At 53.9% G+C, this 235,471-nt stretch overlaps 10 protein-coding genes and 1 long non-coding RNA gene across 38 annotated transcripts; 6 read left to right on the forward strand and 5 right to left on the reverse strand.

Moving 5' to 3' along the window:
* Nucleotides 1-11,570: 11,570 nt before the first annotated feature.
* On the reverse strand, nt 11,571-21,846 carry MRPL14 (mitochondrial ribosomal protein L14). 2 transcript variants are annotated; one of them, XM_063151961.1, is made up of 3 exons: nt 21,807-21,846; nt 14,570-14,656; nt 11,571-12,227 (listed from the first exon to the last, which is right to left on the reverse strand). In XM_063151961.1, the coding sequence occupies exons 2-3, from the start codon at nt 14,641-14,643 to the stop codon at nt 11,861-11,863; spliced, it is 441 nt and encodes a 146-aa protein (XP_063008031.1). In that variant the 5' UTR covers nt 14,644-14,656; nt 21,807-21,846; the 3' UTR covers nt 11,571-11,860. The 2 variants fall into 2 exon arrangements, with proteins under 2 accessions (XP_063008031.1, XP_063008030.1); XM_063151960.1 differs by having other exon boundaries at nt 21,781-21,822.
* A 78-nt stretch (nt 21,847-21,924) lies between these two features.
* Nucleotides 21,925-70,787, forward strand: TMEM63B (transmembrane protein 63B). 3 transcript variants are annotated; one of them, XM_063151963.1, is made up of 24 exons: nt 21,964-22,070; nt 52,060-52,267; nt 52,869-52,948; nt 54,472-54,510; nt 57,998-58,088; nt 58,858-58,895; nt 59,645-59,787; nt 60,058-60,109; nt 60,391-60,499; nt 61,023-61,093; nt 61,888-61,968; nt 62,093-62,216; nt 62,311-62,444; nt 62,587-62,724; nt 63,000-63,153; nt 63,405-63,511; nt 64,271-64,357; nt 65,760-65,825; nt 65,965-66,127; nt 66,300-66,405; nt 66,540-66,707; nt 66,846-66,961; nt 67,185-67,265; nt 68,283-70,787. In XM_063151963.1, exons 2-24 carry the CDS (start codon nt 52,082-52,084, stop codon nt 68,445-68,447), a joined length of 2,499 nt encoding a protein of 832 aa, XP_063008033.1. In that variant the 5' UTR covers nt 21,964-22,070; nt 52,060-52,081; the 3' UTR covers nt 68,448-70,787. The 3 variants fall into 3 exon arrangements, with proteins under 3 accessions (XP_063008035.1, XP_063008033.1, XP_063008034.1); XM_063151964.1 differs by lacking the exon at nt 21,964-22,070 and adding an exon at nt 36,786-36,864; XM_063151965.1 differs by lacking the exon at nt 54,472-54,510 and having other exon boundaries at nt 21,925-22,070.
* A 3,484-nt stretch (nt 70,788-74,271) lies between these two features.
* CAPN11 (calpain 11) lies at nt 74,272-86,314 on the forward strand. The gene is made up of 22 exons (XM_063151966.1): nt 74,272-74,421; nt 76,359-76,641; nt 77,217-77,286; nt 78,632-78,750; nt 78,889-79,022; nt 79,163-79,331; nt 79,830-79,913; nt 79,998-80,083; nt 80,279-80,353; nt 80,757-80,917; nt 80,997-81,166; nt 81,372-81,383; nt 81,662-81,873; nt 82,002-82,041; nt 82,283-82,348; nt 82,700-82,757; nt 82,854-82,918; nt 83,757-83,825; nt 83,956-84,034; nt 84,496-84,612; nt 84,690-84,748; nt 84,992-86,314. Exons 2-22 carry the CDS (start codon nt 76,396-76,398, stop codon nt 85,016-85,018), a joined length of 2,118 nt encoding a protein of 705 aa, XP_063008036.1. The 5' UTR covers nt 74,272-74,421; nt 76,359-76,395; the 3' UTR covers nt 85,019-86,314.
* On the reverse strand, nt 82,191-92,305 carry LOC134415928 (uncharacterized). The gene is made up of 2 exons (XR_010027133.1): nt 92,229-92,305; nt 82,191-82,966 (listed from the first exon to the last, which is right to left on the reverse strand). It is a non-coding gene; the product is annotated as an uncharacterized LOC134415928 (long non-coding RNA).
* A 309-nt stretch (nt 92,306-92,614) lies between these two features.
* LOC134415929 (spectrin beta chain, non-erythrocytic 2-like) lies at nt 92,615-112,047 on the forward strand. Of its 8 annotated transcripts, none has more exons than XM_063151971.1 (33): nt 92,615-93,101; nt 96,151-96,258; nt 97,645-97,800; nt 98,480-98,611; nt 98,736-98,927; nt 99,009-99,092; nt 99,208-99,326; nt 99,486-99,600; nt 99,868-99,951; nt 100,260-100,375; nt 100,539-100,683; nt 100,888-100,993; nt 101,111-101,193; nt 101,357-101,470; nt 101,546-101,677; nt 101,936-102,192; nt 102,310-102,433; nt 102,598-102,792; nt 103,088-103,243; nt 103,797-104,017; nt 104,328-104,505; nt 104,822-104,971; nt 105,200-105,598; nt 105,913-106,032; nt 107,161-108,657; nt 109,067-109,147; nt 109,369-109,455; nt 109,582-109,673; nt 109,875-109,960; nt 110,529-110,595; nt 110,719-110,882; nt 111,164-111,298; nt 111,498-112,047. In XM_063151971.1, exons 1-33 carry the CDS (start codon nt 92,673-92,675, stop codon nt 111,725-111,727), a joined length of 6,354 nt encoding a protein of 2,117 aa, XP_063008041.1. In that variant the 5' UTR covers nt 92,615-92,672; the 3' UTR covers nt 111,728-112,047. The 8 variants fall into 8 exon arrangements, with proteins under 8 accessions (XP_063008041.1, XP_063008038.1, XP_063008042.1 ...); XM_063151968.1 differs by having other exon boundaries at nt 92,616-93,101; nt 99,865-99,951; nt 100,888-100,994; nt 101,115-101,193; XM_063151972.1 differs by having other exon boundaries at nt 92,616-93,101; nt 99,865-99,951; nt 100,888-100,994; nt 101,115-101,193; nt 101,360-101,470.
* A 1,552-nt stretch (nt 112,048-113,599) lies between these two features.
* On the forward strand, nt 113,600-147,290 carry SLC29A1 (solute carrier family 29 member 1 (Augustine blood group)). Of its 11 annotated transcripts, none has more exons than XM_063151979.1 (15): nt 113,600-113,766; nt 119,617-119,781; nt 122,127-122,332; nt 139,733-139,815; nt 140,269-140,350; nt 140,571-140,731; nt 140,958-141,097; nt 141,305-141,439; nt 141,592-141,689; nt 142,017-142,107; nt 142,225-142,313; nt 142,455-142,563; nt 143,842-143,927; nt 145,557-145,756; nt 146,298-147,290. In XM_063151979.1, the coding sequence occupies exons 4-15, from the start codon at nt 139,787-139,789 to the stop codon at nt 146,407-146,409; spliced, it is 1,332 nt and encodes a 443-aa protein (XP_063008049.1). In that variant the 5' UTR covers nt 113,600-113,766; nt 119,617-119,781; nt 122,127-122,332; nt 139,733-139,786; the 3' UTR covers nt 146,410-147,290. The 11 variants fall into 11 exon arrangements, with proteins under 11 accessions (XP_063008049.1, XP_063008051.1, XP_063008046.1 ...); XM_063151981.1 differs by having other exon boundaries at nt 122,127-122,235; XM_063151976.1 differs by lacking the exon at nt 122,127-122,332.
* Nucleotides 147,291-149,432: 2,142 nt separating this feature from the next.
* Nucleotides 149,433-156,360, forward strand: HSP90AB1 (heat shock protein 90 alpha family class B member 1). The gene is given in 13 exon segments (XM_063151988.1): nt 149,433-149,587; nt 149,695-149,841; nt 150,003-150,209; nt 150,507-150,666; nt 150,831-150,964; nt 151,439-151,750; nt 152,175-152,286; nt 152,289-152,339; nt 152,533-152,723; nt 152,994-153,141; nt 153,408-153,676; nt 154,104-154,437; nt 155,784-156,360. Coding segments are annotated over 12 exon segments (2,175 nt in total). The 5' UTR covers nt 149,433-149,587; the 3' UTR covers nt 155,894-156,360.
* Nucleotides 156,361-158,236: 1,876 nt separating this feature from the next.
* SLC35B2 (solute carrier family 35 member B2) lies at nt 158,237-165,528 on the reverse strand. Of its 2 annotated transcripts, XM_063151989.1 has the most exons (4): nt 165,462-165,528; nt 162,581-162,773; nt 162,209-162,369; nt 158,237-160,362 (listed from the first exon to the last, which is right to left on the reverse strand). In XM_063151989.1, the coding sequence occupies exons 2-4, from the start codon at nt 162,735-162,737 to the stop codon at nt 159,424-159,426; spliced, it is 1,257 nt and encodes a 418-aa protein (XP_063008059.1). In that variant the 5' UTR covers nt 162,738-162,773; nt 165,462-165,528; the 3' UTR covers nt 158,237-159,423. The 2 variants fall into 2 exon arrangements, with proteins under 2 accessions (XP_063008059.1, XP_063008060.1); XM_063151990.1 differs by lacking the exons at nt 162,209-162,369; nt 165,462-165,528 and having other exon boundaries at nt 162,581-162,661.
* An 892-nt stretch (nt 165,529-166,420) lies between these two features.
* NFKBIE (NFKB inhibitor epsilon) lies at nt 166,421-180,913 on the reverse strand. Its single transcript, XM_063151991.1, has 6 exons — nt 180,531-180,913; nt 170,212-170,314; nt 169,104-169,335; nt 168,843-168,931; nt 168,331-168,579; nt 166,421-168,011 (listed from the first exon to the last, which is right to left on the reverse strand). Exons 1-6 carry the CDS (start codon nt 180,911-180,913, stop codon nt 167,946-167,948), a joined length of 1,122 nt encoding a protein of 373 aa, XP_063008061.1. The 3' UTR covers nt 166,421-167,945.
* A 9,562-nt stretch (nt 180,914-190,475) lies between these two features.
* Nucleotides 190,476-218,564, forward strand: TMEM151B (transmembrane protein 151B). Of its 7 annotated transcripts, none has more exons than XR_010027139.1 (4): nt 190,476-190,601; nt 197,562-199,541; nt 210,184-210,367; nt 218,246-218,564. XR_010027139.1 is itself a non-coding variant. In XM_063151994.1 (2 exons), the coding sequence occupies exons 1-2, from the start codon at nt 190,509-190,511 to the stop codon at nt 198,996-198,998; spliced, it is 1,530 nt and encodes a 509-aa protein (XP_063008064.1). In that variant the 5' UTR covers nt 190,476-190,508; the 3' UTR covers nt 198,999-210,004. The 7 variants fall into 7 exon arrangements, 1 of the variants encoding a protein (XP_063008064.1); XR_010027137.1 differs by lacking the exons at nt 210,184-210,367; nt 218,246-218,564 and adding exons at nt 199,624-199,718; nt 204,854-210,004; XR_010027135.1 differs by lacking the exons at nt 210,184-210,367; nt 218,246-218,564 and adding an exon at nt 204,854-210,004 and having other exon boundaries at nt 197,562-200,012.
* On the reverse strand, nt 210,374-221,855 carry TCTE1 (t-complex-associated-testis-expressed 1). The gene is made up of 5 exons (XM_063151995.1): nt 221,767-221,855; nt 217,099-217,359; nt 214,587-215,155; nt 213,120-213,569; nt 210,374-211,202 (listed from the first exon to the last, which is right to left on the reverse strand). Exons 2-5 carry the CDS (start codon nt 217,280-217,282, stop codon nt 211,026-211,028), a joined length of 1,380 nt encoding a protein of 459 aa, XP_063008065.1. The 5' UTR covers nt 217,283-217,359; nt 221,767-221,855; the 3' UTR covers nt 210,374-211,025.
* Between the last annotated feature and the right edge of the window lie 13,616 nt (nt 221,856-235,471).

A 235,471-nucleotide genomic window follows, 5' to 3' on the forward strand; every position in this document is an offset into this window, starting at 1 on the left:
TGGCCGCCTGCCGCCTTGCAGGGACGGGGAGCGGGACGGGAACGGGAACGGGGATGGGGAAGCTGCGTGGGAAGGGGCACACAGGGTCTCTTAGCGGAGCAAAGCTGACAGGAGCAGGGAGGAACCGCAGACCGAGCACATGCCTGGCTCCTGCCACCCGCCATGCAGGGATGAAATGCTGCGTACTTTAATAAAGCGGCACACACGTGTCCCAGCAGTTTCCATAAGTGCCCACGGATTCAGCCCAGCACGTCCAGGAGGAAAAGAATTTCAATTTACTGCTAGATGATGCCACAGGCTCATATGAGTGTACAGGACCTCTTGCACTAGGCAGCGTGTGACAACGGGGGCTGCCATAATAATGCCCCAACAGATGGGAGGCTCCTAAGAACATCCACATGGGTTTCAAGCCCCTCAGAAAGTCTTCCCTAATGCACAGCAAGGCTTTTCCCCTGCTCCTCCCTGGCTTCACTCACCTCCTGCCGGAAGGATGAATTTTTACTTTCCAAAGCACAAGGGCTGCAGTAAAACATTGCTATTGGCACACCACTGATCCCACAGGGCGCCCTCTTGTTGCATCCACATGTGAAGTGTGAGGGTCACAGTGACCACGTGTGGCATGTGTCCTGCCCAGGTCGGGATAGGGGACAGCCTCGTGCCAGAGTGCCACCCCTGGCAATTCCAATTGCTCAGCACTGAGCCTGCAGCAGGGCTGAGGCAGCAGCAGCAGCTGTGCCGCTGCAGGACCCCAGCCCAAGGAAACTCCTGCAGCAGCTGTGGGTGGAGCTAGCACTCGCCCTTCTTAGGGAAGTGGGAGGAATGGCTCCATGTGGTGCTCCAGGGGAGTTACTGAAACTGAGCAGCCTCCTCTTTGCTCATCCCTGGAAAAGCTGCCAGTACACTGGGGGCAGGGGGAGGTGAAGATGCGTTTCTTGAGAGCTAAGCCTCCTTGGAGCGGGAGGCCCTTGCTCCAGATGATCTCCTAGGTAACCCAAATGAAGCCCTGCGACCTTGATAGGAAAGCTTGTCTCCATTTAGGAGGGAATCCTTTGTGTACTCTTACTAACCTGCCTCCGTTTTAGAAACCCCAGTGGAGGTCCCACCCGTTCTCCTCTCAAGGCCTTGAAGGGAGTCCTCCAAACCCCACCAAGCATGGCAAATGGCTTGATTCTCCTGCAGGAACATCAGCTGCACCCATGGAGCTGGTGATGCCTGCTCACGGCATTCATCCCTGGGCATCCACAGCTCCGCAGCCTCTGCAGGAGAACAGCCATGTCTCATTCCCAGGCCTTCCTGGGGCAGAGCTCCCCTTGCTGAGCGCTCATTGGCAGCAGGGCAGTGGAGCCATCGGCTGCTTTCTCTGCCCTGACTTTCTGTGGCTGCAGCCTGGAGAGATTCTGACCCGATACTCTGCCCCTGCACGTCTCTGTGGCTGGAACCCAGCGGGAATAAGCGGAGACATTCAGCTGATGCATCGCAGGGGAACCGTTTTAATTAAAAGTGATGCTTTGGTCAGCGGGGTACGGACTTCTTTGGGAATACAGGGAGGAGAAGTGAGCAGGGTGAGCAATGGAGAGGGGGGTGGAGGAGATGTGCCTTGTCAGGGTTAGCTCTGAACTCAGCAGCCTGGCCAGGGAAGTGGGAAGTGGCAGGGTGAGCTCAATCCTCAGAGGCCTTACCGTGGGGCTGGTGCTCTTGGCAATGCTTAACAGTGTCCTGGAAGCCTGGTGCAAACTGGGGTATGCCCTCCCCCCAAACTCAAAGCATTTGCTGCTCCCCAAATACCAATCCCTCTCCCAGCAGAGAATGGGGATGCCTGTGCACTGCTTATGGATGTTTAGGGGCACAGGGAACCTCATGTTAACTCTCTAGCTCTGCCAGAAAAGAAATCTAAAACTCAGCAGGGCCCTGCACCAGGTGGATTAGGGCAGCAAAGTGGGGAGGCACCGCAGCCACAGGCACCTCCTGGGTGGGAATCACCACAAGGCCCCATGTCCTGCTGCAATCTCAGCTGCTGTGCTCACAGCTCTGCTGGCAGAGGGGATCCATCACTGCTGGAGCGTTAAGACAGAAATTACTTGTGAGGGTGAGTATGGTTTGAGGAAGAATTAGGCAAGGGGACTCTTTCTCATGCAGAAGTGAGGAATCCCCAGGAACTGGGAGGCTTGAAAGAGGGCCAAGCCCTGGTGTCCATCCTAAAAAGCCTCTCTTAGGCTGGTTTTCTAGCTAGAGCCTAGTCCACCCTGGGCATCTTCCTGCCTTCAAATAGGATGCTCTGGGAAACACTCCCAGACACCAAACCACACAAATCTAAATTACCAGGAATGTTTTCCCATTCAAACACCCACTAGGTCTGTTTTCTACTCCTGGGATAGTCATGGTAAACCACATCCAAGCCCTGCAGGCTGCACCTGCCCAGAGCCATATCCCTGGAGGAGTCAGAGGTGGAGCAGCCTCCAGCCTGGCAGAGAGGCAGGTGCCATGATGGTGAGAAGTACCACACTCCTATCCAGCAAGGATGTGTCCCACCACCGTCCCACCTTGGCTAGCAGTAGCCGGGCCATGTGGCCAGCACTGAACCCACCACATAAACCACAATTACATCTCAGGTAATGTGGGGAGCATTTCCAGCCTGCACTGCTGGTTGCTGTGAAGAGCCATATTTACCAATCAGCAATAGCAAGACAGAGGGAGCATGGCAGGAGGATGGGTGGCATAGGATGGAGGTGGGGAAGTTGTGCCACCAGACCATGGCAATGCCTGGTGAGACGGCGAGGAAAGGGTGGAGAGTGACTACGTGATGCTTCTCAGGGAGAACTGATCTTATTAATAAAAGCTGCTCCTTCCCAAGGCCTTGATAATCTCTCCTGCTGCAGATTATTTACAGCTGTGGAATTTAATACTCCAATGAACAAAGCTCTCTGAAGCACAGAGGGAGCAAGCAGACTGTTAACCCTTCTGCATGGCACCAGGGGCTTTTGGCTCAGGTTTGATGTCTCAGTGTAGCTGAGCCACAGGCTGCCACAGCCCCAGCAGATCTCAGCACCTATGAGGCCAACACCAAAACCAGGCTGAGACTCGGTAGAAAGTCAACCCAAAGGCCATTCAAACTCCTGGATTTGGATTCTGTTAATTAAAAAGGCAGGCCAGTGAACAGTGCTCGGAGGCAGAACTTGGGCAGGGCTGGGGGGCTGTGTTGCCAGTGAGGTGCTGCTACATTGCACCACCAGGTAAGCACTTGACCTTACAGGTACTGGGTCAATAAACTCAGCCTCCAGGGTGAGGGGATCCCTAGGTAAGCTATCCACCCCTGATGTTCAGTGCCAGGTGTGTGAGACCTGGGAGCCTTGCTGCGTGTCTGCCACATTGCTGGGGACACAACTGCAGCACAGCCCTCCTGCTGCCTTCCCTGGGACCACAGAGCCCATGGCTAAAGTAGATGCATTAGGATATGCTCTGCAATGTAACCCCTTCCTCAGAGTGTCTTGAAATCTGGTGCATCTCAAGAGGAGGGCATAGGAACCATCAGACTTGGCTTATTGCCTGAATGGCCCCTTGAACACAGGTGATTTGGAAGGGGAGACAATAGGGTGGGCTTGAGGCACAGCCTGGCGAAATCAGAGGTGAGAGGGATGCACAGGAAGGACTGGGTAATCTTATGGGCTTGTCTCACCAGTGCTTGGACATGGTTTGAGTGTGTGCATTGCTGAATGGGATGGGCACAAGACAGCAGCTAGGGTAAGGGGTGGGCTGACAGATGGAGAAAGAAAGGCAAACACCAGCCTCATATGCTAAAATCCACTGACCACCCCATAACAAAGTGGCAGAATTTGGAGCCATGACTGCAGCCTGGGTTTGGTCTGCACCTCTCTTAGCATGCCTGTTCTTCAGACATTCCCCAAGGACCACACAAATTGTTGGTCTAGTTCTGCATAGCATCCTTTAAAGGGTCACAGTAGCATCCCTGCCATAAACTAGGAAACTATAATCTCTAGACATGATAAACAGCCCCTATCCAACCCCCCTAGTCCATGCAGGAAAAAGCAGAATTCATGTGGGATCTTTTGTCCCCACAGTCAGTAAAAGCCTGGCTGCTAAAGTGCAGGAAACACAGAGCTTGTGCACCAGCTCTGGAGTCCCTTGGGGTGGTAGTCCCTTTATATCTCAGCAGCACTCAGCCTTTGCACAGCACCAGAGCAGCACAGAACACCTGCCCTAAAACCTCCCAGCATTTGCCTCCCAGGTTATGCAGCCCCATTGCTCTGAACTTGAACCCCTCTCCCTGCCCTGTGATGCCCTCTGCCAAGGATTTCTCAGGGCTCTTCCCCATCCTTCAACCACCCACAAAGGAGTAGCTGGAGGTTGTAGAAAGTATTTTAGCTCAGCCTCAGGTGGCCCAAAATTTGCTCAGGACAGCCCATCAATGCTGCATTACCCGATTCTTAAAAGTCTTAATGTTTGTTCAGCTTCCCCCAGAAGCACAAGGTACTGCCTGCAGCCATCACTCTGCATTGGCAGTGTTTTGCCCTCGAGTTTCCCTGCAAGCAAGGCAGGCTGGCAAAGTGAAGACACCAGCAGTGAAGGGAGCGCAGGGAGTAGGGGAAGGGTGGATCCTGCCCCCCAGAGCCTGATGGGTGTTTGGAGATGCTCCCCTGCAGGCAGGAGGGCAGCCTGGCTTCCCTCTCCCCCGGGTTCCACTGCCTGAGCTGTCAGGCCTTCTTGAGGAACCTGCCTCTGCAAGGCTGCATTTGATGCCCTGGAGGTCCCCATGTCCTCAGCCCACCCCAGTGCAGGTGAGGCCTCTTGGGAACATATTCCTCCTCCACAAGGCAGAGCTGAGGCAAAGTGTGGGACTAGTGAAGCCAGTCAAACCAGCTATTTCCAGATGTTAGCATTACAAAACACGGACAGGAGGCTTCCTGGAGCTGTCTAGAGCCTCTGGAAGAATGTCCAAGATCCAAGAGTCAGGTCCTGGAAACAAGGGCAAAGATAACATCTACCACCCTACCACTTCCTCTCCTCACTTTCTACTTCTCCGAGCAGAGTTTTCTGCTGCCAGTGAAGTGGAGCCTTTCCTACCCTTCTCCAGACGCCCACAGGGAATCTTGAGCATTGTTCTGAAGAGGAAAGTAAATATGATTAGGAGTAAAGCTCAGGTGGCTGGGCAGCACACAACCATTGTCTTTGCTCCAGTCAAGCACAAATACAAAACCCCAAAATCTTGTCCTGCATAAGTAACGGGTCCTGCTGCACTGGAGATGGGCACCACCTTCCCAAGCCTCCCGTGCATCCCAGGCAGATGCTTGGGGTGAAGTGTGAAAGCTCGGGACAAAACAGCACCTGAAGGCCCTCAGCAAGGCTCCCTTAGGGATGGCCTGAAGCACAGGAGTAAAAAATACATTCTGGTCTGTTCAGCTTTGCCATCCCTGGCGAACCTAGGGTGGTCTGGTGTTGTCAGTGCCTCCAGGGAACTGCGAGTGCACCATCAGAGTGGACTGGGCATCACTCAGCCCACTGTAGCTCTCTGTGCCCCATCCCAACATGTGGTGGCTGTTTAAGTGAGCTGCACCAGGCTTGGCAGGACCAGGACATCAGGGAGCACCTGAGCTTCTCCTATCCCCTGAACACAGTGGGTGAAACATGCCCCCCAGCAGTATATGCCACCCCTAATGTTTGACTGCTGCTTTCCCAATCCACATTACTCATTTTGGAGCCAAGAAGGGAGCACCATGACTTCCAATCACTGCATCATAATCCATCCCCCAGAAATGTGAGGAAGATTTACCTCATCCATGGTCACATCCAATCTTACAAGCTAGAGCAACAAATCTTTTAATCCCAAGAGATGTATCTAATATGGGAAGCCACATTGTGGTGCCATAGTCACAACTGAGGGCCATCAGAGGAAGACATTTTTGTCCATGTCCTGGCCTTGGCCCTGGGGAATGGTCACCAGTGCCCCTCATACTCCATAGCCATAGCTATGAAGAGCAGCTCATTTGAGCTAGAGGGTGGGCTGGATATGGGTTGCAGCCTTGTAACAAAAGACCTTGGATGTCCTTCACAGGCTCTGCCTTAGGCCCTGATGTACCTTGGGGGCTTGCATGTTTATTTTTACAGAGCTGCATTTGGTTCATGGAGTTTACAGCCAGCCTTCAGACACTTGCAAAGCAAGCTCATATTTCCAAGGCGCAAGGGACAGCCTGTCTTTGGTGTCTATGCCACAATAACCAGGCATATCACTCCCCGGTCTTCTGGGTAGGGTGTGTGTACTTTTCACACTGAGCACACTCACTGTAGCCAACATGGAGGTGAGCATCCAGGTTCATTTCGAGCTCTGTTGAGCAGTGAAGCCCTGGGACAATGAACTTCATGAGGCATCTTGTGCTTTGGGTGAAAGGAAAAATGAAAAAAAGGTAATTTTATTTCCTCCAACAGCCTGTTTGATTGAACACTGCCTCTACTGCACTCTCACAGAAGGTGAATGGATGTGCCTGATGCGTTTTCTCCACATCCTTCTTTTTATCCTTCTGTCATGAGCCCTCATTAATCTTTCTTCTTTCTAGGGTAGACACTCCTGAGCTTTCCAATTCTATTTTCTTGTTAGAGGGTGTATCTGTGACAGGCCTAGGAAAATTTCCATCCTCTATCCTTGATAAGTTCTGAGATAAGCTGACTAGCCTGGCATGCTCACTTCAGGCTCCACCACTGCAACAGCACTCAGACTAGATTCAGTGTCATTCAGCACCCGATTTCTTATGCTGTAGAACAGGAGAAACTGCTCAGAAAATGAGGTGGCAATGCTGTAGTTGGTGCTAGTGCACTCAGGGGAGAGCCCTTTGGACAGTGACCACACAAGCTGTAACTTTGGGACTCTGTCCTGGCAGCGGTGCCAACCCCACCCCCCTTCCCTCACTCCCAACTCTCTGCCCCCTTTACCCCCTCTGCATTCCCCAGTGCAAGTGTCCAGCCCATTGAGTTTCCCTGATGGACGCTCTTCCCCTGCCCTCATCTATCTTGAACAGCAGCTGCAGGACATAAACAAGTGTCCAGCTGTTTCCCTGTCCTCTTTGCTCTTCCTGGGTCATGTCAATCCTAGACAGCCCAGCCTCATTCAGATGAGATGCAGACACTTAATCTCCTCAGAAGGGCTCAGCAGGGTCCTGCTGCTGCTTCTGTGTGCGGCTGGGTGGAAAATGCTGCTCAGACTGCAGTCTTGAGGCTCAGCATGCCTTCCCCTCAGGGAAGGGGATCTGGCATCTATATGGAAGACCCTAGCAAGGAGTGACAGTGCATTCTGAGGACTTGTTTTGCATCAGGAGAGCGGCCCAGCTCAGGGCTTCGCAGGAGAGCCAGGCTGTGCCTCCCTGCTGCCCACCCCTGACTCCTGTTCTGCGGCCCCCTGCAATCCATGAGCAGCATCCTGCTGCTGTCCCTGCTCTTCCCAGCCGGCTGCCAGCCTCACGGCAGTCAGAATGCTGCTTTGCACACCGATCTTCCCAGTGATCTTCCTAGACCCTGACGCCCCTGGTTACCCAGCAACCTTCCGTGGAGACAGGGCTCAAGGGCAATGAGAATTCCCTGGCTCTCCCCGGCTCTTTTCCCGAGGGAGGAGAGCAGGCTGGGTTCCCCCCGAACCTTCCCGCGGCCGGCCGGAGCTGCGCCGCCCTGCTGAGGCAGGGGGGATTCTGTGCTGACCCAGGGGCATTCCGTGCCGCCAGTGAGGCTGAGGGCCCGCGGGGCACGGGGCAGGCTGCCGGGCACACACGGCCACATTGCCACCTAGCCTCCCGCCCGGGGATGTGCAGCCCTGCCAGCCCAGCCTGGGCCCGTCCCCGGCTGCATCGCCCCCAGCCCGGCTGGGGTTTCAGCTCTCTCCCCCTCCTCCCAGCCCCAAAGTCACCAGCTGCTCCCCCCAGCTCTGGGGTCCATCCGCGCTGCTGGCACAGGGCCACAGCCGGAGCTGCCTGTCTCCCAGCCTCAGTCTCCAAGCAGATGGAAGACATCAGCTCCCTGCCGCATCCCTCCACGATAATCTGTCTCGCCCGCTTCCTTCCAGGGACACCTCTTCTCACGGCCAGCAAATCCCCAGTGCTTGCCTGTCTTTTTCCAGGTCCCAGCCTCATCATGTATCTTTCGTGGGTAAGCATCTTCCCAAAGGCCATCTCTCCCTAACCATGCAGGATGCCCTAAAAAGGACACCTCTTCCCCAACTCCCATGGAAGAATGTCTGGGCACAAAGTCCCCACCTTCACCAGCAAATAGGCACCCTCTTGGGAGTTTCAGCTGATGCAAATCCTATTGGGAATGTACAGTAACCCAAAGATCCAGTTGGAACTGAAGGGGGGGCACATTTGTAACGAGGCAAGAAGACTCCAGGACTCTGCCTTTGGCTTCCCTTTGCAGCACGTGGCAGCTCCCCCAGAAGCTGCACAGGAGATGAGAGAATTCTTCCTAAGCATGTGTCACCCTGAAATTTTTTTTCTATTGTTATATAGAAGCACGTTAATGCCAGAATAATAAACAGGGACCAGGGGAGAAAGTGACCTTCTGGCAGCAGCTGAGATAGGAAGTGTTTTGGTTTTACTTCTCTCCTCTGAGGGACTCATTCCACCTGCCTGTAGCCGTCCTGTAAGAAAAGAATCTGCAGGAAGAATTGCTACACAGGGAGGAAATCACATCTGCTTTCCTAGTAGGATGGATGCAAAAGGAAAAGCCTCCCATTTGGAGAGAGTTCAGCTTCAGTGTACCCCAAAGAAGGATGCCCCAAGCCAGAGCCCAGGAAACCCAGTAGCTGCTCCCAAGACAGCACTGGCTCACTGCTCAGAAGACTCTGGATCAGAGCAGAGCACAGCCTGGGAGTTGAGAGCAAACAGGTATTATCCCCTGTGCAGAAACAAAAGAGGGGACCTGGAAATGAGCATCCTTGAGCAGGGTCTGCTCAAAGGAAAAGATGGAGAGCCTGGAGAACCCACATCATCCTGGGCAAGGCTCCATCCATCTGCCCCTGCCTGCACAGGCTCTACTGCCAGAGCTCACCATCCTGCAGCCATGGCAGGGCCCAGAGCACTGGGATGGGTGGCAGCTGGCTATGAGCTCATCCACAAGCTGGACCCTTTCCCCTCAGAGAGATACTGCTACAGGCAGCACCCGGAATTTGCCAAGCACAGAGCTGTCAACATAGGCCAGGGATTTCTGCTGAGACCATATTCCTCATCAGGAGAGACAGGTAAAAACTGCAGGGGACGCACTATGAGATATGCTTAGCTTAGCTGTCTGCATGTCTGCTTATTAAGCTCTGAGATTAAGGATTTAGTTCCACACGTCTCAGTTTACTTAGAACTAAAGCATCACTTCACATTTTAATCTCAAGTATGCTGCATTGTCTTGCCCGCTTCCTCTCGTGCCCTCTCCCCATGACCTCTTCCTCAGCAAAATGCTGGAAAGTTATTAGCAAATATTATGTGAAATGTTTAATATCCAAACAGCAGGGTCTGGCATCCCATGAGAGATTCATAGCCCCTATGGTCAGGACAAGAAAAACAAGGATTGTTTGCAGGCGCCCAGGTCCTGCTGGTTGATGCTTTGAGGCTGGAGTTGTTGTTAAGCAAAAATCTCACAGTAAAGTATCCCTTTAGACAAGTTATAAACCAGGCTAGGCAGGAATGAGGTATTCAGCTGAGGTGAAATCCACTTTGGCTCTACCCACAGACTGTGCACAAAAACAAAATACCCCCTACAAGTGCTACTTCAAATGCTATTCTCCAGCACTGTGTTAGTGGAAGGCATTTTCCTCTTCTGTTCTCAAAAGCACTTACATTAAGGAAGGCTGAGCTCCTTTTGCCTGCAGGAAGGCCGGGACAGACCTGTCAATTTGCTTATGATTTATTAAAAAATTATAGAAGTATTTGTTTAGTGTTTATCAGGGTTGGAGGAGTTTCAAAAGTTGCAGAAGGCTTTCTAAAGCAAGACCTTAGAGCAATTGAGTGGCATAAACACTTACCCTAAAATTGCATAAAAGCATATATCCTTTTTCTACTCCAAATATGATCCAGAAAAAAATCTAACCATGAAAAATAAGGGCAATGGACAATGTCTGAGACATCAGGCTGTGCCATGTCCTTGTGACCCTGAAGCAAAACCCACCCAAGGGAGGGAGGCCAGTCACACTTTTCACTGACTGCCACACAGAGTTTGCTCACTGTCCCACTTAGAGAAACAGCATAAACATCTCTGAGCACACAGAGTTCCTCCAGGAAGTTGACTGCACTCAGATTGACTGGAAACACTGACTTCAACCAGGCGAGCATCTGCTCTGCTCCTGTGCCATTGGGCACACACCTACGGAGAAGGCAAGCCCAGGGCTTAAAGGCAATGCCCATGGGGCACAGAGGACTTGGACCAGCAAACCAAACATTCCCCAGCCCCCAGACAACAGCAAACAAGGAACATGCTGCCAGCAGCATGATTCTGCTTTCCCACAGAACTGAGTTCACAGGGAAATTTTACTTAATGGGACAGTGCCATTACTTAAAGGTTAATATTGAAATTAAACGTATAGTGTAATCTTTTCTGTGATACCTGGAGTAATGCAGTTGGAGGGGGTCCAGGGCTCACTTTTTCCAGGGACAATGTGGATTTCACAGTGAGGACCATGGGGCAGATACATCTGCAAGGAGTAACTGGAGTGTGCGATAGCTCAGCACTGCATTCTTTAGACCTTCACACTGAGGCAATGCAGAGCCAAAGCAAGGAGCTTTCCCAGCGTAAGAGGAAGAGGAGGCAGAAGGGCAAGGAGCAGCCAGCCACCACTGCCACCCGACCTCTGAGGAACAGGCCTAACTGCTGCTGACTGCGCCCCCTGCACCCTCTTCCCCAGCACTGCTATGTATACGAGTGCTCTGCACTGATGTCCCTTCACCAGTCACCAGCACCAAGCTTCTCTGCTCAGCTCCATAGAACAGCAGCTCTTTGGCTCCTGGATCCCAACCAGTCCTGAAAGCAACAGAGCAGCATTTGCCCATTGCTGTGCCTAAGCTTAGGAAACTGGACAACAGCCAACCTCACCAATAGCCCACCTCAGATGATGTCTGACAGTGGTCCCAAAAAGCAGTCCAAAAGGAAGCTTCTTTCTGTGGTCCTTTCAATCTGAACCCAGCCCTTGCGTTTATCTGAGAACACAGTTTTCAGGGGTCGGTCAGGTGGAGAACACAGGCTGCATCTCAGCTCACCCTCTGGCTCCCTCTTCAGCTCCCTTTCCTACCTACTTGTGCTTCCCAGTCTCTGGTATGCCCTGTTCAAGCACACACCACTGAAGGGTGTTGCAGGCCACCATGCCCTCCTCATTCTAATTGTTCCTAAACATTTCTCTTAGGCAAAGAGAGAAACCAGTCCTTTTATTTAATGTGCCCAAAGCACCCATAATTCATTATGTATCTCTCCTACTCTACTACTCGTGAATCCGTTTTGTAGACCTCCAGTATCACTGGGCCAGGGACTGAGTCTTATTCCTGGGAAATTGGGAAAGGCAGAAATAGGGAAAAGAGAACATAATCAATACGGCACAAGAATTTTCACGGTCTCATTTTAATGATAACAGACCAAATTAACACCACAGGAGGAATAAGGGTGAAGGACTGTTTCCCAAACATACTGCAGGTGTTCTGTGAAATAAATCAACCTTCTTTTGGAGAAAAAGAAAATATTTCAATATTTAAATTAGTTGCTTGAAATTCTTAAAAGGGAGGAGATATTCTTGATGAACATCAGCTTTTTCATGTTTCACTGGCTTCTGGAAAAGGACCAAGGAACAGCTACTGCATGAAAAGATATAGAAGGGTTGCTGAAAACCTCTCAGCATTCATACAAAGTTGCGGGCAATGGCCAATACTTTGGAGAACTCGCCTTCTCTTCTTCTCAGAGTATAGGGTATTGGTGTTCTTATTCTAGTGCCTATTGGGTTCCCGTTATCTTCTATGAGTACCACATTGTTGGAATCAAATCTAGGCGTCATGGTGGGGCCTGGCATCTTGTGCCCTACAATTAAAGCCTTCTTCTTTTCTCCTTTGATAGCCAGAAGGATCTTATCTCCAACTTTGCCAACTCCAGTCTTGTTATACACGTGGATACATTTTGGTGGCCGGTGGTAGGGCGTGTTCCCCAAGGCGCTGTTGTCCACCACTCGCACGCGGGTGAGTTTCTGTATTGCTCGGCACGCTCCGGTGATGCTACCAAAGACAGGAGAGAATGACAGACACATCTCCTCAATAATCCGTGGGGAGCAAAGGCAAACCCAGAACAGAATCTTGTCATTACACAAACCACTCAAAAGGCACCAACAACGAATAGATACCATATGGGTGACACACTGACTGCATTCAATGTGCTCTTTGAAAGCCAGATGCTACTTGGGGCTTTGCACACTCTTTACTAAATGTCAAATACAAAATGACCTTTCTACTCCAAAACACAACTAAAGATGGCACGAAGAGTGGCTTGCATACCATGGGCTTTTTAGCAACTGCAGATGATGATGCAGCATTAATCTACAAGCTACAAAAATGTGCTCACTTCTGTTTCAAAAAGCCTGCAGGAAGCTAAGACTCAAGTCAGGCTCCTTCAATCTTGCACACAGTACCCAGCACTAAGAACTTTTATGATCCACCTTCCTTTCACCAAAGTCTGTGAGTCTCACAGTTTATTTTGTTCTCAGTAAGACATCTGAGGTCCTGCTGTGGCTGTCCTAAGCTGTTCCAAACTAGAATCTAAGAGATCACCACCATACCCAAGTAGAAGGAATCCAGAAAGACACAGTCTCTTCTGTATGCTTGCTTTGTGGAAGTAAGAAACAACAAACTGCACAATACTAGTTATTAGGTCCTACTCTGAATATTCTTGGGAACAGCAGGAACATACTACCTTATAGAAACCATTATTCTTTTATTCAGTGAGCTCAAACTCAAGGGATTTGTTGCTTGTCTTCAAATGACACCCAAACACAGACCATTGGAAAAAAAGGAAGATCCTCTCTGCTGCTGAACAACTGCTTTGCAATGAGGTACTAGAAACCTGCTGCCAGCTGAACTACTCAGCGACAGCATATGGAAGCAACCTAACCATTCATCTCGTTTTTCAGAAGTGTGCAAAGTAAATAGGAACCATCATCCCTTCTTGAAGAGGAAAGGCCTGTATTTGCAAATCTACCTAAAAGATGAGCACACACACCAAATGTGGTGTGGATGGACATCAGCTGAAGCAAGAATTTTTACACCCAGTGAAGAAGGACAGTGGAGTCAATCTGCACAAGTCCAACTGCTCCAGAGGTCAAGCTCTGCCTTTCAAGATCTGTTTCCCACAGCAGAGGCCTAGTTTAGCTTTCCTCTCTCTCTCAGAAGTCACTAATCTCTGCAACCAGCCATGCCATCCCGTCCAGTTCCATCACATCCTCTGGCAGGGACTGTGGTACACCACACTCTCTCTCCTCTGCCCACCATCTGTGGCTGTACAACAGGGAAAGCAGAAGGCAGGAGGCTGGAAAAAGAGAAGTGCTGTCACAGGAAGGAGCAGGGAAAACTTTGGTGGGACCAAGTGTACAACACAGCAGTAGCAAAGACATATAGATGTGACTGTCCAGGAACCACTAGACAAGAATAACTGCACTGGGAGAACTTTTTCTTTCCCTTTTTTCTTGATTTCTGCCACAGTTTTGGAGGAATACCCCACAAAGAAAAGGTCTCCCCATTAAGTTTTCTAAAGTCCTGTTCACCTTTATGGACTAGACTTCACCTCCCTGTCATTGTCACTTATACATGCTTTAAATGTATGCTGGCCAATGCTCTCATGCAGCCCACTTAAAGAGAAAGCCAGAAACACCTGGATACCTCCTTGAGATAGCTCCCAGGTTGTGTATCACACAACCTAGCCCATATCTTAATCCCCCCTCTAGACCACAATCCTGAGAATGACTATTCTCATCCTGTAAACTGAAGCCCTGACCTTTCAGAGTTAGAGATTCCCCAAATTGGCAGAGTGTACTGTGGGATTAAACTGTAAGATTTGTGCAAAGCATTGTAAAATATGAAGTACATAAATTTAAAACTTTAAATGCCTAGAGCCCGGAGCAAGAAACAAAAGAAAAATAACAAAATATACACTGTTAAAGTATGAGAAAGTAATTTTTCAGATTATTTTTATTCTAAATAAATAATAAACTGTTGAATAATTTTGAGCATTGTAATTGGCTCTGCATCAGCAGGGGCTTGTTGTTGGTTTTTTTTGCACTTGCATGAGAAACACAGACACTTTCAACTTCTACTTGCAGGCCCATGAATGGCTGTCAAAGGCCTAAAAGCCTCCTTACACACATATGAAAATGCAGAATGCTAGGAACCTGCAAATGGAGTGCCCGAGCTCACTTTTCAACCTATGAAAGGACAAGTGTAAGATTTAAAAAAAAAATTTATTACCCTTTTGAATTACAAATGCTGTGTCTTATTCTTGATCAACTTAACAGCATCTCTTTCAACCATTAAACATTCTGAAGAAAACAAAAGCAAAATCTGAAAGTTACCTGAACTGTCGTTGGATCACAGCACTGCTTAGATGGGTTAAGGATAAACCAACTCGTCTATTCAAGAGAGCCATTTGGTAGCCAACCCTGCAGAAGAAACAAAAGAATTATTAACTGTGGAAAATGGACAGAATTTGGTTTGCTTTCTTTCCTTTACATGAATCACACACTAGGGCCTCAGCAGCTATTTAGATGCTGCAATCCACAGGACACACAGAGTGGTAGCAGCAGCTGCCGCACACCACAAGCAGATCTACAACCCCTGCCTGAATTCCGGAGACAATGTAATTCATACACATATACTACAAAGCTGGATTCAGTATCACTGCATTGCAGTTTCCTAGACACGGAGGTAAGGGCCCTTCTGCGTGCACTGTGAATCAGGTAACAAGAAGCAGGTTTGAGAATTTCAGATGTGAACTGGTTTAGAGGCTGCAATGCCCAGAAAAAGCCACCATGGTTACTTGTAAAAGCCACCAAGGCTACCTACAAAACCAAGCAAAAGGCCAAACAACCTACAGACTGGCATCACAGCTTCAGCAAGCAACTTGCCAGGCAAGAAACAAGTCAGAGCTCCATTGGTGAGGGCACACTCTCTCTTGGCATACAAAGGTGCTAAGCAGCCTGTTACAAGACACAGTCATGCTGCTGCCAGTCTTGCCCTGTTCGGGCTGCCCAGAGAAGAGTTCCCTGTACCATTGCAGGGCTCACTCCAGCTGCTGTACACTGCACACCACCCTGAGTGCAGCAGAGCTGGGTTACAAGGGTAACCTCACTGAGAGCCACACCCTCCTCTGGGCCTACGTCTGTGGCGGATCCCTAACCCCATTCCGTCAGACTGACTGGGACCAGCTTGCTACGCAGACACAAAGGCTTATCTGAACCCAGATCACTTTCCCAAACATCATTAGGGAGCCATGACCCAGGTGGTTATGCCGGCAGATCCAAGGGAAGGAAGGAAACAACACAGACCTAGAGCCAGGCCTCTTTCAGGCCAGCTCAGGTACAGCTAAGACTTTCCACCTGACTGCAACTACCAGCACGTGACACAGCTTGCTGTGACCTTGGCAGTGTAACCAACACGTGCTCTGCTTCTCTCCTTTCAAAAGCAAACACTAAAAATCCATTGACCTCAGCTCTCTCTGACAGTTCTGATGAGTTTGGGGCCAAACTATAGTAATACACTGTAAAGCCATTTTTTACACCTTCATTTTTAAAATAAAGCTGAGTTAACTTCTCTAGGGGAAAAAATACCCACAGAACCTTCAAATAGACAATGCCACAGCTCTTAATACAACCAAGTAAAGTCCAGCCTAAATCTTAACTCCCTCTTTTATTACTTTTTTCTCCAATGTGTTTGCTTACCTGGGGATGTGTGTAAGTTTTAGGGTGTGTAGCTGTTCTACAAAGCAAGTGTTACCTGAGAGCACGACGAAAAGCACAGGACATGTGCACCACAGCAGTTTTGAGTGGTGCTACCTGAGCAAAGCACAGGTGCCAAACCAACTCTGTCAAACAGGCAGGTTTGGAAAAGAACAGCAACAGCCAAAGCTTACATTTATTTACTTAAAAAAAAAAAAAAAAAGCCACTTTTCTGTGGGGTAGATGATCATCAAATGAGTTGAGGGCTTTCCCACAGTCTCCTCCCTGAAATGTGACTCCAAAAAGGCTGTGTTTATGCCACATGTCCTTACCTGTGTGATCCTAATACCTAATGACAGCAAGGCCCTGCTGCATTTACAGTGCTCCTGGCAATCAAGGTCCAATACCTGGCCTTGCTGCTGCTCAGATTTCTAAGCAAGTTCAACTATGCTGACTTGCTTTAAGCCCACTATCTGCCTGTATCCTCTTCTGCATGTGAGTGTGCTGTCTCCCCATGTGAAAGAATCATAATGAGCCTTTGGATGCCTCTACAAAACCCAAAAAAGCAGCAGCAAGTTGGCCTCTCTGTTGTCTCTCATGGACATTTTTTGGGGAATTCAGAGAGCACTGTCACCCCATCTCTATTTCCTAGCAGGCATGGTAGCCTTGGTGGCTAGTGAAGGCGTGTCTGCTCATCCTCATCACTACCTAAGACCAATAGGAGAGGTCTGTGAGCTCATGACAAGGCAAGCACAGCTGCAGGCTCTGCCTGCTGTCAAAGGGACAGCAGCACCAGGACCAGCATAGCCAGATGTGCTTAAAGTAAATCTACAATGTACTGAAGTGTTGCATAAACTCTGAAGTCACTCATCACTCCTGGGACAAGTCACTGTTTGTTTCTACCCCGTGGCAGCAGTGAAGGTTTGAAGTTACAAAACTACCAGCGGAAGCATCAACAGCATTAAGTGTCCAAGGACTGTTTATTTCTTCAGATGACTCAGTATCCCCTTCTCAGCTAAGAATCATTCCTCAGTACATTAAGATGTGTCACAAGCTAAGAAATTTCTTATGATTGATTATTTGGTATGAAGCATCCTGTTAGCAACTGAGTAAACAGGGGGGATGCTTCCAATTAGCAGGAGGGTTCAGGGTGGAGGGAAAAGAAGAATGCATCCATGGCATGAAGAACGGCATTCAAGGGTGCAAGTGTGTTCACACACTTGAAGAGTGAATCACAACTTCAGCTATTGTAACATGCCAGCTTCCTTTCTAGAAAGGAACAGCCAGTAGTCTGGGTCTGACTCCAGGTACTCCTCAACCAGATCCAGTCCCAATTTGATCCCTCTGTGGCTGTGAACTTCATCTCTCCTGCCCTCAGTTTCCCCTATGGAGCTGCTAATTACTAAACAATTAAGCTTTGAAAGGCACAGAACCTGTTCACTCTGGCACACTTGGTGCTGCCCCATGAACACTCCCAAGCTGGTGCCACAATTGAAGAGCTGCTATAAATCGATGACAGCCATCAGCCCCAGTGCCCCCAGCACTTTTCTCCTTCCCAGGACACATTGCCTCACACCAGGAGGCCTTAAAAAGGCTCAGAGGAAGCTGCACTTAGGCACAGGGAATGTATATGATCAAAGTTTGCTTCTGAAGGTGGCTCTTCGCAGATCACCAGGTTTCAGTGCTCCCAGGTGTATGGGAAGAGTAACCCCATACCCTTCAAGCACAGCAAAATTTGTAGGAATTCCCAGAAGTCTGCCATTGGTACTACCCAAGTGATACAGGCAGGAGCGCAGTGCAAAATAGCCTGGACAGACAGAACACCACCACTTACTTAGTACTTAGTCACTAATACACCCCTGACCAAGGATTTATCTTCAGAAGGGGTTTTGGAGGTCATCTAGTCCAATCTCCTGCTCAAGCAGGATTAATTTCCAAGTTTTCCAAGCTAGGCAGGAGCAGTATTTAAACAGACACTATCCTAAAATGAGAAGCCTCGAAGGCAACTATTGGCATAACACTGACCACTCACAGCTGCTCCAAAGCGGCAATAAAGAATCATGCAGAGGAATCTCTCACTGTTTCTGTCCTGCTGCCCCTAATTTCTAGTAGTGGCTCTATCTCATGAAAATCAGTCATAGAGACACTTTGCCCCTCTCCACATATCTGTTAAAAGTTATCACAGACCTCAGACAAGAACTCAAAGTAACATTCAGAAAAAGGTGAGGAATTTGTTAATCAAATATTCACTAAAATGACCCTATTTCTACTTCACTGAATTACTTTTGAGCATGCAGTAACCTGCTGCTGCAAATACTCTTCTCAAGGACCCTTCAGCCCTACCCCAATCAATGCAAAAGACACACAGAATTCCAGCACTGCTCAACAAAGAAACTCTTCACCAGTTATGGAAGTTATTTATCCACTGCACCATTTTCATGTGCTCTAGCTATCACCTTCAGTGGTTTTCCTTGATATTAAAGAACTAACTTGTATTTGCTGAAACCTTGATTGCTGAAATCTTTTGAATTGAGAAATTTTGGAAAGTTTCATCCCAGCTAATAAAATCAGAAAACACAAAAGATACATGTACAGCATGAGTAGACCACCTCAGGGAACTGAAACAGAGCGCAAGGACATGCGCCAGACAAGGAAGAGAGGATTACATACTCACTTTAAATGAACATCAGGGCACACAGCACCAAGAAAGGAAGCCCTGTGTCCCCCCAACACACACTTCCATCACCTCCCTTAACCTGGCTTTAACACTTATGTAAATCAGTTTTCAGCTAGCTCAGCCTGAAGGCACTGAACCCTGCTGCAAGGCAATGTGGAGCAACACAAGACTGGGACTTCTCCCACTGGCAACCCAGCCTTATGTGGTGACAGTATCTCCAAAGAAACACCAGGAGACCTGGACAAGAAAAGAATCTCTTGTCATTTCAGCAAAAACGTTGGTGTGCTTCACAAGAATGGTCTGCATGAATCTGCTCTGCTAATACAGCCATGGGAGCACTGAAAAGGTCTGCATCTGAACACTCCAGAAGCCAGTGCAACAGTGCTGACTAAGGTCTTATCAGTGGTGTACACCCTAAAAAACAGTCCAGGCACCATTCTTACCCTGCCTGCATCCTAGAGTAAACGTAATTCTAAAGAGTGCTGTTACCTGGCAATCCAGGAGTACTTTCCTTTCCTCCTCCCTATATTCCCAAGATCTCTAATTGTATAATCATTCAGCTTTTCCTTCTTTCTGTTGGCAACTCATCCACACAGACAGGCTCCATGGAAAACCAATGGATATTGCAAAGCAAATCCTAAGGCCAACTACCCAGAGACTGCTGTCAAAACCAAAGAAACCAGATAAAAATATTCTCACTTTTATAGCAGTGACCTGATCTGCACAGTCAAACAGTGGGGACCAACATCACCTTTATTCTTTTAAAAGATCAAAACAGACATGCTCCAGGCAGCATAAAGATTTGAACTGCATCTGTCATCCAGCATTAAAGCACAGGAAATAAACTCAAGGCAGCACATGCAACACAAATGCCTAAACCCCTACTCTGCCACTGCAGGTCTATTTATAGACTGTCTGCCACAGTGAGCTGCAGGAGCCAACTGTGAACTGGGGGACTCAATCTATTCACAGCTCTCCTCCTAAAGGAAACAATGTGATTAAGGGCTGTGTGTGTTAAAAATACACAAGATATTCATTACCAAGTCATAATTGGTTTTATATTAATGACAAAAAGACCAGGATTCACACAGAGGAATTAAGTCTTTTTAAAATCAGTTTATGAATAGGATTAGCTATTAAACAGGATATTTACTGATCCAAGCTACCAACAGAAACTCATTACAGGTATATCTGTTACAATTTTGAAGCAAAACACACTAAGCTCATTTTTCTAGACCATGATCAGGAATGGCAGATAACAAAACAGCTGCATAAAATAAAACTTACTTTTGGCATTTTAAGTATCCAGAAGTCACAACTCCAAAGTACTTATGGTACTTATTGTCCTAATATCAGAACACCTAAAATCATCCCATATATTCATATTCACAGCACTGTACTAAAATAGGGAGGGTTATTCTCAGTGCACCAGCAGAAAATTAAGCTACAGAGAGGACAACTATCTGTGCGAAGTCAACAGAAATGAGCAGTAGGGCAGGTACTGGACTAGCCCCAGAAATTCCCTGTGGGGTTTGAGGTGAAGCCAAGACAGGTCTTTCCCCTGCCTCCGCCTTTTGGGAATCACATGTGAATTCAGAGAACTGCCCACACCATTGCAATTTTACACTGCTATCACCTCTCAAATGTCTCTTTACCGGTTTTAGAAGTACTGAGGTCCCAAGAGCAGGACAATGTGGAAAGCCACATGGCCAGATTTGGTTCCCAGCCCTGACCCAGGTGGCCAGCCCTCAACCAGTAAGGGAAATCACAACCCAGACAGCAGTAACCATGCTGGGGGGAGCTGTGGCAAGGACAACACACATAACAAGGAAGAGAAGATGTGTAGCCGTGTCTCGACCGTGAAAAAACATCGGGAACAACTGACCTAGACTAGTTGTTCGCAGAACAAAAAACGATAGTGGCTCTAGGTCTTCCTGATAAAGCTGTACCAGAAAAGGATGCCTAATGCTGTTGGAATTCAGGCTGAAGAGAAGCATGACCTGGAGACAAAGGCACGCTTGCATCACAAGGTAGTAGAGAGCTACCTGTAGCTTTGGTGGCATAAGCCTCATCTCTCGCTCAGAAACTTCCCTTAACTCAGTCTCTCTCTGTCCAAAGAAGACCCTCTCAGGCAAGCCTGGAGGGCTCTGGAACCAGAGAAGCCTACAGAGCTCAGATGAGCATCTGTGTCCTGCTGTTAAAAAGGCTGGCTTGCCTACCTGTTTTTACTACAAAGATTAAGTTAGTCATACTTTTAAGATATATGTCATACAGTCTTTTCCCCCAATTGCCTCCCCTTACTCACTGGACCTCCGAAAGAGCTTTCTGGAGAATAACCAGGAAAGCACAGACGAGTGCCCACACTTCCCGAGTCCCCATGACACACGCGAGTAAATGGCACGCTGGTCAGGACACAGGAATTTTGGTCTAACTTTGCTGCATGACTACTCACACCCACAAAAGCCTAACCCCAGCATCGCAGCCCCACGCGAATTCTGAGCAAAGAAACTCTCTGAACATGCAGGAACTTCGGAAGAGTGTTTTCCCTCTCTCCCAGGCTACTCCAGTGGGAGCACAGTGTGCAAGCGACACAAAGGCTCCAGTTCCCAGCTGATTTAGCTGGATGTCGCCACCCTGTGTCGCGCTGCGTGACACTCGGACTCGCGCCGCGCATCTTCGGGGACAGCGTGTCTGCGTCCCTGCAGAGCAGCAGCTCATGCTCAGGGCTCACACCTCCCCAGCCCTGGGCACAGAGCACCGGGGGCACCTGCAAGCGGCTCCTTCCAGGGCATGGGCGGCAGGGCCGGGAGCCAGTGGCCGGGAGGGCCCGACTGCCCCCGGGGCCCACAGTTGAGCACGGCAGCGGCACAGCCCCAGCGCCGAGAGGGACCGAGCCGCTCTGAGCCGCTCGGCCACAGGGCCGTGTGAGGGGCCGGCGCCGTCCCCAGGAAAAAGCCAGCGTGCCACGAGCAGGCCGGTCCAGCGGCGGGGCAAGGCCGGCTACCGACCCTGCTGGGCACTGCGGTACCGAGCTAGGCTACCCTGCGCAGCACTCCCAGCGTCCGTCCCGTCCCGTCCCGTCCCGTCCCGTCCCGTCCCGTCCCGTCCCGTCCCGTCCCGTCCCCATTCCCATTCCCATTCCGCCGCTCGCGCCCCAGGCCCCGCCGCGCACCCCCGCGTGGAGCGCGCGCGCCCTACCGCCCAGCGCTGCCCCCGTGCGCACGCGCGACGCCGCGGCCCCGCCCCCCCCGCCGCTGTGCGGAGCCGGCGGCTGCGCGCCCCGCCCACTGCCGGGGCCCCGCCCCCTCGCCGAGCGCTGCCGAACCCAGCCGAACCGAGCCGAACTCGGCCGAGCCCAGCGGTCGTCGCTCGCTGCCGAGGGCGGCGGAGAGCAGCGCGGTACCGCAGCGCCCGGCCCGGCCCGGCACGGCCCGGGGAGAGCCCGTCCGCGCTTGACACGGGGTAAGGGGCCGCCGGTAAGCGGGTGGGAGCTGGGGCACTGCGGGGCGCGGCGGCCGCGGCTCCTCTAGGCCCGGAGGGTTTTTGCCGGGGGGATGGGGGGGTCCGCGGTGGCGCCGTGCTGAGGGCGGGCCGGGCCGGACCGGGCCGGGCGCGCGGCCGTTGCGCCGAGCCCGCGGTGGAGGCGGCCGGGCCGGGCCGGGCCGGGCCGGGGGCGCCACTGCCATCTTGGGGCGGAGCGGGGCGGGGGGCGCGGTGCCCGTGCCGCGGCGTGGGCCGCCCGCCGCCCCAAGGCCGCCCGGGCTTTCCCGCTGTCCCCCGGCCGCCTGTCCTTTGCCGTCCCTCGCCTCGGCTGCTGTTGGGTAACCGGGTTTGTGCATCTCGGGGGTCGCCGGACCCCCGCCCGCGGCGCGCCCGGCTCTTCTGCGGTCGGCCCTTTGTGCGTCGCTCCTGCAGGCACGGCCGTGAAGCAGAGCAGCAGGGCGGCAGGAGGGATGTTCCGAGGGTGGTGGGAGTAGCGCGGAGTTTTCTGATCCTGCCCTGCTTATCCTCCCCTGGAATACTAGACAAAGGCTGTCGGATAGAGCTCATGTCCGTGGCCAGATAGCCAAGCAGTCCCTTTTTGCTCTTGTCTCGGTCGCCAACCGCTCCACATCAGTAAGCCATGTTTTTTTCCTCCTGCTGTAGAGTGCACCCTTTATGTTGCTACCTACTGGAGGGGGCATCACGCCAAAAATCTGCAATGTGGCTGCAGTTACACCGGTGTTCTCAGCAGGTTTGGTAGCTCTCAGCTAGATGGAGAGCAGGTGTTTTGGCAGTTTGAGGTTCTGGGCACCTCCCTCCCTTGCTCACCTCGATAGTAGAAGTTAGAAACAAAAAGCTTATCAGTGTGTGCTCAGGGTGACTAATTTAGTTGTGTATATCCTAGAGGAGTCCCTTCTCTCCTGGATTTGTCTGTTACTGTGAAAGTGCCTTGCTCCATAGTGTCATTCTCTGGAGGAAGCACACACGGAAGGCCATGGGCTGTGGGGCTGGAGTATCCGATTAGCGGCGGTCACAAAGCTGCCGAAGGGTTGCGTGGCTCAGGCGCCTTTTGGGTGGTGCCGCCGATGCCCCACCTGAGTGTGGGACAGAGCCTTTGCCAAGTGCATGGTGGGGACCAGTGCCCTCCCCTCCAAACAACCACACTGTACAGCCCCTAATAGCTTTTATTACTCTTAATGCTTCTGAGAGAGGCAGAGCTGACTACTCAGCTCTAACTGACTCCAGGAGGACTCCATTCAACCAGAAATAGCAAAGCATTACTTCTAATGACTGCAATTAGCTGGTATCTACCGAGGAAGGCCTTTTTCATCTTGAGCCTTTTAGTAGTAGGAGTACGCTATCTTTATGGGGAGAGAAGTCCATTCTGCAGTCTTCACCTGGATACCAAAAGAGCAAAATAAACATGAAAGAACGTGCCTTCGAGGGGATTGGGAAGAGGCTCTGGTTTGACTCATAAGTATGTTTTGTTGCAATAAGTTTGCTCTATTTTTGTCTGTTCCTGTCTTTGGTAACCTTGGAAGGAACTGAAGCTACTGTATTTTCTGGGGGTGTCAGTTTTCATGTCAAGAAGGCATCGCCATGAGGCTTTCCAGTGCTCCATTTTCTTACCCTTTGACCAGAGCATAGTGTAACTGTCCTAAATTGTTCTGAAGCCATAAGTTGAGACAAGAAACGAAAAATCCTGAGTGTACTTTGCTTCTAGTTTCTGTGGGGGTTTAATTTTATTTTTTCTTTCTGGGCTTAAAGTATCCTTGGTTATATTTTTCAGCTTTCTGCAGTAATAAAGTGGGCTAGGAACTTGCTTGGAGGGGTTTTTATATTGTTTACATGGAAAATAAATCTTCACAAAATCTCTTCATTCTGGGAACTAGAACTTCCAGAAAATCCCAGGTAGCCTGAGATTTCAACGAAACCTTGAGAGCTGGCAGTGCCCAGCCCTGTTTTCTGTCTGTTGCTGATGACTTTGTGTGATCCCCCGGTCACCGGGGACCCGCAGCGTCCTGCCGGCAGCTCCTCTGCCACCCGCCCATCCACACCGAGGGGCAAGCCCAGCCTGCCTCCTCTCCTCTTTCCTGTCCTGGAGCTCTGAGTGCCCCAGCTCCATCGTGGTGGCCAGGGTGAGGCTGTGCTGAAAACCCAAGGGCTGCAGGCAGCACCTGCCGCTCCCACCCAAGACAGCTGGGACCCGTGTCATCTGACGTGAAGCTGCGCAGCCGTGCGGTGCCTGGGGAGGGAGGAGGCCCTGGGTGTAGGGTACTCCGTGTGTGCTCTTAATTCCAGACAGCGCTGGCTATGGATCCTGTGGCTGATTTGCATATCAAAGCATCTGAGAGCTCTGCCGTGGGTAGGGATGGGCAAGGATGATAAGGCTTGCTGGAGGCTGGGGCTGGATCTTTTCTGTGCCTTTTTGTGGTGCACAGATGAGACAAGATGATGGGAATGTTTGGAAAATGGAGTTTGTATCCGTGTCCTTGAATGACAGATCCATAAAGGCTTTTTTAATCTAGCAGCTGCTTTCCAGAGGGTGGAAGCCAGGCAATTCTTGGTGACAGTTCCTTAGGCTGCTCCTTCCCTGCCTCCTGCTGCCGCTGAGAGCTTGCTGGGTAGCCCACAGTGTGGAGCCCTGCAGGTGCACACACACATCCCCCCTCCCCATCATCCAGCAGCTCCTGCAGCAAATGGCCAGTGTGCCAGCCTGCTGCTTGTTCTCCACACTGCCTCTCACACAAGGAGGCAGAGGCCCTGCTTGGAGCCTCAAAGCAAAGGGGCAGATTCCTGGCTCTGCAGGGTCTTTCGGGATAGTTGGTGGGGGGCGAAACAGGGAATGGCAGAGCCTTGAATGGGCCATGGCCTCTGAGATACTGAATGAGTCAGAGGAGGGTTTGGCTATGTCTGGTCTCAGTAAAGCTGTCTGTTCTTCCTCCTGGCTCTGGAAATGAACCTGGGGACCTTCAAGCTTGTTTGCAGGCTGAGCTGGAAATTGAAATGCAGGTTTCCAGGAAGGGAGAGAAGTGGAGGTCCCTGTGTCCCTCTGCCACTTTGATCTCAGCAAGTGTGGACAGGCCACCTCCCCCATGGCGTGCTCCAGCCCCAAAGGACCACGCCATGGGGGAGGTGGCCTGTCCTGTGTTCATTGTGAGAGTGCCTGCTGCCCAGAACTGCAGTCCTTGTCCTCTTTCCTGTGCCCTGTACAGCTCAGGCTCTTACTGGCATGGACCTCTCACCTTCCTGTCCATAGGGCAAGTTGATTTGTGCAGGACCTGCCTTGAGCACAGCCTTCTCAGAACACACCTTTCTGCCTGCATCCTCATCTGTCAGGAGCATTCTGGCATGTCCAGGGTAGTGAGCTGGGAGGCTGGCCTGATGCATTGCCTAGAAAGTTGGTTAAAAGGAGAAGAATAAAAATAAAGGAATGAGAAAGAAATGCATTCTGCAGCAGAGAAGGTGAGATTCATGAAGTCACTGCCAAGCTTGTAGAGCAAAGCCTTGCGGTATAAAATGGCTTTTCTCTGAGCCTGCAGGCCTGTGGTTGGCACTGCCTTCTCACTTCATGTCCTTCCAGCATGGAGCTGGGTGTCTGCCCTCTGCTCCAAATACAGATTAGCTGCAGGAAGCCTGAGGCTGGCTTGCTTTGAGAGATGCAGAATACTTTCCTCTGCTTCTCTGCACAGTGCTCACTGCCCTTTACAGGACTATGTTTGCATGCTCCCTATGTATTCCTTGCACATGATTGCTAAGCAGTCCTGGAAAGGCTCCCCTTCTCCCCATGGCTCTTGCATGTTGAAATTGACTGCCTGCCATTCTCCCTCTTCTGTTTTCACTTCCCTTCCTTCACTCCTTCTTAAAGCCAGGTTCGGGAATGGAAACACTTTCCCTGTATCCCAATGCTCTTGTCAGGCCAAGCTCTTGGAGTGGCTACACAGTTTATATGGGCAAAATAGCATCCTGCTGGCATAGCCCCCTACATCTGAGCAAGGTCTCCAGTTCTTGATGTGCTTTGGTCTAACTGTTGGTGCCAGCAGCCTCTGCCCACATGGTTATTGTGCTGGGAAGAGAGAGAGCTCTTCTTTTATGCATGCTGTTTTTCCCCAGAGAAACTGGCTGTTGGTAGTACAGGTCTGGCTTAAAGCAAGGTTTTGAAGATTTCTGTTGGCTGTTTGTGCTGTTGCATTAAAGAAAGGGCTGGATCTCTTAAAGAACTGTGTATTAGAAAGGCAACACATTGCATCAGCACAGGAAAAAGCAGTCACAGGCAGGATTCATGCTGCCTGTTTTCAGTGTGTTCTGCTATTGCTTTTCTGAGCCACCACAGCCATGCTACCTCTGAGCAGCAAGCTGAAAAATCTTGCTGCCTTTCTGTGTGTGGAAGAAGGACTGCTGCAGACCTTTCCTGTGTGTCTCTTTGCCCTCACTCCCTGGAAGGACTGTATGCCCCCAGAGCTACCCACATCCCTTCCCTGGGTGTGCTCATCACCTCTGCACCCCTGTAATTTTTTCTGCAGAGAAGTTGCTTGCTTTGACACCCCCTTCACAAGCAATACTCTCATGTTTCTGTGCAGGTCTCTGTTCCCGGCCTGTTGCAGAGGATCACTCTGCAGACAGCTAGCTGCCACCAGTGATATGACCTCTGGCTCTGATGCCATGTGCTGTTGCCTGTGGGGAGGTGTTGTGCTTTCTCCTGTTGACCTGCATGGAAGAACTGTTCTGCTGGCCTCCCTTAAATCATCCACCTGTCTCCTGATGTGTTGCTGACATGGGTCAGGAGCAGTGTGCTATTCTTACAAGTGCAATTTTGCTCAAGAGCACATTTGGTGGGAGAACTGTGTGCTGGCCTGGCCCTGCTTTTGCCAGATAAACAATGGCCTTTAGGAGACTTTGTTTCAGAACCCTTCAAAGTCAGAGACAATCTTGGCATGATCTTGTACTTAGAGGAAACTCAGATGGCAGCAGGCCTTGTCTTCTGCTTGAAGTAATTATCACATCTGATGATTTCTGCTGGAGGGCAGAGAGCACCTGGCAATGACAGGGGCTGGGGAGGGTCTCTGAAGATGGCCTCAGGATACTTGTGCTGTTGAGACAAAAATTTAGGGCCTTTGGATCCCAAGAAAAATCTTAAAAGGGATTCATCCTTCATCTCCCTGTGCTTATGGCCTACAGTCCCTTTATGTGAAGCTGTTGAGTTTTGGAGGCTCTCAGGTGATGCTGGCAAAGCTGACATCAGGCATATACAAGTTGGTTTTCCTGGGCTCTAACTCCACGCTTGAGGCACAGACCTGGAAGTGAATTATTGTTGTGTGTCCGCTGAGCTGTGGTTGCTGCCCAAGGACTCGCTATTACTCACAACGCAGAAAAGGCAGCTTGAGTTGGCATTAGTCACAAAGTTATAAATCTGGGAGGAAGGAACTGGGTTTGTGGTGGATGTGAAACTTGGTGTGAACTCCCAGCTATGGTAGAAGGAGCTGATGCAGCTCTTGGATAGAAGGACTTAGCTCCTGCAGGCGTGGAAAAGAGGAACAAATAAAGTGTGACAGTAAGAGCTCTGTCTTCACCTTGCAAAGAAGATTAGGGGTGATGAGTTAATTTTAAAAACAAATCCAAGGACTAATCAGAATAGGAGACAAGACTGTTTTGGTGAATTAGATGTGGTCATATGGACAAAGCCTTATGAAATTTCCCTGACAGTACTTCCAGACTAAGGCAACTTTTGCATGGTGAGCAGCCACCAGAGAAAACATCTGGTGAAGGGACCATCCAAGGTTTGATCCCTTGAAATACAGGGGAAAGGAATGGGACTACATCCAGCCTGTCTTAATAAGGTAGAATAAACAGTTAGTGTTTATTCTGGTAGGGAGGTGGGAGAATATGCCAGTTCAAAATCACCAGCATCCATTTGACTGGAACGTAGTGCATCAAGTTGGTCAACGCCCCTGCCTCAGAGGATGCCCTCCCTGGTAGGCGAGCGGGGGCGATGGATGGGTGTAATAGGTCTTGGCTTAAGTCAGCCTGTGTCAGTGACCCAAGTGTAAGCCTTGTAACACATGAGAAAGGAGTAGGAGACGGGAAGCATGCCCCATGTGGATCCTCAACTACTGGTAAAGCTGTATTCAAAAGAGTTTCTATCTGATAAAGGGACCCTAGCTAGGCAGGCAGGGGAAGCTATTGGTATTGCCAGAATTTGAGGATTGAGGATTAGTGCTCTTCTGGGGAGCAGGAAAACACAAGGAAAGCCTTGTGCCAGGCTGTGTAAGGAATGACAGCTCTAAGGTGCAGGAAGCAATTAGTGCTCTCCAAAGCCTTGTGCCAGGCTGCATTAGGAGTGAGCCTCTGAGGTGCAGGAAGCAATTAGTGCTCTCCTGAACAGGGATGAGGTGTTGCTGAAGGGACAGGCTCAGACACAGAGACAACTCTTGGAGAAGGATGTGCGCAAACAAGAGACTATCCAGCAAAACAATAGAAATTAAGGTCTTTAGAAATATGATGTGGGAGGAAGGATGAGAAGAACTGTGAGAAGGGCTGTGTAACCTGAGTAAGAAAAGGTGGAGGAGGGAGCTTCGTGGTCTTTAAGAATGTACAGCAATGTACATTTTTAGAAAACTGTAGTTGTGATGAAAATGGGGCAGGAAGTCACTTTATCTGTAATTAGGGAGTTCAGACTTGATGGTTCCCTGTAATATAATTTGGGATAGTGAAGCAGGAATGGAGGCTGTATTGAAGGGCTTGTTGGGGAGTTGGGGTGTGTATGTTAGTTTTGGAAGAAATTAGCTAAAAGTCTGTAGATCTGGATGACTTGTAACTGGCTGTACCTCAAGTAAAGAATCTTGAGAGGTGACTGTTAAGGCCCCTTCAAGACTGCCAGTTGTAAGAAACATTTTACACCTGGAAAGGCAGCAATGAGTAGTCCTAAGAATGAGACTCTATTGCCATAGATGATGCTGGGGAGATTGATATTGCAATACACTGTCTAAATCCAGTGTTAGTGCTCGGAAAAGGCTGCTGAAAAATTGAAGAGAATGCAGAAAAGTTACAGTATTAGTCTGAGGTCTGAAGAGATAGATTTGTGGTGAGGAACATAAGGAGATGAATCTGTTTATCTAATCAAGGTGAGGCTTGGTTATCCTGCTTAAGCATAACATATCTTATGACTATGTATCATTAGCTTGGTAGAGTAGAAATGCTAGGCTGTGAAGAGTGGCAAAAAAACCTGTGGTGACATGCTGATCCATGCAGCCAACTCTGCCTTCTCCTCTTGTACATGTGGAGGTCTTTGCCTGTTACTTTTTCAGTGCACCTCTGTTCTGTGGGTTTCTTCTTCTCCTTGCCTGTTGCTCCCTAGTGTCTAAGGCCTTTTGTTGTGACTCCTCTACCTTATGAGGAGATAGCTCCAGTGAAACCAAGAACTCTCCTGGCCCCAGCTTATGTGGAGTGATGCCCTGACAAACTTACACCCATTCTCTGTGCATGTGCTTCTGGGATTATTCCCTACCTCTCCTTGTCCCATCCTCTTGTCTGCTTCTGACTGATTTACAGCATCCCTTCTCCTGTGGTGACCAGCTGCTTTGCCAGACAGGTGCTTGGGAACAGCCAGCACCTAACAGCTCTCCAAACTCAGCACCCTAACTGGTGAAAATGATTAATGAAAGCAAAGATGACCCTTGCCTCTGGTTCCTGGCAGTGCTTTGTCACTTTGAGCTACTAGTTTATTTGGGGTCATTATGCCTGTTTTCAGTCCATAGGTGATGTTTCTTCCTTAGTCCAGTGAACAAACCTCAAAAGGGAGACTGAGTGAAATACTGCAGCAGATGGCTCACTAAAATCTTGCTACATCCACAATTTCCCTTTCACCCACTAACACTGTAATGCTGTTAAAAATAAAAATGATCCAGTGAGCTTGACAGGATGTATCCCTCGTAAATCCCTGCTGCATAGTGCTCCTGGAATCTCATGCTCTCTATCTTCATGTTTTATTACTGCCTGGGGTAGGAGGGGAATTTCAAAGCTAGTAGATAGCTCCTGACTATGGTTTCAAGTCAGGGAAGGCAAATGCTTTGATGTGCTTTAAGCAACAAGGGGGGAAAACCCCCAGCATTTCACTTTTTTATTTTGTTTTCTTCAAAGCTTTGTTCCATTTGATGAGAGCAGAGCTCTGGTTTGTAGGGAATAATGCCAGTAAGCCTTTGTGTTTTCATCTGGGGAGTTGAGTGCTACTGGGTGGAACAGCTGAAGTTGCTCCAGGAGAGTCTTGAGTAGGAGCCATAGCTGAGCTTTCCCCTGGTGGATATGGAGTGAGGGATGCACCTTTGCAAATCAAAGCTTTAAAACCATGGGATGGTGGCAGTATTTGAACGTGGTCTGGGCCATGTCTCTGAGGTGCATTAGGGGTCTCCTCCAAAACACCTGCAGCTTCTGGCCTGCTTGATGAGTGGGACTGCCTGTTTTGACAATTGCTCTGCCAATACATTATTTTAGCATAAAATGTTCCTGCTTCTAAAGTCTGGGTTTATTGCACCACCTTAAAACACCAAGAAGCAGTTTTGCCAGTATAACTGCACCTCCATCAGCAGACTTATGCCTGTGGAGACATGTTGATTGCTTGGGTCTTTGCCTCTGTGTCTGACACAGCTGTGCTTGCAGATGTCTCTGGGGGTGGCTAGATGTGAAAGATCAAATAGAATCTTTAGATGGAGCTTGCAAATCTGGGCAAGAAAAGAGATGGGGTAATTTAAGTAGAGGAGGTGGGCAGTTTTGTTGAGCCTCTTTTCAGAATACATGGGAGTGAGTGGAAATGTGTGTCTGGTAAACAGAGAACAAAGCAGGCTCATTCTGTCATTCTTACCATGCTCCATCCAGCTCCTCCTTGGAGCAGGAATTGGATAGAGCAGCATTGGCTGTACCAAAAGGAGAGAAATGATGCTTTGAATTTTAGCTTTTATATTTTTCAGATTCTGTGCTGCTTTAGTGTATAGTTCTGAGCTTTATATTAAAGTGTTAGTAAGCTGTCTTTACAGAGTAGCTAGAGAAAACAATTCCTTTTCTAGCTTAGGACCAAGGACAACCTATACAAGTTTCAGGCCCAAGTGCATAAACAACAATGAACTGAAGAGAGAAAATAAGAAGGATGGGTCTTCATAATCTGAAGCTGTAATTAGACAATTAACTCCAATATACAAATGGACCAAACTTATAAAAGTGTGACACCTCAGGACCAGTTGTCCATTTTGTGACCATTTTGGGCTCATCTTGGGTGTAGCCCTGGCCAGGCTCTTGTACTGCCCAAGGTGTATCCATTGAGGCCTTTTAATAAATACCTACTTTATCCTTTAACTCTGTCTGGCCTCTGTTCTGGGTCAGCCTTCTCAAGGCATCAGGAGAGGCTTTGCTATTTGAACAACAGCATGTATGTCCTGTCTTGTGTTGTTTGCACTGCATTTCTTGGAGCAAGAAAAGAAATTTTTAAACCCGTTTGGTGAAAGTAAGCTCCAGCCCTTCCAAGCAGTGGTACAGGTAGGGCTGCATGTTGTAGCTGAGTAGGTGTGTGGGCTGGAACTCCCAGCCTAGTCCTGAAAAACTACTGCAGGGTGGTGAGCCTGTCTGGCCTGGGGCAGAGATGCCCACCTGCTCTTCCCTCTGTTTCCTTCTCTTCCCTCTGGTTGTCTTCATCCTGTCAGTCATCCTTATCATCCTCTAATTGCCTTGCAGCCCATTCTAGCATATCAGAGCATCCTTTGACTTGCAAGGAACATTTCTGATTGCAAAACTTGCCCTTTCTACCAACTCCTCCTTTCTGAGCTGGCTCTAGAGACTCCAAGAGCTCTGGGCCAACACCCTCTCCTCATATCCCAGCACCAGCACTTTGCTGCCTTGTTATTCCTGCTCTGCCTTCCCGTTTAGACAGGTGTACATTTTCATACCTTTTTTGCCTGCAGGAGTCTCATGGCAGGTGGATTTCAGGATAAGAGGGTTTGAGACTCAAACGTGGCTGGAGAGCAGTGGTTTGGTGTTGGGACTTCTGTTTCTTGAGCTGTTTTGTTGGGTTTTTTTATCTGCCTGTACTTCTTAAAGTATGTGTGTTAGAGATGGCAGGACATGAACAGCTGTCCCATTGCTTGGTAAGTGAGTGGGCAAAAGAAGGCCCAGGAGGAAGACCTGCTGGTACATGTTGCTGCCTGCAGTGCTGGGGGAGGAACCTCTCATTGCTTCCCATACTGAGGTACCAAAGCAAATACCAGAGGGAATAGTCAAGATGTGATTTCCACTCTCCTGATCTGGTGGCTGTGAGTGCCAGGTGAAAAGAAAAATGGACAGGCATATGTGCTGTCTCTGTTGACATCCCCCACAGGGCTGGGGACTGGCCTTTCCCTAACATAAAATTGAACCCTACCTCTCCAGGCAGGAGAGAACTAAAGGAGAAAATGTAACTGTGAAGACAGGTGGCAGATAGCAGGAGGAGACACTTAATAGCTGCTTGAGGTGCAGAATGAAGAGCCCATGGATGGGGAGTGGCAGCTGGGGGCACTGGACATAGCAGCCTTGCTCCAGCCAAAGGTGGAGGCTGCCTGCAGACAGGAGAGGCTGTGCAGGGGCTGCCATGGGGTCCTGTGATTCAGGCTAGAGATGGATGGGGAGTGTTTTATTTCCTCTTTCTCAGTTTTTGTGTTAAACTTGCAGCTTGGTGCCACTGCATGCTCCCTGGAGGGCAGAGAGATACCTGGTCCTGGAGAGCCTAAGCACTGACCTGGGATGGAAAATTAAACCAGCAGTGCAAAACCTCACAAGGTGCACTGCTGCCCACCTGGGCATCTCACTGTCTGCTTGGAGCTGACCAAGCTGGCAGAGGCAGTGTGAAGCTGTTCTCTTGCAGTTACTCTGTCAAGCAGCTGGGAAACCATCCAATAACCTCTTTGGTTTTAATCCTGTGGCTAATTCCAAGACAGGTGTTGCTCATCCAGGATAAGGGTAAATTCACAAGCCAGAATGGAATAGGGGACAGCAGGGCAGTGACAGCTCCCTGCTGCTTTCCTGGACCTTAGCAATGGGAGCAGAGGTCCATCGCTGCAAGATGTACCCTTCACTTCTAATAACTCAACAGGGATGTCAGCTGACTGTGGGGGAGAGTGCAGGCAGCAACAAGTACTAGTGTGCTGCTGGCATGTATCACCTGGAAAGGGGATTGTCTCTCCAGGGGCTGGAAATAGGCTGTGTTATCTCCCTGGGAGGAGCTGTGTGTGATTCTGCTGAGCAGAGGCATGGGGCATATCAGCAGAACACCTGTAGTCATGCAGCTGTTCAGGGTGGGATGCAGAGCACAGGCAGGTTCTCCTGTGCTGTGCATCCATGCTGCCTCACTGCTTCTCTCCAAAGCAGTGTTGGCTCCTCACCCTGTGTCTCGGAGTGGAGGGGATGCCAGAGGCAGGCTGGATGCATGGTTGGTAGCAGCAGGGAGTGAGTCACTGCTGGGGCGGGTGAGTCGCTGCTGGGAGGAGCAGGTGGGCAGGGGTGAGGATGGCCAGGAGCTGCTGCATGGATGTGTGGGCAGCTGGCATAGAGTGGGCACCCGGCAGTGGGTACAGGGGTGAATCAGGAGGATGAAGGGAGCAAAGGATCATCCTAGGCATGGGCAAGGTTACTGGTGCCTTCACTTCTGGTGGTGCATGGAGTGCAGAAGCCTGCATCCCTGTTGATCTGTGCTGAAGGGATGGTACACAAGGGTAAGCTGAGTTGGATGGCTTGTAGCCAAAACTTGTTACACAGTTGTCCAGCAGTTCCTGGACCGTATGTGTCACAATGTCCCGTGCTCCAGTCATGCCTCTGGACTCCAGGCCTTGGCTGAACATGCACTAGAAGTCAGCTGAGGCTTTCTGGTAAAGCCCCTGACACCAGCCCTCCCTTGCCTGTTAGGAAAGGTTAAAAACTCAGAAATTGATCCAGCCCCTTAATGTAAATTTGCATTCCAGTCAGCCCATTTGGGACTGGTAAGTGCAGTGGCATAGAAGACAAATGTGGGGAAGGGAGCCAGGAGGAGGTCCATTATGAGTTTGGTAGGGTGGAAGAGATGTTGGCTATTTGAGGGCAGGAAAGCAATAACTTTCTCCAAGATGGAGAGGAAAATGTGAGGTTCTGAAGATTAGCCTGGCATCAGGAGATGGCTGGATGCAGCCAGGAGGGAAAAATGGAAAATGCGGTGGTGGCTCTAGAAAGAGTCAGGGTCTGGCACTGATTGTTTTGCCTGGAGGGGCTTCAAGAATCTGATCTGCCACCATATGGGTGTGCAGTTCAATAACATTATTTGGGATCTGTTTCCAGCCATCTAGGATGGGACATAGCTTGGCACTGGAGAAAGTCTGCCAAATTCTAGGAGCCCTAGAAGGCACTCGTTTCTTTCTGAGCCTTCTCTTACTCAGGAGCATATTCTTGGACAGTATTCCAGGTTTGAGATGGTGCCTTGGGGAGCTGGGGCTGTAATCCCTTCCCTTCCCCTACCCTGCTTTGAGACCCATGGCGAACCTTGTCATGCTCATCTCTGTCCACAGCTGGAGGCTGGTGTCACTGGTGCCTCAGCAGGCAGATGTCCTTGTAGATCTTCCCAGGGGCACTGAGCAAGTGGAATAGCAGAGTGACTATCCAGAGCAGGCTGGGCAAGGATGAGCAGTGGGGGTTGCTTCCCCACCACTGGCTGGAGGGGTTGTGGTTCCTCTGGAGATGGCCACTGCCTTAAGAGGTCCTGTCAAAGCACTGTAGCAACCAGCAGTGCTTCATTGAGCTTCAAGAAGGCCCCAGGAACTGTCAGAAGGTTTTCAGAGCCTTCATTTTAAATTGGTGCTTCAACACCTGCTGGCACTTAGTGCTTGGAGTGCCTGGAGCAGGCTGCAAGAGGATGCTGGCACACTCCTTTGTGCTGAATCTGATCTCACACTTTCACAGGAAAGTGTTCCCAGAGCTTAGGAGTCTGATGTGAAAGAATAAGTGTGCCCTTGAGTCTCCTTGCATTGGTGAGGGAAGTGCAGGTGATCAGCTGATTCTGCAGCCCCCATCCCTAAGTAACCCTCCCACGATCCCCTCATCTTCCCATGACAGAAGAAAGTTCCCTTGCTCATGCTTCCTTGACTCATCTCATCCTCCACTTCCAACAGGAGTGTGTTTGGTGTTAGTAAACATCATGTTATAAAGAGGCAACTGATGCTATATTGGGAGGAGTTTTCTGTGGTGAGCATAGGCTTGGTGAGACCTGGGCCTGGAAGCTGTGGGTACAGCTCAGCCATGCAGGGACATTAGTGACCCCTCAGCAAGGGGCAGCTGTGGATGTGGCTGAGGGGATGCTTCCTGAGCTCCAGCTTTACCTGGCCCAGAGATGCTATCCAGAGCCTCCCACCCCTACCAGCCCTGCTCAGCTTCTCACTCCAAGGATGTTGAGCTGCTGGAGAATGTCCAGAGAAGGGCAGTGGAACTGGTGAAGAATCCAGATCACAAATCTAATGAAGAATGGCTGAGGGAGCTGGGAATGTTTAACCTGCAGAAAAGGAGGCTAATGGGGAACACATGTACCTGCCTAAAATGAGGTTGTAGGCAGATGGGGGACAGTGTCTTCTCCCTCCTAACAAGTGGACATGGATAGGACTTAGGACATATCTTTAAGTTGCGCCAGAGGAAGTTTAAGTTAGATTTTAGGAAGAATTTCTTCACTGAAAGAGTGGTCAGGCATTGGAACTGAGATATGGTGGAAGAGATATGGTGGAATTTCCATCCCTGGAAGAATTCAAAATCCATATGGATGTGCCACCTGGGTACATGGTTTAATGGTGGATGCAGCAGTGCTGGGTTAACAGTTGGACTGGATGATCTTAGAGGTCTTTCCTAACATGAATGATTCTGTGAATCTGTGATATGTAGATTGATATTAGGTAGGTAGGTTTGAAAGCAGGTAGGATTCAGGAGAAGGAATGAGATGCAAGTGGCTATGTTGGGCTAAACTTAGCCGTGAGGGTCTGCCTCTGTTCCGTGTAAGGACTAAAGTAACTGCTGGCTGGCAGCAGTGGAGTAAAACTGGGAACTTGGTAGCTGTCAGCTTCCTTCTATTGAGAGATGGTCCCTGGCTCAGCAGAAGGTGTACAGGCAGCGTCTGTGTGACTCTCAGATGAGCAGGTAACTGCCCTGGGGTGCTTTGCAGTGTCCGCTGGGTTGCCGAGTAGAAGGCACCAAGCAAGGGATGTCTCTTTGTTTGCCGAGGAGTCACACATACACATCCCTGTGCCACTTGGAGAGCAGGTGTTGACCCTAAAACAGCCCTGCTGGGGCTGTGGATTCCTGATGAGCTGCAGTAAATGAGGCACACGCCCCGTGTGAGTGCATGAGGTGGAGCCCAGCAGAGATGCATGTGGCAAAGTTGACTGCAGAGCTCCCAGTGTTGGCTCTGACAGGACATGTCCCTGCCACCCAGGCCTGGCAGTCTGTCCCCAGCAGCCAGGGCTGGCACCACAGCCTCAGCAGAGACCCGATTTCCGTATGTGGGGATTCTTGAAGGCTTTGACTGGGATGCCGGTCAAGTGGTATAAGCGGAGGGCAGGGTGCCAGGTGTGAAATTCCAGCCTCCTCACTTACAGAGCTGTGGCAGGATTCCTGTGGCACATCTTGGGCATGAACAGGTGGGCAGGGCAGCAGCAGTAGCAGGGCTAGCCACCCAGGACAGGAGGCTGCAGGAGTTGCTGCTCTCCTGCAGCCTTGCGCTTTCCCGGCCTGGAGGAGTAAGCGTGGCTGTCAGGTTTGCTCTGGGGGCAGCTGGGCACTGTCCTGGCCTGGGATGTATGTTTCCAGTGCTAGCAGTGTAGGGAGGAGAGGTGATGTACCCTCCTCAGGAGGCTGTGGTTCAAGGAGGAGCTGTAAGTTGGCATGCCTGGATGGACTTAGTTAGGGGACAGCTGACTTTGCAGCTTCCCCCGTACTAAATATGAGGGGGGCTGGGGGAAAGGAGCAGCAGGCTCCCCTGGGAGCTCTAGGGAGGGTATGGTGGTGGATTGCTAAGTGCAAACTGAATCTGAAAGCTCTCCAGTTTGGGAGGAGGAGGAGGCTTTGCTTGGTCTGCTGCTCAGGTAAGCTGTGTTGTCTGGCCTTACTCTGCATTGTCCAGGTTGTGTTTTAAGCCCTGTAAACCTGATGCTGCCTAGGGCTTTCCTGGGCTTCCTCCTCAGAGCTGATTGGGGTGTGTTGGAAGAGGCATCCCAGAACAGCCCGATTGGCATGCAAAATGCAGCAGTGTGGCTACACTTTATCCATTGATAAAAGCAAAATGTGCTGTGAGAAGCTTCTGCCTCATGTATAGTATGTAGCACGTGTCCTTCCCTGCCATAATCTAAAAAACAAATGTTAAGAAGCCTCCATTATGCATTAATGGAGTTTGTCTCTGCCCTTGGTAGGTTGCCTGCCCCAATAAGAGTGCAGGAAATTCTAGATCCTACAGCTGCTTGGGATTACTCTGAGGGAGCTTGAGTGCTTCAGTGCAGGAGACCTTTTCAAAATGCCCTGTTAGATCAGTGGAGGTAACAAAGGTTGTGTTGTGTGTTTGCATTTGCCAAGAGCTGATTGGCAAGCTGATTGATGTTGATGATCCACAGCAAGTCTGGTAACAAGGTTCAGGTGTTTCCCACTATGTAAAAATGGCACAACTAGCATGTCTTAATGTTTGTTGGTATAAATGGGAAAACTGAAGTTCTCCTTGTAGCGATTGACACTTATCCAAATACTGTGTTTATTTAATTTTTTTTAATTAAAAGATAAAAATAAGCCTTACTTTGCCCTCCCTCTGTGGACAGTTGGGGCACCATGGGAGGCAGCTGTGCCGGAAGGAAACGGGAAGTGAGAGGACAAGCTAGGATGACAGAGTACTGGGATATGTGTTTATTTGGCCACGATGTGACTGAAAGAGAACCCTTTGGCCTGTCAGGCTAAGAATGGAAAGGAGTTGTGTTGCAGAGCAAGGAGGCTGCAGTACCACTATCCTCTGGCTCTAGCCCTATCTATGCTTGGGTTGCTTGGGCACAATACATGTAGAAAGATGCTGACCACACAGAGAGACATCAGCTGTGGAAACAGTCACACTGGAAAGGTGTGCTTGTGTGTGCTTGGAAAAATGACAGGTGTACAGACTTTAGCTTGAGGAAAGTGCAGGCAGGTAAGAGATGTCTTCTGTCAGCAAGAGATCTTCAATCTCCTTGCTGAGAAGAGAGTATTTTTGAAGAAACAGTGAGAAGCAGAAGTAATGAAATTTAGAAGCAGAATCCTGAGAAATGGCATGCTTTTCAAGCTTGCCAAAACCATTTCCCCAGGAAGAGAAGAAAGCCTTCTGGTCTAGGATCATTTATTTAGCTGGTTGCTATGAAGTGTATTGCAAGAACATATTTGTCATCATTAAAGAAAAATTCTACTTGAACTTTTTGGTCTTTGCTGCCTCTACCCTGAGGCACCCAACTGGGGCTAGGTTGGTAACTGCTGCACATAGCCAGAGTCCAGAGAATGGTCTTGGAAAATATCTGGTGCTTGAAGCAGAGCACAGTACTCAAGTCTGTCCCTTTTTTGGGTAAACACTTTAATTCAGCCATGTACTTCTGATGACTTCAGTAAAAGTGTTTCAAGATAAGTATGTGCTTGGGAGCCTTCCTTATTTCTTTTGCATGAAGATCGTTGAAGAGAAATATCTTAACGACCATTATCCTGTACCGTTGCCAAAGATTTGCATTAGGAGAAATACTAAGCAGTAATCTCATATGGGTTATTAATTAGTAATTTATCTCAGAATGCCATAGTCTACTAATCAGGGGATTTTTCCTCCTGCTCTTGTGATGTGTTTGGGAAGGCCAAGCAAAGTTCATGTCTTTAAAGAAAATGCCTCAGCCACTGCTTTGAATGGTTTCTTTTCATGCAATCCGTGTGGTCTGTTGTCCCCATTCAGAAATGAGGTATGGAGCAGCATGTTCGCCCCTGTGAACCAGCAAAGAACAGGGGGTTTGTGTCTAAGTACCCTGAACCTTTGGAGGCCACTGGCTCCTTTTTATTTGGGTGACAGCCCCTCCTGCCCCCCTCTGTGAAGCTGCACTTCACAGCAGTCCAGCCAGCCAGATGCCTTTTCCATAGAAGGTGAACAATTGGGAATGTGAGTTCTTCATGGGTAGAAGCCCACAGCATGTTTTAGTGCATCCTGGCAGTGTTGTGCTGTGTGCTGGTAACTGTGCCCAGCAGAGGCTTAGGGTTGTGTGGGGTGACCATCAAACTTCAGGATATCACATAGGATGAAGACACAAAGTCAGAGATGGGTGTCACCTCAGGTTTGGGGCACATCCTGTTTTCTTTTGACATTAGAAGTCATCTGTGGAAGCAGAGAGATTGAAGGGCTTTAGGAGGGAAAGGTGGTCTCAGGAAATACAGCCAGAATAAGGATTGAGGCAGAAGGGCTTAGCAGGGCAGCAGATGTGATGGGATCACCACCACAGCTCTTCTGAGCATGTGTCTTTCAGAGCTAACTGCTCAGTTATCCCATTAGGCTGTTCACCACTGCTTTTCCCTCTTTTTAGGGCAGTGCTTTCCATGGAAAGCAGCCTCCATATGTGCAAGCTGCCTTACAGCAGCTCCAGGCTATGATGCTTAGCTGCTCCTGGGTGTTCAACAAACTCAAGCCCATGGAATGCACCCATGTCTATTTTCCTTTCAGTGCCACTGCCTGGAGCAGCAGAGCCCAGGAAAGTCTGGCATGCCTGAGGAGGTTGTTAGGTGTCTGGTCTTAGTCCTTCTGTGTAATTCTGGTCTGTCTGGGCTGGAGGGCCATTCCTGCCTTCACCTCCAGCAGAGAGCTGAAGGCAGGAATGCCATAGTCCAGTGGTTGGTGTGTTCCACATTGCTTCTTGAGGTGACCTCCAAGCCATTTCCTTCATATGAAGTTAGGATTTTGGTGGTCTTAGTAGAGGTGAGCACCCTGGCTTGAGCTGAGGCTGTGGGCAAGAGGAATCTAGGTTACTAAACTGCAGTTTTAATGGAGTCTCATAGGCTTGATATTTGCTTGTGTGGAGCTGTGCTCCATGGATAAACAGTGACTCAGAGCAGCTTCATCCAGTTAAAGCACTATTTCTTTGTTTGCCCTAACATTGAGATAGAGCCTGCACGACATGAGGCTCACACTGCTGTGTCTCACCAAAAATGCAGTGCCCTCCTCCGAGCCCAAACAGCCGCCTTATCTCGCACGCCCTTATCAGAGGGTCTGGGAGCCAGGCTGCTCACCTTGAAGTACCACTTCAGTGCTCCTTGGTCTCTGCTGGATCTCAGTGCCCAGCTGCCGCTCTGTTCCCTGTGTTCCCAAGCCAGGCCCAGCTCCTCTTGCCAAGCCCAGTGGGGTGGAGCGAAACCATTGAAAAGGAGAGCCTGATCAGCATCTCTCAAGTGCTAGTGGCTGGCTGAGGGCCAGCCTGGTGCATGTCAGTGACTCCTGCCTGCAGACCCCAGGCCCAGCAGTCAAAAGCAGGCAGAGCTGCCCTGAAAACTCAAGAAGAGGTAGGTGTTCAACAACCCTCATTTTTCCCAGCAGGTAGAGGTTGTTGGGCACTTGTCTCCAGATTAGATCTCTTTGGCAGCATCAGAGCAAATATCATGTAGAGGAGGAATTGGGACATCTCTGGGTCCTGATGTGCTGAGTGAGGTCCAACAGATCTCTTAGGCTTTGGAGCAAGGACAGACTCAATGCTCTGTTTAATGTCCATCTACCTCTGCTGTGGCCTTTGTTATTTATTCAGGGCCCAGCAGGAGGTCAAAATTGGTCTCTTATAACATCTGTCTCTCTTACTGGAGTCCAGTAGCTGCTGGGACAGAGTGCAAAAGGGGAACCGTGTGCTGTAGGGCCTCCATGTTTTTCCAGTGGCACAGTTGTCTTGGTTTGGACATGTTTGTAGCCAAGGTTGCCCTGCTGCACTTGGTTGTACTAGGTGCCATGCCAACCCTGTGTGTAGTGCCCTGGTGCCATGGGTTGGGTTGGCCGTGCTGCTGTTGCTGGAAGCCTGACTGTTGAGATTTTCCCAGTAGATGCAGAAAGCAAATTCCTAGATGGTCTCCTATAACTGTCCTGGCTTGCTGGCCACATCCAGACCTCTTGCTGTGAGAGCCCTTTGCTGATATCTGCTGTTGTTGAGGAATAATTGAAGACTTTTCTCCTGCTGTGGCTGCCAAATCTCTTTACAACTCAGCATGAAGTCATAAAGGGAGCTCAGTTTTGCTTGCTGCAGGGCTGTGATTACCTTGACCTTTGGCGTTCAGCTGTGCTGTGGGTCCTTTGTAGACCAACTCTGCAAGGCAAGCACTATCTTAGGAATGCTTCAAGGAAGGTGGGAAAAAGTGAGAACATCCTCAGCCTGCAAATTGTAAACACTTGAAGCTGCAATCTGCTGAAGGACCTTGGAAAAGAATCAGCTTTTATCTGTTACAGGAAGGGTGCCGGTGCCAGGATTTGAAGTAGATGTTCTTGTTTTAGGAGCAGCACTACGGCTGCTCCTGCTGAAGCTCATGCAGTACCCTGGCAGCTTGTCCCTCAGTACCCATGAGGGAAGAGGGTTCCCTGTAGGCTTCCTGGTTTGCATTCTGGGTGTCTGCTGCTGGATGAGGGAGCCAGGCTGGTGGGCCCTTCCTTGCCAGTGCCAAGCTTCTTCACCAGTATGTGAAGGAAGGTTTTTCTATGTGTCACCATCTCCAGGGATGCTGCTCTGAGCACATGGACCCATTTTGCCACTGTTCTTGAGTTGTTGCATGGTTTCAATTTTCACATGTCCCTGTGGAGCAATTGCTCTAGAAGGGTGTAGATAGTTGACACTGCCTGAATGCCAGGCACCCTCCAAAGCCACTCTCTTGCTCCCTTCCACAGCTGGACAGGGGAGAAAGAATATAATGAAGAGTTCCTGAGTTGAGGACTGGAGGAGAGCACTCATCAAATACCATCACAGGCAAAACAGGCTCAAATGAGAAATATTACTTGATTTTCCTGCTAACAAAATCAGAGCAGGATAGCGAGAAGTAAAATAACACGTTAAAAACACGTTCTGCCCAGATCTACCTCCTGTCCCAGTAATGCGGGAAGACAGGAAATGGGAATTTAGGATCGGTTCATCAGCTGTTGTTTCTCCTGCTGCTTAGGGAAAGGAGTCATTCCCCTGGTCCACTCTGAGGTCCCTCCCACAGGAGACAGCTCTCCATGAACTTCTCCAGCGTGGGTCCATCTCATGAGCAGCAGCTCTCTGTGAGCTGCTACTGCTTTGTGAACTGAACTGCTGCTGTGAGTCCATCCCACAGGCAGTAGCACCCCTCAGACTGCTGCACCGTGGGTCACTCTTCCACAGGGTGCAGTTCTTCAAGGACAGGCTGTTCCAGCATGGTTCCTCTCTCCACATACGTCTTGCAGGTTCTCAGCCTCCTCTCAGGCATTCACCGGCTCCCGTGTGCATCACCTCCATGGACTGGAAGGTGATTTCTGCATCCCCATGCTCCTCCATGGACTGTAGGGGCACGGTTGCTTCGCCATGGTCTTTACCACAGGCTACAGAGGAATCCTCACCCTGGAGCCTGGAGCATCTGCCCTCCCTCATTCTCCACTGGCCTTGGTGTCTGCATAGTCATTCCTCTAACCTCACTCTTCTCTGACTGCTATTACAACTGCACAATAACTTTTCCTTTCTTTCTTTTTACATATGTTATTGCAGAGGAGTTACCACGATTTCTAATTGGCCCAGCCTTGATTAGCTTTGGAGCTGCCAGGGATTGGCTCTGTTGGAAATGGAGGGAGCTTCTGGCAGCTTCTCACAGAAGCCACTCCTGTAGCATCCCTTCCAGCACCCCCATTCCTACCAGAGCTTGGCCATGCAAACCCAATAGGAAGGGGCATGCAGCTTTTCTGAAGTACCATCCGGGAGAGGTAGTGCCTCAGTCCTGTGCATGCCTAGTTTGGTGGTGTCAGCTTAGGACAGGAGGACCGGGCAAGAGAGAAGCTCACCCCCAATAACTGCTGGCTGCTCAAGCAGCTTTCATGCTGCAGAATAAGGGATATAGGGATGCTCTCAGGGTTGATCCACTAGGGTGTTCTGCCAGCCTCTGGTGAGCAATCAGCTGTGAAACCCTGAGAGGTGGCTTGGACTCCTCAGAGAGATGCTCATTGCCACCATTTGGTGACTTGCATCACCAAGGAGTTTCCTTGGTGGGAAGTGTTGATCATACTTCATAGGCAAGGGATTGTAATTGCACCAGTGAACAGAATTCTTGTGTCTTTGAATACTGTGCTGCAAGGAGGTAAAGACTTCTGTCATGCAGAAGAGAGGAGGAGGAGGAAACAGTCAATGTGACCTTGAGAGACTAGATAAAAACCCAGTGTTATGAGAGACACACACATTTTTTGCTCAAGAGGAAAAGCTGGATGTAGATGAGAATACCCAGTCTGTGACTGGCAGGAAACAGATATGAGGCCTGAGGAAAGATGAATATGTGGTACTCCCCTCTACATAAGGGGATTAACATCAGAGCTTTATGATGAGGTGAGGCTACTAATAAACAAAAGAAAAAGGAATGAGAGCTGCAAGAGTGCAGAGCTCCTGCTAAAACACGCCCCTGTGCAAAAGGGACAAGATGGCATTTACTCACTTGAGAAATGGGAGAGACGTGGAAAAATTCAGAGTAAATATGAAATCACCAGGGAGATTGGTTTGTGTTTATGCCAAGCCAGTTATCTTGCACCTGAACAGCTCTCCTTAACAGTGCTTGAAAACCAAAGTGGTATTTGTGCAGTAAAGATCCTGTATGAATAGTTACTCTCACCTAAAGAATGAAGTGTGGGAGAGCTAGCCTGGGGCAGGCCCACAGGTTGTAAGGAAAGTGCAGGCCACATGCAGGTAGTGTAAATGATGATAATAGTCATGCAGGGGATAATCAAGATGGCAACCCATGAAGAACAACCATTGTGCCAATGGAATCCATAAACTAGAAGCTGAAAACTACTGGTATTGTGAGGTCATGACTTCTCCATCCTTGTCTTTGCTAAAAGTCTGCTGGGAATTGGTGAAGTTGCTGCTGCTGGGGTGCTTAGTGATAGGTGAGGAAGCCCTGTTATCTGGGACTTACTCCCAGCCATATGATTTGGTTGCCATATGGCCACTCTCTGCAGAATATACCATGGGCAGTCCAGCACCTCATCAGTCATGCTGCTCTGATGGTTCATTGTGTTTATTGGATCACTACCAGTGTATGCCTGCAGGAAACAAGGAAAGCCAAACAGGAAGTGGTATTCCCTTATAAAGCACAATCTGGCAGACAAACCTAATATCTTTCTGAGATTTATAGCCTAGGAACTTGAAGGGAAAGTGACAGGTAGATATGTTTGTAACTTAAGTGTTTGATTTGGTAACTAATGAAACACTCAAAATTTACTGTAAATCAGGGTGGCTGTGATTCTGCAGTGCAAACAGAGAGCTGATTGATGTGGATAAGTGTTTGATAGATTGGGCTTTCTCTTGATGGCAGAGCATGAGTCCCTTACCGTGAACTGGGACGCATGGATTGGTTCCTGTGAGACATCACTGAGGGTGTCCATGTGGCATTGAGACTCCATAGTTTTGTCAGTAAGCAAACAAGATGGGACTGGAGGCCTCTCCTTCATGGTGCAGGAATGCCAGGTACCACAGCCATGTTGTTCCTTGTAGCCAGGTGGAGGCAGTCGAGCTGGCTTGGCAGCAGAACTGCATCATGCTGTTGTGTGGTGTCACTGTTGCACCAAACCTCTTTGGAGGGAAAGGGGCCATCATCAGCCCTTCCTTGGTGGCCAGGCAGGAACAGACACCCCTTGCCCAGGAGCACCAAAGGAAGTCCAAAGGGATGTGAAAATTGAGGCAGGAAGACAGCAGTGTGGGATGTGCAGCATGGGGGCAAATTGCAGAGCCAGAGACCTGATTGCCCTTAGGAGAGGACAGATTAGGCAGCTCTGATGTGAAGAGCATGCACCACAGCATACCAGGTTTCAGGCTGTGGTGCAGCCCTTCTTGGCATGGTACATTATGTTCAGGGCACCATATGACTCGAAAGCACTGCCATCAGATTGGAGGGAGTTCCTGTACAAAAGAAACATAAAAAGGGCCTATCTGTTTGGAGCTAAATCCTTATCACTTGGCAAGAGAGTTTCCAGTGGGTGAAGACAGCAGGAAGTGTTTTGCTGATGTTCAAAGGCAAGGCTTTTGTGATTATCCTGGGTGATTTTGAAGGGGACTGAGTTGTGAAGTGGACAGGTTCCTGACCTTCATGAAACTCAAATCTAGGTTTTACATGGATCCAAATGCTCCCCACTGTTATAGTCTGCTACCATCCATGCCAGGCACTGTCCCAGCTCAGGGTTACTTTTGTGGTCTGCAGTGCTTACAGTTGTGCTGGGAGCAGGAGCAGGGGTTCCTGAGCATTGGGATGTACACGGTCAGCAGTGTGCAAGCCACCACAAAATGGTGCTCTGAGCAGTGTGGGGTTAGGGCTGGCTGTGACAGGGACAGTACCTGCCAACACCAGGACTGGGAGCTGATGTGCACTAAAGAAAGGTGCAATGCCCTTTAGTGGTAGATATTTGAGGCCTAGTGCAAAGCCACTTGGGAGGACTTTGGACCCAGGGCAAAGGTGCACTTAGTTTTTGCTTTGGAGAAGCCAAGCCTGCCAGACCAAAGCTTTGTAGGCCTGGTGTCTAGTTGGCTAGTTCATACAGGTGAAGTGTGCAGGGAGCTTTGTATTGACTGGAGGAGATGGAAAAAAGACAAAGAGTTGTAGGGTTTTGGCAGGCCCTCCTGCTTTCTGCTGATACAGGACCGATCCTTGTTGTAGGCTTGTCAGTGCTTTGCCCAGGCTTGTTGGAAATGCACCAGTAGCACATTTGCTTCTTGATGCTTTTTCCCTTGGCCTGCAGATCACGTTTCTCCTCCCTGCACCCAGCACATCAGCACTTCTCCAGCCCTCAGCTGCCTGAATGCTCTGTGCCAGGTCTGAGGCATAGTGCAGGACAGCTTTCCCACTGCTGTTTCTGCACCAAGAGTGGTATTTTCCCCGTTTAACTGTTGTACTCTGGGAAAGGCTTTGAGCTAACTTGTAGACCCCTTGCTCCCCATCTTTCCTGAGGCTATTCCCTACTTGCTTAACAGAGTCAGACTGTTCTTCCTGTGGTCTGCTTGTGGCTGCAAGCAGTTTGCTCAGAGCTCTGCTGGACTTTCCCACTTAGGTGCAGGTAACCTTGGTGGCTCTTTGAGGGGACAGGAAGGCTCGCTCAGCCTTGGGTGCCAGCTGCTGCATGGGGGTCCCCAGTGCAGGCAGAGACTTGGGGTGGCACATCCTCTGGGCTCAGGTCCCTGGGGTCACAGTGTGGGTTACTGTGGTTCTTGGGAGACCAGGGGAACCCCAGAGGAGCAGATCTGAAAGATACAGGCCATGTCTGAGAATCAAGGCACACCTCACCTCCCTGAATGCCATTCCCAAGAGATTTAAGAAGGTTTGGGTTTCTTTTTTTTTAGTCTGGAAATTTGGTATTCCAGCCCCGGACCTGCTGGTTTCCGGTTGCCTGTCTCTGCACCTCCAGCCTGCTGTGAGACTGTCACATTTCCCTAAATAAATGTGTCTCTACTAGAGCACAATCCCAATGTTCTAATTACAGATGGAGTTATTAACATTTACTGGTGAGAAAACAAATGAATGTAGCTTGTGTGCTTACGTCGTTCGGTCGGTGAGCTCAAGCATCCGCTTTATTGATTTATATTTTTCTGCAGGCGTTTCTCAGGTCACCTCCTTGTGTCTGGCTGACATCAGTGGTGTGGCTGGAAGGACACAGACACTTGTCTGTGTCAGTGCATCTGTCTGCCTGTTAGCTGCTGTCCAGTTCCTGCGTCACTCCTGCCTGAGTCCCAGCACAGTGTTTCCTCTATTTTCTTTCCCCCTGGTGCCAGGGGTTTGGCAGAGAACCTGAATGCTGAGTATGTGGGGCAGAGACTTCAGGGTGAGCTGGTGAGAATGGGAAATGCTCTGTTTGGGAAGACCTGCAGTGCTGTTTATGTTGTCTGCCCTGGCCTTACAGTGCTGCAGCAAGAGTTCAGTGTGGGACAGGCAGTCTCCTCAGCAGGCCCTTCCCAGTCCCCTGCCTGCAAGTGGGATAACTCCACAAGCATCCTGATGCACACTTTGCAGCCACAGTCACAGCCACAGAAGGACCAAGGCATGTAATCTTGGCCTTCCCAGCCTTATCCTGCATTCTTTCTTCTTTCTCTTTGCAGTGGATAGATGGGAGCATAGAGGCTAGCCTGGTTGCTGTTTGGGCCCTCATTTGGGTGCTGACCTGCAGGCCAGGGACAAAGACGAGGAGGAGCAGTCCTACCCTGCCCTGCTGAGGCCACCAGCTCTCAAGAACAGCAGTTCTCAGGGCTGTGTTTGCACAGGGCTGAACAGGCAGGAGCTGAGGCTGCAGCACCAGGGGGGATGTGCTTTAGGGACTTCTGGCAGGAAGCTGTATGCCTCTGCTCCTGACATGTGTTGGTGAAAGCAGGGGACACTGTGGCCATGCTGGTCCTGCTGGGGATGTAGGGGCTATGCAGTGGAGCAGGGAACAGGTTTCTCTGTGGATGGGAGGAGCTGCCTCTCTTCCTCCTTCCTGCTGTTAATAGAGAAGGAGATGGAGTCCAGTATTGCTGAATAAGAGTGGAAAATGCCTTTTGGCAAATCTGTCTTTGCTGTTTTGAGGAAGTCAGCATTAATTATGCAGAGTGCAGGAGGGGAAGCCTCTGGGGCCTGCATGGAACCTGGTTTGATGTCCTGCTCTTACTGTGCCTTTGGCCCCACTCTATTCTGTGGTGACAGGCCATGCTTGTGGTCAGGAAAGTGCTTGCATACCTTGAGCTGGTTCCCACCACTCCAGCCTCACAGAGGCTTCCCACCAACTCCCTGCACCTTGTCTCTTGGTGCTCAGGAGCTCATGCTGATGTTAGCATCTCAGCCCAGGCTGAGCCAAGATTGCCCTGACCGACAGCCTTTAAGGGGAAGGAGGGACCAGCAAAGGCACCTTTAACCATGTTCTGGTGCAGCACAGTTTGTGTGGTCAAAGATGCTTCTTTACCTGTGGTGGCAGCATAAGTTACAAGGAAACATGCAGGGTCCTTCCCTAGAGGGAGACACTGGGATCAAAACAGAAAGCTTTGCAGAACTACCTCTGCCTTCATTGTGTATTTGAGTTGGGGAGAGCAGCCGTTGCTAGAAAACTCCCCTTATCCCTCCCACACTGCTGGAAGGGATTTCCTTTCATAATTGGGAGCAGTGCTTCTGTACTATAAGACTGTGCATGCTGCAGGCACCACCTTTCCTCCCTGGTGTGCTTTGAGTGAAACACCCAACATCAGCTGCCTGCAGGGCTGGCCCTGCACCTTGCAGCTCAGGACACATTGGAGCATCCCTGCCTGGCTGAGGGTGAGGGCGGAGAGTCCCCTGGAGTGTGCATCTGAGACCAAGGTGCAACCAAATGCAAGGAAAGAAGTATTGCCAGGCCCATGGATTGCACTGTGCCTGGGAGCAGCTGAAAGACTCCTGGGAAAGGCCTTTGGTGAAGCATACTAGCTAGGCACTATTGATAAAGACTGCAAAATTGGTTGCCAGAGCATTTTTCTTAGTTGCCTAAATGGTGTTGTAACCCCAGAAGAACCCTGGAAGTTCTTACCTAAATTGATACAATGGCAGGTCACTTCTAATCTGCTGCCAGATCTTCTTGCAGCTGGGAGAACTAGAAGGGCACAAGTGCTCTAACATTCCTGTGAGCTTTTCCCAGCTTCCCACACACCTGAAGCACCTCTGTCTCCATGGGGAGTTCCCTGTGCTTACCAGCTGGGTGGGAGGTTGCATAACTAAAGATGATGTGAACTGCTTCTGTGCCTCTTGACTCAGCTCATGAAAAGGCAGTGTAAGCCTTGGGCACATGCCACATCTTTTCCACTGCTGGGTGTTCTGGCTGGGTTACTGAAGAGGCTGGGAAGGTTTATATCCAGTCCATCCTCTGGGCTTCACGGGAAAAGTATATCTCTGGGACCTGTCTCTCTGAAATGTGTTTTAAATTACCTATAGGCTTGCAGAATTTGTCTTCAGTATGTAATGGTTTGTATAAATAATGTTTATATAGGATTGTGGGCAATCTGAGCATATGAGCCTCATTTTTTTAAGAAAGACAACTGGAAATGGGGCTATAAAACATACAAGAATGAGGTAGATAGTTAGGTGTCTGCAGAAGAAAATCAGAGTTCCCTGATATGTTGCAAGTCTTTCAATACTGTGGTGAAACAACAGCATCTGGCAAACTTGTGTAACTTGCTTGAATGTTCAGAAAACCTCTGAAATTTCTCACAGAAAACTGTTAACAAAACTGTCTACTGGAGGAGATGTAGAGTTCTGGCTCAAAAATCAGCTGAGGTTCCACAAACAAAGTCAAGGGGTGAACTAGCAATTTCAATGTGACAAGAGCAGAGGGATGAGGTCCTTTGCTATTAATGACCCAGAAAAGGTAATGTGCAGCAAGGTTCCTAGAATCTGCCAATACCCTGGAGTCATTCAAGAGGAAGTGATTCCAAAGTGACACCATTTGTAGTGAAGTGCTGTGAGAAACATGCAGCCAGGTCTATTGGAAGGAGTGATTTGCTCTGGGACATGGCTGGCTTCTAATTTGCCTTGTCTACTCTGGGCAGTGGGATTGCAGGCTGATGAGAGAGATGCTTTTCTTCAATGGCAAAGATGCCATCAGAGAAGTAAATCGTGCTCAGCCATGTGAGGAGCAGTGTAAGGAGAGATGCTGAGAGCATCAGAGTGCTGTTCTGGCAGTCAAGGTAATTTCCCTACCCAGGATGGAGTATGTGATGGAGAAAGGTTCTGGTCACCTTTCCACAGGGTCAGAAGAGAGAATGTGTTAGGAATGTGTGGGTGAGTGGTTAGAGCTAGAAGACACCTTGTGTCCTCTAGGAAGGAGAGAGCACTTAGGAGTGAGCTTAGTAGGTCTAGAAAAAGCAAATGCTTTTCTTCTTTGTCTTTTTTCACAATAGAAGAACTCAAGGCTGTGGTGTTACAGTAGGATTGTCATCTTTACTCAAAATCTGAAACTCATTGCTAAAAGTTTACAAGGTTCCCAGAAAGAGGGTTGAGAGACATTTCTGTTTTTCAATCAGTTCATCTAGATTGCACTTACCATTCATGCTCCAAAGTGTGTGATATTCCTTTGAGTCTCATCCCAACATTTTTTCCCATCATTCGCCTAGAGCTTCCAACTATCTAGTTAATTCAGCCAGGAGGAGTTATCCTGTCTTCCTGATTTATTCCCAACTGTGATCTCATGTCTTGGCTTGTTTTTCTCCTGCTTTTCTGCTCCCTTGTTCTGCTCTAAGCAGCCCTGCTCCACCTCTGTACCTGTGAATTACGTCTTAACAGGCTGCTTTGTGGCTTTTCCAATTTGGCTGACCCCCTCTCAATGCCTGTACCCAGCTGGGCTTTTGCTCCTCAGGCTGCCCTTTGTCGTGGTGCTTCAGCTGGTTTGCAGCTGTGCACCCCTTGGAGCTGAGCTGGGAGGGTCACTTTGTAGCAGAGCTCTCTAGGTCACCGCAGCAAATCACTTTGTGGTCCTTATCCAGCTAGCGTTGTGCTGCCATGCTGATAAATCTCTGCAGCCAGGCAGGAGATGGCCAGGATTATACCTGTGAGCTGGAGGTAAGAGCCCTGCATCCCCTCTGCTAATGTCACCAAACAATGCAGAGCTTGAAGGACAGTGGTGCTGGCAGCTTTCTCATCCTTTGGGCATGCCATGGCTCTTTTGCCTAGCCCTGAGGGATGGCATTTCTGGGGAGAAAAAAACCCCAGGCATTGCCCAGAAGTGATACTGTGCTGTCCATCCTTTCTGTATGATTCATGGCTGTAGTGAAGGATTTGGGGTGGTTTGTGGATGCTGGATTAAGAGGAATGGTTTAAGGATCAAAAGCCTGTATAGATCTTCCTGTTATCACTGTTCCTTTTGCAACTGATGGGATTTTCTCAGCCCTTTTCTGTAAAGTGGTTGTGTTTCTGCTGTCAGCGTGTCCCTCTCAGAGTTATTCAGTTCTCATTTATCCATTGCTACTGTAATCAATCTCTGTGTTTCTTATGGAGCTGCTGTGCACAGAAGGAGGACCCCCCCATGTCCAAGCAGTGATGCTGACCTGCATGGCACTGTGGGTCTTGTAACAGTTTGGGGAAGGCACTGATGTAAATAAAATATTTGACCAGCTAAATAGTAGAGTCTAAGCCAGGAGGCTTATTCTACCCTGTGTGCTTGCATCTAAATGGCCTCCAAGTCAGAGGAAGGAGAAGAAACAAGTAGGGGGTGTGACCAGCCCCTGATGGGTGCCCTGGGAGCTGGAGGCTGAGGCCCGCAGTGAAGAGAGGGTGATGATTCAGCCTAATAAAGCTAATGGCTTTATGCAGCCAGGCAAAGGAAATTGTGGGAGCATGATGCAGCAACTGTCCTATAGCAGTTTGTTTCTATCATCCAGACGTGACTTCATGCCCCATCCACTCCACCCTTTCACTTTTTGCTGTACCTAAATGCTTTCTCTGCTGAGGAGGGAGAGCTGAGACACCATGTTCTCAGGAAGAAAAGCAGTCTGTGAGACAACTGCACCTAAACGGTGTGAGAGTGGACAAACAAGGGAGTTCTGGGACTCCATGGTGGGACAATAGCTGCTGAAGCATATGGGTTTTTCTGGCACCACCGAACTCGGGCTTCTCAAATGATCTTGTCCCTGGACCCTGATCCCAGGAAAATCCTGTAGCACAGAGGAGCCCAAGCTGGCAGGCAAGGTTGGCCCCCAGCTCCAACAGGGCTACGTTGCCATCGAACTGGCATGTGTCTAACTAGCTCTTTCTCTCCTTTCCCCAGGGAAGACAATGAAGCTGTAGAGATGCTTCCCTACGTCATCGCCACCCTGGGCTCAGTAGGGGCCCCCTGCAAAACTCCCACATGCAACAACAACAACAGCACTACCAAGGACTACTGCTACAGCGCACGCATCCGCAGCACTGTGCTGCAGGGGCTGCCCTTTGGTGGGGTGCCCACTGTCCTAGCCCTTGACTTTATGTGCTTTCTCGTAAGTCTGCCTACTGTTGCTTTGACACATTCTCCCCTAATTAACCATGAAACGAGGACAGTGATCAGATAATTAGGCTTCAGCGCCCCAAATGCTATCCCTGACTTTGCTGCTGGCTGGCATTCTGGCCCTGATCGTGTCTCTCAGACACTGTGGGCTCAGCCACTATTGACTTAACTCCAGTAACACCACACTGAGCCCCATGGAAGGGTGTTGCAGGATGGGGGTGATGTTGGCTGAGTCCTGCATCCAAAACTCCCACTTATATTGCTAAGTCCCTGCAGCTTTATCCACATAATGCCTTGCATTTTTCTGCTTAGAAGCTGTGGGACCACAAATCACATAGCCATAATTGTGACTTACAGGAACCTCAGGGCCTTTTGATCCTGTGGGGCTACCTTAGCTATTGTGTGTTGCATCCTGGACCTCTGTCTCCCACACCTATCCAGATAAGCTGATTTAACAGTCCTGGGGAACTTGTGCTCCTAACTGAGGACTCTGTCCCTTCCTACCCTCCTTGTTCCTGTGGCTCTGCATGCAGAGCACAAGGACAGAGTTGGACAATGCCTTTTCTCACAGCTTCTCTTTTGGTCTCTTTCAGCTACTGTTGTTTGTCTTTTCAATTTTGCGTAAAGTTGCTTGGGACTATGGACGCCTGGCCCTGGTGACTGATGCTGACAGGTAAGCAAGGGAGAGTGGCAAGGGAATAAGATATGAGTAGTAGCCCTCCTTGCTGTGAGGCAGAAGAGATAAATCCCATTTTGTGTGCCTGAGCTGCTGGAGAGGAGAGGCAAATGTTCCAGTTGCATCCCCCAAGCTCCAGGAATAGGAAGAAATCTCCACTTACTGGCTTTTTTGTTACAGCATCGTTCTCCCAACACACGGAGTGGTCCCCACTGGCTCCATATCACTTATGGTCCCTTCAGTGACAGAGAGATGCAGGGACCCTTACAGAGGAACAGCAGATGGAGGGAGGAGAGGAACAAGGGATCACAGGAAGGGTGAGGGCTGCCACAGTAAAGGCTTTGTTAACCCTCTGAGGTGTCTTTGTGACTCTGCTGGATGCAATTCTTGTTAAGAGCACTTGACAGTAGTATGCTGCTTTTCCAGGTGTGGTACTGCTGTGCTGATGCCAGCTTAGCTCTCATCCCAAATGCTGATTAATTGGTCTGGGTGTGGATCCTTCCTGCCCAATGCATTTGTGAGCTACAGTGTCCATCAGCAAAAGCCGGGGCCCATTGGGGATAGCAGCTCTACAGCAGAGGGAGCATTCCCTGCACAGCAGTGGAAAGAGTTGGTTTTTTTCCAGCATCAAACCAGGAATTCTGCTAGTTTAAATAGGTGAACCTGGATAAGATTAGGTAAGCAGCTGGGTCTCTGTGGCTCCTCTGCCCATCATTTCCTGGTCTGGCTGGGGAAATCAACTGTACAGAGGTAGTGGAAGGGAAACAAGGAGAAGGAATAATCATAGGAGACTTCAATAGGGAGAGGGCAGCAGGGTTAAGCAGTATGGATCCAGATGCTGGCAGGGAGCCATGGGAACTGCATAGCTCTGTCCTCTGGTGGGGAGGGAGGGCTGGATTTTCTGAGGCAATGCTTGAGCACCTTGGGTGCAAGGGAGTGCCAGCAGTGGCGGTAGGCAGAAATGCAGAGGGGTGCCAGCTGTTTGGAGAGGAAGCGCTGGTGAGCACAAGGAGAGGGACAGAGTTGCTGTCGATCAGTGAGACTACAGTTGCAGGAAGGAGCCCATGCTGCTTGGCTCATCCATGGGATAGGATGAGATTTTCAGGAGGGGAATGCATGTGTGTTTATTGCCTGGGTGGGGAGGAGATCTATGGAAGGGGAACTCAGATGGCAGCCAGGCAGTCCCTACAGTCTGTCCTACTCCCCGTCACCCAGGAGCTCCCTGCAATCTCCATCGTCTGAAGCCAGGTCACCTTCCCAGTGAAGCCAGCTTCCCATCAGCTGGCAGCAAAGCATTCTGCCCCTGGACCAGGGGTTATTCCAGTTAAGTACAGTTATGCTGTAACTTGAGGTGTTGCTGGGCTCTGGAAGGAAGGTCTTCTCCAGCCTGACCATTGGAAGGTTTCTTTCCTTCAGGATGATGGGGAGCCATGTTGGATGCATAGTTCCCTGCAAAAGAGGAGAACTCAGCACCTACTCCCATGGTTGTAACCTGTCCCTTTCTGTTTCTGTGCCCCCAGGCGCCGACGCTGGGAGACGGAAAGAGAGGAGCGGGAATAGTATGTTGTTTTTTCAGGGTCTCATCTCTTCTCTCTTCCTTGCTCACAACCTCTCTCTCCTTTTTTCTTGCAGCTATCTTGCTTCTGAACTAATCTAAGTGGCTGGGAGTTTGAGCATGAATTTGTGTCTCTCGGTGGATTTGTGCTCTTCTTTCCCTCCCCTTTGTGTCATCCACTACCACAGCTGAATGCACCCTGGTTTTCCCCTAGCAGCCCTTAAATGCTCCTTGAGAGCAGCAGTGCCAAGGAGCTCTCAGTCCTTGGGCAGAGGGTGCTGTATCACATGCCCTGCTCTATCTGCTTGTGTCCAGATATCCTGCCTTATGATGGAAGTAAGCAAACTTGCTTGTCTGAGCCCATAGTACACTCAGGTCACCCAGGTGCAGGGGAGGCTACTTTGCCTGGTCCTTCTTGTGCCAGGTTGCCACAAGAGCTGTTCCCTCACCATCTGCAAAGGTAGGCAGATGCACAAAGAGGATCTGGCAAGTGTACTGCCTTTCCTTTTTATCTGCGAGGCTGCTGGCACCAAGGCAACCTTTGGCCCTTGTCCCTTGCCACCTAAACCCACACCCAGCAAGGAAGCACCCTTGATTTTCTCTCTTCCTTGCTGGAAGAAACCTTTTGCCTCAGTGCTGCTGGAAGCATCCTTTGTCACCTTGGCCTGGTGATGCCCATTAAGCCCTGCCATGGACTGTCCTCCCTGTTCTTATCTCTTTCTTTCTGCTTTTGTGCCCAAGAAAAGACCATTGCCTGTGCCTTGCTGACTGGTTGGGTGGTATGTGCTGCAGAGAGGATGATCAGCTGGCAGTGCACAGCCTGCCATGGTCACTCCAGCCACACTGATTTGTGTCTGAGGCCAGGGCAGCAAGCTGCAGCCTCCTTTTCCCACTTGCAAAGCAGGGGCCTGCTACTGCCTTAAAGGGGTACAAGAATCTGCCTGATTTTTGCAGCTGATCCTTGTCCTTGGGAGAAGAGCAGTTGAAGTTGTTAAAACAGAACTAGTGGTCACTGTGGTACATGGCACAGAGGGGACCTCTTGCTCGTGCTTGACTGCTCCACTAGTGGTTGGCCCTGCTTCAGGTGTGTCTGGAAACTTTTCACTGCTAACATCTTGTGGGGGGAGTAAGGCAGAGGTAGTAGAGCCATCATGCTCTGAGGACTTTTTAGGGAGCCACTTCATTTATCCTCACATTTATGCTTGTCTCTCTCCAGGGGGCCACTTCTTCCTCTTCCTGTTTTTCATTTGAGCTTGGTGGAGCCATCTGCTCCATACACACCACACACACCACCCCTAAAGCTACTGCATGAGCTGGGACAGTGTTAGCAGCCAGAAGCCTCCAAAAACCTACAGAACTCAGTAAGGAAGTCTCATTCTCTCTGTGCTCTTTCAAGGCCAATGGCACATTGCCATCCCAGCTGTTCTGTGCTGGGGAGTGCAGTGACAGGTGATGGGTTAGGAACACTTATGTGTCACCTGGTGCTCCCAGCCCCTGAGTGTACAACACTGCTCTTTGTGGGAGAGGGCATCCTCCTCTGATGAGTTCCCTTTCCCTTAGAACCAGCAAGTGCCCTTGTCCTGTGACTTGTCAGAGCTTGCAGTAGCCATTAACAGTCTCAAGTGGCAACTCAGTCTGCCCTGGGAGATCATAGCAACCCAGTTGCACCTCTGTGTATGAGGGAAGTGATCACAGAGCCCTGTGGGGCTTGCTCCCATGCAACCACCTCCAGCTTCACACCCCAGCAAGCCCTTTCCACAGCATGCCTGGCCTGCTCTCTTGGAGCCTGTGATTCCATCAGCCTGAGGCTAGCTGTGCCTCAGATCCTGTATTACTCCTTTTCTGGCAGGGCCTGCACCAAACCTGCATCATGCAGGATCCCACCTTAGTCTTAATTTGGGGAAATCTTGCTTTCACCCACTTGCACTGTCAGTGCTTTGCTTTAAAATGTCTCCATCCTGGTGCACCTGCTGTTGGAGCTCCCTATTCAGCTTTCCATCTTTGGCAAGGTTTTGCATCCTCTGTCTTCTAAACACTTCAGGTCATCTTGTTTATTGTCACTGCATCCCTCTGCACAGAGCTGAGGTATCCTGGTTGTCTAAATGCTTATGGTGTCAGCATGCTGGGCTTTTCCCAGGACAGAAATTTCTCTTCAGCAGAAATTCACCCTTGCTCCCTGTGCCCAGCTGCAAGGCCTCTGTGATTATAAAGAGCTGAAGGCTTGGGAGCTGGGTCAAAGCTGTCTCTGTCCCTCCAGCAGAGCAGACTGTGGGGCTGTGCTGTGGTAAGGCTGCACACCACTGTCTAATCTGCAGTAGTCCCCTGACCTTCAGCTAATCTCCTTTCCCCTGTCTCTGTTACTTCCAGCTAGGAACTGGAGACTCAGCAGGTGCTACTCTGCTCTAAGAGAGGCCACGTGTCTCATCCACTTTCCTTCCAAATGCTCATGAGGATCTCTACTTGTTCTCCTTCCCATAGTGTCATCCACCTCCTCTCTAGCACTTGTCTCTCAGCAGCTGTTTCTCTGTGTTCTTGCCCATCTTACCCTCCTTGAGCCTGTACTGACTGAAGGGAGGCCATATTTTCATTTGGTTTTTTCCCATTTGTTTCTAGCCTTCAGATCAGTCGTGTCTCTTCTTGCACCTCCGAGATCCCAGCCTGCAGTTGTCACCTTGCAAGTGCTATTTAATTTAGATCTCTGGGCCTTCTCTTGCCTCCTTTTCTAGCTGCCCTCTGCCTCTGTTTATAGTGGGAGCTGTTGGATGCTTCTGCTGAGGGTTCTTCATCTAGGTCCCTGCCTCTAGCTGGAGTAAAGCAGTTTTGTGATATTCACCCCTTTTGCTTTTCTGTACTTTAGCATGGAGACATTCAGTTCTAGCTGTCTGTCCTGCTCAAGGGATTTCCAGGCTGGAGGCTCAGCTGAGGCTGGGAAGCAGGTTGCACTGAGCCTGCCTTCAGGCAGCTGAATTTTTCCTCCTGCACTGAAGCACTAAGGGTGAGGAGGAGTGGTGTAGCAGGATGCAGCCCACCAGACTCCTTCCTTCCACTTCCTGAAGATGAGTGAGGTCCTCCAGGACAGGGGCTGCTCCCAGTGCGTCTCCAGCTATGCCAGAGCCAGAAGGGCTGTGGCAGCCTCCAGTTCTCACTTCCTTTCTGCTCTCTAAACCCTGTGCTAAAAAGACCTCACCTCTTCCTCTGTGGCAGCCTCTGCCAGCCTCTCCTTGCAGGGACTGCCACATAGCATTGGGTGCCTTTCAGAAGGTGCCTAACAAGTAGCATCCATGGGCTAAGCCCATGGGCTTTGCCTGGCTCAGCATGCCATCTGAGGAGGGTTCTCTCTTTACTGCTACCTCTGATCTTACCTCTCTCCATCTCGCCGGGTGCAAACTGACCTGAATTAACCTCTCGTCTCCTGGGTGCTCGTGGTTCCTGGCCAGGCTGCCTCTTCACATCTCCTAACTTTCTCCCTCACCTCCCACTTGTCATTTTAGCGTAGCCTCCGCCCTGCATTCTGACAACCATGACCGCTACGAGCGCCTCACCTCCGTCTCCAGCTCTGTGGACTTCGACCAGAGGGACAACGTGAGTAGCCACAAGAGTCAAACGCTTTGCCTTTGGGGGGCCAGGCACCCACAGTTTGGCTCAACCAAGGGCTCTTCAGGAGAAACACTTTGCCTGTTCCTGGGCCTTAAGTCCCACATCTTGTTGTGTGAGTGTGGTATAGAGCTCAAGAAACTATGCAGCTCTTAAACACGTGCTTCAATAAATAGGCTCTAGATCACTGTGGCTTAACAGACATCTGTCCAGCCTATAATCTCAGCATTACAAGCAATACTTACTTGCCAGCTCTTCCTCACGCTGGCATCTTTCTCTACTGGGTTTTTCCTTGCTCAAGGGGAGGATAATGGGTGTGATGGAGGGGGGATGAAGCTCCCCCAGGTGTCCTTTGAGGAGCACTGCCTTGGCCCAGCCTACCTTCCCAGTCCTTACAGAGTTTCTCTTGTCCAGCATGATAGCTGAAGTACCTGTATGCTAAATTTTCTGGGTGTTCCATGGTAGCCAGGAGCCCATGGGTTGCCTTGAAGGTAGGGCTACCAGTTGGTAGGGGAAAGCCACACAGCAGAGTCCAACCTGTGTTGTGCTTCATGAAGTAGCACTGTCACCTCCTTCACCTTGGCCCTTCTGTGGCTCTGCACATCTGGGTGCTTGTAGTCTGCCCCCAATACCCCCTCCCAAGCCAAGTAAGTGGAGGTGCAAGGACACCAGCCTGGTCCCTGGGACCTTTGAAGGAGGGAGCTGGGATAAAGGAACACAGAGTGTAGTGAAACTGTCCTGTTTTCTTTTTGCACAGGGTTTCTGCTCCTGGCTGACAGCCATCTTCAGGATAAAGTGAGTGCCCCAGGACCTATGTGGGGGACCCACATGGGGAAGGAGGGGCAGTGCAGAGTTGTTGGGACACCCAGTGCAGTACCAGCTTCATGAAATCACTGCCCTTGCTGCAGCCCCCTCTCTGAAGAGCACAAGTGAAATTTGTCCTCTGGAGAGGACAAGCAAAGACAGGACTATGTGAGGAGTCCTAAAGCCAAAATAAGGTCACAGAGTGAGTCTGTGACAGAGGAGAGAACCCAGGCCCATGGCTGCCCTACCTCAGTCCCATCTCAGAAACTGTCCCCGCTCTGCAAAGAAACTCATCACCCTGACACTCTTGCTAGAGGCTCTGCTGTCTCAGGGATGGCTATGAGGAGAATGCAGGAAGACTCCCTCAGCTTGATGAAACACAGGAGTAGTCTCCCAAGCACTTCTGTTCAGAATGCTGTGGGACAGCATCAGCATTTGTATCTTAGCAGGGAAGGCAAGGCTCACCTGGAGGGGTATAAGGTGTCCAGTTGCCTCTCCTGAGGGACAGAAAGCAGGGCCATGGAGTGCAGGGCTGGGTAATCATTGCACAGGCAGGTTTCTGCCCAGGCTGCTTCAAGGCTGTGCTGGGCTCCCAAATCCAGAGTCTGGCTACAGCTCTGTAGGGCAGAACAAGGGGTGCTGTGTGTGTTCAGATCAGGAGGGCAGCTGGAGCCCTGTAATTTTCCCCAGCACTTGAGGAAATGTAGAAAATTGTCTGACAGCTGTTCTCTCCTTGGCAGGGATGATGAGATCCGGGACAAATGCGGGGTGGATGCAGTGCACTACCTGTCCTTCCAGAGGCACATCATTGGGCTGCTGGTGGTCGTGGGTGTGCTTTCCGTGGGCATCGTCTTACCAGTCAACTTCTCAGGGGACCTGCTAGGTGAGAACGAGGAGCTTTTGGCCAGGCTGGGGCATCTGCTCTCAACACCATGCTCCAGACCATTGGGTAGCAGTGGAGGGCAGGACAGGACTAACACAGACAAACCCTAACTGCTGTCTCACTTTGACTGTAGTGCATCCACAGGATCATCCTGTGTAACTTGGGTTTTTAGGAATTCTGCAGGTGATACTCTTGCTGTAGCTCACTCTAGTGATGCTCTGTCCCACTCAGTATAACTGAACACATTTGTGTCTGCCTCTTTCTCTCTAGAAAACAATGCCTACAGTTTTGGGAGGACAACTATCGCTAACCTGAAGTCTGGGTATGTTTGGGCAGGGCTGGGATGGGTAATTGAGGCCCTCAAGGGGCATAAATGTTCATTTGCTGCAGAGCCTAATCTCATTTAAGGTTGTATTTCTGCCCTTGCTGTGAGGCTACTGTCCCTGCTCCAATTCCCAGGCTGAGCTCCTGGAATTTGGTTGTAGGGCATCTGTGTGCTATGCTGAATACACTCAAGCCCCCAGTACTTTCAGGGCCTGATCAGCCAGACACAGACTTGTAGTGACAACCTTGCAGTGACCTTTGTGGTCTCCCTTGTGACAGGAATAACCTGCTGTGGCTGCACACCACCTTTGCTTTCCTGTACCTGCTGCTGACTGTGTACAGCATGCGCCGGCACACTTCCAAGATGCGCTACAAAGAGGATGACTTGGTGAGCAGGATCTGGCCACTCTCCCAGACACGTTTTCCCATGCCCTGTGGTCAAGTCAGGTAGCCTTGGAGACAATGCTGAGCATCTCAATTTCCACAGCAATTTTAGTGTTGTCATGTTTTGGCTGATTTTATTCTGCCTGGCCAAAGGCAGATCACCTCCAGAGCAGCAGCTATGACTGCCTATGGGGAAACTGGAGAGGCCTGCACTGGGTAAACATGTGGAAGGACCCCATTCTTCCTTAGGGGTTGTTCCAGCTTCTACCTTCTTCATTTCTGAAGGGTAGCTGTATTTGTGTTCAGGCATCTGCTGTGTAAGTCCCTAGCCTGTCAATCTGCAGTGCATCTGAGTGCAGAATTACTACAACCAGCAGAAGCACAGGAGAAGAGGAGCCCTGGTAGCTAGAATTGATGGAGCCACCCTTTTTCATCACTGACACAGGTCTTGGGAGGGGGTCTTGCTGCAATGTGGTCTTTTACACCATCCACACCTACCTGTCCTCTCCTTCCTCTCTTCTTTCCAGGTTAAGCGAACTCTGTTCATCAATGGGATCTCAAAATATGCTGAGCCAGAGAAGATCAAGAAGCATTTTGAGTAAGTCTCACTGTGTCTCTAAAGACTGTTCTGTAATTGGGATGTTTTTATTAGGGTAGTACTAGTGTTATCTGGAATGGCAAAAATACATTGAGAGCAGAGAGCTAAGCAAAATCAGTGAATACCTTTATTTTGGGTCGCTCACTGTTATTTTTCTGCTTCTTATTGGAATTTGAAGTATCCTTTGTTTTGTGCCTTGGGAAAGGCTCAGCCATCTCTTGCAGAGCCATAGGGGGTCATTGTGGTAAGCAATGGACAGGGCATGTCTTGAGTTGTAGTTAAGTTCACAGATGAGATAGAGGCAGGAGGTGCTGAAGCGGTGACTGTAGGATGTTGTGCTGCTGCCCTGATCACAGTCCTTGTAGAAAGTATGTCTGTTTAACAATAAAATTTAATTCCTCTTCTGTCAGAACCTCACAGTCAGGACCATGTTTAGAAGCACCATGGTGGAAAAGAAATGCTTTGTACCCTTTGGGAACCCTTCTGCCACTTTCTGACCACAAGCCTGTGAAGGCAGAGGGGGGAGGGTGGGGTCAGAGAGACTCCTAGCTGCTATAGGGCAGAAGTCCAGAAAGGCTCCTTGTTCCAAAGCCTTAGGGATGTAGCATTTGCCCTGTGTTTTAAGTCAGCTGTAAGGGACAGTGTGCAGGCTCCCCTGCAAACTCGTGGTATGCATCACTATGCTCAGCCCAGGACACTCTTCTCAGGGCCAGAGAGAAGTCTTGACCACTTGGAGTTTGCTTGAGGGGTACCTGTGGTGCCAGCTGTGATGAACTGATGTTTCTCACCCACAGGGAGGCCTATGCCAATTGCACTGTCCTGGAGGCCCGTCCCTGCTATGATGTTGCCCGGCTGATGTTCCTTGATGCAGAGAGGTAATCTCTATTTTTGGAGAAAAGGCAGAGTGGGCTGATGTTCCTGATACCCCCTCAAGTCTGGTGCCACAGAGCTTTTATGAGTCACCCTCTTTCTTTTTTCTCTTCCGCTCTCGTGTTTCAGGAAGAAAGCTGAGCGTGGACGAATCTACTTCACCAACCTGCAGAGCAAGGACAACACCCCATCCATGATCAACCCCAAGCCCTGTGGCCACCTGTGCTGCTGTGCCATCAGGGGCTGTGAGGAGGTAGGGTAGTGCTAGAGGTGTTGGGCAGAAGTTGGGTGTCCCGTGGCTTGGGTCCCCACATCATCTCTCCTCTGACCTCTGTCCTCCTGCTCAGGTGGAGGCTATCGAGTATTATACCAAGCTGGAGGAGAAGCTCAAAGATGACTACAAGCGGGAGAAGGAGAAGGTTAATGAAAAGCCTCTGGGGATGGCCTTTGTCACCTTCCACAATGAGACCATCACAGCCATGTGAGTGCAGATGGTCCCGCCCTCCCCGAGAAGGTGACTTGTCCCAGCCTTTGCTTTAAATCAGAACAGCAGCACTAAGGCATCCCCTCAGCTTGTGCCTGCCAGCCTTTTGTGTCAGCCTGTCCCTCTTTCTCTTGTCTAGAATCCTCAAAGATTTCAATGCTTGTAAGTGCCAGGGCTGCGCGTGCCGTGGGGAGCCCAAAGCCTCCTCCTGCAGTGAGTCCCTCCATGTCTCCAGCTGGACTGTCAGTTACGCTCCTGACCCACAGAACATCTACTGGTGAGCAGCTCTGTAGGGTTCAGTGGCCCTGCCAGTGGGAAAGGGGAGCACCCTCCCTTTGTCCCTCTCCGTCTGCTCCTCCAGGAGCTGAGTGAGTTGTTCTTGCTGAAGCCCAGCCTGGCTGAGCTAGAGGTCTGATCTCACTGGGAGGGAGAACGCCTTGGGCTGGCACCCCAAGTGCTGTTCACCAGGCTGGGCTGTGGTGCGCATGCAAAGCCTCACACCTGGTATTCTGCCCTGTGCAGCCATTCTGATGTCCTCTTTCTCCCTCTCAGGGAACACCTCTCCATCCGGGGCTTTATATGGTGGATCCGCTGCTTTGTGATTAATGTGGTCCTCTTCATCCTTCTCTTCTTTCTCACCACTCCTGCTATCATCATCACCACTATGGACAAGTTCAATGTAACCAAGCCCGTGGAGTACCTCAATGTAAGGACTTTGGAGACAGGTGCAGGGTGGGTAACCAGGAACCACCCCAAGGCACAACATCCCCTGCAAAGCTGGGGATAGGGAGAAAAATGGTCCTGTCAACCTGACATGAGGGAAGTGCTGAGCCTGGACAGGGTGCAGTGGCAGTCACAGTGCTGGGGCCTTGGCATCAGCAGAGGCAACTGTACCTTTGCCTGGCACAAGAGCTGGTTCACCATGTAACATGTGATTTCTTCTCTGCCTTGTTGCAGAACCCAATCATCACCCAGTTTTTCCCCACCCTGCTGCTGTGGTGCTTCTCTGCTCTTCTGCCCACCATTGTATACTACTCTGCCTTCTTCGAAGCACACTGGACCAGGTAAGGACAGCCAGCACCTGTTCTTACCTTCTTAGTGTGCTGATTGGCTGCTAGACGCTTCTGACTACATAAGCTATAGGATGGATCTTTTGCTTGAACTTCTGTCTTCCACTCCAGCATGGTGTTATGTTGCACCTTTTGGCACCTGGGGACTGCTGTGGACAGTTGTCCTGCCAGTCTTTAGCTGCTGTTGTGCAGCATGGTTGTCTGAGCAGAGCTTGACAGGTCTACAAGAAGAAGAAAGCTGGGAGGAGTTGGGGCTGGTCACTATGAGAAATGCAAGTAGCAAGGGAAGTCTTGGCTCAGGTGAGCCAGGCAGGGGTGGTGTGCCTGTATGTGTAAGATGTAGCAATTCCAAGGGAAAATCATTTTAGCTGCTCTGGTTTCTGGTCACAGAGAAGGCACTTGAAGTGAAGAGCACTAGAAGCTTGCTGCTTGTGAGACACGTTCCCTGCAGGACACTCAATGTAACTTTTGTTTTCTGGTCTATGTTGCAGGGACTGGTGGGGGAGGGTGTCATCAGCTCTCAGGATTACAGGTCAGGGAAGATGATTGCAGAACCTGTGAGACAAGGGGAAAGGAATGGAGACCTGATAACGGATATCAAATATGCTGGAGGAAAAGGGGATGTGTGCTAGGAAGGGACAGGATGGGATTTAGATTAGACATTGGGAACTGCTTACTGATGGAAAGCCATTGGAAGCACAGTTTCTAATGGTGTCTGGTGGGGTGAAAGTTTAACAGCTTCTCTGTCCTCAGGTCTGGAGAGAATAGGACAACCATGCACAAGTGTTACACCTTCCTCATCTTCATGGTCTTGCTGCTACCATCTCTGGGCCTGAGCAGGTAGGAGTTGTGGGAAGGCAAGTACAAAGTTATGGAGCACAGGGAGGGTTGAGGTGCACGCCTGATTGTCCTTTTCTTTTTACAACATCCTTTCCTCACTGCACTCGTGCTCTGGCCACCATCCCATTGGGCGACTGGTATTTAATGTGAGTTGAGGGAGAGCAGGCCAGACCATACATGACTGGATCTCTAGGACTTTACTGACTCAATCTGCAGATTGACATGTGCCATGATGTTACAAATAATGCAGCAAAATTTGGCATGGTGGATGAGTAGGTGTGAAAAGTCTGCTTGACATCTGCTGGTGAAGGAGGCATTCTCCACCTCTGTCCTCAGCGCGCAGTCCAAATTTTGCACAAAACTAGTGAATTCCTCCTTTAAGCCAGAACTTGAATAGGTTATGCTGCTTGGCTGGGTGGGATAGTTTGGTACAGAAGTGCTCATCTCTTTGGGTGTATGCTTCAAATCTTCCTGCACTTTAAATATTGTTCTGTAGGAAATACTGATGCATCACCTGCCAGCCATTGTGGTGGGCTCTAGCGCTGAACAGGGGCCAAGTAGGAGAACAGTGTGAGAAAGAAAAAAACGGGGGAGTGGGTGGGGGGCAGGGAACTCTAACTGTGCTTGCTCATTCTTTACACATTGTGGGGTCAGGGATCTTTAAGATCCCACCTAAATTCCATATTTGAGATACACCCTCTCAGTGGTGATGTCAGACAAATCCTGAGAATAAGACAAACCATCTGATAGTGGCAGAAGAATAGTCCTTCATCCCACTGGGTGACTATAGTGACTACATGTTTGCAACACAGATTAATAAATTCTTCTTGCATGTAAACTTGCATCTTGGGCAGGTGAATGGTCTCAGAGTGTTTGCATTTTGACCACAAAAGAGACCACGCTTCCTTCTGAGGAGTCAGTCCCTCTGCTGTTGCCTGTTGAGCTCTGCACTCCACCAGTGTCAAAAGATTGGATAGTTTTATATTGAAAAACAAAATTGAGAAAAATGGGATTTGTTTCTTCTAAGGGATTTCTTTAAATCTCTTGTTGGAGGGTACCTTGTATGTAACCAATTTCTTCTGTAGAGTCAGTCATCTGTTCCTTATGTGGATGTTGCACCCACACAGAGGAGAGAGGAGAAATATTTATAGGATTAGAGTAAAGGGATAAAAACATACATGAATAGGAAGCTTTAAATCCCTTTTTGATGTTGTGTTGTTTTGTTTAGTTTTATTTTTTTCTAATGTCCAGTTTACATAATTGCTGGTGACACACTCCACAGGGAACAACACAGTCTATGGTCAGAGCTTTGAATCTTCTAGAGCAGCTTCTACATATGTGCATTTCTGTCTGTTGCTGCTTCTGATGGTTCATCTTTTCTTCTTGCCCTCTTCCTCCACAGCTTGGATGTATTTTTCCGCTGGTTGTTCGACAAAAAATTCCTTGCTGAAGCTGCCGTACGATTTGAGTAAGTGGCGTTGAGCAGAAAGGCTTTGTTTACAATGGGAGGAGGTTCTTGTTGGCATCCAGAGGTTAGGGGGACTCCCAGCTGCTGCCCTGCAAGGAGGGAGCACCCCTTGCAGCCTGCTCTTGCTGCATCTCCCCAGGTGTGTGTTCCTGCCAGACAATGGGGCTTTCTTTGTCAACTATGTTATCGCCTCCGCCTTCATCGGGAACGCCATGGACCTGCTGCGCATCCCCGGTTTGCTCATGTACATGATCCGACTCTGCCTGGCCCGCTCGGCGGCCGAGCGGAGGAACGTCAAACGCGTATGTAGCGGGGCTGAGGGATGGGGTGTGCCTGCACCCAGGGAGGGGAGTGCTGCAGTGGGGCCCTGATGGATGGGGCTTGCCCAGTGCTGTGCATAGAGCTGGGTGTGTTGCAAATACCCACTCAGCTCTCAGGGTCCTCCTGCTGATGGGTCTCCGTTCCCTCCCGCAGCACCAGGCCTACGAGTTCCAGTTTGGGGCTGCTTACGCCTGGATGATGTGTGTCTTCACTGTAGTCATGACATACAGCATCACCTGCCCCATCATCGTCCCTTTTGGTAAGCCATACCCCTCTGCCCCCGGTGCCAGAGATGGAGGGTAAGCAAGAAGGCTGATGTGGGAGAGATATTTCCTCTCAGTCTAGCAAAGAGGCTGATGCCCCACTTGTCTGGCTTTCTTCTCCTTCTCCCAGGGCTCATGTACATGCTGCTGAAGCACCTGGTGGACCGGTACAACCTGTATTATGCTTACCTGCCTGCCAAGCTGGACAAGAAGATCCATTCAGGGGCTGTAAATCAGGTAGTGGCAGCCCCTATCCTCTGCCTCTTCTGGCTTCTCTTCTTCTCCACAGTGCGTGCAGGTGAGCACTGGGCTGGGATGCCAACCCTTAGCCTCCTACTGAGCCACTTCCCTGGCCAGGCTCTGATCCTGGCAGCCTCCAGCCGCAGAGCATGGTCACAATCCTTTTGACACTGACATTGGTTTTCCTTTGCCCCAGGGTTCCTGGCCCCCACTTCCATGTTCACCTTTGTGGTCCTCGTGATCACCATTGTGATCTGCCTGTGTCATGTCTGCTTTGGGCACTTCAAATACCTCAGCGCTCACAACTACAAGGTGAGGCAGAATGGCTGGGTGCAGGACCCTCCTCCTTGGTAGCACAACTCAACCACGTAGCAGCAGGGGCTCTGAGGGGTCCCAGCCTGCTCTTTGGCAGAGCCTGTCAACCCTGACTTCACAGAGGGGACAGTCCTTAGGCTGTCTCTGCTGCCTGTATATTGCTGAGGTGGGACAGCAAGTATGTTGCCCTGGCATTCTCAATTTCTCCTTTTCTCTCCAGATTGACCACACAGAAGTGGATGCCATAGACAATAGGCAGAATGGGAGACCTGCCACTAATCTGCCGGCTCCCAAATCAGCTGTGAGTCACTATCCCCACCTCTGTGCCCTGGCACACTCCTTGCCTCTGTTTGGAAAGGGGGAGGTAACTCCCTGTCTGAGTACCTCACTCCTCACTTTTCATTTTTCTGAGTCAGCACCTGGATCCTCCCAGTGAGGGTGGGAGGCAACTGCTGGGCACTGTGCCCCTCACCTGCTCTCGGTGACGTGTAACCCCCACACACACACCTCTTTCCCGCTGCTCCTCAGATGCTGTGCATTTACTTTCCGTCTCTCTTTCGGCTGGGACGGTGAATCCAGCCGGGTCAGTCTCCCTTCTCATTCTGCATCTTTGCACGCTTGCACGCCAGCAGAAGCTGTCACCCACCAGGTTTGTCCTAGTGCCAACACAAAGGCATCTCTGTGGACATTGCCTTGAAGGCCATGGAAGTGCTTTGGGGACTCTTCTCTCCCCTGTCCAATATTCTGAGACCCCCAGAGTCGGTTTTTGGAACTTCACCTTGGCTCAACTGTCTCACTCCGACTGCTTCCTTTCACAAGGTTTTTGTAGTGGGGATCTATGCAGGGCTGCAGAAATGAGGTAAAGCAGAGCCTCCTGCTTCCTCAGGAGAGCAGGGCTGGGGTGTGCACATGTAATCCAGGCTCCCTCCTAGGCTCCAGACAGCTAAGAGCAGCAACATTTTGCCAAAAGGAGAATCCTTATAAGAGGCAGGCAGAGCTTTAAGACACATCTGCTAGCAAAAAAGGAAGTGCAGTCTTCCAGTTCACAACGGCTCCAAAGAGCCTGAGAAGCCACATTCTTTCCTAGCCCAGATGGCCTGTCCCAGGCTGCTGGGGATTGAAACACATCCAGTGTTTCAGGGCCAAGCCTCACTCCTGGTATATTCCATAGAGTCTAGACTCTTCCTTGCCCTCCCAGCAAATCCCCACGCTCAGCCTCATGCATGGTGCTTAGTGTGGTGTGCTCTGCTTCCTGGAGAAGTTCCCTGGACTCAGGTGTGTTTCTGCTCTCTCCCTGCCCCTTGCCTGCCCCTGACAGAAGTACATCGCCCAAGTGCTGCAGGACTCCTCGCCGGAGGGCGAAGTTACAGAGTCGGAGGAGCAGGGATCGCAGGATGAGGAGCTCATCAACGCAGACGGCATGAATGACACAGATTTCCAGTCGTGTGAGGACAGCCTGATAGAGAATGAGATCCACCAGTAGGGACCTCAAAGGGCGGGAGGGGAAGGAGGCCCAGGAGCAGGGCAGGCTGTGCGCACGGAGACCTGGGAAGAAGCACCTGAGGGTGCTGGCTGCTGCCCTCACCCTCCCGCCCCCAGGGCTGCTGCCTTCAGTGAGGGCAGGGGCCCTGCTGCAAGCTCTCCATCTCCCTGCCCCTCCTCCCCTGCGCCAGCCCGGCTGCTCGGCAGGCATGCTCTTTACTAGCTACCTTCTTCAATGCATCCCTGGATCCCAGACTCCCAGAGGCTGGGGAGGAGGGGGCCATAACCCCGGCGGTGCTGCCCTGGACCTGCAGGGAGGAGGAAAGCTGGGTGCTTTGTGGGAAGGGGCATAAGGGGAACATTTGGGGTCTTCTGAGCAGGCAACTGTATCCCCTGTCTTTCTGGTGAGAAACACTAATAATTTATTAGATTTCCAGGAAGGTGATGAATGAAAAATTTCAGTCAGTTTATTGGAAACCCCGCCCAGGGTGGGGTTGGCTTTTGTTGCACCTTCTCCCTGTGCCTGCCTGTGTCCTTTCTCAACTGCTTCCAGCATCCAGTTGGTGTGGCATCCCAGGAGCTGGTCCAGGCCCAGGGGTGGGGGACAGGCTTCCCCCTCACCACAGGGATGGTGACGCTGACCCTGACTTCATGGTCAAGGGTGGCATCACACCAGGGAAGGGGCACTGGGTTGACATGAGCTAGATAGGCCCTTGCAGGATGAGGGGTGCTGAGGGCATTTCTCGTGAGCAGGAGGAGGCGCAGGCAGCCTCTCCCCCAGGTCCTGCTCCCTCCTCTCCCAGGAGCACAGGCGGGGGTTTGCAGCATCATTCAAAGTGGCATTTTTCTTTGCACATTTTACTCCCCTTTCAAACAAATCAACCTGACCCCCATGTGGTACTGCAGCCCCCCTTTTGCTGCCCTATGTCTGAACAGCAGGTTCAGGCTTGGGGGTGGGGAGGCTGTGTGGGGGTCTCCTGGGTGCTAGGGAGAGGGGAGAAAGGGTCTCAGGCTACAGGCCCTCAACAACCTGCCTAGATCAGCACTGCCTCATTGCAATGAGGCCCCGTGGGCTTCCTTCCCTGAGCTGCTGCAGGGTCTTCCCCCAGCTGAGGTGGTGAGAGAGGGAGGGAGCCCTGGGAGAGCAGCCCCTAGGAGCTGTCTCCAGCCACGACCACCATCTTCAGGAGCATGAAAGCCTCATGAGTCTGTGCTGACTTTCTTCACCTGCCCTGACTGGTGTAGGCTCCCCTGCCACCACCCAGCCTGAGAGGGGGGTTGTTCCTCTCCTACCTCTTGCTCTTGCCCCCTCCCTGTTGATAGCTGTGTCCCAGAGGCAGGCAGGGAACAGGATGGGTGGGAGAGGTGACTGGAGCCCCTGGCACATGGAAGGACTGACCCTGTTTAAAGACATTTTGTGAGGTTGTTTCTGGTCAGTATCAGTTGCCCTCAATTGCTTCCCCCTCCCCTTGTGTAAAATGTAAAGGAAAATAATAAATCCCTCTGCTATTTAGCTATATTTATTTCCCTCAAACCCTGCCACCATCCTGTTTGGTGCTCATTGCGGACACTATCACCCTCCCTTTGCCTGTCATCGTGGGTGCTGTACCAGCTCCCTGGGGCTGTACCCTGAGAGGCCAGGTGAAAGGGGACGGTCATTTACCTTGTCAATCACCCATGCTGGCCCAGGACTCCAAGCACTTTAATCGACCAGAACAAGTGAACTGTCAGCCCTGCCCACCTCAGCTGCCAGGAACAGTGGTCACATCTTACGGCTTTTCTCCCCTGTGCCTTCCCTAGAGGAAGGGAACCAGACCCACAGAGAGCAGGTGGGGGGCTGCTCCAGGGAGGACATAGCTGCATTTCCTACAAGACTTCTATAGGAATCCCAGACCTGGAGAAAAGGTGGATGGAACAGAAGAGGTGTGGGTCTTCAGTGCATGGGGAGGGCAGGTCACACCAGCTTCCAGGGCTCAGCTGGGGCTGGAGCACACATGGGTGTGAAGAGGCATGGTGAGAGTCGCCCGTCCCTTCCAGGTAGCGGCCAGGAATGAAATGAGCATGTGAGCTGAGAGTTCCCGGTCCACTCGCAGGCTGGGGCACGGGGGATGTTGATCCTGCTTCCCTTCTTCTCACACCCACCTACTGCCCTTGCTCCTGGTCCAGAGGTGGGCTGGGGTGCCGTGGTCTCTGTAGGTACGGCTGTGCTCCAGGGCTGCCTCTGTGGCTGGCAGGGCCCTACCCACAGAGAGCTGTGTGTTCTGAGTGGCACTGTCTGTGTAGAGATGTGTATAATACCCTGTATATATTTGTGTACAAAAGAAAAAAAGGAAAAAAAGGAGCTATTGTTTGCAGTCTTTTCTTTGTGGAGTGGGCTGGGGGCTGGGACCTGGGAGGAGAGGACCCCAGCTGCTGCAGGGCTGCAGGAGCATGCGTGGTGCAGAAGGCGGGGTGGGGAGTAGTGTGAACACAAGCCCTGCCCTCCTGCCAGCCCCTCAGCCGTGGCTCACAGGCTCTCGCAGCACGAATGGCTTTCCCTCTGACTTGCAGAAGCATCAGGGACTTTGCTGCTAAAAGCAGGTAGACGGGGAGCTGTGTGTACTAAGGCTGCAATGGAGGAAGATGGTTTGGAAATGATGTGGTAGTGGAATTTCACTGGTAGCCTCATGCCACGTGTCAGCCCACCCCCATTGTTCCAATAGCAAGTTACACAGCCTCTCCTGCACTATCCATTCCGAACCTGGACACCTGGTTTGGGTGGACAGCTACAGCCTTTGGGAGCCTGTGGGGCATGCTAAACCCCTGGAGCACAGAGCAGCACTTTCCCAAAACATGATGCTGCTCACATGTCAGCCGTGCCCCGAGTGCTGGGACAGACAGCAAGCAGCCAGCCCCCAGGATGCTCCCTGCTGCTCCCTGTGCAGGCTGGATCTGGCATGCTTCCCAGGAGCCTGCTGCATGCCATGCTCCTTATGCTGCGCACAGTGGCCGTTGCTTGGAGGGTGGCACAATGGAGAGGCGAGGCCTGGCGGGGGCTGCCCGGAGACGGACGAGTGACCCCAGCTCCATGCCCGCCTCACTGTGATCAGGCTTCGTGTGCCACCAGTGCAGCACCAGCAGGGGACAAAAGACTCTCCTGCCCACAGCCAAAGGACAGAGGCAATGCCAGAGAACAAAAAACTGAAGACGGAAAGAAGAACTGTGCTTGCTGCCAAGTCCCTGCAGTGATCACTGTAAAAAGGAAAGCTTGAGGGAAGGAAACAAAGAAATTGCAGAGAGATTTTGCAGATGTTTTAGGGAAACTGCTTCCAAGCATAAGAGGAAGGACATGGAACAGCCTTTCTGACAGGATTATTGAGGAGCTGTCTCCTGTCCCAGGAGAAGGATCTGTGAAAGCAGCTTTGGAGGCCACTGAAGGGTAATAAGGCAGGAGCTGAACAGGACAACAGCGCCACAAGGATGGGCACAAACCCAAAGCAGGAACAAGCCCTGGCCCGACAGGCCTCTTGCTCTTTGAAAGCACAGTGCTGCCTGCAGTTCCTGCAGAGCTAAATAATGCCCCCCTTATGCAGGGACCCCCTTATGCTTCCATCCTGTGGCAAACCTGCCTGGGAAAAAGATGGAGCAGTCCTTGCAACAGCCCAGAGCAGGGCACCCCAAGGCTGCCTCTGCACTAGGATGAACAAGCGGAACAAGCTGCCTGTAACAGAGTCCCCTGTATAGGGACAGGGCAGCTCCAGTGGCTGCTGGCCAGGACTGGACTGGTCCTTTGTGCCTGCAGCAGCAGGACCGTGTACAGCTGGTTTAAACGTCTGGGTTGCCCTTCCCTCAGGCAAGGGACATGGCTCCTGGCCCCATGTGCAACCTGCTCCCTGCTTAGGAAGGATTTACCCCCGGGGCAAGGTGGGGTGAGGTAGAAAGCAGGTGCCTTGTGAGGCCTGGGCTCCCACAGCTCAATGCCAGTGCTGCAGTGGGTCTGTATGGGCACAGCCTGCCCAGCTGCAAACAGGTAAGGAGAGGGATCTCCAGAGCTGGTGACACCCTTTAGGTTCACCCTGTTCAGCCCTGGCACCCAAAGAATGGCACTACAGAGCCTCTGTCCTGGGATGGCGTGAGCTGAGCTGCTCATGCCAGGCCAGGCCGTGTCAGATATGCTGGGCTAAGGCACACCAGGCCAAGCTGTGCCAATCCATGCTGGGCCATGCCATGCCAGCCAAAGCCATGTTGAGCTACACAGGGCTGCACCGTAGGGTGCCAAGCCCTGTGTGGCCATGCCCGCTGGTAACAGCACCGCCCAGCATAGCTGCACCATGAGTCACGGAGGGCACGCAGGGGCAGCTGGGGGTAGGGGTGCCAGCCGGGGCACGCAGGGAGCCCGGGGCAGCGGTGATGCCCGTGACCACCCGGACCACTGACTGAGGTGCTGCGGGCACGGTCCCCGCAGGCAACAGGGAAGGGAGAAGGGACACAACAGTCTGGGATATCCGGCGGCACCACCGTACTCAGCCGTGGCACTGGAAGGTCAGTAAATGCTGGGGACAAAGGTGCAGTTCAGAGCTTCACCCAGCCACGCTGGGCTGCCGGCAGTGTGGAGCAGTCACCGTCAAATCCATTCCTAGAGGAAAGTTGCTTCCTCTTTTCCTTCCAGCCTCAGTTTCCGTGCGGACCCAACCCTTTCCTCAGAACAATGGTGGAAGGAGCACGCCCATCCCGGCGGAACCCCTCCATCCCTGGGAGCTGGGAGAGGGTGACAGCAGACAGAACCTCACCACCAGCCTGGATCTATAATCCCCTCCAGTGTCTGTAAACTGTCACTGCTCCTTTAATTCCCCCTCCCACTGCCCTCCCGGCTTTGCTCGTACATCCTGCCCGCCGAAACTCCACCTTCCGCGGGGCTGTACTGAGCTGGGCTGGGCTGGGCTGGGCCGGGCCGAGCCGAAGCGGGCAGGGCGGTGGCGGCAGCAGCTTCCGTAAGTCCATCCCCCCATCCTCCCCCTTGTCCGACCCCCAGCTTGGGGTTAAGCACCGGGGGGGAGCCCGTCGCCGGGTCCGTCCGTCTCCCCCTCCCTGGCTGCTTCCTCTGTTTTCTGAGCTTATCTAGGCATGCCTACCCCTCCCATCCCTTTCTGTCTGCGGGGATTTTTGCATTACCTAACGCATCCGCAGAGACCCAGAGGCTTCCCATTCGGGGCGGCGAGTAAACTGAATACCGCAGCCTCCCGGGATGCGCTACCGACCCCAAAGCCAAGCCCGCATCCGTCAATGGGATGCGGTAACATAAAGGGGAGCCTGTGGGAAACGAGGATCTTTGTCATCTGGAGGGCTGGAAAGGGCCCGAGAGCTGCTTGAGCACTGTGGGATGCCATGGGCGGCTGTGGTGCCTTGCCCCGAGCTGAGAATGCGGCAGGATTCGGTGTGTCAGGGCTGGTTTTGAGGAAGGGAACTCCCCACTTCCGTTGATTTGCAAGAGCAGCTGGCAAACCAGAGGTCTGCAAAGATTTTTGGCTGGATTTCAACAATGATGCTGCCCAAGGGTTTTGCAGTAAGAGCTAAAGTGCACAAGGTGTCAGGGACCCTGCAGGAACCAGTGTGTCTTTTCACTCCCGCCTGGGAGGGATCGGAGGTGCCTCAAGTGCTGGAAAGCATCATATTGGAGTTGGATGTCACCTGTGCTGGAAAACTGCCCTCGGGGCTTGGCTTGTCTCATCAACCCCTTCCTCCTCGGTGGAGGACCTGCAGTGTCCGTCAGCATAGGCCTGGGGAGTGTCTGTAGCTGCCCCCATTGCTTTAGAGACCCACGTGGTTCCTCTCCCATTCTGGGGTCTGAAATGCTTTCCTTTGCTCTGCGCTTGCGTGACCTCCGTCTGCACTGAGCACAGCCTGCCCGAGTATTTTGAGCCTCAGAGCTAAGAATAACTCATACGGTGCCCGTGTCTGCAGAGAGCTCCCCATGTCTGCAGCCATGGCCTGTGCTGGTATGTGGGGTGGGAAAGGGTGCAGGGAACCTGGCAGGGGCTGTGGGTAGGGGAAGTTCCCTGGCCACTGGCAGGTTGTGGTGTGAGTGCCGGGGAGGTGGTGAGGTGGGATCTGGGGGCAGTATGGGCAGCTGTACCTGGGATCCCTCCTCCCTCAGGGCCCCTCAGTTCTGGCAAGTGTCTGGGGCTGGAGAAGCCATCCTGCCAGCTCTGCAGGCACCGAGTGCCTTGCCGCTGGGAGAGACTGCCAGGGTGCGGCTGTGGGGCAGGAGTCGTGGGAGGACCTCCATAGATTTGGGACTGTCGTAGAGGAGACAAGGGCTGGCGCTTCCCTGGAGAAGGGTAGTGGGTTTAGAGCATCCCAGAGCAGGCAGAGTCATGGGAAAGGGTAATTTTTTTTCTTCTGAAAAGCTTCTGGCTAGGACAGCCACATGGGTTAGCAGCCAAGTTTATGCCCTGTGTATGTGCCAGGAGCTTACACCCTATTCACTGTTGCCTGCCTTCCCTTTAGCTGTCACAGCCCTTCAGGACAAGGAAAGCCGCCTCTTTGGAGCCGGGCTGTGTCCTGCTCCCCTGGGATAGGGTACTGGGGAGGGAGTGGGCAGCACTGGGATTCCAGTTTGCTGCTCTGAGTGGGTTGCTGGCTTCTGGCTTATTTACCCAAGGACTAGACCACTTTCTCACATGGAGAAACCTCTGAAGTATTCGGCACCAGCCCAGCCAAGCAGGAGCTGAGATTGCTGGGGAGGGGGGCAGGATGAGCCGCAGATGCCAGTGGGCTGGGGACAGTGGCACCATGGCCCTGCTGCAGGTGACGCTGCTTGCGTGGAGGCTTGGAGCAGCCGGAGCCAGAGGCTCCTTGCAGCCTGGGCGGTGCTGTGGGTGTGCGTGCTGGCTGCTGCCATGGTGCCTGGACAGGGCTGAGGGCAGCTGGACGCCGGGAGGGGAGCTGGGACTTGCCCACCGCAGCGGGCGCGGTGGGGCAGGGCTGCGGGACCAGACATGCCTGGCAGCTGTGCCAAGCTGGTTCGGAGCTCCTGGCCGTGAGCTGCTGGTCAGAGCCCCGGGAGGATGGCCAGGCCAGGGAGAGGTGCGGGATGGGGCTCTGCGGTGTCTGTCCTGCCCCGCTCTCCTGGTGCCGGGGTACCCCGCTGAACTCCGCAGTCCCTTCCCGGTATCTCCCTGCAGGCTGCTCCTCTGGCGGTCGACGAGCCTTGAGTCATCCTCCCTATCCACCCTGTGTGTGTATGCCGTCCCGCCTCTTCCTTCCCTGTCCTTCTCTGGCCCCATAGCTAGAACTATCTGCTGGGCTCCTCCCTACCCGGCTCTATTGACTCAGTGCTCAGGCAGCCGGGCCGGCTTTCGGAGAAGAGGGAAAAGGAGAGGGAGAGGCCCCTGGGGGTGGGAGAAGCCGCAGGCAGCCGCTGACGCCCTCCCGGCCGAGGCGGGTGAGGAGGAGGCGGGACGAGGGAAGAACCCGGAAAGCTGCGCCGGGAGGAGAGGCTGACGAGGTTGGAAAGCGTCTGGAATTCCTCCGGGCTCAGCCTTTTGGCATGGCGGGGACAGGACAGGACCCATGACCTAGGTGCTGGGGATTGCCTTCTCTCAGCCCGCGCTCAGTGCTGCTTTGCCCCCTTGGTGTCCTCTAAAGACAGCAGGGCTGCAACAGCCAGGCTGGAGGACAGGGCTCAGAACGGGGCTGCTGCTGGGGATGGGGCCTGGGACGTTCTCCTGGTGTGTGTGTGCCCACCCTGGGGTGCTCCGGTGTCACTGGGCTCACTGGACCAGGCATTGCTGCTGGGGAGGGTCCCTGCTGTGGGAGTGGTGGGGAACTGGGGATTCAGCCTCCAAGCCTGGCTCTGTGTGATGGCTGAAATCCCCAGGGGAGAGCGAGGTGGCAGCCGTGCCTCAGGGCGGCCGTGCCCGTTCTGTTGCAGGGAGTGGAGCGGGAGGCAGCGGTGCTGGTGCCGAGCTATGATGCCCTTTGGCGGGATGGCTGCTCGTGTGGAGAGAGACCGCCTGAGAGCCGAGGGGCTTGGCCAGCACCACAACGCCATCAAGTACCTCAACCAGGACTATGAGGCCCTCAAGCAGCAGTGCATCGAGAGTGGCACCCTCTTCAGGGATCCCCAGTTCCCAGCTGGCCCAACTGCCCTTGGATTCAAGGAGCTGGGGCCACACTCCAGCAAGACACGGGGAGTGGAGTGGAAGCGTCCGTCGGTAAGTGCTGGGCTTGCTTCTTCTGCAGGGCTGGCGTCCCTGTCCTGCATGTCTGCACTGATGTGGTGTGCTGAGCTGCAGACTGGCCTTGCTGGCACCCCTCAGTGCTTGGGTCCCTGGAGTGCTGCAGAGCCACTTTCCCAAGGGCCCAGGGCCGTTCCCTATGAGTGTCTGCTCAGAAAAGCATTGTGTCTAGCAGGCACTGCTTCCTCTGGGCAGCAGACTGTGGGCTTCAAAAGAAGGTGGGTTGTGTTCTTGCTCATAGGTGCCATGGCATGGATGTGTCACCCTCAGTAGCTGGGGCTTTTGAGAGTGCATATCCCCTGGTGCCATGAGGGCGAGGGGAATGTCATCCAGCCTTGTCCTCCCATGGATACAGCAAATCTTGCCTTGCCTTACCGTGATGGCCTTGGGCTTGCAGTCAAGCACCCTTCCCTAGCTGAGGGCAGGTGGGGTACATCTCACAGGGACCATATACCATTTCTCTCGAGTCAGAGCCGCAGTGGGTGCCAGCCCTGCTAAAGCCCAGGCCCTGCCAAGATCCAGCCCCAGCATCTGGTTCTGTCCTTCTGCAGGAATTAGTGGATGACCCTCAGTTCATCGTTGGCGGTGCCACCCGGACAGACATCTGCCAGGGGGCTCTGGGTGAGTGTTGAAGCTTTGTCCCTGGACCTTGGTCCAGGCAGCAGTGACTGGGGAGGGTTGGGTGGCCCTTTCCAGTCAGTGAGGTGGAAACTGCAAGTCAGGGGGCATCCTGTGTCTCCTGGTAGCTCTAGGTTAAAGCTCCACAAAAATGAGTTGATGTGTGCACAGCTTGACCATGCTGAGATCAGTGGAGATTCTGGGTGCATCCATGCCTCACACATGCTGACAACAATGCCAGGAGCTGCTCCAAAGAGCTCCCTGCTTTGGTAAATGGTGAGGGATGGCAGCTGCATGACAATAACAAACTGAGCTGCTGGTGGTGGTGGTGGTGAGAAAATGCTTGTGAACGAATGTGGTGTGGCAGAAGGGTATGGAGAGGTGTACAAGTGATAATTTGTCTTTTCTCTGGGGGTGTCTCCCAAGGCAAAGGCACTGAGGCAAGGAAAGAAGTGTGAATGGGCTGGGTAGGCTAGCAGAGTTGAACCACAGCTGGGATTTTGTGGTCACCAGAAACAGATCCTAGTACCACAGACAGTGTTGTCCTGACTGGGGGCAAGTAGGGCACTTGATTGGGAGTACTGTATACCTTAGCACACTTAGCATGCTGTTTTCAGGGCTGACTACATTTAATATACCCAGTAATTAGGACAAACTTGAGGTGGCAACTGGAGTGCATAACAGCCCAAAGCACTGTGGTAGTGTTCACTTGGTCATTAAAAACTCGGAAATGGCATTTTGTAAACCACAGCCCAGTTACAGGTTATCCAGGCTTGAGGCTAAGGTGTGAAAGGCTTCAAAGGTAAAAAAGAAAAGAGGATTAAGTCAAAGAATTTAAAGCACAGTGGCCTGGAGCAGCACTTGTGGTTAAAATCACTCGGAAGGAAAAGTGCGGCATTGCTTGCAATTTGAGAAGCTGGGGCAGCAGCATGAAACCGCTCACTTGCTAAAATGGCTTTTTACATGCAAAGTGTAATTGTGCTGCAGAACTGCTGTCTGAGACATGCAGGGCAGTCAAATGAATGAGTTACAGGAGGGTCCAGATAAATGGCTGCAGGAGGGGGCTGTTGGTGCTGACTGTGTGTGGTGGTCTGGACACAGGCTCCAGGTGAAGGAGGAATGTTCCTTGTTGCCTTGAGCTAATCCTTCTCTCTGTGGGCAGGCTGAGCAAGCCTGAATCCCTGAGTTCTGCTTGCTGGACCTTGTCTGGTTTCTCGGTGGACTTTTTGAGCTGGGTAGCCACAAACATTTGCAAAGAGAGCACACCATGGGCTCCTAAACATGCATCACCTACCCTCCCAGCTAGGGAGGTGATGGGTACTCATACCAGCTTCCTCTCCTTCCCCAGGTGACTGCTGGCTGCTGGCTGCCATTGGCTCCCTCACGCTCAACGAGGAGCTCCTGCACCGCGTGGTGCCCCATGGACAGAGCTTCCAGGAGGACTATGCTGGCATCTTTCACTTCCAGGTGGGCTGGGAGCTTTTGGCCCTCCGCAGCTGGTGGGCTGTGGCAGAAGCGAGGGTGGTGGGTTGAGGCCATCCCTCTGGGGGAGGGATGATGCCATGTGGTGCTCTGAGCTCACCCCACTCCCTCATCACCCCCCAGATCTGGCAGTTCGGCGAGTGGGTGGACGTGGTGGTGGATGACCTGCTGCCCACCAAGGATGGGGAGCTTCTGTTTGTGCACTCGGCGGAGTGCACCGAGTTCTGGAGTGCTCTGCTGGAGAAGGCCTATGCCAAGTGGGTATCCCCATGGTGGGCACATGGGCGGGCATGTGAGGGCTGGAGGGAGGGGAGTCTCCTGTGCCGCTGGCCCTGCCTGTGCTGGGTGTCAGGGCAGTGCAGTGCGCTACCTGCTCATCTCCTCACGCGCCCCTCAGGCTGAACGGCTGCTACGAGTCGCTCTCGGGGGGCAGCACCACCGAGGGCTTCGAGGACTTCACGGGCGGCGTGGCGGAGATGTACGACCTGAAGCGGCCGCCGCGCAACATGGCGCACATCATCCGCAAGGCGCTGGAGAGGGGCTCCCTGCTGGGCTGCTCCATCGACGTGAGTGACGGGATGGGCCGGGCTCTGCCGCAGCGCTGGCCACAGCGAGGCTCACAGCCAAGGCTGGGTCAGCACTCCCCTCACTGGGGCAAGGTTACTCCTTTGCCCTCCTGCCACAGCTCCCTTTCCAGAGCCAGCGTGGCAGTCCTGCGGCACAACACGTGGCTCCTTTGGATGGAGCGGGATTGTTCATCTCCAGTGCAGGACAAGGCACTGCCTTTAACTCTGGCCATGCTTTGCATCAGCAAATTACCTGGAGCGGGGTTTTTAAATTCTGAAGTTTGGGTGGTTCCTTGATGGATCTTTGGTGTGCTAAGGAAACTGGCTTTAAATTGTCCCCAAACAGCAGTCTTTGAGCACAGGGAGCTGCTACCTGCTAGTTCTCTTGGCTGGAGCAGTGCAAAGCAAGGAGAATTCTCCACACAGTGGAGGGAAGGGATAGGGATAAGACTATATGAATTCAGTCCTATTGACTTGAGCATTACACATTCTCCTCAGATCACAAGTGCCTTTGATATGGAAGCAGTGACCTTCAAGAAGCTGGTGAAGGGCCACGCCTATTCTGTGACGGCCTTCAGAGATGTGAGTCACCTAGGTTAGGCTTTAATAGCAATATCAGCCTGGCTAGTGACATGGGCTCCAACTCCTGTGTCTGGTGTCTGGCAGGTGAACTACCGGGGCCAGCAGGAGCAACTCATCCGCATCAGGAACCCCTGGGGTCAGGTGGAGTGGACTGGAGCCTGGAGTGATGGGTGAGCAGGACAGAAGGGATGGCAGTCTCGCTCTGTCAGGCCAGTGAGCACTGCACACGCAGCAGTCAAGCATGGGGCATTGAGGGGAAGCTCACAGTGTGCAGAGCCCTTTGCATCAGAAAGAGAAGAGTTATAGGCCAGCTCTGAATTCCTCTCAGGAGTCCTTATCTAATTGTCTCTCTCCTGCTATTCCAGATCCTCTGAGTGGAACAACATTGACCCTGACGAGAGAGAAGAGCTGCAGCTGAAGATGGAGGATGGAGAGTTCTGGTGAGTGCTGGAGCAAAGTGCTGCTCTATTTCAGCAGCCTGTCTGGGAAGGAGCAGAGGAGCTGGGGAGAGATCCTGCAGTCATGCTTCACCTGAAGCGCATGACCTACCTTTATGAGCTGGCTTCCCAGCACTGGAGAGCTTGCCAACATTTTCTCATCTGATCTAGTTAATAATTTTCCTCCCTTGAAGGAAATTCAGGCCAACTAAATGCAAAACAAACATGTAGGAAGAGTAAACATTCCAAAACCAGCACAAGGCTTTAAATAAACTATAGCTCTTTAGGGTAAAAGATTTTACTGTCATTTAATTCTTCTAAAATGTTAGCTGGGTCCAGAGCTACTTGTGCTTTCCTCCCTGCCCACAGCAGTGCCCTGGCCTGAGCCCCTCCTTGCCTCCCACAGGATGTCGTTCCGGGACTTCATGAGGGAGTTCTCCAGGCTGGAGATCTGCAACCTGACCCCCGATGCCCTGACCAAGGACGAGCTCAGCAGGTGGCACACACAGGTGTTCGAGGGCACGTGGCGCCGGGGGAGCACTGCCGGGGGCTGCAGGAATCACCCAGGTACCTCTGGCCTCCACACCTGTGCTCCTGGCAGCATGATGGAACCAGGCGTCTCATCCATGCATCCCCTTCCTCCCAGCCACATTCTGGATCAACCCCCAGTTTAAGATCAAGCTGCTGGAAGAAGATGATGACCCTGGGGACGACGAGGTGGCCTGCAGCTTCCTGGTGGCTCTGATGCAGAAGCACCGGCGGCGGGAGCGGCGCGTGGGAGGTGACATGCACACCATCGGCTTTGCTGTCTACGAGGTAACCCCTGCCCGCCCCCAGGCTCCTTCCCTGGGACAGGCTCAGCCCTGCCAGTCCCACCTCAACCCCAGCCCTCAAGAAAATCTTTCCCACCAGCTTTGGCCAGCTGTGGGCTAATGCCCCCCAGCCTGTGCTCCCTGCAGCTGTAAGGGATGTGGCAGGTACTGGGATTCTGATTTTTTCCCCTCTTCCCTCCTATCTGCAGGTTCCTGAGGAGGTATGTGCTGAGCTGTCAGAGCCTACCCCATCTTGGAGGGAAGCACAAGACTGGGCAAAAATGGATTGCTGCATCCAGTGGCATGGGAGCTCCACAGCACTGGCTGTGGCTCGTGTGCCAGTGGGAGCTGGGCACCTTCATGTGGGAGGGAGGGAGGAAGGGATGGCCCCTAGTGGATGAGCACGGCAGGGCTGTCCTACCTGATGTGGCCCGTGCTGGTCCCACTACTCCCTGTGGGTGCTTCCCGTTGTGGTCCACAAGCACATTCCTTCCCCCAGGCCCAGGGCATGCAGAATGTGCACTTGAAGAAGGACTTCTTCCTGCGAAACCAGTCCCGGGCACGGTCTGAGACCTTCATCAACCTGCGGGAGGTGAGCAACCAGATCCGGCTGCCCCCCGGCGAGTACATCGTGGTGCCCTCCACCTTCGAGCCGCACAAGGAGGCCGACTTCGTCCTGCGGGTCTTCACCGAGAAGCAATCGGACACAGCGTGAGTCCCGGCCCCCTGGCAGGGACACCCCGTGTCTGTCAGCACTGGGGTGTCCCCCCCTGCACCTTGCCAGCTCCCCTGCTGGCTGGGAGACCGCTCATCACGTTGTTTTCCCCTCTCTGCCCCAGGGAGCTGGATGAGGAGATCACAGCAGATCTGGCAGATGAGGTAGGAGCCGCCACTTTGGATCGGCTGGTGCTGAGGCTCCGGCACTTGGGAGGGGGACGCTGGAGTGTCAGTGTGGCTGGAGAGGGGCTGGCAAGGTTGGGGTGATGGAGGTGTAGGAATTAACAAAGATGAGAAAAACAAAGAAGAGCTTCCTTTCCAGTTGGCATTTATTGAGCCTGGAAGGCAGGGCAGAGCCTGGGTTTGACCACTAACCTCTTCTTTCTGGTTTGCATCACCCCAGGAGGAAATAACTGAGGATGACATAGAGGACAGCTTCAAGAACATGTTCCAGCAGCTGGCAGGGGAGGTGGGTACGGCTGCACCGAGCTCTGGAAAGCCCTCTGGGGAGGGGAGGGGACAGGACTGAACCCCTGGCCGTGGGAGTTCCAGCCCACCCCACCTCACTCAGTCCCATCCTGCAGACAAGTCCATCTTTGCTGTGGCTCAGCCCAGCTGCCCGCAGGGATGGTGTGATGACAGGGGCAGATTTGGGGAAGAGCACCCAGCTGTGACCAAAACTCTTCTGAGTGTACAAGAAATGTAATGGCATCTTCATGTTTTGTGACTAAGGCAGAGATGTTTAGGCAGGAGGGGGACAATGGCCACAAGTGGGGTGGAGAGCAGGCAAGGGGTGATGCTAACTCTGCTTCTGTTCCAGGACATGGAAATCAACGTCTTTGAGCTTCGGACTATTCTGAACAGAGTCATCGCAAGACGTAAGCACTACTCTTCCTAACCCTGCTCCCTGCAGCCCAGGTTGCTCAGCAGGCTGGGTTTTGGTGCATGTGCTCAACCTCCTCCTTCCTCCTCAGACAAAGACCTGAAAACGGATGGGTTCAGCCTGGACTCCTGCCGCAACATGGTCAACCTGATGGATGTATCCTCCTGGTGCTGTGGGCCAGGGCTGGTTTTTGTGGTGCTCAGCCTGCAAGAAACAAGACTTGTCTCTTGGAGCTGGGGCTTGGCTCTCCAGCAGTGCTGAAGCTGTTTAACTGGGGGAAGAAAGGAAGGGTCCTTATGGCTTCAGAGCCACGTGCCCTACACTCTTCGACTTCAGCAGCAGGTTTTTGGCAAGGGCCATCACTTCCCCTGCTTGCTTGGGCCCTGGTTCTGCCACCAAAAGCCCAGCACGGTCCCACCCCATGCCTTCTGCTTTCACCTCCAGGAGGAAGTTCGTGTATTTCACTTCCCATGGGCTCCTTAGCCTGATGTGCTGTTGTGCCACCCAGCCTTTGAGGCACTCCTCAAAGGAAACAAGGACTGTTGGGTTTCTTTCCTCCAAACCATCCTGTCCAGCTGCTGTGGATGAGTCAAGTGACAGGAGCCATGGCCAGTGTCCTGCTTGTACAAGGACATGCAGCTGGGGAGTCTGGCAAGGAGCACCTCTGAGCCCTTCTCCAGCCTGGCCCTACAACATTTCTTTTGCTGCAGGCCAGCCCAGCTTTGGTCCAAGGACAGCACAGCAATGTGCTTCCTACAGCAGCAGCACAGCTGCTCCCAGGGAGTGGCAGGGCTGCTGGTTCAAGTCTTACCCTTTCCTTGCTGGGTTGCAGGCTCTCATTTTGTTGATGCTGCAGGGGAAGGTTGGGGGAAAAATTGGACAGGCCAAGTGTGTCCAGGCTTTTGTCACCTCCTGTGGCTGGGATCTGGTAGCTTTGCCTTTGTGCCCTCCCCTTTCTTGGCTGCTTTGACCTCCTTGACCTTCTGCCTCCCAGAAAGACGGCAGTGCCCGCCTTGGGCTGGTGGAGTTCCAGATCCTGTGGAACAAGATCCGGAGCTGGCTGGTGAGGAGGAGAGGGGGCATGGTGCACTGCACAGGGGTAGCACCCCTCCTGAGGCAGCAAGGAGGGGGGACAGCCAGCCTGGAGGCCACAGGAGAGCCCTCCCTTCATGTCCCCTGTGGTGTTTTTGCAGACGATCTATCGCCAGTACGACCTGGACAAGTCAGGAACCATGAGCTCCTATGAGATGCGCATGGCTCTGGAGTCAGCAGGTAGGTCTGGAGAAGGATGGGACTAGGCTGGAGGCTGGGCAGGGGGCTCCTGCTGTCAGAGTCCTGTCCTAAATAGCAGGAGAAGAGCGTGACCAGCTTATATTGCATGCTTGAAGCCAACCTGTTGTAGTGAGATGCGGCCCCTGTATGCACCAGGCTTTCTGCATCACAGCTGTGCCAAGTGTTGGAGCCTGAGTTGGAGATGCACACAGGATGGTCCCAGCCTCTGGCCTGCTCTGGCCTGCAGAATCCCATGCTGGCAAAGCAGAGGCTGGGGTCGATTAGTGAGCTAACTAGTCATATATGGCTGCAGGGAGAGCATCCCCTCTTCCTGCTGAGGCTGGACACAGTGCCCTTCCTTGGGCACTGGATGGGTGGACCCTTTGTGTGGATGCATGGACTTTCACACCTACACCCTGCTCTGCTGCCTCCCTGGGGGCTGACTGCTCTCTGCCTTGCAGGTTTCAAGCTGAACAACAAGCTGCATCAGGTGGTGGTGGCACGCTATGCAGACAGTGACATGGGCGTGGACTTTGACAACTTTGTCTGCTGCCTCCTGAAGCTGGAGACCATGTTCAGTGAGTGATGGCCCTGGGGCAGGCAGGCAGGGCAGGGACAGAGAGATGTGTTGCTCACTTTGCTTGTGTTCCTGCAGGGTTCTTCCGGAGCATGGACCCTGATGGCACTGGCACTGCTGTCATGAACCTTTCTGAGGTGAGAGTTCAGCCCAGTGAAAGTTGGGGTGGGAAACAAGGGGACACAGCATTAGGGTGAATGGGGCACCTGGGGTGGGTGATAGAAAGCCCTCCAGCCCCCTGGGTAGGGAAGAACCCATAAAAGATCAAGGTGAGTAAACAGGACTGCTGCAGGCTCTGTGTTTCATGGAGGGCTGTTAAAATTGACTTATGAGGACACCAAAAATGCACCCTGCTCATTCCTTCTCCCTCTCCTTCCCAGTGGCTGCTGCTGACCATGTGTGGCTAGGAGTTACAATGGATCTGCTGCAGCTGGGACACCCCGATGGGCCAGGCCCACTCCAAGTGCCTCCCCTTGGATCTATGGATACAGGATACTCTTCCCCCCTTGCTCCATCCCACTGGTGGCTGAGCCACCAGCCCTGCCTCCCAGCAAGCCTCACACCATCTTCTCCAGTGGACCAGGGGTCAAGGCAGGCAGGGGATTCCCTTCTCCTCTTCTGGGCTGGGTTCTTTCCACATGCCCTTGCTCCCTCTCACCCCAGAGGAGGAGGAGGGCAAGCAGCACGGGGTACCTGTGAGTCCCTGCATGGTGGCAGGCTGTGGCCAGCTGCAGAGCAGGAGGGGCAGCTGCTGGGGCACCAGGGGGAGGACACTGGTATCGCCTGCTCCAGTGCTGAGCCACCCCTCCAGCACACCTTGCCTGTCTGCACCCACACCTGGCAGCAGCAGCAGCACATACTGCCGTGCTCAGGCAGCACGTTCCCAAGGGAGCCACAGGGGCCTTCTGGGAGGAGGGATGGCCACACTGGCTGTCATCAAGCCCTTGCACCATTCTTAGCACTCCTAAGCACGACCAAAGCGTGGAGCCTGCTGGCTCCTTTCTGCGTGGCCTTCAGCACATCCCTTCCACCTCCATGTCCTAAGGGCTGGCCTAAGCCCAGCACTGGGTCAAGCTCTACAGCTCAAGCACTGAATGTTTCGGGGCTCCTCCATCATGTGAGCACATGCAACCCTGTATTGCAGCACTGAAGCTCCTCTTGTCCACGCAGGCACAGCCGTGCCATCACTGTCACAGCAGCCTGGCCTCCCCTCCCATCCCTGGGAGCTCCTGGGACATCTGCTGCCCTTGGTCATGGCCCACAGCAGGGCTAGGGGGTACAGCACCCAAGAGGCAATGCCATCCTCCAGAGAGCAGGGGGTGGTGGTTTATGGGAGTCTTCAGCACAAAGTTGGGTTTTTACTCCCAATCCCTCATCCTCCCATGCTGTAACATTCTCCTCTTATCTTGGGCTCCATCTTTGCTCTCCATCAGAGCAGATGAACTCCAGTGCCAACATATTTGCACTTCTCTGTGCTACTCCATTTGCCTCACCTTCTCCTGGGGTGGTGGGGTGGCTCCAGCCTGGCAGTGGGCCAGGGCCCGTCCCCTGCCCTGTAGAGACAGGCAGGCAGTTTGCTCCCCAGACCCCTGTTGTCACTGGAGGATGCAGCGACCTGCAGCAATAACCACTGCTGCCTGCCCGGCAGCTCTGCTTCCTCACCCTGCTCACTGTGCTCTCCAGGAATAAACAGATCTGCTAGACCTGTGCTCTGGGAGGTGTCCTGGGGTCTGTTACACCTGTGCTCTGGGAGGTCTCTTGGGGTCTGCGTCCTCCCTCTGCTCGCCGTGGGCCAGTGCAGAGCCAAGCCCAGGTCACTTGGCTGCTTGCCCAGCCTGGAGCAACACCATCAGGACAGGACTTGCTGTGGGGCTGGAGACATCCACATTCCCTAGGATTTTATGAAATTTGCCTCTTCCTTTGCACAGGTGTCTCAACACTTCCACATGGAGCAGCACCATGTAAGAAAGGGGGAAGGGAGCACTGCTCTTCAGGAAAGGTGTCTTGTGGAGGCTAGGGAGGGGAAAGAGGATAGGATGGAATTAACTATGGAGCTGGTGGAAGTGGAGAACAGCCTGGAACTCTGGACCCTGGAAAGGGACCAAAAAAGTTTTATTTCTTCCCTGGGTACAGCCTGTGGGAAGTGAATGTTTTCCCCTGCTCCCTTTGAGGTCATGCCAGTTATAGAAGCCCTCCACAAAAATGAGAGTGGAGTGCTGGATGCTGGGGCTTTTCACAGCGTGGCTCAGAGCAGGACTGCTGTCAGTGCATCCTGCTCCTTGCTCACACTCCAGAAGGACACTGCAGCCTGGATGGCCAGGGGTGCTCAGCATTTGTAAGAGGAGTGACCTTCATCCATCCCAGCATCTCAATATCCCTTATATGGGTGTCCCTGGCACCAGCCCAGCTCTCTGGGGCCAGCATTCCCACAGTGGGGCAGCACCCAGTTCTGGGCCAAGCCAGCCTGGCTCAGAGCACAGACAGGGGCTGAGGTGTGCTGGCAGCAGGAAGCAGCCCCCAGTGCCTCACAAGGCTGCTCTCTCCTGCAGAGGCTTGCCAGACTGGATGGAGGTGGGCTACTTGTGCTTGTCTCTTGACTACCTGTGAGCTGAGCTCCCTCCCTGTGGGCTGGGAGCTCCTTAGGGCCTGCCAGCGCAGGCTTTCTGCTCCTCCATGCAATCCCAAATCCCCTGCAAAGCAAGGCTCAGGTGCGACAGAACAGGGGTGCAGGCAGGCAGAGCTGTCCCAGCTGCAGGGCCTCATCAGGCACACAGAGGCCCAGTTATAGGGCATGGTGACACCCTGGCTTTGGGATGACAGGTGCCCCTGGCGTAGCCTCACCAGAAGCCCCCTCCCTCCCTCCCTCCCTCCCTCTGGGTGCCAGCTGGCAGATCCCTTCCCTCCCCAGCCCTGGCAGCTGGCAGGACAGTATCAGCAGGGGGTTGGCAGGTGGGACTTCCCCAGCTAATGCCACTAAAAGTAGCCTGGCTCATGCCCCTCATTGCAAAGGGGACAAGGAAGATGCCCAGCAGAGGCCTTAAACCCTGAGGTGAGCTGAGTAGCAAGGGGGCCAGGTGTGACCAGACCTGCTCCTGGCTTTGGGTTTCTCTTGGCACAGGCACTAGCCAGCACTTCTGCCTTTCCCACACCTGTCCCACAGGTGTGTGCGGGGTGGGCCAGCAGCGACCATGGATGCACAGCACCCCTGCTCCTGCTCCCCAGCATCCCAGAATTTCCTGCACCTCATACGGCCCTGCCTCCCCCAGCCCAGAGCTGCCTGCCCTTCCTGGGGGTTCCCCTCTCCCCCCAGCTGCTCATGTCCATCCCCAGGCACAGGAGGGGGCCAGAACTGCAGCCCATCCCCACCTGGCCCCAGCAGCTGCCCCAGCAGCTGGGCTGGGCTCTGGCATCTCCCTCTTGGCCAGGCTTCACTCTGCCCCGGGCCCACGACTGCAGGAATGTCATTCCTGTGGGCACAAGGGGCCTTTGTGTGAGCAGGGACGGGGTGTGGGGGCCCAGCCCAGCATCTCAAGCTGGGGCTGGGGACAGGCACAGCTGAGGGCTCGTGGGTGGGCAGCAGCTGACTCCAGCATGGCCCCACAGCTCCCAGCCAGGCACAGTGCTGTCCCCACTGCTGCAAGGGAAGAAAGCCCTCTCCTCATCCTCCCTGTCCCTCCGGCACCAGCAGCATCCTGCAGTCGCCGCTGGCTCAGCACCAGTACAGAGCCTTAGTACCTGTGCCACTAGATGCTAAGGTCTCAGCCACCCCCAAGGGGAGCAGGAGGGCTGGGACTTGGGGCCAGGAGCGCCTGCCAGCAGCTGCTGGATTTGGCCTTTTTCAACAGCTGCCGTCTCAGCGCCAGCAGCAGGGAATGTGCCTGGGCTGGGGCTTTCCAAGGCCTGGCCACAGTGCATTAAACAACCTATTTATAGCACTTGTGTCCCTCCTCAGCCAGAATGGCCTGTGCTCCTCCTGCACAGGGCTGGGTGCTTGGGTGCCACCACTGTCCCCACCACCAGCACGCTCCAGGATCCCTGCCAGAAGGGTCAGGTTTCCTAAAACAAAATATTCTTGGCCTTCCTGACTCTCATCTTCCTCCTCTGCCACTTCTGAGAGCTCCCAGTACTGCCCAGAGCAAGACTCGCACCAAATCTCATACATCTATTGGAGATGCCCTTCTTCCCATGATCCCTGCTGAATCCTTTGGAGATTTTATCAAAAAACAGAACAGAGGTCCTGTTCTGGGAGCAGGCTGAGTGCTGGCAGGTCACTCCTGGGGTGGCCTGTGCCAGACTGGCTGTTGTGTGATGGGACACAGGTCTGCTCAGAAGACACTCTCTCCACAGAAGGGAGTTGTACTAGGAGGTAGCACAGCCATCTCCTGCCCAGATGCTGACCCAGCACACACCCATGTCCCTCCAGCCGTGCCTCCTCTGAGGTGGTGTCCCAATGGCTCCATCCTCTCCCAGAGGAGATGGAGTTGGAGCTGGCTGGCTCCAACCCTTGGATCTGCCCAGAGGATGTGTGGGCTGTGAGCTCACCCAGGCTCAGCAGCAAGAAGGAAGGGGCTGGGCTTTGGGCAAGCTGAATTCTCAGGGGTTTGGGATGGCAGGGAGAAGAAGACAAGAGGACAGCTCTGTGCAGTCCTGCCACCACCCTAAGGATAGACCCCTGTGTGGGCTGCTTCCAGCCCTGCTATCTCACCAGCATTGCTCCACTCCCAGGCTTACCAGAAGCCCACATCCTCCTCGTGCTGCCCAGGGGAATCTCCTGCTCCTTCTTCCCTGATGTCAGCTGTTAACTGCTCATCTGTGAGAAATAAGTACTATGGAGGGGTATACAGTCCCTGTTGAGGCTCGGGAAGTGGATCTCAGCCCTTCCCATCAGTTAATAGGGTATACAATAGAGAAAACGGGTGCGTGAAAGAAAGCAGTCTTGACACGTACCCAGCCAAACATAAGCCAACCATTTAGTGAGGAATTTTGAGTACCTTGATGAAGAGGGATGAAATATAGACCAGTAAAAAGTGTTGGGAGACAGAGCAGTGATTGCAGGACCAGAAAGACCTCCATGGATCAGAGAAGTTGCAGCAAGGCTCTAGGTGCTTTGGCCTAGAAATCACACAGACAGGACTCTGCTGCCCTAAATCTTTGGTTTCAAAGTAGATACTGTTGCGATTTTGTTTTCTTTCAAGGTTGCATTCTCTTCCCAGCTGTGGGCTCTACTCGACAGAAGATGAAGTTTACATCCCTTCATCTCTCTGGGGTGTACTTTTGCCCAGTTGGACCCACACCTTCCAGATGGGGGAAGCGACTCGGAAAGATCTCTGAATTTTTGGCAAGGGACAAAAATCTGCCTTTCTATGAGTCCCAAGAGCTTGGCAATTAAGCCCTGCCCCACCTTCTTCTCAGTGCTGGGATGTTGCAAGCATCTGGCTCTCAAAGCAGGGTGAGAGCCTTCTGCGCTCCCTCCCTGGCAAGGAACAGGTTTCTGCAGAGGCCACACACTACAGCCCCTTTGTTCCCAAAGAATTTTCCATCCACTCCCTTGTGTATCTATCTCAGCAACATTACACTCAGATACAACCTAACACTCAGAGGCAATGCTCCCAGCAATGTGTTGCAGCATCTCTGCACCTGGTAAACACCTCCCTTTCCCCGTGGGACTGGAGGACAGGATTCCTCCAGTAGGGATGGCAGGAAGATCAGTTCCCTCAGCCCAGGCAGGGCTTTTCCTAGGAAAAGGCCCCCTGGGGAATAAGATGTCCACTCTCCTCTGTTACTGTCATCACTAACACTGACCTGGGGTGCTGCATTTTCATCCCAGTGGTCCCCAGCCTGCTCAGAGTGCTGCAAGTGCCCTCTGCACAAGGAAAGGATATTCCCAGTGGAGCTGGACAGGGGAAATCAAGGCACTAAGCAAGGCTGATCCAGCATTGGCTGGTCGCTGCAGCACAGCGAACCCAGCAGTCTCAAGAGCAGGCCAAGCAATGCACCCTGATGTAGGGGAGATGCTCCTCCTGAGGGAACACAAACTCTGACAGAGCTGCAGCAAAGCTTTGGCTCCTGCTTCCTTTGTGGGAGCTCTTCCTGCTCCCGGCACGGCGGCCAGCACGGAGCCCTGAGCCTGTGCCATGGCCTCTGAGCACAGCAGCCCACCCCGAGCCCGGGAGCCTCAGGCCAGTCCCACGGGGCTGACGTCAGCCCCGCTCCTTGAAGCTCTGGGGCCATCGGGGAGCTGTTTCTGCTTTCAGCACATGGTGTCCCAGCCTGCTTTCCTCATCCATGGCTGGCTCCCTGGGAAGAACCCATGGGGCTGGGAAAGGTCACCCTGGCTGAGCTAACCACCCTTGGATGGGACTTACTGAGCAAGGGACAGCTTACAGCAGGCAGGGAAATGGAACAGTGGTTTTTGGTCCCTCGTGTCTGTTCATTCTCTTAAATTCTTCTTGAGCTAGAGCCTAAAGTAGGGCCCTGGCAGGGTTTTGGAAGGAAACAAGGGGAGGAAATGAAAACAGACATCCACTAGGAACAAAACAAAGGTCTGGCAGAGGAGGGATGTGGAAGGGCACAGACATGACCATGGACCTTCCTGCCTGCACTCTCACTCTGGCTAACTTGTGCTCCCCTGGCTGCTTGCCCCAAGCTAGCTCAGCTTGGGAACACTGGAACACACCTGGAAAGTGCAGGACATATGTTACTATCCTGCTCTTGAACCACTCATGGAGCCAAATTAAAGCTCTTTCTCAGGGCAGTACCCAACTGCTCCTCAGTACATTACGCCTTGGGCCATCCCTTGCCTACTCTCCTTGCTGGCTCACCTGGCCTGCGTTCCCGGCCCTTATAGGAGCAGGTGACAATTGCTGGCACTGGCAGGGAATGACAGGCAGGCATATTTTGGACTCAGCTGTCTGCTCAAGGGCTATGGCAAAGCCTTGCAATGAAACAGAACCCCACTCTGCCAGCCCACATTTCTGTGGTGGGCAGATGTTGATCGTCTCTTGCCCCCCTTATCTCCCCTACACTGCCACCCCGACAAATGGGGCCTCGGCTGTGAAGCAGTATCACTTTCAGGGAGTGTGTGTCGGGCCTGGGAGGAGGGGGCATTTAAGTGAACAGCTGGGGGTTTTTTGTTGTCCCTTGCACTGGAGCTGTTCCTGGCATTTGGGCTGGTGGCAGGTTCACGCTGGGGAAGCCGAGCAGTCCAGGCTGCTCCGGGAGAACGAGCTGAGTGGTGTCCCGGAGCAGCAAGGCTCCCAAAGAGGGTAAGAGCGACCCGGGCAAGAGGTGGGAAGGAGCCCCATCCAGCGCTTCTCCCCCGGGCCTGCCCCAGGCAGCCCCCGCTCTCAGGGGCGTGCGGACCCCCAACTTCCCGCTCAGCTCAGACGTCCCACAACGTGAGGAGCTGCCGGACGCCCCCGCTCCCGCAGGCCGGCCGGGGCTGTGCCGCTGTGCCCGCAGGCTCGGGGGCAGCATGCCCGCCCCTCCGCTGGCCGCCCCGCTGCTGCGCGCCCTGCTCGCCCGCCTGCTGCCGCTGGCCCGCCGGCGCCTGCTGCCGCCGCTCCGCCGCCTGGGGCGCCGCCTGCGCTCCCCGGAGAGCCGCCAGGCCCTGCTCACCTGCCTGCTCTGCCTCCTCAACCTGCGCAAGAAGGCGGACGACTGAAGCCGGCCGGCCGCGGGCAGGGCCGGGACGGGACGGACCCGGCAGGGCGCGGCAGCTCCTCCCGCCCGGCCGGCCCGCCGCGGGAGGAGGGACCGGGCAAGGGAGGGGACGCGCCCCGGCGGGGGCGGAGGGCCCGCCCAGGCAGCCGAGGCCGGACGGCTGCCCGCGCCTCGCCGCTCCGGCCATGGTCGCAGGGCCGCCCCCCGCCCCGCTGCCCCCCGCCGCGGGGCCGCCCCGCCGCTGAGCGCCCCCGCCCGCCCCGGGCACGGAGCCGGCGCTGCCCGGGCCATCTCCATCACCCGCCCTCCCGGGCGGCGGCGGCCCAACACGGCCGCTTCCCCCCACGGTGCCCGGGCCGGGACCCCCAGTGCCCGCAGCAAGCAGCGGGGAGGGCGAGGATGTCGGGCAGCACGGCGAGGAAGGTGCAGCCCTTCACCATCAGCACCCGGCTCTCGCTGCCCAAGTGCGCCGCGGACTTCCCCGGAGACGCCTGCCCCGGCATCGCCCTCGCCTCGGCGCTGGACAGCCACCGCGGCCTCCGCCGCAGCATCAACGAGCGCATCTCCCTCTACCTGGCCCACGCCCGGGCCGGCCCCGCCGCCGCCGCGGGGCAGCCCCGCAGCCCCAGCCCCGGGCAGGACGGGGGCCCCGACGAGGAGCGGCTGAACCGCAGCTCCCTAGCCCGCTCCATTAAGAAGATCACGCTGTCCAACTGGTACGGGGACGCTGGCACGGCAGAGGCAGGGGGACACGGGGACCCTGCCCGCGCCGGCGGCGAGAGGAACCACAACAACAACAACAGCAGGACAGGGAAAGCTCAGTTCAAGGTAAGCGACCCCGGTACCCTGTGCCCTGCTCTCGCCCTGTCTTCCCTGCAATTCCCCATTCCTCGCTGCCAAGGGATGGATAGGTCCCGGGGAGACTGCGCCCATCCCTGTTGCCTTTTGCCCGTGCCGTCCAGGTAGCAGTGTTTGCAGGGCTCCTGGGGTAGTTGTTTTTCCTGCCATGTGCCCTCCCCACGCACTTCTCTGTCCCATCAGGCTGGAGGGCAGGAAGTCTTCGCGGGTGAGCGAGATGAGCTTTCCCCGGGGCTGAGATGAGCCGGGAAAGCCCTGCCCCAGAGCCTGGCTATGGAGGGCTCAGCTTTGGAGATGCCTGTGGTGATGCAGCTGAGTGCGGGGAGCTGGGAACTCACTCTCTCGTTCACCAGAGGGGAAACGGAGGCTGGGAGAAGGGAAGTGACTCATGAAGGGCCACACAGCCAGGCAAAGCTGGGACAAGGCTAGGATCAGGACCCAGGGCTCTCGGCACCCCGCCCTCCAAGTCTGGGCGCTGGCAGGCACAGAGGTGCGAATTCAACAGTGCCAGAGCCCAGGAGAACCCCTGTGGGTGGGATGGGGAGGAAGGCATCTCGGAGACGTCGCAGTTTCTGGCAAGGGCAGGCAGGAACTCCTTGGGATTTAACCCTGACCTGCAGCAGCTGGTTTCCCGGCAGGATAGTGCTGGGGAGAGCCGCGCAGCCCACTGCCAAAGCCCTCATCTTCATTGCCAATAAAGGCCAGGCACAGCCTCGCAAGAGGTGCCGCTTCCTCCGGCACGCAGTCAGCTCCTCGCCGGGCGGCGGAGCCTGCGCAGCCCGGAGGGCATCGGCGTGAGGGCTCCCCTCTGTCAAATAAGGCAGGGACACGTGCTGGCCGCGGTGGTGCGGGACTCCCGGGAGCCTGCCAGGATCGGCCCCTCCTCCCTGTCCATGAGCGTGTGGAGCGGAGAGAGGTGGGCAGGCTGCAAGATGGAGCTTTGGGAGAAAGAGGGAGCTGGGGGGCTGGGGAAAACATGTGGGATGGCAGCTGGAGGAGAGGAGGGACACTATCTCCCACACAGAGCACGGCAATGCTTTCCCAAGCGTACCCCGCAGCCCGTGCATTTGCCCTTCCCTGCTGCCCCGTAGGAACGAGGGGCTCCTCCGGGATGAGCACAGTGGAGGGTCTGGCCCCGGCTCCTCTTGTTCGTGGGAAGTCACTGGTGCCCGTTCTGTGGGAATGCGGCAAGCATATGTGCCGTGTTAATTTTGCTTTTCGAGGGGGAAGAAGTGTTTGCAGAGGCGGCAGCTGAGGCTGCTGTGCTCATTTCACGTGTGGCTTTGCTCGTGTCACCGAGCCTGGTGTCCTGCTAGGGAATGTTTAGCACAGCACCACATGGATGGCAGGAGGCAGGCTCAGCTCCTTGTCCCGGACTTTGTTTGCTGAGGAAGTTTGTTGTTTTGCCGGATCGAGGACCCAGCTCCAGCCAGAGGGACCGAGAAGGGGGGGCAGTCCCGGTGGAGCAGCTCTGCGGGAAGCATGAAGTCATCGTTGTGCTGGCAGCCCTGTTTTCCTGCGGCTGACGGATCGTGAGACAGGGACTTTAAATAAAGCTCCCGTGTCACCTGCAGGCTTGTCTCCCACGCTGAGCCCTGTGGGCCAGCCTGAGACATTACTGCATAGAGCTTTCTAGGGTCTTATGCCTCACAGGCACTTCACATTTAGCTCCCTATCATTCCCCAAATATGCATCCAAACCTCTCAGGCCCATAGTCAGGCAAGGAGGTGCCTTCTCCTTCTGATACCATCCTGCTGAGTTCTCACTGTGCCAGCTGGGCTGTGATTCAGCCTTGTACCCTGACTGTTCTTCCTGCTTGGGATGGGATGCTGTGGCATGTGGCAGTGGTCTGTCCTCTGCCATGGGCCAAGCTTTGCAGGTCCTTGGAAAGGTCCAGTGGTGCTGTTCTCCTGCTGGGCTGTTTGTAGGGCTCTGAGACTTTTTGGTGGCAGCAGCTCTATGCTGGGGGCTGGCACTCATGTCAGGACTCTTCTGCAGTGCTGAAGAGATGGTGGGAAGCCATGTTCTGTTCAGGAAGGGAGTTCTGATTTTCCTAGGTTCATTTCCCTTGGTCAGTGTCCTCAGTTTGGAGTGGCCTGAGCAGCAGTAGGCTGGCTCTGCCTGATCCAGCACCCTGTTTGCAGCGATCTCAGAGGAGGGGTTGTCAGGGCAGCACACATTGTCCACCACCCTGTTTCTGTTGCCCTGTGCCTGCTTGGATGGCTGTTACAGAGACAGCAAGGTGGCCCCAGGAAAGGAGTGGAAGGAGATCCCTAAGTTAGCCTGTTATATCCAACAGCCCAAGAAAAGATCCATCTGTAGAGGATGAGGCTTAATGCCCTTGGGCACGATCCAAACAATCCCACGCACCTCTCCTCCTGGGGCTGTGCTGCATCAAGGATAAGGTAATGTGGAGTTCATCCTGGACATCCTCTCTGTGCCTGGCTGCAGTTCCTGGACTTCCTTCCTCCTGCCTCTCCTGCTTCCACCCTCAGCCCTGTCCTTTGGAAGCCCTTCCCTGCAAGCCAGCTGCCCCCTTAACTCATCTCCCAGCTAGGCTGAGATCAGGGAGCAGTAGCTGAGAGGATTCAAGCTCATGATTTTGGAGCTAATATCATCATGTGCCCTCATGCCTCTGCCCTGCTGTTCTGGAAGAGGGCAGGGGAGTCTCACTCTGAACATCCTTAGATGACCAGGGACCAGTGGTGATCACTAAATGGGTTTCTGCTGGCTTTGGAGTCAATTCAAGGAGAGAAAAAGGTGTTTGGGGTACTGGGAGCTAAAATGTAGAAGGCAGTGAGCAAAGCAGGCTTAGGAACTCTTGCCACTTGCTGAACACGTGGTGGGAGCTGTGGATGCTGTTCGGAGAAGCGTGGTAAGAAGAAGATGTGTAAGGAGGGATGGGCAAAAGTGCAGCCCAGCAGTGTCTGGCCCAGGGCAGGGGGGTGGGTGAGTGATCCTCTGCCCCCTAGGCTGCCAGTACAGTACCAGGCTCACAGCTGTGCCTTCCTGCCTCCAGGTGTTCCTCAGGAAGGATGTGGATGTGGAGGACAAGCAGCAGGAGCCCGGGAGTGTTCAGGCCAGTGTTTTCTGCTCTCCAGTGGACAGATGTTCTCCCTTGTATGCGGTATGTGCCCCTGCCCTCAACATTAGGGGGGCATGACATGCAGCTTGGAGCTGAGCATGAGGCTGGTCACTGGTGGTGTGCCCAGGTGTGGATGGAGCCTTGCCTCTTGCAGTGAGGGCAGGAACAAGCTGGACACGGTGGGGCCAGGAATCAGCCCCCCAGGCAGCACCCAGGGGTTTTACTGCTTCCAAGGAAGCCAGATTATGGGCTCCTCAACCATGGCTGAGTCAAGAGACTAAAGGTCATGAAGTCATAGGAGGGCCTGAGAATCTGTGTTGCTATTAAAAAAATTAAAAAAAAAAAAAATAAAGACAGGATTTCTGTAGTTCTTGTGGTTAAGCAGAACAGGCATTGGAAAGTGAGTCCCGTGCTGTCAGCAGGGCAGCACATGCCAGAGTGCTTAGAGAGCCTGAAACAGTTGCCCAAACCCCACTGCTCCACAGGCTCCTGGAAGATTGCTCCCTGGTGGGCTCGGGGGCAGCTAAAACCCTGTGGGGCTGCTCACAGCCAGCCCTCTCAACGAGGAAGGGCTGTTCCAGGCTAGCCCCAGGAGCAATTTTTGCCTGCTGAGAGGAGGCAGCAAGCCTTGCACCTTTGGGTTCCTCCTGAAAATTCTGTTTCCTGTTTGCCATGAGTTAGTACGCAGTCAGATCCCCATCCCTGGGCAGAAGGGTGGGAAGTAAGTGCCCGGGTGATAGTGCTGTCCCCTGGGCAGTGTGCAGCTGGGCCCAGGGCTGAGTTTGGAAAAGGGCCAGCACTTTCATTGGCTGACCTTTGCTGTCACCCCTGGCAGAGCTGGAACCCTGACAGAAGGTTTTGTCAGCTTTGGCTGCCCACAAGGCCAAATCCCAAGGGAGATGCTGCACTTTCAGCCCCCTCCAACCATTCACCAGGGATGGGGGTCTTGGGTGCCACCAAGGAGGCTAGGGCTTGCCAGGAACCTGCCTCATGGCCCTCCATCCCATCCCCTGGCAGCATCCCCCTGCATGACACCAAAGAGACACAAATGCTCCTCGCAGGGATGCACTACCTGAGGCTGGAGAGGTAGCAAGCACTGCATCCATCTCCAGTGTGGGTGCCAGGACCAGTCCGGGTGCTGAGTGCCATCCCAACAGCCTGGAATGACCCAGGGAGTGACCCACTTGAGGGACAGGCCAGCAACCCCCTGCTGGGGTTGCAAAAGCCACCAGTGTGGCCTTGGTAGAGGGAAGTGGTACCTCAGTGTGCTGGAGGAGAACCCCAAATATGTCAGGGAAGGAGTGGAGTTAAGAATAAGGCATGCTGACCTACTTCATTTGGGTTTCTGAAATGCTCCTGGGAGGTGACAGGGAGGGGTCCCTGGGGCAGCACTCCTGACACTCCCCACCCCACCTCTGCTCCCCACAGCTGGCAGCACCCCCGGTGTCATCACCCCAGAAAGAGAGCCCCAAGGGCAAGGAGTCTGCTGCAGCGCCAAGATGCAGCGGGCGCAGCGGCGTGGGAGCAGCCCCTCTCCTTGACCTGAGTCCTCTGATAGCCCAGTTCAACCGGGAGATGCTGCAGGTGAGGCAGCTGGGCCCTCTCCCAGGGTCTGTGTGGGAAGTGCAACGGAGGGCCACCGGCAGCCTTTCATGTGAGCTCTGGGGTGGGGTGGGGTGCGCAGCAGGGAGGGTTGAACTCCCAGCCCGAGCACAGCCATGGTTGTGGCATGAGATCATGTTTGGCTGCCTCTGCCTGGCTGTCAGCCCCAGGGAGAGGGGGTCAGCCCACACCAGGGCCCTGCTTCCTCTCCATGTGCGCATGCTCCTCCCGTGCCCCATTCTCCTCCTCCTCCTCCTCCTCTCAGACCCTGTCCCTCCCCAGCAGCATGGGAACTGAGATGGTGGGAGGGCTGCTTTCATGCCATGGTGGGAAGAATGCATGGATGTTTGCACTGGGGAGCAGGGTGCAGTGAGGAGAGATGCTTTGTGCAGGGATGTTCTGTGCAGACTGGCCTGCTTGGGCAAGCCCAGCTTCTCCTGCTGGGCTGACAGACGCTGGAAAGAAGTGAAGTGCTACACACCTTCACACCCCCATTGCCACAGACGCTGTCCTGAGTGCTGTGCTGGCCTGTTGATTCCCAGAGCTGAAAGGGTGCACTCCAGTCCCTGTCACAGCTGGGAAGGTTTGGGTTTGGGTCCCAATGCCGTGTCCTTGAGGCTCTGGTGGAGGCCCCAGCCACGTGGCTCTTGGTGTGCTGCAGGCAGAGAGCTGGGTGCGAGGCAAGCTGCGGGACCTGAAGGACGGCTGTGACCTCCAGGACTGGGAGGAGGTGGCCCAGACCTTGCAGCGGGACATGAAGGATTTTGAGAACACCCTGATAAAGCTCAATCAGGTGGGGCCAGGCAGGGCATGGCGTGGCATGGCCCCCGTTACTCACAGCACCTGTGTCCCTGCCTTCTCTGCAGCAGAGGGTCCCTGGGAGCCCCTGGTGCTGAGTGGGTCCCTTGGCCCCACAGATGGGCGAGCAGCTGATGTGGAGGGCAGGCCCCAGTGCAGAGGCGGTGCGGAGGCAGCTGCTGGCCCTGCAGGAGCAGTGGCAGCTCCTGAAGCAGACGGCTGCCAGCCAGAGCAAAGCCCTGGGCGGACTGCGGAGTCTGCAGGACTTTAACAGGAAAGCTGAGCGGCTGGAGGCATGGATCAAGCACAAGGTTTGAGGGATGGGAAGCATGGTCTGGGGAAGGGGATAGCCTGGCTGTCCCCCCACTTCCTCACACCCTTGCCTGGCCCAGGAGGAGAAGCCCTCTCTGGCAGCCCTCCTGCAGGAAAGCCCGGATAAGATCCAGCTCACTCGCCGCATCCTTGACTTGAAGCAGGTGAGAGGTGCTGGGGGACTACCAACCTGTCAGGGACCCCAAACACCTTGAGGCTGGGGCATGGCACAGGTCCCTGAGGAGGGATGCTGATGTCTTTCCTCTCTGCTCGGACCAGGAGGAGCAGCAGTTCCAGAGTCTGCACAAGGAGCTGAACAGCCTGGCCCAGAAGCTGGAGAAACAAGGCAAAAATGAGAGCAGAAACATCTCAGCCCGGCGCAAGCACCTTAACAAAGCGTGAGTGGTGTGAGGACACATGGGCTGAGCAGGGCTGAGCCAGGCACCAGGAGCTGACCAGATGGGAAGCAGGACACCCCCAAACTTCCTGGCCTAGCTCTGCACAGCTCCCCAGACAGGCACAGGCTGCCATTCATCTTTCCCCTTCCACCTGCTCAGGTGGCTGCGGCTGCAGGGCACCCTGAAGGAGCACCACGAGGCTCTGCAGCTGGCCCTGGAGGTGGCCTCCTTCCTCCAGCAAGCAGATATCCTGCTCGGGGTCATCCATGCAAAGGTATCTGCACTGGAGCCAGGGTCACCCTGGTGTGTGGGGCTGTTGCATGGCCTGAATGAAACTTGGTGGGCAGCACCTTGCTCTTGTCTCCTGCATGGAAGCTCCTGTGGTCCCAGTACTCTCAGCCTGGGCTTTGGGGAGAGAACCAGGGGATGGAGAGAGGGAGCCAGGCTGGCAAGTGCAGTTTTGCACTGTTTCTTTCTGCTGGAGCTGGGAGCAGGGCCCTGTCCTCCTCCCACTGCTGACCGTGGCCTCTTCTTACAGCAGAGCAGCATCTGCAGTACAGGGAAGCCAGGGGAGGGCGAGCCTTGCCAGGATCGGGATGTCAGGGACATTGCCAGCCAGGTGATGGTGAGTGAAGACTCTGCCTCGTCCCCTGAGCCCTGGGGAGCATCCTGACAGGGGGAATGTCAGCCTTCCCAGGCCAGCTCTGCCACCAGCAGCACTGTGGGCTGTGGGAGCCCCCCGCTGTGTGGGTGGCTGAGGCTGTGTGATGGATGGGGCAGTGTCCCCGGGGCAGACGAGGACTGGGATACGCACTCACTGCCTCTTCTGCCCCCAGAGGGCTGGCTGTCATCCCATGCCCCGCCCGTGGCCATGGTGGTTTGTCACTCCTGAGCCCCGTCTCCATCACTTCCCTGCTGCTCTCTCTTCTCCAGATGCTGGATGTGACAGTGTCCCAACTCCTAAACTTGCAGCCCAGCCTGGCAGCCCGAGTCACCTCAAAGCACCGAGATGTAAAGGAGAGCTGGGCACAGCTCCAGCAGGCACTGAGGTAGGGCTTAGCTGGGTCCCAGCCCTGACCTCCCAGCTCTGGAGCCAGAGGCTTGGGAAAGACCTGAGTTAGCCCCTAGCAGGCTGTCTCTGGGGCACCAGCTCCACTCAAGGTCTCTCTTTATCCTTTGCTCCCCCGGGCTTCCCTTGCCTTCCTTTCCCAGGACAGGGAAGGCTCCAGCACGGGCAGGCAGTTCCCCGGGGGGCAGAGCTGCAGCTCCAAATGTTGAGCCTCGAGGAGATGACAGCAGTCACGGGGCTGTGGGTAAGGAAGCAGCAGCCAAATGGACAAGAGGACTTGGCAGCATGGTAAGCACTGGCTTCCTCCAGGCATCTTCAGCTCCTCTGCTTCGAAAAGACAAGGGAGCCTAGGAGAAAGGAGTTTGGGTGTTGGGCAGAATCCAATCCTGGATCTGGTCCCAGCAGTTATGGGAGGTGATAAGTGCCAGCCCAGGGCAAAGCAGATGTATGCTTTGTGCTGGCCAAGGAAGAATGGGAACCTTTGTGCTGCAGGTACCAAAAGATGTGCTGGAGAAGATGGCAGAGAACAAGAAAGGAGAGGAGAGAAATCCTGGCTCCCCAGCAGTGGGACAGTCCCCTCATGCAGGGGACAACAAAAGGTACCATCTTGTGGAGGTGGCTGTGGGAGCAGGACAGAGTCAAAGGGAACAGGGATGGGGTTCCCCTGTGCAAGGGGGAGCCTTGCAGTCCTGACTGTCCCTCTCCTCTCTCTGCTGGAGGAGGAGAGAGGCAGAGGCTGAGTTGGGGATGCGGCAGCTGGAGACCCGAGTGCAGGACGTCTGCCAGGTGGTGAACATGGTAATGTCCCCCCAAGAGTCCCCTTTGCTCCCTGCCCATCCATGAGGAGACCATGTTGGGGAAGGACTCACTTCCCTAACCTCCTCCTGCTGCTTGTGGGCTTGCAAGCTTGTGCCCACACGCCTGGTCTGGGCACTAACCCAGCATGTCTCCTGCTCCTCAGCAGGATCTATCCCCGTACAAGGAGAGTGTGGCTATGGGAGTCCCCCCATGTCCAGCGGCGAGCCTGGAGGCAGCACGGATGCAGCAAGAGCCCAGTGCCAGGGCTGTGCTCCTGGTGAGCCTGCCTGGATGTGAGGGGGGGGGAGGACACCAGGTGGGGCCCATCCTGACTGCCCTCCCTGCCTCCCAGGAGGGCCCAGCACGAGGGAGGCCTCATGGGAGCCCTCAGGTGGAGGCCATGCTGCGGGAACTGGAGGAGTTGTGGGAGGACCTGCAGAGGAGGCACCAGGAGAATGGCGTGGTGCTGCAAGAAATCGATAAGGTACGTGGAGTCAGGGCTGGGAGGGCACAGGGTGTGCTTCAAGTGGAGCAGCTTGTTGGGCATCACCAAGTGAGGCTGGCACCTCTGGGGCCTGGAGATGCAATACTGGCACCGACATCTCCGGCTGGCCTTGCAGAGGGCACACTTTTCCCACTGTGCTGCCTGTGCCCCAGGTACCCCCAGTGGGATGCCAGCATGGCTCCTGCCTCCTCTGGGTGGCTCAGAGCCAGGCTGAGGGGTTCCCTGCTCTCCCTGAAGGCCCTGAGGCTGGTGGGGGAGCTGGACCAGGCTGAGAGGTGGCTGCAAGACGTGGCTGGGTCGCTCTTGGAGCCAGCTGCCATGAGAAGCCCGGCGGAGCTGCGCCAGGACCTGGAAGAAATGAGCCGGCTGGAGAAGCAGCTCCTGCTCTGTGGCCTCAAGCTGCAGGCACTGCGGGAAGAAGCAGCAAGCGAGGCGCCCACTGAGCACGAGGGGGCAAGGAAGATGCAGAGGAAAGTGGAGATGGTGGAGGAGAAGTGAGTCCTGGAGGAAGGTGCCTCTTCTCTGGTGCCCAGGTTGAGTGGGGAGGAGGATGCTGTCCCTGAGGAGGTGCAGAAGCTGCTGGCACCTCTGATGAACACCCATCCCCACAGGTTGGCACACGTGCAGGCAGCACTGCGGCACCGGGCAGCAGATCTGCGGGACTCCCTGGTGCTGTCTGAGTTCCTGCAGGACCTGCAAGAGGAGGAGGCACGGAGCCAGCAGGGATCTGCAGCGGTGAGCAGCGTGGCCAGGCATCCCTTGGGATCACACAGCACCTGGGAATGGGCCAAGGGTTGATCTGCGGTTGGCATGGGGCCCCTGTTGGGTGCTCCCCTCCAGCCCAGCTGCCCGGGGTGTCACTCCCCATCTCTCACATCTGGTGTTTCTGCTGGCTTCAGCCAGGGAGTGGGCGCTGTGGCTCGCAGGGGTGTTTTCCCCTGCTCTCAGCCCAGGCTGAGAAGTCTCCAAGCAGTGAGGACATGAGCCGGCCCTTGGGAGAGCTGCAGGAGGCTGTGGAGATGCTGAATGACGTGGCGAAGGAGCGGGAGCGGGTCATGGAGGTGGCAGCAGAGACGGAGAGCCTGGAGCGTCTGGTAGGGAACGGAGGCTGGGACCTGGGGATGCATGCAGGAGGTTCATCTGCAGCCAGACATGCCAGCTGATTGGACAGGGCACCCACTTCAGCTGTCCTCAGTGGGGCACAGGGACATTGGGATTCATGGGGACTGCTCTGTGCAAGGCTGGCATCCTTGTCTCTCTCATGGCTGGCACCTGCACTTTGCAGCTGCATGGCAGGGTGTCCCAGGCTGGGGTGGGCTGGGGCTGTGTGGCAGGTGGGGCTTCCATCCCAGGGCTGATCTCCCTCTGTGTCCCCTCCTGCCCATCCAGGTGGCAAAGATATCCCCACAGCTGGAGGCCCTTCAGTGCAGAGCCAAGGCGCTCTCTGAAGACATTGCCCTAGCAGAGAAGAGCTTCACCACGGTGAAGAGTGAGAAGGACCTGCAAGGGCTGCAGGGCTTGCTAAGCTGCCAGCAGGAGATGGAGGTGAGTCAGGGGAGCACTGCCAGGGAGGTGTTCCGGCTGGCTGGGGCTGTCCCAGTGAGGCACTGGCCCCCCTCCGGGGGCCCAGGTGTTGTAAGCCTTGGCACACTGTGACAGGGCGGGATGGAATTTTCCAGTGGAGCTGAGACCTGCCTGCTCTGCTCCCCTCTGATAGCATGGGCCAGGCAAGGGGACAGAGCTTGCATCAGCTCCCACGTGCCAACACCCAGCTGCCAGCACCTACTCATCTTCCCTCTGGTGGGGAAGCGACTCATGCACACAGGGCAGGGAAGCCAGGCAGCTCTGTGCTCTTGCTCTGCTCCCCACTGAGGATGGCTCTGCCCATGTACTCTCTGTGCTCTTGCTGTGCTCCCCCCACTGAGGCTGGCTCTGCCCATGTACTCTCTGTGCTCTTGCTGTGCTCCCCACTGAGGATGGCTCTGCCCATGTAGCAGCATCCTCTCCTCTGTCCCTGCATCCCAGAATGCAGGGGAGTGCAGCCTGGGTTCAGAGGGGTTGGATGCATCTCGAACCTTTCCTGCCTTGTCATCTTTAGCATGCAGTGTCCCAGACCCTGCAAGGGCAGCTGGAGGAGCTGGAGAGGGCGGCTGCCCGCTTGCAGGAGCTGTGTCCCGCTCGGCAGTGCCCCGTCAGCCAGGAGCTGCAGGAGACGCTGTGGGCCTGGGCAGGGCTGCAAGAGCTGCTGCGGGAGACCCGGCTCCGCGTGCGGCAGGCCAGCCAGCTCCGGCACTTCTTCAAGGATTACTTAGCCATGATGTAAGTGGCAGTGAGCTGTTGGGGTTGCTTCTGTGGGGGTTGAGGGGGAGTTGGCGAGAGCATGGCATTGGCAGCTATGTGGGCAGTGCTGGAGCTGCAGCCAGGCGTGACCGTGGGGAGCCTGGAATGCAGGGTTGCACCACAGCTGTCTGTTGTGAGGCCTGCAGCATCTCATCCTGCCACAACAGCCTGGCCACAATCCCAGGGAGCTGCTTCCAGCTATCACTAAGCATGGGAATGGCTTTCCTGGGGCCTGCAGGGCTGGAGAAGTGTTGGGTCATTCCTCAGCCTGTCTTTCACATGCTCACAGCTCCTGGACTGAGGACACCCGGGCTCAGATCTTCTCTGAAAGCCCAAGCAGCTCCAGTATCCCGCAGACCCCATGTGAGGAGCTGGAGATGAGAATTGAAGAGAAACTCAAGGAGTTTGAGGCACTAGCAGCAGCAGGGCAGCAGCTGGTGTCTGAGGAGCACTACCTGAGTGCAACAGTAAGGACAGGGGAAATGGGGTTGGGGGAAAATTCTCAGCACTTCCTGAAACCCTCTGGGGACAGACCATGAAAGAAAGAGCAAGGTGTGGGTGCAGAGCCCCAGTAAGTGGGATGGGGACAGCTATGCATCCCTGGGGCTGCTCAGGGCAGGAAGAAGTTTCATCCAGTGGATCCTGAGATCTGAGTTGATGTGGCTGTGGCTGTATCCCACTCACAAAAACCTCCTAGCTGCTCTGCTGTGAGATCTCCTGGTAGGGCCAGCGTCCCCGGGCCAGGAGTCCTTGCAGGCTGCCCAGCATCTCTCCTCCCATCAGATAAAGGAGCGCTTGGAAGAGCTGCAGAGCATGCTGGGCTGGGTGCTGGTGCGCTGGCGAGCACAGAGGCATCAGCAGCAGGATCTGGGGAGCAGACAGGAGGACAGGAGGGAGCCGGAGAACCTCTCAAGCACATCCCCCACTGGTCAAGTGAGTACCCAGCCATGCTGAGACTGCCAGGGAGAATGACCAGCCTTGAGGCTGAGGGTAGCAGAGGCACTGGATGGGGAGGGTGGTGCAGAAGGTGGGGAGGGATGCATGCCAGTACCTCTGGGAGTCGCTGGGGTTCAGGCAGGGCAAAGGGAAGGCTATCCTGAGAAATTGCCTGGTACTCCAGCAGCCCTTCCTTTATGCTCCTTCTCTTGCCTTGCTCTGCAGGAGCAGCATGCCTCACATATCCCACTCCACCTGGAAAGCATCCACAGCCCAGGGAAGTTCATGCCCTCCTCCCTCCTCGAGCCTGTGCAAAGATCAGAGCCAAAGCTTCCGGAGAAAAAAGCCATCTCCCCACCAACATCACCCCTCTCAGATGCCCCATCAGGAGTGGGGCAGAGCTGGGGGGAGCCCAGCAGCAAAACGGCCCTTAATGTGGAATCCCCCAAGGAGGCTGGCACCTGGGATCCTGCTGAGACCTCCACGCTGCTGCTGCCACCACGGGGCTCCTGTGGTCTCGGGGGCACGGTCAACCTCATCCTCAGCATTGGCAAGAAGGGGGAGAAGAAGAAGGCCCAGCTGCTGGCCAGCAGCGAGCGGCCAGGCGAGGAGGCACTGCCAGCGGTACGGGGGGACGGTGGGAGGCTTGGCAGAACCATGGGCGAGCAGCCACACAGCCAGGGCAGCTCTCTGGAGCTGTGCTCCATGAAGACTGGGAGGGTGGCGGGGTGATCCCCAAGCTGAGACCCCTCTGACCATTTCTAAGTGAGCTGCTGGCACTGTGTTGGTCTCAGGAGAGGGGCCTTTGGCCATGCTGATGCTGCGTGATGCCTTAGGGCTGAGGCCGGCTTGCGCCACCCACTTTGCCTGTGCTCTCCTGCTGCAGCTCCTTGCCCACTCTGTCCTCTCTGTGTGTCTCTTTCTCTCCCCTTGCTCAGCTCCCCGCCACTAAACACTCAGGCTGTAAAACCTTTTGGAAGCGTTGCCAGGGGCTTTTAGGAAACACTTGGGGTAGCTTAAAGCGAAAAAGAAAGCCACCACGCCAGCTGGTGGAAGAGGTAACGTCTCAGGGGAGGCTGCATGCTGGGCAGAGTGGCTGCATGGTGTGAACCTGCCTGCCACCAACCCTCCTGGCCAGGCCACGGTGCCCTGGTGGCAGCGGTCTGCTGGGAGAGGGAAAACCCTTCTGATGCTGTGGGGTCCAGAGTGTGGGTGCTGGGACATGTGAGGAGGGGACTGAGGCAGGGCTTGCTGCAGTTTGGCCCTCCATTCAAGTAGTTTTGGTGGCCGTGGGAGGTATGGCTAGCTTGTGTCCAGTGGGAGAGCCTCCCTGCTCCATTGCTGGGGGGCAGGAGCAGTTCTTATGTAAGCCAGCTGAAGGGGACAAGGGTGGCTGGGGCTGTCTGAGGTGCTCATTTTGCTGGGGATCTCACTCCAGGTTGCTTGGCTTGTAACTCTGAGGTGGGAGTTGGAAATGTGTAGGGGCTCACATCTCTTGTTGCTCCAGAGCCTGTGCAAGAAGGTCTGTGTGTGACCAGAAGCCCTAAGGGCAGCCTGGCCCAGTAGCCCAGGGGAGAGGGCAGGAGGACAGGGAGGCTGGAGGGCACCGAGGCAGGATGAGGGGCTGCTGGGCTGCCAGGAGAGTTTTGGAAATGGGCGCCATCCAGCCTAATGGATCAAGGGGGACACTGCTCCAGCTCCTGCAGACTCTTGCAGCTGTGGAAGCCCGGGAGAGGGTCTGCAAGGAAAGGAAGGGGAGGGGTTTGCACTCAGTCCCTGCCCTTGCATTCATTGCTTTACTGCCTGGAGCATGCAGGGCTGCCAGGCATGGACTGCAGTGACTGCTTTCTCAGTAGCCACCCAAAAGTGATGGCTTGGAGGTCAGCAGTGCCAGGGAAAAGCTGTGTGGTAGTCAGCCCCAGCTGTACCACACCTGGGGGACTCCATCACGGGCAGATTCCCTTGTCTGCCTCTACCCTGCCTGCACCCGTGTGGGCGCAGCCCTCAGGGGACTGAGGTGACACTCTGTCATTCCCAGCACTGCATGTGCTGCTGGTGAGCATTTTTGTCTGCCTGCCCTTGCAGCCCCCTGCTTTCCCAGACGCAGCATGGAAAGGAGGGAGCTGGCACAGGATGGTGGAAGCTCCAGCGATGGGGATCACGCCTCTCTCCTTCTGTTTCCTCAGGTGCAGGCGGAGGCCAGGAAAACCTGCACGGCAAAGCGGCCGCCCGCCGTTGTGCGGCGCCCTGCAGGGCCCGGCGGTGGCATGGCGGCCGTGTCCCACACGCTGCCCAAGGCCGGCGCTGGCTGCCTCTTCAACAGCCTGCAGCGGCGGGAGCAGGCCCGGGCAGAGCAGGCCCGGCTCCTCACCCTGCGGGGCATCATGGGCGACAGCTCCCTGCGGCCCACGCCCGAGGAATGCCACGGCCCCAGCAACACCTGGCCTCAGAAGTGTGGCTGGAGGAAGGGGGGACCGGGGGCAGCTGCCGCCGGACCTCAGCTTGGGGAGCTGCTCCTCTACGTCAGGAACCCGCTGGTGCAGGACATCGATGCCGAGTGCGGGGCGGCCCCTCAGAAACTCTGCCTACCTCACCCCAAAATCACATGCCCCCGTGTTTCCCTGGGCTCCGTGCTCAGCCTGGAGCTGCCACGGGATGCAGTGGTCCTGGGCTGCCGCCGAGGGGCTGAGGCACGGCAGCAGGAGGCAGAGGGGCAGGAGCAGAGGCAGGATCAAGAGGTGAGGCCGTGGAAGCCCACAGGCACACATGGAGTTGGATGGCAGGAAGATGGGCACAGTCCCCAGGGGCCCAGCAAGAGGCTGGGGATGTCCCCCAAGGGCGAGCAAGAAAGGTGGTTCGAGGAGGTGAGCTTGAAGCCCAGCTGCAGCCAGCAGAGAGCACACCGTGCTGGGAAGGAGCACTGGAGCCCACAGCACCCCAGCAGCACCAGTAAAGACCTTCTGGACTTGAGGCTGAGCCGGCCGTCCCGTGTCGGCATGGGGGATGAGCTGGGCACCCACTTTGGCCAGGATGACAGCCCCACTGCCTCTGGCAGGGCCAGGCACCACAGAGCCGCTTGGCTGGAGCTTGGATCATCCCCTGCCAGCACCCCAGTCAGGGCTGGAGCCATCCCCAGCCCTGCCTGCACACAGCAGCCAGCCAGCAGCAGCCAGCCCAGAGGGTCCCCGGCTTCCCCTGCCGCCCCCACCCAGCTCTCTGTCTTTGAGTGGGCACTGGGCTCTCCACAGCCCCAGAGCCCTGCACTGGGCACTAAGGAAGTGTGCCACCCTGCCCACAGGCAGTTTGAGGAAGAGGAGGAGGAGCTGCAGGCCATCTGGGATGGGGCACAAGAGTGCCAGAGCTCACCAGGAGGAGGCAGCTGTGCCAGCCACAGGATGGGCAGCAGGGCGGGCAGCTTGGCCAGCCCCAGCGCCACTGCTGGTGGGCCCCTCATCCTCTCATCAGCCAACAACGTGCTAGTGGCCAAATTCACCCTTCCCACTGCTGCCCAGCTGCTCCACAGCCCCTCGGGAGAGCAGAGCCCCGGGGTGGTGCACAGTGGCAGTGGCAGTCCCAGTGGGCTCAGGGTTTCCCCCCACGAGGAGGAGCTGGTGCCTGCAGCCCCCTTGGATGCCTCCAGTGCCTGGGATCAGCGGAGGCATCGGCAAGAGGAAAACAGCAAGGTGAGATCTGCAGGCCAGGGATTCTCCTTCAGGGTCAGGTAGGGGCTGGGGAACAGCCAAGGCAGCAGCTGGGTTATCCACTCCTGCAAACATAACCTGTATCTGGGGACTCCCTGACTCCAGTGGCCCCTTTTCTTCAGCTGCTGGGGAAGGGCTAGGTGTGGTATTTGGAGTCCCTGCATCACACACACCCCCACCAACCCATAGCCTCAGCAAGGTGGCACTTCACCCCCAAAGCTGACACACAGCCCAGCCCCTGCCCAGGTGAGGAAGTTGTTCCTCATTGTAATTCCACTCCCACTTTGGCGTCGCTCACCAGGGATGGGTCATATAGACCTCATGTGCATGGAGGCTGAGCTGGCACCACCAGCCCCAGAGAAGTTTCTGCTCACCCTCTGTGCCCTTGCAGGTCCTGCCTGGTAAAATGGAGTTTCAGATGATGGAGGGGACGCTGGAAAGGAAGCATGTATTGCAGACAGGAGGGAGAAAGGTACAGACATGGCCGTGGGGCTCTTTGGGACAGGGGTGCTGGGACGTGGCAGAGGGTGGAGAGAAGCCAGGGATGTTCCTGGAAGTGCCACAGGAATGCTGCTTGCCATTCTGGAAGGGCACAGCCTCAGAGGCCCTGGACCACATTCTGAGTGCCATGAGACCTTCTGTCTTCTTCCAAAGCTGTTGGCATCACAGCTGTGCCCTGCTTGTGTCCCACAGGCCAGCTGCCGGGCCTGGGGCCTCTTCCACGCCGTGCTGATGAGGCAGACACTGTGCTTCTACCAGGACCGCAGGGACAGCCTCAAGGTGCCCTGGGGATATTGGGGTGACAAGGGAGGGGGCTGGTGGCAGGGTGGTGGCTCTGGGCCCCGTGGCCAGGGAAGGCAGAGCCATCCAATCCTGCTGTTGTCCTTGCTTTCCCTTGTGCTGCAGAGCTCCGTGGTGGCCCTTCCCCTGAACCTCTCCGGGGCAGTCTGCACCCCAGATGCCGAGTACACCAAGAAGACCAACTGCTTCAGGCTTCAGTGAGTGCCCCATGCAGGGCAGTAACCACAGCCTTCCCAAGAGTGTCCCTGCTGGGGCAGACACATACCAACATCCCCAGGCAGGACTAGCTCAGTGCTTAGATGAGGATTTCCTTCCTTCTTTCTCACCTGTTTCTCTTTAGTGGTCTGGTGGGGGCTGTTGTATCTGCACCCTACGTTGTTCTTCCCTTCTCCCTGCAGGCTGCAGGATGGCTCTGAATACCTCCTGAGGGCCCCCACCCAGCCCCTCATGAACGAATGGGTCTCAAAGCTGCAGCAAAACTCAGGTGAGCAGCCCTGGCAGGCAGAGCAGGGGCCCGGCTCTCTGTGGTTACCATGTTTGTTCAGCCCTCGCTGAGCCTTTTGATACATGGGGGGTCAGAAGAGAAGCAGCGCAACATTTTACTCTGATTTATGCATCCTCCTAGCCTGCCTTGGGAACAGCAGTTCTCTGCCAGGCAGGATTTGGAGGCTTTGTTTTCACACCACATACACAGCTATAAATCAGGAATAGCACAACTGACGTCAGCGGTGCTTCAGCAGCAAAAAGCCAGTGTCAGGAAAATTATAATTGTGCCTTGGTCTTCCTCCATATCCGCTGGGCTTGGAAATGCCTTGCGTGCCCTTGAAGCAAGGAGACCTGCAATACTGAGGTCTTCCTGTTGCTGTCCCCATACCTGAGGAGTTCAAGCCCTGCTATGAAATCCTAGGTTGGTTGTCAAGACCAAGAGCAGGTGCTACAGCAGGAGGTTGGGGGAGCCAGCCATGCAGCATGGGAAGTCAGGTCAGGGACTGGCTCTGTGTGGCAGTCCTGTGCACTGCCAGCATCCAGAGGATGTTTGCTGTGCCCCCCAGGTTTCCCCAAAGTGGATTATTTCCAGGCAGCAGCACAGTGTGTCGAGAGCACTGGGGGTACTGGCAGGTGAGTAGCCAGGAGCTGGCCAGCTGGCTCTTGGTGTAACTCTATCCCACATCTCCCAGAGCGTGCTGCTCCAACAGGACATTGGTGGGCCAGTCTGGTTTGCTAAATCTCTGCTGCTTTCAGTTTCAGCAAGGCCTCCAGCACTGGGACCTCCCACCTCCAGGGACATCACCAGGTCACCACTCCCAAGAGCCAGGAGATTGTGGTGTTACCCTGTGCAAGCCCACTACTGCAGAGGCCTCTGGGCAGCCAGGATGGCCCACTCGATGGGACTGTGACAGCAGCAGGTGACTTTCCTGTCTGGCTGGGTTGCCACTGTCCCCCAGCTTCTCTCCCCAGCCCAGAGAGGTACATAGGAGACAGCTGAGGGAGGCTGAAGGCTGTTGGTCAGTCCTGAACGTGGTGGTATCAGGGCTAGTAGTCTCAGGGCTTGGGACGTGGGGAAAGGAACATTTACTTCACTTCCTGGGATACTGAGATAGTCATACATTTCCCTCTTCTCTCTGGGGCTGACACAGAGCTGTCCTGTGATGGCCTTGCCTTGTGACATGTCTCCATTCTGCTTCAGAGAATGCTCAGGGGGCTGGGCACAAGGAGCAGCAGTGGCCATCCAGAGCGTCCCCCGGGCTGTGGGACAACATCTGCCCAGAGGATGACTATGGGCTGGTGGCCAACAAGAGGAGGTCCTACTCCTTCACCTCAGGTACAGTCCTGATTTCTGTGTCACAGCCAGGAGGTGGCACCACTGCCTCTGTCCCCGCAGACAGCCAAGGACAGATGCGATGCTTCTCCAGCACGCACCTGCTCCTGCATACCTGTGCCCTTGGGTGCAGCCCCCATTTGGGGAGGGCTCTAGGGGGCTGCCAGGGCCTGCTCCTGGCGCTGAGTGCTCCTTCTTGCAGCCACGTACCAGAAGCTGAGCCCGCGGGCGGTGCCCCAGGAGGCGGCGGGGGCCGGGAGCAGCTACTCGGTCACGCTGTACATCGGGGAGCAGGCTGTGCCCCGGGCACGCTGCCACTCCTTCGTGGCACCAACAGGGAGCCCCCGCGACGCACGGGGGGAGAAGACCACCAGCCCCCCTCGCACCAAGAACAAATCTGTCTTCAAGAAGTTCTTTGGGAAGAAAGAGTGAGTCCCAGACAAAGGGAGAAAATGCCCTAACCTGCCTCTTATCCTCCTCTTGGGCCGCTCTGACATGGTCTCTACTCTCAGCAGCAGTTCATGGCTCACTGCCTCCCCAGGGGCAAGGGGCTGTGCCAAGGGGCTCTGCTTCAGCCAGCCCTGAGGCTGCCCTGTGCCCCAGCCACTGCAGCCCCCAGCCTCAGCCTGGTGCTGAGCACCCCTCCTGCCCAGTGCTCTCCCTGGGTGCCCCTGGCTGCCCAGGCATCCTAATGACTCACAGCACAAGCAGAGGGGGGTGGATGATGGTTTGTATTAAAAGATAAATAGACACTTAGTGTGGAGCTTTTTTGTCCAGCAGCATCCATCAGCACAGGAGGAAAGGAGCTCTCTGCAAGGTGGTCCTTGCTAAGGAGTCAGGGGAGCTTCAGAGGAGGAGGGCCCTGCAGTGAGGTTCAGTCCTGCTTGGGAGGGGAAGCCTCAGCTGTTTGGTGCCTTTCACAAGGATGCTTTGTCCCATGCTTCCTCTGTGCCTGCACTCAGCCCAGCTAATCCCACAGGCTATCTGGGCCCCTTTTCCCTGCCCTGGGAGCTTAGCAGGAAAGTCACTACCTACAGAGTAAATACTCCTGCCTGCACAGCCCTGCCCAGCCTTGCTCTCTCACAGGATGGCTGCCAGCCTAGGTCACAGCAGGTGAACACTGCCTGACACAGACTGGGGCAGGGGTGTGTGGATAGACCCCCATTCCTACAGCCCAGATATTTTTGCAGTAACTTCACCAGACCATGCCCATTTCAACTGCCCCAAATTGCCACCTGTACTGGAAAGGGGAAAAAGCAGCTGGTCCGACCTGCCCTGAGCCTGTACATGCCCTAAGGGAGAAGGGGAAGTTTCCAGGGATGTAGGTAGCAGGGCCTCTCCCTGTCAGGCCGTGAGACTCAGCTGTGCACACCACTCGCCTCCTCAAACACATTGTGGGGCTTAAAATAGAAGTGCTGGCTGCAGCCCAGCTCTGCAGCAAGGGCTGGGAGAGCAGAAATACTCCTGCCACCCCATCTCCCTCCTGCAGTGCTCCTGGGGCTGGAGACAGGCAGTGAGGTGGAGGTGGGCACACCAGGGTTACCAGCCTGGACTTCCTCCAGGTTCCCAGCAAGGGGTGGGGAATGCCCTGGTGTGGGCAGGGGGGTGCTTTCTGAGCTTCCCCTGTGTCTTACCACCCCCCTCCTTGGCTCCATCACTCTTGGCTCTGACACCTGTTTTCCTCCGGCACCAAAGCTCAGCTGCCTGCACTTCCTTAATGGGAAAAGACAAGCAGGATGGTAAGGCTGGGAGGGGAGATGCCCTGGGCAGGGGCCAGGCTTGTCCAGACCAGCGAGGAGGTCAAGGCACAGCATTCCGGCTCCGGCTGCGCATACCAGGAGAGCAGCTGGTGGGCTGCTGCCAGTTCATTCCTGAGCAGCTGCGGGGCCCGGCACAGGGGCAGGGGGTGCAGGGTGCTTCACTGAGGGCCCCCCTGCTGGCCCCAGGGCTCGATGCTGACCCGTGGGACCTCAGCGAGGGTCCCACCATGGCCCAACTCCAGCACAGGAGCACGGGGTGACGTGTGTCACTCAAGAGATAACACCATCCCAGGGATGATGCTGGCACCTGCAGCACCATTTTCAGTCCCCCCCTCATACAGGCTTCATTGTCCCCCTGAGGCTGCTGCCAACCCAGAGCCTCCCCTCTCTCCTCCCCTGTGCTGGAACTTGGCCCCACAGCAACCCGCTGACGAATCCTGCCTGGAGTTCCTATGGCAGAAGCCAATTCCTCCCCCCCCACTAATCTGCCCGTGCATGCAGCCTCCACCTGCTGAGCCAGCGGAAGCCGTGCTCAGCCAGCCCCAGCCAGCGCCAGGGCTCTAAAACCCACTCTGGCTGCAGAGCCCGTAGGGTGGCAAAGCCTTTGCACCCTGGTCCTGCTGCCGTGGGAAATCCCAGTCCTGCTTGACACCAGGCAGCGAGGAGTCTGCAGGCAGCATCACCTGGCACCAGGAGAGCTGAGCTATCAAGGTAAGGGCAGGGTGCAGGCAGGGAGGTGACCAGAGTAAGCACTGTCCCTGCCGTGCCTTGTTCTGCCAGGCACCAAGGAGAGGGTCTGGTTCCAGCCTCCCGCGCTGAGCCAAGGTCTTGTCCCCCCTTTCGGCAGCTCGGCGGTCCTGCTCAAGGTCACCCTGCAGCCGGGAGCCTGTGCTGAGCTCTGGGGTCGTCACACAGAGGGACCCCAGCCCGGGTCCGAAGCTTTCTAGTCCCAGAGCTGCAGGGAGGGCTCGGAGCCTGACCCCGGCGCAGGCGGGACTGAGAGCGGGGAGCAGCAGTGGAGGGGCTGCCTGCCGGCACCCTGCCCTCCTTGCCTAGGCAAAAGGACAGCACGGCTATGCCCCCTCCCAGGGCAGCAGGGCCAGCGGTCTGTTCCAGGAAGAGGGGAGACACTGGCGGAAAGCCAGAGCACCGGACATTCCTGTGCCGGAGCTGCGGTAGCGGGGCCACCCCAGCAGCCTCCCGCTCTCAGGTGCGGCCGGTGCAGCTGGGAGGTCAAAGCGGGGTGCGAGGGGAGGGGCACGGGCCGCAGTCCGGCGGCCGCGGGGCCGAGGGCAGTCCCGGTGCCCTTGGCGGGCGGGGAGCGCTAGGACCCGGCCTGCCGCGGCCGCCAGCGCTGGCACCGGGCGCCGCGGGACCGGACCGTGCCCTGCAGGCGGCGGCGCCGCGGGAAGGAGCCGGCAGCCCCCGGGGAAACGTGTAAGCGACGCGGCGGTGCCCCGGCTGCCTCGGGTGCGGGTGGGTGCTGGGGCGGAGCGGGGCCCCGGCAGCGGCGGCGGCGCTCGGGGCAGCCCCGGCGGCCGTGCGGAGCGGCTGTCCGACTGTCCGGCCGTCCGACCGGGGCTCCGACCCCGGCGCGCTCGGCCCCGCTCCTGCCGGGACTGGGTGCTGCTGCTTTCCCTTCCCCTCCCTCTACAGGACCGCCGCGGGACCGGGGAGCCTGTCCCGGGAACGCAGTACCGCGGGGCAAGAAACGCTTCCCCTTTCGCCATCCCCTGAAACAGCCACCTGGGGACGGTGTTTGGTTACCCTGCCCACGGGGATGTCACCCGACCACTGGCACGGCCACCGCTTACTGGCCCCGTCACCCTTCTGTGTCAGTCCCAGCTTTCTCCGAGTGCTGGCTCCCTCCCTGCCCCGCCAGTCACACGTTCCTGTATGGCCTCGGGGGTGCCTGCACCACGGGGAACACCTCCAGGGAAACCTCCCCGTTCTTGGGGTTCCTGGGGCTCTGCCACCGCTCACCTCCCTGCCAGAACAACTTCTACAACCCCATTGGCCTCTGGCAGGCCCTTTGTCCCAGTAGCTGGGCACTGTCCCATGACCCTTTCTATTTGTCGGCTGACCGCTGGGAGCTTGCCCTGCCCGCTTGCACCATTCCCCATGCAGGTTCTTTCTCCCCAGGCACCATTCCCGGGCTGCCCTCGGTGTGATTTGGCCCAGGGCAGAGGTCCTGGCTGCATTCTGAGTCCAAGGCATGGCCCAAGGCTTGTTTGGAGGAGCCTGACCTCGCGTGCAGGCAGAAGTGAGGTGAAGGAACAGACAGAGCAGGGTTTGTAGCATGGCTCTTGACTCGCATCAGTCCAAATCAGTGGTGCCTCTCAAGGTCAGGGCACTGCACTGCTGCCCCTGTAAAGGTCTTAGTGCAAGAGGTTAGAAAACAGGGTCCCCATTGCTGCTTTTTGTCCTTATCCCTTCAGTGCTCTGATGCTGCCCTGGGAAGGGAGGGAGCAGGTGCTGTAGGGGCTGAAATGGATCAGAAAATGTAGGGAGTGAGGGAAGCTGGCACAGCTGGCTGGCAGGAGATAGTGAAATTTATTAATGGTCCTCAGGCTTGTGCAGGGGAAGTGATGGAGGATGCGATGGAGGAGCACCAGCTGTGCTGCCCTGTTTTCTTCACAGACATATAAATAATCCTGCCATTCCCTGCCAGGAAATGCCCAGAGCATCCCTGAGGGCAAGCTGGGACCAGCAGGATGGGAGAGACCCGGCAGCAGTGGCAGAGAAGCCTGTCCTCCATCCGAGCAGGCAGCCCTGCCCTGAGCTATTACCAGCAACAAGACCCTGTAGGGCTCTCCAGAAAGCTAGGGGTTTGTGCAGCTCTTTTCCTTCTTGAGAAGCCTGCTTTTTTGCAGGGAACCCAGCACCTCTGTGACTGCAGATGCAAAGCAGGGCCAGCAGCAGCACTGCTGGGAACTGCATAGCAGCTCAGCTCTGCTGTGAAGCTTCCCAACTTTACCATCCAAGACACAGCACTAGCAAAAGTCAGAAGAGACTTTCCCACCTGCTTGCATCCTCTGGAGATGGCAGATCCTGTGTGGAGAGTGGAGAAAGACAGGGGGTTGGTGATGTCTGCAGCTCCTCCCCAGAAGAGGGATCTTTGTGGGAAGCCAGCCACCCCTATTGTCCGGGCTGACTTTTGTCATCTGGCTTGCCAGAAAAGAGATTTACTGGGTCTGGGGCAGTGTTAGAAGAGCAGGCTGTTTCCCTGGAGACTGAGTCCCTATCAGCTGAGGATGGATGTACAGGATAAAGCTCCGAGTCCTTGGGAGGGTACTGCCAGGAGCCCCTCTTGTCCCTGAGGCACTGGGTCCCTGGCACAAGGATTCTCCTGGATGTCTCACAGCCCAGGAGCAAGGAGAGAAGCAGGCAAGCTGCCTTTTGAGAAGTAACCTGTGCTGAGGAGGTGCACTTCAAGCCTTTTCCCATCCCATCCCTGTGGAACTTGGAGTTCTCAGCAGGGGACCAGCAAGAACTCCTTCCTCTGTGGCCAGCAGCTGAGCAGCAAGCACAGCCCTGCAGGACAGCTGCCGTGCTCAGGGTGACTGTCACAGTCTTATGTCCTCATGTGATCCATCCTGGCCCTGAAATCTGCTTCCCAACACTATCCCTGCCCTTCTGCACAGTGTGTTACCTGTAGGCAACCTCTGCTTCTTTAAACCACCTTCAAACAAAAAGCTCCTGCTTCTGCCCTCGGACTTCCCTGCTTATTCCCAGATTCCCCAGCTCCCACTCATCCCCAGTCCTTCCATGGGTTAGCACAGCACACACAACAAGCCCACACTTCGGGGTGCCCTGTCCCACTTTGTGCACTTGGATCCCAGTGCCGTTTATTCCCCCATCTCCCTGCTGCCTCTCACTGCCTCCTCATCCTCATGGAGGATGAGGATGCTCACCCTAGTGCTCAGGGCCGTGCCTGCCCTCTCCGAGGGGTGGCTTGGGATGCCTCTCCACCGTGGAATGCCAGACCCTCTCCCACCAGCCGCCGGCTCGCCAGTGCTGCCCTCCCTCCACGCTGCTTCCCCACGCTGGCTCCCGCATTCCGCGGAGCCGCTTAAGCCCGCGCCCGGCTAATTCCTTCCCCGTGCGCTCCCCGTGCGCTCCCGTGCGCTGCCCGTGCGGTGCTCCCGGAGCCCCCGAGCGCTGCCCGTGCGGTGCTCCCGGAGCGCCCTCCCGGTCACGCCGCCAGGCGGCAGCGCCGGCCCGCGCCCGCCGATGAGTTTGGGGGATTCAGCGCCGAGCCGGGGCGGCCCCGGAGCCGCTGGGGATGGGGCGGCTCTGCAGAGGGAGTGGGAAGGGGCCCGACGCCAGTGCCTCCCCCAGGGACAGGCGAACGCTGCCGCGCTCCCCGGCAGCACGGCCGCGGGGCACTGCAGGCTCCCAGCCCCTCGTGTGAGGGGTGCGGGACGCCCCGAGGTTCCCTCCTCCCTGGTCCGTGCTAGAGCATCCTCTGCCCACCGGTGGACTCTCGGCTTTGCAGAGGGGCTGAGGAAGGGGGGGAGGGCAGTCCCAGCGGTACCCTGGCAGCTGGGCTGCTGGTCATGGGTTTGGCCTGCCCTTCTTTTGATGTCCCATGTTTGTGCTCCACTGGGTGGCCTGGGGGCCTCGTTTCGGCCTGGGAACCCGCGGAAGCATGACTGGCAAGGAGCAGAAATGATGAACGGCTGGTACTGTTGGAAGCTGTGGGAAAGGGCCCTCCTGGAGACCTCCCTGGGGGATGTTTAGGAGCATTCAGCCGCAGCTCCGCTGCTGATTCGCCCAAAGGGGAAAGCATGACTGGATGGACTTAGTCTCCAGACAGGATTTAGTCAGCCCTGCCAGACATTTGCACAGAGCGGAATTCCGGCATGCCAGCCAGCAAATGTTGGGCCAGGCACGGACCAGGGCTGGCATGGCTGGGAGAGCTCCTGGACCTGGGTTTGGAGCCCTCATCTCTGCAGGTGGCTGCGTGCCATGGTCCCTGTGGTGCCACGGAATGACCACAGAGACTGCCCAGGGAGCAGGCTGGCTGGGAGAACAGGCAGGCACCTGGGCCCTGCCCTGCCAGGCAGGGTGGGCAGACTCTGGCTGCAGCAGTATCCCCCAAGAGCTGGAGCATGGCTCTGTCTGCTGCCACCAAGGTGCCTCGGGGAGGCTGATGGGGAGCCATGGCTTCAGGATATCCTCCAGAGCTGGCATTCACCCATCCTACAGAAAGCCACCTCATGCCTTTTAGATGGCTCTCAGAAACCCTGGGAGTCACTGGGCACCTGGCTCCACTGGGCTGTGGATGGACTTTGTCAAAGGGGGACGGGGACCACACACAGGTGCCACCCCTCTTCTTCTCACCAGGTTCCCTGGTTCCCAGCAGCGCACAGCTCCCCTGCAGTGTTTTACAAGTGTGGCTGAGTGCCAGCCACTTCTTTCTTAATGGCTGTGCTCCATCGTGGGAGACTGGTGCTGCCAGTTAAGGAGGAGGATATGCCCCTGGCGCTGCTTCAATGGGCCAGATGACCTTGGCTATAGAGTTGCTCCCTCTGCCAGCACCAGCTCCATCCTCAGCCAAGGAGACCTGGAGTGACACTGTGACAGGGTGCTTATAGTGGTCTGTGCCCTGAATGCCACAGGGTGTTCCTGCCTGCCGCTGAGCCAGGGGTTAACCCTGCCTCCCCTGGTACAAGTGGGAGCCTGAACTGTGTGTCTTGAGTTTATCCAAGTCTCAGCTTGGGCCCTGGCAGGTGGAGACTGCCTGCAGTGAGGTAACACTTCACCCTTGGCCCTTGGCGGCACAGCTGTCACTCAGTAACTAGCACCCAGCAGCTCAGCTGCTAATTGGTACCATTAGTCAGTATTTACTCCCTTAATGCTTGTAGGAGAAAGCAAATGGGCAGCTGGAGCTCAGGAGAGGGCAGCAGCAGTGCAGGGAGGGAGGCAGAGGGATGGGGATGGGGATGGAGGAGGGAAGGATTGCTCGTGGAAGGATTGTGCCCAGGAGATGGTGAGGATGGGAGACCCTCAGAAGTGATTTGGGCAGAGGGGCTTGTGTCCCCCTGCCTGACAGCAGGGAGATGTCCTGTGTCCCAAAGATGCTGCTGTTCCACTGGGCAGGCTGCCCCCGCCTCCAGCATCCTGAGAGGGGGCTGGAGCTTGACTGGACCCCACTGTGCATGCCAGGTCCCAGGAGCCCTGTAGGCACCATGGGCCCCTTGCTGAGCTGTGTCCAATCAGTGGACAATGGGATTTGTTTCTGCTTGCCCAGCTGGAAAACACCCATGGCCCTGCCACTGGGCTGGAGGCGTGTGGAGGCCTTTCCTTGTCATGTCTCCAGACCATTTGCTCACCAGGGCTGTGAACGCTTCAGATGTCACCACATTGCAGCTCAGTGCTACCAGCGAAGGGTAGCATGGGGAGGTGGCAGGGACAGCAAGGGCCTCTGTCTCCCCTGCCTTTCCTGGCAGGGTTTCACCCAGGGCTGCTCTGCTGCTGCTGCTGGCAGCAAGGTCCTGCTGCCCTCAGGCCACTAGTGAAGAAGTCACAGGCAGCTGCCTGACTTTATCCCTGCAGGTCAAGCCGTGCAAGGAAGCAGAGGGAGAACAGGATGATGGAGGTCTGCGTGGCTCCCTGCAAGCGGTGATGTGCCAGCTGGATCTCTGTGCCACAAGCAGAGTTCAGGAGGGTACCGCAGCCCGCTCCTTCCCCAGCTCATCCCAGCAAGGCTCAGGCCAACAGGTGAGCATGACCTCATCCCAAAATACAGGGCAGGGCACCAAGAGCCCAGAGATCACCGTCAGGAGTCCTGCAAGCAATGACTGGAGATCTCCCACCCCAAAAAGAGTGCCAGCAGCTCTTCAGCCAGGATCCTGCTCCAGGGCCAGCCAGGACCAGCAAGAGAATAGCAAAACTAAAATGATCAGTCCCCGAGCCATTCGCTGACCGCAGCGACAGGCTGAGATGCTTTGTTGGCTATCAAAGCATCCATGATCACTGCAGTCTTGTTATAACTGGATTCCCAGGAGCCTGTAGTAGGTTTTTTTTCCCCTCATTAGCTAATAGATTAATAACCTGCTGACACTTGACAGAGGTTCAGCATCTTCTATGTTTCCCTTCATGTGACTAATTAAAATGCCCCTTTTCCCCCTTTCCCCATGCAGCTGCCTTGTCACACATGCAGGCAGTTGGATACAGCTGCTAATCTGTTTGCCATTCCGCTCCTGCCTGCCTGCTCTGCCTTTCAGACATACTGGCTCTCTGTTTCTCTGCTCTGGAGCACCGAGGGCCAATGCAGAGGCTCTATGAGCTGACCTGCCCATGCCATCCTCTGGAATGGGGCAGGCAGCATCCAGTGGAGGAAAATGCAGTCGGTGTGGATCATGCTTACAAAGGGAAGGGTGCTTTTGCAATAGAAAGGAGAGCTGGATGGCATGCAGCTCCCTGGCCTCAGCTCTGCTGCTGGCTGATGGTCTTGCCATGCCTCAGTTTACCCGGTCCCTAGCACAGGCACATTACAGGGAAAGGGAAATCTCACTGCAGAGGAGGGCTGGTGGGTTAATTAATGTATAGTTGCAAAGTGCTTGCAAATCTCCAAGGAAAACGGTGGACGTGGGTGCCAAGTGTAAAGGATTCTGGAAACATTAAGTGCCTGCAAATACTGCCTAGCTCCTCAGGCCCTAAAACTCTAATATTGCCCAAGAGGCACTAAAAATATTCCTTTAGCTCTTATGATGCAATAACCTCTGCCTGGAATAAATCTCCCTTTTTGCTCTTGCTTTCCAAACCAGCTGTTTGTTTGTTTTCCCCTTTTTGGATTTTACAGCTTTAGTTAAAGCAGGGAATTGCTACAAGGGAGAAGGGGGGGAAAAAAGCTGCTTTTGTGAAAGGTTTGGCGTGAAAGCAAGCGTCACTGAAGGGAGAGCTCTTTGCCTGTTTGTTCTGCCTGTCACAAACTAGCTGTGAGCAGAGCGTACAAACTGGGCTCCAGGTGACGGCATCGCAATGCCTGCAGTGGATGTTTGAGTTTTCAGAAAGAAAACTCAAAGGGCTGGGCAGCTTCAGCCCCTCCAGCATGTCCATGGGACTCCCAGCCGTATTTATGTAAGGGAGAGGCTTTGCTGGCTGCCTTCCTCCCTTGCTTTCTCCCTTTGCTCTGGGGAGTGCAGCCATCTGCCAACAGCAGCAGCGTGCTCTGGCACTGAGCTGCTGCTTTGGGGATGGAGAGGGTGGGAACAGTGCAAGCCCCTGGGCCCCACTCGAGGCTGCCTTTTCTCCTTGCCCGAATTACACAGGGGAGAAACACCCAGCTCTGTGGGTCATCCAGTGGTGGGCCCAGTACCAGGGCTGGGCAAAGCACAGCTGTTTCCAGTTGGGAGAAGAGGCTATTTTCGTAGCTGTTTGCTGTTTCTAGGAGGTTTGTTATTGTACACACAGAGGTGAAGATGATAACATGAGAGCCACTAGGGAGCAGAGAGTTCTTCAAATGCAACACCTTTGCCAAGATGAAGCAAGGCCACTTGACCCTGTAGCAAGAGCTCGTGTTTTTGGGGCAATAAATGAGTTGTTATTGGCTGTGCAATTTGTTACCTTCCCATGTACCGTAGAGGAGGTGTCACCCCTCTGAAAAAGCATGCTGCTATTGACATTACACAACCCAAGGACTTGCATTGCTCTTGGGAGCAGCTGAGCTCCCTGAGGGGCTAAAGTGCCTCTATGGAGAAGAGAGCTGTGAGCGAAATGTCTCCTGTCCTGCAGCAGCCAGGGCTGGATTTTAAAGGACACTCACTCTCTCCCAGACTTAGCCTGCTTCACCCCACGGTGTCTTGCTCACTCCAGGTCTTCTGCCTGCACAAGAGAAGACACTGTTAGACCCTGTCCTGCAGGCTGGTGATGAGTGGGGGCACAGGTCTCTGCAGGGCAGCAGCCAGCAGCCGGTGCTGTGCATAGAAGCTGGAAGCCGCCCCTGTCCGTACCTCCCTGGGGTCTGTCTGTCTGTCTGTCTGTCTGCTGGCCTCCTGTCTGCCTGCGGTCACCAGCGGCTGGGACACAGCTCAGCGCTAATGGATTTCATCCCCCATCTCCAGTGAGAGCGTCTCTGTGGAGAGAGGTTAGATTCCGGTGATTGGGGAGTGGCTGTGCAGACAGGACCAGAGCTGCAAATTAGAGAACATTTAATCCTGTGCTTTGGTGCTGGTAAGTGCTACAGCCCTGCTGCTGAAAGCCTGGGGTGAGGCAGCGGCTGCACCCGCCCTGTCCTGAAGGAGAAACTTCCTGGAATATCCACTCAAAGGTAAATTTTGTGGTGTTTCTCCTCCCGATGGGGTCCGAGGTTATAATGGTTGAGGCTGAGAGCCTTGTCCTGGGTTCTGGAGCCACAAGTGTCAGTTTGGCTGGGCAGCGCCCGTCTGGACCCTGGGCTCAAGTTCCTGGGGGAATTTGTTCTCACAGCTTTTAGTCTGTGCTAAAGTTGGAGCTTATTTAGAAAAAAAAATTGTAGAGATGCTCAAATGTTAGCTCATGCTGCTGAGCAGCAAGTGTGGATATCACAAGGAGAAACACGGAGCCCAAGCTGCTGTGGCATTCATGTTCCAGGGACTACTAAGGGGGCTTGTGGGGCTCTGTGGGTGACAAAATGGCACATCTCAAAGCTAGAGAGGAGGTGACCTAAGACATCCCAAGCGGATGACCTTGTGTTGATGTTTTGTTTGGATTTTGCAGAGAAGAGGGGAGATGGGAGAGGAGAGAAAAGATGAGGCAAGATGGGGAGAAGAGAAGTCTTGTCTCTGTTGCAGCTTACCCAGAAGACTTTCCAGATCAGAATGGCTTACAGAAAGGGGGCTGAGAAAAGGCAGGCCCAAGGCTTGGATCTGTCATTGCCTGGGAGATGCAGCCTGGGAGCTTTAATTGGAGATGAGAGCTTTTAAATTTAATTTGATCTGATATGGATCTTAAATTTAAGGAAAGAGCCTCCTGTTGTACTATCTGGCAGCATTGTCTGCGCTCTCCTCATGTTGTTAGGGTACCCTGCTACCTGCTCCCAGAAGCCCATAACCATGACAAATATCCATGGCCAGTGCAGAGGGAGAGAGCCAGCTGCAGAGGCTGCCTCTGAGCAGATCAGCGGAGAGGTCTTTTCCTCAGGGTGAGACTCACAGTGTCACTGCTGCAGATCAGAAAGCACCGGTAGCTGTCTCAGGCCCGTTACCACTTCCTTTTTCTTGGGCTTTGAGGACTTTTTGCTTATGTGGTAATGTTTTGTAGGTCTGTCTTAAAATACAAGCTTGGTGCTTGAATCTTGCAGGAAGATGTGTGTTAGGGATCATCTTGCTGAGAGAGCGTGAGAACAAGAATCTGCCAGAGCTTTTGGGGGTGTTTTAACTTCTGGTTTTAATTTCTAACCCAAAATGATCACCATCTGCAGAGAATTTTCTGAGGGTGTTTATTAATGGAACAAATGTTTTAATAGTCAAAGCTGCTTCAGGGACTTTCTGGTGCCACTGCCTGTGCCTGCAGAGCACAGAGAATGGAGAGAGCCAGGAGGGCCCGGTTTTCCTTTAAACACCCAGCTACATAAAAAAAATATTTCTGTCACTGTTTAACCGCACAGATATGAGGTTAAATTCAGGTGCATTCCCCTCTGCTGAGGGACAAAGTACCTGGGGAATCCTCCACGTTTGCCCTTCAGCTGAGCAACATATTGTGATCTCAGCAGAGTAGATATCAGTTCTGGAGAGATAGGAACCTGGAGGCAGCAGCCATAAGAAACTAACCTTAGAGTTTGTGCCTGCCCTTTGGATACTGAATACACACAGTACTTATATCCTGCAAATACAGGGGATTGCTAAGGTGCACAGGGCTCTGCCCATTGCCTGCGATGCTGGGTAGCGCCACCAAGAATACACAGTGCAAAAAGCTGTCTTCAGTCCTTTCTGTGACTTACAGAATCATAAATGGTTTGGGTTGAAAGGGGCCTTAAGGACCATTAAGTTCCAATCCCCCTGCCATGGGCAGGGATGACACCCACTAACTCAAGAAAATTATTTTATATAAATATATATATATTTATACACACACACATACACATGTGTGCAAAGGATCTCTCTGAGGCTGATGTTACAGCCCTTGGTGCTGAAAATAAGGTGCCTTTGCATATATATGTGTGTGTGTGTGTATAAACATGCATGTGTATATTTGTGTATACCAATATATGTATATATTATGTATACACAAATATGTATAGCTATATATATGTGATATATATGTATATATATCGCACCCTTATGTGGTGACTGCCAGCAGAGTGTTTTTGTCTGAATTAGAACGCAGCATAGGGCACAAGTGAGGAACTGGGGGCCAGTTCACACTCCATTTAGAGCCGTAATTTAATGCGTAATTCAGAGCTGTAATATCGACTAACGCACGGGCATTGAGACAAGCGCGGCGCTGGGTGCGGCTCGGGAGTTAGAGGGCGCTTGCTTTGCGCTCCCTCCCCGAGGAGCAGCGGGGCGGCCCGGAGGGTTTCCCGCCAGTGCAGGGGGTGGGGATGGGAGGCGCGGAAATGGGGGGAGCCAGGGCGGGCGGGCCGCGCTCGGGGGCGGCGGCGGAGCGCCGGGCGGCGCGGGGAGCGCGGCGCAGGTGGGTTCGCGCCGAGGGGCGCACGGCTGCCGCGGGGGAGAGCGGCTCCTCTCAGCCCTCTTCTCCCGGGGGCCCGGGGAACGGGGAGCGGGCGGGAAGCGGGAAAACCCGCCGCCTCTCCCACGCGGGAACCGCGTGGCGCTGAAGGCGGAGTTTAGAGCGAGGTTCGGAGGCGGCGGGTTTCCATCCGCGCCGGGGACAGAAGCCGGAGGCAGGCAGCGGTGCGCGCTCCGGTTCCAGGTACTGGGTCAAAGTCGCCGAGCTTTTGGCCACCCAGCCTGGCTCCCTGCCAGGCTCCTGGCGGCGTTTCAGAGCTGCCGGTGCGTGGGGAACCTTCAGAGGCAGCCGGGGGATTCCCCGAGCGCAGGACTCGGCGGCGCAGCGTGCGGAGAGGCGGCGTGCGAGTCGCGGCTTGGAGCACCGGGCGAGGGGTGTGCGATGCGTAGATGCTGCTTTTCGGGGAGGGTCCTTCCTGGCTACCTTGCACGGCAACTACAAATCCCCTCTCGCAGTCACTGCCGCGGGGAGAGCATGTCATTTTGGGGATGCGGAGCGGCCGGCACGTGGCTCTGGGGATGCGGAGCGCAGTGATGCTCTGATACCTGGGATGCAGGACTGCACCGAGGGGATTGTGCCGCGGTCCTGCGGCTGCAGAGGTGCACATCCCTGCCGGGGGATGCGTGTGCACGGCAGTATCTGCCAGCTTGCCTCAGCCGCGGGTGTGGGGGGACCCGCTGGCAGGTGCCTGGGCACGGTGCCATGTGCTGCTGTGCGAGAAGTGGGGCAGAGCCCCCTTGGCTGGCAGAAAAACTGCTGGGTCGGGGTTGCCCCACGTCCTGCTCAAGAAAATCCTGCCTGTGGGATGATTTCAGTGTTTCTTTCCATTCCTGAGTAAACCGTCAGCGTTAATGGAGAGCGGTTCCAGGCAGAAGTGCCAAGAGCTCCTGTGGAGCCCTTTTGTGCTGTCCTCCTCCTCACCTCTGTAGTTAAATCTGAGGCTCACACCCCTGCTAGATGCTAATAGTGCCAGACCAACACAGTCCCTGCCTGTACTCAGCAGCGCTCCCATCTGCCTCTCGGGAATGGGCTGTGGAATTGCAGACTGTGTGGGAAGGCAGCAGCAGCTAAGCCCTTGAGCTGTGGGATCGCAGACAAGTAAAGCCTGTGTCCTTGATCCCAGGGCTAGGGGCTGCAGGAGGAATTTGTGCAGCTGTTGGCCACAGCTGGATGCACTTCCCGACTGCTCTGAAACAGAAAACAACCCAATGGCCCCCTCAGTTGCCTGTTGTGAGCAGACATAGTTGAGGGACTTGTGTGAGTGCCGACATGGGAAATCCCACTCCCCTTCTGCACTGCATCCCGGCTTGGTGACATTGTTCCCACTCACCAGCACCTGCAAGCTGCTGGACAGCCTCAGGCTCCCTCGAGCCTGCCTTCTCTACAAAGCTGTCTCAGGATGTGACTGTGCAGGGATGCTTTTCCCTTGGGTTCACTGGTTGTCTTTGTGCAGCTCATGGGCCACTGATGGTGTCAGTCCAGTGCTGACACCACACATATGCCCCCCAAAGCACTCCTGCTCCTGCCATTGTTCTTTGCTCCTGGAAAAGACAGGTAGGCTTGCTCTTGGCTCACCAAAAAGCTTTTCAAAGAGCAAAGGCTCTTTCTTTCTTCTCAGCACCAAGGGCTGTAACAGCAGCCCCAAAAGATGCTTGGCAGGATGACTTGTCCCTCCACAACTAGAGGAAGAGGCTGTACCAGATACCTGGAGTGAGGAGGCTGAAGAAATTCACTTCAGCTTAAATCAGCAGATGTGGCACCAGCAGACAGGACAGTATGGTACCTGCGTCCTGCAGTTGGTCCTCTTCTCCTCACCAAGCTGCATAATTAACTACTGGCATCAATTCTCCAGCATGGCATCGCTGCTCTCATTATCTTGGGCTGGGAGGTGTTAATGAGCCTCTTCCTCTTTAAAGATGAGCCATGGGCTTTGTTGTTGCCCTGGCCTGACCTGTCTTGCTCTTTGTTGTGGTGTGGGGGTAAGCCAGGGTGCGGAGGACAAGGCACGCGTTCACCCACTCCCGTGCTGCACCTTCTTCACTGCCCAGCTTCCACCTTCATTCCCAGTTCTCCTGGCAGAGGCACGGCCTAGGGACCAGCCCATTGGGAAAGAGGGAGACCAGGATCACCTGTGTGTCCTGTCCAAGTGGGGAGGCACCAGCCACTGGCTATAGGAAGCCAGCAAACAGCTTCTGGTGGTTTCCATGGGACACGTGTAGATCTTGGTTGTTTTTGTTCAGTACAACATCCAGGCCCTTGGCAAATGTTACGGAAGCTGCCAACGCCCGCTCTCATCCAGGGAATTCTGTTTGCTTGTGGTCCTTGCCAGCTCCATACTGACCCCACAGTGTAAAGCTTGCTTACATTCCTGAGCCTTCCCAACTCTGAGCTCTGGCCTGAGACCTCTCCCAGCCCAGCCCAGCACTGCTTGGAGCTGCAGGACTGCCAGCTCTCAGAGTCTCATCTCCATGCTGACTTGTGCTCAGCTGCCAACAAACTGAGGCCCAAAGCACTATGCAAAATGAGCTACAGGCGTGAGCTGGGCAGGAGTCAGGGTTTTACTCACCACACAGCTATCTTTGATTAAGCAGCACTATAAAGACTAATTGCTTCTTAGGTTAAGAGTGTGCAAGACGTGAGATGGGGAAAGAAGTGTGCAGAGTAGGGTCAGAGCTTGGATGGGTTTGGTTACAGCAGGATGTGTGGTCTGGAGGGACTCAGTTCCCCAGCTGAGGCCGCAACACATCTTCCATTCCATCTTCCACTCCAGATTCTGTGGACCTAGCTGGGGGGTGGGGGGAGGCTGTACATGGGCTCTGGGGTCCCTGTGTGACAGAGGAGCTGTGATGCTGCATGAGGAATGCATCTGAGGATTGTTGTTCCCGTAATACAAGGGAAGCTGTTGCGTAGGAAGAACGCTAGTATGTTCTTTGTAATTTTGTTGCTGATGGCAATGGTCTGAGAAATGTCCCTGTTGTGACCTTTGGGTCCTGCTCTGGCTTGGAGCAGGCTTTTTCCTGGTTTTGCCATTCCCCAAGAAAGGGCAAGCTTAAAGCTCTGTGTGTGTGGCTGTCATGCACTAACTATGACACAGATTGGGGAACCTGGCATTCTGGGTGCAGTGCTCAAGGCTCTCTTTCAGCCTCTTGGTTAAGCTGTGGGAGAGCACAGTCAGGCTGCATCTCCAGCAGACGGACTTTCCCTGGGGCCAAAAGGGAGCAGAGGCCCACTGGCTGCCCGTGGCTCACGCAGGAGCTGTCAGCAGGAAGTCAGGCACATTTCCGCAGAGCCCGCTTGCTTCTTCCCATCACACGACTGCCAGCGAGACTTGCTTTAGTTCATTTCCTTTAGGACTAGTCTGATAGGAAGGCACCTCGCTGTGAAATTTCCAGCTGGAAATTCCTGGAGTGAGCAGACCAGGAAGGTGCAGAGGGAGGAGGTGAAGAGCAGGGCTCGGAGGGACGTGACTGGGTGGGCAGCAGCAGTGGGACTGGAGGGTTGTGCCAGCCTGCTCTAGCCTGGTACTGAGGTTCAGTCACGGCAGCAGGATTGTGTCATCAGCTGTGCTGTGCCAAGGGCAAGCCATCCATCCACCTGAATGTCTATCTGTGGCCCCAGACTGGCACTGAAGTGGCTCCAGCCTCCTGCAAAGCTGCTGGAAAGAAGGGTTCCTGCCTGGGTTGCCCTGCTTGGCGTCTCCTCTGCTGCCCAAGCTGTGGCTCCAAGCATGGTCCTCATCCCTGCCTGGTTCATTTTGCCCAGCACCTCCAGCCATGGACACAGTTACACCTGTGGCTAAGGGCTGTTCACCTGGTTCGAGCCCGTGAGCGCTTTGGAGTTTCACTGGAGTTTTTGTGCGTGGTCATAGTAAACCCTTCATGAGAGAAACTCCCCTGTTTTAAGCTTGGGGATAACTCCTGGAGAACAGCCAGGGAGGAAGGAGGGTCTGGTGGCAGATCTGGCTTCTCAGTCCTGCCCGAGGCTCAGGGTTGAAGGAGATGCCAGCCTTATCTGTCTTGCCTGCTCTGCCTGTGACAGGCAGTGTAATTTCCTGGCCTCAGGACCAAGTTGGAGGCAATTGAATTTTTTATCCTCCCTTAGTGCTGTACCCTCATTTCCCTGATGATATTCGCTCTGGACTGGACTTCAGCCCCCACAGGAAGACCACTGCTGCAAGAAGCATGCAGTGCATGGTGCTTTCATCCCATCAGGGTTTGTAGGTGTTGGGCTGTGGCTGAGGTTGGGTGGGTCTTGATGGCATCCTGGCAAGAGCACAGGAGTGTTATCCATTAACCACAGGAGGATGCAGACCAACAGCAACACAGCCAAGCTATTATGGAGTGATCCACCCTACCCTGCAGCTTCTTCTTCCCATCTTTACACCCTCTCCTCGTGGCAGCACACACAAGGCTGGCATGTTTGTGTGGTGAACCACGTCAGGACACTGATCTGCTAGCATGTTTCTGAATAGGGCTGGAGGCAGCAGCTGCGGGGTGCCCACGTGGTGTCGGTCAGAATCTGAATCCATGCCTTGCAGGGGGATGAGGAAGGTGCAGAAGAGCACTGCACTCCCCCTGCCTGGGCTCTGCAGCTGGGCTTGCTCCAAAAGTGGAGCCTTTGACCAGAAACTAAACCCAGCATCAGTAAATAGCCTGGCAATTGATCCTCAACACACAAGTCTGCTGAGCCTCCCTTCCTTCCCTGTGGCTGTGAAGGGGATGCAGGGTGTCAGAGGGACTGCTCCAGCAAGGCTCAGGCCCTGGCCTCCCTATCACCTGGCATCACTGTGGAGGTACCTCAGCATCCACCCAGGCATGCCCTGACACCTTGCCAGATGGCCAGCTCACCTCAGTGGAGGCTGCTGGAACCTTGGGTCTCCCAGCTGGGTGTCTAGAGCTGCCTTCATCTCCTCTGCTCCCTACATTAATCTGGGGAGGCTCAGAGGCTTCTGGAGCCTGCCAGCCTATGCCAGTGGCTGCAAAGTGGCATTTCCACAAGAGCAGAGCACTCAGTGGCTCTCATGCAGAGTTTTTTGTGCTTCCCTGAGACATCCTGAGGATGCTCAGGGTGCCAGACAGGCTGCGATACAATGGCTGTGGCACACTGGGTGGTGGCTGTTTGCACTGACGACATAGCAGCACAGGCTGGGATTTGGAGGGGATGTGACTTGCTCTTTCCCAGCTTGTGGCTGGGCTTATTGTTGGTTATGTGTGAGATTCTGTTCTATGGCATTTGGGCAGACACGGCAGTCCCCACCTCCTGTTTGCTCTCCCCGCCTGATCCTACTTGCATAAAGATTTTCCTGTTTGCCGCTGTTTAGCCAAGGCCAGTGCCAAGGGTGGGAGGTTTGGGCTCTGACTTATTTGCTCCGAAGGAGGTGTCTGCCTCAAGTCTTGCTTTGGCTCCTCATGTGAGACCTCAGTCCTGCCAGGCTGTTTGGGGAAGCTGAGTTACTCAGGGAAGAGGGTGCTGGAGATGGTGCTCCTGCCCTGGCTGTTTGCTCCAACTCCTTTGCTCCCACCACATCGCTGCCTCCTTGCCTTTCCGCTCCTCGCTCCACAGATCGTGTGTTGAACTCACAGCTCTGCTGTGTCTGCCACAGAACAGGGATATGAAAACCCAGCTCTCAGCAGGCAGCATCTTCCCTGCTGGGAAATGTGCAGGTGTGTGTGGCTCCTCTAGTCCCTTCAGCTCCTGGGACTTGTGGGGACGGCCTTACCCCACTCTTTGGAAATGGCTGTAGCTTTGGAAGTGAGTGGATTTGGCACAAGCAGACCCACATGGGGCATCCATCCCTTCTCCTTTTGTTTCTGGGGATTGTGGGGTGCCCCTTGGCTGGCACAAAGTAGGTTTTTGAGGTGAGGGCGTGTTAGACACTCCCTGTCTCTTGGAGTAGAGCCAGTGTGAAATAGCTGCATTTAGCATCTGAAGCCACTTTGGGATTTGTAAGATGCTGTGGCTGTCTGGGCAGGGTCTTGGCAGGACAGGTGGCTGACAGACAGACTGCACAGGACCCTGACAAGTCCCAAAACCTGCTTCTGTGCTCATCATCCTCTTTCTCAGTAGGACTGAGACTTTTAATGCCAAAAGCAGCGGTCAGCCAGGGCCCCTCTTCTGAGCTGGCCTGCAAGCAAAAGGCCCCTTTGGTCTGTGGGGACCCAAAATAGCCCATGTATTTCTGTCCTGGCCACTGGGACATGCAGAGGACAGTGCCAGCCTCGACTCACCACAGGCCAGTGGTGGTTGGCTCCTGCACGTCTGACCTATCCTCTGCCAAGGGGCCTGCTGCTCAGTGGGGAGGAATTTCCTCTCTGAATTTTGGAAGCTGGGGAGACGGTGACACCAAGGGAAGATTGTGTTGTTCTGGCTCTGGTTTCGTTTCTCTGTCCTCCACTAAATTGGAAACAGCTGTGCAGCCCAGACCAGCCTCCAAAAAACTGAGGGGGAGCAAAATGATCTCTGCTCCTGGGCCAGTACCCCAAACAGGACTCACAGCCTTCTGCTGGCCTCTCCAGGTACAACAGCAAGGTTCACTTTGCCCAGCCCTGGGGATGCTCTCCCACCTTCTTGGGGGGCAGCAGCTCAGCAGCTCCCACTGGGTTTGGGCAGCTCTTGCCTGCTGAGGGTCCTGCCAGTGCTGCACCTTTGAATCTGGCTCCATCGAGGAAGGAGCCCGAGCTGGAAGGACAGCTCTGTCCTGGGAGGTGGAGGTGCCCTGGGGTGCAGGAGGTGGCCAGGTGGCAGTGGGCAGGGGGTTGCTGCAGGCAGGTGCTCTCACTGCTGGTTGGCTGCTGGCTTTTCCTGCTCTTCTGGAAGCATCCCTGTTTTGGGGACAAGAGGGTGAGGGCTCAGATTCTCCTTGGGGAAAGCAGTTCCTGTAAAGTACAGGATGGCATTTGGGGTGGGAGAGTGGTTGAGCTGAGCCCTCCAAGCCCTTTCTGCCTTGCCCCTCACAGCAGGACTGTTTTGAGGACCTCTCAAACAGAATGTAAGCTGTCCCCGTCCTTCTCCTCCAGACCCTCACTGCAGGTTTCTCCATGCTCAGCTCCCTTATGTTGTTCCTGACCCGACTCCTTCCTGGGTCTGCCATCTCTGAGCTCAGTCCTGTTGGCAGCAACATGAAGCAATGAAGGGGGAATCATCTCCACTCTACATCCCAGCACCCTAGGGCTGCCAGTGGCAGGTCTCCTCCTGCAGTCCTGCTCTTCCCCTCTGGTTCTGCTCCCCAAGCAGTGACCTTGGGGTAGCCATGTGTTGTTGGTAGACATGGCCCTACCGAGCCCAGGAGATGGCAGGCTATGGAAAAATTCATCTCACCCCTCTTTCATTCCTCAGCTGTGGGATTCTATCCACTGGGTTTCCTCCCACACATTCAGTGAGTGCTTATCTTCAGACTTGTCTGCCTAAGAGCTGTTTTGCTCTCGGCCTGTTTTGCTGTGGGCTCCTCTTTCTGTGTCTCACCTTTGTTCCCCTCAGCTGCAGACAGGAGGGGGAAGTGGGACATGGTCCTGTAGGCTCAACCCACCCCTCTGACCTGCTTTAGCTGCTGCCCAAGGTGTGGCCAACCAAGACGCTATGGTGCAAACAGAGACAGGGATTCCTCTTGAGCAAGCATGAAAGCAGGGAGAGGGAAAGCTGCTAATGCAGAAGAGGTGCATCTGACAGCCACATCCCAAGGGGTCTTACCTAAGTGCTGTCCCAACCCACCAGGGAGCATCCCTCCTCCCACCTGCCTGTGGGCAGGCAAGAGCCATAACTGTGCCTGGTGTTGTGCATGCTTGGGATTGTCCTCTGTGCATGGCTGTCCTGGCGTGTGGTGGCCTGTGCCACTACTGCATCAGGACCCAGGCTCCTCCATGCAAGGAGGACCCGCTCCAGCTCAGGGCTGCCTCTGGCTGCTCCTTGTGCCCCCAGATGAATTTTACATTAATGATATCTGGTTGTTCTCCCCAGGTGCCCTGTAAGGTTTTCTCCATTTGGCAGCGGAAATGTGCTTTCCTGCCATTGTGCTTCTTCCTGCTGCAGCCCCCAGATCGATTAGAGGGAAGTACCCCTTCCTCCAGCACTTCCCTTTCCCTATGGCCCCCAAGCAGCACCTCCATTGGCGAGCCTGGCATCCCTGGGGACTCGGACCATCCCTGCAGACATTTGCTGTGAGGGTCTGTTGGCTGCAGAGGATTGCTGGATGAGGCTGAAGGGCTGGGGCAAGGCATCCCCAGGCTCCCCCCAAACCCCTGGTGGTCCCTCAAGAAGCCATGGTTAGGTGTTGAGAGCTTGGTGAGCTGTGCATGCCCGTAGTGAGTCACTCTGTGCCCCTTCCCACTCCTTGCAGCTCCTGGAGGTGCTGAAAGCTGCCTGGAAGCGCCATCCAGGTGCTGGAGATGGTTTCTGCCTGGGCTTGGAAGCCTCTGCAGCTGCCCTGAGTGAAGCCCTGAGCAAATCCCTCCCTCTGCCCTTGGGAGAAAGGGTCTTTTTTTTCTAAATTTCCACAAATAGAGGCTGAACCTAGGCCTGGAAAAATGTGTCTCCTTCCACAGCCTCCCAAGAAGCAGGTTGGGCTTGTGGCTTGGAGGGCACAGTCCTTTCCCTGGGGAAAGCAGCCTGAGCAGGTGCCATCAGAGAAGCCAATTTCTTGGAAGAATCCTGTCTCTGCAAACAGTTTCCTGAGATCACCTTATCTCTCCTCTGCTGACGCCTGCTCATAAATGACGTTCCCCCTGCTCCTGCCCTTCCCCAGGCGTTTGTATCTCCTCCTGCATCCCCAAACTGCCGGCCCTGGAGCAGGCAACACCTCAAATATTTGTGGGGCTTTTCCTACCTCTGCCAAGGCTGCATTGTCCCTCCATCGTCCTGTGGCTTGAAGTGACAAGGAGCAAGGGGCTGGGACCACCCTGCCCTTCTGGTAAGCTTGTTGTGGTGACATTGCCACGTCCCTCTGCAGCGTTTGTCCATCTCTGCTCCTTTGGGGGGATTTCTCTGGCCAGGGACCAGATTGCACCAGGGCTTGGGCACTCACTGTGTGCTGAGGAGAGAGGTGTGTGGGTTCATCCTGGGGCTGCCATCGATGGGGTTTGACCAGTATTAGTCACGGCTGGGAACCCTCTCAGCTGCCCTGCTGAAGAGGTGGATATTCAGGACTTCCTGGGACTCAGTAATGGTCTGACAGGGATAGTCAGACAGCTGGGATAGTGCCAGCTGTGCCAGCTGGGGTAGTTTTAAGACTGGCTCTTCCCTGTCACTGTCCTCTGCCCTCTACCGGCTGGAAAGCCCTTCAGGGAGAGTGCTGGAGTTGCTGAGGAATTTACTGCCCAGCCGGATCACTTTACCTGCCTGGGGCAAGGGCCCCCAGGGAGCCTCTCAGGGCTCCTTGAACTCTCCAGATAAGGAACTTCAGCCTGGTTGGTCTGCAAGTTCAAAACACACCAGGGCTGAATGCTCCCCCTGCGCCACCCGGCATCTGAGATAACAGCTAGTGCTGGGAGCAGGGTCAGAATCCACAGCTGCTGCTTGATGAGGAGTTTGTGGTGGCTGCTGGTGCAGCAAGCCCAAAGGCAGAGGGGGTTAGAGGTGCCTCTTCTTTTGTCCATGGAGGAGCGAAGGGAGCGAGATAAAATGGGTCAGAAACATTGCCCAGGGACCCTCATTGTGTGGGGTGTGGGTGCTGCACAGAGCACCTGGCAAGAGGTTTCTTTCTGCTGTCCAAGCCCTGGCAAAGCAGAGGACTTTGTCTGCCGACAGCAAATGAGGGGAGAAAGCAGAAATACCTGCTCCCTCCTGCTCCCCTGCTAAGCTGTCTCCTCAGGACGCAGGCACGGAGTAGGGCTGGAAGAGCAGATGGCATCACAAGGCTGTTTACTGAGAGGCAGACAGGACAAGAAGAAGAGGAAGTGCTATCAACTTGCTGATGGGAACAGCCAAAAAGCACTCCAGGACTAGGAAACTTGCTGCAGGATATTGGATGGATGAGGGATCAGTGGAAGAGAGGCCATAGCAGAAAAGACAGATGAAGCTTTTATCTCACTGTTAGCTCTGCAAGAGCCTGAACAGTTTCTTCCACCTTTCTTTGGGGAGCTCCTCAGAGCAGGGGAAAGGTTAGAAAGCAAAGGTAAACAGCAACAAGTGTCTTGGGTCAGGCAATGTTCCCCAGAAGGAAAGGGAGGGTGATGTGGCTGGTTGTGACTGTGGTCCCTGGTCATTCATTTGCAACTGCTCCAGCCCCAGGGACTGGGAGGAGGGAAAGATATGACGTTATTTTCTAAGAAGGGCTGAAGGAAGTTCAGGGAAAGCCAACTGCTGAATCTGCTGCATGTCCTGGGTGTCTGTGCAGGGACAGGTCCTGTGGCAGGTGGGGAGGCACCCAGGACTGGAGCAGCACTTCTTAGGGAGTCTCGGCTCAGAGTGCCCACACTGCTTCCTCCAAAAAAATTCCGGCTTTCAGCCTAGTTCTTAAGGGAACTTGCTGGTCAAGAGGGAAAGTCTTCACTCAGCTCCAAAATTAGCACAAAAACAGGAAAGAGAGTGTAGGAGTCAGCAGTCAGTTTTTCCAGAAAAAAGAGATCTTTGCATTGGTCAGATGTTTTTTCAACATATTTTTGAGTGACCTGGAAAAGAGAATGAGCAATGAGATGACAGGGCTTTGCTGAGGTGATTGGATTACTCAGGTTCATGGGGACAAGTGCCAGCTAGGAGGAGCACTGACAACCATTACACCAGGCAACTGAAATTCAGTTTAGATTAATATCAAGTGATAGACAAGGGGGGGAGGGAAGAAGCCCCAAATCCACAAACAAGATTATACACTGAGCCAGCCATGAGCCGGCCACAGCAAGGCCTAGGGCGATTTCAGATAACTCAGTGTGTATGAAAACACACTGAATCATCTTTCCCAGTTATAAAGCAGAAACAAAGCAGGAAAGCTTTGTGCCACTCTTCAAATTGGTGTCTCACCCCCACACAGTCCCAATATGCCCCCAGCACCAGCATCTCTGTAAGGATTGAGAGGAGCCAGGGAAGATTTGGAGAAAAGCAACAAGGAGGACTAAAGGCATGGAGCCATGCCTGAATGACTAAGTGAGCTAGAATTTCTGTTTGAAAAATGTGCTGTTGGGTGGATACAATCCAGGTCTGTAAAGCAGCCACTCCAGTGTTCATCCACCCTTTGATGTTGAAGGCAAGGGAGCCCTGGTGAGGCCCTGCATGTGGGGAGAGCTGCTGCCCTCTCTCAGGAGCTCCTGAGCTGAAGGGGGAAGCAGAATTTCACAGAAGTGAAACCCACCATGGCTACAAAACACATTAACATAATCTCCCTTCCAGCTCCGAGGCTGGGGAAACAGTTGGACAGTTAGTCCACACTCATGCCACATTTACTGTTTCCTAGCATCTGCTTTTGCACTCTGATGGAGACAGCCTTTGAGCTGGACCAGCCTCTGCTTTGACTCAAGGCACCTGCCTACCCTGGTTTTGGGAGAGCTTGTTTTCATCTCAGCCCCACAGCGGTGCTGCGCAGCTGCACACACTCATCTCCCTTGTGAAATACAAGTGTGTGTCCCGAAGGTGGAGTTGCCTGCAGCCCAGCACAAGGAAGGAGGATCCCCAAGCAGCGTGGTCAGAGTTCAGGCACGCATATGAAATCTCATGAAACGGCCGTCGTAAGCGTTTCCTATCTTCAGCTGAGTCATGGCCACCAAGGTTTCATGTGACCTGCATACCTGTGCTGGGCTTGTTCTGTGCCTGCAGATAAACCTGGAGGGGCCCCTGGATCAGCCTTCCTGCCAGGAGAACTCTGGTGTAACCCAGTGGGCGTGCGGACATAGGGGATGGGGTGAAAGACTGGTGAGGGAACTGGTCCTGTCCCATCTTGGCCGTGCTTGGAGGAAGTACTGACATTATCCCTGCAAAATAATCCCCTGACAAGTGGTGCCAGTAGGACACGAGGTGCTTCCTGGTGAATCTGCTGGAAACCCCTTGGCTATGGACTGCCAGGACACTTCTACACTTGGTGTGGTGTAAATGGCTTTTCTTTAAAAATCTGGTGTTTCTGGGTACAATTCCATGGTGCCATAGCATGCCTACATGGCATGAGGGAATTGCTCAAGTGGGAAACTAAGCATGCACAGTGCTCACCCTTGGTGAAGGCAGCAGGAGAAGGTGATGTGGGGAAAGGGAGAGGTAGGGAAGTGTCCAACGCCAGGTGACAAATGGCTGCCTGCAGGTGTGGCTGTCCTGCAGTGCGGGTTTTTCTGCAGAGGTTAGGCAGTTTTGGTGACAGCTGGCCCTGCTGTCAGCTCCCTGGGCTTGGCTGCCAATGGGGCTGCACATGGCCGCTGAGGGCGTCACTCAGCGTCTGTCACAGTCTTTGTGTGTCATAAATGGGCAATTAAAATTGTGCCATCTCCTGTTTGTACCTGCTGAAATGTCCTAGCTTATGGTTTGTTAAGCCCACTCTTTGTGATCTTGCTTCTTCTGCTTAGACATCACTTCCATGGGATAAGACAGACTGCTCTATGCCCAGGAAGAAAAGGGATGTCCTTACGCCAAGGCCCCACATTTCTCCTCCTTTTCTGTGTCCCTCAGGATGTGCAGCCACCAAGCTGGTGGCTTGGCTAAACACCAGCAGACTCCTGCAGGGGGCAGTTGGAGCTGTGCTGTGCCAGCTGGAAGAGTGGCATCTGTTCCACATCCCATGGGCAGCTCTCCCCAAGTGGGAGCAGGGTTGTCACCTGTTGCTGGTGTTGGTTCTGTAACATTTCTGTTTGTTGTAGGGTTCTTTGTGACAGCCAGCAGCTGGAAGTGTTTTCTGCTGTAATGACTGCTGCCCTTGGCAGGCACTGTCTCTTTGTGGAAAAAATTAGAGGAGGCATTTAGGAAAGTGAGACAGAAAACAAACAAAGCAGGGCAGGAGACTGCAGGGCTGCCAAGGAGGCTGGGCTCCTGACACAGGGATGTGGGCACCCTCCGGACGGAAGCAGGAGGTGGTGGGAAAGCAGCATGGTGGAGCGCCCTGCCCCAGCACCCCGAGAGTCCTACTCCCTACTGCCTCCTCCCCAGCACCCCTGGCTCCTGTCATCTCCTCCTCAGCACCCTTGTGTTCCTCCCCTCCCTGGATGGTTGGGCAGCAGGACCTGGGCGGTGTGCCAGCTCTGGTACCCGATACCTCTTCTCCTCCTCCGCGGGTGCCACTGAACCCGCGGGGCTCCAGCCCCCGTGACTTGAGCCAGGCCTGCCGCTCGCCCCCAAGGGCAGGGGGTGTGGAAGCAGGGGACACACTGCCTTCAAATACTCAGAACACAGGGCTCACCCTGGCTCTGTCCTCTCTCCCAGGTATGTCTGTGGCGTCAGTCCCTGCCTCTATTTCTAGGGACAGCAGTGTGACCTGGTGGGGGCTGGAAGGGGGATCAGCGGCTTGGCTGGCAAGGGAAGCATGTTGGGGCCTGCTGGGGACCCATGGGGGAAGCTGAGTTTCTCTTGCCTATTTTGGGTTGAGATCTGTTTGCTCGGAGACAAGCAATGGCCCCGGTGAGGTTTCTGTGTGCGAGGGGATTGCAGTCGTGTTTGCAGATCCCTCTGCTAATCCCGAGTGAGGATGTCTCCTCCCCGCAGAGGCACTGGCAGGCTGTCAGGAGGGGATTTTGGGATGTTTTCTCTGGAAGGCCGGTTGGCTCACAAGGGCAAGGCAGGAGCTGTCATGCCCCCGAGCTGTCTGTGTGGGAAGGCGGGGGAGCGGTGCTGCAGATGGCTCCGACATCAACAGGGTGGCACCTGCCGGGCTGGCAGAGCTCTCGATCCTTTGCGGACATACTGTTGTCCTGCTCTGTCTTTCCCAAGCGGCCCAAGGAGCTTCTAAAATCCCTCTCCACATCCCACCGGCTATGTTTTGGCTCCATGGTAGCTCAGGTTCCCCAGCCGGCAGGGTCCTACCGGAGGAGGAGGCGAGCTCTGCCCAGAAGCCCACGGGCACCTGCGCCAGGGACGTGCTGCGCTGCCTCCAGTGCAAGCCGGGGCTGGCAGGGACTACAGATCCCAGCATGCTGCTGCCTGCCTCTTCCTCCTCGTCCTCCTCCCCCTCCTCCGCCCTACCTGGCAGGGCGCGGGCAGGCATGCTGCAGGCGGCGTTGGAGCAGGCATCGGTGGGGCATGTCCCGGGCGGGCCGGGGACACGGCGCCGGCAGCCCCGCTGCAGGTGAAGCGCTGGGACAAGTGCCGGAGCAGCCGATGCTGCGCCGCCCCGACTGGAAAAGGACAAGGCAGGCCCGCGGTTCCTCCTGGCGGCTAATCCCACTCTGCGCCGGGAAAAGGGGGTCACCGGGGAGGGAAAGTCCTTTCTCTGGGCTCTGGGAGCCGCGTCTCTGGGGCTCTCGGAGCGCTGCAGCGCCTGGGCAGGTGGTGACGGGGAAAAAGGAGCGGTGGGTGCCCGGGAAGCGACAGCAGTGCCGGGGACGCCCTTGGCTTTTCAAGGTGACCCAGGAAACGGCTGTGAGAGCCCCAGGGAGGTGGAATTGAAAATGGGAGATTTGCTGGTTCTGGCCGGAGAGGCTGCTGAATTAAATGTGTGTTTTGTGGCACCGAGCCCCGGGCGTTGGAGGGAGCTGGGGCGGGCAGGGTGGGCAGACACAGCGCACTGCGCACACGCTTCACTCACAGCCCCAGGATTGGGGACAGAGAGCTGCAGGCTCACAAATCCCTTAAGAACCTGCTGCAAGCAGCTGGGCAGCCAGCATGAGCAGCCTGGTATCTCAGGAAAGCAGTTTCCTTTCGGAGGGAAGGCTTACTGTGCCTGGCCAGCAGAATAAGGCTGTGTGCCACAGCCTCTTGGCTTAAGGACTCTGAGCTGCAGGTTTACAAAGCTCCTGTGCTGTCCTCTCATCATTTTCTGCATTGGTGTTTGGCTCGCAGTACTGTGGAACACTTACTGGCAGCATGGGTTGGGGTTAAAACCAGTGCTGCCCCTGCCTGGCATGTGTCGCTCACTTTCCCGTAAAATCTTCTGTTTGTTTTCCAGACGGAGAGCAGCCATAAGACTTGCTGGGACCTGTGCTAACTCTTGCCACACAAGATGACAGCAAGAGACGGGCCCCAAGATAGGTAATGATGGGTTCTGATGTAGTTGTGGGGACACATCCAGGATACCAGGGGGTGATCGGCCAGAGGGACCCAGCATCTGGGAGACTCCCTCTGCTGCATGCTGACTGGCCTACCAAGCTGTCCCTTCTTTCTCAGCTTTTTCACAGCAAATGGGCTGTAAACTGTAAACAGTCCCCTGTAAACACACCTGGGGAGCCTAACTCTTTCCCAGACCTTGTTATGGATGCTGTGTATCTGGGTGCCACATTTTGAGGAGCAGCCAGCCTCTCCCTGCATTCGTAGCCTCCTGGGGAGGCCCTCCCACAGCCCCTCTGCAGTGCCACACGTGCAGTATCTCTGGCAGCACAGGCTAGCAAGGGCTGTGGGGCAGGGCACGAAATATTGTCTGATGCCTCCCACCAGTCAGAAGCAATACCCAGCTTCTGCTCCATACCCACTGTGTTCCCTTCACAGGTACAAGGCTGTTTGGCTGATCTTCTTCATTCTCGGCCTGGGAACACTGCTGCCATGGAATTTCTTCATGACCGCCAGGGAGGTGAGGGCTTCCCTCCTGCTGTTGTCCATGACAGTAATTGTCCCCTGTCATGTCTAGGGACCATGGTGTAGATGTGGCAGCATGGCACAGCATGTGTGACCTGGGTGTGATGAGTGGCACTGAGGCAGCAGGAGGGACGGGCATGGGTCTGAACAGAGAATAAGGGTGGCCTTGGAAGGCCTCACAGAATCTCAGCCCCACCAGGCTCCTTCCTTTGCAGTATTTCATCAATCGCCTTGGGGACCCAGAGGAGACGAGCCATGTTGGGAACCAGACTGTCACACCCTCCTACCTGCAGTCTGTGTTTGACAACTTCATGACTCTCTGCGCCATGGTGCCCCTCCTTCTCTTCACCTGCCTCAACTCCTTCATCCACCAGCGGTGAGCCTTGCTCCGTCCTTGCCCCTGCCACCCCCCATAGGGCCACCCTGCCCTGGCCTGTTCTCCTGTCCCAGCACTGAGCCAAGCTACAGCCAGCTCAGTCAAGTCAAAGGCAAAACACCAGTCTCCTGTTTCAGGGTTTGGCTGGGATTCCCGCAGTTACAGCTTGGTCAAGCCCCAGGTTTTTAGGGGGTTGGGTTTTCCTCACTGAGACCTTCTTTTGTAGGATTCCCCAGCAGATCCGCATCTCAGGCAGCCTGGTGGCCATTGGGCTGGTGTTTCTGGTCACTGCGATCATGGTGAAAGTCCCCATGGAGCCTCTTCCCTTCTTCGTCTTTACCATGATCAGCATTGTTTTCATCAACTGTGAGTGAAGCACTGGGGGAAGGAGAGGGACACAGCCCCATGGCTAGGGCTGATCCCTCTGGGAGAAAAACATGAACTTCACAGTGGGAGAGCCAAGGGGGAGGGGGACTTGCTTTGCCTCACAGGGCAGGGGCCTTGGCTCCCTGCAGATGTGCAGTCCGTCCTTGCCTTTGGTTTCTCATATCTGCTCATCCTTCCCCTTTGCAGCCTTCGGCGCCATTCTCCAGAGCAGCCTGTTTGGGCTGGCAGGGCTCCTGCCTGTCAGCTACACGGCCCCCATCATGAGTGGGCAGGGTTTGGCAGGCACCTTCGCTGCTTTGGCAATGATCTTCAGTATTGCCAGTGAGTAATCCCCGCCTTGCAGGTGACAGGGCCTTCCCAGACCACTGCTGTCACAGCATCTGCTGAGGTCATGCTGTGTGGAAGATGGCAGCAGGGCTTTTCTCCTCTCAGCTGTCATCATCTTCCTTTCCTCTCCCTTCCTGTGCTCTCAGTTGGTGCCCAGCAACCCGAGAGCTTCATCGGTTACTTCACCACGGCCTGTGTGACAATCGTGCTGGCAATCGTCTCCTACGTAATTCTGCCTCACATGGTGAGACTGCTGTCCTGGTAGGGAAGGGCTTGGGGACGTTGGACCTTTGCACATCCCAGCACAAGAACCGTGGCCCAATAGCAGCCTCCACTTCTTGTGTCAGGGCAGCTTCTCCTGTTCTCCCTGAGCACTCTGGGATACTTCCCACCACAGATACCCCAGTATACTTGGGGTATCTGAGTCCCTGGGTAAGCAGGAAAGCATCAATATCAGACATAATTGGAAGGAATACTCTGCCCATATTGCCCATATCTGCTGTTGTCACACAGCCCCTGGCAGCCTTCTTTCTGCACGCATCAATGAGTCCTCCCTGCTGTCTCTCTGCAGGACTTCTTCCGATACTACTACATGAAGGACAAGACAGAATACCGTGTGTACAATGCAGAGCTGGAGACCAAGAGAGACCTGATTAAGAAAGGTGAGGTGCTGAGAGAAGGAAAAGAAATAAGAACTTAAAGAAAGAATGAGATAGAAGGACTGAATTAGATCTCGGCTTTCTGGGGCCTGCTATGCCCTACTCGTGTCTCTCCTGCAGATGAGAATGGGATGGAGCAGAATAACTCAAAGATCATCCCTATCCACAATCCTGATGAGCAGCCCTCTGTCGTTGCTATTTTTAAGAAGGTCTGTGAGTTTCCAGCGAGTTTGTCCCGCCCTTCCTTTTGGGATGGGTACAGGTGTAGGAGAGCATGGGGAGAGGAGACCAGCCCTGCACTGGTCTCTTGCCCTGTGTTTGGTACCAGCATTTTTCTTTCATCTGCCTAGCTGTGGGTCTTGGCTCTGTCTGTCTGCTTCGTCTTCACTGTCACCATCGGCGTCTTTCCTGCCGTCACAGCTAACGTGTCCACTGTCCTCGGAGAGGGAAACAAATGGGGTAAGTGTGCCGGGGGCGGGGGTGAGGTAGGGAAAAACTGAGAACAAGGTACATGGGAGAAAAGAAGGTGGGGCTTGAAGGTATGTGTGATGGGGTAACCCTGTCTGGATGCCAGGTGCGCACCAAAGCCACTCCAACTGGATGGGAGATAAAATATGACAAAAGGCTTGTGGGTTGAGATAAGGACAGTGAGAGATCACTCATCAATTACTGTCACAGGCAAAACAGACTCAAACTGGGGAAAATTATTTTAACTTATTTATCAGTCAAATCACAGTAGTGCAATGAGAAATAAAAACTAAATCTTGAAACACCTTCCACTCACCCCTCCCTTCTTCCTTAAGTTTAAGTTTATTTACGATTTCTTTATCTCCTCCTTCTGCAGTAGTGCAGGAGGACAGGGAATGAGGGTTGCAGTCAGTTCTTCACACATTTCCTCTGCCATTGCTTCCTTCTGAGGGGGAGAACACCTCTCACTCTTCCCCTCCTCTAGCATGAGGACCCTCTCATGAGAGGCAGTCTTCCTTGAAGTCCAATGTGAGTGCTTCCCATGGGATGCAGTTTTTCATGAACTGCTTCAGCCTGGGTCCCTTCCATGGGACAGAGTCCTTCAGGAACAGACTGTTCCAGCATGGGTCCCCTGCAGGGTCAGAAGTCCTGCTGGCAAACCTGCTTCAGAGTAGGGTGGTGTTCACAGGCAGCAGGTGGATATTGACTCACTGTGGACCTCCTTGGGCTGCAGGAGGGCAGTCTGCCTCACCATGGTCTTCACCACAGGCTCTAGGGGAATTTTTGCTCTGACATCTGGAGCGCCTTCCCCCCGTCCTTTTCCACTGGTCTTGGTGTCTGCGGAGCTGTTTCTGTCACATATTCTCACTTCTCTCTCCGGGTACAATTGCACGCGTTGAGATTTTTTTTTCCCCTTTTCAATATGTCATCCCATTGGCCCTACCACTGTCACTGATGGCCTTTGCCAGTGGTGGGTCCGTCTTGGAGCTCTGTCAGACCTAGGGGTGCTTCTAGCAGCTTCTCTGAGAAGCCACCCCTGTAGCGCACCCTGTTACCAAAACCTTGCCACACAAACCCAATACAGAATGCTGGAAGGGAAGAGGGAACCACTGTGCATGATGGTTTGGATGTGGACACCAACCGGGCTGGGAGACCATTCCAGGCCTTAGTGGGAAACTGGTAGGACCTAGATCTGAAAGACAGTCTCTGTGCAGTGGCTGTGAGGGATTGGGGCACATTTGGATTCTCACTGACCATCCCCTTCTTCAGGTCTCTACTTCATTCCTGTCTCCTGCTTCCTGCTCTTTAACGTCTTTGACTGGACGGGACGGAGTCTCACTGCCCTCTTCACATGGGTGAGTATGGTGCAGGGAGCAAATGCCAGGCAGTGTCTATCCCTAGGTCCTTCAGCCACAGCTCTCACTGGAGCTGCCATCCATGCCTTGGAGCAGGAAGGAGGTGCAGAGATAACTCCTGCTTTAAGCTCTAAGCGCAGATTTATGGGTCAGAGCTGAGAACCACAGTGTTGTTCTGTCCTCCCACCTCTTTCAACATGGCTTGGATGAAGGTGCCTCCTCCATTTCAGCCTCTCTGTAAACAAACCTTCATTCCAGCTATGCAAACGACGAGACAGGATGGCGACAGGGAAAGAGGGTGAAAGACGGGGCAGCCCAAAATAAAACCTCTGGCCTTGGCACAGGACACAGCTGCTTCAAAGACCCTTGTCCTGGAGCAGGGCAGGGCCATGCCATGTGGGTCACAGAACTGTCCCCTGCCACATCCCCTTGCTCTCATCTCCTCAGGATGGGCAAGGAAAGGGGCTTTCCTGTCTGGGTCTCTTCCTGCCCTTTCACCCACCCCTGTTTCCCCCTGTATTGTTCAGGATGTTTGTTTGGAGAAGCTCCTCAGGACCACATGCCCCATGGGGTCTGCCTGGGCCTGCCTTCCCCGTGGCCTGGAGCTGCTTCTCCGCTGGCCATCACTGCTTGTTGCTTTCAGTCTTGGCCATGAGCCGCCTTGCCTGGTGTCCAGGCCACAGCCTCCATGGTGGGATGACCCAGCAGGAGATGTTTCCAAAACAAGGCTGTGTGGAAAGTCTGACTGCATGTGGTTTGGGCCACATTTCCCTGGTTGGGGCCCCGCTCACTCTTTTTCTCCTCAAGCAGGAGAGGCAGCTGCTGTCTCCAGTTTGCCCCGTGGGCACAGCAGCTGGCCTAACCTCAGTTTCCTCCTGTGTTCATGGAGTTTCCTGTGGCCACGCCAGCCCAGCTGCTCCCAAGGCAGCTGTGGTGCTTCTCCTCACCTCAGACCAGTGAATCCTGGCACCTCACTGAGGGGACAAGGTCTGTCCCCTAGGGACAGTCTAGGGGTTGTCTAGTCTAGGGGCTGCCTAGTCCCAGTCCCAGCTGCAGGGACAACACAGGGGGATGGCACCTCCTTCTTTGTCCCAGCCTTAGTTGCTCGGGAACTCTGGTAGGACTTAAGGAGACTGTAACTCAGTCCATGCCTTTCCCAGCACATTCCAAAACAGCCCCAGCATAATCCCTTTCTCAGATTGCTGGATCTTGCCCTGCTTGCAGGGGATGGCGTAGGACGCTGAAGAGCTGGCTAAAGCAGTTTGCAGGCGCTGAGGCACCAGAGGGGCTTTACCTCAGCCACGCTGGCTCACTGCATGAGCGTGCACAAAGCTCTCTGGCCTGCCTGACTATTGCCAGCAGGGGCTTAACAGTTGCCCACAAGCCTGGCTCGGTATTTTGGCTCTAGTGCTGCTTCAAGTCACCTGCAACAGGGCTTTCAGACCTAGAGCCTTCTTATGACTGCAGGTGGTGATGCTGAGATTTGTTGTGGCCAGGAAAGTCTCTCAGCAGCTTTGCCATCTCTGGCTCCTCCACAGCCCTGGTGCAGTAGGGACAGCCCTGCCAGCATGCCCTGGGATGGGGAATGTGCAGTTCTCAGCCGCTCAGCAATCTGTGTTTTTCTCCCAGCCCGGGATGGACAGCTGCCTCCTGCCAGTGATGGTGGTCCTCCGTGTCATCTTTGTCCCTCTTTTCATGCTGTGCAACGTGCAGCCCCGTTACTACCTGCCTGTTGTGTTCTCTCATGACGCCTGGTACATCATCTTCATGATCTTCTTCTCCATCTCCAATGGCTACCTGGCCAGCCTTTGCATGTGCTTCGGGCCAAAGTGAGTGCGAGCTGGGGACAAGGGAAGGGTTGGTTATGCCTCCAGATGCCAGCCCTGGAATGACTTGTGGAGTTTAGCTCTGCCCGGCTCTGGCATCTGGAGAAGAGGTCACAGGCACAGAAGGGAATTGTCACTACACACAGTGTCCCATCTCCCAGGCTTGTGCTTCCATATCCTAGGGATGAGGAAGCTGTCTGGGCTCTCTGTTTCCCCACCTGTCACACAGGGGAAGGGGCTGGGTGCAGCGGGGATCTGGAGGGGAGCAAAGCATGGCACAGCACCCCCAGCAGGGTGAGCAGCCTTGCCCAGCACAGGCAGCACAAGGAACCCCACAGGGGTCTGAGAGGGATGTCCCTGGTGCCAGGACCTTCAGGGTGGCCTGCCTGATGCACTTTTATCAGCCAACAGTGTGGAGACTTGGAGTTTCTGTGGCTCTGGGAGCCAAGGGGGATTTCTTCTTGCTGTTCCTCTGCTGCAGACTGAACAGCAGGGCACTGGACACGCATCCTGAGGATGCATCTGACACTTGTTTCTCCCCTAGGAAAGTGCTTGTGCACGAAGCAGAGACAGCTGGAGCTGTCATGGCGTTTTTCCTGTCTCTGGGTTTGGCCCTAGGAGCTGCTCTCTCCTTTCTGGTCCGAATGCTCATCTAGCAGAGGCACACAGAGGGTGCAGGGACACCACGAGATGGCTCCGCATCCTCCACTGAGGGCCTGGACACCTCAGCACTGTGGGGAAACAACAGCTCACACCCGTCCCTGCCAAATCACACTGCCACAGCACACCCAGGGACGGTTCCACTCCCGCAGGCTTGGCCTGGTTCCTGCCACGCTCGGCTGTGTGATGCCTTCAGGCCTACGTGCCTTCTCCTTCCCCATGCTGTGTGTGTTGTAAGACCCCGGGATCTCCAGCTGCCTCCCACGCTGTGTAACTTCCCTGGCTCAAGGCCGAAAGCCATTTTCGCCATTTTCAGCCTCTTTCTCTCCGAGAGAGTGAAAGGCTGGTGATTAGTGTTACTCCTTCTCTTGCCCTTGTCTCCAAAGCACCTAAGAGATTCTCTCCTCTCCTCCTACGGGGCCTGGTAATACCCCACACCCTCCTCCTGCTGGTAGACTTGTGAATGGGGAGGAGAGCCCCAGCCAGCCTCCCATCCCTGCTCTCTGCTATACGCACATCCCCCCAACCAGTGTGTCCCTAAAGTGTAGACATCTGTGTCCCAGCCACAGAAAGAGCCAACACCGTGGCTAGGCTGAGGGAGGAGGAGGTACCCACACCCCCCTTCTTCCTCTCTCCCTGCCTCTCTTCCCTTTTTTTGGTGATTCTGACATTGTGTTTTTTTCAGCCTCCTGGTTGTGTGACAGGAGGTTTTACTGTGGGTTACAAGAGGAAAAGCAGCAACTCCCTTCCCAACGAAGCTGCCTTCCCTACCCATGTGTGCTACAAGGGAAGGCTCACCTTTCCCTTGGCTTTCCTGTCCCTTATTGTGTAAATGTGTTATACAGTTGCCATTTTCTATAAAAAGGACAAAATGCTCCTTTGTGTGTGTGTGTTTGTCTCTGTCGCCACAGGGGAGAGGGGCTGTGGAGGGTCAGAGGTTGAAGTGAGAGGGCCCTGGCACTTCCTTACCATGCTGTAGTGCCCTGCCAGCAGCATCAGAAATGGTGGGAATGCTGTGTGCATGCCCTGCACAGCCATGCCCAGCTGAGGGACACAGCCAGTGTGGGAAGGGGATCGTGGAACCATAACATCAGAATGGTAAGGTTGCAAGGAGCCTCGAAGATCATCCAGTTCCAAACCCCCTGCCATGGGCTGGGACAACTTCCACTCCACCAGGTTACATGCAGCCCCATCCAGCCCGGGGTGGGGCATCCACAGCTTCTCTGGGCAGCCTATTCCAGTGCCTCACCACCCTCAGAGTAATAAATTTCTTGCCCAACATCTAAACCTTCCCTCTGGTTTGAATGGTTTGAAACCATTCCCCCTTGTCCTGTAACTACATACTCTTTGTCCCTGTCCATCTTTATTGTGGGTGCCCATCAGGTACTGGAAGGCCACAATTAGGTCACACCAAAGCTTTCCCCAGGATGAACAATCCAAATTCTCTCAGATATCCCTTGCAGGAGAAGTGCTCCATCCCTCTGATCATGTTGCTGTTCCTCCTATGGACTATCTCCAACAGGTCCCTGTCCTTCCTGTGCAGGGGACCCCAGAGCTGGATGCAGCACTGCAGGTGCGCTTTCACCAGGGCTGAGGGGCAGAAAACTGCTTTGGAAGCAGCCTAGGACACTGTTTCTGAGCTGTGAGTGCACGTGGAGAACTCATGACCAGCCTCTCATCCACCAGCACCCCAGGGATGCTGCCCTCGAGGTACACCAAGGGACCACTGACACCTCGACAAAGAGCAGACGCACCTTTATGTTTTGAGGTGCAGTGACCTGCAGCACTGCATCTGCGAGCTTTCCTGGGGCCTGGGAACAGCCAGAGTGCCACCTCCTGCTCCTGGGGTGAACTACACCAGCCTGCCAGCGGGAATCCTCTTCCCCCTGTCCCACTTCATTCACTGCCATTACCTCTTTGCACCACCAGGCACCAAAACCCATGTGGGAGCTCTCCTCATCCCACTTCCAGCTTCCTTTTCTGGTCAGGGCCTTTATACTCACGGCTTCAACACAGAATCACAGAATGGTGAGGCTGGAAGGCACCACAGTGGATCATCTGGTCCACCATGTCTGCTTAAGCAGGGTCATCCTAGAGCATAGGCACAGGATTGTGTCCAGACAGTTCTTGAGCACCTCCAGATTGGTCTCTCCACAATCTCTGCGGGCAATCTATTCCAGTGCTGGGTCACCCACACAATAAAGTTCTTCCTCATTTTCAGGCAGAATTTCCTGTGCATCAGTTTGTGCTTTCTGCCTCTTTGTCCTATTGCTAGGCAGCACTGAACAGAGCCTGGCTCTGTCCTCCACACCCTCCCTTGAGATACCTATAGGCATCCATGAGCTCCCCTCTCAGTCATCTCGAGGCGGAATAGGCCCAGCTCCCTCATCCTTTCCCCTTAAGAGAGAAGTTCCTGTTCCTTAATCATCTTTTTTACCCTCCGCTGGGCCGCCTTGTCCTGAGGAGCTCAGAGGCGGACAGACTGCTGCAGATACTGGAATGGTAAGGCTTAGATTGATTTGTATTATTATTTCCCTTGACACTGTAAGGGCAACGTCTCCAAACACTGTTTCGCAGCGGTGACACGGCCCTGACACCTTCTGTCCCCGCCCCTCCTTCCGCTGGTGCTTAAGTTCCACGCAGCCTCAGGCCGGCAGAACTACGCGGCTCCCGGCCTCGGGGGGAGCTGCAGGCTGAAGCTGGGGCAGTGCGGTTCCCGGTTCCCTGCCCCAGCCATGGAGCCGAGGAGGCGCCGCCGTCCCCTCTGTGGAATACTCTGGAAATGGTTTTCTGACCGCGGCTGTATACCTCCGCGGCGGGACGCGGAAAAGAGTTCCTTGCCGGGGCTCCCCGCCGCCCCTCGCCGTGGCTCTAGGAGGTCCCGCTCCTACGGCCCTCCGAGCGACGCGGCGAAGGACGGCGGGGAGCCGCGGCTGGCGACCGCAGAGCGGCAGTGTGAAGCCGAGCATCCATTGCACGCCCGACCCCGCCATGGCCGCCGCTAAACGGCAACGCCGGTGCCTCCCATACACCGTCGATCTGTGATTCGCTGACCAAGACCCCTTTAAGGCGGAAGGATACAATGTTCCGTGAGGCTCCCCCTTCGTTCCGTGCCTATAAAAAGCTGCCGGGGGGGGGATGTAGCTCTTTCGCCGGTCCCCCACGCCCGAGACGGTAGGGACGGGACGGAGAATGGGACTGGGCCTGATGCCCCCACCGCCCCCTATCTGGCTCTCATGTCCTGAAAACGCACTGAAAACAGGCATGTGTTTGTCTTGTAGATGCCCGAGAAAGTGCAGCACGAGGAGGAGGATGCGGAGACCTTCGCCTTCCAGGCGGAGATCGCCCAGCTCATGTCGCTCATTATCAACACCTTCTATTCCAACAAGGAGATCTTCCTGCGGGAGCTCATCTCCAACGCCTCCGACGTGAGCCCGGGCGGGAGCGGGCTCCTTCCTGTGCCGGGGGATCGGGGTCGGGCTGGTGTCCTTGCAGGGGTGCCCGGGGAGAGGCCGATTCCTGGCTCTCCGAGAGGGCTTGTGCAGGGAGGGTTGGAGGAGGCCGTGTCGAGCATTCCTCTCTCCTCTAGGCCCTGGATAAGATCCGCTACGAGAGCCTGACCGACCCCTCCAAGCTGGACAGTGGGAAAGACCTGAAAATTGACATCATTCCCAACCCCGGGGACCGCACGCTGACCCTGGTGGACACTGGCATTGGGATGACAAAAGCAGACCTCATCAACAACCTGGGCACCATTGCCAAATCTGGGACCAAAGCCTTCATGGAAGCCCTGCAGGTGGGTTGCCTTGGGCTGCATGGGTTCCCTGGGTCACTGGCTGGCACTGAATGTACAGATAATAAATAAACAATAAAAAGGCTCTCCTGCCTTGTTTGCCATGGGAAATGTTGGCCTACTCAAGTGTGCTTCCCCCACCTTTCCAACACCAGGGAGGAGCTGAGGGTAGAGCTGGTTGCCTGTTGGCACTTGCATGTTTTTCTCTGTGTGCTTGACCCAATTCTTTGCTGCTGTGAATCAGTCACAGACATTTTCTACCTCCACCCTGCTCTTAGCAGCTGCTCTCTGCTTTCACAGGCTGGCGCAGACATCTCCATGATCGGGCAGTTTGGTGTGGGTTTCTATTCTGCCTATCTGGTGGCTGAGAAGGTGGTTGTCATTACCAAGCACAATGATGATGAGCAGTATGCCTGGGAGTCGTCAGCTGGGGGCTCGTTCACTGTCCGAACTGACCACGGTGCGTATTGTACAGAAAGCCAAGCACGTTTTCCTGCCAGCAGCTCCCCTTTGGCTGGTGCTCCCCAGGGCCATGCTGCACTGTCAGTCACCCTGGTTAATGCTGGCTGTCACATAATGCTGAGGCTGGAGGAGCTGGCTGATGTTTCTCTCCCCACGCTGCAGGTGAGCCCATTGGACGTGGCACCAAAGTGATCCTGCACTTGAAGGAGGATCAGACTGAGTACTTGGAGGAGCGTCGTGTGAAAGAGGTGGTGAAGAAGCACTCCCAGTTCATTGGCTACCCCATCACGCTCTATGTACGTGAGGAAGGGGCTGTGGGGGCCAGATGGAAAGCTGGAGGCAGGGGTGGGTGGTGTTTGAAACAGGAGCACACAAAAGGCCCAGTGTACGATCCCTTTTGGTCCCTTCTGTAGTTCCTGGCTGCTGGGCACTGGGCAGTGGTGCTCTCAGCTTCTGTGGCCAAAGGTGGGTTGAGGCTGGGGGCTTACTGGAGGTGAAGGAGGTGGGTATCCAGCCACAATAAAGGCCTTTGATCTCTGCAGCTGAAGATCATCTTAAATCAGCCATGGAAAAAAGAGAGTTCCTGCCACTTTTCTCAGACACAGCTTTTGGTTGTGCGACAAGGGGCTTTTGAGGACTGGTTCCAAGAGCTTTCATTCCAGATAATACACTTGTTTGGCTTTGGAGGATACCGTTTTGCTCATCTGGAGCTAAAGGGTTCTTGGTAATTTCAGGCTAAACCTGACTATTGCTTGTTTCTTTCTCCACAGCTGGAGAAAGAACGTGAGAAAGAGATCAGTGATGATGAAGCAGAGGAGGAAAAAGATGAGAAGGAGGAAGAGTCAGTGTCCAAAGATGAAGAGAAACCCAAAATCGAGGATGTAGGCTCTGATGAGGAGGAGGAGGGAGACAAAGGCAAGAAGAAAAAGACCAAGAAAATCAAGGAGAAATACATTGACCAGGAGGAGCTGAACAAGACCAAACCAATTTGGACCCGCAACCCTGATGACATCACCCAGGAGGAGTATGGCGAGTTCTACAAGAGCCTCACCAATGACTGGGAGGACCACTTGGCCGTCAAGGTGGGTGCTGGGCTACCCTGCTTTCCAGGGAGGCCCCTTTCCAGCCCTTATCCAGAGTCACCACATGGTTGTGCCTCTGTGGGACTGGGCACTCTCAGGCCACTTGGTGATGGAGCAGCCTGCACCTTGACTCCCATGTAGGTGGAAGGATTGGCAGTGCCAGTCCATCAGACAGGAGGATGTGGGGTCTCAGAGAAGCACTGACATCTCTGTCCAAGCCTGGTGTATGCCAGAGAACCTTGGCACACAGGGGATAGTGGGCCTCAGCAGGAGGAAATACAGGCTGCTTGGATGCTAGAGATGTTGCTGTGCCCCTTTGCCTGCCCCAGTGATGAAGAGTGGCAGTTCAGCCTCCCTGCTGTGGGAGCTGGAGAAAGGAGAAATTGAGCACCCCAGCAGCTGTCTTTTTTTCCTGGTTCCACAGCACTTCTCTGTGGAAGGGCAGCTGGAGTTCAGGGCCCTGCTTTTCATCCCACGCCGTGCCCCTTTTGACCTCTTTGAGAACAAGAAGAAGAAGAACAACATTAAGCTGTATGTGAGCGGGTCTTCATCATGGACAGCTGTGACGAGCTCATCCCTGAATACCTAAGTAAGAGCCCCTGCCTCAGCCTCCCAGTGCAGAGCTGGTATCCCCACAGCCTGTGGTTCCACTTCCAGTACAGAGGGGCTGGATGAGGCGCTGGCTGGCGTGGGTGCATAGCAGTCTGTGTTTTAGCTCTTCTCTTGCTGTGTTGAAGCTCAGAATCCTTAACCTGACAGCTGTTTTCATTCCCCCTATGCAGACTTCATCCGGGGTGTTGTGGACTCAGAGGACCTTCCTCTGAACATTTCTCGTGAGATGCTTCAGCAGAGCAAGATCCTCAAAGTGATCCGCAAAAACATCGTGAAGAAATGCTTGGAGCTCTTTTCTGAGCTGGCAGAAGACAAAGAGAACTACAAGAAATTTTACGAAGCTTTTTCTAAGAATCTGAAGGTGAGTTGGGCACCCTACCCCTGGAGGAGGGAAGGGCCCATGACCCATCTGCCTGAGGAGCAGTCTTGTTGCTATGCTGTGTCTCCTCTGCATGGATATTAGAATAAAGGGAGTGGGTCTTGTGAATGTCTTTGTGGGCACCTGTCCCCTCTGGCTGCCCTAGGCCAAACACTCAAATGATCAGGAGCTGGGCCTATGGCTGTGCCTCAGGGGCAGCCAAGTGCATCCAAGTCCTGTCCTGGAGACTTCATACATCTCTTCTGTTCCCAGCTGGGCATCCATGAGGACTCCACCAACCGAAAGCGCCTTTCGGAGCTGCTGCGGTACCACACATCCCAGTCAGGCGAGGAGGTGACTTCGCTTTCGGAGTACGTGTCCCGTATGAAGGAGAACCAGAAGAGTATCTACTACATCACAGGTGAGCCAGAGCTCCTCTGAGCCTAGCAAGGCAGAGGCAGGTAATCTGTATACAAACCCTAATTTAAAACACTTCCTGCTGCCTTCAGCAGGTCATCTCTGCTGAATTACAGCTCATTCCTGGGGGCTGGGGAAAAGCCACCATGCCAAGAACCCTGGCTGCTGCCAGTTTTATTTTAGGGGTCCCAAGTGACTGGTGGTGTTTGTCCTGCTGTAACCAGCTCTTACCTCTTGGTGATGTTTCATTTCTACCCTCCACAAACACAGGGGAGAGTAAGGAGCAGGTGGCTAACTCAGCCTTTGTGGAGCGCGTGCGGAAGCGTGGCTTTGAGGTGGTGTACATGACAGAGCCCATCGATGAGTACTGCGTGCAGCAGCTCAAGGAGTTTGATGGCAAGACCCTGGTATCAGTCACCAAAGAGGGGCTGGAGCTGCCTGAGGACGAGGAAGAGAAAAAAAAGATGGAGGAGAGCAAGGCCAAGTTTGAGAACCTGTGCAAACTTATGAAGGAAATCCTGGACAAGAAGGTGGAGAAGGTGAGAGGGGCAGGGAGCTTAGCCCTGCGCTGGAGGGAGGAGGGCTGGGCCCTCCGTGCTGCAGGTGAGGGCCCCCACTCAATGCATGCCTCTCATCTCCTGCAGAGGAGCCGCTAGAGGAGACTGGAGGTCCCAGCATGCACCATCTTGCTCTAAGCAGCCAGGCTGCAGGCGAGGGGCACTGACCCAAATGCGTGCATTGATGGGAGAGGGTAAGTGTGGGAAACATGCAATGGGTGCTCTGAGTGCTGGCTGAGCTGTCCGAATTAGTCTGCAGCAGTCCTGGAGCTGCTTGGAGCATCTCTGCTTGCTTTGGGGTGTCCCCAGGTGAACCGGGGGCAAAGACTTGGGCTGTAGTTTGCTGTGGCTGGGCCCAGTCCAGGGCTTAGGGGGGCCTTGCTCAGCTGACCCTTGGCTATGTTGGCAGGTCACAGTCTCAAACCGGTTGGTCTCGTCCCCCTGCTGCATTGTCACCAGCACCTACGGCTGGACAGCCAACATGGAGCGCATCATGAAGGCTCAGGCACTGCGGGACAACTCGACCATGGGCTATATGATGGCCAAGAAGCACCTGGAGATCAACCCTGACCATCCAATCGTAGAAACCCTTCGCCAGAAGGCTGATGCTGACAAGAATGACAAAGCTGTTAAAGATCTGGTGGTGCTGCTCTTTGAGACTGCTCTGCTGTCCTCTGGTTTCTCCCTGGAAGATCCCCAGACCCACTCCAACCGCATCTACAGGATGATCAAACTCGGGCTTGGTGGGTATCCATGCCACTTCTCAAGCCCTGCAGCAGGCCTGAAAGCAGGTTAACTGGTCAGGCTGGTGTCTTGGGGCAGGGGGAGGCCACTAAGGGAGCCATGCTGCTATGGTGTGCTGAAGTGGCTCTGTACATGAGGTGGCCAGGAGAAGGTGTAAACCTGGAACAAGGTACTTCAGGAGGGCTCGGGACTCTAGGTGGACTGCCCTGTCCTCCACAACACCAGGAGCCACCACCAGGATGTTCAGATGACAAGCTGAGGCTTTTTATTCCTTCAGAATAAATGTGAAAAGTCTGTCATGGGTTATGTGACCCATTTGGAGAAACAGCTTGTGCTTGCACACAGCCTTTTCCTCCAAATTCAGCTAAAAATGTAAGTCAGAAGGTGCTGTGGCTTGGCACAACTAACTTGGTAACCCTGTGCTGCCTAGTCTCAGTAGGAATAGGGTGTTTTCTTAATCAAGCTGCAGGTAAGGGGAGTGTATGGTAGTAAAATTTTCTGTTCAGAGTATACTGAAACAGCAACCTTCAGGGTTTGAAACTGATGAGCTCTAGAATCTTGCAACTGCTTTAGTTGTGACTTGACTGGATTTACTTCATTTTTCTCTAGAGAAATGCTCATGGCTTAAACCACATTCTCCTGGCTTAAACTCCAGGCTTTGTGGTGCTAGGTGACAAATCTTTTGTAGTTAATCTTAATTGGCTAAGGAGTGCACTCTAATGGCATAGGTAGTATCCATATAGTAGTGTAGATGTTACTGGGAAGATGCTTCTGATTCAGGATTAGTGCTGGAGTTGACAATTACTAGTAAGAATGTTGACTTGCAATTATTAGTTTTTAGCCTGGAGGAAAGGAGACTGAGAGGTGACCTCATTGCAGTGTACAGCTTCCTCACCAGGGGAAGCAGAGGGCCTGCATTGGTACCTTCTCTGTGGTGTCTGGTAACAGGACCTGAGGGAATGTCATGAAGTTTTGTCAGGGGAGGTTTAGGTTGGATATTAGTTAAAGGTTTCTTACCCAGAGAGTGGGTTGGCTAAGGAAAAGACTCCCCAGGGAAGTGGTCACAGCACCAAGCCTGCCAGCATTCAAGAAGTGTTTGGACAACACTTTGAAGCACACGGTGTGGTTGTTGGGCCTGTCCTGTGTAGAGCCAGGAGCAGGACTTCAGTGATCCTTGTGGGTCCCTTCCAAATCAGAATATTCTATGATTCTGTGAATTATTGGATGCTAATAATATCATTCCTCAGGCTGGGGGTAGGAGCCAGGTTTGCTCTGGGAGAGGCTGTGCATCTGGGATTAGGTGTCATTTGGAGGCCTTACCTCTTCCTTTCCTCCCCTCTCCCAGGCATAGATGAAGATGAGGTGGCTGCAGAGGAGCCCAGTGCAGCTGCCCCCGAGGAAATCCCCCCTCTGGAGGGAGATGAAGATACATCCCGCATGGAAGAGGTAGACTAAAGGAGGAAGGATCTTCCTTCACCTGCCAGACCCCTGCTCTATCATGTTTGCTTAGAAGATGGTCTGCTCCCACCAGCTGCTACTGACTTCTTGGTGGTGTCTGTTCTTTTGGCTCTGTTTGGTTGGGGTTGTTTTTGGCAGGGTGCAGGAGGGCATGATTCCATTTGTTAGTAGTGATTCAGGTAGCCTGAGTGAGGCCTGTCTGTTCTGTGTCTTTCTGCTTGTGTAGGAACAGCTGATGGGGAGCGGAGGTGTGAGGAGGCATCAGGCTTCCCTCTCTCCCATCATGGAGTGTCCCATGTTACCAGTAGGCATCAAACCGTCCTTATTCCACTGGGGTGGGAGAGCCCTTCCTCCAAACTGCTGCCTCCCTGAATCCCCAGGATAGCATAATGTATTTTGGTTGGGTTTTGTTTGAGTATTTTTCTGGATTTTTGTTCTACTGGAATTAAAGAATTGATGATTTACATGGTGGGGTCCCTTGTGTTTCATGCCTGCTCTGCTGAGGAACATGTCTCAGCCTGTTCCTGAGGGCACTGAACTCTGCTGTGTAGGTCTGTGCCCTGCTTTAGGAGATCTTTATCTCTTCCATGCCCTGGCAGGATGAAGTGGGTGGAAGGACCACATGACCTGCTGTGCAGGTGGGGTCATCTCCAATGAGCAGTAGTTCTCCACCTGGAGAGCTGCATGCCCCCCAGCCTGGGAGCAAATTTCCAGTCTGTGTGGGACAGCTGGCTGAGCTGCTGCTGGCTGGTTTGACCTGAGCACTCTGGGGCAGGACAGTGGCAGGAGCCATCTGCCTGTTCCATTGCAGCGTGGAGCAGGGTGTGGAGTGACAGCTCAGGACTGCTGTCAAGCTGCCTCTCTTCAGCTGTTGGGCCAAAGACTCAAATCCTTTCCTCCCACCTCCAGCCTGCCCTTTCTAGCCTTCTGCAGCCATTGGGTGTTGGGAAGTATCTGCCTTCTTTCCATCTATGTCCTAGAAGAGAAGCCTGGGACATCACCTCTGACTGAGCTGCCCTTTGCACTGAGTCCCAGTCTGTGAGGTTTGTCACCCCTGGCCACAATGGCCCTTGGGGTTTGTCAGAGAAAAGTGACATTTAACTTCTTGTGCTGCATTAAGTTCTCTTGCTGCCCACATGCCAGCTGCCACAGGCACAAAATGGAATGGGCTTTAGCAAGTATCCATCTTCAACAGGGAGGCAGAGCCTGCTGGAATCCCTTGTGCACACCCAGACACTGTGCTGCCCATGTGGCAGCTGTGTGGGTGCAGCCTGCTAGGGCAGTTGTGGAGCTGAGCTAGCAAATTGCTTAAATTCAGGATTTCTGTCTCAATAGCAAGTATTGCCAAATAGTGAATCAGTCAAAATTAACTTCTTAAGTTAATGTCCTGGGTTTCCTTTTTCCACTAATGTTTTGTTTAAATCTACATTTAAATTATAAAGGTTATCCCATTGTATCCCATTCCTAACCTGGCAATGTGGGTTTTTGTTGTTTTGTTTTTAATCAAAGGAAATCACATTCCATTTTCAGTCTGTCAGCAGATGGTGAGTGCAGACATTTGGGTGAATTTGTAAGGCAGGATGAAAAGCTGTGAGGTTGTACAGGCACCTCTAAAAGCTCAGAGCTAGAAAAGGAGCACTGGTAAAACTGCTGGAGAGCCAAGTGCTCTGAAGCCTGGGCTGTGCTCGGCACCAGCTCTGGTATCCCTCCAGGCTCAACTACATCACCACTGTTCCTAATCTCCTCCCCTGTTTCCCCTGTAACCCTCACCTGAGTGTCCCCTTTCCCTAGCTGTGTTAGGCCGCAGCCCTGTCTCTGACCCCATATTCGCCCTTGCCCCACACAGTTTTTCACCAGGCCTCCCACACGTGCCAGGAGGATGGACCTTCCACACCTCCAGCCTCTCCTGGCTCTGGCTGCAGCAGTACAGCCCACAAAGTGCTGCAGCACCGCTGGCCCTGGTTGCCATGTGCTCAGCAGGCCTCTGTATCACCTCTGGGTAGCTACACCCACTGGGAATTCTTTAAGTTGCACCATGCAGAGAGAACCTAGGAGCCACACTAGGCTCAGGTTAATGGCTCCTTCACCTGCCCCCCAGCACAAGCAGCATTCCAAGCCTGGCTGTGCTCCCCAGTTGAGTGTGCAATGATCTCCTGTCAGGCCTTGCAGCTTGGAGTGCAGCCAGCCTTGGCAAAGACAGAGAGAGGCGCCTGTATTTGGAAAGACAACTCCGCTGTCCCAGAGAGACTAGGGACACAGGAAGAGTTGGAAATCTCTTCCCTCCTTCCAAGTACATGGAAAAAAACCCCAACCAACCAAAAAAAAAAAAACCAACCCACATTTACACCCATGGCACTATATGCAGCATATTTTTAATTTAATAAAATAAAAAGAGAAAAAAGTTGCCTTGCAAAAGTACCAAAACCTGCTGGTTTGTCAGTCAGGTTGTGTTGATGAGAAAAGGATTGACAGATAAAACCCAGGCTTGTGGGGAGGAACAGCTTTCACTGCTCCATCCCCGGCTGTCTGTGGAGCAGGAACAAGGCACCGCGAGCAGGCTCTGCCCCGTGTCCCAGCCCTCCAGGCACAGACTCTGGCCAGCCCCTGGGAAAACTAGGGCCAGTGCCTCCAGGTGGCAGGAAAAAGGGCTTGTTTGTGCTTGTCTGAATGGCAACTGCAAAGCCCAGAAACCACGGCACTGAGGGAGCCCGAGGTGGTGCCGGGGCTTCTGGGCAGTGCAGCCTTTGGCCTGTAACAGCAGCAGATGTAACCAAAAAGCAACCTCAAAGGACTCAGCAAGCCTTGGGAACTGTCCAGCTCAGGTGCTGCATAAAAATCAGCCTGGGCTGAGGGGGAAAGAAAAGTGTCCTGGAGCAGGGGTAAAGAATTGATAAAACCAAACTGGGAGGTACTGGCTTTCACTGCAGTGCCCTCCCAGAGCAGATCCCAGGCTTAGGGTAGGACAGGCTGGGAGTCCTTCCCTCGCCTGTGCCTGTACTACCCAGAGCCCCTCCTGGAATGGAGAAGAGCACTCCCCACCCTTGGATGGGCTCAGCTTGGGACTTGCCTCTCTCAGAGGTGTTTCAAAAAGAAACCTAGTGTTTTGCTTGCCCTTTCCTCCTGCCAAGCTCTGTAGTACTAACAGAAATGGAGGAGCTTTAGCCAGAGGCAAGACAGTGCCAGGGAAGAGTTCCCTTGTTCATCAGTGACTTTGGGGAGAAGCCACAAGACAGAGGTGGGGCAGAAATACCAGCAGCCCCATGCTGGTGTGTCCCCAGGCCTGTGCCCTGGCTGAAGTCTTTAACCTATTAAGGCAAATGGAAAGGTTTGGAGCTGCGTCAGCCCAGAGCGTTTCCTGGGCTTGTTCCAGCCCCTTTCCCAGGAAAAGCAGGTGGAAAACTGAGTCACTGGTCCTGCCTATCCATACCCCACTCTTCTTCTCAGCGGGTTCTGAGAAAATCCAGCAAATGCCCTTCAAGTGGAGGCAGGACAGCAGGCATGGCTTACATGCCATGGCCTCAGCTTCCTTAGACCTTCTGAACAGGGGTCTCGCCCGGCGGGAGCTTCTTGCTGCGCTTCTTCATGCGGCTGCGGGCGTAGACACGCAGGAAGAGGGCCATGAAGACAACGGCTATGCCCAGCCCACCCACCACAGTGACAGTGTGCCCGTAGATGAGGCAGGAGAGGAGGATGGCAAAGGCCTGCCGCAGTGTCATGATGATGGTGAAGACAGCTGCCCCGAACTGGTTGATGGTGTAGAAGATGAAGAGCTGGCCGCAGGCGGAGCACACGGAGAGCAGCACGGCGTGGGCGGTGAACTCCGAGTGGCGGGCCATGAAGCGCAGCGACTCCAGCAAGGCACCCTGCTCCAAGAGCGAGCCCACGGTGAAAAGGCAAGAGAAGACGTTGACACCGAACATCATCTGCACGGGAGACATCTTGTAGGTGAAGAGAGCGTCCTGCCAGTTGGAGGTGAAGCTGTCGAAGATGATGTAGCCAGCCAGGAGCACTATGCCAGAGAAAGTGGTGACAGTGGACACCGTCCTGTTAGGAGCGCTGGAGAGCAGGAACATGCTGACCCCCACGGAGATGAGGGCAGCAGTCAGGTACTCCCAGTACTCATAGCTCTTGCGTGACACCAGTTTGCCCATCATCATCACTGGGATCACTTTGGAGGCCTTGGCCAGCACTTGGGTGGGGAAGCTGATGTATTTGAGTGCCTCATACTGACACCAGCTGCTGAGGATGTTGGAGAGGGAGGCAAAGGAGTATTTGTACATAGGAGCCCCATGGCGTGGCTGCTTGGTCAGGGCGCAGTACAGACCAGCCACTGTGAAGGCCAGGATGCGGTTCATGAACACGAGGAACTGGGAGTCCTTGAACTTCTCTCCAGGGTCTGTTTCAGTGGCACCGTACGTTCTCGTCATCACACGCTCCTGGAGGACACCCCATGTGAGGTAGGAAATCTGCAAAGCAGCAGGAGCACAGGCAGAGTCAGGACCCACAACAGCAGTTGCCAGCAACAACAGGAAGAACAGACCCCAGGAGATCCTTGCTTTCCCCATGTCGGAATTCAGGACATCCCTCTGGCTGTCCTGGATTGCCTGAACCCCTGCCAAAGGGCTCAGAGACCTTGGCACAGAGCCCAAGATGCCTGTGACTTTGATTATAACCCATGGAAAAAATTATCAACCTTATATGAGGATCTGCAAGCCACGAAAGTCTAAGTAGAATTAGTTTGTCACAGGATGAAAAATAGATTTTTTGGGGTTTTTAGAATGGGGGTTCAGGAGGCAAGATGGAGGAATCTGGGCATGTCCAGTCTTTCTCCTTCTACTTGGACTCCATCTTCTGCTGTGATGCTTTTGGATTGGTTTAAGGTAGAAACTCACTGTCTAGCATAGGTGATAGGTATTGGGAAGTTATGGTAAATAATGTACATGTAGCTTTTAGTATAAAAGATAACACTGCCCCGAGGGCAGTCAGTGCCTCTGTCTGACCTGCTGAACGGACCTCGGCGGGTCAGAGAAAGAATTTTATAGATAAACAATAAACAACCTTGAGAATGAGAACAGAAGAATTCTGACTCCTTCTTTGACTGCCAGGCTGGGAAACAAGACTTTCTAACGCATCTCAGGGTCACTCTGAGCAGCAGAAGTCCCGAGATCCGCAGCGTTGCTCACCCTCTGCATGGCAATGCTTCCCGGAGACACTGGGAGACAGGACCACCCCCCACTCCACCCATCTGAGCCAACCTGCTGATCCATGTGGTTACAACCAGGAACATCCTGTTCCAAAGCACACTGCTGCTCAGTGGGCAGGGGAGAAAAGCCCACAATGCAAACATCCTGGTGAGAGTGAGCAGTTAGCTCTGAGCTGCTTTAAGCCTGTGGAACCAGACTGACCGAATCAGGGAACACCACTGATAAACAACTGCGGTTTTGGTGCCAGCTCCCTGCGGCAGGTCCTGGCACTTTTCCCAGTGGGCTCTGCATTGGTTTTCACTTCCAGCTCCCTAGGCCTGGTTTTTACATCCAAATCAATTCTAATTTCAAAACCAGCAGACAAAATTGTCCACGAGGGATGATCACTGTCGTGGTTGTCATCTCCACTACTTTTGGTGCAACACCAAGCCTCTCACAGAAGCAACAGACTTCCTCTCACCACACATCTCCCAAGAAAGTAAGACACAGAGAGACGGAAGAATTTGGTGGCCCACAGCATGTCTGAATAGACTGGGGGAGTAACCCAGAGAGTGAATTGTTTCCTGGCTGCAGGACACCTCGGTTTTTCTATCTCACTGCCCACACTGCTATTTCTTGTCCTCATAGATCAAAAAAGTTGCCCTTCCTGATGATGCTCAGGCTGTGACTGAGACTTGGGGAATCTAAGATTTTAAATTCCTGATTATCTGTAGCTGAATTAAGTATTTTCTCTCCAGTACTCAAATTCAATCCATCAAGGCAGAATGCATCAGCCCCAGACAGTGACCCATGGGAGAGCCTGGGATAAAAGAGGGCACAAACTATGTGCTGATCTGACATCAGAGCCAGAACAAAAGCAGCCTTAACAACCTGCTGAATCACAGAATTTTCAGAGGCTCTAGAGGACTGTGATCAGACAGGATGCTCCAACCCAAATGACAAAAGCTAAACGGACCTCCACAGCTCTTGGAGGTGGAATGTCCTCTCCCATCCTCCAACCCTGCCTTGATCAAGGACAGCATTGCATGCTCAGTCTCCAAGGAACTGACAGTCACTGGCCACTTCCTCCTTGCAGAATGGGACAACCACACATGCACAGGACCCCTACCTGTAGACCAGCAGCACAGAAGAGCAGCTTGAAGACCTGTCGGGCTGTGGAGGACTCTGTGGGCTCTGCTCGGGGTGGCAGGGAGCCATCGTCCTGATGTACAGACTTCACCTCAGAGCCAAACACACAGGATTTGATGACAGGGAAGCAAATGCCTCTGCCTGAACAGGATAAAAGAAGATGGAGACATAATTAACCAAAGTCTGGGCACCACATGCTGTACCAGCCTGACGTGAAGCCTTCCTCCTCACTAGCCTCCAGATCTGCTAGCACGGGGGCCTCAGAGAAATTTGTTTCAGGATAGCATCTGGACAGCACTGGGACACAGCTCTGTGAGAGGTGAGGCTGAGGAAGGGAAGCTCCTGCTCCTACCTGTCTCCAAGTAGTTCCTTCTCTTGAAGTACTGGATGAGGAGGAAGCCCGGTACCACAATGCTGGCATAGCCAGCAGCATTAACAAAGAAGCGGAAGAGCCAGAAGTCCCCCCATGAGTCCTGCAGGGCAGGGGCGATCTCTTCACCTGCAGCCATCGCAGGGAGGGAGGCCACAGGAGGGGAATGCAAAATCTGTGGAGAGAGAAAGAGGCAGGTGGTGGGCTGCTGGTACATGGGCAGCTCCACTCCACATGCTGAAACACCAGCCCGATCCTCATCACCTGTAATACAGCCACCCAGACCCACTGCAGTGACAACAGTGATGCTGGCAGCACACAGAGCAGGAAGAGCCCTCTGGAGATGAAAAGCACAGGCCAGACATCTGTGTTTGCTTCTGGTAAGGGTCGTTGCTCTGGAACATGTGGACTTAGAAACCTGGATTCCCAGGATTAGAGAGAACACTGCTGTAACCATCTGGTTTTGACTACACTCTTACTCCAAATGTAAGGAGCACCTCACACCTCACCTTTACAAGTTAAACTTTAGCACAGCTTTTGGGTGGAAAAGGAAAAGGTCACTGAACAGAAGAATTTACTCCTACCTAAAAGCTCATGTTTCAAGCCTGTGGCAATGAGCAACCTTTCTCTGGAAGCAAACGGTTCAGAGCTTTCCCCTCCAGGTGAATGGATGAGAGGCAGGGTTTGGGGCTGCCAGCCTCCCCCACCTCCCCATGCAGCCCTGGAAGTGTGCCAAGGCATTCCTCACAGCTCAGAGGAAATTACCAGGGCTCACCCACTTGACAAAACACAGCCAGAAAGCACGACTGGAAAGGAACTTTCCTACCAGCTGTCTGGTTGGGATTTTACCAGGACTATGCAATGAGGTATAGCTGATATTCTTCAGCTGTAGCTGTAGGAAGTCATCTAGCCAGCTTTAAAACAGCTTCACTAGTCCTTGAAGGAGTTCTTCCCTTCACTGTCCTCTCTCTCACAGAGGCAAACCTGCAATATTCAGGGCACCAGGTACTCAACAGAATGAGCAAGCAGGCAACAACTTCCTACACCCAAGGCCACCTGCATCCCCCCTCACAAAGCAGGCTGCAGATTCCTGCAGCAGGGTAGAACATTTCCCTGGTCCGTGCTACATCCCTGCCCCAGTTCCCTCAATTGAAAAAGCCTCCCAGTTCCCTGGGGACCAGGTGAGAGTGCTGTGGGCTGGCGACATAAACACACACCTGAAAAGCTCCTGTGACTGAAAGAGACACAGATGTTAATTCCGCCTCCATCTGAAACAAGCGAGTCAGAGGAATTAGGCCCTATTTAGGGGTGTACCTGGCCCCAGTGTTGTATAACTGTGACCTCTAGTAGCCCCCACACGAAACTTACAAACAGAAATTTACAAACTTAGGGACTTTACTTAGAAAATTACAAACTTTAAGGACTTTAAAGGCAAGAAAGTCCCCTGCCATTTCATGAGCAAGCGCTCCCATCAACCTCTTAGGAAAGACCTCAGGGACTTTTCTCATCCTCAGCTACTGTGGCCAGGCCCTTGGAGTTCAATAACCTGACCAAAGCTGGGGCTGTGTTTCACCCAGAAAACTCCCTTCTGTGACATAAAAGACAGAAATTCCCAGACCAGGGAGAGGTGCACGTGGCTAGGGGTGGATTTCTTTGCCTGCTTCCTACTCCTCTGTCTCCCCCCTCCCTGGAAAAGACAGTCTGACCCCTCCACTCAATCACTCCTGCTGCAGGGGCACCATCGCAGGCTGTACAGATGCTGTGGGATGCAAAACCAGGCCTCAGTGCTCCTGGGTTTGTCCGCATTAAGTAACTGTGGCTGGCGGTGGGGTGCAGAAACACCGTTCACTTTTGCAGAAGTCGGATATAAATGACAGGGTCTGTTACCACATTTGCAACTTGAGAGGGACTGTGCAAGCTCCATTCAGCACGACTGCGCCTGCTGCTACCCCGCCAGCTCCTGCAGCGCTGCCATGGGCGGAGAATCAGCTCCGCTTTCCCACAGCGACCGTGAAGAGGAGGCTATGGAGGGACAATGGCTCTCTATGCCTGCGCTAGCAATTCCCAGGCCCTGAGAGCTGACTCAGTGCAGCAGCCCCTGCCCTCTCTGCCCAGGCTGGGAAGGAACAGGGACGCCAGTGTTACAGGTAGAAAGCGGGGGGGCCGAGCAGGGAGCATGCTGAGGCATGAAAGGAGCCTTATTCTGCGGAGCAGCCCAGGAGCCGAGACAACGGAGCGGGCCGCTGCTCCCCTGGGCACTGCAAGGGCAGCTCTCAAAGGCACCGCTTCAGAGCCGGGCTGGCACCCAGCCCGCTGCCTGGCATGGACAGTCTGGGTCCCGGCTCTGAAAAAGATCCCTGCCTACAGCCCTGATACTCTTCAGCGCGCCTCCAGCGCCTGGCAGGGCTGAGGTCAAATGCAAGCTTGGAGCTGACAAGTCCATACTAACATCTCGGCATCTCCCTGTCCCTGCACGCAGCCGGGTCGCAGGGCTGCCTGCCCCTGTCCCCCCACGGCGGACGGCCGCCTCTGCCCGGGGGCCACAGCAGAGGCACGGGCTCCCCGCCGCTCCCCGCCGCTCCCCGCCGCCCGCGGGGCACCCCCGCCCCGGGCACGGCGCGGGGCTCCCGGGAGGGGCGAGCCCTACGCCTGCCGCTCCGGGGCTCCTCTGCCCGAGGCTGCGGTGGCCCCGCGGGAGAAGCAGCGAGCGGCCGGTTGCGGGACAAGCGTGGCCCCGGCGCCGCCTCCCTGCCCGGCGGCCACGTTCGCAGCGAGCAGGCCGGCAGCGCGGCGCAGCCTTCGCCGGGAGCTGCCGCCCGCGGGCTGGCCCGCCCTCTGCGCCCGCCCCGGCCTCGTTACCCACCTGCGGCCCGGCCCCGGCCCGGTGTCGGCCGGCTCCCCTCGGCTCCGCTCCCGGGGGCGGCGGCGGAACCCCGCCCGGCGGGCGCGCTGCGCGCCCCACAGCGCCCCTGCCGCTCCGGAGGCAGCGCGGCCGGCGGGGCGCGGCGGGGCGGGGCGGGCCGCGGTCACGGGAGCGCAGGATCAAAGGGCTGGAAGAGAGCTGAGATCATCGAGCCCAAGCGATGAGCGAACACCACCATCTCAGCTGGACCGTAGCACTGAGTGCCACAGCCAATCTTTCCTTAAACCCTCCAGCGAAGGTGACTCCACCACCTTCCTTGGCCTGTCTATTCCAATGTCGCATCGCCCTTTCTGTAGAGAAATTCCTCCTACCTAAATCTCCCCTGGCACAGCTTGAGGCTATGTCCTCTTGTCCTGGCACTGGTTGCCTGGAAAAAAGGCCGATCCCCACCTGGCTACACCCGCCTTTCAAGGAGGTGTAGAGAGTGACAAGGTTCCCTGTGCCTCCTTATCTCCAGGCTAAACACTCCCAACTCCCTGAGCAGCTCATCATAGGGCTTTTGCTCCAAACCCTTCCTTCACGAGCTCTGCTGCCTTTCTCTAGACATGCTCCAGCACCCTGGTGAAGTGAGGGGCCCAGAAGTGGACACAGGACATGATGGGAGGTCTCACAACTGCAGAGGGATGATGACTTCCCTACTCCTGATGGCCACATTATTCTTGATCCAAGCTAAAAGCCTTCAAAGCTGACCCCCAGGCTGATTCCTGCCCCCTGTCTCAGGTTCGCCCTGCATTGGGCACAGCCACAGCTTGTCCCTGGCACAGGTGCTGCCCAGGGACTGCAGTCAGTCTGGCACCTACTGTAGCCCTGCTTCTGAATCCCCTATCCCAGCCCCAGGCATGGATGCAGGGCTGGCTGGAGCCAGCACGTGGCCACCCAGTGATGTTTGACAAGACACCTTTTTAAAACAAATAGTTTTATTTTAAAATAACGAAACAAACAAAAAAGTGCAGATGACTTGTTTCTGCCTTTTCCCTTTGCTCCCAGCTACAGCCCTGGGCACACCACCCCACACTGCCCCGCAGCACCAGTCATCTCTTCTCTGGGCAGCCTGGAAGTGCCTTGTGTCCCTTGTGAAAGATGTCCTTGAAACAGCCCCATGGGTTTGCAGCAGGGTTGAGGCCCTGCCAGAAGGCGAGAGGCAAAGACTCAAAAGAAACAGAGCAATCCAACTGTGGACTCCTGAGGAAACCAGGCAAGGTCCCGAGGCCTGCGGGGTCCTTATGTTGCTTTCCTGACAGGGTTCCCTTACAAGAAGGGAGGAAGAAGACAAGAGCTAACTCTAGAGCATCCTGGTCGATTGCACCATCCAGTATTTGTCCCAAACAATAGCAGCTGCTCCCAGCAACAAGCGGGGAATTTTCCTGGCTGAGATGGGGTAAGTCATCTGTGCCTCCATTCTCACAGCACCTTTGGCTGATTTCCTAATGCATTGCATGTGCTCCTCTGGCTGGAGAAGTAAGTGGCAGGGATGGGTGGTGAGCTGAACAACAAAAGGGATGGGAAGATAATGCTGCCACCTCTTCCACTTTTGGCCTGGGAGGATCTAAAAGCCAGGGAAGACCCATACCCTAAGTTTTTAACCCCCTTCCAAGGAGGAGAGGGGGCAGGATCTTCCTGTCCTCTGTGAGAGAGGAAATGACAGCACAGTAAAGCAGAAAGGCATAAGGCACAATGGCAGAAGCAGAGATCCACAACCTGGTCTTCAGCATCTCCTGTGCTCTTTCTCCAGGCCTGCAGGCAGATGTTTGGCAAGACAGCATGGGAACAGAGCACTTTGCTGGGATCCCCAGCCTCCCCTGAGCACTAGAAAGGCTCTGCAAGAGGGGAAGGCCCTGTGCTCCCACTTGCCCTCTGTGGTGTGAAGGGCTGAGGGAGCAGGCAGACTGGGGAAAGCCCTGTAGCCTCGTGTCCCCAAGCCCCCGCGGTGATGCACAGCCTCCTGACGCTGTGGGGTGTGCGGTGGGTTACATCACATGAGACCTCTGGTGCCCACAACAACAACAAACGTTTATTAGAGTGAGTGTTGACTCTCCTCACCTCACACTGCACTCTGATGGGGTGCCAGACAATGCTCTGTCCGGCCCACAGTGTGAGAATGAGTCCTCTCCTGCTCCTTCCCTGTGTATGCTGGAGATCCCCACAAGTCAGCCCCATGGCAGAGAGGAGAAATTCAGTCCTGCTGCAGTGCACAAATTCTAAAAGAAAAGCCTCCCCTGTGTAGTGCTCATAATGCCGCCTTCTTCCATCTGGGACGGCAGCCTGAGGCAAACAAAACTTTTCCAAAGAGGGGAGGGGCAGTGGGATAAGTCTCCCAAAGTGTCTCTGCTCCCACTGAAATGCAGGCAGGCAAGATCCTAGTGGGCAGCAGGGCAGCAGCACAGAGGAAGGAGGCAGCCCAACGGGCCAAAGGAGTCCATCTGCTCATTCAGAGCACACAACAGGCTTCCCTGAGATCTTCAGGTCATCGAAGGGCAGCAAGGCAAGGAGCTGCAAAGACCAAGGGTATGGACATGTAAGCATCCAGGGCTGTGTCTCCACCAAGCTGGGGTAGGGGCCCAAATCTTCCCCCCACCCAGTCCTCCAGCCTCCCGCATCCCCAGGGAAGTGCCAAGAAGCCCTATCTAGGCTTTTCCTAGGGCTCGAGGCAAAAGGCAGTTATCCCACACATCACAGAGCCAATGCTTACAACATACAGGGAAGGACAGGAACAGCTGGAAACTCCTCCTAGGAGAGTCCCTCTAATCATCCAACTCCTGCACCCCCTGACACACTTGCAGAGCCACAGGCTTCCCCCACAGAGACTCACATCATCGTTGCCATCAGCCAGGTCCTGAGCTGTCTCGTTCTCCATGTTCCTCAGCAGGGTGTCAGCCCCGGAGTGCGAGAGGATGGCGGCGATGGCAGCGTCCCTGCGGCCCACGGCCAGGTGCAGCGGAGTGCACCCGTTGTACATCTGCGCATCCACGAAGGCCCCGTGGCGCAGCAGGAACTGCACAGCCCTACGGTTGTGGCACTCCACAGCCAGGTGCAACGGGGTCTTCCCACTCGTGCCCTCCTGCAACCCACAGATCACAAGGGTGTGGGTGGGGGGTCCCCTCAGATGGGCCCTGCAGCACCCACCCACACCCCCTTGAGTGGGTGCAGAGGGCAGTCCCCACTCTGATTGCTGTCACAGCACCCAACAATCTCTCAAGGACCTTTACTCTCTGCTCCCTCAAAATTCAGTGCTCCCAAGCCTCATACGGGCTGAAGGGAGTGCCCAAAGGAAAGACCCACCGTCCCAGCCTTTACAAAACATCACACCATGCTCAGTCTTACCCGAACATCAATGTTGGCACCACTCTCCAGCAGCAGAGACATCATAGGGATGTTCCCTTTCAATGTACTGATGTGCAGACAGGCCAAGCCTGTGATGGGGAGGCAGAAGAGAGAGCCACAGTCAGCCCACACCACCCTGGGGCATACCAATCCCAGCTGCATTCCCATTCTGCTGTGCTCCTGGATCCCTGCATACACATCTCATGGTCTCTGCCCTAATCTGGCCATCAGCTCTGCCACTGTGCTGCCCCCAGGTGTCACCTTGCCAGTTCTGGAGCTGCAGGTCCTGGTGGTGCCCACGGGGCTGAGCAGTGCCATCCGGTGTGGCTGTGCCCTCCAGCAGCTGCTGGGCACACTGCAGGTGCTGCTGCTCGCAGGCCAAGTGCAGCGGGGTGTTGCCATTGCGGTCCTGCAGCCCGGGGTTCACTCCCTTGTGGATCAGTGCCTGGATCACGCTGGGCTGCTCCAGGTACACAGCCAGGTGGAGAGGGGTCTGCAGAGAAATTAGAGAGGGGAGAGATGTCACAAGGGGTCCCTGGCTGGGTAATAAGTGATATAGACTTTATCATTTATAGAAGGTTGATTTTTTTTTTAATTTATTAAGAAACCCATGCTTTTATAGACAGTTATGATAGAGCTGGACCTAACTGGTCCTCTAATTAAAATACTATCACTATTGGTTAATTAAGAAACTGCCCTTTGGTAAACAAATCTCTGTAACACATTCAACGTGTTCACAATACTAGGTGTAGTAAGTTAAGATAAGAATTGTTTCTCATTCTTTTCTCTGATCTTCTCACGTCCTTTCCCAGAACAATGCCTGGGAAAGTAGTGTTTCTCTGTGTGGCCAGAGAGCTGTTGCCACAGGGGAGGATGCCCTAGGTACAGGAGGTATGCTGAGCCCCAGCAGTCTCCAGGAGCTAGCCTGGCAGCCAGAGCTGACTGCCATAGAGGACACCCCCATCCCTGTGGTGACATTACATGTGGCTGGCACTGGTGGGGTCACACGGCTTGCTGTTCCCCTGCACCTCAGCTCACGGATCACCCATGGAGACATCTCATTCTCCCAAGTTATCCACCCTGCCACATTCAAGCCATGCCTCTTCCATGGCTGTCTGCAATGTCCTGGGGCCTTGCAAAGAAACTCTTCCCCCCACAGTGCTGGGAGCTGTCACACTTCTCTCTCAGGGTATCTCCACCTCCCTTATTCCCCCCCCTGCAAAGAGGCTGCACACACAGGACCTTCACCATGCTCTGGGGGAAGCAGGTGTGGGCTCCTGGGGAAGGGACAGATGGATTGAGCAGCTATGCAGGGAACAGCCTGTGGCATTTCTCTTCCTCCCATCTTCTGCCTATCACAACAGCATACCTGGAAAAGATCATTTTGGATCTCCAGCACCTCCCTGGGTAGTTGAGCGATGCAGCAGAGTGCTACAGCTGGGACACAGTGGATAATGGCCAGATGAACCAACCTATAGAGGGTTAATGGTGACAGGAGAGAAAAAAAAGAAAAATAAGTCCCAAGTGCCATGCTCAGGAGCAGAGATCCTTCCCTGCTGCATGAAGGAATAATCTCCCTGCTTCCTCCAGTCTCCTTCCCTCCAGCTTGGAGGTACTCCATCTTGCCCTCTCTCTGGGGAAGCTCAGCAAAGGGCCAAGGCAGGAACATGTTCTGAGGCTCCACGTGGCAGTCCTTCACTCTGATCCCCACGGGGAACAGTCCTTCCTGTCCCTGCTAAGCAGCACAGGGTCCCCCCTCAGACCTCACAGCATGTGTAGAGTTTCAGTCTGGCACTGCCCAAAGCCAGGCCTCAAGCCTTTGGTGTAGGTCCAAAGAGCCTGGGATGTCTTTCCCAGAGTCCAGGAGCTGGGTTTGGTGCCTGTGGAGAGAGGTCTGGGCTCTGGCAGCTACCCGGGGAATTCCAGTTCCCTGCTGCCAGCTGCACACTGTACTTCTGCTTTCCCTCCACAAAGGCAAACGGCCAAAGCTGGGCAGGAGCCCAGGGCTGGTCCAAGATCACCTGCATAGCACAGTCCATATGGCAGGCGATCTGCCGGTCCCACACTGATTTCCTCTTCTCTCCCCCACATCCTTCCCTTTCAGCACTGCCATGGCAGGGCTGGCACGCAGCCCGCCAGCACAGGGGACACCAGGGATGCAGCTCTCAGAGCTTGGTGGCAAGCAGGGAGCTCTGGTCCTCAGGACTGTGGTCCCCACAGCTATGGGGTGGCCAGAGACCCGAGTCCCCCAGCCCAAGGACAGGTCTGGTTTCCAGACGGCCCCTGCACAGTCAGAAGAGAAGTGAGAGCAGAACAGAGGCAGCGCTGAGAGGGAATTTCCAGCCTCCCCTGCCAACCTCCTGTCTCCCAGCTCCCCCACACTGAAGGGCCCATCCTCCCACCACAGGGCAGCCCCCACAGGTCAAACCTGGCCACCGTGGTCAGCAGGCAGCATCTCCCACTCTGCACCACTCTGCACAGCAGGGCAGGCATGAGCTCAGCCTCCTGACCCTCACCACTGCACCAGAGGCCCTGGGTGGCCTCCGTCTCTGGAAAGAACCAGCTCCAAACTGAAGGCTGGGCTCTGCCACCCATGCTGCTTTGATGGAGACTGACAGGGCCAAGAGATGGAGGGTGAGAGCTGTGCCAGTCCTGGCAAGACACCCCACTCTCCAGACAGCTTTGGGATGCCACCTGCAATGTGGGGCATAAAGAGCATCCCTCCACAGACAGGAGAACAGCACCTGGCCCTAAAGAACTGCAGACAAGAAGTGAGGCTGGGGCTGTCTTTTTGCCAGTTGCACTGGGACATGAATGTGCTGAGAAGCTCAAAGACCAGTCCCCAAGAATGTGTTTTATTGACCTCTTCCCAAGTCCTGCTTGAAGATCAAGCCAGCATCTGGAACCCCAGGCATCTTCAGCTGAAACCTGATTTTGAAGGCAAAGTGCACTTTACAGTTTCTAAAGGGCAGTTCCTCTCCACCTGCTGCCAGGGACAGGTTGTGCCCAACAGGAAAGGCTTCATCCCCGGGGAAGCCCCAGGTTGTGTTGCAGCAGGGAATTCCCCGCTGGAAGGGGAGGCCACCCACACTTGCTTGCCTCTGCACAGCCATGGGGCGCCCCTCACTGCCAGCACTCCCAGGGCCATGGGCAGGGTCTGGCCACCCTCCATGGACCATGAGGCAGAGCACAGCCAAGGGGCCCAGCCCAGGAACAAGGCAACCAGCCGCAAGGACAGCGCTCCCCTCATCAGGCTTTTACTGACCTAGCTTAGGTGTGACCTGAGCAGGGAGCTTCCCTGCTGGCTTTGGCATCAGTCCCTGTGGTAGCACCTCAGCTGAGGCGCCCTTTGCACACTTGCAGGGACAGCCCCTGTTTCTCCAAACCTGCTCCCAGGGCACCACGTCCGGGAAGAGGCTGCAGGATCTGCCTTCTTCAGGTACAGCAGAGTTAAGGCTGCTCAAGTAAGGGACTTTCCAGGGCTATTCAGCTTGAACTTTAAACCGCTGGTGCTTTCGCTTTCCAGAGCCTCGCTGGGCTCCCAGGGGAGAGAGCAGCGCTCGTGCTTGTGTCCCACGGCCGACAGCCCCGGTGCCCCAGGAATCCCCCGGGCCCCTGTGTCACTGCCCACGCCACACTGCACTGTCATGTGGGGACGAGCGGGGCGGTCACCCGGGGGAGATGGAAACCCCCGAGCAGCCTCTGCCCCTGCAGCACCTCGCTTGCCCTGGCTTGGCTGCCTTTGCAGCTCAGCAAGGCTCAGCGCTGGGCTGACATTGCGCTAGTTTGGGCATCCCTGCTGCAGAGGCACCGGGGTGACCATTCCCCTGGGCAGAGCTCCGGCTTTCACCTCTCAGTGGGATGTGCCTGCTTTGAAGGATTGCTTTCCCCCTCCCCCTTCCTTCTCCACCCGGATGCAGCCTCCTCCTGGGCTTTCATTTCTGCATTCGTTCCCGCCTTTCCTCATTATCAGCCCTCAACTTCCTGAAATGGCTGCAAGAACCTGAGCTTCTTGGGGGAATCATCACAAGGCCAGTGGGCTGGGAGGAGCTCACCAGGAGCACATGTGCACTGAGGCATTCTGTGCCACCGGCAGTGCTGCCAGCCAGGAACTGGGACTGTCTCCTCACTCAGGAAACCTCTTACACCCAGGAGACCCGAGGGGCAGGAATAGTGCCAATCTCCACTTTCTTCCACCTCTCTCTGTGTCACAGCAGCCGCGTGGTCCGGCTGCTGATGGGCTGCTGTGTGCTGGCACACGGTGTGCCAGAGCCAGGGCATGGCAATGGAGACACCCACTCGCTGCCAGAACCCCTCTGTGCCCAGCCACAGCAGTGTGCCCTTGCCAGAACAAGCCCTCCACCCTGCCATACTCAGATCCTTGCCCATCCCCAGCTGCCTGCACATCTCCCCTCTGCTTTCCTCCACTTGCCTGCCCCCTCCTTCCCATGCTCTTGCCTGCAGTGCTCCTGGCTGCAGCCACAGGGCTGGGTGCCCAGCAGGAACTGTCAGAAAGGGCAACAGGGAGTTTTGAAAAGGGCACGGATGGAGGAGCTGTGAGCAAGGGAAACACAGCAGGAGCACAGGAGCTGGGTTCATTCTCAGCTTTTCCACTTGCTCACCAGCTCTGTCCTGGCATAAGGGGACTCAACCCTCTGAATCACAAAGGCACAGGACATCCCCGGCACAAAGTGATCTACCCCTGCAGCAGAGAGGTTGGGGCTATCCCTGGGGATATCCCAGGGAAATGAACTTGCCATGCCCAAAGTGATCCTAGCTTAGGCACAGGAAAGTATCTATTTCCACAATTCTGTCCATCTCCAACTTCTGAGTGACCTTAAGTGTCCAATAGGAAAAGTTTCCACACATGAGGACTGGAGGCAGGAGAACAGCATAAGGAGTGACACCCAGCTCTGACACACAAGCAGAACAGATGAAGTCTCACCAGTTCTCTGGCTATCCTTTTCCATCTCTCTAGAAAAGGAGCTGACCATGCAGATCCCCCATCTGCAGAGCAAGACACCTTGTCTACAAAGTAGCCTCACCCTTCACCATATCACCCCAGAAGCACCTTAATCAGGAGACCCAGCATTCAACTGAATTTGTTTTGAAAAGTTCTTTCTCTCTCTAGATAAGGTCCCTGCCTGCAGCAGGAACAGCTCATTCCCAGCTCCTTGTTTTGGCTGAGTGGAGCAGTAGATCATGCAAACAATTCACACAAGAGAAACTTGTTCAGGGGAGGAAATGGCCCAGCAGCAAGAGAAAAGAGAAAAGGGAGGAGGAAAAGAGCAGGGGAATTCCAGGCTTACCCTGCTCTCCTGTTCCAGCCCTGTAACCTGCACTGCTAACCGCTTCCTCAGCCACCAGCATGAACCTCTGCCAGTGGCTTAGCAAGCACAGCTCATCCTGCCCTGCAGCCCTGAACCAGCCCAGCCTGGCTCCCTTCCTTCCTCCCCACATACCAGTGCAATGCTGCCCTGCTCCATAGAGCTGCTCCAGCTGCCCTCTGGCAGCTCCAAGGGAGCACTGATCTCAGCTGCCTTATCCCATCTTCTGTACTCCTGCCCTGCAGGTTTCATCACCCCTTCCCTGGGAAAGGCAATCCTTGAGTTTGAGTGGAGGGGGGTTTGGGATGGGACTGGAGGGAGGTTGCAGCTAGAGGGATGCAAATCCCTTTCACCCACGTTGGGTTCAGCATTCCTGATCTCCAGTCTGGGCAGCAGCTGCTTCCCAGCCTGCTGCTCCTGGGGCCAGAGTGAGGGGTGAGAACCGAGAGGTGAGCAGAGGAGACAGTCTCACCTTTCCTGGGGGGCTCTGCAGAGGGTCTGGTCTGAGTGCTTGAGGATGAGGGAAGCTGGAGGCTGAGTGGCAGGAGAGGCAGAAGGGCTGTGGGCACCCTGTTTTTCAGTGAGGTGGGGACAAGAAGGTACCCTGACCTCACAACCTCTAGATTCTACACCCACACATTTCAGAGTTTTGCTCCATTTCTGAGCAGATGGTGGCTCTAGGATTGCAGAAGCACTACACATCAGATGCATGTGGGCCATTCCCTGCAAAACAAGGGGCCTGTCCCACACTACTATCTAGGCACAGATGGGCCAAGCCAGAAAACAGGTCAGCCCACCCAAGCAGGGGCCAGTCACCATCAGAGAAGCACGATGAACAACTTCAATAAAAGCAGCAAACATCCCAAAAAGTCCATTGGCTGTGGACAGTCCGTTTCAAACAGAGCAAACTCACACCTGACTCCTTGGGAGGCAAATACATTCTACAGTTTCTGTACACAAAGAGATATCTTGAGGTCAGGAGAGCCTCTCACAAGAGAAAAGTGCCTGGACTTTGCCAGAGCCTGTACAACACACCCTAGCAATCATTTACAACCCCACAGATATCCTCACTGGCTCAGGATTTTCTTTCAATGAGGCACAAGCCGTGGGTCTAAGATGCCTCAGGGCCCCCCTTCAGCTCTGGATGTGCCCCAGTCAGAGGGGCTTCCCAGCTCTGTGACAGAGAGCATCCCACACAGCCCACTGATAGGCACACAGCAGCCACTCTCACAGCTCACAGCCCACAAGCTCTTCCTACACAGTCAGGTCTGACTCCTCATTTTTTCACATTGTACTGAAAAAACCCAAACTCAAGCCAATAAAAAAAACCAAAATTTTGTGTTTAAGTAGCTGAGCTCAACCCTGTCCCAGCAGCAGTCAAGCCTGTCTGCAGAGTGTAAGGACCTGAAGCCCTCTGCACCTTGGCTGATCTGTTACAGCCAAGCTTCTGCATTCCAGGACACGGAAATTTCCAGCCATTCTTTCCTCTCCTCTGTGCTGAAGTTCCCTGTGTTTGTCCCCACCTCCGAGGCAAACCTAGGCAGGTGGAAAGTTTGAAGAAACTTCCTCCAGGCCAGGCTGAAGTCATCCAAACAGGGAAAAAAACCTCCTGCCTGCACGAGCTCAGAAGGCTGCCAGGACTTACCCACTTTACTCCAAGGCTGGATGTGTGTGACCCCTGCAGCAGCCAGAAACTTCTGGGGCATTCCAAAGCAACTTGTGCAGAGCTGCCTGGCCTTGCTTAGAGGGACACCAAGCTCTCCTGTTTACCAAACTCCTGAGCACACACAGAGGAAGAGCTGAGAGTTCAGGGACAGGGAACTGGACACAGGAAAATCTCCCTCCTGGCAGACCCATGTTAGGATTCACTTTCTCCAATGCCCCACAATTAGCAGCATGCTAGGGAATAACTTGGGATGGACTTGAATCCTGGCAGTCAAGCAAGGTTTCTGAAGACTCTCTGGTAAAACCAAGAGCATCTCCACTTTCCATTAACTGTGGCCATCCCACTGCTGGGCAGCTGGCAACAGCCCAGCAAAGCAGGGGGACTCCCAGCCTAACCAGCAACAAGCTGTGCTCCCTGCATCTGGCTTCTTTAATCCTTCTCCTAAAACGGAGTCTCTCCAGTCTTCTGTTTCTTTGTCCTTCCTTCCCTTTCTTTTATCTTTGCTGTCACACTCTGAGCACTCCCCCAGATGCACAGGGGTTTGGCAACACCCTCGTACAGCGGGGCAAGCAGTGAGAAAGCAGCCAAACTGGAGCAGACAACCTAAACGGGAACAACCTCTATTTCCCTGCTCAGGGAAGATCTCCAGCCCAAGACCACATGACTGGAGAGGGTTATGGTTGGCACATGCCAATGAATGGTTAGAAGTGGCTCCTGGCCCCTTGAAGATGAGCCTCCTGCTCAGTGACAGCCTGTGCAGGCAAGGGAGGCCCCTTCCCTACCACCATGTGAACAGTTCAGAACAGCAGCTCCCATGGGGCCCTGATTTTACACGATTAACTGTCCCCAAGCCCTGGTTAAGGCATTTCAGCCCACGAGTCACTGGCACGTGATTTCTTATCAGCAGATGGGGCACCACTTTTCTCTGGTGGAAGGAGGAAGTCAGGCTTCCTCTGCTCTCCTCCCTCCCTGAAGCGCACACCCAACCAAAACCACGCAGTCCCATTTTCCATCTCAAGGAGGCCTAGGTCTTCCTTCTGTGATCGAGCTGGGGTCCCCCTCAACCTTCACCCCTCCAGAGGTGCTGCACTGCTTTGCATACAGAGCCTGCATAAGACAGTCAGTCACTCTCCTGCAGAGGCACAGTCCCCAGCCTTTCCATAACCACCACATCAGGTACAATGGCAGAAAGTGGTGTGCGGCCCAAGGACCAGCACGGGCAGGAAGGAAAACATGTTTTTAAGTTTAAGATAGACTATACAGTCCTAGAGAGAGGAAACTGTGCTTAACTTCACACTCTCATGAATCAACTCTGCCTCTCCAGAGCTGGCAGAGGCTGACATCAGCCCAAGGAAATGGGGAGGTTTTCTCTTGTGCTGGAACAAAAGCAGGTGATCCCTTCACACCCCATTTCACCTCCAAGGAGCTGGTCCCACACTCATCCTTTTCCCAGGATGGTGGAATTGTGCACCTGCCAGGTGCGGTTGGGAAGGACTCGGTTTCCTCAGTGAATCCTCACAAAGGCTGAGGTGGTCTGGAGGCTGGGGCACAACAATAAATCAGCCTGCAGTCCCCTCAGAGGCAGCCAGGCCCACAGCTGGAAAGCCACTATCATTCACTTCCACACAGAGCAGTCCCATCAGGACCCAAGTCAGCAGAGAAGGAGTTTGTTTACATGGAAGAGACAGGTATTTGGAGCTATAGGTCACAAGATGGATGCTTGGAGGAGACCATTTGAGTTGGAGTGCACAGGGTTTGTTCACCACCTGCCCACACAATAAGCAGGATACAGATCACTGCCCAAAGGGCACCCACCATCTTCCGCTTGCCACCCCACTCCCCATGCTCGACTTCTGCCCTCACAGCTGAGCCACACTCTCTTCTTGGGAACTGATGTGCCTTATTACTGCAGCTCTGACTTCCCTGAGGCAGAGGGGCTGCCTGTGGCATGAGGGAGCCACGAGAGGATGACATTTGGGCAAATAATTCTTGGAAGACAGCACCCACGCATTTCACTGGTCATTATACCCCGGTCCTTCCTGTTAGCCAATTTCCTTCCTGCCAAAATGAGACTCCTTCTAACTTTGGGCACAAGGAGAGACAGCTTTAGCCCCATTGCTTCATCCTGCTGGCTCTGACGCTCCTCTGCGGAGGCAGGCAGGCAGGGAGGTATCAAAGCAGGATCCTGTTGACACTCCAACTGCCCAAACATGTGCTCTTCACCTCTGCCTCCACCTCCTGTTTTCACCCCACAAGTGCCAGGCTGACAAACACAGGCACACCTTGAGATGGCACAGGTGGGTAAGTCTGAGGGAGCCATGGACAGTGAAGATTTTCGTTGGATGCAGAGGCAAGACTTTTGCCAGCTCCCTTTGTGCAAGCGCAGTGCTCCTCTCAGCTCAGTACCAGCAAGGGCATCTGGGGAAACAGGAACTATTTAGGCAAAACAACCCCTGGACTTTTTGTATTTTCAAAATTACAATTACAGGAAAGTGTAGTTGCCCAAGTCTTCTGAAATAAAACGATAGTATGATTTTAATTCTCTGCCTGGAGCTGTTTTGTGGCAGACATTTAAAAAAGGCACACAGGGAAACATGCTGCTGACAGAGATGAAAAGAAGAAATGAAGATGGGTTTGTCTGGCCAGATGAAAGGGATGTAGCCTGTGGCCATCTGATCCCTTCTCTCTGTGGACCTTCTGTCACTGGATGAGCAATTGCACCATAGACTTTAGCATTACTATCAGCCCTGACTTGTTTTCACATACAAAACCGGTGGCAGTTCAATGAGTTCCTGAGTGCTCACAGTCCCCATCTGCAATGACCTGAGTGGTGGATGTTCAGCACTTCTAAATATAAATGCCACCTACCTCTGCTGCAGGGTCAGGAGCAGAGACAAGAATAGCGGAGGCACAAATCCACAGCCTCACCACTCTAACCACAAGAATAGTTTTTTTTCCCAGCAGTGGGAGTAGATCCCAGGAAAGCTGTCTCCTGTGTGGACATGGTGAGCCCAGAGCTGTACAACCAGCAAACCTACAGCTCCCTCCCTCCGTCTTAACAGATTTCCTGTTCTGAAATGCACTGTGAGGGAGAGAAAACAGAAGAGCAAAGGCAGCCTCTGAGAGCCTCTCCTGCCTACAGTAACCAAGGCACCACTGATTAATGTTTCCCTAGTTAATAAGATGTTTGCATTAGGTCTCTCCAAGCAAGTCTGACAGGCAAAAGGCTTCAAGCACCAAACAAGACAGCCTCAAGCACTAAAAGCATCTCCAAGCAGCTGCATCTATGGGGCTCACTAATAAAATAGCAAGCACGGAGCCCTGGGCACACCATGACAGACAAGCCTGGGGGGAAGTGTTACTTCCACACCTCTGATTAAAAGATGCCTGGCTCTCTCCATGGGCACCTTGGCTCTAGTGTTACAGCTGGGAAAACTGGCAAAGCTCCTCCATTCTGAGGAGCCACAGAACCAGCCTGTAGATAGGGCAGCACTAGAAAGCCTGTCTGGGGAGTGTGGGAGGCTGGGTTTAGTGTAACTTTGCTTGCCATGAGATTTCCAGCCAATCCTCAGAACAGATCCCAGAGTCAGCATTAATGAACTAATTAGCAGATGCACAGATTCTTTCCTAACAGGGAAGTAAACACTCAGGCTGTCTCCCAGCTTCAATCCAGATGTGCTGCGCCAGGCAAGGACAGAGCTTTCTTGCTGCTCTCACTACTGCTTGATCATGCCAGTGCCTCTAAGTTTCTCTTCCTCTTGCACCATTACTCAGTATTAAACTCTAGCCTGGTTTTGGGGCAAAGCTTCGCCCTCAGCTGTGAGAACACTTCGCTCACGCTCTGTGTGTACACTCATGACGAAAACCTTCCATCGAGGGAACGTACAACAGGAAAAAATGCTGTGATTAGCTGAAGGTAATTACCAGAAGCCAAACCAAATAACTGGCGTGATGCCTCTGCCCTTGAGAGGGCTTTACAGATGTGGGAAGCCCCCCACGTTAAGAGAAACATTTGTCTCTGTCACAGAAGCTCAGGAGGGCAGCCCCACATCGGGATGTGCGTCACAACTCTGCCAAAACCCGCGGCTCTGCGGGCAAGTTGGCAAAGCAAGGCGATTCCCACCTGAGAACAAATAGTTCTCGCGTTGCTCGGTTGAGCAGCGTCTAACACGGCCATCGCAAGGTCTTGCCCTGCACGGCTGATCTTGCTTCAGGACTTGCTCACGTGCCCTCTCACGCAGCCAAGCCTTCCCCATTGTAGAGGAAACGGTGCATTCTCTGGGGAAGAGGGAGTGGGGGAGGCTTGATTCGCTCTCCCCTTTCTTCTAGTTGCTAGCAGCCCCAGAGGTGGGCTTCTATGGTGGGTCCATAATGGTGTGCCTCTCTTCCTGCTCACTCCGCTGCACCTGCCTCAGATACCTCTCAGGGTGTTTCTCACACCTCAGGAGGGTCAGAGGGGTCACCCACCCAAACCAGGATGCCAAGCATCCACGCACACCAAGGCAAGGCGGGAGGCTCTTAGGACAGGGGCCCGGGGAGACCTTAACAACACGGCTGAGCGGATGCTCCTCGGGGGAGGGCTGGGGACCGCGGCAAACACAGCCTGGCTTATCTCTGGCTCCGGCTCCCCGCCGCTGCCAGGGGAGCAGCCGGGGCCGGGGTACAATGGCTCGCAGCTCCCCGGGGGTTACTCACGTGTCTCCGTCCTCCGAAAGGTAGGTGAGGGCGTCCAGCTGCTGCCGGCTGAGCCCCTCGGGCCCGGGCGGCGGCTCCTCGGGGCGGCCCCCCGGAGCCCCCGGCAGCCCGGGCAGAGCCTCGGGCAGAGCCTCGGGCAGAGCCTCGGGCAGAGCCTCGGGCAGAGCCTCGGGCAGGGCGCCGGAGCCGTAGCTGGAATCCAGCCGCTCCTCGGCGGCGGCGGCCTCGGCGAGGGTCTCCTCGGGGGCGGCCGGGGGGCCCTCGGTTGCGGCGGGGGTCTCCCTGCCGCCCGGCAGCGAGCGCAGCGACTCGATGCCCGAGTCGCACTGCCCGTCCTCGCCCTCCCAGCCCGCCGCTTCCTTGCCGCCCGCCGCCCGCGCCATGGCTCAGCGCCCGCCGTCCGCCCGGCCCGGCCCGGGTCCCGCTCCCGGCCCCGCTGCCGGGGGGCTCATGGCCGGAAAGCCGGGCAGCGGCGGCCGGCGCAGGGTCTAAGGCGCCACGGCTCCGCCTCCGCCACCGCCTCCTGCCCCTGCCCGCACTGAGTCAGCCGCGCCCGGCCCGCCCGGCCGGGATTCCCCCGCCGCGCCCCGCCCCGGCACAACCCGGGGCCGCTGCTCCCGCCCTGCTGTCCGGGGCAGCGCACAAGCGCCGAGGGGGAGGAGAGGCGGCGGCCGCGGCAGCGGGGCCGGCACCCGGGGTGCGCGGGGCACGGAGGCGGCCGCGCTGCGCTGCCCTGGGCCGGGCCGGGCCCGCCGCTCTGCCCTCGGCCTGCCTCCCCCTGCCCGGCTGGTTTGGGTTCTTCGAACAGCGGGCAGGTCTGCCAGGGCAGGGAGCGGGACCCTGTCTGAGCAGGCGGTGTGTGGGTGAGGATGCTGCAGCCTGTGCAGGTGCTGGGTGAAGCTCAGGCTCCGTGGGAAACAATATGGTGGATGTCACTTGCAGCAGAGGTGCAAACAAGGCGTTCGCCTTTCCCGTGTGCGTACACCAAAGTGTTCCACCCACCGAGACACCTTCTCCCTGCCTTCACAGGGAAAGCCAGGACGTCACTGTAGCTGGCTGCACAAGCCTCTGGGTCCCGCCGCTTCTCATCACCGCTCTGTGGGGCAAATAGAAATTCTTTCAAAGCCCAGAGTGGCTACCAGGGCTCACAAAAGAGCAGCCAAGACATAGAGAATGAAACTGAGAATAGAAGGTCGAATGAAGGCCCAGCTCACTGCCTGTGAATGATTGACCAGACTGGATTCCAGTGCTCTCTTCCCAATGCCAAAACTCCTATGGATTTTACATCTGCATAGATGTAATTACTTTCCAGTGTCCCAAGCAGTGGACTTTCCTCAAAAGACAAACTAGATAGCTCTGAACACAGCTGACACTTTAAAATCAGTTTCACTTTTTGCTTTTATTGCTTGAGAGGACTTTCTGTCTCTGCAGGATGCCCATTTTTCCAGTTCATCTGAGCAGGAGGGGAACAATCTCCAGCGAGGAAGCTTACCTGGGAAGAGCTTGGTGGTGGATACTGGATGGACTCACAGGAACTACATGCAGAGTGAGAAATATTTCCCTATCCCACACTGCAGCTGTTGCTTTGGGTTTGTAGGAAGAAAGGTTTTGGGGTGTGAGGGCAGCAGCAGGGAGACAGATAAGTCTCTTTCGGCTTCAATTACTTCCAGTCACAAGTTTTCTTGCCATGCTCAGGATCTGTTTCAGTGTCTCCAGTTGTGTTTCTGGCACTGTGTCACCGCAAGATTACAATTACTGAGGGAAAGGAGCTTCTCCCACGCCTGTCAGCTCTGTTTGGTGCAGTATGGGGATCTGGGCCATATATCCATGTCACTCCCTCTCACACCCTGGTGGTGGCTGCATCCCAGCTCCACCTCTAGCTGTTGTTCCTGATCCACACACAGAATTTCTATTCTTTCAGCTTTCCATACCCAACTACTACTGGCTTATCCACCAGTTGCCTTCCTAAATGCCTTTGCCATTTTCTCTAGTAACATACTAGATGCAGCTCCATCATGGAATGGTTCCTTGTACACTTTCCTGTGGATAAAGTGGTCAAATCAACATAAATTTGTTTGGTGATACACAAAGATTTAATTTTTCAAAGATAAGCTAATTGCAGCTTATCTTTGCATCAAGCATCACTCTCACCTTGATTATATTGCCATGTGCTGTTCCAGTTGGGAAATAGGTGTGGGTCCTGATTCCAGGACGAGCACATGTCCAGGAACAGGTCAGCCAAAGCACAGAACCTGGAGTAGTAAGCCCTGGACCAGCTCTAGCAAGGAGGCAATTCAAGACCCACCACCAGGGACTCCACAGTCCAGTCCACTGCAAGCTGTCTACACCTCTGGCTACCAAGTAGCTGGAAGTGGCCGTCCTCTGCTGCTGATGTGAATTTATCTGGAGGTTGTGATCTTGCAGCTTCCTTAAGGTGAGCCTTGAGCTCCTTTCTCTGGCCAGTGCTGTGGCAGGGCTGTGTTGCCGTGGTCAGCTGCAGCTGAGTGGGGAGACCAGGCGTGCCCCATTGCCATCAGCTATGCCCCCCAGCATCCATGGCCAGCCACCCTCTGCTCTGACCTCTCAACTGCACCCAGCTCAGGCACCATCTCCTGCCACCCCTCCTGTGACTGGGTGTGCTTCTATTAACCTTTCAGACAATTTTACTGGAAAGTCTGAAAGAGGAACTTGGCCCCTTTGCCCCATTATTTGCCTTCTGTTACTCATTCTGTGAGGGTTGGGTTCCCTTTCATGCTGTCTTCCTAACAGAGAACTTTTCTGCCTGGCTGTGCAAGTTTTGGACTTCTATTATTTTCAGAGGCTTTAAATACAGAGAGATACACATATGCATAAATATCTATATATAACGTATTGAAGGCAATGGTAGAGGGATTAAAAATAATTAAATATATTGTGAGGCAAATCTTGATGTTCTGATTTAGTTTTGAAGGTTTTAAAAAACGAAGCTCTGATTCTTGGGTCTCTCCAATCCCCTTTAGTATGTCACTTAAAATGGTTAAAACTGCAGGGAAAATCTAAAGAGAAAGGGATCCATTCCCACTAGAGGTCAGTGCCAGCACACACTGTTCAAGGCAGCAGCGCTTTCCCACCACACTGTGCTGCAAGGAGCATCAGGTCAGAGCATGGACATGGGAAGGAATCCCTAGGGTACCCAGACCCCCGGGTGTTGTCCCTGATAATGTCCTGTCCCCAAGCACAGCCCTCTGACTGATTACATTAAACGAAGGCCTGGCCTGGCACCAGCATCTTCTCTGTTCTTTGTGCTGTTAACTGCATAAAATAAGTGAAATGCAGCTGAGAGAGATGGAGAAAGGCAAATTATACCCAGTCTGTGTTCTCATCTAAGAAAATATAATGGCCCTTTAATTACTGGCTGTGGTCCTGTCATTTGTAAGCAACATGGGTTACCTGAAATTGTGAGAAGCAGTTACTGCCACAATAATTCACACCAGGCAACGTGACTGGTGCTACCTTCCCCCATGCAGACTGTCCACTGCACAGCTTTCATCCCACAGGAGCACTGAGCGGCCCCATTCCCTGGGGATGCAGCCCTTTTCCCTCATCCCCAGAATCAGAAATACTGAATCCATAAGAAAGGTGTTAGATCCCCATTTGAGGATGCTCTTTCTGCATTCTCCTCACCAGAGATGTTACTGGCACCCCAAGCAACAACCTGGACCTCTGTCTGGAGCTCCAGCTCAGAGAGCTCAGCCTGTGAGCTGGGCATTCAGGGGAAGCAGAAGCCTTGGAAGAGGATCAAAGTTTCAGGAAAGACAACACACTCTCTGCTCTGACTGGTTTCATATATCTGACAGCAAATCAGATATGTGTAGTGCACCAAACTGAGTCGCTTCACTTTCTGCCCCAATAAAGGAAAGGAGGAACATGACTTTTCGAGATTCTATGCCCAGAAGCAAGGCCAAGCTTTCCAACAGAGCAATGCAATGCAGGTCCTCCTCGGATACCCATTTTCTGGGGTAGTCAGCCCAGAAAGCATTGGCTGCCCTCTCCTGGTAAGTCTGGCTGAAGTCACAGAGTCGCTTTGAATCGCTCCAGGGATGCTGCTCTGGGCATCTGCTTGCTTTTTTAATATGGGATTATTTCCAGCCAGAATTTTTCTCCTTGCAGTCTGTTGGATGCCTCTCATACTTCCATTGTGCACTCCTGGAATGTATGGGAGCCATCGTGCCATAGTGGTGACACAACCCAGAGCAGATCAGGTTTGTCCACATGTGGTAGGTGGTCGGCAAGTTGCCCAGCTAACGCCCTTCCTGAGGAGATTCCCACTGTTGCTCAGAGTCCCGGTGAACAGGGAAGTTTCTACCTGCTTCTGTTGTTCACTGTGTGTATGATGTGTAGGAAGTTGGACAAGAGGATTAGTTAATCCCTTGAATGGGGATCACACCTAACTCACTCCACTCTCAGCATTCACTTCCACAAACAGAAAGTGATTGGTATAAAGATGCACTAAAAATCCTCGACCTTACAAAGCAAAGGAACAAAACCCCATGATATTTTAACAAAACTTCATTCTAAATTATATCCCTCTTGTGTAATTCCTGTCAGCCTGGTGGCTGCTGCAGCAACGCTCTCTGCTTGCATCTGGGCAAATGCACGGCTTATAAGACTTGCTATGTATTTATGTGTGTCTGTGCTCAGAGCTCTCCCAGAGGAGATGGCAGATGTGCTTATGAATGGGGAGGGAGTGGCAGATGGTCTTGGAGAACTGAAAATAAAACCATGCTTAAATAGATGGTGAAACTGTGCCCTAGGTGAGAAATCTTGTCACCTGGGGCTCTCTTTATAGCTAGTGATGAGACAGACTCGCTTCAGAGGGTGGCTCTGATAACCTCTGTCTGGCCACATCACTCTAATGAAGAATGCTCCTCCCTCCCCATGGAACAGCTGTGGAAGACAGTGCTCCATCGAGGGGCTATCATTTATTCATGACTCTCTAAGTACAGTTCATCTGGCAGAGACTACCCATGACAAAACAAAAACCTCAACCCACCCAAGCATCTCCCAGCTCACCTTGCCAGAGAGCACAGGACAGATGCTGCCAGTGCTGCTCCTGAGCTTCAGCACTGCTGCACTGGACCTGATGGCTGGTAGAAGGGAGCATGGGTTAACTTTCATTTTTGAGTTGATTCTGTTTGAGCTGCTTTCTGCATCACCTCAGCCCCTCACTGCAGCCTTGCACCCCCACTAGCCCAGTCCTTGTATCCTAGCAGTGCTCCAAGTGGCTAGGTATTACTCAGGCAAGCTCAGCTCTGCTCTCAGGAGAGTTAAACCTCCCAGCTGCCAGACTCAATTAGGGCTTGTGTCTCTCCACACTTGCATCAGAGTGAGTTGGGAACAGGCCTGGTGGAGCCACACTACTGAAAATAAGTGAGGAGTCCAAGCAGGGGCAGGGAGAGAGGGGTGAGCAAGGTGACAAGGAGGGGAGGTGAGGGTGAGTGAGCTGTTGGAAATATTTAGGTGCTGAGCAGGAGCAGGTGGCCATCCCATTGGACAGAGCAGTTCTGACACCATGAAAAAGTGATGGGGCACACAGAAAGCAGGATTGCAGCCATTCCCCAGGACCTTGGCCAGACTGACAGACCTGGCCTGTACAATGACCCCTAAGCATGCAGTGGGTTTTAGACCTTTCCCTAGAATAGCAACCTCTCTGCCAGCCAGGTCCATGGGGAGACTTTGGTGGGACAGGGATGCTTCTCCAGGTCAGGGTATGTCAGCTCCTACCCTTCGGTGTGGGGAAGGCAAACTGCAACAGAGGTGACTCCCAGGACCGTAACTAGAGATAGACTAAATTCCCTGAGCCATTAGTTTCCGTGGTTTATTCCTTCTTGGGGGTGATGGGCCAAAAATTTAAGTGAGAACAAAGCATTTGGCAAGGGAGGATTTGGCTCAGTTTCCAGGCACTTGGGGCGGTTGCTGCTGCTCTGGAGTTATATCGGACAAAATGTCCTGAGGACTGTCAAACAGCATCTGGGCAGTGCTGAATCCGCTTTTCATTTCTGGGGGGGATGTGAGGGAGGGCCCTGAGTATCCTGCTGGGCTACTGCAGAGAGGAAAGTGATTTAACCTGACCCAGAAACCTCTGTGGAGCCTCACAAAAGCTGTGATGATGACAAAATAGACTCTCATGAGGCTGGATGGAAAACAAACAAACTGGATACAGGCAGCCTGTTGGAAAAGAAAGGATCAGAGCGGGGATCAAAGACTTTTCAATGACAGCAATTCTATTCGGTGAAATGTGCCCCAGAGCATCAGCCACAAACCCACCTACTTTTGTGAGGTTTGAGATTTTGAGTGTTTGGGGACTGCAGTTGTGATGTGTACCCCTGCTAGTGATGCTAAAGAGAAATGAGCTCCCCAGTCACCAATTAATGACCCCTGGGAGTTTCCTTCCCACAATAAAAAAAAGCACACCTGAATCTCCTCCCAGCAGACATGAAGTCTGAGTGCAGCACATGAAAACACAACTAATGGCACATATTTTCTTTAAGGCCAAATCTTGCAGAGGTACATGGCACTCAGACAGTCAACACCACTGACCAGCAGTGGCAAAGGGATGTTGTTAACTGGAGCAAGAGGCTCATTCCTTTACCCACACTCCCCTTGTTGCATTAATAAGGAGTAATTTAATTGGAGTGACACATTCTGGAACGCTCAGGCAGCCAGCACAAAGTATCCTTGAAATTCCTAAATTGAATAGGCATTAATTTCTGAGCATAGAAAATCCTGCATCCTAACACGAGGGGATTCTCTACCACGCATCTTCTTAAGAGACAAAAAGCAGCACACCGCTAGGAATCATTGATTGCTTTGGAACAAAAGACTGAGTCTTGATCACACTTGGTCTATTGGAAAAAATAAAGCTAAATACAGTGATATATATATCTATATGATGTTGTGAAATCCATTTTTATATTCAGGCTACAAATCCATTTTTATATTCAGGCTACAAATACCAGCACAAGGATAGGTTATCTATGACCATCTGTTTTAAAATGCAGCCTCCCTCAAAATTTTTTCTAGAAATTGAATGCAAATTTGCTGCATGGGTAAGAACTAATAACATATTTAAGCAGGAGCTAAAAGGCTATTTTCTGTAACTACCAGAGACAGAAGAGCGAGACCTTTTGCGGTTTGATGCATTATGGAAAGTGAACGAATCCTGCTAATATGATGTCATGCTTTATGCTTGCTTGGAACAGATATGAATGTCTCTGCAGGGTGGCAGATACAGGGTTTCTGGAGAACAAACCTATTGGTGAGGGCACCACCTCTACTTCAGTTGCTGTGTCATCTTAAAAGCCTCCATGCTTCTTTCAACCATTTTGTCACATCAGAAAGGCCTCCATCCCAGAAATATCCCACTCTCCAACATGATTTTCCACTAGAGCATCCTGAAACCTACAGGAATAACTGGAGGGAAATGTCACACATTTTTGTCTCTTGCCCCCAAGAACACAAGGGTTGAATGGATCAGGCAGTGTGTTGTAATTACAGCTTCTGGGTCCTCCCTGTGATCATGACACAGAACACAATCTTGGATGCTGTCCATCCTGCTTTAGTTTCTGAAAGGCCTAAGCATCATATATTGTCCTATTTCTCCCATTCCTGGGAGTTCTGTGCCCTTTGTTGCACATTTTCAGCCATGCCTTTGGGTACCTGCCCAAGTGTCTAAATCTGCCACATGCCTGTTTTCCTCAGAAAGTGGCTGAGAACTTACACAACTCCAGTTCAGACAAAGCAGGGCACACAACCTCTTTTGTGCCACCTCATCTCAAAAATAGCACAGCTGGTGATGTGCTTGACAGTGTTGTCTCCAAGATGTGCTGCCAGGACCAGTATCAAAGATGCCTGACACAAAAAACTCTACCTCTGGCTCACCAGTAGCCACTGACTCCACCAGTGGAGGATAAATCACACTGTGGGTAGCTCCATAAGGGTGGCAGCAGCAGCCTGCTTCCCAAGGGTTAGTCCTAATGGATAAAAAGCCCAGGATGGGCACATCAAAGGAAGGTCCTTGAGTCTGTGGGTATGCTGTGAAACTCCTTGCCACAGAATGCATGAAGCATCTACAAGTCCGAAATCAAAACAAATTCCAAAGTAAATGGACAAATTCCTTGGGGAAAAAGACACCATGGACTATTAAATGCAAAGGCATAACCTTGTACCACCTCTCCCCCCTCTTCACTCTTCTGCTTTGCTCTTTTTGTGTGATATTCACATATTTGAGATAAAGCCAGTGCTGTTCCTGAAGGGCGATCATCCCTCAGGCACTTTTTGGTCTAGCTGAGGTCACATCCTATAAAAAGCAGAAATGCATATAGGAATGCAAATTATTTTCAACTGTCTGTTAGTGTGCATGGAACAACATGCTGCTACAGGAATTGTGGCAGCTCTGGCCTTGTGCCTCTTTGCCTTGCTCTGCCATGACACACATCCATGGGTGAGCTCTCCTTGGAGCATGGGATCTGTCATGTGAGGGTGGGTCTGAAACCCTCAAGAGCCAAAGTCTGCCGGGATGATTGGGCAGGGGGTGTCTGAGCGGTAGGCAGTGAAATTCCAAGCAGGCTGCTCCTGCTTGCTGCTGTTCCCATGGAAACAGGGGAAAGGCGAGAGGAAACACATCCCCAGCCTCTTTTGAAGATGAGCTCCTTCAGCAGCACCCCCGGCCATCACAGCTATTCCCATAAGAAGCAGGGGTTGGCAATTCCCCTTGGATGCATCTCCTTGAGTGAGACCATCAGGCCTACACACTGTTCCTTCCTCATTCCAGGCAACAAGGGCATGCCAATCATCCCATTGCCAAGGCTGAGCCTCAGAGCTTAGAAAAAGAGAAGTTTCCAGCAAATTCTGCAGCTTGTGCTTCTCCCCAGTTTGGACCTGGGGAAGCACCTGCAGAGACACCTGATTTCCTGACTGTCAAGGAAGCTGGGCTGTACCTGCAATATCCAGATCTTGACAAGTATGGACCCTTCCCAAACTCTGTGTGTGTGTCCCTCTAGTCAGTTTAGGTTGAGGGTCTGAAGAGACTGTTCCACTCATCCGTGTAACCAAGCATGTTAGCTCTGTGGAGAAATAGGCTGCAGTTGGCTCTGCAATAGCTAGCTGAGAGCCTTTGGGCCCGGCGCAGATCACAGCAGGGGAGCTCCTGCCCAACCAAAAGAATGCCGTGAGTGCCAGCATCAGCACTGACGGTCAGCACTACCCCAGTTACCCCGACCAGCTGGGGTCCCCACAAATCAGAAAAGCAGATGGGGCACATGTAAAGTGCTCCCGGTTCTCCCGCTTCATCCCGAGGGAAGGAAAACCCACGGGGCCCTCACCTCTCCATCAGCTGGCCAGCTGGGACCGAAGACAGCCTGACGACCCCTCGGCGCTGCTGAGAGCAGGAGCTTTCCTCGACAGCGCCGGGCGGCAGCTCCGCTCCCGGTGGGGCTCGGCAGGGGCTTCTGCACCGGGCTCCTTCCCTCTCCGCTGCCGCCCGGCGCCTCAAGGTCACCCGCCGTTCCGCTCGGGCGGGCGCGGATCCGTGCCCCCATCCCCATCCCATCCCATCCCATCCCATCCCATCCCATCCCATCCCATCCCATCCCATCCCATCCCATCCCATCCCATCCCATCCCATCCCATCCCATCCCATCCCATCCCATCCCATCCCACCCCCGTGCCGTTCCCCCCGCCTCCGCCGCGGCCCTCCCACCGCGGCTCTGCCCGCCCTCCGCCGCGTGTAGCGGCGCTGCGCTGCGGCGGGGCCGGGGCCGGGGCCGGCGGGCGGCCAGCGCTGCCGCCGAGCCGCGGCTGGGGGCGATGCCGCCGCGCTGCCCGCCCGCCGCGCCGCCGCGCCGCCCGCCCGGCCACCGGCGAGGCAGCGCCCGGCGGCGGGCGGGATAATGCGGCTGCCCAGCCCGCAGGCACCGCCAGCGGGGCGCCCCCGCCGCCATGTCCCCCCCGGCCTCGGCGGCCGCCGCCAGCGAGGGAGGCAGCAGCACGCCGGTTCCTCCGGAGGAGGAGGCGGAGGGGGCCAGAGAGGAGGTGAGCAGAGCGGCCGCCCCCGGCCCGGGGCTGCCTCCCACCACCCACCCACCCACCCTTCCTTCCTGCCCGAGCTCTTTGCGTGGCGCGGGCACTGACCGCCCCGCCGCGGGCCGGGCCGGGCTTTGCCCGCACAGGTACGGAGCCGCTCGCTGGGAGCCCCTCCCGCCCCGCTGCGGGCCCGGGGGGCACGGGGGGTTTGGGGGCGAGCTTACCCTGCCGCCAAAGGGCTGCCCCGGCGCGCCTCCTCTCCATCGCTGCCAGTCACCTGGGGATCGCTGCGGAGCCTCCGGCGCTGCAAGGGAGGCAGCAGCCAGCGCCGTCCGGAGCGGGGGCCGGAGCTGGAGTGGCCGGGATGGAGGAGGAAGGGAAAAATCAGAAACGAGAAGCGCGGGGCACCGTTTGGGCTTACAGCCGCGGGCAGAGCTTGTTATGCTTGGAGGAGTGGACGTGGAGACCCTCTCCGTGCTGTGCGCTGGCTTCTGGGCGCATCCAGGATGTGGCACAGCTGCCTGGGTCGCTGTGAGGCAGGACGCGGTGGGCAGCAGGGTAGAGGGCTTGGGGACGTGGCAAAGCCAGGGGCTGTTGCTGGCTGGCGGCTGCTCCCAGCTGGAGAAGTGGAAGGTGCAGACTGGGGCAGGCCAGGTACCAACACAGCTTTGCCTCCAGGTGTGCTGCAGTCTCCCTCAGCAGATGACTTTTCTGGAGTCCAGGCAGCAGACGCCAGAAAGGGTCAAGAGCAGGGTGCCCTGTGCCTTGGGAGGCAGGAGTGCCAGCCCTTTTGTCTGCCTCTACAGAGCCTGCTTGCAGCTTGGGCTTCCCGAGAAGAGGGAAGGCAACTGCTCTGACTGGTGGGACTCACTTTAGGCCATGGGGTTGCTGACCCGTGGAGGAGAACTAGGCAGTGTAGGAAGGGCAGCGTTCTCCTCCAGGTGGTGGGCTGCCCTCTCTGGAGAGACCACAGCTCAAAGGGCAGCTTGGGGGTACTCAGAAGCTGGTGCATCACTTCCCCTTCTGCTGATGAGGAGCTGCAGTTTGTGAGTGCTGCATAATCCTGGTATTCTCTGCCTCCTTGGCTTGGGCAGAACATGCATGCCCATGCACGGTTATGCTATATATACAGATTTATATTTAGATAGAAATAATTGCAGGAGAGGAATGCTGAAGTTCAAGGACTGGGAAGCTGCACAAATACTGTATACTCTGTGTCTGTTCCTCTCTTCCGGCTTGCATTCAGCAACTCCTGATGGTCTGAGCCCAGCTCTTCAAACAGATCCTGACGAGGGTAGCCAAACTGTGAGGTGCTTTTTTCTTGTGAGGACGTGCTTGCTGTGATGTGGTCTCTTACTGCCAGTGCTCTGGCAGTGCTGGTTCTACTTTCTAGATGGCACAGACTTTTCAGAGGTGCCAGAGCAGGAGCCAGTTTGGGTGAAAGTGTAGCAGGGGCAGTGCCCAGATGAGTTTCCCTCACCTACAGTGCCCCCTGGCTCGCAGGGATTATAAGGTTGTCCAAGCACCACAGTTACTCTGTGGTGGCTGCCAACGAGGCTGTCAGTATAACACTCCATGGGGGCAGGCAGTAGGGCTGTAGTCCATGACCTGCCCTGTTTAGGCTAAGGGCATCCTTCCTGTGGCCAGAAGCTGTCACAGACTTGCATGAAGCAGCTGGTGGAGGAGAGGGAAGCTGCAGCCTCTCGTGATGGTGCCGCGCTTGCTGGTGTCTCATCTGATGCAATGAGGAGAGACTTTAGTGGCAATCTTGGATTCATGGGCTGACCTAGTGCAATCCTCTTGTCTTCAGAACTACCAGGAGGGGAGAGTGTTCCTCCTCCCCTCTAGTGCCTATGCAGTGCCATACAGGCTGTGCAATGTCCTGGTTTCCATCAGAGCCAGCTGCTGGTGCCAGCATTGCCGAGTGTCCCCGCAGTGTGGCTCAATCCCATGTCAGGGTCCATTGGCCAGGGTGAGTGGGAAGCCAGGGGAGATGTCTGGAAAATGGGAAACTTGCCCTGTCCTGTTTGAAGGTGTCTCATCCTGATATCTCAGGTTGCTGTGTCTGGGAGCCAGGCAGGGCTTCGGGTGCTTCTCATCTTGTCCCAGCAAGGCAAGTAGCAAGAGCTGCTAACCAGAGCTGACTGAGCCCTTGTTCCATCTTGGCATCACATGCCTACACCCACACTCAGTGGTGGTGAACTGAATTTCACTCCTCAGTGCATAATTGGAGGGTAGGAGACGCCAAGGGACAAGCTCTTCAGCTGGGAACCAGCAAAAACCTGTCCTTGTCCTGCTGCTCAGGGGGGATCTGATGGAAGGAAGCAGTCCTCCTCCAAGCTGCTGTGTGAAATGGAGACCTTGGTACCGCTGCAGGAGCTGACTGCTGGCAGGATTCCCTGGCTTGTCAATGCTCAGCCTTCCTCTGTCCTCTGCAGTTGGCAACCCTGCCAGCCTGGGACTGAGCCACCTCTTGCTTGTAGACAGGACCTGTAGGCATGAGGTGTGTGATGTGGGTATTTGCTGGGACCATCCAGAGCCTTCAAAGACAATGGTAATTCCTAGAAATGACTGGATCCTCCCTACCTCCCTTTTCCTGGGGATTTGAGGTCAAAGGAATCAGGGTTTATTCATTTCTTGTATGATGTAAGTGAATCCTGGGGAAGAGCCATGGAAACTGATGCTCAGGAGTCCCTCTGGAGTCCCCTGCAGGCTGCTGCCACCACCTGGCACTCGGGAGCTACCTGGGCCTTCAGGCTGCTGCTCTGGGGCTTTTTTTGGGTTGTTTATTCAGCCCTCTAGAGGGCTGTCTCTAGGACACCTAATCCTCTGAACCCCAGGCTGTCTCGAAATATGAAGGTTTAGCATTCTGGAGGTGAATCAGAGATTTCACAGAGGTCTCTGCAGGGAGAGGCAGGTGAGAGGCATGGGAGCTAATGACATGGAAATGCTTGTTAAAAAAGGGGGCAGTGGATGGGGCCAGGGCCAGGCTGTTACTGGGAGTAGCTTGAAGAACTTGATGGGTTTTAGTATTCAAAGTTGCAGGATCAACGTTGCAGGGGTGATTAAGGGATTTTGACCCATGTACTTGGCCACTGAGGTGCTGGGCAGGTTTGTCCCCTTGAGACTGTTTTTTTTTAAAAGAGAATCCCCCAGACCTCAAAGGACTTTAGTGCAAGCAGTGTTGGGGGTCCCCTCTTCTACTGCCTCTGCCCTGTGCACTGTGGGTGTCTCCTTTTGCTTCACGGCTGTTTGTGAGTCATCTCCTCCATGCCCTCAATCCCCTCCATCCCTCCCCACACATCCCGAGCAGCAGCTGCAGGTGTGGGCCTCCATCTCTGTCCCCTTCAGGGCAGTGTCAGAGGCAGTGCCAGGCAGGAGGGAGGGGAGGCCCAAGCAGCAGCCCTCCTTTGCCTTTCCCGAGCTGTGTCTCAGTTAGCACCTGCTGTGGGTTGCCCCATGCATTCCCTGAGGTGAACTGAAGCACAGGGAAGGGAGCTGGTTGGGATCCCACAACAGGCTCAGCTAAGCTATGGCCAGCCTTGCCCCCTAGCTCTGCAGGGATGTTCCAGTGCACCTGCAATAGCAGATTTGCTCACCACTCTCCAGTGCTGGAGCCTGAGCAGTGAGGGAGGCTCCTGGTGATGGAGGGAAACCCTGTTTGCAGTGAAGTAGGGCAAGTCTTTTGCCTCATTCCATCAGACTGCAGCGGGCAGATGACGATGGCATTTATATCAGTGCCTGATCTCCTCCTAGTGACACTGTTCTGAGGCAGATTTCTCTTTCCCCAGCTTTTTCATCTGCTTGTTTGCTATGCTGGACTTATCCAAGGCTGGTTAAGAGCTCAAGGAGACAATCTTATTCAGCTGCTTCTGCAGAGGAATCTCTGGAGCTGATTGTTTGCTCCTGTGAGCCCTTTGCAGCCTGGGAGAGGAGCAGGGATGCTGCAGTTCCTACTGGGATTAGACTCTGCATCTGGCTCCTCCTCTGTCTGCTGTGGCTGTATCCCGTCACTGGCACTTGCTCAGCTTTCGGAGCCCCCACCAGAGCAGCTGAGGTGTGTGTGTTTTGCCCCAAAAGCCTGGGACAAGGCTGGGTTGTAAACAGTTTACAGCAGGGGTTAGTGTGACCCCGTAAAAGCGCTGCAGTATCTGAGTACTGCGTAGTCCTAGGAGGAGACTAATGCATGGACCAGAGCCCTGCTAACACAGTTCCTGGAACCAAGCCTGGGCTGCATCGTGCTCCCTGCCCTGGGTGGGTAACCGCAGTGGGGCTTGCCTACATCTCTGCAGGGTGGCAGCCAGTGTGTCCCTTCTCCTGCGACACGGGCAGTGCAGAGTGCCAGGGGCTGGGGACTGACCGTGAGGTGGAGTTTGCTTTTCTGAGACAGACGTGTCCAAAGACCTGTCATTCTGGTGCCCCTTCCCCAGCTGGCAAATGAATGAGCTGGGTGCTCTGCTTTATTCCTTGTGCTGTTTGCATGTCTGCCTCCTAAACAAGGTGCTGTTTCTCAGCATTCACACCCCACAGACACCCCAGGCTTGGCATGTACCACCCAAGGGCCCTGTTCAGACCCTCCCCACGCTCCTCCTTTGGCTCAGCTGCTCCTTTAGATCCTCGCAGGCAGAGCAGAGCTGCCGCTGCCAGGGAAAGCCTGCGACGCAGGAGGCAGCAGTGAGAGAGGAAGCCTGTAGCTGCCTGGGCAGTGGCACAGTATTCCAGCATGGGAGAGCCGTGCTGCAACCAGGCAAAGACAGAGGGGTCTGAGCAGGCTCTGGTAACTGCAGCCTTGACCTCAGGAGGGAGAGCACAGCTCAGGTGGCTCTGCCTCCTGAAAGGCCCCCCTTTCTTCTCCTTACTCCCTTTTCTCTTACCTGGGGTTGCCTCCTTGCCCCATGACTGTGAGCCTGCTGCAGTGGTCAGAAGACTGGGCTGCACATGTGTCCATGCCAGCAGTGCCACCCTGCACCTCTCTGAGCTGCCTGCAGGCCAGCACCACCCACCTGCCAGCCCTGGGCTCTGTCTGTCTGTCCGTCTGTCCCCAGGTCCTGCTCTCTGCTAGTGGCTTCAAAGAGAGCAGCTCAGCATTACTGATGGCTGGGAGTGCCAGTGGGATGTGCCACCATTCCCTGTGCCAGCAGTGGTGTCTCTGGATGTGCCGCCTGCTCCGCTCATCATGGGCTGGCTGCTGGGGTGGGCAGGCAGGGGAGCTCTGTGCCTCCAGGAGAGAAACCTCTGCTGGAGATTTGGGCAGGATCCATGAGGGCAGTGACAGAAGTCCCACTGGCAGGCTTTGACAGGGGTGGGGAGGGAAGATTGGCCTGTGGAACTCTAGAGCACCAAGCCAGGAACGAGAGGCTCTTCAGAAGAGCAAGAGGCATTTCTTAAAGGAAAGAAGGGGCCCAGGTCTGTCGCTAGACCTGCTAGTGCCCTCGTGATTTCTGGTTCTGCTTTACTTTTCGTTTTCATACCAGAGTGAAAGTGCCCCTCCTGCTTCCTAGCAGTGTGAGCCCATTCAGTTGTTTGGGATTCCTGGATGAGAGACCTCTCCAGCCCAGCATGCTCAGGAGTGGAGAATAATAGAGCCAGGCTTGGACTGCAGTGCTGTGAGCAGGGTCATTACAGCTGGTGTTGGCCCCTGCCATGGCAGGGGTGGGCTCAGGAGCTGCTGCTGCCTGTAGGGGCAGAGGGAGAGCAAAGCTTGAAGCCTCTGAGTGAATTTGGTAGCACCTGCATAAGGCTGGGGGTCTTGACCCCCTCTCTCAGGTTGCACCTTTGGAGATTGCTGGATGAAATCTTCTGTATAAGAAAGCAAATAGTTACACTTTGTCTGTTCTTTCTTTGGGTAGGATGATGTCAGATCTCAGAGACAATGGATCAATATTTGAGACTTCAGAGTGTTACAGAGTGACAGAGGTTTCCTCAACCAAGTTTTTTTCATGGGTTTGTGTGAAGCCCTGCACTGTACTGTGGTAAAGGCACCAGTGCGATCCCTTTAAAAAGTCGTGTTGCTGAAGTTCTGCCTTTTCCTCACCACGAAAGACCTAAGAGCAATTCTTTCAGAAGTGTGGACTGTCACATCTGAATCCCAGCGCAAGCAGGCACATTTGCCAGCAGCTGTGAGTGGCCCCTTGCCCTCCTTGCTGCTGCAGATTGGTAGGATGCTCCTTCCTTCCAGCCTGAACACTTTTTAGGATGTTACTCCATATTTGCTTTCTCTCCTACCAGAGGTGGCTCCATTTCAATAGTGGAAAAGTACTTTCTCATTGGTATGGTTTATAAAGCACTTGAGAAGCACTTCAGAGCTCCTTAGGCTGCCAAGTGTTGTAGTGGGAATTGTCATTAGCAAGCACAGCCCTTCCCAGCTGCAGAAGGGCTGTTTCTCCATCTGACAGGCACACCAGGCAGCTTGTGCCGCCCTGGTGGAGGAATTGCAATGTTGCTCTTGGTCATTACTGGGAAGTGGGGGAGAGACTCCTGTGCAGTGGGATGAGCTGTGGTGAGGGGCTTAGGTGGGGTGACATCAGTTAGAGCTGCCTGTGCTGGTGGGGTGGGTGCAAGAGCTGAGGAATGTGGAGGAGATCACCCAGACTCTTATCTGGTGCTCCAATAGCTCTTCCTGGGAAGTGGCAATGGTAGAGTTTACTCCCTGTTGGAGAAAGGAGATGCTCAGGGTGTGGCTGACAGAGTTATCCTTTGCCTCTCTCTCCCATGTCCCGCTGGGCTCTGTCTGTCTCCCAGGGAGGGGCAGAGCACCAGAAATGGAGGTGATAGTTGCCTGCCCTGCATGGCTGTCATCCTGTGAGAGATCCCAGCCCTGCCCGCTGAGTCCAGGAGCCCCATGGCATCTGCTGTTTGGTCTGTGTTCACAGAGCTATAGGTGCCCCCACAGCACCCTGTTCCCCTTCCCCTGCAGCCTACTGACTCCTCTCTTGTTTTCTCTCTCTTCTCCCCGGTGCCCCGGAGCAGCAGCGGCCAGTGAAGCAGTCTCTCAGCAAATCCCTGTGCCGAGAGTCCCACTGGAAATGCCTGCTGCTGTCCCTCCTCATGTATGGCTGCATGGGAGCCATGACCTGGTGCCACGTCACCAAGGTGACCCGGCTGACCTTCGACAGCGCTTACAAGGGCAAGTCCATGATGTACCATGACAGCCCCTGCTCCAACGGCTACGTCTACATCCCCTTGGCTTTCCTGGTGATGCTCTACGTGGTGTACCTGGTGGAGTGCTGGCACTGCTACACGCGCAACGAGCTGCAGTACAAGGTGGACGTGGAGAGCGTGCACGAGCGCGTGCAGCGCATGCAGCAGGCGACCCCCTGCATCTGGTGGAAGGCCATCAGCTACCACTACGTGCGCAGGACCCGGCAGGTCACCCGCTACCGCAACGGGGACGCCTACACCACCACCCAGGTGTACCACGAGCGGGTCAACACCCACGTGGCAGAGGCCGAGTTTGATTACTCCAACTGCGGGGTCAAGGACATCTCCAAGGACCTCATCGACCTGGAGAGCTACCCAGCCACGCGGCTCCGCTTCACCAAGTGTTTCAGCTTTGCCAACGTGGAGTCCGAGAACTCCTATCTGACCCAGCGGGCCCGCTTCTTCACGGAGAACGAGGGCCTAGACGATTACATGGAGGCCAGGGAGGGGATGCACCTCAAAAATGTGGACTTCAAGGAATACATGGTGGCCTTTTCCGACCCAGACAACCTGCCTTGGTACGTATCTCACTATGTCTTCTGGGTGGCAGCTCTGCTGACCCTGTCCTGGCCCCTGCGGGTGCTAAATGAGTACCGCACCTCCTACGTCCATTACCACGTGGAAAAACTCTTTGGGTTCGATTACGTGGCGGTGACGCCGGCCGAGGAGCGCTCCTTCTGCCGGAGGATGCCCCGTGTCAACACGGTGGACAGCACGGAGCTGGAGTGGCACATACGCTCCAACCAGCAGCTGGTGCCCAGCTACTCGGAAGCGGTGCTGATGGATTTGGTGGGGCTCTCCGGCTGCACCAGCTACTCTGCCTGCCGCTACGGGGGCTACCGGCAGAACTGCGAGCGCTGCCACAGGACTATAAGCAGCTCCTCCATCTTCTCCCGCAGCGCTCTGAGCATCTGCAACGGCAGCCCCAGGATTCCCTTCAGCAGCAGCCGCTTCTCCCTGGGCCGCCTGTACGGCTCGCGCCGCAGCTGCCTCTGGCAGAGCCGGAGCGGCAGCCTCAACGAGCAGAGCTGCCCCACCGAGCAGACACGCCTCTCCAGCCAGGTGACTGTGGAGGAGGAAGACCCCCCTCCTTATCAGGATGCCCTCTACTTCCCCGTCCTCATTGTACACCGCAACGAAGGCTGCCTGAACCACGACCACCGTCACCTCCATCGCAATGGGTCCTGTGTGGAGACCTCACTGTGAAAGCAGACGGCGGTGAGATCTCGTTGTCCATTGCCCGGCCCGAGCCGGCGCAGGATTTGGGGAGAGGAGCACGAGGGGGATAGCCCAGGAGGACATCAGGATGGAGTGGACATGGCATCCTGCTCCGGCAGCCAGCAAAAGCTTCCCCCGCTGTGGCTCTGACCTCCCCCAGGGGTGGATGCTGATGCTCCCCCTGACATGGCACAGAACTCTCGACCGATCACCACATGCAAAAAAAAAAAAACCCCAGCGAAACCAACAGCAAAACCATAATTCATGGTATCAAGACCCAAAGGGGGGAATAAAACGACAGGCCTGATGCAGGGAGGGGGTGGCTTTGGCTCCCAGCCCTGGCTCCAGGCTGGCTCGTGCTCCAAGGAACCAGCAGCCACCAAAAAGCACCCTGCTGCACCCCTGCCCACCCTGCTTCCCACACTGGAGCGAGAGCCCCGACAGGGTGGAGGAGAGCAGGCCCCTGGAGCAGGGTGTCGCTGCCTTTGACAGAAGGTCATGGGTGCCCAGGCACGTGGAGCTCAATGGCAGGTTAGAGCAAAGGCTGAAAGCCACGAATCCGCCTCTTCCCCTTCCCCCTGCCCGTTCCCCACCCTCTCCACTTTTTTTTTAGACCATGCTCCGACTGTTATTTTTTCTCACTGCTGGGAATGGCATTGCCTCCAGAGGATCTCATGCTCAGCTCCTGAGGAAGTTTCGGTGTGCCAGGTGTGAGTCAGCATCCCCTTGGTAAAGGGTTTTCTGTTTGGGCATGCAGCACCGGGGAAGGGATGAATGTGCAAATCGAGATGGAGCAGAGATCTGCAGCACTACTGATGTGTTTGCTGGAAGAGGGCTCAGCTGGAAAGAGAAAATGGGAGGCCCCTGGTGAGCTGGGGAAGGGGAAGAGGATGGCACTGGAACAGACATTGTGGTATCAGGTGGCACATCAAGTGGCTGGGGACCCTTCCTGGCTTTGAAGTGAGTCTTAATTGGTTCAGCCAAGCATCAAGGAAGTTTCTGGTAGGTTCAGCTACAGTTCACCTATTGATAATGGAGCAGCAGGTTGGTGCAAGTCTGCACAAGTGAATGTTGCATGAGATCCAGCTGGGCTCTAGCTGTGGACTCTGAGCTGCAGGCTCCTGGAAGCCTCATTTTGGCAGAGGGCTCTGGGGATAGCAGGGACAAATGCAAAAGCATGCTGGAGCATTGGGAACTTTGGCTGGGGAAAAGGAGGATCAAAAGGATTCTGTTTCTGTGGTACCCCACTATTGGTGCAGGAGGCACTGCCAAGAGGGATGTTCTGCAGAACAGAGGCTGGGGATATGTTAGAGGAAAACCTGATTGAAGCGAAACATTTTGCACAACAGGTTTTTGCAGGGAGGTGTCAGGCTGTCAGAAGCGAGGTGACTCTTCTGTTTAGCTCATTAGCTACTGGGTTCTTCTGCCTTGCTCTTGTCAGGGCAGGTTGCTCTAGCTTTGTGCTGCCCCTTCTACCCTGCTGGAAAGGATCTCAGTGACCTTGGGCAAAGAACCTTCGTGTCACTGAAGCTGCAACAGCGTTTGCAGCATGCACACACCCAGCTTTTCCTCCTCCAGCAACACATCCTCAGATCTCTTGTGTCCTTGTTCTCAGAAAAGCTGCCTCCTTTTCAGTCAGCTCTTTGGGAAGTGCGTGCCAAATCAGCCAGCGATTTCTCCAGCACTATTCCTCAGCTTCACCCTTCTTCCCTCATCAGCTGTGGCAAACAAAAGCTAAGAGCAGCATATCTGGGGTGACAAGGGCAAGTCCAGTGGCACCTGGGCATTGTGCTTGGTGTCTGCCTCCCCATCTGTCACAGAACAGTGAGGCACTGTATTTAGTCCAGCCATCTTCCTCCTGCCAGCTATTAATGAGGGGTCTGTCTCTCTCATCGTGCTGCTGTACTGCTTTGCCTCCCAGGTCTTGAGGAAGCTGCAATGCACCCATGTACCACACTGGTCCTATTTTGAAAGTCATCTCCTGCTGGCAAACCTGGAGTGGTCAGTACCTGTGGGCATTGTAGAGCTCCACTTTTCATTTTCCCCAGAGCAGTCTGTTCTGCTCTTTATGCCCTGCATATCCTGGTTAGTGTCTCTTGCCCTTCAAGTCAGCTTGTCCTCCTGGATCTGGGGTGCTAAACTACAAACAACAGTGGTTTGAACAAGAAGTCTCTTAAAATTTCACTGTGTTTATGATTCTGTCTTAGCCCTTACTTCTGCCCTTACTTTCACTACCAGAGCTAGATGTTGGCTTAAAGAAGAGGGTCCCTTGGAGGACAGAGAAGATTAAGGTCTCTGATGTAGGCACATCCCTCTCTGCACTTTGTTCTCATTATTTTTGGCATAGATTCAGATTGGGCGAAAGCAGCCCTGGGATTTCCTTGCTTAGTAATGACATTTGGCTCGCTGTGCACTCGTGCTCCTCTCTCCAAGGGCCTAATGTAAGCCAAGGCCAGTGTGGAGTGTTCTCCTGACTCCAGGGAGATAATGGTGTGTGCTTGTATGTCCCAGGGAATTGAGGCAGTGGAGCTGCAATGGGTCATTAGTGAGGAATGAGGTCCCTGCTTGTCCTTCCTGACATGTTCTCTTTGAAATCTGCACTGTTGCTTAAATTAGGCTGTAATGGCTCATCTCTCTATCTCCAGCCTCCAAGGTGCCTTGGACAGATGGATTTATCTCAGTTTTGGCAGGCCTTTTATCTCCCCGGGGAAAAGACATTCTTCACAACAGGAACAGATTAGCAGGGTCTCTATGCCCCCCAGATTTTAGCACCTGCAGCAGAGTTTCAGGCACCTGTCCTTGGCTTTCTGGGGCTTTCCATGAGAATGCCTGGCCTTGTTCCTCTGGCCCCATTTTTGCCTATGGAATATTATTCTGGAGGTGGTCTGTCCAGGTGGATCTTTGAGGCACGGCTGCTGTTCTGACCCACAGGATCCATAGAGTCTTTTCTGTTGCTGAACACCTTCCCCATGCACCTGGTGCCAGCTGCAGCCAGGTCCCAGTGCTTCTGTCTGTGGCTGGTCCAGACCCACAGTACCCTGAGGAGTGGGACCCCTCTAGTCAGTGTTCCCCACTGCATGCCAGGATTTCTCAGAGATCGCATCCCTCATATTCTTGGTGCTACCCACGTGCACCTGGTAGAACTGCTCCCCTGGTCCATCCCATTCCATTTTCTCAAGGCTGGGGACTTGACTCAGGCTCAGGAAAGGGAGATGGTGCACTTGGACATGGTAGGGGAGCAGGACTGGGCAGCAGGGACAGGAGCTGCCTGGTGGCTTGACAGAGAAGTGGTGGAGCTGAAGAGGAGAAACTGAAACTAGGGCTCATCCTGGCATGTCTAGTCAGGCAGGAAAGTTCAGAGCAGAAAGCTGGGCTCTCCCTCCTGTCTCCTGGCATGGGACACTACTCCTGGCATGGGACACTACCAGCAAAGAGGGTTTTCTCCTTAGTTGGTGAGAGAACACAGTGCTACAGTGCACAGTGGGCCAAGGGCAGCTGCTGTAATTCTCCTATGGCTCAGGCTACGAGCACAGATACCCAGAGATGGCCTGTCCCTGTTCTGGCACGCAGCCTCTCCGTGGTGGAGTGGTCCCATCTCCTGGCACATGGACACCACCCACCACAGCTCTGGGCTGTGCAGCAGCCAGGTGCCTGCTCTTCCTGAGACGTGTCTCTGCTCTCTGCCGTCTCCACGTTGGTGATGCCAGCTCCTCTGGCAGCTCATTCGAGGGCCCAGTCTGCTCCTCTCAGGGTAGCCTTCTCCCTTACATCTAACCCGAGTTCTCCCTGCTGTAGCTTAATCCCATTACTTCTCCTCCATTGACTGGTGAGTCTAATTGGCTCTGTTCCTTTTTCTCATGGCCTTCCTGACACAAGCAGGCCTCTTATCTGTAGCCTTTTCTTCACCAAGCCCAGAGTCTTGATCTCACTTGCCAGGCCCTGGCTTGAGCGGTGGTGCAGAAGTTTTCACTGTGCAGCGAGTATGTCACTCCTGCTCTGAGCCTGGCCCAGGCAGGAGGACCAAAGGCAGGCAATGCCTTGGTCAATGCCTGTCAGGGTGGCTGTGTCCACATTCCTGGTGCAGAAGATCTCTTTGAATTGAGCAGAGCTCACAGAGCTGCTGGCTGCTTGCACAAAGAAAAGCAGGACAGCACACATCACCCTCTGGGAAGGTCAGAGCTGGGTGCTTGTCAGTATGATGGGGGCAATAATTAGGAGGATCTCTGCAGTCAGATGGGTTTGTTTTTTTCCATGCATCATTCAAACATTGCAGTTTTCCATGGGCTGAGAGTCAGGCTCAGCATTGCACTTAGCAGCAGACTTCCCTCATATACCAGAAGGAGGGAGGCAGGAATGCTACCAGCTCCTCTTTGTGGCCCCTCATGGTGCTAATGCAACCCAGAAGAGGGATAGTCCTTACTGCTGCAAGGCTGGACAATTGGTTTGGGCTATTTGGTGTTTCCCACTCTTCAATATACTTGTCAGGTACTTCAAAGCTCTCCAGCTTTTCTGAACTGAGAAAAAGAGAGAGAGAGAGAGAGAAGAAGTGTGTGAGAAACTCTGGATTACCTGATCATCAAGACATATCACCACCCATTTATCTATCTTTCAACACAGTGGAAGCTTCCCAAATAGTGCCTAGCACTTTGCTTGTGCAGAACCGGTTGATGACACCAACTAGCCAAGTGGTGCTTCTTTGAGCCCTCTGTGTGTCCTGTCTCACTCCACACCAAGGAGGGAGGTGTCAGAGAGGGCTGTCAGGGTGAGCAGCTCTAGGGGCATTCATTAGTATGGGGAGAGGGAATCTGAGCCTATGGCCAAGGCCAAGCCTTCCATCCTGCTGTTCATCTGTTGTCAAACAAATGCACCCCCCTTCCTTTCTGCTTCCCATAAAATGCACTTTAGAAATCCATCTGGTCCCTGCCCTCTTTGTTGTCTCTTCACTCAAAAGGCTGCAGAGTTGTTTAATAACTGGTGGATGCCCATGGGGTGAGAACTGCAGGAAAATATTTATGAAGTGGAAGTTTAAGAAAGATAGGTAGCATCAATGCCAGTAAAACAACACCTGCTGATTAGCAGGTGGGACAAATAATCTCTTTTAAGCTCTCCTTCCAGCCTTTCCAACCATGGCTTCAGTAGTGCTGTCTAATGTCACCAGGGTGCTGCCTTTAGCAGGGCACAGACTGTGCTGCAGTGTGCTCCTGCTCTGCTGCAGTCGCCCTAGGGGCTGGGTCTGCAGTGCCACACCACCACCTGGATGTTCTGTACCAAAGCTCTGTGAGTCTCCAGGTGGGGTATGTCCTTCTGATCATGTTTCATTCACATTCAGTGGTTAGAATAAAGTCTGTAGGAACATGATCTGGATCCAGGTAATGTCACAAATGAAATGTAGTTCAAGTGATAGCTCTATCTGGTGCTGCTGCTTCCTGTGATGCACTTGGGCCTACACTCTCCACTGAGCCAGGTATGCATGGGGACCAAAGGCTGGTTCATAGTACCTGGGACCCCAGTGGGGACTTGGGGCTGAGCCTGCCTAGGGCTGTTTTCCCTGTGGGCATTCTGGAAAAAAATGGAAAGGGGTCATAGTCACACTTCAGGTAGAAACTAATGGGCTATGTTCATTCCTAGGGTAATTTTACTGAAGCCAGTGGTACTATACTAATGTGAGGTTGGCTTAGCTGCTCCTCACAGGGGTCTGTCCCTGAGTCCTGAAAAATTGATCTGTCACAGTGTTGCTTTGCTGCATAGATTTTGTGTTGGGACTTGGCCAACATGAATGAATGCTGAATATCTGTAGTTTCTACAAGCAGTGGGTTGAATTGTTCTGCTCTACTGCCTCACAGCTGCTCTGCCAAGGGGAACATTATGGATGTGATCTCGTCAACTCCCTCAAAAGCAAACTAACAAGCAAATTGACCTCCACAGCACTGGGAGAGGAGCTTTCTCCCACAGGACCACAGCCTTTCTGCCTCTGAGCTCAAAGAGGTCCCAAGGACAGAACTGAACCTGCAAGACCCATGGCCTCGTGGCCTGCCCTTCCTCCTTCCCTCCTTACCTCATGTCTGTCTTGGGGGAGGGACATTTCCCTGTGGAGTTCAACAGGCTCCTCTTCCTGCGGCTCGTGAACAGGCTCTACTAACAGGTATATCATCCACCTATGCAACTCTTCCAGAAGCTGCCAGATTTTCAGGAGCCCATTACAGTGTGCAGCATGGCCATCCAGCACTGAGAATAAGCACAGTGGCTGCTGGAAAGCTAAGTGGGTTTTATTCCTCCCCCATTCCCCAGGAAGACTCTTTTTGTTGGGCCATTTTGTTTGTTCGTTTGTTTGTTTGGTTTTTGTAAACTTCATTTGGGGGAAATGAAGCTCGTGAGAAATTGGTGCCCATCCTGAACCCTCCCCAGTCCTTCGAACTCTGTGAATGGATGGATCACCTACTGTGATTATAATTAGTGGATTTTGTAGAACAAAATAACTTCACACACAGACACATGAGGTTCTTTCACTCTCCATCAGCACAAGCTGCTTCTGCAATCTTAGCTACTCACATTAGTGAAAGAAAAAGCCTAGCTAGAATGTGGTGAGATGACGTAGTGCTTTGTACCAGTCCCATGGTCCCAACGTCCATTAGCAGCGCCGTCAGCTGCCGTGACATGAATTCAGACTTTGGATGGCAGCCCATGAACCAGTCAGGGTGAAAATTTGGAAAATCCCAAGTCTGAGTCTATGCACATTTCCAGAAGCAGATGCAGGGGGAGGATCAGCTGAACACAGGCATCCCCTCCTGCTCAGCCCCGGCAGGAGCTGGTGGGCTCTGTTTGTGCTGCACCTGCCCCAGGAAGAGCCTGTCCCCAGGGGCTGAGCCGAGGGGAGTGAGAGCAGCAGTGTGTCTGATGGAGCAGCACTGCTCAGCTCGCTGGGGAAACAGCAATGACAGCCAGACCCCAAAATAACAGGATTTCACTTTGGGAATGCCAATGGCTTTTTCAAACTGAAATGCCACAGGAAGGCCTTAACAGCTGTTAGAAGTGTTTCACATTGCTGTTCCTTGCTTAAAAAAAAAAAAAAAAAAAAAAAAAAAAAAGATTTTTGGTGATGATGTGGGTTTACACTCTCCACTCCTTCCATCTCTGTTAGTAATGTGCCATGCTGGTGGAGAAGGAATGCCCAAAGCAGATCAGGATGGTGGCTTTGCAGTGGGGTAGGTTGATCAGGAACAGAGGCCAGAGTTTAAAATCTTTCTCTGCCCCTGGAGGTGTGATGTGGCTATCCACCCAGATGTGGCAGGGTGGGGTTCTGCATGCTCCTGCACAGCTGGGATCTGTGGCCCTGCAGAGGGTTGATATGTTTATGGCTTTGGTGTGGTGACACCCATCCACCCTTGCAGCAAGGGCTTTTCAGGGTGACAGAGCATTGCTTGTTCTTTGTGAGAGGAAACTCCTGACCTGATTTCTGTGAGGAGATGGTGTGAAGTGTCACATTTGCTGCAGAGAGTGGCAGGGAGCGGGGATAAAAGCATGGAGCAAGCTGTGTTTGAGAACAAGGTAATCCATTGCTGGCTGTCTGAAACTGGAGAGCTGCCGGATCTGCTCCCTGGACAACGCTTTCCAGCTCTTCTCACCCTGCCCAAACCTGATGTGCAAACTGTCATTCTTCTGAGCTAACCAAAGCACTCCCCTCCCCTGAACTCCTCCGAGGCCGTGCATTCCCATCATTTTGGTCCTTCCCTGCTGAGTCCCATGGAATGCCAGCAGATGCATGATGACCACAGGCATGCTGGTGGCCAGACTTCACCATCCCTGCTTGCGCACAGCCTTCCAGCAGCGCTCCCTGCCCTGGCGTGCCCACTGCTTGCTTGCTGCAGAGCAACCGCAGCACATCCTGCCATCACTTGGTGCTTTCCCAGAGAATTTCTAACTCAGGACAAGTTAGAAGACAGAAGGCCTTGATGTTTTGGTGGTCATGGTCTCCAGACCAGGGAGGAGAGGAGAGGCAGGTCAGCTGTTATGGCAGTGAGGGAGCAGGGGACAGCATCATGGTGAAAGCAGCATATCTTCTGGAGAAGTCTGCAAACATGGACTCTGTGCTCTCTGCTGGGGCTGAGGGCAGCTGACTGAGGGCAGAATAGGATGTGAATGCTCAGCAACACATGTGAGGAAGAGAGATGGTTGAGAACATCTGTAAAAGGCTTTGCAAAGGTGGTGGTTTTTACAGGAGACAGAAGGCAAAATGGGGCAGGAGGATGCAGTGTTGGAGCAATGGTGCTGCAAGGCAGGGAGGGTGGGAGGGAAATGGAGCAGGGCATCCTGAGAAGCTCAGGAACAGAGGGGCTTTCAAGGCAATCTGTGCATGCTCTGGCTGAGGAGAAGGCAGGAGGTATTCCCAAGCTGAGGTGCCCAGGCCATGTCGCACTGCGTTGTTGGAGCAGCAATGCCGCCTCCAAGCCCAGCAGTGACAGCTTGAGCACGTGTCATCAACCACGATGGCCACAAGGTGTAAATGTCACTAATGAATAAATTGCCTTGTGCCTTGGAGAGGCTAATCCATCACAGCCAGAGACAGGGATCTGACAAGCCTGGCTATTTCAGGCATGCCCTGTAGGGAGGAGGAACGCTTCATTTCTGAGCCGTCCCCTCCACCTAGGGAAGCCGATGCAGGGCTTGGCTCTGTAACACTTCCCATCTTCCCAGCTACACGAGCTCAGGCTTCATCCCTCTTCACTGCAACTGAAGAAGCATGAAAGGATCTAGATTAGCCAAAATTGCCATGTCAGCAGGGTGGTACACGGGGCTAGCAGGTGATTGAGGTTGGAGGGAAGCTGCTGGACATGAGGCACACGTGCTGTAGGGGTGATGGAATACAGTGGTGGGTTCCCAGTGACTGGGAGAGCTTGTGTTAGTTGTCTGCATGTGTTTCAGGGCAGGAATGCTTGGTACTATGTTTTAGAAGCGTGCTGTTTCCTCCTCACCCTACTGTGCTGTCCCACAGGCAGTGCACAGGACCCCCATTTTCAGCACCCCCTGTGTGTGAACCCAGCCACCAGCACCCTGGCTGACTGTGCAGAGGGCCAGCAGGTACCAAACGGGCAGGGACAGCTCAGCCTAGACAAATCCAGTCCATGGGAGCAAAGGGAGGCTGAACACGGCAACCATATCTGTGCACAGCCTCTGCTCATCCTTGTGGCAGCCTGCTCCTCCTCCCCAAGTCGGTGCTCAAAATCAACCTGCCATCCTGTTTGTGACATATGCCAGTGTGACACCTTGCAAATCGATGCCTGGGTCTCTGTGAGCAGAAACCGCCAGGCTTGGGAAGCTGGCCACTGTTTCCTGCTGCCGTGTGCGCTCTGCTCAGAGCAGCGGGAGCCGGGCTCGCCATCTGCTGTGGGAGGGAGCCAGCCGGGTGCCCCGCTCCGGCCTGATGGGACACGCCCCGCTCAGCCCGGGGGAGAGCCCGAGGGCCTTTCCCCCTTCTCTGCCTTCCGGCCAGCCCTGTCCCACCATCTCTCTGGCACACACCCGTGGGGTGGGTGAGGGGGTGCTCCCAGCCTGACTGCTGAGTGCTGCTGATGCTGTGTTGGGAGTGGTGGCAGTGCCCAAGCTCGCTCTCTCCTCCAGACAGAGGCCCACAAATGACGCCCCCTCCTCAGAGCCTGCCTTGGAGATAGACCTCATGGGAGAGCTAAGGTTTGTTCTGGCCCTGCACTCAGCACAGTGACCAGCTAGTTACCCACCCTGTGGTGGCTGGACCCGGAGCTGACAAGTGACCCACCAGCAGCAGGAATGTTCACACTCCAACAATCTGCTGTTGCTGTCTGGCCAGAGTGTGTGGCATTTGAAATGGTTTCAACCCTGGCAGACTGGCAGATAGTTGACTGTTGGTCTTGCGTGTGGACAAGTGCTGCAGGCTGCTTGGTTTGGACTTTGCTTTTTGGCCAAGAGATGGATGGGAGAGAAGGCAAAGAGTTCTCCAGGCAACAGCTACCTGTCCAGTCATTCCTGCATGTGGCAGCCCAGGAGTGCGTTTGAAGGGTGCTTAAGTGGTGTTAACAGTCTCAAGCTGTTAGGAGGAAAATGAGCAGTGAAAAAAGCTCCTGGAAAGCAAGTCAGAAGTTGTTCTGGTGATGACATGTTTTCCCAAGCCCTTTTCTTTCCGTCCCTTGTTCTCACTGGCTCTGATGGCCAGTTCCTCCTCGTGTGTCTGCTAGCATGTCTGCAGGATCTCATTGCTGCCCTCCAAGCATGAGCTTTCATTGCACAACTGGCTGACCAGCTGCAGCCCTGTCCTTGGAGCCACAGGCAGGCTTGCCTAGGACCAGGCCACCCCCATTAAACCCCCACCCTCGCTGCTGGAGCTGCTGCTTCATCAGCCTGTTGCTGATCTGGGTCTTTTCTGCTGTTTCTGAACATGAGTTCTCATCTCATTGAGGTGTGTCATCCAGTGAAAATATTTTGTAAATGCAAATAAAAATAAATAAGTATATTCAATACCTCGGTCTCGAGGATGGGAAACAAGTAGTGGGAGTTGCCCAGGTAGGGAGGTTTCACAGCTGCTACTGCTGGTTAGGAATTCTTCTGGACGTAGCCCCTGGAGCATCCATCAGTAGTTGGGAAGGGACTACACAAACCTGTGAGGGCTTGGGGCTGAGCCCTGTCAGCACCCCTGCTGCCAGGGCAGCCCTGCACTCCATCCTTTCTGATCTATGTGGGCGTGACACGGTGCAGGTAAAGGTCCTGTCAGCCAGGGGCCAGCGGCACCTCGGTGTCTGTATCCATCAGGCAGGGCAAGGCAGAAGCGGGTACGTGGTGAACAAATCCTTTTGTGAACACTGGGAAACGGTTTTTACTTTTCAACTCTGTCAATATGATCTAGCTCTGTCTGTCTCTCTATATATGTACAAACAGTATATCACAATGTTGCCTTTTTTGTTGGAAATATCAAAGTACAAAGATTGTAAACCAAATCGGTGTAATAAAAGTTTCAGATGATTCACTGAGGTGGTTGCCAGCAGTGGGTCTGTGGTGTTGGGCAGGGCTCAGAGGCATGGGAAGCTCCTGCGTTGCCCAGAGGGTGGGAGGGGATGGAAATCAACTCATTGCTTAATTCCCCGATATCTCCTGAGCAGGGTGGTCAGTGGACCAACTCACTCAAGTATGTGCCTTGTCCCATCCTCAGGTGACTACAGCCTGTAGAGCAAAAGGAAGCTGCTCCATTTTGCTCCAAGCCCAAGGAAGCTGCACTGTTTTCAAACTTGTGAGCTATGTGGGCCAGCAGTCCTGAAGGGACCCCTCTAGCTTGAAGTTATGCAAAACACAGATTGCTTTGGACAGGTTTGCACAGAAGAGCACTACTAGGTAAGGTAAGCATCTGGTTGTAAAGAATTCACCTGTTGCAAAGCAGGCTAGCACTGATTAAAAGCAGAGAAGCCCAAAGCAGGAAACTACAGTGGTAAGACCTCTTGAGTTATTGAATTTATTTCTATTTACTTTTCACCACCCATATCAGACTCCAGAGAAATATACTATAAATTCAAATAGATTCTTGAGGAGAGCAATAGCCAGAAAAAGCTGCTGAGGAACTAGAAACAACATTCCCTCAATCCTCTATGCCTCTCACATCCTCCTCAGCAAAACCTTAATGGTCTAGTCCAGACCTAACCTTAAGTTAGGTCTGGACTAGACCATTTAGGTGGCAGAGACTTCATCTTTGCTGCTTTACAGGTGAAACAATATTCACTTGCCTGAAATAAGCTTGCTGCTGGAGCACAGAAAAGCATCACAGGAGGTGAGATTTAGGGTGCAGTGAGAGAGAGGGCTTAAGAGGCAGATTGCTCTGTGGTGCCACTACAGTGCCTTGAGATCAAGTGTCTGTCTCCAATGAAGTCACAGGTTGGATGATGTGGCTACGGTGGCAGCCACAAGTTGTGTTTCTCAGGAAAGCAAATAAAACCAAGACCTTGAAGTAGAGTGTTTCAAAGACTGCACACCCAAAGCCCGTTGCTCCCTGGAGCACTTTATTCAGAGGGGTTCAGTGCTGGGGTGCTGCAGAGATGCCAGCCTCACTGCTTCCCGATTGGCCCACACAATTTCGTGAATGCGGAAGTCTGTCTCCTGTTCCACCTCTGCGTGGCGGAGATCGAGCTCGGTCAAAGTCTTGTTGTTTGCCAGCCCTGCAAGCAGCTGCTTCCCACCATCCTGCAAAAGGATCAGAGGGGATGGTTAAAGGAGGACATCCAAAACAGAAGTGTATTGCTCCTTCTCCCTCCTCCCCAGGGCAACTTCTGCTGCTGCCAGTGGGAGGTCCATGAGGTGGTGCCAAAAGGGATAAAGGCGTCCACCCAGGTCCGAAATGTTGCTCACAGGAGAAGTGCAAAGGAGGAGTGTAACCTTATGTAGCTCTCTGTGACATGACACATGCTAATGACTCCCTCTGGGTACTGTGTCAGGAGTTCTCAAGCTCATGCTGGTTAGTAACACATCTGGCAATGATAACCTGAGAGGAGTCTGCTCCCCCCTGTCCCCTGGTTCCCAGCTTACTGCTGGCTGGGCACAAATGGATTAGAGTGCTATTCCTCATCTTGGCAGTTGTGAGAGCCCCAGAACTGGCAGTTTTCTGTCTGGATGCCATTTCCCAGGCTGGGTTGGCTTTACTGAGAGGAGTATCTCATGGAACTGAAGGCCAGCCTTCATGAGACAGAAAAGGTGATGTAGCCTTTGGGAGGCACCCACCCAGAGGGAGGTTTCCCCCCCATACATGAAGCACTGTATTTAGGGGTGTGACAATTTCCAGAATTTTTTTCTGCCGTTGCTATTCTCTTACAGGTACCAAACACACTTCCTGCCCCTTCTCCTCCATCCAGATGGCCCTCTCATCCCAACACCCTGCCTCTTAGCCCTTTTGCCAAAAAGGACAGAGCAAAAAGGTCTGGGAAGAGGTCTCTTTTTAATGGGCTACAGAGGTCAGAATTGAATGCATCTCTAGCAAAACTCCCAATGTTCCCAAAGATAATATTACCAGCCACCTTTTGGGCTGCCATGGAACTTCACAAATGGGTAACAGGAGAGCTCATCAGAAGGAAGATTCTAAGCACAGAGATAATTATTTAGTAAACAAAAATCCTTCTATCCTTTCCAACCTTTGCCCCCTTCTATCATTAAACTCAAATGGTTTTCCACATCCAGGACCATAAAACTCAGAACTCACAAAAGGTTTTCTGCCATCAAATCCTTTTAAAACCCTTGTCAAACACATTGATGCCAATATTTCTGCCAGCAGGGACAGCTGGTCTTGCTGTCTCTTTATTTGACAGTGAGAATAATCGAGGCAGCACAGAAAGTTTAAAAGCCAGCATGATTGCTTTTGGCTGTCTAGTTTCAGATTTCTAAAGCTCTTTTTAATCAGCAGAAGAGAAGCAGTCTGGTTTGTGGGCATGTTGCATACTGCAGCTCTTAGGGATGTAGTAAGATCTGTGGATGTTCTTCTGTCTAGAAAATGTAAGCCTGTGTTTTAGGAGCCACTTACAAGCACACAGACACGACACTCCTGACCCACTGCACCGCTCCCGGGCCGCAGGATGAGTTAAAGAAGCTCAACAACCAAGCCCATTTTCTAACAGTCTCCTCTGAGCATGTGATGGACAGGAGAAATTCTGGGAAGGGTGACACTATCTGTGTGCTGCTGAGTGACAGATGGCACAGCAGATCCAAAGCACAGAGGAAATGCATGAGACCCTCATCTCATGCTGCCTATCATTAACTACGCTCACATGTGTGAAGCGTCTGTGACTTTTCACAGACATGCTTCCTGGTTTTCAGTTTCCTGGGGGGAAAATCCCTCTCTGCCCAAAAGCCCAAAGCCTCAAAGACAGATTCAGCCCTATGAACAGAGCTAGATGTAACAAGTGAGGTAAATACATGTTTATGCAGAGAAGGTGTCCTTCCCTTTCCTGACATCTGCTACAGTCTCTTCCCTGCTCACAACTGATTGTTATCATTGCAAGAATACAAAATGAGGGATGCATTTGCCTCTGTGGCTTTGAGACAGGCTCAGGATCTGCTTTGCAAGGCCACCACACAGGCTCACAGACTGCAGGCAGAAAAGGCTTCTCTTACCAGCCCCAGGTGGTTGCATGAGAAGTTGATGCTTGTCAGAGAGGTGTTCTGAGCCAGGACCTGGGAGAACACTGCTGCAGTTGGCTCTGACAGGTTATTACTTCCCAGATGGAGGCACTTCAGGCTCGTGTTGGTCAGCAGGGCACGGCCGATCGCCTCCCCGCCTTTGTCCTCCACGAAGTTGAGGCGCAGGTTCAGGGAGGTCAGGGTGGAGCTCTCAGCCAGGCCTTGAGCAAGAGCCTGAGCCCCCAGGTGACAGATCTGGTTGTTACACAGATTGAGGGTTTCTAGTTTGCTGTGGCTGATCAGCTTGCCGATCGCTTGTGCCCCGTGGTCCCTGATGAGATTATGGGACAAGTCCAGCTCCAACAAGCGAGGGTGATACTGCAAGCTACGGGCCAGGAGCTTGATCTTCTCATCATCCACTTTGCTTCGTGTCAGCTTGAAAACCTGTGGGCATAAAAACCAGGGTCACTACAACAGCCAAGGCTTTGGACTGAGCTTGGTACAAAACCATCATGGAGTTAAACCTCTGGTCCACCAGACAGGATTCATCTCCCTTCACTTCAGACACCTCTAGCTAGCAGGCTCAAGTATTTGCTTTCCTAGTGGGATGAAACTTCCAGAAAGCAGGGCATGCCACTGATATCCCATGCCTATTCTAAGAAAAAAGGGTTTGCCTCCTGGAAATGCCTGTTCCTTTCCTCTGACTGCACAAAATCTCTAACTGGGGGCTAAATTAAAGCAAGATAAAGCTGTCAAAACTTCTGCAGCAACTGGCAGCAGAACCCAGCCCAGATCACAGTCAAACCTGCTGAATGAACACGTGCACCAGTGATAACCACAGAACAATGTCCTGTGTGCCTGGGGCATCCTAATAGCCACAAGAGAGGTAATTACTCTTCTGGAAGCCATATTTCCCAAAGTATGAGAGTCTGTGGGGAGTTCATCCAGCTCACTCCTGCTCCACTCTGGATAGCAATGCCCACTGATGTTTTGGAGGGGCTGAGTATCTGCACTATCCCTCATTGCTAAGGCAAGTGTGAGTGTTTCCCTACACTATTCTTGGGGGTCCTCTCTCCTCTGGGAGAGGCTGACATGCATTTACTGAGCAAAACTACCAAAAACTCCTTATGAAAAGCTCCCTCTGGACTTTTCCTCTCCTGCCTCCCAGAACTATATGAGAGTTAAAACAGTAGAGTGCTGCTGCCTCTTACGCTACAGGCAACAAGTTTTGTGGAAGGAAACATTCTTCTCACGGATCCCCTGACAACCCATTCTAACAAGGACATGGCAGAACAAGATACTCAGCACTAGGCCAGCAGGTAACATCTCTGCACTCTGTCAGAGTCTCTAACTTGCAAAAGGAAGGGTGGTACCAGCAAGCAGAACTGGTCCCTGTATTTCTATCCACAGGCAATTTGAAGATCTAGCTGAGGCAGTAAGGTTCAGTTTGGGGTATATTACTTTCAAGTTACGGCACATCCTCACGGCAGAAGCCAAGTTGGAGCAGTCCAGCTCAGTGAAGTTAAAGAGGTTCCACTCAAAGTTCATGCCACAGCTCTTCACATCATAAATGAGATGAAGCTCTTCAAGGTGAGGGAGAGAAGTAATGAGCTCTTTCAGGTTGTAGTGATGCTTGTAGACCTCACCCATTTCAGCCTCATCCTCTGCGTCAGAGAGGTCATGGCCCTCCTCCTTTGGATCCACCTGCAAAGGTGGCAGGAACTGATTGATCTCCAGTTTCCGCACGTAGTCTTGGCAGAGAGGGATGAGGTCTAGGACCTGGTCGGGGTCTGTGGTGTTAGGGATGAAAAACTTCAGAATGTCCTCCAGGTGACGTTCAAAGAACATCCGTTTCCAGCTGTCCCCGTAGTTGGACACGTCACACACTTGCCAGCGCTCCATACAGCACCTCTTCCAGTACTCCTCATGGCTTACTCTGTTGGCAGTGACAGAGAGTGGAAGGCTAGTGGAGAGCCTCTCCACCACCTTCTTTTGGTGCTCAGGCAGAAGATCATTCAAAATAGGGTTGTCTGGAAGAGATAAAAAGAATGAGAGGTTGGTCTGGGCATAGGAACAATTGCTGGCACTATGGTTCTGCCCCGGCCCCCAGCTGTGTGCCCATGCCCTCCCCTCTGATGGCACTGGCTCTCTCCTTGGTTGCCAGCAGCTGGAGCACAGAGCTAAGTTGGCAGAACACATGTAGGATTCATCTGTACATTTCCATGTATGATTTCTAACTTTTACAACGAAACATCAGTGCAATTTGGTTTACTCTCATAATATTTGGGAACTGCACCAGACACTGTGCTCCCCATTTCAACTTGGTTTGAATGCCAAAAAAATCTTGGTTTTATATTCAGGGCAGGAATTCTGTTCCCAAGAGAACTAATTCAGCCTTACAGTGATGGGAGAGCTTGGCCTGCCATTTGCTGAACTTTCTCCCTTTTGGTTTCTAAGCATATTGAAGAACAGTATTTGAGAACAACTTTGTGCTTTTCATGCAGGTCCTTGTGCCTATTTATCTTAATTCAAGCATTGGTCTTACCTCAAATTGATTCCTGTTCCTTTTAGCTGAGGCACACTCCTAGCTTTTAGGTCCACCTTGTTTAAATAAAAATTCTGTTTTCCCAGGTACTCTTTCCCCTGAGTCTCTTTCCCAATGCTTGCCCTAAGCTGTCTTCTCTGTCACAGCTGTCTTCTCTGGTGGAAGTTCTTTGTCCCCAGAAATGCCAGAGAAAAGCCACATGTACTCACACCATGAATATTTGGTCATGCATACACAGTTGTGTTGAGTAACATAAATCATCAGTGAAGAAACTTATCTGTGCACGGGAAACCAGATTATGAAACACAAAGTAGGATTAGCTTTATAGTTCCCCAATTTCTGGAGCATTCCCTTCCTAAGGACACTGACAGTTTTACCACAGCCTCTTCCTGGAGTCTATTTCCAGTGTGCCACAGCTGACACTGCGGTGACCTTCTCTGCCAAGTCCCATGACACAAGCAGAGGTGGGACACGTATGGGCAGGGCTGGGCTAGCTTCACTCAGGCTCACTCAGGCCCCACTGTGGGCAAGGTGCAGCCTCACAGCTCAGGTAACAGCACGAGGGTCCCCATGAAAATGAGCACACAGATTTTATGTGTGCACAGTGCAGGTCCAATGCAATTGGCATCAAACTGACTGATCAGGCTGCTGGGACTGCAAGGTTGTCCCAGCTCAGACCCTCAAGTACCTTCAGCTCCTGGCATAAGGCAGCACTAAGGTCCTTTGTACTGTCTTACAGTCCCAGTGTGGACATAGCCTTAAAACTATCTTTGGTCTTTGCTGCCACTTCACTGAGTCAGCCAAAAAGACAGGCCCTTCTTCTCTCCCTCCCAGTCAGTTCTTTCTCAGATGAGACACGCTTCTTCTGTTTTGCTGTGTTTCATCAGTCCACCTGCTTCAAAAGCACATTCCCTGCCTGAGGATATAACTTGTCACATCACCACCAAAAGCCATGGAGGAGGGCTCAGCCTGTGAGTACAATACTGAGATGATAGCTCCTCTGGGCAGGAGCAATTCTGCATCTCTTTGTACAGCACTCAGTACAACAGGGCCCCATCCTCGAGCGCTACCCTAACGTCTGTACGAATCAAGAGCAGGAAACAGCAACTGCACAGCCCCAGTCATGGTTGAGGTGAGTCCAGAAGAACATGGATGGAAGAAGATGTGATAGAACAAGGTCAGTACAGAGTCACATCCTGGAGTGCTGCCCAGAGGACTACAGCCATCCCTGGAGTGTACAGATACATGCTTAGCAACTAAACAGTTTGTTTAACTGGCTGCCCAAGGGGATATTTCTCCCCATCTGCTCCTCTGGCAGGGCTGGGTGCCACACTGCCTTTCAGATGCATCTGCCTGCCTTATTGACCCTCTGCTCTCTGGGACTGACCCTCTTTCCACATGTCCTAGAGTAAATGTGCTCCCACTTACTTTCAAAATTGTGAGCAATGTGCTGGAGGCAGAGGTCCGTGAGGGGGGGGACAGTGACCAGGGACCAGCTGAGATCCTCGGTGATGCAGCGGCGTGTGTAGAACGAGACATCAGTGAGGCTGGCCTGAGGTGGACACGGTGAGGGAAGGGATCTGCTCTTATCACCAGCTTCTGGCTGCTGCATCCTTGCTCAGGACCTACTTCTCCTTCAGGAGAAGCAAGGGGAAAATTCCTTGGTTACCTGCAAAACTAAGTGGTTACCTGCAAAACAAAAAGGCAGCTTTAGAAAGAAGCTGGCAACATAAATGGTCAGCTCACACTGCTCTCCTGTAACACGCTTGCCCTTTGCCTGCCACCTTTGCTTTGGACTGGAAGCACTGCAGCCAAACAACTATTACTGAGCCTCATCTTTATACCCTGCCCTGTGCAAAGAGGTCTCTAGGCATGACATGCAATAATGAGATAATAACGTGGTGTTAATTCAGAGTGCTGTTGAAGAGGATGGACAGGAATTGATTGTTTACTGCCTTTTCCAATAAAAGTAATAGGGGAAGCTGGCAGGAGCTAGGCTTAAAGCAAAGGGTTCTTCACACAGGCTGCAGTTGAATTGGGGAATTCCTTGCCACAGGATGTTGTGGATGTTAGGAGTCTGCAGACTCTAAGAAAAGTCCATGATAGAGAAACCCTTTGAGAATAATGAAGTGCACAGAAGTCATGTGGCTCAGTGTGAGCAGCTGAACACAGCTGGAGGTGGGGAGAGTGCTGGAGGAAAGAACACATACTTGCATTGTTTTTCTACTCTTCTCCAGGTGTCTGCTTCTAGCCACTGTGAGAGATGGGTTTTTAGGCCAGCTATCCCCTGGTTTGATCCGGTATGCCTGTTCTTATGACTCTCTAAAGACAGATGCTTTACAGATGAATACATTTAAGTGTATTCTTTTCCTGCTTTTCTCCATTATTCTCCAGCTGAACTCCTTCCAAACATCCATTAACTGATGAGATGGGTCAGACCTGTTCAGACCACACTGAGCCTAAGCAGATATGAGCTAAAAGAATCAGCCTGGAGCAGAAGGAAGGATGCCTGGTCCTATTAACTTTGCAGAGCTTTCCCAGACCAAAGTTTTCCATTTGCTGTTTCCTATTCCAGCCTCAAGGCCAGTGCTCTCAGAATCCCACACATATGGTTATTGCCTGGAAGTCCTAATGGTTCTCTAACCAGCTGGTCTGAAAGAGGCAGAAAAGACACCAGGAAAGAAGCATCCACTTGAGTTCTGGGTTCCACAAGAGCACTTAGGTCTGGTGAGCATCCCCCAGGGCATACAGACCCATGCTGATCCTTACTGGGGCTAATGGGACTTAACAGGGCTGCAGCACAGGGCTGGGCAGTTTCACGCTGCAGGACACCTAAAAGAAGCACGAGGCAGAGGTGGATGGCAGTGCCAGAGGTGAGAACACCTCCCTGCAAGACCAAGAGGATATCTCAGGGCAGTGGTGGCCTTGCATCACCATAGGGTCAAAGGATCCTGTGGAAGGGTAACTGCCATGTAGTATCTTTGGCCACCATATCCCTCACCTGAAGGGTGGTTTGATCCCAACCAGCTCCTCCTTTGTGAGGGATGTGACCCAGACAGTGGTCCCTAGATGAACCACTTTAGTCCTTCCTTCCCCTGCACAAGGCTGCTCCTTTCACCTCTGCCTTCCCAGCTGGTGCTGCTTCTGCCCTGTCCCTGAAAGCTTTGGAGCAGGCTTTGCTAGTGTTACTCCCTCTGCTCCTTCCCCCTCCAAAAGGCATCTGAGGAAGGGCCCACAAAAGAGGGAAGAGAGGACATCTGTGAAATACTGAGGTCTAGAAGAGAGGAGCAAATGCTTCATGCTGCAAATATGTCAGCAGAGGCTTCTTCAAATGCACTTGAGGCTGGCCTGAGAGGGACAGTTGGGAAAGGGTGGGGATGGCAGAGGCAGGGCATTCTCTGGGCCAAAGCAGGAGGATGAAGCGTGCCAAGGACAGGGAAGCTGTATTTCCTGGGAGGCAGTAGTGTACAGATGACAAAGGTAAAGGCTGTAGAAAAAGGGAGCCTGATCTGATGCAGGGTGGAAATGGGGAGAGAAGGACTGAGTGTTAGGCAGCTGTGAGAATGCTGGGAATCCTTTCCCTGCAAAGGTCCTTGTGCCTATGGAAGGTGCTATGATGATGGGTCACTTTTCAGGGGGAAGAGACCTGATTCTCCACAGCACACTAACCCAGCTGAGACCCAACTCCTGATGCTTGATGGACTTCTGTGGAAGGGCAAAACATAGCTAGAAGGCACTGTGAGGGGGCATTAATAGAAGTGGCTGGGAAAATTGTTTTCTCCTTGCTCAGTCCTTTGTCCTATTCAAAAAGCATCTGTATCATTTTGTCCCTCAGGCCAATCACAGCTGATTGGAGTTTCTGATGGCTTTCCTGACCTTTTGGAAACAATCATTAAAAGGCAGCTGTTGGGGAGAGCCAGTGCAACATTGATAGCCTAGGATTATTTCCTGTTTGCTCCAGGAGGTTATGGGATTGCCTGTTTACCCATGGCAGGTTGATTTTCAAAGGGTAGGTAACCCATGGCACATGCAGGGCTGCCAAATGGGCTCCAAGAATCCAGGCAGGAGACACAGCTGCCCTGAGGCAGTGCTGCCCAGGCTGCTGAGAGGCTTTCCCTTGATCTGAGCCCCAGAGCAAGTCAGCTCAGCTGACTCTACCATGCCCACTTGTCATTCACTACAAAGCCAACAGGAGCAAGGCTGCAAAGCATCCAAATCAACCCCATGCCTTGTGCTGCCAGGTCTGACGCTGAGCCACTGCTCCCAATACATCCAATCCCACCACACCAGCGTGGTGAGCACACCTGCCAGGTGCCCTTAGCACCAGGGAAGAGCCTCCTTCACTGCTCCTTCACCCCCTCTGCCTTGGCTGCAGGAGTCTCACCCAGCCAGACCTGAGACTCTAAGCCAGTTTCCAGAGCCGGGTTTGCCAAGCAGGTATTTAAACACAGGGGTAGTGCCATAATTCACTATCAATAAACCAAGCCAACACTGTTAATGCACACTCCTTCCCACCCACTCTGCATACACATCACTCACCTATCCTAAAAAGGGTTTATTAGACAATATACAGTGAACAGAGCCATGTAGCAAATTCCCAGTTTTTGTCATTTAACACCCAGATCAGACTGAAAAGTAAATAATGCTTGAACTTCTTAAAAAAATAAAGGAAATCACACATCCCTTCCCCAGGAGGAACTGACAGAAATCTACTCACACAACCAAATTATGCTGCTACTAACATGCCTTACAAACCTTGTTCAACTAATCCTGTTTTGATCTGGAAAGAAAAGATTTTTGTTCTTTTCGTTCACACCAAATCCCAGAGAGACCAGAAAAAAAAGAGCTGCATGGAAACTGGTGACCTTTGGCTGATGCTCCTACCAGGATTACAGAGATACAAAAAATGGAACAACAGTAAACACTGTGCTTACTGGAGAGTTTGTAAGAGCAGGATAAATTATTTCAGAGGGTGGCTATGCTCCAGCCAAGACTGCATTTGCACTGAAGCTCTGCCTGCCCATTAATTGAGGAGGCTCTTAGGCTACTGCAGCAGCACCCTGAAAATGCCAGTTGTTCTGCAGATGTGCCAACCTTAATGCTGTTACGTGTAGTCCAGGCAAGTGATCCTGAGTCTGGCTAACAGCACTGATCCCACTGACACCTGTGGGGACTTGCCATGCTCTGTGGCACCTCCATAGGCTAATGCTAAGAGTTCATTAGGACACTGTGTTGCAGTCTAAGTCTGGGCCTGATATACTGCAATGGGCTTTGAGTGAGTTAAAAAAAAAAAAAAAGTGCCAAATGAGGAATCTATTTAGCTTCAGATATAATGAAATTTGTCTGCAGTGGGAGATTGGGCAGAGTGAGGCCAGCTGGCCGTTTGGGAATTTGGTTAATGTCACCACTGTAATCCTGGCGGTGTGAAGCGCCAAAACTGTGCTCTCGCATCTCTATCAGCACGACCTGGGAAGGGCCACTGTCCCAGTGGGATGTCAGAAAACCAAGAACTCTTTCGGACCTGAGCACTGCCCACCGCAGCCCCCGTCACTGCGCGCAGCTGGCTCTGCCGAGCCGGCCCCCGGAGGCTCCGAGAGGGCTCCCTTCCCCAGAGGGCAAGGAGAACGCCAGGGTGCCCCGCCAGCCCAGCTCCGGGGGATGCCGGCCCTGCGCTCCCCCCGCCAGCCAAGCTCCTCTCCAGAGACCCGAGAGGGACGGGAACTCATTGGCGCGGCCGCTTCGTTACGAGCCTGCCCTGCGAACCGCCGGGAAGGGCCGCTCAGGAGCGCTGGGTGTGCCCAGCCCTGCGAACCGCCGGGGGAGGCCTGCTGTGGGGCGCTGGGTGTGCCCAAAGCTGCGAACCGCCGGGAAGGGCCGCTCAGGGGCGCTGGGTGTGCCCAGAGCTCCGAACCCTCGGGAAGGGCCGCTCAGGGGCGCGGGGTGTCCCCGGACCTGCGAACCGCCGGGGAAGGCGCTGGGTGTCCCCGGACCTGCGAACCGCCGGTAAGGGCTCGGTCAGGGGCGCGGGGTGTGCCCGGACCTGCGAACCGCCGGGGAAGGGCCCGGGGCGTGAAACGCGCGGGTCTCTCCCGGCACCTGTGCCTGTGGGATTCGGCTGCCAGCTCTGTCCTGCTGCTGCGGGGCAGGGAACGGAGCGGGACCAGGACCAGCCCGGCCCCTGCGCTCGCCACCGCCGCTGTCGCCACGGACGCGGCCGTTGCCGGGGCGGGGCTGCCGCGGGCCGCGACCCCCGGCCGGGCACGCGTGGGGCTCGGGACAGCCGGGCCCGGGTGCGCGGCCCGGCCCGAGCCAGGCCCAGGCAGGGCGCCGGGCTCCCTTCATGGGCCTCCCCGGCTGTCACGGGGCCTGCCCGCTGCCAGGGCATGCGGGGCGCCAAGAACCAGCGGGAAGGCAGAGGGACGGGATTTGGGATGGGCTCCCCCGTCACCCCGCCCCGTGCAGCTGCCGGGAGTTAGTGCCGTGGGGAGTAGGAGCCCCCTCTTGCAGCACAGAGATGTGTGAGCTCACCACCATGCTCCACGAGGGCTGGGTGGGGAGGGAGCATTTGGCGAAGTCCCGGACACTCCTACAGCAGCAGCGGCTGCTGTGGCATCATGGAAAGAATGGGGCAAGGTGTGCAATGTGAATGGTTCAGTACCAGTCAGTATTCAAAGGATGAATACATTGCTATCCTCAAGATACCCGTTTCCTTGAAAGTTTGTGTGGCTAAAGGTACGCTGTCAGTGCCTGAAATGGGCTTGCTTCAGGGCCTCATATTTTGGGGCAGATGACATCACAGGCAGGTCTGAGGGGGAGGAAAGCAAATTTGAGAACTCCACTGATGGCAAGAAGATCTTGGTCCATCTGCTCCATGTTCGTCTCTTCTCCTCAACCTGTTCATTTTTCATTCTGTTAAGCATCCTCTATAGACGTGGGGAAAGACCAGAATCCTCATCAAGACAAACATCATGCTGTGGAATATAAAGAGTAAACAAGGGGATGAAAACATGCATCTCCTCTTTCCTATTTCTCAGATCTAAGCATTGCAGTATTTCCCAGGGTATTTCCAGCCTGAGACAGGTTTTTCTTTCACTCCTTTGGAATGCTGATGTAGCGGGCACAAGAGGAGTGCAGCCAGCCTGTGCCCTGTGGGAGCATACATAACACTGGTGCCAGCTCTCATGACAGTCCTGCAAGTCCCATAATAGCTGGCAGTTTTAGGAAGCTGTGCTGACTTTCATATAAAATTTACCTCCTGGTCATGAAGAAGATGTTAAAAGCATGATCCCAGATCACCCCAAAGGCTCAGCAACAAAACAATAGATGCAAAGAGGCATGGATTAAAAAAAAAAGTATCAAGACTCTGAGGCTTCCTTTGTGAATTTCAAAGATGGAAAGTTAGACCTTGGCAGCAATGTACTTCTTTTTCTAGGTGTGGCCTGATTCTGTCACTCAGCTCCCCAGAAGTCAATGTCACTGCCTGTGAGTCAAGCTGGTGTTTAGCACAGTGGGGTGGTCAGAAGGCTTGCAAAGCCCTTCACAAACCCTGGCCTCACACTGACCATGTTACTCCTGGGAACACATCTCCAGGGCTTTTGAGACCTTGAAAAGCAGAAATGAGAGCAACATAAAGCCAGGGATATTTTCTCTTGCACTGATTTCCATGCACACATTCAGTCAGACTCCTGAATTGGAAAGGAGATAGCCAAACCAGATCCACAGAAATAGCACCCCTGAATTACCTGCATAACAGTGATCAGTTTCTGAGCTGAGCCTTCAGCAAGCATCAACACTGAGGTTTTTAGCCCACCTTGTGGACAATATAATGCAAATGTCACATTTTGGAGACTTCACAGTCCAAAGGAGCTCAGCTGTGTCTACCCAGTCATTGATTCCCAGAGACACCAGCGCCCAATATTGCAGTCAGTTGTCAAAATGGATGCAATCAGGTGTTGAATCATATGCTGAAAAGAAGTAGTGGTAGTCCAAAAATAGCTGTGTTAACTCTTTCTCTACCTTAGCATTTATTTCCAGTGGGAAATGGAGACATTAGTGTTATTCCCAGTGGGGTGTGCAATGGCAGTTGCTCCTTAAATGCTGTGGAGTAGGGATGCAGGGTAAAACATTGCATCCATTCCCATTCCCATCCCCACTGTTGACAGCTGAGAGTGAGGATGAGGGAAGGTGCTGCTTCCTGGCCCCAGTGACTAAGACACTGTCGTACCAGCAGACCCCAGGTGCCCTCTGTATCCCTCCAGCTACCAGCTCTCAGATTTCCCCTAGACAGCACCTGTGATGGTGTTGTGCATTATCAGCTCTGCCAGCTTTGCCTGGAGTTGGAGGACAGTGTAACAACAGTCAAACCTCAAATCACAACAAATAAATTGGACAGTAGCCAGGTCCTGCAGTGCCTTGTGTGGGAGAAACACATCCCACAGAGCATCTTCTGCTGCTAATGTGAAGATTCAGGTGCTATTCTGGAAACAAAGCTGTGGCTGTAGGGTGACAACCTTTTTTAGTGTTCCAGCATGATGGACTAGAAACATTACCCTCCCTGGCTTTGCCCAGCCACCAACACATCCTGCAGCCAAGCATTTCTGCTCTACCTCTCCATCTTCCTCTCCCTCTCCTTCTCTCCAGTTACACCAGCAGCAGCTGTCTCTTCAGGGACTGCAGGAGCACATTTGGTGAGCTTTCTGCCCACAGCAAGTAGCAGGCTGTTTATTTGCAGTGGCAGCTGGAGGTAGAAGGAATGAAAAAAAACCTCTCTGTGCATGTGTCCTCCTGGTCAGCCCTGCTAGTGCATCTCCTGCAGCCTGCAGTGTCCTCACATCACACCATGATGGCCAGAAGTCACCACACCAGTCCAGGATAACATTTCATGTGAGTGCTGTGCTCCATGTGGGGCAGCCTCTCTAGCTGATGCCTGCAGCGAGGCAACCTCCATCTGTCAGATGTGGTTCATCTCTCCGTGGGGAAGAACCATGGGCACAGCTGAAGGTTAGGTTTGAGAGGAGCCTGTTGGTGTTTGACGTCTGCCTGACACCAAAGGGACTCACTAGGGCAGGAGCCAGTGAGGTTTGTCCTCAGCACTGGAGTCCTCTTTCATTAATGGCTTCTACCTTTTCAACGCAGCACAGCACAGAAAGTTGCCAAAACTGGGCAGGACTCAGAAAACTGAGGATGCTGGGGAGCAGGGACTGGCTCCAAAGCTCTATTTCCAGGCCCTCCTCTAGCTGGCTCCCTGCAGCTCTTGCTGGAAAACACTGTTTACAAGCAGCCAGCAGTTCCTGGAGTCCTGGGGGAAGCAGCAAAACAAATGACATCCTGGAAGGTGGAAAATTGCCCCTGTACAGCCAGTGCTGAAGGATGGGGGAGCAGGATGCTCCCTGGGCTGCTGCTCTCCCAAAGCTTTCTGCTCTCCCTGGGTCGCAGCAGGAACCATGCAGCTGCTGAGGGCTATTAATAGATGGGGAGAACGTGGGCTCTTTTTCCTACTGCTTCCTGGGATGAATGGTAATTACCCTTAATGAGACTGGATTTGGTTCTACCTCCTACCTTCCAGTTCCCTTGCCTGCGCTGGCAGGGAGAGCCCAGCCCATCTGCTGCCTGCACTGGCTCTGTGGGGAGCAGAGCTTGGCAGCAGGAGTGGAGGCTCGTCTCCCCAGGACATCCCCCAGGCCCTGCTCGTGGGTGCTGGCTCAGGGCAGGAGGCAGAGCCTGCCAGAGCCTCCCCCCAGCCTGGCCTTTCCAGTGCTCGCAGGAGCCCTGTGGGGGGTGAGATAAATGATCCCACCGCAGGCTGAGGGTGCAGCTGGCTTGGATGCTCTCTCTTTGAGATTAATTAAAGAAACAAAACAGGGGAACAAATAATCAGGGAATCTGACCTGTTGCCATGGTTGGCATCCCCATCATCATGCATCACACCAAGGTTTGTGAAAAGGGGTATCCTTCCTCCCTTGCTGGTGCAAAACCAGCCCTAAAGTATTCCTGGACTTGCCCCCCATCTTCCACAGGGCACAGTCTAGCTGCCATTGGGTTGATCAGGGTATGACCTGCACAAGGGAGATGGTTTTGTTCTCACTCTACCGTGCCTCTGGCCTGAACTCAGAAGCAGGAAGGTTTCCTTCATTCAGATAACTTCAAAATAATACTGATAAATAGTGCAGGAGGTTTTCTTCATCCACTGGGGGGCTGTGACTCCTAGGAATCACCTCCAAGAAGATGGATGCAGATGTTAAATCTTTCTTGTACATCCCAGACTCTGTCTCTGGGGCAGGATATCCTCTGCACTAGTGTTTGCCCATGATGCTTGGAAAGGCTGCACTTCACAACCCCACCTCTGTGCTGTCCTTCCTATCTGGAGAACCACGCTGCCTCAATGACTCTTTACCCCTCCCTGAAAACTTAGATTTTTCCTTTCTTCATTCAGGTTAGCATCTGGTAACACTTTAAACCATGGGAACCCCTTCCCTTTACTGACCCTTGCTGCTTGCAGCAGGGCAAGAGGTAAAAGGCTGCTTCATCTTGCCAAGCTGAAACTTCCCAGGCGAGACAGTTTATTTGCCTCTTAGTTTTTAATTAGTTTTTTTCCAGATCATATGTTTTCTTGACTGAATCAAAGAAACCTTCCTGCAGGCAGGATCTGTGATCTGTGCCCAGGGACCTCCTGGTTCCCATTTGCAAGCCCCTGCCTCCTTGCTTCTGGAGCCCTCTCTTTTCCCCTCTCTCTGAGATCCCTCCAACGTCAGACCAGAAGTTCCAAGTCCCTCTGCTGACTCCCACTCAGCCCCTTGTGTTGCATCCAAGTGCCAGATGGCACTCTAGGATCGAGAAGGAGCTGTGCCAGGCTCCCCTCCCTTTCTCTCCACCCTTCAGTCTAGGGAAAAGAGAGAGAGAAACAGCACTGCCAGATTTCAGGCTGCCGTGTTTGTGCCAGCTTCTGTGGTCTTCAGCCCCACTTCCAACAGGATTGACATGGGAGGTACTGGCACAATCCTGGAGCAAGGGGTGGGTGCCAGGGAAGAGAGGACCTGCTCTGAAGCTCCCCTCTGTGCCCAGCTCTGGGCTATAATTAACAACCAATGCTGAGGACACAACCACTGCCACTGCTTCCTCCATGCTCCCCCAGCCCTGCTTCCTTCTTGTTGGAAAATGTCTTGTTTGTCTGCAAAGGTTTGCAGGTCTGAGGGTGTAGCAAGCTCCTCTTGGGCAGGACAAGTGCCCAGACCCCCTGTATTGAAATGAGGAGGAGGAGGAGGAGGAGAGGAAAAGCAGAGCAACTGCCCTGCTAGAAGGTGGATCACAGAGGCTGTGGGCAGCAGAAACATCCTGTTTGTGAGTCCTGCTGGGAGCATGGGGTTGTGTTTGGACAGCAGAAGGAACTTGGGGAGGATGTGATCAGATATTCCCAGCCTTTCTGCTTCAGATAGCTGTGTGAGCACAGTGCCTGCTGCTTTTGGCTCAGAACTGGCTGACCCCTTGAATAAACCCTCCTTTCCTGGAGGGACTCTGGCACTTTTTGCTGGCTCTTCTTGATGCCCAGGGATGGGCATCTCCATTAGTACTGCCTCAGCTCTAGGGTCTCTGCTGTCACTACTGTGTCACAGCAATCCCCACAGGTCCTGTCCCTGGAGCAAGTGTCTCCTCACTGTCAGGTTGCTGTCACTCAGCTCCGTGGAGGGAGTCCATGGGGACTTGGCTCCTTAGTAGAGTCCAGAAGGAGACATGCACAGAAGAGATGAGATGCATCCTGCTGCAAGAGGGCTGGTGATTAATACAGAAACACTGATCACTGAGATTTTGCCAGCCTTCCTCCTCAGTTCCTGGTGAATGGGGTGCTGTTGTGTCCTTGCCAAGGATGCCAGCTGTGGCCCTCTTCCCTTGGCTGTGCCGGCCACATTCTGCCCTGCCCTGTGCACCTGGCTGCAGGGCTGTGTGACAGGGAGATGTGGCATCACCACTCGGCCAGCCTGGCACTGGCCACGTGAGCCAAGCTGGGGTGCCATGTAGGAGAAGAGAGCTGGCTGCATATTTGCTTGGAGGAGGGAAAGCTTCTAGTTAGGGACTTCTATTCCTGTCTGGGCTTGTTGCAGACTTCACGACATTCAGAGCAGGTGTGAAGCTTTTCCCTTACCAGGCTGGGGATGAGAGTTAGTGGGAGGCTGTTTTCCAGCACTCTCATGGAGATGATCCATTGGTTTTACATTGGTCTCTTTTTTCCCACAGGATGGTCCATGATTTGCATTTTAGCTTGTGACTCTGTGTCATTCCCTTCCCTGCCCCAATTTCCACCCCTCCTTGTTGTGCTGTATTTAGATAAATCCAAGTGCTTGCAACAGGGTAGGTGCTCTAGAGGGGCGTGAAGCAGGATCAGGGCCTACAGCACAGGCAGTGCACCATGAGATTTTGAAAATCCCAGAGGAGGCAGTGCATCATCCTTCCCTTGTTTGGCCACCAGAAAGCAGCTGAGAGGTCCAGGGTCCTTGTTATATTTGAAATGAGGGCGTCCTCCCTGCTTGCCTTATTTACCTTCAAGGCCAGCTGGGCTGTGATATCCTTTGCAGAGGGAACAACCAACTACCCTCACAAGTAGACATCCCTTCCCTTGGAGGCTGGGGATGCTCCCTGGAGTCTGACCCATGGAAGAAGGAGAGGACTGGGAGGGTCTCAGCTGGGCTGTGTGGGCTGGGGATGTGGGGGCACATGGGGAAGGAGGCACATTTTCCCTCTCTCAGACCCTTGGTGTCTCCCAGGAGCAGCTCCATATAATATATCTTGTAGCAGGAGTTGCAGGGCCTGGTGCAGGGCAGCTTGCAGGAGCACAGGGGGGCCTGTTCTCCCCATGACAGCCAGAACAGCGTTGGGGTGGTGGCTGTGGTGGCAGTCGGACGCTGATGGGACAGGACAGCCGGGAGCCTGTGCACCGAGGGCTGCTGAGTTGACACTGTCCTTTGGTGCCCTCTCCCCAGCCCAGCGGAGCCCAGCCCCTGTAGGGCTGTGGAGCTGCCAGCTGCCATCACTGTCCCTCCAGAGCCATGCTCTGTGACAGATCTGCTTCCTGCTGCTGTGCCCAGCTCCCAGGCACCCCCTGGCCTCACTGCAGGACACGGGGGCCATGGCACAGCCAGGGTCCCCTTGGTGTTCCCTTGCAGGGCTCAGCTGGTGGAGCGGGGCCCCGAGGCATCGTGCTGTGTGCTGGGGGGAGCTGGGTGCATACACCAGATGCCCCCCTGCAGCTCTCTGCCACTGCCTCCCTGAAAGCCTCTGCTGTGTCTGCAGCATCGCAGGCCAGCTCAGGGAGAACCACTGGGCTTCCCTCCTCTGCCCCGTTGCTGCATCTGGGTCACACTGGCAAAGGGAGCTGGACTGGCATGCTGCAGGCTCTGCCTGCAGCTGCTGAGCCAGGCTCTCTGGAAACCCTACACTTGAGGATTTGTTCAAGGGCCAGAGATTGCCTGATGCCTGCAGGGTGCTTTGAACCTACAAGAAGCAACCTGGAGTGTTCCCAAGGACTTCTGCAGTGCCAGCAATGTGCCGAGCCCAGCTGCTGCCTCTGTGCCTGGCCTGTCCCTGAGTTATGCCCTGTGGTGCTTCCTCTGGACCAGTGTAAAGCTTTCCATCCCTGATTCTAAGTCCAGCTGTCCCCCTCCACTGTGAGGCCTCTGGCCCTGCCTGCTAGGGCCAACTCATCCTGCTCAGCTGTGGTTTTTGGCTGCACTGCTTGGTGGGTCTCTCCTTCTTCCATCTCCCTGGCTGGGTGCCCAGGGTGATGCTGCTCGCCCAGGGCTGGGAAGCCCAGCTGCAGAGCCCTCACTTGCTGTCTTTCCCACAAAGAAATGCCAGTGTGCAAGCTCCATTGCCCTCAGATGTGGAAAGGGGGGTCTCTTCTCCCAGGCCCTGCCTCTGGTAGGGAGGGATGGTGCCCATGGTGGCGACACCCCAGATATCCCAGCTCATCCTGATGCTGCAGTGCTGTGAAAGCCAGCACCTCTTGGGGCAACCAGCTCCAGCAGGAAACTCTCCTGGCTCTCTGGCTGTCCAGTCTGTTCCAGGTGGGTGATTCCTGTGTTTCTAACAAGGCAGGGAAAGAAAATTAAAAGCCCAAGTGAGCAAAGCAGCCAGGCTGAGCCAGGAAACGTCAGAAATGCCTCTGTCAACACTGCAGCTGAGGCAAGCAGGCAGGCAGGCAGCTTCTTAATTATTGATGGTGCTTATAAATAAATGCTGGTGTAGGGAGGAGAAGGTTATAACAGAGCAGAGGAGCCACTTCTGGCTGGGGGAGGGAACATGAGAACTTGCTTGTTTTAAAGGTCATTTAGTTTTGCCTCTGTTTCCCCTTTTTTCTGTAAAACTCAGTGATATTTGAGTTGGTGGATTATCTTCCCTGTGCATCTTCTTCTTGCACCTGCCTAACCTGGCCATCCAGGAGGAGGAGAGGGGAAAGACACTGGTGAGGGCAGTGAGAGAAAGAAGGGGGAGGGAGGGAGGAAACACTGTGTGGAATGTGGGACAAACAAGCAAACCAGGAGACAACGAAATTAGTAGAGCAGCAAATCCCAACCCGAGTGTAAATAATTTTTCACCATGTGAAAAGAAGGTCTACGTAGGCTCAGATTTATCTTCCTGTTCCTGGAGCTCAAGCCCAGGCAGCCTCTGATGTAAAGCAAGAGGAAAGTGCGTGACATGAGGCTGGGCAAGGACTAGAAGGAGAGGCAAGATCCTGGTTGGGGACTGGAATAGTAACCCAGTGTCTGCACAGCCTCAGGGACTTTTGCAGCAGGCTCTGGGTGGTGTGTCCCAGAAAAACCAGACAATCTGATGGCAGTAGTTCTGGGATAAGGATCCCACAGCCAGCTGAAAACACAGGTACTGCAGAACTTTGAGACTGACAGCCCCCATAGGAATCTTAAATGATTGTGCATGGTAGGACTTCTCAACTTGGTGTGAAGCCCTCCAGCCCACAAAAGTGAACACACAGGCACTGGGTGCACAATGGAGCTCCTTCTAGTCTACACAAGAGCAGACTCTACAGGGTCATCTTCCATCCTCCCCAGTCTCAAGGGAGCCACTGTAGGTGGTGGGCAGCAGCACCCCAGTGCCTGGGGCCGGTCATGAGTGCAGCTTTGGGTGCAGTTTTGCTCATCCTTCCACTGGAGCCTGCCGTGGTTACACACCTGCAGGATAAGCAGCTCTGCAGTGCCCAGGGGATGCAGCAGCACATGGCTCTCTGGATGCAGACTGGGTAACACCAGGAGAGCCTCACTGCATTCCCTCTGTGCTGGAATCCTGGGACCCCACAGCCACGTTTCAGCGACCCAGAATGACATCAATCAATCAAATTTCAGCCCTCAGTGGAAGTGGGCTGCTCCTGGCCAGGAAGATGAGCTCAGTAGCAGGGTGCTCCTGACAATAGTTGGGATGGTGATGGGGAGGAGATGCAACGGGAAGCAGAAGCATTCTCCCAGCCCTGTGGGTCCACCAGGTGCGTTCTGGAGGAGGGAGGAGCTTTGGGTTGCAGCTGAGCAAGTCACGCCTCTCTGCAAGCGGCATGGAAACGCCAGCTGCAATCCGGGCTGAGGAGCTGAATGCAAAGTGCTCTCGCCCAGGGAACCAGCTGGCCGTGAAGGGCAGGCAAAGGCGGGCTGCTGGGATTCCCCAGGAAATGCCTCTCCCGCCTCCTCGGCCGCTCGGCTCGCTGCTGTGGACAGCGTTCTCCTGCGGTGCAAACCTCTCTTCCCCAAAAATGCTCCCCAGAAGTTGGGGGCGCAGTGCTGGAGGGGTGATTCAGCCAGGGGGTGTTCCTGCCCAGCCCGTGGTGCCTGTCCCACAGCTGAACACCTCTAGCACAGAACCATTCCTCTCCTTTCCCAAGCATCTGGGATGTAGGAGGTGAGCAGCAGCACCAGCTCGACACGGCCCCGACTGCTCCTGAGATGGGAAGTCTCGCCTCGCCATGGCTGCTGAGTCCATGGTTCCTCTCCACAGCCTCGTGTGTGCTGTGCAGCAGCTGCCCACGAGTTTTTTCTGAAAAATCCCCTCACCAGGATTTCTTCTCCTGAGAAGATGAGAAGCCTCAGCTTCTCCATGTTTTGCTGCTCTGGAATGTGGTCTGGAGATTGTTTATCCCAACATGTGAATTGTTTTAATTTAATGACCAACCACGGTCCAGCTGTGTCGAGGCTCTGAGGAGTCATGGGTTTTTCTTTATCATTCTTGCGAAGCTTTCTGATGTATCCTTTCTCTTTCTTTAGTATAGTTTTAGTATAGCATAATAATATAATATAATATGATATGATATAATATGATATAATATGATATAATATGATATAATATAATATAATATAATATAATATAATATAATATAATATAATAATACATCCGCCTTCTGAGAACATGGAGTAAAATTCTCATCTCTCACCTCGTCCTGGGGACCTCACAAACACCACAAGTGTTGGCTGCTGCAGGAACAGGGAGCCTGTGGTGCAGCGGAAGAGTCTGCAAGTGTAACCCACAATTCCAGATATATGCACGCCTGGGTTCCTGGATTACAAGCATAATCCCTGTGTGGTGTGACCAGTCACTGTGCATGTACAGTCACAGGATCATAGAACAGTTTGGGTTGGCAAGGACCTTTAAAGGTCACCTCTAGCTCCCTGCCCCTGAGGTCTCTCCCTCCCTGCAGGGCTCAGCTTGGACATGCTACATTATGTTCAGTGTCACTGGGAGATGGCTCAGCACCACATCTGATGGACCAAGCCCCACAGCTTTTGAGCCTGTGGCTCAGCATGCTGTTAACATCCTCTGCATGGCTCAGCTCTGCTACTACCACAACAATCCCAGGACCTTCCTGAAGTGAGACCTACGGCACTCAAGGTGCAGCATGTCACGGTCCTGCATCAGCCTGTCCCAAGGCTTGGGGAGGCAGGGGTACCCAGGGAGAGCTGGGCTTCTCCCTGACACTGTGTGCCAGCCTCCCAGGCTACTGAGAGTGAAACTCTGGAGCAAAGTGTGTGAGAAGAGACATGCAAGTGCTTTCTGCTCCCCTTTTGCCAATGTCAGGTAGCTGCTTGGGGCTGATGCTGGCAGGCCCTTGCATTGCAGGTGCCCTTAAGGGACCTCGGGGTCCATCTGGCCTTAGGAAGGTGTTGCCAACCTGACAGCCCTGGCTCACAGCAAAAACCCCATCGTCTTTTAATTAGTTTCCCACTTCCTGCCATTCCTTCTGTGTGCATGTGTTAAGAGGTGCAAATGTGTGCCCAGGATACTGCTTGCACCTTAGACTGCTCTTTGATGTTTGTAAGGGAATGTAGGCTGCAATCTTGGCCAGAGAACTCTATTTCAAATGTGTGTTTCCTTTCCCAAAGCCTTCCCAGCTAAGCATTGCCTGACCTGCTGCTGACATGCAGGGCATGCCAGGCACAAACGTGGCAGCTACTGCAGCTGCAGCACAGTGTGTGAAGGTCTTGTCCTCCTGCAGCAGGGAAAGAGGAGCACGGGATGCAAGTCTGTGCACTAGGACTTCAGCAGGAGAACAGGAAATGCCCTCTCCTAGAATCAGCAGCCTGGCACGGCTGCAGCACAAACTCCAGCACTTCTACTGCAGTGACCCACTTTACCAGCCTGAGGTGACATGGGCACCATGGATGACTCCACAGAATCACTCCTTGGTAGGGTAAGATCCATTTTCTCCTTCAATTCCAGAACACTTTTAGTGCTACTGCACTTACAAGATCAGGATTTGGTTATGTTGACATCATTGATTCTTGCAAGCTCAGAAAGGATACAGGAAATACTGAGTTTCATGTCTATAAAAGCCAAGAGCAGCAAAGGAGGAGGAAGAAAATGGGGTTCCCAAGACAGCCCCAGATGAGGCAGAGGAGCACCACTGCAGCAGCTGCAGGCCTGCTTACAGACCAGGTGGTTCTTAAGGTTTATAGGAACGTGGTGCAGGAGCGGCAGCAGCCGTGCCAGCAGTGGGTGCTGGGGCTGCTGCAAATACCCTGGGAACAGAGTTATTTTCCCGTGGAACACAGGAGGGTATGAACACATCTGAAATGCCAAGGCATCAGGTCTTTGCTGCTTGCTCACCACACAGCGCTGAGAGCCCAACAGCACCGCAGTGGAGATGGATCTCCTTCCAACAGCTCCAAGAGCCACTGCTCTGTGGTGCCTCTGGCAGCAGCCCTTCATCTCCCATGGGAATGGTGTCAGGGGCTCAGTAAAGGCATTACCTGGAAGGGCAGCAGCCAGAGCTCTGCCCTGTAAGGGGCTGGGCAAAAGTCTATGAGGTCAGTGGCTTTTAAGCTAACAATCAAGCCAAAGCAGGTTAATTCCATAAGGCTGCTGCTTCTGGCAAGCTCAGGCTCTGTTTTGGAGCATCATGCAGGAGCAGCTCAAGCCAGCATTCCTTTCCTCCTCCTCACACCTACTCTCCAACACCGAGAGGAGACATCATCTCCTGTAGCAGCTATTAATAAGTATCACAAGAGCACTCTGGGAAAGCTTTCCCAGTGACACAGAACACCCCTTGCCATCCCCACCCGATGCTGCTGGGGCCCAAGAGAAAAACAGGAATTGTGCCAACACCAGGCACTGATGGTGCTTTCAGCTGATGGCATGAACCATCCTCTGGGACTCCACATACCCTCTCCAGCATTCTACCAGCCTGTCACAACGGCCCTGAAGCACTTGGTGTTCCAGCTAGGTGTTCCAGCTCTCACCACTGCTCAGATGCAGGGATGTTAGGAGCACCAGTAGCACCCCTGCATCTAGAAATGGAAAGAATTTTGAGAAGGCACCAAGCAGCTCTGCTACAGTGAATGCAGGCAGGGTCCGGGATGAGCAGCAACCTGCCCTACTGACAGTGATCAAAGAGAGGGGCATGAACACCCCTCTGATGGCTGAAGTCTTGGCAGCAGGGGCAGATGCCCAAGACCTTGGCTCACAAATCCCTTTGCAATAAGCCCTGCTTTAAGCTTCCTGGCTGGAAGCAGCGTTCACTGAACCAAAGGCTTGAGGTCTGCACTCTTGCAGAAGCTGTCAGTGATTTGGGGGAGAAGGGGAAGACAGCTGGGAGTACTACTAGCCTCTAAAGGCTCCTCATTCCTTCTGCCTCTTGAGTCCTCACATTTATATCTAGCACTTTCCAATGCAAAATCAGATGCTGGAAAGATGAGTAGGAGCCACAGGGACCACATATGAGATTTTGGCTGGACATCCACTGGGATATGGAAGAAAACCCCTTGTCTGCTAATGATGCCCCCCAAAGTCCACATCTCTTTTTCCCCTAAGGTAAGCTGTTCACTGAAGAGAAGGGAAATGAGACTCTGCTCACAGCAGCTATTCCCCCTCCCTCAGGCAGACAGTTAAGTGGGAAGCCTCTCACTTGGACACAGCCATGCCCCACCACATCCTCTTCAGTAATCTGTATCTATGTGACAGCCATTTCCTGCTACCAGCATCACTGTGCTTCTACACCTCCTCTCTCCCACCCCAAAAGCAGCTACTGGTCCTCCACCTCCCTTCACAGTGACAGGCAACCCTACCTGCTGGTGAAATTCATTTGTGTCAGGCTGCTCTTGCTGTTCACAGGGTGAAAACCTGCCTTCTATCACTATTCTGTTGCACTTCTGGCTCAGCTACCATTTATGATCCCTATTTAGGTCAATACTGTATCTAAAGTAATGATGCTTTGGCTAGGAGCTCTTAACACTGAAGTCTGAAATGTCTTTATTAATTGAATTTGCGGGGTCCACCACTGCTTGTGAAAACGAACCAGTTTATGAGATGTACTCGCCTC

This window comes from Melospiza melodia, chromosome 3 (assembly GCF_035770615.1).
Source record: "Melospiza melodia melodia isolate bMelMel2 chromosome 3, bMelMel2.pri, whole genome shotgun sequence".
NCBI classification, from domain to species: domain Eukaryota; kingdom Metazoa; phylum Chordata; class Aves; order Passeriformes; family Passerellidae; genus Melospiza; species Melospiza melodia.

Excerpts from the sequence above, each read along its gene's own strand:
- MRPL14 (XM_063151961.1), bottom strand. The coding sequence starts at position 14,643 with ATGGCTCTCTTGAATAGACGAGTTGGTTTATCCTTAACCCATCTAAGC. Across the intron at positions 12,228-14,569 it reads GTGATCCAACGACAGTTCAG|CATCACCGGAGCGTGCCGAG; the intron begins GTAACTTTCAGA and ends TGTCTTTGGTAG.
- TMEM63B (XM_063151963.1), top strand. The coding sequence starts at position 52,082 with ATGCTTCCCTACGTCATCGCCACCCTGGGCTCAGTAGGGGCCCCCTGC. Across the intron at positions 60,110-60,390 it reads ATCGCTAACCTGAAGTCTGG|GAATAACCTGCTGTGGCTGC; the intron begins GTATGTTTGGGC and ends CCCTTGTGACAG. Across the intron at positions 62,217-62,310 it reads CCATCAGGGGCTGTGAGGAG|GTGGAGGCTATCGAGTATTA; the intron begins GTAGGGTAGTGC and ends CCTCCTGCTCAG.
- CAPN11 (XM_063151966.1), top strand. The coding sequence starts at position 76,396 with ATGATGCCCTTTGGCGGGATGGCTGCTCGTGTGGAGAGAGACCGCCTG. Across the intron at positions 79,332-79,829 it reads TGCTGGGCTGCTCCATCGAC|ATCACAAGTGCCTTTGATAT; the intron begins GTGAGTGACGGG and ends CATTCTCCTCAG. Across the intron at positions 84,613-84,689 it reads GAAGCTGGAGACCATGTTCA|GGTTCTTCCGGAGCATGGAC; the intron begins GTGAGTGATGGC and ends GTGTTCCTGCAG.
- LOC134415929 (XM_063151967.1), top strand. The coding sequence starts at position 92,673 with ATGTCGGGCAGCACGGCGAGGAAGGTGCAGCCCTTCACCATCAGCACC. Across the intron at positions 104,018-104,327 it reads AAGGATTACTTAGCCATGAT|CTCCTGGACTGAGGACACCC; the intron begins GTAAGTGGCAGT and ends ACATGCTCACAG. Across the intron at positions 109,961-110,528 it reads AAAGCTGCAGCAAAACTCAG|GTTTCCCCAAAGTGGATTAT; the intron begins GTGAGCAGCCCT and ends TGTGCCCCCCAG.
- SLC29A1 (XM_063151979.1), top strand. The coding sequence starts at position 139,787 with ATGACAGCAAGAGACGGGCCCCAAGATAG. Across the intron at positions 141,098-141,304 it reads CAGCATTGTTTTCATCAACT|CCTTCGGCGCCATTCTCCAG; the intron begins GTGAGTGAAGCA and ends TCCCCTTTGCAG. Across the intron at positions 141,440-141,591 it reads AATGATCTTCAGTATTGCCA|TTGGTGCCCAGCAACCCGAG; the intron begins GTGAGTAATCCC and ends CTGTGCTCTCAG.
- SLC35B2 (XM_063151989.1), bottom strand. The coding sequence starts at position 162,737 with ATGGCTGCAGGTGAAGAGATCGCCCCTGCCCTGCAGGACTCATGGGGG. Across the intron at positions 162,370-162,580 it reads AAGGAACTACTTGGAGACAG|GCAGAGGCATTTGCTTCCCT; the intron begins GTAGGAGCAGGA and ends TATCCTGTTCAG. Across the intron at positions 160,363-162,208 it reads TCTGTGCTGCTGGTCTACAG|ATTTCCTACCTCACATGGGG; the intron begins GTAGGGGTCCTG and ends GCTGCTTTGCAG.
- NFKBIE (XM_063151991.1), bottom strand. The coding sequence starts at position 180,913 with ATGGCGCGGGCGGCGGGCGGCAAGGAAGCGGCGGGCTGGGAGGGCGAG. Across the intron at positions 169,336-170,211 it reads TCCAAAATGATCTTTTCCAG|ACCCCTCTCCACCTGGCTGT; the intron begins GTATGCTGTTGT and ends ATTTCTCTGCAG. Across the intron at positions 168,012-168,330 it reads TGGCTGATGGCAACGATGAT|CTCCTTGCCTTGCTGCCCTT; the intron begins GTGAGTCTCTGT and ends TGGTCTTTGCAG.
- TMEM151B (XM_063151994.1), top strand. The coding sequence starts at position 190,509 with ATGTCCCCCCCGGCCTCGGCGGCCGCCGCCAGCGAGGGAGGCAGCAGC. Across the intron at positions 190,602-197,561 it reads CGGAGGGGGCCAGAGAGGAG|CAGCGGCCAGTGAAGCAGTC; the intron begins GTGAGCAGAGCG and ends GCCCCGGAGCAG.
- TCTE1 (XM_063151995.1), bottom strand. The coding sequence starts at position 217,282 with ATGCAGCAGCCAGAAGCTGGTGATAAGAGCAGATCCCTTCCCTCACCG. Across the intron at positions 213,570-214,586 it reads GGATGTGCCGTAACTTGAAA|GTTTTCAAGCTGACACGAAG; the intron begins GTAATATACCCC and ends TTATGCCCACAG. Across the intron at positions 211,203-213,119 it reads CATGCAACCACCTGGGGCTG|GATGGTGGGAAGCAGCTGCT; the intron begins GTAAGAGAAGCC and ends ATCCTTTTGCAG.